The following is a 237,828-nucleotide window of genomic DNA, read 5'->3' as shown; positions in this document are numbered from 1 at the left end:
CTCCCCCGGCAGGGCTGGGCTGGGCTCTGCTCCCCCGGCAGGGCTGGGCTCTGCTCCCCTGGCACGGCTGGGGCTCTGCTCCCCCGGCACGGCTGGCTGATCCTCCCCTGTCTCTGTGCATCCCTTTCCACTCCAACCCTCCGGGCCTCTTCCCCTCCAGCCCCTCTCCTGCATTTCAGGATCCAAGGATCAGCCTCTCGTTCCTCCTCAGGGCACAGCCCAGGGCAATCTGCTGGTGGCTGGTGTCCCCAGGGACAGCAGATAAGAGGGGACAATATGGGAGGGTCTGTGGGTCAGCCCATGGCCTGCAGGGTTCTTAACCCTTTCCCCACCAGCTCCTGCCTGGAAGAATTCTGCCTGTTAGAAAGGACAGCAAATTCATGCATGAAGGTCAAGTAAACCTTCCCACCCAGATATTCCCTCACCCTGTCCCTGAAAAGGGGGGAGAATTTCTCCTGGAGGGTTTTTACATGCTCTCCTATTAGACACTGTCCTCTCCTCCGGCTGCAGGTGCATCCAGAGGGATTTGACACCTTCTTGTTGCTGCTGTTTCTGTGGGAAGTTTGAAGTCAGTCTTGTGTCCAAGCCTGGGGACAATGGAGTTGGCCATCCCCCCTTGTCTGGAGTGACCCTCCCCGGCATGAGCCTCGTGGCTCCAGGACAGATGGAGCCCATCTCAGGGGTTCCTTCCAAGCTTTGGTTGCTTCTCCCCAGGCCAAGCTGCCCTCGGATGGGCCTGGGAGCGGGCAGTGACATCTGGGCAGCTCCGAGGGGAGGAGAAGCCCTGGCCACAGCTCTGAGTGACCAGAGCCCCACGGAGGGCACTGGGAGGATGGGGGAGATGGGGTTAGGAATAAACCTGAGCCACGGGGTGGCTTTGATCCCACTCCCGGGAGATGCGGGGAGAGCACAGCTCTGTCTGCTCTGGAGGGACAGAAACAGACGGGAATTCCTCCCCTGCTGCGCTGGCTGTCCCCGGAGCAGCGGGGACAAAGCTCACTGCTGTCACCAGAGCGCTCCCGGCTGCTCCGAACCTCCCGCCCGGGCCCATCCCGGGTTTGTCCCCGCCGGTAGAGCCGGGCTGAGCCTGCCCGAGCGCCCTTTGGCCCAGAACAAACCCAGGCGCACGGAGCAGCTGCCACCGCTGTCACCCGGGGCTGGGGTCCCCTCCCGTGTCCCCCCGGCTCTCGGGGCTGTCCCTGCCCTCTGCACCCTCCTGGTGCCCTCCCTGCCCCGCTCAGCTGGCAGAGCAGCAGGACGGGTTCCCTCTGCAGGGTGAGAGCAGCAGCAGGGCTGGAGGGAGCTGGCAGTGCCAGCGGGGGTGGCAGGAGTGCCAGGGACAGCGGGGACACTGGTGACACAGCCACAGCCCCCAGCCATCCATGGCTGTATCTGACACTGCTGCCTCACACTCATTTATTCAGGCAAAGCTTTTCTGCCCGCGGGTCTCCCAGAAGCAAAACAATTTCATCAAGTGGCTTTGACACTTGGAATTATTCCTCGATTTGCTTTTTGCTGATTTCCCTTCCCTGCTCCAGGAGGGTCGGGATTGAAGAGCTGCTGTTCTTCAGTGGGGCTGTCTGAGGTCAGGGAGAGCCTCTGCTCCCAGCCCTGCCCCTCCAGGCCTCACGGGCATAAATGCTTTAGCAGGACAAGGGTGGGTGGTTTTGAGCTGCAGTGGGGTTGATTTAGGCTGGATGTTGGGAAGGAATTCCCAATTCCTGGCACAGGGTACCCAGAGGAGCTGGGGCTGCCCCTGGATCCCTGGCAGTGCCCAAGGCCAGGCTGGACAATACCTGGGAAAAGGTTGAAACAAAGGTGGTGAGCTCCAGAATCACCAGATAAACTTCTTGATGATAAATCCTTGATAGGATTGAAGATAAATCCTTGAAGATAAATCCTTGATGATTTCATGCACTTTTTTTTTTCCCATGTAAATTTAGTTTTCCTTTATTTTTTAAAATATTCTGTTTAGAGACTTAGAGAAAATTCTCACAACAAAAAGCCAGCAACTCAAACCCTACCAGTTTTCCTGAGGAGCAGAGAGTCTGATTCCAGCTCAAGGGAACAAAACTTCTGTAGAAGGTGGAGATATTTTGGCCAGAAAAGGACCGGGGTGATCTGTCTAATGAGCACCAGAGCAACAAGTATTGCTCATGTATTTCCTCAGGTTGTGAAGTTTAGGGAAAAACACAAATGAGACCTTCTCAGAAACAGCCCATTCTTAGAGATATCAGGAATAATCCAGTAATAGAATTCAGGAAAATCAAATAATTTCTTCTTCCATCAGATAATCACAATTGACACTCCTCGAGTCATTAGAAACACAAACACAGGCTATTTCAGAAAAAAAAAGCTAAAAGGAGGTAAGAAAATGAAAAGAAAATACGGGTTTAGGTTTTAGTTTCTTGGTTTTCCAGTAGACAAAGAAATTTTTCAAGGACCTGAAATGTTTTCCATGAACACTTCTGTGCAATCACTAGGCTATTTTTTGTGAAAATAACAGCTGTAGTGATTTTTATTTTAATTTCCCATTTACACCATTTCTTTGGGGGCTCACTTTGGGAGGAATCATCTTTCTGGAGAGAGCACTTGGGGTATTTTGACCGTCCTTAGGGCTGGGAATGGATCCTTAATGCCAAGAGCTGGGTCCTGGCTTGGAGGTTCAGGAGCTGGAGCCACCCCCAGAAGGTGCAGAGGAGCTCCCAGTTAAAGCTGCTTGTTAAAGTTGGGATGCTCCAGGACACGAGGGACACTTAGAGACACGAGGGACGCTCCGGGACAACACAAGGGACACTCCAGGACAAGAGGGATGCTCCAGGACAAGAGGGATGCTCTGGGACAACACAAGGGATGCTCCAGGACACGAGGGATGCTCTTGGACACAAAGCCGTGTGTGATAGCACCAGGGCTGGCCCCCACGGAGCCAAGTCGCTCTGATTTCAGCCCTTCCACCCTGCTCGGGTTTTTGGCAGCCCCGGCGTGGCCTCGCTCCCCCCGCGGGCCCCTCGGGCCGCTCCCAGGAGCCGAGCGAGCCGCTCCTGGCGGGGTAATTGAAGCAGCACGCAGAGCATATGGCCGGGCAGGGCTCCCTGCTGCTGCACCAGCTGGGAACTGGGTGCTGGGGGCAGCGGGCGGGGAGCGGCCCCGTCTCTCTGTCTGGCTGCTGCCCCGGCCCCCGCGGGCTCCAAATGACTCCGCCGAGGGAGGCTCGGGGCTCCCGCTGCTGTCTGGGAGCTGCTGGAGGGGGATCTGGGGCTCTGCAGGATGAGCTGGGGTTCCGCAGAGGGATCTGGGGTTCTGCAGGGAGATTTGGGGCTCTGCAGGGGGATCTGGGGTTCTACAGGGGGATCTGGGGTTCTCCAGGGGGATTTGGGGTTCTGCAGGGAGATCCAGGGCTCTGCAGGGAGATCCAGGGCTCTGCAGGGGGATCCAGGGCTCTGCAGGGGGATCTGGGGTTCTGCAGGGCAAGCTGGGGTTCTGCAGGGGTGTCTGGGGTTCTGCAGGGATATCCGGGGTTCTGCAGGGGGATCCAGGGCTCTGCAGGGGGATCCAGGGCTCTGCAAGGCGATCTGGGGTTCTGCAGGGCAAGCTGGGGTTCTGCAGGGATATCCGGGGTTCTGCAGGGGGATCCAGCTCTGCTCAGAAGGCATCACTCCCTTCTCCTCACCCCTTGCTCCCCCATGACAGTGTTGGCCTCCCAGGCTGCCAGCCCGGCTGCTCTGCCCTCTCCCCCTGCCAGGGCCCAGCTCTGCTGTGGGATTTGGGGTGCCAGGTGTGGGTGTTGGTGTCACGGGCCCCTGCCAGCAGCCAGCAGGGGACGGGCCCTGTTTCCCATCAGCAGACACTCTGCCAGTGAACTCCGCACGCTGCAGACCCCAGAACTGTGTGTGCTCCCCCAGGGTGTTCCCCACTGTGTCCTGGGGATCCCTGAGCCCTGTGGGGTGCAGGAGCTGTGGGGACACAGAGAGAGATGTCCATGTCTCTCACAGGGTGGCCCTGGCACTGCAGCTCCGGGCGTCACCGAGGGCTGTGCGGGGCAGGGAGCAGCAGGAGGGGCTGGGAATGCACCTCAAGGAGCCATGGGGAGCCCTCACACGGACACATGGACACACGGACACACGGACACACGGACACACGGACACAGCTGGATCCTGAGGCCAGGTGCCCCACAGGGTGAAGCACCCCCATGCCCAGGGTGGGAACTGTTGGGATAATGCCCCTCTGAGTCCTCAGGATCACATCTCCATGGCCTGGCAAAGCTGAGGAGGTGACAACAGCTCCGGTTCCTGCAGCCCCTGCTGGGCTCATCCTGAGCATGGTCCCAGAGCTTCCCCCTCTGGGTGTGGGGACAACATCCAGCCACCCGTGCTGGGTCCCCATGGAGGGAGGGGGCAGGGGGGCTGATGGCAGGGAGAGGGGCTTCATTTGGGCCAATTATTCTCAAACTGAGGCGGAGGAAGCCGTCATTCTGGCGTTTCCTTTTTTCCCCCTCTTTTTCCATTTGTTGTGTGTGTTTTCTTCACACTCTGGCAATGGCTGAATATCACACAAGTGCCCTGTCAAGAGATATATTCAATAAACACTTGACACCCAAGCTCAGGAATACATGGCCCGTGGCAAACATGAATTATTCAAATGGAAATCAAGATAATTTTGCTTCTAACTCAGAAAACCAAGACTCTCTCTTTCCTTCCTTATTTTTCCTCTCTTTCTCTCCTCATTTGCTTCCTGTTCTTTCTTTCTTTTTATTTTCTTAGCATTTATTTCTTATTCTTTCTTTCACCTTCTTCTTCCTCTTGCTGGAAACCCTCCTCACACTCATTTCCAAGGAACTCACTTTGCTGAATGAGCCAAGGTGAGGGCCAGGAGGAACCTCCTTTGGATGAGGAGATCCTCTCCCTGTTCATGCCCTGGAGCTGCTGGATCCCTTTGAAAGGGGCTTGGATGGTGGGACCAGGTGTCCTGCAGGGGCTGTGGCAGTGAGATTTTGGATCATCCAGCCAAAACCCCATCTCTCGGCCCAACACTGCTCATTTGGGAGAAGCTGGTGCCACAGCTGCTCCTTGGGATGCCTTTCCTGCCTGCCTGGCCTCTCCTTTGCCCAGGTCAGGGGTGGGAGCTGGTTGGGATGGGCTGGGCAGGTGGCAGGAGGTGTTTGGGGTGCTGGGATCTGCCTGGGGATGTCTCCTCAAGGAGGAGCTGGGTGAGCTCGTGGGAGCTGGGATCAGCAGTGGGCTGGAGAGCTGGAAGGATGCAGGACAGGGCCACAAGGCAGAGGTGAGGGTGATGAGCAGGGCTGGAGGAAGGCAAGGACCTCTCCTCCCTTCCTCTCCCTCTCATTCCATACCAACCCAGTCCTGAGCCCACCAGCTCCAAGTGGGACCAAAGGCTCCTGGAGGCTTTTCCTGAGCCTGGGGCTCACTGACAATGGGAAGAGCCAGAGGTGACCATGAGGAAGGCTTTGGGAAAGAGCTGCCTTGGCAGGAGCCGTGGGCAGCACAGGGGACATTGTCCTCCTTCCTGCCCCTGTTTGCAAGGTCTCCTTCCAGCTGCTCATGGATTTCTCCTCCATAGGCTGATGGAATTTTGGCCTCTGCACTGACTCAAATGTGGAGTGAGGTTCTTCACTGGATCAAAACCAGAACTGAAAGAGTTTTCCTCTGGGCAGAAACTCACTGGCTTTTGATATGGAGCTTGGAGGCCTCGAGGAGCAAGGGGAGCTGCTCAAAGCAGCACTGCAGGCTTGGGGATGGAACTGCTCAAAGCAGCACTGCAGGGCTCAAAGCAGCACCTCAGGACTCTGCAGGCTTGGACATGGGCACACACAGAGTGACACACATGTCACAGTGCTGGTCCCCCCTGTGTCCTCAGTGCAGGTCCCACCAAGAGTCTGCAGTGCCTCAGGACTCACAGGGGCTGCAGGATGGGGCAGAGGATGGGTCAAAGCAATTCCACAGCATTCCATGATATCCCAATCCCACCAGCAGCCCAAGGTGGCCTCTGTCCCACCAGCAGTCCTTGGTGTCCCAATTCCACCAACAGTCCATGGGATCTCCATCTCACCAGCAGTCCATGGTGTCACAACTACATCAGGAGTCCTTGGTGTCCCACTCCCACAGCATTCCAAAGCACCTCAATCCCACAGCATTCCATGGTGCCCCAATCCCACAGCATTCCATGGTGTCCCAATCCCACAGCATTCCATGGTGCTCCAATCCCACAGAATTCCACGGTGTCTCAATCCCACAGCATTCCATGGTGCCCCAATCCCACAGCATTCCATGGTGCCCCAATCCCACAGCATTCCATGGTGTCCCAGTCCCACAGCATTCCATGGTGCTCCAATCCCACAGCGTTCCATGGTGTCTCAATCCCACAGCATTCCATGGTGTCCCAATCCCACAGCATTCCATGGTGTCCCAGTCCCACAGCATTCCATGGTGGTCCAATCCCAGAGCATTCCATGGTGTCCCAATCCCACAGCATTCCATGGTGCTCCAATCCCACAGCATTCCATGGTGTCCCAATCCCACAGCAGTCCATGGTGCTCCAATCCCACAGCATTCCATGGTGTCCCAATCCCAGAGCATTCCATGGTGGTCCAATCCCAGAGCATTCCATGGTGTCCCAATCCCACAGCATTCCATGGTGCTCCAATCCCACAGCGTTCCATGGTGCTCCAATCCCACAGCATTCCAAAGCACCTCAATCTCACAGCATTCCATGGTGCTCCAATCCCACAGCATTCCATGGTGTCCCAATCCCACAGCATTCCATGGTGTCCCAGTCCCACAGCATTCCATGGTGTCCCAGTCCCACAGCATTCCATGGTGCCCCAATCCCACAGCATTCCATGGTGTCCCAATCCCACAGCATTCCATGGTGCTCCAATCCCACCAGAGTTCCATGGGATCCCACCTGCCAGCCCCTGGCAGCCCCTCAGAGCAGGCAGAACAGGGAAGACCCTTCCTAGGGCTGCTTCACTCCCTCAAAGCCGTTCATTCCTTGTCAGGTCCCCTTCCTCCCTTCCCTGGGAACACCCCTGGGCAGGAGGAGGCTCCATCCATCTCCATCCTTCCTTCCTGTGCCGTTCTCCAAGGCTGTTGGCAGGGCTGGAGCTTCCCTCTCCCGGTGAATGGCCGTGGTTGCCTGTGAGGTCGGGGCTGGCTGTCAGCCAGCCCAGCCCAGCAGAGGGATCTAATGGCCCCGGCGCCAGGCTCTCGGAGGCAGGGAATGTGGGTCAGCAGTGACGGCATCTCTCGGAAAGCTGGGGGCGGAGAACACGGGGGGAAGCCATCATTTAAATTTGGAGAGGAGCTAACTGGAAATTTGGGCCATCAGGAGAGTAATGGGCCGAGAGGAAGAGCTGGGATATTAATAGAGCTGGTTTCTGTAAGAGCTGGAGCAAGCAAGGCATGGAGAACCAGAGGAGGTGTCCTGGCAGGAGCAGGCTGGGACACCCAGGGCACTGGGACCATCCACTGGGATCTCCATGGAAAACCTCCCCCTGCATCCCAGGAGCCCAGCAGGCCTCTCATGCTGCTCCACACCTCCATCCCTGCTCCGTTCCATCCCGGCTGCTCCTGCCTCCCAGCCACAGAAATCATCCCAAGAAACCCCTGGAGAAACCCCAGTGGGTTCATGGGGCCCTCTCTGGAGCTTGCTGTGGGTCCCACTTGTCCCTCCCTGCCAGCTGCTGGTGCCATCCGAGCCCAGCTCCTGCCATCCTCAGCCCCGAGGGGTTTCCATGCCAGACCAGGGGATGCAGCATCCCCACCCAACCTTGGGTTGACTTTGTAGGTGAAGATCTTGGGCAGCCTCTGCCTGCTCACTGTCTGGGAGCCCAGGGAGACTTGGGTGTCTCCGTCGTTGGAGAGGTTCAAGCTCCACTGCACAAACCTTCTCCTGCTCCAAACAGGGAATTGGGCTGGAGGCCTCCATGTATCCCTTCCAAACCACAGAACCCATGGATGATTTGGCTTTGAAGGACATCATAGATCACTGACTTCCCATCCCAAATCTGGAACTCCAAACCCGTTTGGAGGGCAAAGGACCTGCAGACACAGCCTCCCACAGTGAATTCCCTCTTCCCAAGAGTCTCTGTGCTTCCTGCAGGGCTGGAAGAGCTGCAGGAGCTGAATATGGATGAGGAGGGCAGGGAGAAAGGCAGGGGGTGTTCCCCTTGTTAAATATTTACCGTCCCAGGCGGGTGATGTGACATTTCCTACTCTTCAGGAATTCCTACAGACTGGCAGGGTTGCCCAGAGAGGAGCAGGGCTCTGTCCCAGCCTTGTCTGAGCAGCAGAACCTTGTCCCCAGGTCACAGGGGCCATTCCCAGGGCACTGAGTGTGCCCATCTCGGCATGGAACTGAACTCCAGGATCACTGAGGCTGGAAAAGACCTCCAGGATCATTGAGTCCAAGCTGTGTCCAGTCCCCACCTTGTCACCCAGCCCAGAGCTCTGAGTGCCATGTCCAGGCATTCCCTGCACACCTCCAGAGATGGGGACTCCAGACCTCCCTGGGCAGCCCCTGCCAATGCCTGACCACCCTTCCCGTGAAGAAATTCCTCCTGGTGTCCAACCTGAGCCTTTCCTGGTGCTGCTTGAAACACTAAAAATGGAGAAAACCGTGAGAGGCTGCATGAGCTATAAATTCTTTGCAGACACCTTTGCTGCTGGAGCCCCTCTGTGCCCTTCCAATCCTGTCCATCCACATCCCCCTCACCATCCTCAGCCAAGGTCCGACCCTCCTGGGGCTGGGGGACAATCCCTGCTAGCTGGGGCCAGCATCCAGCACCTCCAAGCCATGGAAGCATCCTTGACAAGAGCAAAACCTGCTTTTCCTGCTGAAAAGCTGAGGAAAACCCTCCCTTTGAGGCACCAACAGAGAAATTCGGGCTTCTTATATAAAATAAACCCACAGCACGGGGCACAAACCCGTTTTCCAGCAGAAAGTGCACATTCCCACCATGAAAGTGGGCTAAACCAGCCCAGTTACACAATGGGAAGGGCTCAGGTAGTGCCTGGCTGCAGCTGGATTTGATACCCTGCGAGGGCTGCGGGAGCATCAACCCTAGCTCCTTCCCTCGCTCAGGCAGCCCATCAAATATTTACTGGGCTGCCATAGGCAATTACATTAGAGGAGATAGTTAAACACCCCCTACCCCAGGGCACCCCCCTGCAATGTAAATCAAACAAATTGGACTCTTTTCACAATTGACACACACGATTTTACTTACTGTAAATAATTTAGCATTAAAAAGTCGAGCTACACTTTGCCCCATCTGGATTTTCTTTTCTGCCTCTCTCTCTCCCGCTCGGCGGACTCCAGGTTCCTAATGCAGGAGATGGAGTGCAGGAATTTTGCTGCCTGGGTGAGCTGTTAGAAGATTCCCATTTCCTAATGGAAGAAACCACACTCAGGAAAGCTGTGAAGTTGCCCATTTAAAAGCAGCAGAGATGTTCCAGCTAACAAAGGATGGGAAGGATCTCTCCCTCCGGAAGGGGTTGAGGCTATTGCTGGTTGGCATCTCCTGGGGTCGCAGCAATCTCCTATAAAAGTTGGCTGAATGGTTGCACTTTTTAATTAAAAGCCATTTTTCCTGATTAGGCTCAGTGGGGTTTTAATAAGGATTTTTACAAGCTGGATCTGTTGGCCAGCACGGATCATCTTTCTCTTACACCTCAAGCGCAAGGCCTGCATTAAACACCCGGCTCTTCTGGCTGGGAAGGGATCTCATCCTCATTAGGAGCTATTCCTGCATTTTCCTCCAGAAACAGGCATTTTGGAAGTGTGTATTTTCAGCCCACGCCTTGGCACCGTGGCTGGAGGTGTTCAGGAGCTGTGGGGATGTGGCAGTGGGGACATGGGACACTGGTGGCCCTGCTGAGGAGTGCTTGGACTCAAGATCTGAGAGGATTTTTCCCACCTCAGTGATTCCATGGTTCTGTGATGTCTGCTCCTAATTCCAACACAGAATTCGGCCTCTGTTGAGTTTTCCACAATGCCACCATCTGTCACCTGAGGTGTCACTTCAGCCTGTCGAGGTCCTGCTCTTGACCCCACAGCACGTTCAGTTCAGTGTGGGAGGAATGTTCTTCCCAGTGCCATGGGCTTGTCTCAGGAGCGAGCCAGGCTTTAATTGAGTTGAAAAGCTCCTGGGCCTGGATTTTCCATTCCATTCCTGCACTCCATCAGCCAACTCCAGCCACCCCCAGTCCCAGTGCAGGGGCCTCTGGCAGGTAGTGCCACTTCCCCATTTCCTGACAGAACCAATTTTCATCAGAAAACACCAGTTCCAATGAGACTGAAGCATTTAATCCCCCAACATCCTAATTTTGATGGATGGCTCCTCCCTGGGGTTCCCACAGAGGCTGTGTGTTGTGGGGATGTGATGTGCTCGTTGGACAGCCGGGACCATCCTGGCAGAGCAGCTCCAGGGGCTGGGAGGGCTCCTGGACTCAGAACTCAGGGCTGAAAATTGCAAGTGCACCAGAAATTCACCGGTTTTGGCTTCTTCCACCTGCTCAGGCCCTGGCCAGGTGTCGGTTTCTCAGCTGTTTTTATGACCTGGAAAGGTCCGGGGTGGCCTTGGGCAGCCCGCGCTCCAAAGGACGAGAAGAGGCTTCAGGTTTTTTCTCGGTCTTCAGTGTTTATTAGTTTTTATCTAAAAGATTTTCTCTCAGCCCAACAGAGGTCTGCATAGCAGCCAGCCATGAGCACACTGCGAGCCCCCGGGGTGGTCACTTATCTTTATACTCAAAATTACGTATACAATATTTATCATTTTTCCCCAATACCTTCTACCCTTATTGACCAGTGCACTTTTAGTAATAACCAATCCCAAAGTGCCACCATCACCACAGAAGATGGAGGCCAAGAAGAAGAAGAAGAAGGACAGGACACGCCCCAATTCCTCCATCTTACTTCTTTAGACACCCCTGTACAGAAATCCTAAACCCTGTGTTTCACACTCTAATTAACTTATCCCTTCACCATTCACCCAGTGAAATCCTCCCATCCTCATACAGGTGTCGTCTCCTGTGTAGGATCAAAGTCCAGCCACCAGACACTTCTGGCAACATTCCAGGACTCCCGAGCCCCCCAAGGGTGATCTTGGTGACTCTGCTCATCAGTCCTGAGGTGCTGAGATCCCACAGCCAGGAGCACAAGGAAAAGGGAGGGAAGGACCGAGTGAGGCAGGGTTGTCCGTGCCCTGATCTCTGCATCGCCCCACATGAGGTTTTCCAGGGGCAGCCCCGGCAGCCAGGGCAGGTGTGGAGCTGTCCTTAATGTCTGGGGTGACACCTGCCCTGGGCACCACCAGCACCGTCCCCCAGTGCTGGAAATGAGTCTGTGCCAGGCTGGCACGGCTGAGCCGAGCCTCCCCCGGCGAGCACAAAGTGGCGGCGGTCACCGGGGGCAGCGGGGTTTCCAGGCAGCCCAGCTGTCTGCCCGGGATGCTCCAAGCGTGTCCCTTCGGCAGGATGCTCTCCCGGAGCCCTGGGAAGCCGCGTCCCCCCTGCTCCGCTCCTGGAAGCTGCTAATCGCCGCCCGTGGGTTTAATTGGGAGCGAGAACGCGCAGACCCCATTAAAGCCCACGAGGGTGCCAAGGGCTCTCGCTCAGGCACAAATGAAGGAGCAATCAAACCCACTTAGGTAATAAAAACAGCTGGAGTCTGCAGGCAAGCGCCTGAGGCGGCGAGGCACATGGCAGGGCTGGGCTGGGCTGGGCTGGGCTGGGCTGGGCTGGGATGGAGAGCACCGGGAGCAGGCGGAGCTGCTGCGGGCACGGAGCCAGGCTGGGAGATCGTGGGGCATCCTCAAAAGGCAACGGAGCTGGAGCTCCTCGAGCTCAGACCTCGCTGAGAGTGTGTCCAGGATTGTTTTTCCAGCGGGAATGAGAAGCCAGAGGCCCTGGGTCACGAACCCCAAAATACTCTAGCCCTGTTGGCTCATTTGCCGTTCTATGGCACAAAACCACAGCACACAATGTGAGGAGACTCCTTGATCGTCATTTCTGCACAGGGATTTATTTCAGAAAGTGTCCCTAAAGCCACTGACCAGGTTGGGGTGCCAGCTCTTAGCCTGGGAGCTGGAATCACCTTGGAAGGAATTTGTTTTCCAAAGACTCAGATCTTGAGGGTCTTTGTTCAGTGCTTTTATTTGTTTTAATAGGAAGGATCCTGACTTTCCTCTATTTAATTCTGATTCCAGGGAAGCATTTCCTGCTTCACAGGGGTTGCTGGTATGGATGGGTGGGAGAGGTGGGTCTGGACTATTGCAGTTTTTGGATCAGTTAGGGAGGACAGCTGGGACAGACGTTAAAAGGCTGCAAGGAGCATTGCAGAGCTGTCCCACCTTAGCCCAGAAAGCCAGAGCAGAGCACTGGCAAACCCTGGAAGTTCATCTCACTCCATGGAAGTGCCAACACTCAGCTGCCCAGAGCTAAATCAACAACTGTGGAAGTGTTTGAGATGTTTGTGATTGTCACTGCTGCAGAAACCTCCCCTTGTGTGCTGTTTCCACATCTCTGCACAAAGACAGGAGAGTTTTCCTTGTTTTTCCCTGCCCAGGAGGAGCCTGATAAATCCCAACTCAACCCAGAGATTTGATATGGAGGCACGGCTCTCTTCCCCTCTGGGAGCAGCCCACAGATCCACAGTGGAGGAGGTGGTGGGAGGTGAGCTCATCCATGGAATGGGGCTGGGAGGGGGTTCCTGATGTCCCCACAGTGTCCCTGTGTTTTAGTGTCAGTGCCAGAGCCCAGAGGTGCATTCAGGGATCCTCCCTGAGTGTCCCTTGCTCAAAACCTTCATTGTCAGGACAAAGTTCGGGGCAGGATGCTCAGGGCTGCCACAGGAAAAGAGCAAAGGCTCAGTGGTTTGGAAAGGTCTGCTGGCACACAGAGGCATGGGAAGGAGGGAATGCTGTTTACTTCAACTGATCCAATTTTCCTACACGAGCAGCAGCGAAATGCAGCTTGGCACAGGTTTGCTTCCTTGGGGAGAGTGAAATCCAGGAGCTGAACTGCTCTGTCCAACCTTCTCTGAGCTGCCGAAATGCAGAAAATGAGGAAAAGTGGGGTAGAGGGGCCACCAAGAAGAGCCCAGCAAAAGGAGCTGTGGAATATCCTGAGACAAAAGCTCCCGGAGTCGTGAGAGAATTCACAAACCCAGCTGGAGGGGAGAGATCCCACCGCAGAGCACCTGGAAGGGACAATTCCCCTCCTGAGGAATTCTGCTGGAGCTCAGTGGAGCTTTCCAGCCTCCAGACTCCCCTGGCCACCAGCTGATGCTGCAGCTCTCCAGGAGCAGAGGGGAGGCCTGACTCAGAGCTGGGCTGGCAGCAGGAGCAGGGAAGAGGCTCCTGAGCTGCTGCCCCTGGAGCGCTGGAGCATCCTGCAGGGCCTGCTGTCCTCCAGAGCTCAGGAAGGGCTGGCAGTGCCTCAGGCCACCAGGGACAGGTGACAGGGCCTCCCTGGCAGCACCCTGGTGCTGGTGCAGGTTTTTCCCCAGGAGGATTTCTCTGGAGCCAGGATTCAGCCCTGGGGACTCTCCCCCACCCTCTGCATGAGCTGCATGGGGCTGGATTTGGGGACTTCCATGGTGGGATTGGTGGCTGTGCCCAAGTCTGGGCATCACCAGACACGGTGATTGTGCCTTGCAGTCTCTGTCACGGGATCTGACCTTCCCCTGGGCAGGTCCAGCACCCAGGAAATGTCTCTGGTGGCTCCCTGGTGTCCCTGCCCATGGCAGGGGATGGCACTGGATGATCTTTCAGGTGCCTCCCAGCCCAACCCACTCTGTGATCTTTTGGGGGATCTCAGGTAAGGTGCGGACCAGGTCATGGGGCCGGGTCAGGATTTTCCTTTCCCTGTGACCCTCGCTGACCATGTCTGTGCCACAGCACCCGGCAGGATCCCCAGGAGAAGGGACTGAGGGTGCTGTGTTCAGGCTCTGTGGAGAGGAGTGGCAAAGGGAGTCGGAAACAGGTCCTGCCCCTGACTCTGCTGCTCCGTGCACCAAAGCCATCGAGGTGGGTTTTGGGGCTGCAGAAGCACACCTGGCTCCCTGGAGAAGTCTGCTCTGAGCGTGGGACCCTCCTGTCCCCCACCACCCCAGGCACTGGGATTCCTCCTCTGCAGCCCTCTGCTATGGGCTGCTGGGGCTGTCATATCCCTTATGCACCTTTGAGAGCTTCTGGGGGGGCTGCAACGCCCCCACCCCCTGATCCAGCAGAGCAACCAAACTCCAGCGGCGGCAGGAGCTGGTCTGGAGGGAGGGAGGGACAGGGGGAAGGAAACACCGCGGGCTGTGGGGAAGTTGGCAGGGATGGGTGAGAGCAGGGCAGCGATGAGCTGGAGAATGGAGGGGCTGCACACACAGGCTGGGACTCTGCGCGAGAGGATTTGGGGAACGAACCAGGGAGATTCACTGAAGCAGGGAAAAAGAAAGTTGGTGAAACTTTTCTTGATTTCTTTGTTGTTATGATTTTTGGCCCAAGGTTCTCGCCTTCAAAGGGAGAAGGGGAACGGCTCCCATTCAGCCGCGGGTTCCGGGCTGTTCTGCTCCCCAGATCCCCCCGGGGCAGCGGCCGGAGCCGCGGGCAGGGCTGGACGGGAGGCGATGCCCCCCGAGCAGACGAGGGGTGAGAGGGAGAGGGGCGCACCTGCGGAGTGAGCAGAGCCGGGCAGGGGCGGGGATGGGGGCTGAGCCGGGTTTGGGGGGGCTCACCGACAGGTGGGGAGCTCTGGTTTGGGGGGTTACACCCGGATCGGGGGAGGGAGCAGCGCGGGCGGAGGGCGCTGAGCCCCGTTTGGGGGGGCGAGCTCAGTGCCCGGGGGCGGGCGCTGGGAGGGACCTCCCCGGCCCCTCCCGGTGGGCGGGGGGCGGGGGGGCCGGGCTATAATGCCATTGATGCCGGGCGGCGGAGCCAGACAATACCGCGCCCCCGAGCCGGGTGCCCGGAGCGCCCTGCGCTGCCCTGCCCCGGCCGGCCCCGCTCCGCTCCGCTCCCACCATGATGTCCATGAACAGCAAGCAGGCGTTCAGCATGCACCCCATCCTGCACGAGCCCAAGTACCCGCACCTGCACAGCAGCTCCGAAGCCATCCGCAGAGCCTGCCTGCCCGCCCCCCAGGTAAGCCGAGCACGGCTTTCGGCACCTTCCGTGCCCGCTGTCCCTCGCCAACTTACTCTGCCTTCCCTCGGGGTCTGGGGTTCGCCTGGGTTCGGGGATCGGTCCTTCCCGTCCTGCCTGCCCCGGGCCCGGCGGGCGGGGGGCTGTTCCCGGGGCAGGGGGCTCTGGGGGAGGGGGCTCTGGGGTTGGGGGGCTCGGGGAGCTCCGGCCGTCCCGTCCCGTCCCGTCCCGTCCCGCTCCGTGCGGGCGCTGGAGCAGCGCGGGCTGCGGGACCCCCGACGGCTCCGGCCCGGCCGCTGCCGCTGTTCGGGGAGCTGGCCCCGGAGGGCAGAGCGGGTGCCCGGCTCGGTGTCCGGCCCCGCGGTGCTTTTATCTGGGGCTCGGGCAGCGCTCGGTTCGCGTTACCTGTCCCCGGCAGGGCAGAGCGGGATCTCGGTCGCGCCGCTCCCCGTTAATCCTCTCCCGCTCTCTGCGTTTGTTTTCGCTCCCCTTTTCCCCTCCGCGCAGATCCAGGGGAACATCTTTGCGGGCTTTGACGAGACGCTGCTGCGGGGCGCCGAGGCTCTGGCCGCCGTGGATATCGTGTCGCAGAAAACGCACCCCTTCAAGCCGGACGCCACCTACCACACCATGAGCAGCGTGTCCTGCACTCCTACCTCGTCCTCCGTGCACCTGCACCACCCGTCCGTGCTGACCACGCACCACCCGCACCACCACCACCACCAGCCCTCGCAGGGCCTGGACGGGGAGCTGCTGGAGCACCTCAACTCCGCCCTGCCGCTCGGAGGGGTGCCGGGCCCCGACGTGGGCTCCACGCCTTCGCACCCGCACTCCCACATGTCGGCCATCAACCACATGGCCCACCACCCGCAGCCCATGAACGTGTCCCACCCCCACGGCCTCGCGTCCCACGCCGTCATCTCCGGCCCCGAGACCGAGACGGACCCGCGGGAGCTCGAGTCCTTCGCCGAGCGCTTCAAGCAGCGCAGGATCAAGCTGGGGGTCACCCAGGCGGACGTGGGCTCCGCGCTGGCCAACCTGAAGATCCCGGGGGTGGGCTGCCTCAGCCAAAGCACCATCTGCAGGTTCGAGTCGCTCACCTTGTCCCACAACAACATGGTGGCCCTCAAGCCCATCCTGGAAGCGTGGCTGGAGGAGGCGGAGAGGGCGCAGCGGGAGAAAATGACCAAACCCGAGATCTACACGGGGGGGGACAAGAAGCGCAAGCGCACCTCCATCGCCGCCCCCGAGAAGCGCTCGCTCGAGGCCTATTTCGCAGTGCAGCCCCGGCCCTCCTCCGAGAAAATCGCCGCCATCGCCGAGAAGTTAGACTTGAAGAAGAACGTGGTGCGGGTCTGGTTTTGCAATCAGAGACAGAAGCAGAAAAGGATGAAATTTTCTGCCACCTACTGAGGAAGGGGCTGGGGAGGCAGCGGAGCGGGGGGTGCTGCCCTCCCGACCGCCCCCCGGCCCTTCCAAATAGGGCTTGGGGTTGTCGGCTATTTTTTTTTTTTTGGGTTAAAAATTGGGAAAAAAGCAAGCAAACAAACAAACAAACAAACAAAAAAAAAAAAAAAAAAAAAAAGAAAAAAAACCTTTAAAATAAAGGGAAACGCGCCCAAAGCAAAGTGAACGGTTTGGTGCCTGCTCCTCACCCCTGGGCAAAGTGGCCCCGCTGTTCTGACTGGTACAGACTGCTTTTGTAGATAAAACTGGAGAAAAAAAAGAAAAAAAAATAAAAGATGGAGAGAAAGGAAAAAGACAAAACGAAAAGGCCAAGGGGGAAGTTTGGGGGTGCCCGGAGTCGGGGCAGCAGCAGCAGCAGCGAGAGCCCGGTGGGGCTTTGTCACAGCCCCTCCCGGCCTGGGGGCCGTGGCGCCGCTCACTCCTCTGTGTCCGCTCCTCTTCTTCTTAAAAAAAAAAAAAAATTAAAAAAAAATTAAAACAAGGCAAAGAAATGAGAAAGGAAGCGAGCTGGAAGCCAGCTGTAAAGCCGGGGTGCTCCCCGCCGCCAGGGTCCCCGCACACCCACGCACACACACGCACCTGCATGGTTTTGTTCCTTCCCCTGCCCCCCGCAAACCCATCGCGTTTTTGCAGTACCATTTCTGTTTCTACCTCATCGGCTAAATTGAAAAAAAAAAAATTTAAAAGGATAAAAAAAGGAGAAAATATTAAAAAAAGAAAAAAAAAAAAAATTGGCCCGTCCCTGGAGTCGCGGTTTGTTCGGGGAAATGGAGATTTATTTTGCGTTGGTTTCACTCCAACCGTTCGATTTCTGTATGGTTTTCACTGTATAAAATCCTAAGCTTCGACAATCACGTCCCTGGGGCTCAGCGGAGCGGCGGGAGCGGCCCGAGGCAGCGGGGACGGAGCCGGCCCGGCCTCTGCGCGTAGGGAACTCTGCACTTTCGAAGGCAAGAAAACTCTTATTTTCCCCCCTTTCCTTTGCATATTTAATAGAGAAAATTGCCTCTTTTTGTTTTTTCTTTTTTTTCCTTTTTTTTTTTTTTTAATTTTTAATTTTATTTTATGAATTAAAGGAGATTTCGTTCCGCTGTGTGTGTGCTGAATGAAATTTTGGTGTCTGTGTACGCTGCAGCATTTCAAATAAATCATGCACGTTTTACCTCACCCTCCTGCCTCCTTCCTGCGCTTACTGCGGCTCCGGCGAGCCCGGGGCTCCTTCCGTGGGACTCCCGGGGATGGGCACGGGCAGAACGGGCCGGGGGGGCAGAACCGGGGGGTCCGGGCTCCCCTCCGGGCATCGCGGCGGGTTTGGCCCTTCCCCGCCCGGGGGTCGCTCCCGCTGCCCGGGGGGGTCGTTGCGGCGCTGTCGCAGCACCAGGAGCTGCCCCCTGAGCCCACAGCCCGTGGGGGGACATCCCCGGGTGTCCCTGTCACCCCCAGGTGCTCCTGTCACCCCCAAGTGCCCCTGTCACCCCCCGGCTCCAAAAGGGACATTCGCCCTCTCCCCAAACTCCCGGCGGGTGTGACCGGGGTGTCCCTTCTGACACGGGGGAAAAGGGCTAAAACCAAGCGGCTTTTGTTGGTTTTCTTTGTTTGGGGTGTTTTTTTTGTTGTTGTTGTTTTGTTTTTTTGTTGTTGTGTTGTTTTAGGGTTTTTTTTGTTTGCTTGGGTTTTTGTTTGCGGGTGGTTTTTTATTGTTGTGTTGTTTTGGTTTGGTTTATAACTTATTCGGGGAGGAAAAAAATAATCAAACGCGCGTCGTGGTGTTGAAGCCCGACGGCCGGGACCCTGCGGCTTTTAGAGGGGAAAAGCGAAGTAGAACAAGAAAAAATAAAGTAGAATGAAATGAAACGAAATGAAATAAAATGAAATGAAAATAAATGAAATTAAATACGATAAAGTGAAATAAAATAAAACGAAGTAAAATGAATGAAAGTGAACTAATGAAATGAAGTGAAATTAAATAAAACCGAAACCAAACTAGCAAAAAGAACCCCCATAAAAGAAACCAAACAAAATTATAAACAAACAAACCCCTAAAACTCCGCGAAGAAGTAAGAAAAACAAACAAAAAGCAAATAAACAAACAAAAAACTCCAAAACCCACAAAAAAAAAAAAAAAAAAAAAAAAAAGGAAGAAGAAAGGAAGAAAAGAGGGGAAATTGTGCGGAGCCCGAAATTACTGTCGGAGGAGTTGCTGCCCCTGGGCGAGGGGGCAGCTCGGCGGTGGCTGGCACAGCCCTGCCCGCCCTGCCCTGCCCGCACCCCGGCATTCCCGCACCCCGTCCCGCACATCCCTCTTTATTCCCGGCCGCTTCCCAAAGCCCATCCCTTTGTTCTTGCGCTCCGTCCCTGTTTTCTCCAAGCAGCGAAAAGCGCATTTTCATAAATAGACCTTGGCCGAGCGCTGCCGATGAAACTTTAATGAGGCGGGATGCTGAGTGCTGCCCGGGGGGGCCCGGCCCGGCTCCGCGCAGCATTAGCGGGGCCCCGGCCCCCCCTTCCCGCGGCTCCCCCCGCAGCCCCGGAGCCGCTGCCGAGGCTCCCCCGCCCCTCCCGGCCCGTGCCCGGTGCCGGGGCCGGTGCCGCGGTGCCCCCGCTCCGCCAAGTTCAGGGCCGATGCAATATTTATCAGCCGCGCCGATAAAACGCCGCCCGGGTATTTCCCAGGCACAAACGCGAAGCGCAGCGCCCGGAGCCGGAGCGGGGCCGCCCGGGACCCCCCGGCCCCCGCGGCCGCCAGGTAAGGCGAGATCCCGGCGAAGGATGGGCGGCTCTGGGCCAGGAGCAGCGGCTGGAGGCCGGGAGGGGCGGGCAGAGACAGCGGGAGCGGGGCTGAGGCCTGGAGAGCTCATCACAGCCGGGCCCGGGCGGGAGCCGGCCCGGGGATTGATGCTGCTGCTGCCGCTGCTCCTCCCTGCCTTGGTCCTGCTTCACCCCTGCTCCAGCCCCTGTCCCTGCTCCAGCTCCTGTCCCTGCTCCAGCTCCTGTCCCTGTTCCAGCTCCTACCCCTGTTCCAGCTCCTACCCCTGCTCCAGCTCCTGTCCCTGCTCCTCCCTGCCCTGCTCCAGCTCCTACCCCTGTTCCAGCCCCTGTCCCTGTTCCAGCCCCTGTCCCTGCTCCAGCTCATACCCCTGTTCCAGCTGCTGTCCCTGCTCCAGCCCCTGTCCCTGCTCCAGCCCCTGTCCCTGCTCCAGGTCCTACTCCTATTTCTGCTCCTGTTCCTACCTCGGTTCCTGCTCCTACTCCTATTCCTACCCTTGCTCCTGCTCTTTTTTCTGCTCCTCCTGCCCTCCTCCTGCTCCTGCTCCCACTCCTCTTTCTGCTCCTGCTCCAGCAGTTCCCACTGCGCCCAGGCCAGCGAGAGCCCCCAGGATCCTCAGGGAAGAGCCTGGCAGGAGATGGAGAGGGGCCCCCTGCGCTTCCCCCGCTCCTGCTCCCACACAGCCGCTCCTGGCACAGCTCAGGGAGAAGCTGCTGCTCCTTCCTGCAGCTCTGGATACACCTGGGAGCAGCTCCCAGCCATGCTCTGGGGTCTCAGGTGCTGTGTGCAGCTCCTGTTCTCCTGAGGGTCTCTCCTCCTGCACCAGGGCCCCAGCTGGGCACCCAAAAGGACCCAAATCCCTCCAAATCCAAATCCAGGCTCTCTGCAGAGCACCTGGCACAGGGTGAGGTGAGGGAAGGAAAGCAGACACACACAGGGGTGCCACGAGCACTCCCTGCTCCTGGGGCACCCCTGAGCCTGACACTGCACCCAAAAGAGCATTAAAGGAAGGGAATATTGACTGGAATGGGCACTCCACTCTCACCCCGGCTTTTCATCTGAGGTTTGATGCATGAGCAAGGTTTGAGATGTTTCAGCTCTTTTGCTCCAGCAGCAGTTCCTCCTCTACAGGCACCTGCTAATCCTGGCCTGAGCTGGCCCAGAGCTCCTCCAGGAGAAGCTTCAGCCACCTTTGAGGACTTGAGTCCTTGTCTGCCTCCAGGCTGGTGGGATTGAGGGGGTGGGCCAGGCCTTACCCCTTCCCCAGGGGCACCCTGAGAACTCAAAAATATCAACACCACCAATTCACCAGGGACTGGATAAAGATGCTTTGGGGACCTTCAGAGCAGGGATGCACGGAGGAGTGGAGGCCTCTGGGCTCCAGTGAGGGGCACTGGAGAGGGACCAAGGAGCCTCTGTTGCAGTTCAGCTCTGATATCAACTCTGATCTCACCCCAGGGCTTAGAGGCACCTTCATCACCTTCCTGCCTGTAAGGGTTCTGAATGCCCAGCTCGCGTGGAGACACCAACAAACGGGGATGGGACAGCCGAGTCCCACCCCTGGTGCTGCAAAGGCTTCCCAAGGAAAGCTGCCCACCAGTTCTGGGCTGCTGGATCTGTCAGACACCAGTTCCTGGAGCACTCCTGGCCACTGGTGCTGTAGGCAGGACCTCTCTTGCAATCCTGTCCCTGCTCCAAGCTGTTTCCCTCCATGTCTCGCTCTTTTCTGTTACTTCTTCCTGCTCTAAAAGCCAAGACCCTCCAAGAATTTGGGCATCTAAACCTGTTGTGCTGAGATGTGACAGAGACATGGTCCAGGCCAGTGTGGCCGTGCCACCCCCACCAAAGTGTGCAGGGATGTGTTTAAAGCTACCCAGGCCCTGCTGAGGTGGAGTATGTGTGAACAAATGCAGATGTGTTTGAAGAAATCCCTGGAGAAGCCCTGCCCCTCCTTTATCCTTTAGGATGGTGCATCCTTGAGGCTGTAAAGCTGCTCTAGGTCCCCTTCACCCCACCTGGTCCCACAGGCACGGGGCCCCTCTGTGCTCCCCAGGCAGCAGGGTGACAGTGACTGCTGCCACCCCAGCCCCTGTATCCTGCTGAATCCCACGCTCAAGGGGTGATTTCCCCACTGGGGAACAAGGGCAGAACACCCAGCCTGTGTGGGGACCATCAGGGGGTCCCATCTGTCCATCCAGGGAGCTCAGGGCGCTCGCAGAGAGCTCTCAGAGGTGTGGGGAGGCTGCAGCAGCAGCAGGGACAGCGGCAGGCACTGCCTCATCCCAGAGGGATCCAGGCCAAGGGGAGGGATGCAAGGATCCCTGCTCAGGCATTACTGGCACGTCCCATCTCTGGGTCAGGAGCAGAGAGAAGGCTCCGTGTTCTTTAAAGGATCCCTGCCTTTGAAAGCTGGGCAGGTCCAGGCTGCGCCCACTCCAGACTTTCTTCTATTATTCCATGTGTTTTAGTGCAGTGCAGAGCAGATGTATTTTTAAAGATGCTTGGGGTAGGCTCTGTTCCACTACAGGGAAAAAAGAAGTAAAACCATCATTAGGTTTTACTGAGCAGGACAGCCAGGGTGAGGGGAACTCAGGAGAAAGGCTTGGGAAAGAGTTTGGGAAATGGAGCAGGGCATTCCATGGGACACGCCTGACAGCTGGCTGCAGGGCAGGGCAAGAGGAAATGGCCTCAGGGGAGGGTTAGGTGGGATTTTGGGGAAATTTCTTCATGGAAAGGGCTGTGCAGCCCTGGCACAGCTGCCCATGGTGGTGGGGGAGATGCCATCCCTGTTGTGTGGATGTGGCACTTGGGGACACGGGGCAGGGTGGCCTTGGCAGTGCTGAGGGAACACCTGGAGGCTTTTCCAAGGTAAGCCATGCCATGATGCCACAATCCAGGGAAAAGGAGCAGCCATTATCCCCTTCCCCGATGGATCAGACACCCTTCACAAGGACCAAGCCCTGGGTCAGGTGCAGCTGCCTGTGGCAGGAGCAGCTCCAGCCCTTGGCTGTGCAAACCCAGAGCTCCCTGCTCATCCCAGTGGCAGTGGGGAATGAGAGATCCTAATAAATTTACAAATTCATGAGGTTTTTTTTTACTTTGAGCTTTTGTTTGTTTGCGTGTGGAGGGTGTATTTTTTTTCTTTTTGTGGGTTGTTTTTTAATAATTTGGTTTTCATCTGTGTTAAAGAAATACTTCCAGAAATTTAATCTTGTGCTTTTCCAGGGGCCTTTATCTCCCCATCCTTCACCCACAGGAACAGCCTCCTGCCCCATCAACCCTCCCACAGCCCTGCAGGGACAACCCCTCATTTTTGGCCATAAACCCTAAGGAGGTGCTGTAGGATTTGGCTTCGGATCTTTGGGGAAATCCAAGAGCAGGGAAACTCACAGGCAATTCCAGGAACTTTGGGATCCTGGAGAGAGAGGGATGAGAGGTAAAATCTCCATTCCATCTGCAGCACCTCACCAACACCTCCAGCAGCTGTAGGAAAATTGGAGCTCTCTGAGTGATGTGAAAGTGTCAGCTAAGGACCGTGATTTATTTATCTCAGGCGCGGGAAGGGTTTGGGTTCACACAAGGAAAAATCTGTGTGTGTGTCTGGAATCCTGCCCCACCAAGCTGCTGCCTGGCAGTCACAGGGAGCTGTTCCAGAGGTGTTCCAGGGCACCTCGAGCTCAGGGAGCACTGCCTCATCCCTCCCCAGCTCCAGGATGCACTTCCAGGATAAATGGTGGAGCAGGGCCGTGTTTGCCCCTCCTGCAAAGCAGAGGAAACGCCTACTGGCCTTGCAACAGCGCGGGGGAGTATCCACCACACTGGATCTGTGATCTATCCAGGCTTTGGAAAAACTCCCATAGCCAAGAGAGATCTTCAGGGCAGAATTTTCCCGTTGTTTATCAATGTTTGCACCATGTCCAAGGAGATCAGCATTCCAGACCTTCAGATTAGGAAGGACAAATTCACCATTTCCTTTCAGGCACTGAAATGGGTCTGGGCTGGGTCAGAGTGCCACTGGGGGCAGTGGGGGGTCAGGGCATCAATGCTGCACTCGTGGCATCACCCAAACCAGTCAGTATTTTTGGGAGGCCCGTTCCCTCACCTGGAGTCACACCAGGAGTGAGTCTCTTCCCTCTTGTACCTTCTCCCTGCAGCCCCTCCTCCCTCCTTCCCAGGCAGCTCTGTCTGTCTGTCTGGGCAGTCTGTCCTCACTCCTGGTCCCACCCAGCTGCTCAAGGACCCTCTCACCCCTCACCGGGTCCAACCCAGCTCCTGCAGTGCCTGGGCTCTGGACCAGCCCATTCCACGGGGGATTGTGGCTGCGTGTGCCAGGCTGACACAGCTCCTTTCCTCCTTCCCTCTCTCCCGGCCCTGGCACGGGGGACTCTCTCCTGTAGGGTTCCCTCCTGCAGGAAGGGCCATGGCTGCTCCAGAGGGGCCCTGCAGGCCGGGCTGGTGCTGGGTGGGCCTGGGCCTTGCTGTGCTACCAACGCAGCTTGGGCAGAGGAACCGGGACAGAACCCTGGCAGAGGAACTGGGACAGAACCCCGGGCAGAGGAACCGGGACAGAACCCCGGGCAGAGGAACCGGGACAGAACCCCGGGCAGAGGAACCGGGACAGAACCCCGGGCAGAGGAACCGGGACCCAACCCCGGGCAGAGGAACCGGGACAGAACCCCGGCAGAGGAACCGGGACCGAACCCCGGCAGAGGAACCGGGACCAAACCCCAGGCAGAGGAACTGGGATTGAACTGTGGGCAGAGGAACAGGGAGTGAGTCCGGGCAGAGGAACTGGGACCGAACTCTGGGCAGAGAAACCGGGACCGAACCCTGAGCAGAGGAACTGGGACCGAACCCCGGGCAGAGGAACCGGGACAGAACCCCGGCAGAGGAACCGGGACCGAACCCCGGCAGAGGAACCGGGACCAAACCCCAGGCAGAGGAACTGGGATTGAACTCTGAGCAGAGGAACTGGGACCGAACCCCGGGCAGAGGAACCGGGACAGAACCCCGGGCAGACAGACCGGGACAGAGTCCCGGACAGAGGAACTGGGAGTGAGTCCCGGGCAGAGGAGCCGGGAGCGGGCCCCGGGCTGCAGCCTCTCCCCGGGAGCCCCGAGCCGTCCCCAGAGCCGCCCAGCGCTGCCTCCCGGACGGGCAATGGCTCCGGATGGCGCTGCCCGGATTGCTGCCATCGCCGTGCCCGGATCGCTGCCATCGCCATGCCCGGATCGCTGCCATTGCCGTGCCCGGGGCGCTGCCATCGCCGTGCCCGGATCGCTGCCATCGCCGTGCCCGGGGCGCTGCCATCGCCATGCCCGGATCGCTGCCATCGCCGTGCCCGGATCGCTGCCATCGCCGTGCCCGGGGCGCTGCCATCGCCGTGCCCGGATCGCTGCCATCGCCGTGCCCGGATCGCTCCCGCTGCCGTGCCCGCTCTCCTCGCTCAGCACATGCAATGCCGACTTCCTCCGGCTTCTCGCATGGATTTTTTCCCACCCTGGCTGTGCTCTTTAGTGCAGATCTAAGCGAGCTTTCCGAGCGCGCTGCCTGGATGTCTTTATTAAAACACACAGTTTAAGGAGGGGGCTGAGGAGAGGGGGGTGGCTCGGCTCTGGATTCACTCTGCAGCCGAAACCATGGGAATCTTCTGCTCCACAACTGTTCCCGGCCGCCGACAGCTGCGCGGTACCGCCAGCAGGACACGGGGTCACCTCTCTGGCCGTGACTAATTCATGGCGAGGGCAGCCCTCTGCTCGCTCCCCCGGGGCCGTGTCCCCTCGGGTGTGAAGGCAGGTGGGCAGACAGGGACATGTCCCCCAGGGGCTGGTGGCCCGGCTGCTGGAGAGGCCGTGCTGGGATTCCCTGCGACTCCCGGAGCAGCTCTGTGAGGGGGATGCAAAGCCGGCGGGCTGTTCATGAGGCCTACCCCTGAAGAGGAGCTTTCCCTTGGGAAACTTTGAGCCCTGGGTCAAGTTTTGTTCTCAGATACCTGGAGGCTGAGGAAATCCCAGCAGGCACAACTGACACTGCCGAAATTGGGGCCTGTGGGGGTGCCCGTGCCTGCCATGGGAGTGCAGCACTCCCTGTGCCGTGCCTGGGAGCAGGGACTGATCTGAGTCTGGCAGGGACCTCCAGCACGGGCTGCCAGGTGCTGGCAGTGACTGCAGAGCTGACAAAAGCAGCTTTTCCTTGCACCAGGAGCTGTTTCCCCATCACATCAACCCCGCTGGCAGCCCAGAGGCCTCAGACACAGCTCTGAACTTCTCCTTGTGATGCACCAACCCTGGCCAAAGCTCCCTGACCTCCAAACCCACCCCACTCTCAGGCTTGGCCATCCTGTGCTCCCAGTCTGGAGGAGCCCTGGGGAGCAGCTGCCTGCCCTGTCCTGCCCAGCCCAGCAGCAGCTGCAGCAGGCCCTGCTCTTGCTGGGGAGGTGCTGGTTTCTGCCGTGCTGGCTGCACATCCCCCTGTGAGCCACTGGCTGCTGGAAGGCACTGCCCGAGCCAGCCACATGCTTCATGATGTCAATCGCAGTTCAGAGTTAATTATTCATGAGAAAATTTCATAATGTGCTGTTAAGTGGGCTGCAGGATATTTTGGTTAAATTAAGGGAACCTGAAAGCTCCCTCTGTAGGGTGCTGCTCCTCGGGCCTCGCTGGGAGCAAAGGTTCGGTCAGAGCTCAGGTGCTGTGGCCTCTGCCATGGCCTGCGATTATTGGAGCCACGGCAGTGTGCAGATCAATCCAATGGCTCAGCTTCGTGTTTCCAGCAGGAAAATTCCCAGTGAAGTGTTTTCCAAGAAGACTTGGGCTGGTGAAGTTTCCCTGCCCGCAGCAGGGGCTTGGAGCAAGATGAGCTCTGAGTTCCCACCCAAACCATTCCGTGAAACTGTGACTTCAAAGCAGCTTCTGTGGAGCCCCCCTGAGCCTGCAGAGAGCCCAGAAGAGGCTGTGCAGGTCATGGAATCACAGGATCATCCAGGTGGACACCTCTAGGACCACTGAATTCATCTGTTAACAGGCCAGTTCACTCCCAGACTCTTTTCTTCCTCATCCTTGAAATCATTTAGGTTGGAAAAGACCTTTCAGATCATCAAATCCAACCCAGCTCTAAAGAAACCTCTTTCACTGGGTCAGTCTCACAGTCCTGCAAACATGCCATGCCTTGGAGCCTTGGGGGAAGGAGTGGAGGGGCAGCTCCCACAGCACAGCTCCCACAGCTTCCATAGCACAACTTCCACAGCTCCCACAGCACAGCTCCCACAGCTCCCACATCCATCATCCCTCGATGTTGGGACCTCCCTGAGGTGTCCTGGTGACCCAGGGCTACAATCACAGGGGACTTTGGGTCTTCTCTTGCTCTTCAGAAGAACTGGGCCTGGTTGGTGAAGCAGGAACCCCCCCTCTGACAGTTTTCCCTGGGTTGGCTGCAGGAACCCACAGGGATCTTGGGGTGCCCTGGATTCCTTTTGAAGCCTTGTTAGAGGGGCTGACTGACAGAGCTGGACTGGCTTTGGAGCCTTTCCTGAGTCTCCCCTTTGGCCATGCTGCCCCTTCCCATCCTGCCATCATTTGTCACTGAGGGGTCACAGTGACCTGGCTCCGTGCTGCCCCGTGAGTGAGGGAACATCTCCCTCCCCTGGCTGGTGGATCAATGAGTGACCTTCCAGAACAACTTTCACTCCTTCATTTTTTGCCAACCTTGCTGTTTCCCTGCCCCTTCTGCTGACTGGGAAAAGTTTGGCCCTACGCCACGAGATGAGGTGGGAACACCTGCAGAGACTCAGGCCATGGACTGGGAGTGGGGATGGACTTGCCCATGGAGCTGGGGTCCCTGCCCCACAGTTGTGCCTCCAGGCCCACCTGCCCCACTTCTGCTGTGCCATTTGTGACTGGTACAGGTGTCTGACACAGCTGAGCTGCCCAAACACCAAAGTTTCTGGGAATAACAACCCTGGAAGCATGGCCAGGGTCATCCTAGGGTGAAACCTCAGGCTTTAAACAGACAGAGGGTAGATATAAGGAAGGATTAGATTCAGGATTAGATATATGGAAAAAATTATTTCCTGTGGGGGTGCTGAGGACCTGCACAGGGTGCCCAGAGCAGCTGTGGCTGCCCCTGGATCCCTGGAAGTGTCCAAGGCCAGGCTGGATGGGGCTTGGAGCCACCTGGTTTAGAGAAAAATTCCCCAGAACGGGGGACTGTGTCCCCCCAGTTCTAGCTGGAATGAGATGGGCTTTAAGGTCCCTTCTCACCCAAATTGCTGAGGGATTTTATGAAAGGAGAGAAATGAAATGATGAAATTATATGAAATTATGGAATGTTATGGAACTGATGCAGTGATACCACCCTGGGAGAGCCCCAGGGGCCGTGACAGGGGGAGAGGGGAGGTCACCCTGTAAGGGACTGGTGGGAGGAAGCCTTTTGCCTGCCCTTTTCTGGGCAGCTGAGCACAGCCTGCAGTGCATCCCACTCCTCCTGGATGGGGCTGGAGCCAGGCACCCCCTGGGTCACCAGCAGAGAGGATCCAATACAAAACTGCTCCTGGGCGTCTCTCCAGAGGTGGATGTGTGGAGGAGAGTGAATCTGCCCAGCAGCTGTGTCCTGCTGCCAGCACAGCCTTGCTCTCCAGTTAAAACACACCTGGACAGGGACAGGGAGCACAGGAGCCCACTCAGAGCCGAGCAGGAGGGAGCTGAGCAGCAGTGACTGGGCACTTGGCAGGCAGTGAAATGCAGCTTGCAGGGGATGAAATGCAGTTTGCCTCCATGCCAAGCCTTGATGGCTTCATTCTGCTTCTTAGGGCTCTCAAGCCCCGCAGCCTGGAGCCAGCTCTTGCAGGGCTGGGAGGATGGGGTGGAGGCAGGCAAGGAGGAGGAGGCCTCTGCAAGCCCCTCCAAATATTTAACTCACTGGAAACTCAGAGCTCTCAGCCCTGCTGTGGGCTATCCTGGCAATGGATGGTGCCTGCCCTTGGTGCTCCCAGCCCTGCTGCAAAATCACAGTGCTGCCTCCAGGATAAATGTTCATGGAAATAAGAAAACATCCAGCAAGTGCTCCCATCCAGACACCTTCCATGGATAAATCTCATCCTCACTCCCTGCCCCAATGAGGGGGATCCAGTCCTGGCAATATTTTGGCAGCTCCGAGGGCAGCACAGCCCTGCCCAACACCTCCTCTCACCACATGCAGCTCCAAACCCCTCCTGCCTCCTTCCCTGGAGGATATTTCCCTCTGGGAGAGGAGCTGGGATCATGGGCAGAGGCAGAGCAGAAACTGCCCCATTTTGAGTTGGGCTGAGAGCAGCAAATTGCAACTGCTCCTCCAGCAGCCCCTGACCAGTTCCCATCCCACCCATGGAAGGGATCCCATTCCCACTTCCAGGCTCAGCTCAGAGGTGTCAGCCCCTTCTCATTTTGGAGGCTCTTGACTTTCTTTCTCTCTTGCCCTTTTTTTTTTTTTTTTTTTTTTTTTTTTTTTTGCCTTTTCCTTTTTCCTCCAGCTTTTCTCTTCCTCCTTTTTTCTTTTTCTCTCTTTTCTTTTTCTCCCCCCCTCCCGCCTCCCTGTGCAGCCTCTGTTCTTCATCCATTATTTAGGCTTTTCTGACTGTAACAGCAACATTCGCCTTGTATACCTTGTGTGGGGTTTAAAATATAGATAAAAGCAGAAGGTCAGACTTGAAACACGGATTCTGACGGTTGCTGCTGACTTTGTCTGGAAGCTACAAAATCTGGAGCTTTCTGTGCCCAGCAATGGTTTTGGTACAATTGGGTTTTTGGGGGTTTAGGTTTTTTTTTTGTTTTTTTGTCTGGTTGATATTCCTGCAAACTGTCTTGGTGTTTGATGCTTTCATCCAGCCTTTCAGTTTCTAAATGTTCTGGGGCCTGGCTGGCTGCAGGACAGGGGAGCTGGAGCCATGGAATTCCTGCTTGGAGGTCCAGTCTTGACCCAGCACAGCAAAAACCTGCTGCTCTCCGTCTGGGGTGGGCTGGGGAGGGGAGGAGGTGCCTCCACGCACATCCAGCAGGCTCTAATTGGCACCTCTGGTCAGCAGAGCCAGGGACTTTCCCTTTCAATTATGAATAAATGCCCTGCTTCTTTTATGTTGCTTTCTTCAGCCATCAGAGAGATTGGATTTTGAGGACAAATGTTTGTGGGAAATAAATTTCAAAGTCAATGTGGGAACGGTCCCAGAGAACATGAAACAGTTCATTGTGTGTTTGAACGGGCACGGGGCTGGCAGGGCATCCCTGCAGCCAGGAGACAAACTGGGCAGGGGGAATCATCATTCCTGGAGGGCTCTCAAAGCCATGTGCAGGTGGCTCTTGGGGACCTGGGTCAGTGGTGGCAGTGCTGGGGGAATGGTTGGGCTTGCTGGTGTTTGAGGTTCCTCCAACCCCAATTGTTCTGTGATTCCCTGAGAAGGGGCAGCAGGGGATGGGGACACTCAAAGATCACTTTTTGTGTCTCTGAGATCCACGTGGGCAGAGAAGGGCACTGGAGAAGAGCAGGGGATGCTCCAAGAAGGGCCATTACAAACTGAGGCACTGGTGGAGCGATGCCAGCCCTGCCAGGCAGTGTTCACCAGCCACAGGGCAGGACAGTGACATCCCGGGCTGTTCCTGCTGGGAGCTCAGTGGGGAATGTGCTCTCCCTACACAGGACACTTTCAGAGAACTTCAGAGGCTTTGGCTCACTCTAAACCAGACCCAAGACCCTTCCAGTCCCCACCTGTAACAGGAGCTCTCAAGAGCTGTCTCCAGAACTGAGACCTGCACGTTTTGCTATCAGAGAATCCCAGCCTAGTTTGGGTAGGAAGGGTCCTCAAAGACCCCCTGGTGCCAATCCCCTGCCATGCACAGGGACACTGCTGTCCCCACCATGGCCAGGGGGTTCAGCAGCCAGCTGGGATCTGCAGCTCAGCACAGGTTCCAGCTTGTTGGGTGCCAGCAGCCTCTAATCCAGGGGGATATTCCAGTGGCAGCTGCTGTTCAGGAGGCTCCATAGCCCAGCTGGCACTCCCCAAATAACCTTTCTTCACTCTAGCCCAAGGGAAAATGCATCTGTCAGGTGAGGAATAGGAAAATAGAAGGAAATTATTCCCTGTGAGGGTGGGGAGGCCCTGGCACAGGGTGCCCAGAGCAGCTGTGGCTGCCCCTGGATCCCTGGCAGTGCCCAAGGCCAGGCTGGACACTGGGACTGGAGCAGCCTGGGACAGTGGGAGGTGTCCCTGCCATGGCAGGGGTGGCACTGGAGGGGCTTGGAGGTCCTTTCCACCCCAAACCATCCTATCATTCCATGGTTCTGTTCCAGTTTCCCTGCAGGCACTGTCCTTACCCAAACAGGATTTGGAAGGACACAGGGAAAGGCTGCAGCCTTCCTGTCTCAGCTCCATCCCTTGGGTCTCTCCAAAAGCCAGACTGGGCAGTGGATCCAGGCATGGATCTGTCAGTGCTGAGTGCTTACAGCAGCTCTGGCTGGGATGGCTCATGGATGATCCCATGGCCAAGGAATTGAACTTTTCCAGATTTCCCAACATGGGGCATTTCCTTCCCTGTGCCCACAGCTGCAGCTCATGTCACAGGGGTGTCACACTGAGGGAAAGATGCCCAGCTATGGTATTTTCCAGGAGGAACAGGAAAAAAGTGACACTGTGAAGGGAATCACCAAGAGCAGCAGCTCCTCGTGCTCAGGCATCTCTGGATTAGGGAATCCCAGCAGCATGTAGGGATTGAAACTGGCCTGTTGTGGTTTTTGGGGCCTTGAAGAAGAACATATCCAGGGAGGTGGTGGAGTCTCCATCCCTGGAGGTGTCCAAGGAATGCCTGGATGTGGCACTCAGAGCTCTGGGATGGGGGCAAGGTGGGCATAGGGCACAGCTTGGACTCCATGATCCTGGAGATCTTTTCCAACCTCAGTGATTCTAGGATCCTGTGACTGAGGAGCATCTCCAGAGTCCTTGAGGTGACTTCTTTACATCCATCCACAGGCTGGCCAAGCCAGCTCCTCAATCTGCTATTCTCAGGATGTTAAACATCCAAAGGAAAGAAAGAAACAGGAGTTTCAGGAAGTCCAGGAATCGTGACACTGCTCATCAGAACTGGATGAGTTGACATCATTCAGCTCAGGAGGTTTTGAGGTAGGACTGTGGGACTCTTTATATTTTAATAAATGTCTCCCTTCCAATCCTACTGAATTCCTGGCCTTGCTGGCAGGCTGGCATGGGATCATTATCCATTTTTGAAGTGTCTCTCTCCACTGATGTTCAGGACATTTGGGAATCCCTTTCCATTGTGATTCTCAGAGCGTTCTCCCTGTGACACCTGCAGCTCGGTGACAGCCCCTGCTTAAAAACCAAAATACAAAAATTCCTGAATATTCTACTGCTCCCCATGAGGTGGATGGGACCTGCAAGTCCTTGGTGCTCTGGGAGGGGAATTTTTACCGAGAGGATTTTCCTCTGGGTTTGGTAGCCAAAGTCCAATGTCGAAAGTCCAGCTCGCGAATTCCCACTGCTCCTGGTCCCACAGATCCCCTTTTCCTGCTGCTGGGGGGCTGAAACCACCCCACTTTGCCAAGATCCTGTGCCTGCAATAATCCCTCCCAAGCCCAAGAGTTACTTCTGTTTTCTTCCACCAATTCTGTCCATTCCGCCTTTGGCAAACATCGATTTTCCACAATTCCCCGCAGCCCTCATAAAGCAGCTGCCAAAACGGCTCCCTCGCGGGCCACTTCTTTTATTTGTCGAACAAAAGAATCATCAGCATTGTCTCCAGAGCTCTCCGGCCAGCGGAGCCTGGGATTAGGATGCCGAGCTCCCTCTCCTGGCTGCCGGATCAAAAGGAATTGCTGAAAAGTCCTGCGCACCTGAAAATGGGGATCGCCGGACTCCGGCTGAAGGAGGAACAGTCCTTCCGCCTGCTTTGCGGATTTTCAGTCTCCATCACTTTTCCTCTCCATGAAATGTGCTGGGAAAACGTTCCGGTGCAACAGTTTTGGGAGAAGGATGAATTTGTCTGTGGGTTAAACTTGCTTTTGCTTCTCTCCCTTTTCTCTCATCTGTCACTGTCAGGGAACAGATCCCAGAGGGAAAATCACTCTGAGGGTCTCCGCAGGAAACCACGGTTGTGTCCCTCCAGTTATCCATGAAAGGTTACTCCAGGGAGAGGGAGAGTGTGGAAAGGACATGCTCGAGGAAGAGGAGCAGGAAACAGGTTGGGATGAAGGTTGGGGATCACAGGAGCAGGGGATGCCCCATAATGTGATCCTGCTGGAGGCTGAGGGGCTGCTCTGGAGAGAGGGGGCAGCAGGAGCAGCAGGATCTGCTGGGAGACAACAAGCAGGAAAACTCGGACCTCAAACATTCCAGATCTTCACCTCAAGTGTCCCAGTACAGGTGGCAAATGCGGATTAATTCCAAAAACCCATCAAATGTCTCCAAGTGACATTTTCCACTTTCAGATCAAGGCTCCCCTCCTCTCTCCTTTGCATGATGAGCTGGCCCAGCACCTGCTGCAGTCTGGGAATTCTGGTTGTGGTCTGCAGCTGGGATCCTGCAGGAATTTGGATTGGAAAGCTCAGAGCTCTGCCCCCATGGGAGGCTGAAAGCACCAATGGATTTTGAAGTGGAATAATGAGTTGTGTGCATGTCCTGTTGCACACTTTGGGAGCAAATGGGCACCACAAATCCAATTTGGAGAAGTCAAGAAGCCCTGGAAAACTTTTAGTCTCCCCACAATGCAATTATGTGACTCTCTGAGCTGCCTATGGTCTAGGGAGAGGATGGTGCTGGCTGTCCTTGGGAATTATGGAACCCATGGATGAGGGAATGCTTTTGGTTGGGAGGAACCCTAAGGACCATCTCACCCCACCTCTGCCATGGGCAGGAACAGCTTCCACTGTCCCAGCTTGCTTCCAGCCCCACATCCAGGGATGGGGCATCAGTTCCCTGGGCCGTGCATGGATTTGGCCGACCCAAATACCACATTCCCCATGGATTATGTTCCAGACACCTGTCCTGTCCCTCTCCAGGCCCAGGCAAAATCAAGGAGCAAGGAAGAGCTCCAGGAATGAGTCAAGACTCCAAAAATGAGTTACCCTGGGAGGTGTTTAGGAGAGGTTCTGCTGGGATATTCCATCCATCCATCCATCCATCCATCCATCCATCCATCCATCCATCCATCATCCATCCATCCATCCATCCATCCATCCATCCATCCATCCATTCATCCATCCATCCCTCATCCATCCATCCATCCATCCATCCATCCATCCATCCATCATCCATCCATCCATCCATCCATCCATCCATCCATCCATCCATCCATCCCTCATCCATCCATCCATCCCCCATCCATCCATCCATCCATCCATCCATCCATCCATCCATCCATCCATCCATCCCCCATCCATCCCTCATCCATCCATCATCCATCCATCCATCCATCCATCCATCCATCCATCCATCCATCCATCCATCCATCATCCATCCATCCATCCATCCATCCATCCATCCATCCATCCATCCATCCATCCATCCATCCATCCCATCACTGACCACAACAGCAATCCTGGTCTGGCCAGAGGGTGCTCAGGGCTCTGCACCAAAGCCCACAGGAGGAGGGAAGACTCTGAAAGCCTCTGAGCATCAGCTCAAACCTTTTGTTTCCTTGAAGCCACTTCACTCCTCAGCCCTGTTCTCAAGGGGGTCCTGGCAGGATGAGGGCAGGGACAGGCAGGTGACAAAGGTGGCTGGAGGTACGTGAGGCTCTCTTGCCTAGGGCAATTCAGGACCCGTCACTTCTGCAGAGTTTTGGTAACTCTGAGGAATATTTGGGCCACAAATCCTCCCACTTCTCCTCTGCAGCTGCCCAAACCCTGCTCCTCTCTCCCTGTCCCTTCTCCCTGTGACAGCTCACCTGTACTCACCTCTTGTACCCCCTGGAACCCGGGGGTACAACAGGTGAGCACAGGTGATTTAGGGGCAGAAAGGACCCTGTGAGGAGGTGTGGGATTTAGGGGCACAGGTAATTTAGGGGCAGAAAGGACCCTGTGAGGAGGTGTGGGATTCAGCGGCTCAGGGGATTTAGGGGCAGAAGGGACCCTGTGAGGAGGTGTGGAATTTAGGGGCTCAGGGGGTTTAGGGGCAGAAGGGACCCTGTGAGGAGGTGTGGAATTTAGGGGCTCAGGGCATTTAGGGGCAGAAAGGACGCCGTGAGCAGGTGTGAGCTGGTTTGGGAGAGGGGTTTGTGCTGCTCCTGGAGCTGGGCTCAGGCTTGGCGGACCATCCTCACTTCCTCTGTCTCCAACACAGATCCAGGCCAGGCGGGACAGACTGACCCCATGGAAACACAGAATATCCTGAGCTGGGAGGAATCAGGGTCGTGGAGCCCAGCCCCTGACCCTGCAGAGCTCCACCCCAAAGATGGGAGCTCCAGGAACCTCCCACAGGTGCCTTTCATGGCTGAGTCCTGCCTGAATGAGCCTTGCTCTGACAAGGTGGCAAAGGAGCTTCAGAGCGGGGCTCAAAGCAGGAGAAGTTTCAGTGTGAGAGGGAAACAAAGCTCAGCAGCAAGGTCACCTCCACTGCCTCGGGCGATGTAGGGATGACAAAAGTTTCCGTGTAGCACAGCAGCAGAGACAAAAGCCATCCCTGGAGGGAAGGAAGAGAGAGGCAGCACAGAGCAGACAAGAAATTCAATGCAGGGAAAGCCACGGGGTTTGCTGGCAAGGACACGCTCCTGGGTAGATCAGAGGATCATGGAACTGCTGGGGTATGATGGGACCTTCAGAGGGCACTGAGTCCATCCCCGAGGTGCGGGATAAAGTGGATAATGGTTCCCAGGAGCCTTGGGCAGGATTCCTCAGAGCCATCCATGCTCCAGAGCTGCCTCTGAGTCTCCCAAGCGCTGGTGGTGGGCAGGGGGCCAAGGGGCACCCGGGAACACCAATAATTGCTGGGATTTGGATATGGAATGCAGGTCTACAGCTCCTTCCCACTCTGCCCATACCATCTGAGCCATTAGGGAGGGCTGGGAATTGGGAGTGAACCAAGATGCCAGGCCCAGGGAGCCTTTCCCAGCATCCGAGCTGCACCAGGAACCCCACAGGGAAAGGCTTGGCTTTGCCGGGGAACTCTTCCTCTTCACCAAGGACTTCTGGTTGTCCCTTTCCACAGGTCCAGAGGTTCCTGGGACCAGCAGGGCCAGGACAGCTGCTGCTCTGTGATTCCAGGAGAAGTACAAATGGCTCTAAAGGCAGCAGCCGGGATGCAGATGGCTCTGATGCAGGAGAACAGCTGGGATGTGCACAAGCTTTCCTGAGACACGAGGGAACACTGAATGGAAGGTGTCTGCATCCCTGCTGCAAGCCTGAGCAGAGCAGAGAATTGGACATTGCTCTGTGCAAAGTGCCTGGCACGGGCAGAGGAGCAGGGAGTGTGTTCAGGGCAGCTCTGCAGCCTGCCCAGCATGGCACAGCTGGGGCTGAGTGCTGGGCATGAGGATGGGCACCCCATCCATGCTCTGCTCTAAAGGAACCCTGGAGCTGTGGGTTCCCTGCTGCACACCTGGGAGGGCTCTGAGGGCCAAGGGAGAGTGAGGAGGAGCCTGAATCCCACAGGATCTGAGCCATCCATCCCTTGGGGGGTGCTGGTGCCTCCCCCAGCCCCCGGGCTCAGCTGGCTCCGGGCTCCACAGCACAGGGACCTCCCTGAGCCCGGGTGGGTGCAGTGTCAGCACAGCTGTGTCTGCAGGGAACAGGAGCTCTGTGCTTGGAACAGGGGCTCTGTGCTTCCTCTGGCAAACACAGAATGGGGGAGGTCACCTCACAACCACCCCACGGGAGTGGGAAAGCCAGGGTTTGCCCAGGGGTGCTGCATCCTGAATTCACTCAGGCACCTGGATGTCTATGGAGCACTAAAACCTCTCCATCTTCTCTCATCCCCCAGGTTCTTCTGAAATGCCTCTCCTGGGTGCCTGGCTCTCCTGGGATCCCTGAGGATCCCAGTGTGGAAGGAAAGTGTCTCTCAGCTCCCAGGCAGAGTTAAAGTGATGTGTGGGCAGGCTGGAAGCTGGAGCCACTGCAATCCTTTCAGCCAGGCAGCTGCACTTCCCCTTTCTATCACACGCACTTAAAAGCTTTTAAGGGAACAATCCATCCCCTCTGCTGGCAGAGCCGGAGCTGGGCTGGTCCTTGGGATCTTAAATCATCTTAAAATACGGAGCAATATTGGTTTGAAAGCCTTTGCTCTCCCCTGCTGCAGGAAACCTCAGCAGAGCTCGACAGCAGCCCGGGGCTTCCTGGGGATCCATCACTGGCCAGGAAGGGCCCTGCCTCACAGGGACAGCTCTGGGACAGTCCTGGAGTTCCCCCCACGTCATCCCCAATGCCCCTGGGGCTGCACTGAGCCCAGGGAGTGTTTGTCATGTAACAGCCCAGGTCCCCGTGGCTGGGGCAGTGTTTGTGTTTGTGAGCTGCTGAAGGACAGGGATGGATGGCTCAGCTGCAAATCCACCTCAGAGGGGATGTGCCCAGATCCTGCTGTCCAGGCAGAGCTTGGCTGCAATGGCTCTGGGCTGCCATCCACACCCAGGCTTTGCTTTGGAGCCCAAATCTCCAATTCTTCCATCCTGGAGAGAGGAGGGGGGGATGGACTGGGAATGCTGGGAGGACCCAAGGACTCTGTTCCCTCTATCCAGGGACACAAGGGGGTCTCTAGGCCACATTCCCTTTGCCAGCAGCTGGAACTCTTGGATTTGTCAGAGAGCTGGGAATGTCCACCCTGGAGAGGAGAAAGTTCCAGCAAAACCCCAGAGTCCCTCCTGGTATCTAAAGGGGCTCCAGGAGAGCTGCAGAGGGACTGGGGACAAGGATGGAGGGACAGGACACAGGGAATGGCTCCGGGAATTGGGAATTGTTCCCTGGCAGAGTGGGCAGGTCCTGGCACAGGTGCCCACTCTGGATCCCTGGCAGTGCCCAAGGCCAGGCTGGACACTGGAACACCCTGGGACAGTGGGAGGTGTCCCTGCCATGGCAGGGGTGGCACTGGATGAGCTTCAAGGTCCCTTCCAACCCAGCCCATTGGGGATTTTATGATCTGTATTACCTGCTTTACTGTTTTGCCCTGCTCCTGCTGGGTTTCTGTTCTGATTTCTTGGGACAAACCTGCTTGGCTGCTGCTCCCTGAGGACTCAGGATGAGCCATTGCAGTGACCCAAGGGGCAGGACTGGGGCTCAGCCCTGCTCTCCTCAGGATTCAGGGAGTTACTGGGATTCCACTCCCCTGCAAGGCTGGAGAGGCAGGGAATCCCATTTCCACTTCATTTCCCACTTCCCTGGTTCACAGAGGAAATCCAGCACAGGACTCAGCCCAGCTGGGGCTGGGAAGGAGGATCCCTGGAGTCTGGGGAGGGAGATGAGGACAGGAACATTCATTCCCCTCCTGCAGACACTGCAGAGGGTGTCTCCTGCTCACCCCCGTTTGCTGAAAGAACCATGGGGTCCCTCCCTTCCTGCCCCACTCCAAGATGCTCCACTGCTTCCTGAGCCCATTCTGGAGTCGCTGAACTTTCCCTGAGCTGCTGCCAGGGATCCTCCCTCTAATTTATCTGCAGGATCTGTTGTAGCTGTATTGATTTTTCCTCCCTGCCTCTCCTCTCTGTGTTTGCTTTCTGAATTATGCAGCCAGGCAGTTTTTCCTCCTTGTGAGGAGCAGGAGAGTTGCAGAGGATCAATTGAGCCCTGCCATAGTTTAATCAGGAATCCCCAGTAGGAACCAGGAGAGAAAAAGGAGAAGGGAAGACAATGAAGACTGGGTCGATCAATCCAGTCCTGGTGCAAAGGAAAGAAAGGGAAAGAAGAGAGGAAGGGGTGGAATAATCAGCCAGGTTTCCTCACGCAGCCCTCAGATCCCGCAGCCTCAATCAATAACCAACTTTGACAGTCATTGCTTCAGAAAGAAACTTTCAAAATCCCCCTGAACTCAAAGAATGTTGGTGCTTTATAGCGTGAAAATGGCCAGTAAAGCCCTGCTGAAGACATGGAGAGGGGTTGGATTCCTTCCCCTTCTTCCACTTCCCTTTAAAATCCACATTAGGAAGGCAGAGCTGAGATGAAAGGGGAGCAAACAAGGCTTTTAGTCCTCGTTTTGTTGTTGCAATTATTTTGCCAATAGTAATGATCTCAGGACTGGATGGAGGATCCTTGATGCTGTGCTGGGCATGTGGAGGGGGGGATAGAGCTGCTGGGATTGTTCCAGAACCACAAATCCAGGGGAGGGAACCCCATGGATACAAGAGAGTTTGAGTTTGGAGTGTGGAAATAAAACCAAACAGTGCCCAGGGGGCACAGGGGCCACAGGGACCATCTGGATGTTGTGACAGCACGTGACAAGAGAGATTTCTGTATCAAAAATAGTGTGACCACATCTTTTCCGGCTGAGGGCAGGATTGTCCCCTGCGCTGGCACTGCTGGGACACTCTGAGTGCTGGGGGCACCCTGAGTTCTCCAGGCTTTGGAAATCAAACTTCCCAAAGTCCTGGAGATGTCCCATGGAGGGTTCCAGGCTCAAGGCTGCCTTATTTCCAGAAGGATGGGCTGGTTCTGGGTTTTCATTTCAAACAACTCAGGTCGAGTTCAGTTCCTAAAGAAAACATTTAGGCCTGGAAGCTCCAGACCTGAAGGTACCAGATCATCACCTTGGGGGAGCACCAGGACAGGCACCTGTGCACTTGGCTCCCAGCTTCATTCCCAAGGAGAGCAGCATTCCAGGCTGGACCAGGTGTGCAGGACAGAGCAGTTGGTGGAGCCCACAGTGGCACCAAAACTCAGGTGAGGGTGGCAGGATGGGAAGTCTGGATTATTGACCATGGAGGGATCATGGCTACATCAGGTCCCACGGCAGAGGGCAACTGAATTTCCTACACTCCAGTGCTTGAATTCAGAACAAACCTTTCTTTCCCCAAATTCATTTTAGCCAAACAGTCTCTGCTTTTGGGGACAGAAATGCTGGAAGAAATCCTTGTGCAAATTTCAGAAGAATAACTGATAGGGTTTATTAATCCTCCCCTTGTCATCTGTGGCAAGGACAGGCTGGAGTTGCATTAATCTCATTCCACCATTCCCACAAAACAGGTGCTAACTCAGTCCCCATCTATATTCATCTTTATTCTACAGGAACATTATAATCCCTAAATTCCTCACCTGACTTCAGCCAGGAGGCCCAGAAGTCCCTGATGAGAAGAGCCTGCCAGACATGAGGACATAAGAGAGGGGAGCCAGCAGAAAACCAGTTCAAATTCAGTGTTTGCCCTGAATAGACCCAGTTCAGTCTAAAAAATGTCAATTTTGAGATCCATGCTTCCACCACGCTTGGTCCCATAATCTTATGGAGGGCTCAGCACAAGGATCAGTCAGTTGCAATAATTAACACCTTGGTTAATGGGAATGGAGGTGGAGCTCCAGTTGGCAGGGATGGAGGTAAAGCTCAGCCTGGTAGGGATGGAGGTAAAGCTCAGCCTGGAATGGATGAAAGTAAAGCCCAGCCTTGTAGGGATGGACATAAACCTCAGCCTGTAATGGATGGAAGGAAAGCTCAGCCTGGAATGGATGAAAGTAAAGCTCAGTCTGGAATGGATGGAGGTAAAGCCCAGCCAGGAATGGATGGAGATAAAGCTCAGCCTGGCAGGGATGGAGGTGAAGCTCAGTTTGGAATGGATGGAGATAAAGCTCAGTCTGGAAGGGATGAAAGTAAAGCCCAGCCTGGAATAGATGAAGGCCCAGCCCAGCCTGGATGGGCTGCAGGTGCAGCTCACCCCTGACACTGAAGAAGGTTCAGTCTTGGCTTCCAGGGCTTTTCCAAGGCAAGCCCCCTGTCAGGCCAGCCCCTCCAGCAAGGGCAGCCAGTCCAGCTGGGCTCTGGCTCCAGCTCCTGATCCAGCAGGGCCTGGGCTGCTCCTGGCTCCAGCTTCTGATCCAGCAGGGCCTGGGCTGCTCCTGGCTCCAGCTTCTGATCCAGCAGGGCCTGGGCTGCTCCTGGCTCCAGCTTCTGATCCAGCAGGGCCTGGGCTGCTCCTGGCCCCAGCTCCTGATCCAGCAGGGCCTGGGCTGCTCCTGGCCCCAGCTCCTGATCCAGCAGGGCCTGGGCTGCTCCTGGCTCCAGCTCCTGAGGGCCTGGGCTGCTCCTGGCCCCAGCTCCTGATCCAGCAGGGCCTGGGCTGCTCCTGGCTCCAGCTCCTGATCCAGCAGGGCCTGGGCTGCTCCTGGCTCCAGCTTCTGATCCAGCAGGGCCTGGGCTGCTCCTGGCCCCAGCTCCTGATCCAGCAGGGCCTGGGCTGCTCCTGGCTCCAGCTCCTGATCCAGCAGGGCCTGGGCTGCTCCTGGCTCCAGCTTCTGATCCAGCAGGGCCTGGGCTGCTCCTGGCCCCAGCTCCTGAGGGCCTGGGCTGCTCCTGGCTCCAGCTCCTGATCCAGCAGGGCCTGGGCTGCTCCTGGCTCCAGCTCCTGATCCAGCAGGGCCTGGGCTGCTCCTGGCTCCAGCTCCTGAGGGCCTGGGCTGCTCCTGGCCCCAGCTCCTGGGCAAGCAGGGCCTGAGCTGCTCCTCACGGAAGGAGCTCCTGGCTCGCCTCCTCCCAGAATGTGTTCCACATTTTCTGCTAATAAGGGCACAGGGAGAGAGTGAGACAGAGAGAGAAGAGGAGAAAAACTGCTCTAAATTATTCATGGACAATATCATTATGTGTCATAACAGTGTGTCTGTGATGGGAAAGAGTGAGTGTGGCAGGGGCTGGGGTAGCACAGGCCGGGCTGCACAATAGCGAGAGCTGATTAATTATTGATGTGCACTAATTGGCTACAGGGTTTCAGGACAGCTTGGGCTTTGTTGGGATCATTTGTATTCTTGCTTTGGAAATGGACCCCCCCACACACATAAACCCAACATTTTCGTGTGCAAGTCCTCTCCCTCCTCCTCTTTTCCTCCTCCCTCCCTCTCCCCCTGCCCTGCTTCCAGGGCTCCCGATCCCCTGTGTGTGTACAAATTAACAGGATCTTAACCTCTGCTGATTTCCTGCAGCCCTGACATGCTGCCAACACCTCTCTGCAGTTGGGCTCAGCCTGCAGCGCTGCTCCCTGCTGCAGGAAACCAGCCCTGCCCTCAGCACTGGGCTCTCCTTGCACCAGGGCTGCCCTCTTCTCCTGCCTTTGCCCCCAGAGCAGCTGGAAAGTCCTTCCCAGGCATTTCTTCCTTCTGGAAGGATCCAGACCTGTTGTATTGCACTAAATAGTTTCTTTAGTAGTTGTTTTGCACTGGGCTATTAGAGATTTGCATAGAGCAGTCTACACAGACCTTGGCTTGGAGCGTGCTGTGGTTGCACCCCTGGATCTGAGCGCCAGCCTGGAGGTGCCAGCAAGGTGAGGGGAGAGCTCTGAGATTCAGAGCTTTGAGGTTCAGAGCTTTGGTCACCTCTCAGTTGGCTTTAACAGCACAGGAGTTCCCGTGCTGGGGCTGCTCCTCCCATGGCTGCAGCTGTTCCCAGGTGTCCATGCAGGTGAGACCCCACCTGCAGAGCTGCCCCAGCCCTGGGGCACAGCACAGGGAGGAGCTGGAGCTGTGGGAGAGAGCCCAGGTTTGACCAGAGGGATGGAGCAGCTCTGCCCTGAGCAAAGGCTGCGAGAGATGGGATTGTTCAGCCTGGTTCTGGGGAGAGCCCAGAGCCCCTCCTGAGGTCTGAAGGGGCTCCAGAAGAGCTGCAGAGGGACTGGAGACATGGGATGGAGGGACAGGACACAGGGAATGGCTCCCACTGCCACAGGGCAGGGATAGATGGGATATTGGGAATTGGGAATTGTTCCCTGGCAAGGTGGGCTGGCCCTGGCACAGGTGCCCAGAGCAGCTGGGGCTGCCCCTGGATCCCTGGCAGTGCCCAAGGCCAGGTTGGACACTGGGGTTGGAGCAGCCTGAGACAGTGGGAGGTGTCCCTGCCATGGCTGGGGTGGCACTGGGTGGGTTCTGAGGTCCTTCCAACCCAAAGCACTCCATTATTCCAGGTTCCATGACCAGCCACTATTCCAACATCTCCCTCTGCCCTTGCCCTCACATGGGATCAGCAGGTTGCCACACCTCATTCCATGGGCTGTTCCCTCACAAACTTCAGCTTTTCACCCTCTCAGAATGCCCCAATGGGTCTCAGGATTGACCTGGGGTCCCTTCACCCCCTGACATCCCAATGGAAGCACAGCTGAGCTGTCGGAGCCAGGAGCTTCTGCCAGCAGAGCAAGGGACACTCCCTGCAGTGCTCCATGCTCTGCTCAGCCCCTTCATCCCACCCCCTGGCATTTCAAGGATGCTGTTGGCAGAGAAGAACATCCAAGTGAACATCACAAGGATGGCACCAGGGCCTTGCTAAGGAATTAACTGGGGCTGGTGACTTTTATTTCGGTTCTCTGAGCTCCTGTTTTCTGATAGTTGTGATTAAAATTTGAAGGGCAGGATGACATGCATGGGATGGGGCATCCTTCAGCTGAATGGCTGAGAGGGGCAGTTTGGGGACAGGGGTTTGCTACAGATATTTCCCAAACTGCTTTTAAATAAATCACAGGTGAGGCCTGGCTGGAGAACCTTTGGGCTGTGCTTTTCCCCACTCCCACCCTGTGGAGCTCCAGTGGGAGCAGCCAGGAAGGACTTCCTGAGGGATTGGCTGATCCAGCAGGACAAGAACAAGGCAGATGTTGACAAGAGGGGGGGCACAGCTGCAGAAATCAATTTGTGGGATCAGATCTTGGAGTTTTCTCTGATCCTGATGAGTTTGCTGGCTCCCTTGGGCACAGCAGGTTGGAGTAGGACTGGGGGGTGTGGGCTCAGTGCTTCCCTTGGACAGGGACTTGCTTGTGACCATGTTCGCAGGGGTTCTTGGATGAGGGAAGAGATGAGGATCTGACTCCATGTTCCAGAAGGCTTGATTTACTATTTTATGATTTATATTACATTAAAACTATACTAAAGGAATAGAAGAAAGGATTTCATCAGAAGGCCAGCTAAGAATAGAAAAGAAATGATAACAAAGGCTTGTGACTGACCGAGACAGTCCGAGCCAGCTGACTGTGATTGGTCATTAATTAGAAACAACTCCATGAGACCAATCCCAGATGCACCTGTTGCATTCCACAGCAGCAGATAACCATTGTTGGCATTTTGTTCCTGAGGCCTCCCAACTTCTCAGGAGAAAAAATCCTAAGGAAAGGATTTTTCATGAAAAGATGTCTGCGACACTCACTGGAAGGCCTGGCCATGTGTCTGCATTCCTCACTTTGCCCAGGATTTCTCTTCCTTCAGAATCTGGGATAGCTGGGGGCCAAAGCCAACCTGTTTCTGTTGGGCTGAGCAGTGAGAGCTGGAACCAGCCAGGTGAGCATGGCCTCAAGCTGGAGCAGAAATTCCTCCCTGTGAGCTGGGCAGGCCCTGGCACAGGGGCTGACCTGGGGGAGTTTGTGTCTGTGCCCTCTGGATGGAGCTGACACTCTTTGTTCTCTTTGCTCCTTCTCCCTCTCCCTCTCCTTTGAAACCCTTTGCATTATTCCTTATAGGAGCAACACAAAGAAAGAATTTAGTTTATTTGTTATTTATTTAGGACAAACCCTTCCCTCCCACTTCAAAAGGGGCTTCGTGCAGGAGCCTCTGGTGGGTCCCAGGAAACTCTTGATTGATTATCTGAAAGGAGCCAAGTGAGATGAAAAGCAGAGGGATGGGAATAATTTTAAGGGGAACGGCCACTAAATATCATCAATTTTTTATTAAACAGAATCTTTTCAATAGACAAAATGAGCTTTTCTATCCTCACTTGTGTTTTTTCTTTCTTTTCCCCAATTTTGTTTTCCTTAGGCATGGGACGATTCTATTTTCCTTCCTTTTTCCTCTTTTATTCTGCTCCTGGGACTGGTGAGAGGTGTGAGGTTAAATGCTGACCTGGGCCACCAAGCAGGAAAATGTGCCTAAAGCTTCCCATCAAAATCCTCTTTTGTTTTTCCACTGGAAAAGGACAAGAGACAGAGAGAATGAGATGAAACAAGAGAAGGTCAGACCGGGCCTAAGGTTTAGACTGGTTATTAACAGCAAATTCTTCTCCAAAGTTTTCCAGCCTTGGCACAGAGTGCCCAGGGCAGTGGTGGAGTCACCATCGCTGGAAATGTAGGAGAAATGTGTGGCTGTGGCACCTGGGGACATGGGCAGTGGTGGGGCTGGCAGACCTGGGCATGGTTGGACTCTGAGGTCTCAGGGGGCTTCTCCAACCTCAACAGTTCCACGATTCTGTAAAAATCACCTTAAGGTTCCCCAGAACAGCTGAACTCAATGCTGAAGCCCTGAGGGTCTTTGCTGAGCTCTTTTGAGCAAAGTTTGGACTGGAGACCTTGGGAGGTTCCCCCCAGCATCAATTCCTCCCTGACCCTTGGCTGGGAGCCCTGGGCAGTAGCACTGAGGTGGGGACATGGCTGAGCTCAGGCTGCTCCTGCAGAGCTGCTGGGCACATCCTGAGTGCTCAGCTCACTGCTGAGTGCTGCTCAGCAAGGTTTTAACGAGAGAGCATCATCAGCTTGTGCTAAAATCACCAAAGTGTGAGGAGAGCTGTGTGGCGGCAGGTACATGGCTCTAAACTGGTAGGGAACAGCTTTGGGTTGGATATCAGGGGGAAATTGTCCCTGTGAGGGTGGGGAAGCCCTGAGGTTGAGAAAAGCAGTGGCTGTGCCATCCCTGGAATGTCCAAGGCCAGGTTGGAGTGATGTGGGACAGTGAAAGGTGTCCCTGCCATGGCATGGTGGAACTGGGAGATCTTGGAGGTCAATTCCAGCCCTACCAATGTCTGCTCCTGTGACAGGATGTGTGGGGCTGAGCTGGGCTTTCTGCTGGGAGAGGGTCTGCGCACAGGATTGGGGTGTGCTGAGGGTGTGAGTGTGAGTGAGTGTGTGCAGGTGTGGGTGTGTTTGAGCCACAGGGACACAGCCCATTGCAGCTCTGCCTGGTGTTTGTGTGTGTGTGTGTGTGGCAGTGACTGGGTGTGCTCTGGGGGCATTTTTGGGTGTGCTCTGTGGGCATTTTTGGGTGTGCAAGGGCTGTGATGTACAAGGAACCCGCTGCTTAGCACAGGGGTTGCCTCCTTTCCCTCCTTACAGCTTCATCCAGGAGCTCCTGGCGTGGAAACCTTGCCCTGACTCCAGAATGTACCACAGAAAAAACAAAAAACCACCGACAACAATGCGTGTTTAGGGTCCATTTACCAGGGGGATTTTTCCCCCCCTTCCCCTAATCCCTCCCGAGCCGAGCGAGCGCGAGCACACCAGAATAAAAACCACACACAAAAAAAGAAAGGGCGAGAGCGAGGGAGAAAGAGGATTTCCTTCAAATCTGCTCTGTCTGCCCGTGATGGAGACTCATTCCCATAATCATTTTGACAGGTGTGCAATGGTTGAAGGCTCGCGGGGTGCGGGGTTGCGGCGGGGAGGGGAGCGGCAGCATCGCCCTTTGGCGGCGCCGTGCGCCGGGCGCGCTGATTAGACATGACAAGCACACCTGCCAGCGCCGAGCCCGGCAATTAAAGCCTCTTTGAGGTCCCAGGAAGTGACCGCATTAGAAAAGCCCCTCGCAGGCAGCTCCTTAGCATATTCCCAGTGTCATTAGCGCCGCGGCAAAGGCGAGGCGCAGCGGCGGAGGGCTCTGACATGACCCGTGCTCCCTTCCCGCTCGGGGACGGGATGCAAAGTGACTTTTAAAGAGGAGTATTTTTTTTTTTTTCTCCTTTAAATTTGATTTCCAAGCCCCTCGTGCCGCTGCCTCCCTCCTGCTCTTGGAAATGTTCCATCGTCGCCGGGGTCGGCAGGGGGAAGGGAACCAGAATTCATTAAAGACAGAAAAGGACTTTGCTAAAAACTGGGAGGCTTCTGGGACAAAAAAAATCAATTCTGGATTCCAGTGTGGATTCTCAGTCTGCTCCCTGCTTTCCCTTCTTCCTTCTCTTTTCTGCAGCCTCTTCCTTTCCTCCGTCACCTCCCTGTTTGTCTTTCCTCCCACATATCCTGCTCTTGATATTCCCCCTCCCAGTGCCCCTGATCCATGGAGGTTACCTGGTGCACACTGAGAGACCCTGGTGGGGTCACTGACCTTGGAAGCGCCATGGGAGGTTGGTGCCATGGGCATCATCCATCCATCCATCCATCATCCATCCATCATCCATCATCCATCCATCCATCCATCCATCCATCCATCCATCCATCCATCCATCCATCCATCATCCATCCTTCCTTCCATCCATCATCCATAATCCATCCATCCATCCATCCATCATCCATCCATCCATCCATCCATCCATCCATCCATCCATCCATCCATCAATCCATCCATCCATCCATCCATCCATCCATCCATCCATCCATCCATCATCCATCCATCCATCCATCCATCATCCATCCATCCATCCATCCATCCATCATCCATCCATCCATCCATCCATCCATCCATCTATCCATCCATCCATCATCCATCCATCCATCCATCCATCCATCCATCATCCATCCATCCATCCATCCATCATCCATCCATCCATCCATCTATCCATCCATCCATCCATCCATCATCCATCCATCCATCCATCCATCCATCCATCCATCCATCCATCCATCATCCATCCATCCATCCATCCATCCATCCATCCATCCATCCATCCGTCATCCATCCTTCCTTCCATCCATCATCCATCATCCATCCATCCATCATCCATCCATCCATCTATCATCCATCCATCCATCCATCCATCCATCATCCATCCATCCATCCATCCATCCATCCATCCATCCATCATCCATCCATCCATCTATCCATCCATCCATCATCCATCCATCCATCCATCCATCCATCCATCCATCATCCATCCATCCATCCATCCATCCATCCATCCATCCATCCATCCATCATCCATCCATCCATCCAACATCCATCCATCCATCCATCCATCCATCATCCATCTATCCATCCATCCATCCATCCATCCATCCATCCATCCATCCATCCATCCAACATCCATCCATCCATCCATCATCCATCTATCCATCCATCCATCAATCATCCATCCATCCATGCATCCATGCATCCATCATCCATCATCCATCCATCATCCGTTCCATCCATCCATCCATCCATCATCCATCCATCCATCCATCCATCCATCCATCCATCCATCCAACATCCATCCATCCATCCATCCATCCATCATCCATCCATCCATCCATCCATCCATCATCCATCCATCCATCATCCATCCATCCATCCATCCATCCATCCATCCATCCATCCATCCAACATCCATCCATCCATCATCCATCCATCCATCCATCCATCCATCCATCCATCCATCCATCCATCCATCCAACATCCATCCATCCATCCATCATCCATCCATCCATCCATCCATCCATCCATCCATCCATCATCCATCCATCCATCCATCCATCCATCCATCCATCCATCCAACATCCATCCATCCATCCATCCATCCATCCATCCATCCATCCATCATCCATCCATCCATCCATCCATCCATCCATCCAACATCCATCCATCCATCATCCATCCATCCATCCATCCATCCATCCATCCATCATCCATCCATCCATCCATCCATCCATCCATCCATCCATCCATCCATCCATCCATCTGCTGTTCTCCAGGAGCAGCTCAGCCTTGCCGTTTCTCTCCATGAACATGCCCAGGGTCCCTTCCATCAGACAGGGAGGCAGACAGGACCTTTCCTGCACATCCCTCAGCTCTGAAGGAGCTCTCTGAGCTCCTGGTGTCCCTCAGCCCTGTTTCCACATGAGGTTGGAGGTCCCAGGAGGATCCTCAACATTCATAATGCTCCTGGGCAGGGAGGCTGTGTGCCCTGGAATTCCTGTCTTCATCCCAAGTGAAACCCTAAGTTCATCTCAACCCTTATTCCCTTCATTCTTGCACCTTCCAAGGTTATATCCCAGAATCCCGAAGTGGAAGGTCCCCTCAAAGCAGGTGCACTCTGCCAACACCTGTGTGATCACACTCAGTTCCCCAGAGCTTCCCTGAGCCCACAAATCTGTGGACTTCAGACTCAGAGTGGTACCTGGTTCCCATTCCCAGCTGTCCCTGGCACAGGGCAGTGCCCAGGTGCCCCTGGAGACACCCAGTGAATTTTCCCCCTCCTGTGCTTAACATCGAGGGCTCTGAGGTGGCTGCTTCCCTTCTCATCCCCAGGCTGCTCCTCGGGGTGTCCCTGCAGTGACTGCTTCCTCAGCTGATGCCAGGAAAAGCAGGTTTTATTTCCTACACACTTTTAGGGGAGAAGAGGCAAATCCCACCCTGCAGTGGGATCTCACCGTCACTGCTGAGAGCTGGAGGCTCCTGCAGGAGAGCTCCCTGAGGAGCATCCCTGTGCCTGGAGGGATGCAGGGATGCTCCTCGAGCAGGAGAGCTCCCGAGGAGCATCCCTGTGCCCGGAGGGATGCAGGGATGCTCCTCGAGCAGGAGGTGTCCGATGGAGTGGCTGCAGGCCAGGGGATGTTTGGGGAGGGACAGCCGTGACATTCCTCACTGCTCCTCTGGGCAGGGGCCAGAAAACTCCGTGGGAGGGGGAGATGGAGCACGGGATGGGCAAGGCAAGAGGAGAGGAAAGAGAGGAGGTAGAGGAGGGCTGGATCCTGCAGGAGGAGAGGAGCAGAGCCGGGGGATGAGCCCCGAGCCCGCCGTCACTGCAGGGCCCCGGGGACAGGGATCCAGCCAGGAGCAGGAGCTGTTCCCGGGAATGTGGAATCGATGTGTTTACGGACAGTGACACGAGAGTGACACACAGTGGAGGAGCCTCATGAAAAAATAAACAGGTAATGATCACACTGCCATGTGCACACTCCGCTCCTCGTTATTCCGGGGGAAAAGCCCACCAGGGTTGGAAGCTTCAGGAGATTAACCATTGCCTGCCTGGGTGGCACCTGCCCAGGGGTGCTGCTGCTCAGGGGGGCCCCAATTCCTCTCTCCCCTCACAGAGGGGGTGCAGCAGTGCCTGGGGGTGCTGAGACACCACTGAGCACAAGCTGAGGCTTTGGAGAGCGTGAGGAAGAGGCTCCGGCTCCTTCCAGGGAAGGCAGCCCCAGGAACAGCTTGTTGGTGTCTCACAAGAGCAGCTTCCAGGACTGTTTTGGCACAACCCAGCTGCTGCTGTGGGCACTGCTGACCCCCCGTGTCCCCACAGCCCATTTTGGTGGCCGTGGCTTCCCACGCACACAGCCAAGCCCTGGGGACCTGCTCTCACACGGCTCAGCCCAAGCACCAAGCTCTGAGGCGACTTCTCAGATCCCCCTCTGCCTCCAGCTCCCCCAGAACTGGGCAGAGAGGTCCCCTGGCCAAGGAAAATTGTGTAAAAATCAAGAAAATGAGTAAAAATCCCACTAAAAACCAGCTTTTTAGATATCTTGTTTCATTTACAGGTGACTCAAGGAGAAACATTTAAGGAGGAGATGAATAAAGCACCTGGCTGAGTCCCGGTGAGCAGTGACTCTCTGAGGGATCCTGAGGCAGCTGGGGGGTCCTGCAGGGCTCTGGGAGACTCCACCACCCTGGCAGGACCTGTCCACACAACAGTGGCCAAACCAGTGCACTCCTCCCCCAGAGGTGTCCCTGCAGCCAGGGAGGGGACAGGAGAGCTGAATTTGGGCTGTGGAATGATCCCACAGAAAGCAGAGAGGGAAAAGCCCCTTCAGACAGCGAGTGAGTGTTTGAGTTCTGGGGAAGACTCCTCTTCTCCTAAAGCTGCTTTGAGAGAGCCAAACTCTTCCCTGCTGTGAATTTTCATTTCCTGACACGCTGTATCCCCTTCCACTGCAGCATCTCCCTTCAGTGCCAGCAGGAGATGGGTAAAGGTGATCCAAGATTAAAAAAAGCCCCACGAGGAAGTGTGACGTGATGCTAGAAAAATATCCCTGAAGGAATCTTTTCCCTCTCTTGCACCAGCAAAGTTTGAAAGGAAACTCCTCTCCTTTTCTCTGCTGTGGGGTGCCTGGGGAGAGTGCCAGGAGGCAGAGGGGGACAGCAGATGGTGACACCACGAGCAGGGACAGGACTGAGGAGGGGAAGGAGCTTCCTCTGAGGCTCTGGGTCTGCCCAGGCATTTGACCTGAGAGAGAGCAGAGAGAGCCCCAGGGGCAGTGGCCACCCCTCAGGTGCCATCTCCAGATGAGTGCCCTGCCCACAGAGCAGCTTGTCAAAGGGACATGTGGAGCTTGGGACAGCAACACTGGTGGGGAGGAGGGTGGAGGGATGGATGGAAGGATGGATGGATGGATGGATGGAAGGATGGATGGATGGATGGATGGATGGATGGATGGATGGATGGATGGATGATGGATGGATGGATGATGGATGATGGATGGATGGATGATGGATGGATGGATGGATGGATGGATGGATGGATGGATGGATGGATGGATGGATGGATGATGGATGGATGCATGGATGGATGGATGATGGATGGAAGGATGGATGGATGGATGATGGATGGATGGATGGATGGATGGATAGATGGATGGATGGATGATGGATGGATGGATGGATGGATGATGGATGGATGGATGGATGGATGGATGGATGGATGGATGGATGGATAGATGATGGATGGATGGATGGATGGATGGATGGATGGATGATGGACGGACGGATGGATGGATGGATGGATGATGGATGGATGGATGGATGATGGATGGATGGATGGATGGATGGATGGATGGATGGATGGATGATGGATGGATGGATGGATGGATGGATGGATGGATGGATGGATGGATGGAGGGATGGATGGATAGAGAAAGAGCTGAGCTGTGTCTCCATCCAGGAGTGTGTGAGTGGTGAGAAGGAGGATGAGCTACAGCTCCTTGGTGGTTCATCCAAGAAGAACAATGTCTGCTGTGCCAAATGGGGTCAAAGAAGAAGTCCAAAGGCCATTGTGGTGTTGGAGGGCTTGGGATCCATCCAAGGGTCCATCCAGAAGCCAACTGGAACTTCCTCCTGCCTGGGAGAAATGCAGCTCTCTGTTCTCAGCTTGCTTGTCCCCCAGCTCTGTCACCTTTCCCATGTGTTGGCCTTGTCCAAATCCTCAAGTTGGGCAGGTTTTACACCAAATCATGGATTTCCTCCAGGAAGTGGAGCTGGTTCTGGATGTCAGCAGAAAAGCATTTTATGTGTGTAATTTGGACCTTACCCTAAACCTGCTCTGAAGGCCTCGTGGGCTGTGCTCTGTGTGGTGACACCACCGAGGACACAAAGTTTTGCCAGCTCTGATCCCACTGCAGGCTGACCCCCACTGCCCAGAATTCCACTGTCCCACTCTTGGACACGATGACGAAGCCCAGGAGGCAGGAGAGGGGCTGGTGAGCCCATGGAAAACCATGGAAATGCAAGCACATCCTGCCCTGGAGCAGCTGTGTAAGCTCCTTTTGGGAAAGATTTTCCTAATGCAGGGGGATTAGACCAGGAGCTCTCCTCCATGGCACTGCTTCGCTCAGGATGTTGGACAAGCAAATCAATCAGCCTCAATCCAGCCCTGAGGAGGGGATAAATGTTCCTTGCCTTTATCAAGGAGAATGGGAAACTGAGGCACAGAGGGATTTAAGTGGCTTTAAAGGAGAAAAAGAGGAAATCAAGAAGATAATCCCAGAGCAAGGCAGACACATGGAGAGGGAGGGAATACGAAGCTCCCACTTTTCAGCCATTGGCGCCCAAGGTGTTCCTCTGTGGTGGAGTGTCCCTGGTTCTGTCACTGCTGCAGAGCACTCAGGGTAGGATGAGAGAGGGTCCAGCCTCTTCATCCCCTCAGGAATGGGCTGAACCAGAGGGCTCCTGGCCAAGGACACACGGCCAGGAATGACAGGCAGACAGATGGACAGAGCTGAGCTCCAGGCAGGGATGGGGAGCGGGGGGAGAAGACAAGGTTTTGTTGAGACAGTGGCTGCACCCTCAGGACTGAGAGCTCATCCATATTTCAAACACCAGTTAGACAAACAAAACAAGAACCAGAGAGCCAAGCAAGGAGCCCGTTTGTCATATCAAAAGGGGTTTCAGTGGTACCTTCCTTGCCCTCCTGTCCCCTTGAAGTTTGTAGCTGGGGGGGAGAAGGGACAGCTCCCTCTCCAGCCGAACGGCTCCGTGCCACAGCCGAGCCGGGCTGTGTGTAATTAACCCCGGAGCCAATCCCCCAGTGGGGGCTGCCAGGCAGATCAAAGAACTCACACATCTTTGTCTGCAGCCAAGGGGAGCTGGGAGGAAAGCAGAGCAGGGGTGGGAGAGAGCCAGGGAGCCGCGTGTGTGCTCCTAATTGATAAAAAGGGAAGAGCATCTTCCTCCGAGAGATCTCCAGGCCCATCAAAATGCAGCAGGAGGAGAAGAAGGGGAAAGAAAAAGGCTTTGCTTTCCCTTGCAGGAACCAAAATCCAGCTGCTTCCAGCAGGAGAGGTGGTCAGTGCCCTGGGCAGGCTGGGGGGAGAGGGCACATCTGGCGTGGGGGCACATGTCCAGGGTCAGGGGCACATGCCCAGGGTCAGGGGCACATGCCCAGGGTCAGGGGCTCTCCAGGGTTTGCCATGGGAGCCCTGGGCAAGGTGAGGCATTCCTGGAGCACCCAGAGGGCTCAGGGAGCCCTCTGCCTCACCTTGTCCTGCAGCACCAGGGGAAAGAAGGGTGAAACCAGCATATCCCACATGTGCCCTGACCCAGCACATCCCACACCTGCCCTGACCCAGCACATCCCACACATCTGACCCAGCACATCCCACACTTCTGACCCAGCACATCCCACACTTCTGACCCAGCACATCCCACACCTGCCCTGACCCAGCACATCCCACACCTGCCCTGACCCAGCACATCCCACACATCTGACCCAGCACATCCCACACTTCTGACCCAGCACATCCCACACCTGACCTGGTCCATCTGTTTGCCACCAGCCTATGTTTTGCAGAGTGGCTCAGTCAGGTGAGCAGAGCATGGATGAGCACCTGGCTGGAGCTCATACTGCTGGTGGGGACAGGAGGCGTCACCAGGTGTGACAGATGTGCCAGGAGATGATGGAAGGAAAGCATCATGAGGGGCAGGGGGGTTTCACTGGTGGTTAAAGGGAGTTGAGGTGAGAAATGGGCAAACTCCACAGACAGCCAAAGGGAAGGAAGGGCTGAGGACATCCTGGGTCCAACAGTGACTCCAGCCTCTTGTTCTGAGCATGGCACAGGTGTCTCAGCTGCTTTTCAGGATGGCCAGGTGTCTTCACCTGCTGGGACAGGTCAGAATCCTGATCAGATCCTCACCAAGCATCCTCCCAATCAATTCCAACACTGAGGCTGCAGGACAGAGCCCTTCCCTGAGGCTTCCCACAGCTCCACCCACCCAAAACTGAGGTATCTGAGCCCAAGCATCCCTTTGTCCCATGGAGAGGGACAGCAATGCTGCCCAGAGCTGATTCACTCACCCTGGACTGAAGTGTGAGACAGATGGGAAAAAACACCTGCCAAAAGGGTTGTTCTTCCAGGAATTGCAACAAAAGCCTGTATTTCCCAGGAGCTGGGAGATACCCCAGGCTTTTCTGCCCCACAGACCATAGGGCTGCCCCTGAGCAGACCCACAGTTAGAGTTTGGCTGAAGCACAATTTCAATGAATTGCACATTCCCTGATCCACAGGACCCAGTGGGGTTGGTCCTGTCCTGACGAAATGCCTCCATCCACAGCAGGATGTGGGGATGGAAATGCAGGAATCTCCTGATGGCCCCTACTCACCTTCTGCAGCCACCCCGGGGCAGAGCACATCCTCACCCCAATCACCCCTCACATCCTCACCCCAATCTCCCCTCAGATCCTTATTTACACTTGGTTTTTGCTGCCTCACCGGGGAGCTGTCTTGGTTTGGAAAGCCAGGAGTCTGCTAAGGAAGGCAGGAGCCTCCCCTGAAATGGGGAATGTAAACCCTCCCCACCCCTCTGAATTGCTATACATTTTAAATTAAGGGACTCTCAGGCAAAAATATGAGAGCAGGAAATAACAGTTCTTTAATAGGGAAGGGAAAAAAATGAAAGGATAAAATAAATAATGCAGTACACTAGAACAACACTGACAGAGTCAGAACCCAACCTGACACCCTGTGGGTCAGGGTGGTGGCAGCAGTCCCATTGGAATTGTGGCTCAGCCCTCCTGCAGTGTCAGGGGTGGCTCTGCTGGAGCAGGGATCCTGTAGAGAAGGATGGATTCTTCCTCTGAAGATCCAGTGGCAGGAGAGGCAGCTGCTGTTCCTCTGGGGAATCCCGTGGAGAAGCCGTGCTGGTGTCTCAAAACCTCTGGATTATATCTGGGTAGGAATGCTTGGCTCCTCCCTCTGGGCTCACATCTCCCAATGGGATGCTGTAGTTCTTATCAGCCATGCAGGGACATTCAATAGCTGTTATCAGCAATGTCCCCTGCCAGGGAGGTGTGAATGTGGTCACTCAAAGAGAGAGATAAGGCAAACTGCCCACTTGACAAAGATAATCTGCCATACAGATGGGAATGGAAAACATCTTGCCTTACAATCTGGAACAGGAGCCCAGCAACCTGATTTGGTTAATTTTTAAGTTGTTATTTTTAAAAATGCACAAAACAAAAGAGTAGGAGCAAAAATTTCAATTATTTACCAGAATTCAAATTGGGGTGAGCACCATCCCAGCATCAACTGGCTCCAGGAAAGGAGGAGTTTATGGTTTGATTGTTGGTGGTTTCCAGGGCAGGAGTCTCATTGCAGGAACCTCTTGGTTTTCTTTTAATCCAAGAAGACACAAACGTGCTGGGGACGAGGTGATGGAACAATTGGATTGTGGGTATGAGTGAGAAGGGAGAAAATGGGAATTGTTTGTAGATATTCAGCTCTAGAAACAACCAAAGGGATTTCAGAGGGATGGGGTGGCCTGGTAAAAGATTAAAAATGGGCAAAGGTCAGTGGGGAATTCCCACTACTGGGCTGTCCCAGCCAATAGTGGGGAATGGGATGCCAGCACACCTCAACCCTGTGCTCTGGAAGGCATGCAGCCTTTGCCACTTGGGTCAGTGTTGGGATCTCTTGCTGCTCACAGTGACCCTGAGAAGAGTCAGAAAGCCTCTTTTCCCAGCCTGATGCTTGAAGAAGGAGTCAGGGCTCTTCATTTCTCGGTCTCAAGGTTGTTTATTGTATCTTATCTATAATAAATTTTCTCCTGCCCTGCTGAGGTCCATCCAGCAGGACAGTTCCAGGCACTCTGCCTGCCCCAGGGCAGTGTTATGTCTTTATACTAAAAACTACATGTGCAATGTTTACAGTTACTTTCCAATACCCATCACCTGTGTTAGACAGTGAGCTTCTACTCTAAACCAATCCAAAAGTGCCACCATCACAGCAGAAGATGGAGGCCCAGAAGAAGAAGGAGAAAGGCTGGACATATCCAGTTCCCTCCATCTTGCTCCCTGAACCCCCATATCAAAAACCCCAAAATCTACTTTTCCGCCCCGTGATAACTTCACTGTTATTCTACCTGTGTGGCTGTTGATCTTCTGTTGATTCTAACTGTTGTGGCTAGCTGATCTTCATATAAGGTTGGTAATTTGCTCCACGGGTCATAATCAAACCCACAGGTGTTCTGGGCTCTGTGCCAAGGTTTCTGAGCCCCCTGGCTGGGGTCCTTGCTGTCCTGGACAGCAGAGGGATGTTCTGGGTCCTGACAGAAGCCCACAATGGCTGGTTTGGAAGGGACCTTAAAGCTCATCCCACCCCTGCCATGGCAGGGACACCTCCCACTGTCCCAGGCTGCTCCAAGCCCCAGTGTCCAGCCTGGCCTCGGGTACTGGGCATGAGGAATGGCACTCAGTGGCTTGGGGGCACCCAGGAGCTCAGGTCAGCTGGTTGGATTTGACAAGTTCAAACTCCCAGCTTGGTCAGGAAGAAAAGGCATTTCCTAGGTCAGAGCCTGGGCCTGGGGATAGTGCAACTTTTCCAGTGTGATCCCTGTTCCTGCTGAGGAAAAACCAGGAAACAACATCCAGTTCTTGGTTAAAATAAGTAATTTATTCCTTGCAGTTTCTGGACAGAAATCTCTGGGGTAACAAAACCAAAAAGAGCTTGGTTGGGGTTTTTGTAACTCCCCAAGCCCTGACAAGGAAGAACCAGATTCCCAGGAGGAAAGGCAGAGCAGTTGGATATTTCACCTGGTTTCATATGGTCCTGCTGGTTTTCCCTCTCCTGTGTTGGGATCCCAGCCCCTCCTCAGTGACATTGCAGTAACCTCAGACTCTCCCAACCCTGACCTTCCCGCGGCAGGATTTGCAGGGAATCCATTTAAAATTATATTAATGAAGCAACTTTGACTCAATTAATGCCAATTATTGACAAACCCATATCCTCACTCACTGACCAGTGTCAAATGGTTGGATTTCCTCCCTCACCACCTGACTCTGAGCACAGATTGCTGATATTTCCTGGATTTCTGGAAATCGCTGCGCTGCTCATGGCAGGCAGCCAGGCTTCTGGAGGGCCAGAGGCTCCGTGGGTCTGGCAGGATGGAATTCCTGGCTGGCAGGGTGGGCAGGCCCTGGCACAGGGTACCCAGAGCAGCTGGGGCTGCCCCTGGATCCCTGGCAATGCCCAAGGCCAGGCTTGACAGGGCTGGGAGCAGCCTGCGATGGTGGGAGGTGTCCCTGCCCAACCATCCTGGAATTCCACGATCTGTGATTCCATCAATAAGATCAAAACTTGCTCCTCTTCCTTCTCCAAAGACGTTGTGTGTCGCTCTCTCAGGAGAAGCCATGAGAGCAAACTGTGACACCAGCACTGAGCTGCCAGGCTGGCAGAACTCCTGTGGGAAAAGGAGAATGTCCCCGGCTCGGTGGCACAGCAGGGCTGTCACTGGAGCAGAGGAGGAGGAAGCCTGGTGTCATGGCCTGGTGTCTCAGCCCGGTGTCACAGCCTGGTGTCACAGCCTGGTGTCACGGCCTGGTGTCACGGCCTGGTGTCTCAGCCTGGTGTCTCAGCCCGGTGTCACGGCCTGGTGTCACAGCCTCGTGTCACGGCCCGGTGTCACGGCCTGGTGTCACAGCCCGGTGTCATGGCCTGGTGTCTCAGCCCGGTGTCTCAGCCCGGTGTCACAGCCCGGTGTCATGGCCCGGTGTCTCAGCCTGAAGTCACAGCCTGGTGTCACAGCCCGGTGTCATGGCCCGGTGTCTCGGCCCGGTGTCACAGCCTGGTGTCACAGCCTGGTGTCCCAGCCCAGTGTCACACCCTGGTGTCCCAGCCCAGTGACACACCCTGGTGTCACAGCCTGATGTCACGGCCCGGTGTCACGGCCCGGTGTCACAGCCCGGTGTCACGGCCTGGTGTCCCAGCCCAGTGTCATGGCCTGGTGTCACAGCCCAGTGTCACGGCCCAGTATCCCAGTTGGTGTCACAGCAGCAAGGGTGGGTGTGGCCCCTCCTGTGGGCAGGGAGCATCGCTATCAGAATCGATATCTCGGGCTCTGAGGAGGGGCAGTGATCTGAGCAGGGAGCTGAGCTCCCCTCACAGCTGGGAGTGCTTGGGGCAGTCCCTCACTGATCCTTGGCTGCCAGGCCCGGCACTCGGAGCTGGCCTTGGTGTAACAGCTCCTCTGCTGCTCCCAAATATTCCACTATGGCCAGGGAGGTTAAACTGGGCCTTTCTGTCAGGCTTTGCCTGGGGCTTCTCCCCATGAAGGTCTCCAAGAAGCCTGATTCAATGAGTCCTGATAAAATCTGGGCATGAGGATTCCAAACCAAGACCCACCTGCTCCCTCTGGGGCTGCAGCTCACCCCAGGCAGGAGGAAAACCCCACAAGCAGAATTTTGGGTTTTTTCCACAGCCACTGAACAGTCTTCAAGGGAATCGATGGCATTATAAACAGGGAATCTGAACAAAAGGTCTCAGGATGCAGCCAAAAGGAAGGATCAGAAATTTGGGTGAGGTCATGGTTGAGTTGAGGAGTTCTGATGCTGTTTAGACCCAGCTCACCTGCCCTGACACCAAATATTTCTGTGGCTTTGAGGCAGATGGGTGAAACTCTCTTATATTATTTATTCCATCAGATTTCTCCTGCACATCTCCAAAGAACATCTCAAATTTTCCAGGAACAGCTGTGTCACAGCATGGAAGAGCTCCAACCTAAAATCCCAAACCCAGATCTCTCCCCAGGCCAGGGCCTGCTGCTCAAGCCTGGTTTTGCTATGGAGCAGCCCCAATAAACTTGAGCTCGAAGAAAAGGTCTCTCAATCTGAGTTCAGAAAGAGAAGAGAGAACCTCAAAAAAGCTCTTGACTTTAAATAAACCAGTGGAATCAGTCAATAGTGTAAGGAACTCTTCAGGCTGAAGTCCGAACCACAGTGCCAGGCTGTGCAGGGTTTGGGATCCAGCTGGGCACCAGCCCTGAGCTGAGCTGGGCACAGAGGTGGGGAAGGGGAGACATCCCAAAGCACAGATCTTTAGCTGGCTGTGGCTTAGCTTTGATCCAGCCTCGAATTTCCTGAGGTCATCAGCATCATTCATCAGGATTTCATTGAGTTAGGAAGTCCTCCCTCTACAGAAGCTGTGGACAAATCCCACCTCAACCAACATTTCAGGCTTTATGTCGAGCCCTCTTCAGGAACTGATGACTGAGCTCTGCCTAAAGAATCCATGTGGGATGGGGGGACAATCTGAAGGGAGAAACCAACAAAGCCCCCAATTTCCATGGAGAAGTGGAGAACAGAGCTGGGAGTAAATTCCAGCCAACTCTTTGAGCAGAGTCTCCCTTCTCCAGAGGAGCTGGTCACTTCCCCTACAGCTGTGCTCAGAAATCTGCTCTTATCAATAGCTGAATATGCTCAGGGCAGCATTTAAATGCCTCACACCGGTGTCCCTGTCCCCTGTAGCGTGTCACCAGGTCACCTCCTGCACATGTTAATGACCCCCAGGGTGAGGGGCTGCTTTCTGCTGCCTCACCCACACTCCTCTTTATTCAGTCCCTGTGCATGCCCCAGGTTTGCGCCCTTGTCACTTATTTTATTCTGAATCCAAACACTGCCACACAATGCACTTGACCTTTGCCCTGCAGGGAAGGCTCCTGGGACGAAGGAAGAATTCACTCTTTATTCCTTTCTAATCTGAGTTGTTCCTCCACCATCCTGGACAAATCCCTGCTTACACAATGGAAATCCAGGCGTCTGCTCTGCCCAGACTGGGGCTCTGCACAGGGCTCCTCCTGCTGCCTTTGCCCACCTCAGCTTCAGGAGCTGCCTCTGCCCTGAGTGACCCCGGTCCCAGTGGGGCAGCAGCTCCAGGAGGGGTGGCTGGGATGGGTTCTGTGCCCCTGCCAGGCTGGGTGGGCACAACAGGAACCCACCAGGGCCGGGAGAATCCCAGAGCCATGCAATGGTTTGGTTTGGAAGGACCTCAGAGCCCATCCAGTGCCACCCCTGCCATGGCAGGGACACCTCCCACTGTCCCAGGGACACCTCCCACTGTCCCAGGCTGCTCCAGCCCCAGTGTCCAGCCCGGCCTTGGGCACTGCCAGGGATCCAGGGGCAGCCACAGCTGCTCTGGGCACCCTGTGCCAGGATCTCCACACCTTCCCAGCCAGGAATTCCTTCCCAATATTCCACCCAACCCTGCCCTCTGGCAGTGGAAAGCCATTCCCGGGTCCTGTCCCTCCATCCCTTGCACAAAGTCTCTCTCCATTTTTCTTGGAGCCCTTTAAGCCCCTGGAAGGCCATGACAAGGTCACCCCAAAGCTTCTTGCTTGCAAGAAGTCAAGCACTGAGCTACTTCTGAGGATGTTTATGGTGAGCTCCTCCATCTGCTGGGACCCACCTGTCTCCTCACCAGATGGGTGGAAATGTCCCAAACACCACACCTGGGCCATTCCACCTGCACCAAGCCAGCTGATGGAGAGCCTCACATTCCCTGACTCCTTAACTCCCATTCTCTACATGGGACACCCCATGGGAGGCTCATGCAGAGCCAAAACACTTAACTGCTGAAAGCCCAGGCCCCTTTTCCCAGAGAACCCGGGAGCAGCCTTCTTCAGCTCCAAGCATTTATTCATCCCCTTTTCTTTTTTTCCTTCCTGTTGTGTTAACAGAGCATCTAATGTGACTAAATAGGACAACCTGCTCTCCCATCCCCATGAAAAATAAATTATGTGCTTTCCCTCGGCTCCCTCCCCCCTCCTGCTGGTGCCTTTCCCACCAGGCCACTCTGGGACTTGGTGTCCCTCGGGCAGAACTCATGGAGGGGCTGGGGATCCTCTCCAGTCATGGTGGGAGCCATCAGATGGAGCCAGGGCAGGGGTGGAGGCAGAGTTTGGGGGAGCAGAGGAGGGTGGAGAGGAGGAGGAAGGGGTGTGTGTGCATGTGGGGGTGGAATCTGTGTGCAGAAAGCAGCCAAGTGGCAGCTTACCCTGTGAAATATTAATCATCCCTGCTTCTGCAATTTCGGCAATGCGTTCAGGCCCACCACTGCTGAATATTTCATTAACACCACTCACTTCCCACTGCACTTCTCCCACTTTTCTCCCTCCCGTGGACCCCTCTCCCATTGCTGCCCCCAGGCCTTGCCACCAGCAGCAGCCATGGCCAGGAGCTCCATGCTCCATCCCCATCCTGGACATGCCAGAGGTGAGCCCAGCCCTGCTCCAGCCACTGTTCCCCACGGTGGGGAGGGAGCAGAGGCCGTTCTGAGGCAGGAAGATCATCAACTCCACTGGGAGCAGAATATAAGTGAGCATCAACAAGTCCCCTGCTGAATAATCCATGAGGCAGGGCAGGGCAGAAATGCTGACTCTGGGCTGGGAGCTTTTTAAACTATGGAGTCTCTGGTTCCTCATCCCTGGCTTGCTCAGTGGGAGCACTTTGGGAGTGCAGGCAAACGTGCCAGGGTGGGCTTTGTTGGGGCTGAGCAATCTCCACCTCAGGTTCCCAATTGCAGCTTTTCCTGCCTGCTTCCAGCCAGGGTGGAAGGAGCCACGAGGAGAGGGGAGGAACAGCCAGGGCAGGAGGAAGACCACGGAGGATCTGTCAGGAGACCAAAGCAAGGCGTGGTGTTGGTGCTGTGATGCACACCTGGGCTCCTGTTAACACCCACAGTGAATCTCCACCTCTCCCATCCCAAACCCTCCTTTTCCATCCCTTCTCTCCTTCTGTTCCTCTCTTCCTCTCCCCTCCACTCCCAGCCTTGCTCTTTCTCCTGTCCGTACAAGCTTACACCAAACCAATGTTTGAGGAAGATGAGGAGGCTCAGGCTGACCCATGGATGCTGAACAGCAGATCCAGGTTCAAGGTTTGTGGGATCCCAGGGGATTGTGAGGAGCTGGAGGAAACAGTGGGATCAGATCAGCCTTGGATGCTCTGGGGTCAGATGCTCTCTCCTCGTGGTGCTCCTCCCTCCCTGAGGGAGATTTCTTGTGCTGATGGGGAGACCTGAGGAGCTGAGGACTCACAACCTCTCTCTGCAAGAGGAGATGGACGTGGTGGGAAAGAATCCTACAGGGAAGATGGAGAATTTACAGGAGCATGGAGTGACAGGACAAGGGAGAGTGGCTGCAAGAGGGCAGGGCTGGGTGGGAGCTCTGGGCTGTGAGTTCTGACACCACCTCTGGTTCTCTGCAACCTGCACAAAGACACACAGGGTCCTCTTCCCACACACAAAGTGAAAAATCCCAGCCAGGCTTCAGTGCTGTTATCTGAGAATGAAAAATTGGGGTTTTGATCAGTAACAGAGGGAGTGCCTCCAGCCAAGGGCCCGTTTGGGTTTGCTCTGCAAATCTCACTGGAGGACCAAGACGTTCCTTTTGTGCAATACATGAAATAAAATGTGCGCTGGAGAAGCCACTTGAAAATATTGAATGAGATAACTTTGTCTGATTAATGTAGTGTGCTTCCTTCCCCCTTTTTATTAAAAATTCACAAGGCTTCCCAGCCCTTCTCTCAATTAAGCAACTTGTTTGTCAGGATTATTTGTTACGCATTTTCATAAACATTTGATGAATTATATGCAAACATCTCACTAATGTATTAACAAGGCTGAGGTTTTAATTACACAACACTCAAGGAAAGTGGGCTTAAGGCTCCTCCAGTGGAGTTAATTGTGTTTTCTGCTGTCTCTGGGCATTGCAGGGGGAATTTTCCTCTGGGGGAAATCCCATTACAATGGCAACACCCCTGCCCAGGCTCCCAGCTGGAGCCCCATGGAATTCAACCACTTCCAGAGCTTCCCTTCCCTCTGATAAAAGTCTGTGGCTTCACCCAGACTCTGGTAATGAGGAGTTGGGAGTTGATAAAATGGGTTTTCCATCAGTCCTTGGTCATTGTTGGTCACATGGAGAGGTGATTTCTAAGGGACTTCGACAAAACAGGAGCAGGGCTGTGCTTGATCCCCTTCCTGGCATTTCCAGCTTTGGAGGGCGTGGAATGTTTCATGGAATGGGTTGGGTTGGGAAAGCCTATCCAAGTCTTTAGAATATTGCACTTCCCAAAAATAAGTTAGAAATCCCTGAAAGTCCACCTTGTTATTAATTAAATATTAGCTGTGGTTGAATATTTGTGATGGAATTATTTGTTCAATACAATTTCTTTCTATTTTGTTCAGAGCTATACATATACACTACTTGTGACTTCTGATGACATGTCTTGACATATTCTGATATGACAGAATGGACAACTGTGCTTTTTTTAAACTTTATTTTCAAGCCTCTGATTTTATTTTCTGTTCTTTTCATTCCCAAATTGGGAGATTTGCAGTGTTTAATACCCTTATTTCAGCCAAGCAATAATTTAAGATGTTTCTTCTAAAATCAGCTTCTCCTCTAATTAGTCCTGAGATCTTTTCTTTTTTTCCTTTTTCAGAAATATTAAAACATCAAACTCTTTCATTAGGCCAGTGAATGGCACGGCCTTTGAATAATAAAATAGACTGAATTGCTAATTAGCCATTCATCATTGGGCCATTTACTTTGTGACACAGGAGCAATAATGGGTCTTGCAGGACTCGTGAATGTCACTTGTCCCTCTCTCAGATTTATCTCAGTGCACAGGTGCTCAGTTCAATGGCAACAGGAGGAGCAGGAACCAAATGGCTCTCTGGACGAAATTAAAAAGAAATTTATTGTTTCAAGACTTGAATCCCATGGACAAGGAAGTCATAGAGCTGTGGAATCATGGAATGGTTTGGCTTGGAAGTGATGCTAAAGCTGATCCAGTGCCACCCCTGCCATAGCAGGGACACCTCCCACTGTCCCAGGGTGTCCCAGCGTCCAGCCTGGCCTTGGGCACTGCCAGGGATCCAGGGGCAGCCACAGCTGCTCTGGGCACCCTGTGCCAGGGCCTGCCCACCCTCCCAGCCAGGAATTCCATCCCAAATCCCATCTAATCCCCCTTTAACTCCTAACGACCACCTTCTCTAAACCTGGCCTCCGACTCCCCTTGAATGATCCCAAAATGCTGTTTCAAAATCCCTGAATTTCCCTGGGAAGGGATATTGAATTCTGACCGTGCTGGTGGTGACAGCACCAGTTCCACCAGTCCAGGGATGGCTCTGGAAGTGCCCATCCCATTCCATAGATGGGAAGGGCAGGGCTGGTCCCTCCATCTCCCACAGCCCTGCCCAGGGTGGCAGCTCCAGCCAGGAGTGACTGTGCCTCCCTCCCCACTGCCCAGCCTGCCTGGGGTGGCCGGTGAATACAAATCAAGGCAGCACTGTTAATATTCTCATTACATTGAAATCCAACGGCCTTTTTTAATATTCAGAATCAAAGGCACCTCACCACCAGTAGATTCTTTTATAATTTTTTTTTTTTAATGGAGCGCTGCATCTCATTCCACACTTCCTCCTCCTCTAATATATATATATATATAAATATTTTCTTTTTAAAATTATTTTAAGCCAGGCTAAACCACCAGGGAAGGGCCATGTCTATAAACAGATGCCACTCACAGAGGGGCTGGGAGGCCTTCCCATCATTAGATGATGCTGAACTTTGAACCTGTGATTTGGAGGCTGCTTTTTCCGGAGAGGAGGAGGAGGAGGAGGAGGAGGAGGAGGAGGAGGAGGAGGAGGAGGAGGCAGCCGGGATGAGGCCGGGGCGGAGGGAGCTTGACGGGGCGTCTCTGGTGAATTGCTGCTCTGCCCAGCCCAGGAACGCTCAGCACTTCAAATCCTCTCCAGTCACTTTGAAGCTCCTCTCTCTTAATCTCTCTCTCTCTCTCTCTCTCTCTCTCCCTCTCTCCGCCTTTTTCCCCCCTCACATCGATGAATCATTCATGCCTTTTTTTTTCTTCCCCCCCCCACCTCAGAGGTTCCTTTAGGGGAAAAAAAAAAAAAGGGAAAAGAAGAAAAAAAAAAAAAAAGGAGGAATAAAAACTTCTCCACACAAAGCCCTGCTTGTGTTTATGTTCTTATGGCTTATTATCACCAATGTAGAACAAATTACTGACATGATGCTGCCGAGGCTCCGCGGCCCTCGGAGGGAGGCTCCTGATGGAGCTTCCAGGCTTGTTTTAAATGGAAATGCTCCGTGGGGCTCTGCATTCCATGGAAATGTGCCAGGAAGAGTTTGCAGGAGCAGGGAAGGAGCCTGGACAGGCGCTGGAGCTGCCAGAGGAACGGCAGGGTCTGCACACGTGGTGGAGCAGCCGGTGACGGTGGGACCATGGGAAGGTGGGAAATGGGGTTTGTGATGGGACCACGGAACATTTCAGGTTGGAAAAGCCCTGTTCAGCTGTTCTCCCAGTGCTGGTGATGGTGGGACCAGGGGCAGGTGGGAAATGGAGTTTGGATGGGATCACAGAACATTTCAGGTTGGAAAAGCCCTCCAGGACCATAGAGTCCAACTGTTTTCCCAACGCTGCCAAAGTCACCAGTAAGGCCTGTCCCCAAGTGCCACATCCACAGGTCTGGTATTGCCCCAGGGATGGGCAAGCCACACTGGCCAGGGCTGGTCATGAACACCTTTCCATGCTTCCCACAGCTCTTTCCATGAAAATCTTTTCCCTAATACCCTAAATCCACTCTAAACCTCCCCTGGCACAACTTGAGACCATTTTCTCTTGTCCTACAGGAAGGATTTGGCAGTCTCTGGGAAAGCTCTTGAGTGTCTCCAACGATCCTGAAAATGAAATATTTGGACTTTTGGAACACATTTCTGCTCCCAAACCAGCCCAGGAATGGGTTGATCCCAAGTTTGTGGTTGCACCCACATTCACTCCTGCTCTCTCAGAGTGAGGATGGCTGGCCCTGCTGTCCCTGCTCTGGGCCACCCCAGGTGCTGCTGTCCCCACCCTCCAGGAAGGAATTCCTTCCCAAACTTTGTAGGGCTGGCTGCACACGCCCAGCTGTGGGGAAGGGCAGAGCCTGCTTCTGTATCCACATCCAGGTCAGGAATTAGGGGCCGCACTGCACTTGCGAGGAAATTCCATGGGGGTGCCCAGCTTTTCGCAGCTCCTGGGAGGCCTGGGGAGATTGATGTGGGGTTAATGCCATTGGAAGGGGGCTGAAATGATGGGGGGTTGTGCAACACTCATTTCCCCCCGACACCTGGACCTGGCAGCAATTAAGTCCTGATGCACTTAAGGATCCAGCAAAGTTCAGGAATTCAGGCTCTGGAGCTCGGGAAGGCTCGTAGATATTTGCTTAATGATGTCTCAGAAGGGGAGAAAGAGCTTTTGCTGTCACCATGTGCCTCCCAGTCACTCGGGGGATCCCAAAGGTGCAATCCCATTTCCAGACTCCAGCCCAGTCTGGGGTTTAAGTGGTTTATCCATCCTGACACAGGGAATCCCTGGATGGGCTGGACCTGCATCTCCACCTCTTGGTCACATTTCTAGACCACGTCCTGGGAGATGCCAGGAGCAGCCATGCAGTTACCTAGGCAGGAATCTTCCTGTAAATCCAAAGGCTGGAACTCGGGATGTGATCCCAGCTTGCCCAGCCCAAGCAGGAACTCCTGCATTCCCTCTTTCTGCTCACACCACAAAGAAAAATCCTTCTCCCAGCGAGCAGAGCCAGCCCTGAGGTTTTATTAGATGAGATATGACCTATTTAATATGTAAAAAATAAACAGCTTTGCTATTAATAATAAATATTTAGGGCTCATTCCAGCTGTTCTCGTGCAGCTCTGTGATAGAGTGTTTACCATGGATTTGGGTCCTCAGGAAAATGTTTTTGTGGATGCAATGCTCTGTAAACCCCCTGGGTCTCTATTATTATTAATAATATTGTTAATATCATTGTTATTATTATTGTTGCTGTTGTTATTGTCATTATTTTTACATATCACCTAATTATTTCCCCAATAAATTTAGGGCAATAAGGGTTATCAGGAAGCACATGAAGGGCACCCACTTCCCCTTCCAGGTGTGCTGGGTCGTTTCTCCCCATCCCTGGCTGATTTTAACTCCAAATTCCAAGTACAAGCTCCAAGTTCACCACCCAGGGAAGCCAATATGGGATGGATGGGGGTGGCTTGCCTGGCAGCAGGTTCAATTAAACCTGTTTTAATTAGACACTGCCTTTCCACTCCCCAAAGATGCTGGCTGGGAGTTGTCATGGGATGTGAGCATCACAAGAAAAGGACCCACATTAGGAGCAGAGATCCAGAATTCCCACTGCTGGAGCCATAAAAACATAGAAGCATTTTCTCTAAACACTTTTCTTTCACTCTTCTCTTCATGGCTGTGACCCACGGTGGGAATGGGAGACCTGCAGGTCCCTCAGGGACATCCAGCAGGGAGGGAAAGGGAAAGGGAAAGGGAAAGGGAAAGGGAAAGGGAAAGGGAAAGAAGCAGGATGCAGGGAGAGCAGGATGGAGGGAGTGAGGCAGGAATGGCCAGACACCCCGAGGGCACCAGCCACAGACAGAGCCACGTGGGGGCAGGGACCACAAAATGCTGTTTGTGCTCACCCCAAAATCAGTAGGAGAGAGTTTTCCCCAAGAGATTGCAAGGAAAGGTGTGTTTGGGTACAGTGCTGCCAACACTAGGGAATTATCACCCCTCCCAGCCCTTTGCTCTCCCAGTCTCTAGCTCAGAAGTGAATTTTGTGACAATGGGATTAAGAAAAACTAATTTTCTTAGACTTCCCTCTCTACAAGGGAGCCAGGCACACACCTCCACCTCTTTTTTGGGAGAAAAGGTGATGCCGTGGGAGGGTGGCACTGTGGGAATCTCACCTTGTGGGGGAAAACTGGGCTGGAGGGGAAAACACACAAGGGTTAAACACCAGACTTTAGGGGAGGCTCCTTAGACTTCCCTGCTTTCTGCACAGAGCTGGGAAATACATGAAGGGCTTGTGGAAAAGCATCAGATCTTCCCAGGCTATTGATTCCTGACCTTCATTGCACAGCCCTCTCCTGGCTCATTAGCCCAGAGCAGGCTGAGCTGAGCTGGTTCTGTGATCTTCACTGACCAGGCTAAAGGAAAATTCCCCTTCCCAGCCCTAAAACCGAGCCTAAAGGGCCACCTGCCCCCTCCTGGAAGCATCAGGAGCTCAATAGGGCCCGGCAAGGACAGCAGCATCCATGGGCTCCCCATACTGGGAGCAGCTTCCCCTGAGCCCCTGCAGCCAGGCACGAGTTTGGGTCAGGGTTAAAGATGGGTTTGGAGCTTAAACTCTGAGTTCAGGTGCAGAAGGGCTCTGTGAGGCTGCTCTGCTCTCCAGAAGCCACAGGCTAGGGTCAAACCCCACAAACGCCCAGGGGCACTGGTGAGCCCAGGCTCTGGCAGCAGCTGGAAGAGGAGCAGGAGCCACAACCCTGCAGCACACAGGTGCATTTAATTTCAGGTAGAACCAGACCAGACTGGTGGATTTTTTTGGCAATTTGGTCAAAAAAAGAGAGAAGCAATTAGGCTTAAAGTACCTTTGGTGAATGAAAGGGGAACAACATTGCTTTAGATAAGTCTGAGCTGCATATCCCAGCTTGAACTTCCAGGTAAATAACAGAACCCACCTGCCCTTTTCCCAGGAGTTTGTTTCCACCCTTCATGTCTCAGTTTCCCCACCCACCCCACAGAGCTTGCCTGGGGTTTTCTTTTGCTCTGAGACCTTAACAAACACCTTGAGGCTTTCACTGTGAGTTTTCAGTCGGTGCCATTGGGGCTCCAGCTCTGTCCTGCTCAGCTGGGGAGCATCGCCGTGGGCTCCAGCCTTCCTCACACCCTCTGCCAGGCTGGGAAAGTGCCCTGATTGCCTGGAGTGTGCCAGAGGCAGGGAGTGGGGAAGAGGAGAAGGGAAGAGGAGCAGTCAGTGTGGCCAAGGCAGCCACATCCCACCAGGCCATGGAGGGCACAGGGTCCCCTATCCCACTCCTGTCAGACCTTTTGCCCCATTGGCCAGCTGTGCCATCCCTGGGGCATCCATCAATCCCTGGAGCACGTTCTGTGTGGAACAAGAGGAAGATTTTCCTCAATCCTTTTAAAGCTGCACCCATGCAGCCGATGCAGGTGAACCGAAACACTTCTGGATCAGGAGAAACTCTGGTCCTCTCCCTCCATCCAGAGCTCTTTCCTTCCCTTCCCCACAGCTTTCAATTATTTAATTTCCCCTCCTCCTGGCAGCATCTGAAAGCCAAGTGCCTTAAATACAAATCACCTGCAATCATTACGAGCAGGACCTTTCAGCCCCGCTCAGAGCAGCGGGCCCGGAGTAATGAGCTCTGCTGAGAGTTTGCTGCATTTCACATCCTGCAGATGGAGAGGATGGCACTGGGGAGGGGGAGGGAGGTGGGAAGGAGGCCAGATCCAGCTGGGGAGGGGAAATATTCGCCACTCCCATTCTCCTCCCTCTGCAGAAGGAAGTTCAGGTCCTCGGGATGTTCGGGCTCCTGAGCTGGGATCAGGGCACAAACAGGGAGGTTGCAGCTGGAAATGGAAGCTCTGAGGTGCTCAGAAATCCATCCAGGGCTGGGCTCCCACCCTGGACCTTGCCCCCAGCAGACCCTGAGCAGACCCTCATTCCCAGGAGCTCTCCTTCCTTCCTTCCTTCCTTCCTTCCTTCCTTCCTTCCTTCCTTCCTTCCTTCCTTCCTTCCTTCCTTCCTTCCTTCCTTCCTTCCTTCCTTCCTTCCTTCCTTCCTTCCTTCCTTCCTTCCTTCCTTCCTTCCTTCCTTCCTTCCTTCCTTCCTTCCTTCCTTCCTTCCTTCCTTCCTTCCTTCCTTCCTTCCTTCCTTCCTTCCTTCCTTCCTTCCTTCCTTCCTTCCTTCCTTCCTTCCTTCCTTCCTTCCTTCCTTCCTTCCTTCCTTCCTTCCTTCCCTCCCTCAGTGCTCTTTGCAGGTGGGTGTCCCTCCCTGCAGGACACCAGGGGTGTCACCCTGGGGGTCGCCCACAATTAGGATGCTACAGACTCAGATCCTGGAGGCATCCAATGACTCCTGGAGTGCCTGGAAAGAGCAGCACAGGAAAACCAGCAGAGACCACCCTGCCATGAAAGCTGCCCTCAGCTCCCAGGGCACCAGCAGGACCAGGGGAAGGCCTTCACTGCCCCCTTCTCCTTGAGCAGCCACATCCAGGCAGCTGCTGAGCTCTGCCCAGAGTCCACCCTGGTCCCTGGAATCAGCACCCAGAGCTTTCCTCCTGCTCCAGCAGCGCCATGGAGCTCCCACACAGCGACCAACACACCCTCAGGCCTGACCCCATCCCCTGGGACAGACAGACAGACCCAGCCAGGGCTGCCCTGCCCTCCCTCCTGCCTGGGAAAAGGTGTGGAAGGAGGGGATGGGGCAGGGAGGGAATGAGAGCAAAGCCTCGCACCGCAGACTTCAAAGTCCTCGTCAGCAGGAGCCTTCGGAACAGTTTAAGTACAAAATGAATTGTTTTAATATTTAATCAGCCTATAATAGGCCCGGGGATCCCAGTGGAGATGGTTTGCAGCTGAAAGGATGTCCAGAGTGAGGATCCCCCCTCCAGAAGGGACAGTGGTCCTGCAGGAGCCCTGGGACACAGGGAGGCACAATCCCCTCCCTGCTGCTGCCCTGGGTGTCACACAACACCTGGGACCCACTCACCTGCCCAGTGTGAGAGCTTGGAGAGCCACAGCCATCAACCCTCATCCCGCAGGAGGATGATTTCATCCTCTGACAAGCTCAGAATAAATTCCAGCCTGCTCCCACCCACTCTGTGACACTCATCCCAAAGAGTCAGCGCCCCCCGGCCCCTGCTCTCCCCCTTCTGTGGGAGTGTGGGGGCAACCAGCCACGGGAAGGGCACAGCCCCAAGGGCTGGCACTGCCCAGGCTGGGGAGAAGCCCTTGGGAATTGGGAATTGGGGTTTTTGGATATGCAGGGAACAAACCAGGTTTGGCTCAGCTCAGCCTTTCCCCTGCTCGGCTCCACAGGTCGGGAGCTGGGGGCTCAGACCCCAAAACCACTTTGCCATGATCCTGGGGCACATCCCAGTCCCAGTCCCAGTCCCAGTCCCACTCACACCTTGGGAATAGAGTGATGATTTTAAACTAAAAGAGGGACGGATTATTTTACATATGAGGAAAAAATATTCTTACTTTGAGGGTGGGCAGGCCCTGGCACAGGGTGCCCAGAGCAGCTGTGGCTGCCCCTGGATCCCTGGCAGTGCCCAAGGCCAGGTTGGACATTGGGGCTTGGAGCAGCCTGGGACAGTGGGAGGTGTCCCTGCCATGGAACAAGATGATCTCTAATGTCATTCCCAACCCAAACCATTCCACAGTCTCTGCTGCCAAGCCCAGCCCAGCAGGAGGATGTTGGGAGGAGGGAAGGAGCTGCCCTGGGGTGGTTGATGGCTTTGGGGCCTTTTCCCTTGGCACTGGGGCAGCTTATCCCCCTCCAGTGGGAACGGGGATCCCTGTGGGATTGCCAGGCTCTGCGGGCAGGGGAATCAGGGAGCAGCCAAGGGAGCAGCTCCAGAGGCACCAGAGATGCTCCAGAGGCACCAGAGATGCCCCTGTGGCTCCACAGCCCCTGTGGCTCCAGGGGGGGTTTGCCCCAGGACAGACTGTGCCTGTCCCATTCTGCTGTGAAAGGGAGAGTTAGGATGGATCCTTTTTGATGGATTGCTCAGATGAAAATAAATGCAAACATGGCAATATTATATCTGAGAACTGCATATTGATAAAAAAGGGAAAGCGTTCCTGCTAAAGGGGGATGGGGGGAAAAAAGAGCAGAGAGGGGGAAATGAGTCACAGAGAAAGAAACAGCAGGCAGGGACAGGCTCCCAGAAGAAGCCTGTCTGTCTGTCTGTCTGTCTGTCTGTCTGTCAGACGGACAGTATGTCCGCATGGCTCTGTGCTGGGCTGGGCTCCATTTCCACACAGCACTAGCCTGCGTGTTCCTTCCATCAGGAAAATCACAAACCAGAGGTTTATGTCCAAAAAAGGACACAGAGGAGTCCTGCAACTTTATTGGGCAGAGGGAGAGAGTCCACTGGGGCACACACCCTGGGGTTTTCTCTCTCTGGGTTTTGGAGGACTCAGCCTCCTTTTATCCCAAACTCCCGGGCACTTGTTGCCCTCTCCTTCCCCCACTGGGAGGTACCAGGAGGGTGCAGCCTCCCCGAGCTGCCTACCCCATATTCTCCCCTTGAAGCCGCTGTTTCACCCCAAAGTTCAGAAGATCAGCCTTGTGCAGACCCTTGACTCTGTCAGGAGCCAAACTGCGTGGGCTCTGCAGCAAACCTGCTGCCCAAAGAGACATCCTGCTGCTCCTAGAGACATCCAGACCCATTCCAAAGGTTAATACCCATCCAATTGTCTGGAACACACGAGCTCACATCTTCCCTCAGGTGCAGGGCAGGGACACGGGACCATGGGAGGAGAAGCCAAGGGGTGGAGGGGCTGAGCAGACCCCTCAGGTGATCCCTGCTCCTGCCCAGAGATAAAACAGCTCCCACTGCGTGTCCGTGGGCTGTGTTTGAGTGCCGAGGCTGCTCCCACACCCGGCTGCTGCTCCCAGTCCCACGCCCATGGCAGCAGAGCTCCCGTGCAGGAGCCCACAAAGACACCAACATTTCATAAAATGGGATATTTGGGGTGTTTTCATAATGAAATCCCCTTTAAAAATCCTCTAAAGAAAGTGCTTCGTGGGCACTTCTGGCCAGCTTTTATTGGCGGGTGTTTTCAGAGGGCTTTTCTTGGTGGGCTTTTTTTGGCAGGTGTTTTTGGCGGGCTTTTTTTTTATGGTGCTCATTTCTTGGCACACATTTTTGGCAGGAATTTTTGGTAGGCTTTTTGGTGGGCTTTTTTTGGTGCGCATTTTTGGCAGACTTTTTGGGCAGGAATTTTTTGGCCAGCTTTTTGGTGCTCATTTTTGGTGGGATTTTTTTGGCAGGAATTTTGGCAGGCTTTTTGGTTTGCTTTTTAAGCAGACTTTTTTGGCAGGAATTTTTAGCGGGCTTTTTGGTGCACATTTTTGGCAGACTTTTTTAGCAGGAATTTTTGGCAGGCTTTTTTGGCAGGAATTTTTGGTGGGCTTTTTGGTGGGCTTTTTTAGCAGGAATTTTTGGCACACTTTTTTAGCAGATTTTTTTGGTGGGCTTTTTTGGCAGGCACCCAGGCATTTGCATCACCAACCTGTGGCAGGTGCCACTCACAGCCCAATCCTGTAGGATTTCTCTGCCTTGGTTGGCTGCCAGGCAAAGCCTTCCTTGGGACAGCCCTTATAAGAACATAACATATGTTGAGGCACGAATAAAAATAGGATTGGTCCCTCACCAAGCCCTGCATTTCACAGCCTTTGCCAGAAGTGCAAACCTTTAAAACCCCCCAAAAACCCTTCCCCAGGGTGAGGTGTCCCCCTATGCTGCTTTTGGGGGAAATCCCCAGAGTTTCCCCACTGTGGGGCAGCCTGGCCCAGCCCAGCCTGACAGGAGGATGGTCTGAGAAGGATCTGGGGAAAAATAAATCAGCTTAAAACCATTATCCATCAGGGTTGTGCTTCCATTAGAGAGCCCTCTGCCCAGAAGCTGCCGGAGCCTCCGGGCTCAGGTTACTGGCGTGGAGCTCTCAGGACCCCGCTGGATGCAATAAATAACCCGGTGGGTGCTGTGGGGTGGGACTGGGACCATTAAATGTGCCCAGTTACTTTCACAGGGATTCTTCGAGGAAGAAGGAGGGGAAGAAAAGGAAAGATCTGAGCTCTCCTCTGCTGGCAGGAGCGGAGTGGAGCAGAGGCTTCATCCCCTTCCTTCCAGCACCATCTTCTGGCCAACAGCAGCCCCATGGCCAGAGGCTGCAGCCCTGGAACCCCAGAATGTTCTAGGTTGGGAAAAGAGCTTCAAAATCACCGAGTCCAACCATTCCCCCAGTGTCACAGACATCTTTTATGAGAAAAATCTTTTCCTTAGGATTTTTCCTCCTGAGCAGCTGGGAGGCCTCAGGAACAAAATGCAAACAATGGTTATCTGCTGCTGTGGAATGCAACAGGTGCACCTGTGATTGGTCTCATGTGGTTGTTTCTAATTAATGGCCAATCACAGCCAGCTGGTTCAGACTGTCCCAGACACAAGCCTTTTTTATCATTCTTTTTTTGCTATTCTTAGACAGCCTTCTGATGAAATCCTTTCTTCTATTCTTTTAGTATAGTTTTAATATAATATATATGATAAAATAATAAATCAGCCTTGTGAAACATGGAGTCAGATCCTCATCTCTTCCCTCATCCTCAGACCCCTGTGAACACGGTCACACCCCAGCAGTGCCAAAGCCATGTCCCCAAGTGTCACATCCCCACGGCTTTGGAAGCACTCCAGGGGATCCCTCAGTTTATCCATGGCAAGGGCAGGGCTGGGATTGACTCTTCCCTCTGGAGCTGCTGGCAGCCCCTGCTCTGGGTTTGGGGCAGGACCTGCAGCATTTCTGTCTCTGCAGCCCTGGCTGTGCCTGGTCCTGCTTTGGAGAGTCCAGGGAATTGCCTTTGGAGAAATGAATGAAGGGATGAGATCCATCCCACCTGAGACAGGCTGGGGGCACTGGGAATGAACTGCAGGTGGCATTGGGTGGCTCACCTTAGCAGGAGTATAAGAAAGGAAGGAATTCCTCCCTGAGAGGCTGGGGAGACCCTGGCACTGCCCAGAGCAGCTGTGGCTGTCCCTGGATCCCTGCAAGTGTCCAAGGCTGGGTTGGGCAAGGCTTGGAGCAGCCTGGGATGATGCAATGGGATGAACTTTAAGGTCCCTTGCAATCCAAACCATTCTAAAAATCCTCAGTACCTAAAGAAAGGGAATAAATGGACACAAATGATGTACAAACCCTGTGGATGTGTGATGGTTTGGCAGTTTGGGACCCACCTCCCGAAAAGGCCACCCCAGATGGTTTTTAGAGCACCCCACAGCCCCACTGTCCCCTCAGCCTGCAGCCACCACCCCAAACACTCAGCCCTGGGAGCGATTTTCTCCTTGCCCAGCAGCACCAACCCCAAAGTTTGCAAGGAGGGAGAGAGGGGGGGGAGGGCAGGAGGGGCTGAGCTGCTGCCCCAGCTCCCCAGGGAGCTGCAGCGGGGTCAGGCCGTGCCAATGGCCCCGGCGTCCCACGGGCTGGGGCTGTGACAGCCCGGACACTGCTCGTGGCCTGGGGGGTGAATTCCACACGGGCCCTGCTTCTGCACAGTTCAGTGACACATCAGAGCCCAGATAAGCCTTGCAGACCATTGCACTCTCCATTGCTTGGGGTGATTTATCTGCAGCTCTGGCCTCTGCATTTCTGGCCCATCATATGGCTGGGGCCCATGGAGACGCTTCTGCTCCTGCTCCTTTTCTCTGTCCCTGCTCCTTTCCTCTGTCCCTGCTCCTTTCCTCTGTCCCTGCTCCTTTTCTCTGCTCCTTCTCCTTTTCTCTGTTCCTGCTCCTTTTCTTGCCCCTGCTCCTTTCCTCTGTCCCTGCTCCTTTTCCCTGCTCCTGCTCCTTTTCTCTGTCCCTGCTCCTTTCCTCTGTCCCTGCTCCTTTCCTCTTCTCCTGCTCCTTTTCCCTGCTCCTGCTTCTTTTCTCTGTCCCTGCTCCTTTTCTCTGTCCCTGCTCCTTTCCTCTGTCCCTGCTCCTTTTCTCTGCTCCTTCTCCTTTTCTCTGTTCCTGCTCCTTTTCTTGCCCCTGCTCCTTTCCTCTGTCCCTGCTCCTTTTCCCTGCTCCTGCTCCTTTTCTCTGTCCCTGCTCCTTTCCTCTGTCCCTGCTCCTTTCCTCTTCTCCTGCTCCTTTTCCCTGCTCCTGCTCCTTTCCTCTGTCCCTGCTCCTTTCCTCTGTCCCTGCTCCTTTTCTCTGCTCCTTCTCCTTTTCTCTGTTCCTGCTCCTTTTCTTGCCCCTGCTCCTTTCCTCTGTCCCTGCTCCTTTTCTCTGTCCCTGCTCCTTTTCTCTGTCCCTGCTCCTTTCCTCTGTCCCTGCTCCTTTTCTCTGTCCCTGCTCCTTTTCTCTGTTCCTGCTCCTTTTCTTGCCCCTGCTCCTTTCCTCTGTCCCTGCTCCTTTCCTCTGTCCCTGCTCCTTTCCTCTTCTCCTGCTCCTTTTCTTGCCCCTGCTCCTTTCCTCTGTCCCTGCTCCTTTCCTCTGTCCCTGCTCCTTTCCTCTGCCCCTGCTCCTTTTCTCCGTTGCCCATCCTTGGCCCCAGGTCTTCCATGGGTGCCCAGCTGCTCCCAGAAGTGCAGCAGGATGTTCAGCATTCCCACTGGGTCTGTGTCACGGCATCTCTGCTCCTTACCCACGCATGGCATTCATGGACTTGTTGCGGGTGGTGACACCAAGAAATTAAACTGCAACTCCTGTAATAAGTTACAAACCTGCACCAGCTGGGCTCATGTTGGTGGTTCAGCTCCCACAGGTGACAGAACTGTTCCCTCTCAGAGGCAGGGCCAGGTCCCACCAAGCACCGGCAGCTCCCACCAGCTCTGTTGGAAGGGTGGGTGATGGAATCATGGAATGGTTTGGGTTGGAAGGGACCTTAAAATCCATCCAGCCCCATCCCTGCCATGGCAGGGACACCTTCCACTGTCCCAGGCTGCTCCCAGCCCTGTCCAGCCTGGCCTTGGGCACTGCCAGGGATCCAGGGGCAGCCCCAGCTGCTCTGGGTACCTGTGCCAGGGCCTGCCCACCCTGCCAGGGAACAATTCCTTTCCAATATCCCATCCAGCCCTGTTCTCAGTCAGCTTAAGGCATCCCCCTTGTCCTATCCCTCCATGCCCTCAGGGGAAATCCCTGTCCAGCCTCCTGCAGGTGAAATCACAGGGCCAGTCCTTGATTTCACCTGCATCAATATTTGAGGTAAGAGGAAAAACAGGAGCTGATCCAGCAAAGAGAACACATAACATCTTTTTCACCATGCACTGGGACAGATTCCTGTTCCATACAGGACAATCCCAAGCATCTGGAGTGGTATTGCAGATGCTGGCCCTGCTTGAGCAGGGAGGTTGGATCACAGAGGATCCACTGTGGTCCCTTCCAACCTGCCCCATTCTGTGACCCTGCTGTAGCTGCCAGGAGGGTGCAGGGGCAGCTGTCCAGGGCTGTGCTCCCAAACCCCCTTCCAGAGCCTCACACAGCCCTGCAGCATCCTTGCCATGACCAGCTGGAGTCTGCCTGGCCCACTGGGTGCCTGGTGCCAGCTCTGTCCCTCGAGCCACCCTGCTGCCAGCGATCCCGTTGGGATGATGGGCAAAGAGATCCCCAAAATCCAACCCCACGGATCCCAGCACTGCCCCTCTCCGTGTCCCAGGAGTGAGCTGGAATCCCGGCATGATTTGAGCCTGGCATGGCTGGAGGTGTCTCCTGTAACCCTGGGAGTGCTGGCAGAGGGGTTCCTGGGCAGGGAGCTCTTTCTCAGCCTCTCTGTGCTCAGGGCAGGAGGTTAATTAGGTAGCAGAGTAATGAGGAGTCATTAAATCTGCCTGCACCGTGCTGGCAGTGGAACAAGGGCAGCCCAGCAAGGTTAAAGCTGGGATTCTCCTTTTCCCTTTGCCTTCAATTAACCTTTCCATGGTTTTGCAACACTCCAGGCCCCAGAGACGGGCTCTGGGTGTTCTGGTAATTAGCAGAACACAGAAACAAACTTTTCTTTGAAGTCACCAGCAGGAGCCTCTTGGCTTCCAGCTTAAAATAAACAGGAGGGCCCAGCCTTGCCTTTAAACATCCACTGTCCCATCCTGTCTGGGTGAGGGGACTGGGGTTCATTTGGAATTGTTATTCCAATTTTGCTCTCGCCTTCTCAAGTGGGAAGCTCTGGGGCTCATCTCAGCCCCCAGCAGTGAAACATCTCCTTCACTTCCCTGCCCTCAGGTGAGGCTCCTTCCTCCCCTCCCTTTGACCTTCCAGATGGGTGGTGAGGCTCTCAGGACCTCCCAGCTCCCTGAAGAAGGTCCCTCCTTCCCTCCAGGGTGTCCCAGGAGTGTTTTCAGGGCACTTTCATTGGTGGAGAGACCCCTCAGGAGCCTCCCAGGCCTGGTGGAGGCATCCCGTGGTGGGGATGGAGCTGGGTGACCCTCAGGGTTCTCCCAACCCAAACCATTCTGTGATGTGGTCAGCAGGTGACAGAGGGCACCAGCTCCTGCCCACCTGCTGCTCTCCCTTCCTGACTCCCAGAGGAGACCTGGGGGTGACAAATGAGGAGTGTCACAAGGAAATCCTTGTCCTCATCCACACTCTGCAGCAGAGCTCCTGTGCAGGAGCCCACAGAGCTCCCCAGGAACCAACATTTCATAAAATGGGATATTGGGGGGTGTTTTCATAATGAAATCCTCTAAAAAAAAAACCTCATTTCCATTCCCTCCCTGCCTGTCCAGCTTAACTCCTGGAGCAGGGAGGGGCTCCCCAAAGCCCTGTCCTTAACTGCAGGGTGCAGTCACATGTGGTGCTTGTGAGCAGCGGCCCTGTGGGGACGTGCAGCCCTCACAGAGGGCCCAGTGTCCCCTCACAGAGCCCCATTGAGGCTCCTCACATGGCCCAGTCAGGCCTGGCACGCGTGACTCTGCTGTCCCCAGGCCATTCTTGGTGTACAAGGCAACTCCTCTTCCCCATGGTGTTTTCTGCCCTCCGTCAGTGTCAGTGCAGCTCCATTCCAGCAGGATGGAAACCCCTCTGAGCCCTCTGTGCCCCCTGGGCTCCAGGCTCAGCCCCACAGTGTCCCCCAGCACAGCACAGCCCCTCCTGCAGAGCATCCTGGAAGATCCTGAGCTGGGAGGGACCCCAAGGGTTGTGGGTGCAGCCCCAGGCCCTGCCCAGACCCCCCAGCAATCCCACCCTGGGCATCCCTGGCAGTGCTGTCCAAAGGCTCCTGGAGCTCTGGCAGCCTCGGGGCTGTGCCCATCCCTGGGCAGTGCCAGCATCCTCTGGGGACAGAATCTTTCCTGATCTCCCACCTATCCCTTCTCAACACAGCTCCAGCCTTTCCCTAATTCCCGTTCCTGCTCACGGGGAGCAGAGACCAGAGCTGCCCCTCAGGAGGAGGCTCCAGACCCCAATGAGGTCTGACATCCTCAAATCACCTCAGCCACAGCTCCTGGGCTGCCCCTCCATCCTTCACCACCTCTTGGGCCTCCTTGGGAGGCTCCCCAACACATTTCTGAAGGGAGATTTGCCCGCTCTGTTGGAATGCCCCTCCCCATCAGGAGGCAGGATGGAAGATTGGAGGTTCACAGCAATAAATCCTGGACTGGAGCTGCTGAGGGCAGGAAGATCTCCCTGGGGCACTGAGATGGGATGATTCCTGTGCAGGGATGGGTTTTTAGCTGATGGCTCCTTACTAAAGCCAGCTCTGCACACGTGCACTACATGATCTTCCCACCTCTCCTTCCAGGATCCCCTTGAAGCAGCCAGGGAATTACAGATGGGACACTTCTTGTCTTCCCCAAACGTTTTTGGGGACACTGATCTCAACAGCCAGTGCCTGACCCAGAGACATCTGTGGTGGGGCTGCCAAACTTCAGGTCTGTCACCTGCAGTAGGAAACATCCCCTGGCAGGATTCCAACACTCCTAAAGCAATTCCCACCCTTTTATTGTCTCTCTGGGGTGGCTCCAGTGGGCAGAGCTCTAAAACTCAGCTGGTTCATTCCAAGCCTCCTCCAGGTCCCTTGTGGAGGTGCCACTGCAAAACTCATCAAAAAGGCTCAGATCCTCGTTAGGCAGTGGGGACTCCCAAAGCCAGGGTTTCTCCCTTTCCTTGGATGGCATCCATGTTCTTCTCTTCCCACAGGGTGGGACTCACTCAAGGGTGAGTCTGAACTCAGCAGTGCCCGGTTGAGATTTTGCCACCACCTCTATTAAATTCTGGCTTTTCCTGGCTCATCCCTTAGCTGGCCACCAGTGTGTGGAAGTGATCTGGCAAATCCCAGAGTGAGGGCAGCCTGGAATTCCTGGCTGTTCCACCCTCCTTCCCCAGGTATAACCAAAGCCCAGACCATGGAAGGATGGGTCCTCTCCCAGATGCCAAGGAGGGGATCCCCACTGGAGTTTTCCTCTCCTTTCTCTCATTCCCAAGGCATTTTCCCACTGCCAAAGAGGCATTTTTCATTTCCCCATTGCCAGCTTTCTCTGGTGAACATTGAGGGGGTTCCATGGGCTGAATATGGGGAATCTCAGCAGTCCTGCCCTCCCCAGAACTTTGGAGCTTCTAAATTCCACCCTGTTTGTCCAGCCTGTTTCCTGCTGCCTTTCCTCATTCCCGTTTCCTGGAAAGGTCAACAGCACTTGAAGGCGTCGGTGGCTCTTGGAGGAGAGGCCATTAATCTCTCTCTAATTATCTGCAGTCATTTCAGGAGCAATAACCCATTTGTCCAAGCTTTTCTCAGAAGCTTGTTAAGCAGAAGGAGGGGATGGAAGGTGGGAGACACTGGGAAATAATCCAGGGAATGTCTCACTGAGCTTCTGGCTCGGTGTGGCTGTGGGAGCTCCGGTGCTGCCAAAGCCACTGAGGATCTGCCCCAGCCCTTCAGCCCCTGGAAAGGTCTGGACATCTCCCCAGATCTTCGTGGGCTTCACATGAAGGGTCTGGATCCACTCCACTACTGACAGTGCTTGGATTTACTTCAATTGGAATTGTTTAGGAAGTTTGGCCCTGAATTCAAAATATTCACAGTTCTGGAGCTGAACTACTTAAATGAAGTAGATTTACCAAAATGAATGAAGATAATAAACAGCACTCAGAAATTAAAAAGCCCAAATCCCCTCTCATTTTCTATCAATTGATAACAATGTTTCTTACATACATAGGTGTGTGTAAGCAAAGGATTAATTAAAGTTTAGAACAATTACTCAGGGCAGGGGAGTTTGCTCAGGTTTAAAGCCCACAGCATTTAGGATTCAGTCAAAGATCTGCTAAAGAGAAATTAATGTAATAATTACATCCCACTCTGCTGCAGGAGCAAGTAGCCCACCTTTAATCAAGCCCATTAGCAAATGGCATCAGTGCTTCCAACAGAGGGAGGTTTGTGGGAGACATCCCCAAAACACCTCAGGGAAATGTGACACACAAAACCCGGGCAGAAATCCCATTTCTGTGTCCATGGGCCTCGCTCCCATGTCCAGCCTGGCCCCAGATCAGCTGTGGAGCAACCTATGGGTCCTGAGGAGCCACAGTTCCACACCCAGGAGAGCAGGGACCTTCTTGGGAGAGCTCGGGGCGAGGAGGGACAATTCCACCAGCACTTTGGGGGGATCCCCTGCAGTCACCAAGCGCCTTGACAGCTGCAATCCCGACCCTGTGAACACCTGGGAGGTGCCTCCCCTCTGCCTCTGGAGAGCCCTCAGGCCTTGTGGGGCTCCTGGATAAACCGGGAGGGAGCAGCCAGGGGGGATCAGGCTCTGCTCCCAGGGAACAGGGACAGGATGGGAGGGAATGGCCTCAGGCTGTGCCAGGGGATGTGGGAGCATCAGGGGCAGCACGGTGGGGACGGACAGAGACGAGAGATCTCTGCAGCCAGGTCTGGAACTTGGGGTTTATTGCAAAGGGCCTGGGGGCAGGGCCCTGCTGGGAGCTCAGAGCAGGCCCCAGAGCAGGCCCGAGAAAAGAGAGGGGGAGAGAGGATGGGAGGGTGAGAGAGTAGAAGGGGTAAGAGAGTAAAAGGGGTACCAGGGCAAAGTTCTTTTTACAATAAATCTTCTTCTGTGTTGAATACTCTAATTCTCACTAACCAATCTAGTACAATATACAAATCCTACAGCATTTACATACAGCCTATAAGAATCACTACATCACCATACTGTGTTACATGTTAAACCCTAAAAACTCCTCTTTGGGCCCCTTCTGCCAAGCTGGCAGGTCCTGCTCTGCCCCTTGGGCCTGTCTGCAAGCAGAGGGTGTTGTTCCATCAAAAGGGGATCACCTTCAGTCTGGCCTCACCGTTGTTTTCCAGTTGTTCAGTAACTGAGGTATCTCAAAGCTTGCTTTCATTTCAATCTCGCTTATAGCTTCCATATTCTCAAAATCTTTTGCCAGACAATCATATTTATAAGGCTTTCCTGCTTCATCTTCCCCAACAGAGGAGGCTCAGATTGGAAACTGGGGAAAGATTCTTCACGAGAAGGGCTGTCCAGCCCTGGCACAGCTGCCCAGGGCAGTGGTGGAATTCCCATCCCTGGAAGTGGGCTAAAACCACACGGATGTGGCAGCTGGGGACAAGCTTTAGTGCCGCTCGTGGTGGTGGCTGATGGTTGGACGTGGTGGCCAAAAGGTCTTTTCCACTTCAACAGCTCCATGATTCTGTGATGTTAATCCCTCTTCCCACCAGGCCAGGACCAACATCCTCCCACCACTGGTTTCCACATCTTTGGGACACAGAGCTGTTCAGAGCTGTTCCCATCTTTGGGACACAGAGCTGTCCCCAGAGCTGTTCCCATCTTTGGGACACAGAGCTGTCCCGGAGCTGTTCCCATCTTTGGGACACAGAGCTGTCCCAAACCCCTGTGACTTCCTCAGGGCTCCTGCACCCCGAGGGACAGACACAGCTCAGCCTCTGATCCTTGTCACCAGGGCCATCTGCACATCCCCGGTGTGCCCGATGTCCCAGCAGGGCCACCCCCGAGCGGGGACACGGGGACAGAGGTGCGACAGCAGCAGCAGCAGCAGCGGCTGTCCCGTGTCCCCCCGCTGTCCCGTGTCCCTCCCGTGTCCCTCCGTCTGTCCCGTGTCCCCCTTGCTGTCCCGTGTCCCACCCCGCTGTCCTGTGTCCCTCCGTCTGTCCCGTGTCCCTCCCGTTGTCCCCCTCTCTGTCCTGTGTCCCTCCGGCTGTCCCGTGTCCCTCTGGCTGTCCCGGCCGGGCTGCAAACGCCCCGATCCCTCCAACAGCTCCAAGAACTCGACTCCGCTCGGCCCCGGCTGATAAGAAAGTTATGAGCAACAAAAAAAAACTTCAATCGCGGGGTCAGCGCGGGCTCGTGGGAACAGCGGGGATGTGGCGGCGCTTCCCGAGGCATCCCCTCCCTGTCCCGGGAAGGGAAAATCCCGTGGGATGAACGATCCCGTCCTGCACCCGCAGAGACACCCACCCGTCCCGCTGCACACGCTGCACACCCTGCAATAATCCCGATTTTCCAGCTGTTTGCACATTCCTGGGTTGGGGGATCCAGCCCGGAGTTGTTGGATGTGCCAGGGTTAAATCCAGGGGGAATTTCCTGGAGTTCTCCCCGGGCTGGTGGGGCAGGATGGGCAGCAGGAATAGGGGGCAAATGGAGGTTTGCTTCCCCAGCCACTGGGACATTTTTCCTGGCTCTGAGGCTTCAGGCTCAGCTCTTCATAAAATGGGAAAGGGAAGGAGCAGAGGGCATGGCAGGAACTGGCACCACCTCTTGTTCTCCTCACTCTTCACTGCTGGGTTCCTCCAGGGGTTAAACCCGGGGAATATGAGCCTGGAATGGGGAAGGGGAAGGGGAAATTCATAGAGCAGAACTTGATGTGAGTGAAAATATTTGCAGCAGAAAAGCACTGCTCTAAAGATGCCCGAGCTGTTCCCCAGCTCTCCTCTGGCATGAGAGCAGGGCAAAGGGAATGCTGGCAGCAGGACTTGAGGAGTTTGACCAGAAATGCAGGCACAATCTTCTATTTATTTATTTTAATGATGCCAGTGGAGGTGTCGGGCTGGGAGGCAGTTCCTGAGCTTTCCACTTCAGCATTCCCAGTGCCCCAGAATTAAACCCAAGCCTTCCCAGAGGATGCCTGAGCACGAATACACTCAGCATCTCAGTCAGATGACACCAGGCCTCTCAAAAGCAGGATTTGCCAGCTGACAACCCTGTAAAAACGTTTTCCTGAGGGATTTGTCCCTGCAGGTCCCCAGCAGTCGCTTCTCTGTGATGTTTTACCTGCCTGAATTCCCGAGGGATATCTCTGAGCTCTCCTGCTCAGCTCCCAGAGGAGAGGCTGTTTGTGGTGCCTCCAGGGATGTTCCCTCCTGCCAGGCATCCCTGATTTCCCACAGCATTTGGGATAACACAGACCCACACTGGGCATGGGGCTCCTCCAGCTGGACTGAAACGGGGTCAGGGTCGGGCTGTGGAGAGCAATTAGTGCCCTAATTAGTGCCATAATTAGAGCAATTAGTGGCAGGTCTGGGAGCACCTCCATGCCCTCCTATGCACATCCCAGGGCACACAGCTGCATTCCCCCTGCCATGGGGTGAGCGCCCAGATGTTGGGAGGGGAAAGGAGAACCTCCCAAATGATTCTCCAGATGTTTCTCTGCTCCATGGCCTCACCTGTAAATCGGATTCCATTCAATCTCCTCACCCCAAAGCAGAGCCCAGCTGAGCCTCTGTGGGGCAGCTCCCACCTGTCCCACGCAGGTCACACCCTGTGATTCCAGCTGGGAGCAGCAGCCATCCCCCTCACCAACCCCTGCCTGGCAGAGCTGTTCCTGTGGCTTGGACAAAGCCATTGGCACATTCCCACAGCTGGCACAGCCCCGAGGGATGGGTGCCCTGGGCTGAGGCCTCAGGGATCCCTGGAGGCTGTGCTGCTTTCCTGCTGGGACACACAGCACGGCATGTGGCCTGGCTTTGGGGTTTCATTCTCACCATTGATGGCACTCAGCACCAGCCCCGGACCCCAGGCTGTGTCAGGGCCCCCCTGGCTGGGCAAGGCTGGGCTTTCCTGGGGTCTCCAGGGCTTGGAGCCATCCTTTGTCCCCAGCAGAACAGAGGGGGCCATTCATGGCCTGTCCCGTGCAGGAACGTGACTGGCCCAGAATAGGCAGGGAGGGGGGCCCTGCACGCCCCAAACCCCTCTGTGTTGGGGAGGAGAGCCCAGGAAAAGCTGCAGCTCCTCACAGAGGCCAAAGGGTTAAGGGGTGGTTAAATCCATGGATTGTGCCCCGGGCAGAGGAGCCTTTGAGGGGCTCTCCCTGCTCTGCCTGGGATGGAGAGGGCACAGGGGACAGGGCCAGGGCCAGGTCACCTCCTGCTGCCCTTCAGAGCCTCCAGCTGGCAATGGACTTGTCTGCTCCCAGAGCAAAATCCAGCCCCAGAGCCCCAGGGATGCACCAAGGTGCAGCAATGACCCACTGAGCTCCAGAGTCAACTCTGGGACACAGAAGGTGGAAACACCTCTGGGTGTTACTGGACAAAATGGGACAGAGCTGAGTGCTCCAGGCAAGGCCAGGGATGGGCTGTGTCCTTCCAGCCCAGCCCAGCAAACCTGGCTTTTCCTGCTGTCCTTCCCACTTAAACCTGGCTCTACCTCTGTGTCCTTCCCACTAAACCTGGCTTTATTTCCATGTCCTTCCCACTAAACCTGGTTTTGTTTCCATGTCCTTCCCACTAAACCTGGTTTTGTTTCCATGTCCTTCCCACTAAACCTGGCTTTACTTCCATGTCCTTCCCACTAAACTTGGCTTTATTTCCATGTCCTCCCCACTAAACCTGGCTTTATTTCCATGTCCTTCCCACTAAACCTGGCTTTATTTCCATGTCCTTCCCACTAAATCTGGCTCTACCTCTGTGCCCTTCCCACTAAACCTGGTTTCACCTCCATATTCTTCTCACTAAACTTGGCTTTATTTCCATGTCCTCCCCACTAAACTTGGCTTTATTTCCATGTCCTCCCCACTAAACCTGGCTTTATTTCCATGTCCTCCCCACTAAACCTGGCTTTTCCTGCATACACAGACGATTTCTGCCCTATGTACAAACCCTGACCACTGAGCAGAGCCAGGCTGCTGCAGCTCTCACCAGGAGCTTGGCACAAACCCAGAGCTGAGGATCGTGTCCCTCACGGAGCGGGCAGTGGCAGCCCCTGTGCAGCTTGATTTGTTTGTTTTTGTCACTCCTCCCCAGAGCTGTCCCGTGTTTCTCCCGCCTTTCCCTCCTCCATCCCCATCCCCATCAGCCATTGGCGCAGGGGCTGAGCTGGGGGAGCCCTGGGATGTTCTATAAAACCACCCACGGCAGCAAGGAGCGTTTTCCACAGCTCCAGCCCCTCTCGAACGCCAAGCCCAGCATCCAGAGCAGTGCAGCCCCCCCAGGACATGCCCAGCAGGGGGAAGCAGCCCTGAGGAGCAGCTCCCACACTCCAGGGGCAGCGGGAAGGTAACTCCAAGGAAAGCTTTGCTCTCCTGTGCGTTAACCTGCAGACAAAATGATTCCTTGTGTCGGGGGAATTTTTGCAGCCTCCCTCTGCGGAAGGTGCCGGAGGCACCACGGTGGCTGGACAAGGTGCAGGATGTGGCAGGAGAGGAGGAATCAGCACACCTGGGTGGGAGCTCCTCCTGCTGCCGGGCTGGGCTCAGGGCAGGGAGCCCCGGGGCTGGGATGTGCTGCTGTCACCTCTCCTCCATCCACAGAGGCTGTGCTGCAATATTTGCCCACAGAAAAGCTGTGCTTGCTGTCTGCAGAGCTGAGCCTGGAGAGGTGGAACTGCTCTGAAGGGGGGAGAGGAGGAGGAGGATGGAGGGGGAGGCTGCTGGGTGTGGGGATGGAGGTGCTGGGCTCTCCCGGGCTCCCAGGGAAGAGGGGTTCCAATCCCACCCACGGCACCTTCCAGCCAGAATCAGCTCTGGAGGGTCGAGGGGACAGTTTTCGGTCTGAGTTTCTCTCTGGGAGTCTCCATGTCAGCATTCCAGTGGCTTCAGCTGCCATCTGGGCTCAGCACAGTTAAAATTCCCACTGGGATGGGTGAAAGCAGTTCTGGATCTGGGGTTTTAACCGTGCTGGTGTTGGTTTCCCATCTGAACAAGGTTCTTGATGCTCCCGTGCCTCAGTTTCCCTCAGCTGAGGAAGGGCTGTGCTTCCAAGCACTCCAAGATGGGAAGAACAAGGAGTAAATGGGCAGCTGGACAGGAGCAAACATTTTCTCTTTGCCTGAATTTTGGGTTTAATACGATTTGATGCAGTTTAGGGCGAGCTGGTGAGGAAGTGTTTTCCTCTCCAGTGCTCTGTGGTTGTGTCCTGGAGGGGCTGGGCAGGAGCTGTGTCCTGTGATCCTCCCTCACATGAGCTCCTCTCCAAGCCCCAGGGGTTTTGTGCTTCTGCATTTTTCTTTACCAGAGCTCAGAGGCCTGGCTGGGCTCATGAAACAGCTGTAGGGGGCTCTGGGGGGCTCTGGGCACGTTCCCTGTCCCAGGGGTGCTCTGGCACTTTCTGCCAGTGCCACCTCTGTCCCCCAGACAATGGCTGTGCCATCCAGAGCTGTCCCTGAGAGCTCTTGGGGACCCCAGGCAGGAATTCTGAGCAGGGTCTGCCCTCTCCTGAGAGCTGCAATCCTGTGGGCACGGTGGGGAGCAGAGCTGGGCACAGCCCCCGTGGGCACCGATGCCAGGCATGGCTGGGGGGGACAGCGAGGCTGAAATCCCTGGAACAGCTCAGAGCAGGGGTTGTGCCCAGGTTTGTGATCCTTTGGGGTGTTTATCCATCTCTCCCTTGCTTCCTTCACCCTTCCCAGCCCAGCCCAGGCATTCCCACAAAGGCTGAGCCCCTGGGGAGGCACAGCTGTGCCCACAGGAGCTGTGGGCAGTCCTGGGGCTCCTGCCTGGCCTGGCCACCTCCTCCAGGGTGGGAGCTGTGCTGGGCCCGGGATTGCCCCGGCCATGGGCAGGGAGAGCCCTGCTGCAGCTGGAGTGCCTTGGCTGTCACTGAACAGAACTGAACAGAACTGGGTATGGAACAGTTACAGAACTGGGAGCAGCTCCCGGGGCGCAGCGGGTTTGGGATCAGAGCCCAGCTCTGCCTGGAGGAGTCAGAGCAGAGCTTGAGCCCCTGCTCTGCTCCCAGCCAGGCTCCCTGGTCCCTGTCCCTGCCTCATTGTTCCCTGGAGCAGGGAAATCCCAGGCACTCTCACAAAGGCTCCGGTTCCCAGCCCAACCACAGCCATTTCTTCTTCCTCCAGAGCTGGGAAGTTTCACAGTTTGACAAAAGCGTTCCTTATTCACTCCAACCAGGAGTCCCAGATTTATCCCTGTTTGAGGAACAGGTTGGAGTTTGCTCCTTCTCTGGGCTCATTTCCCAGCCTGGCTCTCCCTGAGCCCCCTCCTCAATCCTCCCCCGGGATGGAGCCACCCCCAGCTCCCTCCTGTGTTTATGGGGCAGCCCCTGGGCTCCTCCTGCCTGCTCAGAGCTCAGCACGGCAAAACCACCCTGGGGACATTCCAGGCATGGAGACCTTTCCCTGTGCCAGCAGCCTGGGCTGGAGGGAGCCCAGGAGAGTCACAGCCCCGGGCAGGGCAGCAGGGGCTGGGCAGCTCCTCATTGATGGGGTGAGGAAGGGCAGGGAGGGGCTGCCCTTCCTCACATCCATGGCTGAGAGCTCAGCGATCAGGGTGGCACTGCTGCAAAAGCCCTGCAGCGTTTCCCCAGCAGGGCTGTGCTGAGCCCTCCCTTTGCAGCCCTGGGACCGGCTGGGCAGGGGGATGGTGGTGAGGCTTCAGTTTCCCCCTGGAATGAGCTGGAAAAGCACTGCTGGTTCTCTGGAGCCTGCGGTGGGGCTGCAGAGCTGCCCAGATGGGCAGGCATTGACAGAGGTGCCCCAAAAGTGCAGCCTCAACCTGTCAGGAGCTAAACGGCCCAAAACGAAACCCTACGGTCCTGACAGGAGGGGGAGGTTGGGCTGTGCCCCCAGGGAACAGGCAGAGGAGCAGAGAGAACAGCCCCAGGATGGGCCAGGGGACATCAGGGTGGGCACCAGGAGGAATTTCCCCATGGAAAGGGCGGTCAGGCCTTGCAAGGGGCTGCCCAGGGAAGTTTGGAGTGCCCAGCCCTGCAGGTGTCCAGAGAACACCTGGGCTCAGAGCTCTGGGTTTGTGAGGAGGTGGGGATTGGGCACAGCTTGGACTCAGTGATCCCAGGAGGGATTGGGACTGCCCAGGAGCAGCAATGCAGGAGGTGCAGCCCCTGCTGCCACAGTCCCTGAGCACAGACAGGTGTCCCAGCCCCTGCAGGGCCACGTCACAGGCACAAGGGACAGTTTGTTCCCCTTCCACTTTGTTCTACTGCGCTGTTTAAATTTAGCAGCACAAACCCCACCCTCAGGGTCAGCAGCTCTGACCTGGTGGGATCCAATCTGGCATCGTTTGCTTGCTATGATGATGGAGCTCTCCAGCAACTCATAAATAGAATTGAATCATAAAATAGAATATCCCAGCTTGGAAGAGACCCCCAGGGATCACCCAGCCCAGCCCCTCTTCCTGCATGGACCCCAAAATCCCACCCTGTCCATCCCTGCAGTGCTCTCCAAAGGCTCCTACAGCTCTGGCAGCCTCGGGGCTGTGCCCATTCCCTGGGCAGTCTGGGCAGTGCCAGCACCCTCTGGGGCAGATCCTTTCCTGATCTCCATCCTAACCCTCCCTGGCACAGCTCCAGCTGTTCCTTGGGTCTGTCCCTGCTCACAGAGAGCAGAGATCAGGGCTGCCTCTTGTGAGGAGCTTTCAGACCCCAGTGAGGTCTGACCTCAGCCTCCTCCTCTGCAGGCTGGACAACTTTCATCTCTCCATGCTCTGCTAAACAATTTCTCTCCCTGCTCCCTTTCTCCCCTGGCAGATCCCAGGAGAGCCCCAGGACACCCCACAAGCACCATGAGCACTCCTGCAGCCCCCTCCTCAGCAGGACCCATCCCCTTCCATGTCCTGGCCATTGTCCTGAGCTGCCTCTCCTTGTTCTTCACAAGAACAAGTGCATGAGGAGCGGCCCCAAAGTGCTCATGGCCCCTGGGCAACCTGCTCTACATCCTATACAAAGCACTGGAGAGGAAAACACTGCCTCCCCAGCTCGCCTTAAACTGAATCAAATCTGTTGTTAAAACCAAATCTGCCGTTAAACACAAATCTGTTGTTAAACCAAATCTGATGTAAAACCAGTGAGGTCCGACCTCAGCCTCCTCCTCTGCAGGGTGGACAACTCTCCTCTCTCTCTCCATGCTCTGCTAAACAATTTCTCTCCCTGCTCCCTTTCTCCCCTGGCAGATCCCACAGGACCCCCAGGACACCCCACAAGCACCATGAGCACTCCTGCAGCCCCCAGCCGGGCTGTGCCCTCCTCAGCAGGGCCCATCCCCTTCCCTGCCGCCCTGGCCATTGTGCTGGGCTGCCTGCTCTCGGGGGCGCACAGCCAGACCCCCGGAGCCCTCCCGGAGAGCGCGGTGCCCCTGGGGGAGCTGGGCCGGGAGCAGCCCCAGGGCCTGGTGCGTGTTGGGCTGCCGGGGGCCGTGCCCAACGCGTCGGGCGCCGCCGGGAGCCGTCCCTCGGAGGCGCCGCTGCTGCCCGTGTGCGCCCGGCCCGCCGACATCCGCCACGCCTTCAAGTACATCAACACCATCGTGTCCTGCACCATCTTCGTCGTGGGCATCGTCGGCAACTCCACGCTGCTGCGCATCATCTACAAGAACAAGTGCATGAGGAACGGCCCCAACGTGCTCATCGCCAGCCTGGCCCTGGGCGACCTGCTCTACATCCTCATCGCGCTGCCCATCAACGTCTACAAGGTGGGCTCTGCCTGGCACGGCGGGCACGGGGCTGCTCTGCATCCCTGGGGGCTGGGAGGGGCTCCTGCACGGGCTGTGCCTGCCCCTGCATTCCTGGAAATGGCCAAGGCCAGCCTGGATGGGGCTGGGAGCAGCCTGGGGTGGTGGAGGTGTCCCTGCCATGGCAAGGGTGGGATGGGATGGGATGGGATGGGATGGGATGAGATGGGATGGGCTTTGAGGTGCCTCAGAAACCCTTCTGGGGTTCCATGGTTTGTGTTGCTGCTGAGGCCCAAGGAGAGCTGGAATGGGTGGTTGGTTCTGGGGTAGGCTCAGGAAGGGCTCCAAGGACAAGGGGGATGGGAGGGTTGTGAGCTCAGCCTCAGTCTCCTCTGGAATGAGTGGCCTGGATTTCTCCAGCTGTCAGGACACATCGTCCCCACCTCTGCTTGTACTGGCTGAGCGTGGGGCCACAGAGTCCATCCTGTGTGCTCGGGGATCAGAATCTGCAAAAGGCTCAGGACACACGGCTCTGGAGCTGGCCAGGCTGGATTCTGGCTGTGTCAGAGCATGACTTTGATTCTCACTTTGAAAACAATCCAAAGCAGCCTTGTGTGGAGTTTAGGACTCAGATCCATTCAAAAGCCCCCAGGCTCTGGAGTCAGGAACTGGTATCTGGACCACCCTTCATCTCTGTGTCCAGTCAGGGAAATGAAAGCTTCCCAGTGCCAGCAAACTGTGGGAAAGTGGCCACATTCCCAGTGGTGGGAAGCTCAGGGAGCTCTCCCTGCTCTCTGTGGGCTCCCCACAGCCCTGGGTGCACCCCCAGAGAGAAAGCTGGGAGCACATTCCCAAAGCAGCCTGCTAACCTGTGGGTCCTCCCCAGCTCCTGGCCAAGGACTGGCCCTTCGGCGTGCAGGTCTGCAAGCTGGTGCCCTTCATCCAGAAAGCCTCTGTGGGCATCACAGTGCTCAGCCTCTGTGCCCTCAGCATCGACAGGTGAGACACAGCAGCCACCCCAGCCCTGTCCATTGGTGGGAACCAGAGGCAGAACCAGGAGCTCATTCCCAGGCCAGTGCCAAGATGGGCACAGACTGCTCTCATGTGGAGCTGCAACCCAGCAGGAACTCTCTGGTGACAGAGCTGAAATCCTGCTGGGAAAGGCTGAGGGGAGGATCAGGGTGTGGGTGGGGTGGTGAGGAAGGGTGGCCAAGGACAGCCCCATCCCATCCCATCCCATCCCATCCCATCCCATCCCATCCCATCCCATCCCATCCCATCCCATCCCATCCCATCCCTCCTCTGAGCCCCTGCTTCCCATTCCCATTCCCACACCTGGGAAGGTTCAGAGGTGGAGGGAAAGGACCTTTGGGACAATTCTAACCCGCACCCTCAGCTCCCCTCCCTGGCTGCTTTTCTCTCTCCCATCTGCTCCTGTGCCGTTCCCACCCTGGGCAGGTACCGAGCCGTGGCGTCCTGGAGCCGGATCCAGGGCATTGGGATCCCCATGTGGAAGGCTGTGGAGGTGCTGCTCATCTGGGCAGTGGCCATCGTGCTGGCCGTGCCCGAGGCCATCGCCTTCGACATGGTGGAGCTGAGCTACTGGGAGCAGCACCTGTGGGTGTGCATGCTGGCCTCGGAGCAGAAATCCCGCTTCATGAGGGTACCTGTGCATCCCAACCCCAACCCCAACCCCAATCCCAACCCCAATCCCAATCCCAATCCCAATCCCAATCCCAATCCCAACCCTGTGACAGTGTTCACAGGGGTCCCAGGATGAGGGAAGAGACGAGGATCTGACTCCATGTTTCAGAAGGCTGATTTATTATTTTATCATATATATTATATTAAAACTGTACTAAAAGAATAGAAGAAAGGATTTCATCAGAAGGCTGGCTAAGAATAGAAAAAGAAAGGAGTGATAACAAAAGCTTGTGACTCTCAGAGAGTCCGAGCCAGCTGACTGTGATTGGCCATTAATTAGAAACAACCTCATGAGACCAATCCCAGATGCACCTGTTGCATTCCACAGCAGCAGATAATCAATGTTTGCATTTTGTTCCTGAGGCCTCCCAGCTTCTCAGGAGAAAAAATCCTAAGGAAAGGGTTTTTCATAAAAGATGTCTGTGACACAACCCCAGTCCCAATCCTGCTTCAAGAGAGTACCTGTGCATCCCAATCCCAATCCCAATCCCCATCCCAATCCTGCTCCAGGAGGGTACATGTGCACCTCCCAAGTCCCCTCTGCTGCCCTGGCCCCATTTGCAGCTGCCCTCTCTCCCTTTCCCCACAGTTCTATCGGGATGTGAAGGACTGGTGGCTTTTTGGCTTCTATTTCTGCCTGCCCTTGGTGTGCACGGGCATCTTCTACACCCTCATGTCCTGTGAGATGCTGAGCAAGAGGAACGGGATGAGGATCGCTCTGAATGACCACATGAAACGGGTGAGAGAGCAGGGAGGAATGCTGGCACCCCAAAGAGAGGGAGTGCTCTCAGAGGGGGGATACTTCCCATCCCTCTGAAGGACAGGATGAGCTGGCAGAGCCTCACAGAGGCTCTTGGTACATTGGTGCAGGGATTACACCAGCCTTAAGGATGACCCCAAACCCTTCTGGCTTCATTGGAGCTCTCCTGGTCATTTATCCCAGCCCACACCAAAGGCTGGATGTGCCAAATCCCAGCCAAGGGGTGCAGGGAAGAGTTCACTGTCCCTCCCACGCTTTGGGAATGATTCCCTGAGGAGCTCCAGTGGTTGCCACCTTAGCAGTGTGCTGGGTGGGCGCAGGAGGCCCCGTGTCCCAGGGAGCACCATCCCAGCAGACCCACCCAGCAGTGGTGGGGAGGGGTCTGTCCAGGTGGAGCTGTGCTGCCCTGCCCCTTTCTGCAGCCTGGAGCTGGTGCAGGGCTCCAGGACCCACCTGGGCCGGTGGGAAATGTCCCTGCCCATGGTGAGACGAGCTTTAAGGTTCCCTCCAATCCAAACCATTCCACCATTCCACGATTTGGGATCTGCTCCCCCGTGCTCATCCTGCCCCTGCCCTGTCTGGCAGCGCCGGGAGGTGGCCAAGACCGTGTTCTGCCTGGTGGTGATCTTTGCTCTCTGCTGGCTGCCCCTGCACCTCAGCCGCATCCTCAAGAAAACCATCTACGACCAGACGGACCCCAACCGCTGCGAGCTGCTCAGGTACGGTGTGGGAACCCAGGACATCCCTCTGCTGCCCAGGATGGCCAGGACCCCTGCCAGGGGGCTCAGAGACCCTGGCACAGAGCCCAGAACACCTGGGGGTTTGATTATGACCCATGGAGCAAATTACCAACCTTAGATGAAGATCAGCAAGCCACAACAGTTTACGTAGAATAATAGTGAAGTTATCACGGGGTGGAAAAGTAGATTTTGGGGTTTTTGGTATGGGGGTTCAGGAGGTAAGATGGAGGGATCTGGGTGTTTCCAGCCTTTCTCCTTCTTCTTCTTGGCCTCCATCTTCTGCTGTAGTGTTGGCACTCACAGATTGGTTTAGAGTAGAAGCTCACTGTCTAACACAGGTGATGGGTATTGGAAAGTATCTGTAAACATTGCACATGTAGTTTTTAGTATAAAGACCTAACACTGCCCTGGGGGCAGGCAGAGTGCCTGGAACTGTCCTGCTGGATGGACCTGGGCAGGACAGGAGAAAGAATTTTATAGATAAGATACAATAAACAACCTTGAGACCGAGAAATGAAGAGCCCTGACTCCTTCTTCAAGCTCAGGCCGGGAAAAGAGGCTTTCTAACTCTTCTCAGAGTCACTGTGAGCAGCAAGAGATCCCAACAGTAGAGCCCCAGCAGGGGACACCAGCCTGGGAGCCCCCTGGCACCTGCACAGGCCCTGCTGGGTGGGACCAGGCTGGGGGAGCTGCCTTCCACCTCCTGCTTTCAGTAATTCCTTGCCCAGACTGCACTGCCCTCCTGATGGGCACAGAGAGGGCAGGGGGATGTGAGAAGGGTTAAATTAAATTTTGGAATGTCTCTGTGAGGCTGAGGTCTCCTGGGCACAAGAACATTCCCAGCAGGGCTGAGGGCTTTGGTGCCCATCTCCCTCCCCTTCCACCCACCAAGCAAAATCCAGCCCAGGCCAGGGGCTGCAGCTGTGCTGGGGTTTGGGAACATCAGGAGCATCAGGAGAAATCACAGCTCCTGCTCTTGGCTTCCTCAGGGAATGCTCCATGCAAGGAAAAAGGGTTTTTTTCAGGGAAGGATGGATATGTGCTCAGCTCTGTTATCAGTCACTGCTCCTCCACAGAAGCAGGATCCCAGGGCAGGCAGTTTGGAAATTCCCTCTGTTCTCCATGAGCTTCTGACACATCTGTTCTCTCCCTTCCCATCTCAGCTTCCTCCTGGTGATGGATTATTTTGGGATCAACATGGCCTCCCTCAACTCCTGCATCAACCCTGTGGCTCTGTACTTTGTCAGCCGGAAATTCAAGAACTGCTTCCAGGTAGGAATGACCCAGGGGCACAAGCTGATCTTATTCCTCATCCCAAATTTTCCCTGTTAGATCCCTCTCTTCTCCAAGTACACCAGAGCTCAGTGTCCTGCTGGGGGAGGCTTTTGCCAGAGCAGGATTTAGGACAATCTCAAAATTCCCTGTCACTCTGGGACAGGAACATCCCCACAATCAATCAGACCAGGGTCTGGGGCTGCTGCAGACTTTGAACCCAAGATTTTGGGAGATAATTGTCAGGAGTAGTGAAGCCCTGAGAAAGAAAGGGAAGGAGATTGGGATGGGATGGGATGGGATGGGATGGGATGGGATGAGAGTTGAATCCACCTGTTGGGATGGGAGCTAAGCATCACCTGTAATTTCTGTCCCCTAATGATAAGAACACATAATTACAAAAAATGCCCCAAATTTCAGTGTCCTCATTTCCCACCCTCACCACCATCCTGGAAAACCCACTCCCAGCAGAGCTGCAGGACAGCAAGGCTCAGCAATTCCCAGCCTGGCTCTGTGCAGGGACACCTGCTGGCACATTATGGGAATATTCCCTCTCTTTCCCCATATCCCACACGTGTGACCTCTCCCCCTTGTGTCTCCCCAGTCCTGCCTGTGCTGCTGGTGCCAGAGGCCGGCCCTGAGCATCACCCCCACGGATGAGAAGGGCTCTGTTGGCAAGTGGAAAGCCACGGGGCAGGAGCTGGGGCTGGACAGGAGCAGCTCCCGCCTGAGCAACAAGTACAGCTCCTCCTAAAGCCGGGTCACTGTCCAGGACAAGGCACAGGGACAGCAGGACTCCTCCGATCCTCCCCCGGGCTCTCCCTGGCTGGGCCTGGATCTGCTTTGCCGTTGTGTCCTCACCCAGCTGGAAGGAGCTGGAGCACTCCCCAGGACCTGCTCCAAGCCCTGACCCCAGAGGTCCTCTCAGGAGAGGGAAGGGCATTCACATCCTCACAGGATTTTTCATTTCCTCACAGGAAAGCCAAGGCACTTCTGGCCATTGCCTCGGGGTGGAACGTGGGGTTGGGGGATGCGTGTGGGAGGGGAAGGAACACTGGGGTGGTCACCCTGTGGGGTGAGGAGGAGAGGGAGAGTGACAATTCCCAGCTGTAAAAGCCAAGCAAAGCCTGGATAAATCCCTGTGAGGCACAGAGATGCCCTTGTGGTCATGTGGAGGTGGGAAAGGCAGTGGAGAAGGTCCAGTCTCAGCTGGAAGAGCCACTAGAGCAAAGTAAAATATGGGAAAGGGCCCTCTCGAATTGATTATTGGCAATAATTCATCCCCCAGGTGATGTGCCAGCAATTCTCAAGGCCAGGTTGGACAGGGCTTGGAGCACCCTGGGATAGGGGAAGGAGTCCCTGCCCATGGCAGGGGTGGGAGGAGAGGGAGTGGAGGTCCCTCCCAACACAAACCAGTCTGTGACTGCAATCCACGTGATTCCACGTGACTGAGAATCCATGTGATCCCATTCTAACGTTGTTGCCAAAACTTCCAGAAAAACTACATCAAAAAGTTGTATTTATCAGGCTTTTGATGATTGTTTGCTGGTTTTCCCACATCTCTCTTTTCCCTCTCTCTCTTTTCCTTCTTTCCCCCTTCTACCTTGTCATAGAAAAAAAATGGAGAGAGGAAAAGGGGAGAAGAGACAAGACCTGCAATTAAAACATTCTCCAGGTGTTGGGGTGGGCTTTTAGCTTAACTTTCACTCAAATGTAAATGTTTTACAAATAAATCATAAAAGTCAAATGGGTTTCAAGGAAAACAGAGACTGAGGAATATCAACACAGCCCACTTTCCCAATCCGTAGAGCAAAAATTTTCCCAAATTTGGAGAATTTTCCCAAATTTCCCAATCTGTGGAGCAGTCTGTCTCCACATTCTATGACTTTCCATCCCTGTGCTGAGAAGAACACATCATGAGCTCTGCAGCATCTAAATGAATAAACTTTATTATTAAAGAAAATACATTTTGCAGCAAAGTAATAAAAAAGACAACAACAAAAAAAAACTCATTTGGGCACAGGGAATTCAACAGAGATTACATCCATGCCATTCCCAAAGGCTACTGCATCTCCTCCTCCTTCTGTGCCCTGAACTCCTTCATGCTCCTCTGAAACAAAAGCATAAATGTCACCAATGTGTCCCTGGGGTGGCACAGAGCCACCACCCTGCTGTGCTGGGATTACTCTGATCAGAGCCTGGAAAGGCTGGGAAGCTCTGAGAGAGCTCCAGGTGCTTTTGGAAGTGCCTGAGCTTTACAGTCACTCAAGGGACAGGGAGCCAGGCCATGCCAAGGATCAGGCAGAGCCTGGTCAAAAACCTCCCAGGCTCTCCTGCCAAAGGTGTCTCCAACACAGGAGTCAGCCTCCCACGCTGGGATCAAGGGACAGAAGTGACCAGGAATGGCCCAAGGGACAGAACTGACCCCGAGCTCCCCAGGAATGGCCCAAGGGACAGAACTGACCCTGAGCTCCCCAGGAATGTCTCACCTCAAAGGTGTTGAGCACATGTTGGCAAACACCCATCAGGTCATTCAGCCCTTTCCGGAATGGCTCCACAGCAGGAAGGGCCCCTTTGGGAAAAGATGGATTAGGGACATGGGAGGTGGCTTCCCAAGGGCAGTCCTTACCTCCCCAGGGGTGTGCCCCCTGCCCAGCCCCACAGCTTGGGGCGCCAGGGCTGCTCTCAGCCAGCCCAGGTGCCTGGAGCCAGGAATGCTGCTTCCCATTGCAGCTGGAGCAGAATTCTGGGAGCAGCCTCTGAGGCTCAGCACTGCAGTGCCTGGCAGAGGGCAGGGAGAAAGGGCTTTCCTTTATTTAACACACTCCTGGGAAGCTGGCATGAGCAGGGGGAATTCCATGAGAGCAGGGCCCCAGCCATGCAGGGACAGTCCCAGGCTCACCTCTGGTCTGGATCCTGAAGTTGATCTTGCTTTCTGAGGGGTGTGTGATGCAGTAGCCACAGAACTCCACGTCAGGGCTGCAGGAGGGCAGAGAGGACAGGGAGCAGTGAGACCCAGGCCAGTCCTCAGCAAATCCCAGGGAAGTCAGAGGCTCAGGGCATGCCAGGCCTGCTGGGGCTCTGGATGTTTCCAGGGGAGGGATGTGCTGAGGGGAAACTCCACATGTGACCTTGTTCCCTCACACCCATCTCTCTCTGAGCTGAGCTGGAGCTCTGCAGGGCAAAGCCACAGCTGGCACCACAACCAGAGCAGTGCCAACTCTGCAGATCCAAACATGGGACACTGGATGTTTGCAATTCTCTCTGTGACCAAACCTGCTGCTGCTCTGCTGCTGCCAGAGTCTGAATGGTCCAGGGCACTGGAGGAGCTCCCAAAATGTTGCAGGGCCTCTCCCTCCAGCTGAGCTGAGTGATGGAGCTTTGCCCCCAGCTTTGGTCAGCAGCTTCTTCTTGTTGTCACAGAGATTCATCAGAGGGACCTTAAAGACCACCCAGTCCCAGCCCCTGCCATGGGCAGGGACACCTTCCACTGCCCCAGGGTGCTCCAAGCCCTGTCCAACCTGGCCTGGGACAGTCCCAGGGATGGGAAATGCACAGCCTCTCTGGGCAGCACACAGAGCCCAGGACCCAGTTACTCCTCCAGCTGCTCAGGAGGGACTGAAAGCCCTGGGCTGACCTTAACCCGTGTTCCTGGGCAGGGGAGGGTGTGGGGGCAGGCTCAGGAGAGGCTGGTCAGGCCCTTTAAGGGCTGTTGGTGCTCTCAAGAGTCCTGACACAGCCCAAGGAAAAGGAGGAGCAGCAGGTGGGAGCAGGGCTCCACGTGTGACAGAAAGGCTGGCAGGGTGTGCACTGAGGGGATTTGGGATGGTTTGCCTCATCCCAGGGACAGCTGAGGTGTGGGTCAGGGAGGAGAAGGGCAGAGCAGGGCACGGGGGTCCCTCAGAGGCCCCACTCACTTCTTCATGACCATGTAGCGCAGGGAGTTGCCCAGGGTGTGATCCTCGTCGTGCAGCACGAACGTGACGCAGTTCCCGTCCGTCCCATCCGCCTGGATCTGTCACCAGAGGGAGAGGAGAGGAGCTGTCACCTCCCTGAGGCCGGGGACACCTGAAGGGTGAGGGTCAGCTCCGTGCTCAGCTTCCCAGAGTAGCTGGGAAGGCTGCGGGTCTCGCTGGGCCACCTCTGGTCTGCTGTGGCACCAAAACACCTTCAGAGAGGAGGGAAAGCTCCAAAATCCCACCTAGCTTTAAACCAGGTTAGTCCTGACCTCCACCTGCTGCTGTTTACCACAGGAGGACAGGGTGTCCCTTGGAGCCACCCTGACATGATTTGTCCTGATGCTGAAGCCCCCCCACCACACGAGAAGGTGCCCCACCACTAATCCAGGCTTGGGAATGACAGAATCAGGGAATCATCTGGGCTCGAAAAGCCCTGCAAGAGCACCAAGTCCAGCCATCCCCCAGCACTGCCAAAGCCACCCAACACGTGTCCCCAAGTGCCACATCCACACGGCTTTTAATCCCTCCAGGGACGGGCACTCCGCCACTGCCCTGGGCAGCCGTGCCAGGCCGGACAGCCCTGTCCATGAAGGAATGTCCCTTAATATCCAACCTGACCCTCCCCGGCACAACGCGAGGCTGCTTTTCCTCGGGAGAAGGGCCCGGCCCCCGCTCCACCTCATGGAAGGGAGCGAGCGGGGCCCCCCGATGCCAACCCTAACCCCGATCCCAGCCCGGCTCCCGGTGCCCCCTCACGGTTTCCAGCGCGGGCCCGCTGCCGCTGCCGGCCATGGCGGTTCCGGGCTCCCGGCGGCCCCGCGGCCGGAAACGCGTCGGGGCCGGGCCGGGCCGGGCGGGGCCGAGCGGGGCCGGCGGGGCCCGGGAGCGCCGGTGAGCGCGGGGGGCCGGGGCGGCCCGGAGCCGGGCTGGGCCGAGCCGAGCCGAGCCGAGCCGGGCCGGGCCGGGCCGGGCCGGGCCGGGGGTTCGGGTGCGGGGGTTCCGGCCGAGCACAGCCCCGGCCCCGCGGGCCTCAGGCGCTGCCGGCGGGAGGAGGCCGCGCTCGGCACCGGCACCGGGAGCGGGGCACGGGCACGGGGTCACGGCGGGTGACCGGGGATTACCGGAGTGTGACTGGCGTGTCACGGGACAGCGGCGGGCCTGGTACTCGTGTGCTATTGGTGTGGTACTGGGGTGTTACTGGTGTGTTACTGGCATGTTATTGGCGTGATACAGGCCTCTTACCGGGGGCGTTACCGGCACGTTACCGGGGAGTTATTGGTGTGTTTCTGGGGTGTTATTGGTGTGGTACAGACCTCTTACCGGAGGCATTACCGGCACGTTACTGGGGTGTTATTGGTGTGGTACGGGCCTCTTACCGGAGGCGTTACCGGGGAGTTATTGGTGTGTTACTGGGGTGTTATTGGTGTGGTACAGACCTCTTACCGGGGACGTTACCGGCACGTTACTGGGGTGTTATTGGTGTGTTTCTGGGGTGTTATTGCTGCGTTACTGGGATGTTGCTGGTGGGTTATTGCTGTGTTACTTTTGGGTTATTGCTGCGTTACTGGGATGTTACTGAGGGGTTATTGCCGTGTTGCTGAGATATTATTAATGTTACTGACGTGTTATTAGTGTACTACTGGCCTGTTACTGGGGATGTTACCGGCATGTTACTGGGGTATTACTGGGGTGTTATATATCTGTGCTACTGGGGTATTACTGGGGTGTTATATCACTGTGTTACCGGGGTGTTATTGCCGTGTTACTGGGGTATTACTTGGGTATTATAACACTGTGTTACTGGGGTATTACTGGCTGTTATATCTCTGTGTTACCGGGGTGTTATTGCCGTGTTACCGGGGCTGTTAGCAATACGTTGTTAGGATGTTGTTGGTGTGTCACTGGTCTGTTACTGGGGTATCATTAGTGTGTTACTCGCTTGTTACTGGGGTGTTACCCGTGTGTTACTGGCGTGTTATTGAGGTGTTACTGGTGTGTCTGGGGGTGGACGGCGTTGCAGATGTAGCACTACATGGGTTAATTTGTTAATTAATTAATTAACCACAGGTGTGCTGGCGGGGGGTGCAGGGAGATGGAGGGAGTCGGGCCCTGCTCCCATGGAACAGCCCCAGCATGACAGGATGTGGCTGTGCCAGGCAGGGTCAGGTGGGATGTTGGGGACATTCCTCATGGACAGGGCTGTCCGGCCTGGCACGGCTGCCCAGGGCAGTGGTGGAGCGCCCGTCCCTGGAGGGATTTCAAAGCCATGTGGATGTGGCACTTGGGGACACGGGTTGGGGTGGCCTTGACAGTGCTGGGGGATGGCTGGATTTGGTGCTCTTGCAGGGCTTTTCCAACCTAAGCAATTCCCTGATTCCATGCTTTGGGCTGCACGTGTTCCCTTTTTAGAGAGCTGCTTACTCAATCACCGTGGTATTGCATGTCCTTACCCCACTCCAACCCCTGCAATGCTGCCTCCAGTAAAGGTGATGGGGCTGGAAGAGCACGGGGATTGATTTCCATGGTGATTTGTTCCATAGTGATGCACTGGGGACACCTGAAGTAAATTCTGTGTGCAGAAGGGAGGCTGAACGTGGGATAAGTTGGAGCGCAAATGTTGCAATTCTCAGTTTCAAAATGAACAGGAGAGCCGCAGGACTTCACGGTGCAATATTCTGTAATGAAGTAATGATTTTTCCAGCTGCCCAGCAGAGGTTAAAGGGAAGCTCGGGCTGCTTTCTGCTGAGCTCACCCTGCTCAAACGATCTCTTTATTGCAGCAGTTTGCAGCTCGCTGGGTTGCAACACCTCCCCTTGTTCCCTTGTTCTGTGCTAGAACGGCGGCGTGCTGCCCTTTGCTTTCTGGTAAGAGGATTTGTGCAAGTGCAGGCAGGGACCTTCCATGGCTCATTGGCACTAAGCTGGGAATCTTCTGGGCCAGAAGAGTGGCTGGAAAACAGTAAATCATCCTTACAGGAGTTGTAAACATCATGCTGGGACTGAGCCTGTGTTTCTGATGTTCCTTAGAAGGTTTTTCTGTGCCCTTGTATTGGGGAGGAATTGTTCCCTGGGAGGATGGGCAGGCCTGGCACAGGGTGCCCAGAGCAGCTGTGGCTGCCCCTGGATCCCTGGCAGTGCCCAAGGCCAGGCTGGACACTGGGGCTGGAGCAGCCTGGGACAGTGGAAGGGGGCCCTGCCATGGCAGGGTGGCTCTGGGTGGGCTTTGAGGTCCCTTCTAACCCAAATCCTTCTGGGTTTCTAGGATCCCTCACTTCAGTCCCCAGAGGCAGCAGCTTGTGCATCTTTCAGGGTCTTTTTGGAAGGTTTGGTCTTGGCTCCTTCCAGCTGTGTAATGTTGTAAGTTTAGGTAGGAAAAAGCTCTGCAGAGGGGTTAATTTGAAGGGATTTCATTCCTGACTGCTGTAACTGCTGAGGAAGGACCTTCTGTGGCAGTTTAACAGATTTGTTTCACTAACAGCAGTAACACACGGCTGGTACGGGCTGCTCAGGGAGGGAAATGCTCCTGGTTAATCTCTTCTACTTCATGTAACCCCTTCTGCTCAGAGCTGGGGCTGGTGTTCCTGCCAGGCACAGAGCTCCTGTGCCCTGGGCATGATGAGGGCCAGGAATCTGGGGAGTCAGGGCTGTGAACTCGGGGGGAGAGGGTGTGAGCCCAGGGAGGGAGAGCCAGGAACCCAGGGAATTGAGGACTGTGGGTCCCACAGTGCCCGTGAGTGCCACCTCACTGCTGCTGCTGAGGTGTCACCTCAGTTCCACCAACATCCACTGTTAAAAGTGCAGGGATTTGCAGGAATTGTCTAAACACTTCCCAATCCTCAGCTGGGGCTGTGTTTGTTCTGCTCAGGGCACTGAGGGTTCTGTGTGGGCTCTGTACCCTCAGTCTCAGTGTCCTTGCAGGGTTTGGGGTGTGTTTTCTGCTACAGCTGCTCCTTTCTGTGGCTCCTGGGTGGCTGCAGGAGCAGGCAGTGGTTTCCTGGTGCTGGACACTCAGCTGATTGCTCAAGAGGTGTTTGTGATTCCAGCCTGTGCCCTGGTGTTGCTCCACCCTGGGCTGGCCAGAGCCTCTGTGTCCAGTGGCTCTGCAGGGACAGGAGGGTGCAGTGAACTCCCTGGGCTGAGTTAGCTCACAATATTATTTAAGACAGGAGCATTTTGACCTGAAAATGAGCCAAAGTGGAGATTACTCAGAGCTGAAACATAAAGGAGTAAGCAATTTCTTGGAAGCTTCCTGCAGGAGCCAGCATCTCTGCCTGAAGAGCAGCCAAGGGAGAAACCAGACCCTACAAGTTTATGAGGATGAAAGCAAACTAAACCTTGGATAAATCACATGAAATGCTGCTCACAGCAGAGGGAAGGGCAAATCCCACAGCCAGGGCAGCTGTGGCTGCCCCTGCATCCCTGGCAGTGTCCAAGGCCAGGCTGGATGAGGTCTGGAGCAGCCTGGGACAGTGGGAGATATCCCTGCCATGGAGATGCTCTTGAGGTCCCTTCCAGCCCCAGCCATTCCATGGTTCTGTTCCCCTTGGCAGCGCTCCCAGGTGGTTGTGTGGAGTCTGTCCTGTGAGCAAATCCATGACTTTATCCTTTTCCCCTCCAGTGCTGGGCTCAGACTGTGGGAGGAGCTCTGGTTGGTGCTGGCCAATCCTGGATCTGTGGGGCTCAGCCTGCCCAGGTGAGCCCTGCTGGGTTGGATCTCCCTTCATGGCCTTGTTAATCCAGAAGGGATCCCTAATTCTCACCAGGCAGTGCCAGGGGGATGGAGAATCTGGCTCCAGAAGCTCAGGCAGCCCTGCTGCTCTGTGGCTGTTCCCAGAGAGCTCTCCTGGGCCTTCAGGAGAGCTCTGTGATCGTGCACAGAACAGAGCAGGTCATAAGCAGGGCCTAAGTACAAAGTGAAAAATGAGATTTTTGGGTTTTGCAGGGTCCAAAGTCATCCTAAGTCCTTGCTGAGCAGAAAAGAGGCTTATGGATGTGCAGGATGAGCAGGGCAGCTGTGCCAGCTGGGCTCTGCCATGTGCTCCATGTGTTAGATCTGGCTCTGGCCCTAGATTAATGTGCTGATACTTGAGCTGATTAAGAGTGTCCCTTTCTGTGGCAGCAGGGATGTTTTTCCTGCTCTGGAGACTCAGGGAATCCCACAATGGTTTGGGTTGGAATGGAGCTTGAAGCTCATCCAGTTCCAACTCCCAGCACCTTCTGCTACCCCAGGTGGCTCCAAGCCTGATCCAGCCTGGCCTTGGCCACTTCCAGGGATCCAGGGGCAGCCACAGCTGCTCTGGCTGTGGGATTTGCCCTTCCCTCTGCTGTGAGCAGCATTGAATGTGACTTTTCCAAGGTTTAGTTTGCCTTCATCCTCACAAACTTGTAAGGTCTGGTTTCTGCCTTGGTTTCTCTTCAGGCAGAGATGCTGGCTCCACAGCTTCTCTGGAGAACCTCAGCTTTGCCACCCTCACAGGGCACAGAGGTGATAAAAACCCCTTTTTCTAGGGGGTTTTGTGTCATTGGGAGCAGAGCTAAAAGGGGAAATGAGGGAACTTTGCAGTGTCGTGGCTGAGTCCTGCCCATGCCCTGCTCCCTGTGCTCCACAGGGGACACTGCCCATGGCCTGCTGTCTGTGCCAGGGGACACTGTGCGGGTCCCTGTGCCACCCTGCAGGTGCCCCAGTGCTGATGTCCCTGTTTGTCCCCAGCAGGACAGCAGCCATGGCCATCCTGTTTGCAGTGGTGGCGAGGGGCACCACCATCCTGGCCAAGCACGCCTGGTGTGGGGGCAACTTCCTGGAGGTCACCGAGCAGATCCTGGCCAAAATCCCATCTGAGAACAACAAACTGACCTATTCCCATGGCAGGTGAGTGACCCCCCTCCTTGGCTCTGGGGATGCATGAGGGCAGGGACAAACTGGGTGTGTTTGGGGTTTTTTCTGTGATTTTGCAGGTTTTTCCATCCAAATTCCCATTTGATGGAATTGTGCCACCAGCTCAGTAGCTACTTCTGTCCCCCAGAACTCTGCAGCATAACCAGGATTTGAGTTGAGCTCCAGCAGCAGCACAAAGCAGTTGATACAAAATCAAATTTTTCATTTTATAATATTTTCCATTTTTATAATCCAAAATGAGCTGGAGGGTGCCCTGCTTTGGAATCTTTGGAGTTTGGCTTCTGGAAGCTTCCCCTGGATTTTCTGAGGCTTGAACGTGGCTTTAGGTGAAACTGTCACCCTTCCTGGGGTGCCTGTAGATCCTGTGCTCACAGATCACATCTTGAGCTGCCCCCAATCCAGTCTGCAGGACAGAGGGGTCATTCCCAGGATTTTCCCAGCTCTCTGAACCCTTGGTCAGTGTTGGTAGGACAGGCAGGAGATGCTTCATCACCTGTGACTCCCTGCACGTGGGAAGTGGGTGAGTCAATAGGAACAAACTAGAACAACTGTGGAAAAAAACAGATTTGGAGGTGTTGGAGCCCATTCCAGCTCTTTTTTTGGAAATGGCAGCATGGCTGGATCCTCTCTGGTGCCCAAGCTGTTGTGTCAGAGCTGTTCTGAGGATGCAGAACTGGGCTGGGCTTCCCACATGCTCAGGAGCACAGCCAGTCCCTGTGGGAGATGTTTTGGGGGCAGTGCCTGCTCTGGAATCTGACACACCTTGGGTGCTGCAGCTCTTCTGTCATGCTGGAATTTTAAGGATAAGTTTTAATATTTTAAGTTATTCCTTTAAAATAACTTTGCCTTGAGTGCTGTTCAGCCAAGTGGAAAGCTGAGTTTCAGGAGTGCTGTGGTGCATTTTGGGCAGAGTGTGGGAGCTGTGAAGCTCAGTGAGCACTTGGAGCTGTTCCTCTGTCTGGAGCCTCCCAGGGATGCTGTGCCTCCCAGCCTATGGGCTGAAAAACTCACTGGGTTCTGTCCAAGACAATTCATCCTGTTCTGAAACAGGAAAAACTTGAGTTTCTTTGAACTCCTTAAATTCATTTAATGAGTTCTTTTTGTTTTTTCTTTGTGTCTTTTGTATAAATCTCCAAGAAAAAGCACCCTTCTGGCATCAGGAATTCTTGGGTTTCTCTCTCTCTGCTCTTGGCCTCTCTGAGGAGTCTGCAGGGTGGTACCAGACAAGTTTCACTTCACTCTTTCCAGGAGAGTTGTGGATGTGCAACGATTTTTGAACTTTTTATAGGAGCAGACCTTCAGAACAGAGACCTCTGCCCCAGCCTCACTTCCCTGGACATTTACCTTGGACATGTTTATCTGTGCCAGCTCCATAGAATAACCTGGATTTTCTCTTGCCAGTTCCCAAAGCCCCCACAGCCAGCAGTGGCTTCTGGAAAATGAAATTCTGGAAATGTGGCAGCTTCCAATGACATTTTGTTTGTTCCTTTCCATTCCCTGCAGTTACCTGTTCCATTACATCTGCCAGGACAGGATCATTTACCTGTGCATCACAGATGATGTGAGTACTGGGGGCTATAGGCCTGGGAAATTGGGGAATTTTGGTTTTGGTGTGGCAGTTGTTAGTGAGGGCTGCTCTGAGGTGCCTTTTCTCCCACTGGAGCTGCTCTAGCCTCAGTTATAGTTTGAACTCAGCCCAGAGCTCAGATCAGAGTTGTGGGATGGTTTGGGTTGGGAGTGGCCTTCAGAATCATCCATTCCATGGGAGGGAGCTTTCAGTCCTGTGGGTTGGGAGTTGTGGGGTGAAGTTCTTGGCTGTTCCCAGTTTGTCTCAGTGCAGTGGGTTGGTTGTTGCAATGTGATGCCATTTCCTGCTTCACCTATCCCAACCCCCCAGGTGTGCCCACTTCTCCTTTGCCCTCCTGCTAAGGGCTGTCTGTCAAGCTTAACATTCCAGCAGGGGCATGGGCTGGTTGGTGCAGTTCAAAAGATGCCCCTCAGCTCTGGGGTCATTGGCCTAGCCAAGTGTCACTTGTCCCCTGAGCCTTCCCCTCCTCCCACCTGGTTGATGCCTCACCTGTCCCTTCCCTCCCCCTCCCCATGAGCTTAAGAAGACAGTGAGACCACGCGGCCGGGATTCTGTGTGTAGCTGTTACAAGATCCAGAGGTCTGTCATCCTGGAATAAAACGCTGGATTAAACTCTATGACAGAATCCTCTCCTTTTCCTCTTCACCTAGCTTAAGGACTTTCACCAGAGGTAAACCTGAGTTCTTCTAGCCTGGACTTATTCCAGTGCCTAGCTGCAACATCCAGCCAGCCACAGGTGTCTTTGTGTGAAACACCACAGCTGCCACCTCTGGTCAGCAGCAAGGGCCAGATGAGCCCGGGCACGTTCCACCTGGTAATATTGGGATATTATTCCATAGTTGGTTATTGGAAAAAAGGCTCCCAATATTACCAGTTAGATTGTGCCTGGGCCAGTCTGACCCTCGCTGCTGGGCCAAAGGCAGCAACTGCGGTGTATCACCCCAGAGATACCTTGGCTTGCTGGAGATTGCAGCTGGGCACTGAACGAGTCCAGGCTTGTAAGGAACCCCGTTACCTCAGGAGGAATGGCTTCAGGTGATGGTGAAGAGAAAAAGGAGATGGATTCTGCTGGAGGGTTTAATGTCCAGAGGTTTATTCCATGGTTACAGAGGTCTGAACGTGAGGAGCTGCTCCAACAGAATCCCGGCTGCATGGTCTGATCACCTTTTTAAGCTCAGGGACAGGGGAGGGGAGGTACAGGTGAGCCACCAACCAGGTGAGAGGGGCAGGGTCTCAGGGGAAGGTGACACCCAGACAGGCCAATGACCTCTGGGCATAGGGGCATCCTTTGAACTTGACCAACCACACGACGCCTTGCTGGAATGTTCAGCCTGATTGACAGGACTCACTCAGCATGGGGGCAAGGGGGAAGGGAGAGAGGTATTGGCACACCTGGGGGGATGACCTGGAAGGCCAAAATGGGACATTACAGCACACCACAACAGTTGGTGGTGCAAAGACCACTCCAGCTGCCAGTGGAACTTGCCTGGTGCTCCTGGATTCTGGGAGTGCTGCAGGAAATGCTCCCGCTGAGTGCAGGGCTGGAGCCCTGGGGCTGCCAGTGCCAGAGCTGGAGTGCAGCCCCAGCCCTGCAGCTGCTGTTGCTGACTCTGTGTGTGCTCTCTGCTGGCAGGACTTTGAGCGCTCCCGAGCCTTCACGTTCCTGAACGAGATCAAGAAGCGCTTCCAGACCACGTACGGCTCGCGGGCACAGACCGCCCTGCCCTACGCCATGAACAGCGAGTTCTCCTCTGTGCTGGCTGCACAGCTGGTGAGGCCCTGGGCTCCTGCAGCCCAGCCTCCCCACAGAGCCCCTCGGGTGGGCTTGGGGCTGTCTTGGCTTGGAAAGCCAGGTGAATGCTAAGGAAGGCAGGAGCTTCCCCTGACATGGAAAATGTAAACCCCCTCCCTCCAAATTGCTATAAATTTGAAATTAAGGGGCTCTCAGGTAAAAAATATGGGAGCAGGAATAACAGTTCTTTAATAGGGAAGAAAATAAAAGGATAAAATGAACAGTGCAGTAAACTAAAAACAACACTGGCAGAGTCAGAACCCAACCTGACACACTGTGGGTCAGGGTGTTGGCAGCAGTCCCATTGGAATTGTGGCTCAGCCCTCCTGCAGTGTCAGGGGTCGTTCTGCTGGAGCAGGATCCTGTAGAGAAGGATGGATTCTTCCTCTGAAGATCCAGTGGCAGAGGCAGCTGCTGTTCCTCTGGATCTTCAGTGTGTGATGGTGTTTACAGGGGTCTGAGGATGAGGGAAGAGATGAGGATCTGACTCCATGTTTCAGAAGACTGATTTATTATTTTATCATATATATTATATTAAAACTATACTAAAAGAATAGAAGAAAGGATTTCATCACAAGGCTGGCTAAGAATAGAACAGCAGAGAATGATAACAAAGGCAGCTGTCTCAGACTCTGTCTGAGCTGGGGTGTGATTGGCCATTAATTAGAAACAACCACATGAGACCAATCACAGATGCACCTGTTGCATTGCACAGCAGCAGATAATCATTGGTTACATTTTGTTCCTGAGGCTACTCCCAGCTTCTCAGGAGGAAAAATTTTAAAGAAAAGATTTTTCAAAAAATATCATAGCTACATTCTGACACCCTGTGGGTCAGGGTGTTGGTGGCAGTCCCATTGGAATTGTGGCTCAGCCCTCCTGCAGTGTCAGGGGTGGTTCTGCTGGAGCAGGGATCCTGTAGAGAAGGATGGATTCTTCCTCTGAAGATCCAGTGGCAGGAGAGGCAGCTGCTGTTCCTCTGGGGAATCCAGTGGAGAAGCCGTGCTGGTGTCTCAAAACCTCTGGATTATATCTGGGTAGGAATGCTTGGCTCCTCCCTCTGGGCTCCCATCTCCCACATCAGTGGGATGCTGTAGTTCTTATCAGCCATGCAGGGACATTCAATAGCTGTTATCAGCAATGTCCCCTCCCAGGGAGGAGTGGGTGTGGGGGAGCTAAGGAAAACTGCCCACTGAACAGAAGACAACTTCCATACAGATGGCAAATAGATACAATTTGCTTGACAATCCAGGCCAGGGAGGTTTGAGGTGTCCCTTGGATTAAAGATGAGGTGTCCTGGGAATGGTGGCTTTAGGGCTGCCCCCAGCCTGTGGTCTGTGTCCCCAGGCCCTCAGAGCCCTGCTGGGGCTGTTCTCCAGGGAGGGCTTGGCTCTGTTGCTGTTTATCCCATGGCAGGGCCAGGTTTGGGGCTGTCACAGCTGCAGGAGGAGGGGCCCTTGGTGGGCACAGCTGAACCCTCCCCAGTGCAGGAGTTGTGGAGCAGTTGTGTGGTGGCTGCGGGGTGAGGCCAGGGCTCTGAAGGAGGATTTGCACCTGTGCTGCTCCTGCCTGAGCTTTGCACTGGGATTTGGGGCTGTGCAGGTGGTTTGGAGCAGGGAGAGTCACAGGAGCTCATTCCAGGAGCTGCTCCTTGCCTTCCACAGCAGGGGGAGAGCAAGGAATGGCAATGCCAGTGAATAATGAACAGGATTAACTTCCTGTGCCTGAAGAAGGAGCTTTTCCTCCAGGCTTTGCTGTGTGGGGACTGAAACTACCCAAAGTGCTGACTCATCACTTTATAAGCTCTTCAGGGCTGGAATAAGCTGGAATTGCCTTATCAGAAAAGCCAGGCTGTTGTTGGAGCCATGGGGCTGATATTCCTCTAAAATCCCAACCTTTCCATCTCCCTGAGCACAGGAGGAGCTGCCTGAGCTTTTCCACATTGCTGGGATGCAGGATAGCTGAGGGGAGCTCAGTGCTGACAGAGCCCTTCCCTCCCTGGTCCCATGGGATGTGAGGGCTGACATTCCCTGCTGAGATGTTCTGTAGGAGGTTCCTGTGAGAGGCAGAGATCCAGCCCCAGCTCCAGTGCAGCACTCAGATAATCCTGGAGAGGGAGACCATGCTTCCAGTATAACCAGTGCCATGCTCCCAGTATAACCAGTGCTCAGCTTTGACTGTGGCCAGTCTGAAACCTCCTGGGAATCTCCCCCTGAGGAGGTGGAGGAGGAGCTGCTGGATTTGGTGCTGTCACCACGAGTTGTGGCTGCCCAGGTGGGGGTGGCAGTGTCAGACTGGCTCCCTGTGCTGTCAGAAATGGAACTCCTAACCAGGAAAAACTCAGATTTAAGCAGCTACGTGGGTGATCATGGAGCAGAGCTGTTGTGACTGAAATCCCTGAACAGGAATAGCAGAGCTCAGTTCCCTGATGCTGACTGGGCCTGACTGATCCTGCAAGCACTCAGGCTCCTTTAGCCTGAGGTTGGCTCGTGCTGCTCCCACCCACCCTGAGCTGTGCAGTCACCAGGGGACCCCTGGGATCCCCAAACTGGGGGGACAGGCTGAGAGAAGGGAGTGGAGGGGGAGGGATGGCAGCAATGGTGCTCAGGACAAACACCAGAGGGGCTGGCAGCAGCAGAGCTGGCAGTGAGGGCTCAGCTGTACCCAGGAGGTGACAGGGGGATGCTCTGGGATGGCTCTGGGACATGGGATGGCTCCTGGCTCTCCATTCCTTTGGGGAGAGCAGTCAGGCCACTCAGGCCCACTGACCTTCAACATCTGGTGTGCTGCTCCCAAACTGTTGGCTTCTTGAGGCTCCTGTTTTCCCTGGCTCCTGGCTTTTGAGGCTTCTGTTTTCCCTGGCTCCTGGCTTTTGAGGCTTCTGTTTTCCCTGGCTCCTGGCTTTTGAGGCTCCTGTTTTCCCTGGCTCCTGGCTTTTGAGGCTTCTGTTTTCCCTGCCTGTTCTTGTAGGAATGTGCCCCCTGTTGACGGAGTGACCAAATTATTCTTTGTCTGCTTACAAAGGCAAAAAGCCCAAAAGTTTCTCTCCTCAATTTAGTAAAAAGACACCTCATAAGACCTTTAAGACTTCACCTCAGAACTGGAGCTACCCAATTGGACAGAAGCCAAGAGGTCCTCCTCAGTAATTCACTTAAAAAAAATGAAAACAAAAGAAATAATCACTTTTATAGAGTGTTTTAACAAGAGTACAAACCTCTTACCCCTAACTCAAGTTTTTCTCTGTAAGAAAAACTTGTTTATTTTGCCATTTGTTATTTTATTTTGCCTTTTGTTACACTTTATTAAATTATTTTTATTATCTTTGTTATTTTGCCTTTTATTAAACCTTTTCCTGTTTCCAACACAACCTCAAAAACCATCCTACTCATTTTAAACCATTCCAAGTAGCAGAGCTATCTCAAGTGTAACAAATTCCTCTCAGAGCTCATAAGACCTTGCTCAAGGAGTACAACATGATGTTCTCTGTTGCAGAAATACCACTCAGAGAGCAAGGGCCCAGACCAGGTGGCAGAGACACAGGCCCAGATCGATGAACTCAAAGGGATCATGGTCCGGAACATAGGTACTGCTTCCCTGGGAAAGGCTCCCTGCACCTGCTCTCATTTGGGCTTTGCCTGCTGCCAGGTCTGCCCACCCAAAACAGAGGGTGAGATGTGGAACTGAGCAGAATTCAGTCCCAAAGTGCAGCCTGTGTGATGTCAGGCTGTTCCCTAAGGCCCTGGCTATCCCAGGAGGGCTGGAAGCTGCAGCCAGGAGCTCCTGGCCTGGGTTTGGCTGTTGGGAGCAGCTTTTTGCCCTGGGATTTCACCTTCAGAGCTGGATTTTTTGTCTCTTTTTCTCCAGACCTTGTGGCACAAAGAGGAGAGAAGCTGGAGCTGCTGATTGATAAAACAGAGAATCTCGTGGATTCGGTGAGTCTGGGGAAGTCCTGGAAGGGGGGAAGTTGTGTCACTGCACCAGGGAGGTGGGGACAGCTCCTGGAGACACTTAAAGGACACAGAGGAATCGAGGCCTGCAGGGAATCCTTTCCCCCCCAGGCTGTTTCCCAGTTTGGGAAAGCTCCAGCTCCCCCTGCTCCCTGTGCCACAGCCAGCCAAGGGTGACACATCCCTGTCCTCATCCCTGTGCCCAAGGTGGGGACAACCCTCTCTGCAGTGATAGGAGAGATAAAATCACAATTTACACTTCCCTGGCAGCTGGCTGCAAATAAACTGGAAAATGTGCATCTGTGGAGTTGTTCTGATACCAGCAGGGAAAGTGTGGCTGATTTAAAATTAAAAAAAAAAGCTGAGTTGTTGCATCTAAATAATCTTTAAAGACTCTGGAGCTTCTTGGAGTGTTTCTGAGGAAATGAAGACTGAAAAACCCCCAAATTAATGTAATTATGAAGCACAGTTATCTAGCAAAGTGCTGTGCACTCTGGAAGCTTTTTGTGTTTCCTTTGGGAATCCCTGGCCCTGGCTCAGCATCCTCCTCTGCAGCATCCTGGCTTGGTGCCCAGCTCCTGTGGCATCCAATCCTCGGGCTGGGAGAGTGCCAGGAGCTCCTGTGTGTGGCTGTGGGGATCCAAACATCCCTGAGCTGTCCCAGAGCCCTCCTGCTTTGGAGGGCAGCAGAGCAGGGAGCAGTCCTGGAGCTCCCAGGTGTTCAAAGCTCAGGTAAAGCTTTAGGGAAAGGGACTGGAATTCCTTCAGCAGCTGGGCTGAGCTCCTGGGGGAGCTGGCCCAGGGAGTGCAGGCTTTTGGAAAGCTCAGGGAGATGGAGGGATGGAACATCCTTTGGTGGGAATGTCCCACAGCCCAGGAGGAGGCATCCCTGGAGATCCAGGGCTGGTGTTGCCCACCTTGGGAATGGGCCCCAAGGGAGAGCTGCAGCTCCCAGGATGTGGTTCCTGCCTGCTGCAGCCTCAGGAGGGTGGTTTGTAGGAAAAGCTGGCACTGCCCACTGCCCAGTGGGATGAGCTGCTGGAGTGGCTGCTCCCAGGGGCAGGTGCCTCCTGCCTGGCTGTGGGAATGGCTGCACTGACCCAGCCTGGGGGAGTTGGGATCATTTAGTGCCCAAACCCTATTTTGAATGTGTGGAATTGCAGGGTACAGAGAGGACACTTGGGATGGGACAAGCTTTCCATGACAGGTGCCCAGAGCAGCTGTGGCTGCCCCCGGATCCCTGGCAGTGCCCAAGCCAGGCTGGGCATTGGGGTTTGGAGCAGCCTGGGACAGTGGGAGGTGTCCCTGCCATGGCTGGGGTGGCACTGGATGAGCTTTAGATCCCTTCCAACCCAATCCATGCTGGGATTTCCCTTGTTTTCCCTTGCAGTCAGTCACTTTCAAAACCACCAGCAGGAACCTTGCCCGAGCCATGTGTATGAAGAACCTCAAGCTCACCATCGTCATCATCATCGTGTCCATTGTGAGTGTGGGGCCTGGAGCTGCTGTGCCAGGCTGAGCCCCTGCAAACTCCAAACCCCTGGCACTGTCCTGGCATCTGTGTGTGCCCAGCTCTGCCTGGGGGGGCAGAACCAGGGCAGGGCCTCCTGTATGAGGAGGGTGAAGGGCCTGGGCAGTCAGAACTGCAGGGAGTGCCTGGGGGGCTCAGCCTGGAGAAGAGGAGGCTCAGGGGGGACCCTCTGGCTCTTCAAGCACCTGGAAGGAGGTTGGGATGGGGTGGGATTGGCCTCTTCTCCCAGGCAAGTGGGGAAATGGGCTCAGGTTGCACTGGGGGGGGGGGGGTTCAGGTTGGATATTAGGAAAAATTCCTTCCCTGCCAGCCCAGGGCAGTGCTGGGGTCACCATGGAGGGGTTCAGAACACGAGTGGATTGTGGCACTTGGTGACATGGTTTAGTGGATGTGGGGGGATTTGATCAGAGGTTGGACTCTGTGATTGTGGAGGTCTTTTCCAACCTTTGTGACCCTCTGAGAGGAGATGGGGACACCTGTCCAGGAGCTGCCCCTGCTTGCCCCAGGAGCAGCTGAGGTGCCCTGCTTGAGCTGGGGTGGCTTTTGAGCTCTCAGTCCTTGTGGGGTCTTGGATCTGTGACTCTGAAGTGGCTTTTTTGGTGTGACAGTTCCCCTCCAGCTGTAAGGACTGTGGATGGAGCAGCTGCAGGGCAGGGTGGGAAGCACTTTGTCACCTCCATGGGGACTTCTCAACTGCAGGGGTGTGGAGGGACAGGAGGGTGTTAGAGAGGTTCTTCAAGGCTTTGACCATCAGAGGTTTCCAGGTGGTGCTGTGGCAGTCAGTGAATGCTGGGAATCCCCCATTCCCTCCCCAGGTGATCCTGTACATCATCCTGTCAGCTGTGTGTGGCGGGCTGGCCTGGCCCAGCTGTGTGCAGAAGTAACTGGAGCTGGAGCTGCTCACCAGGAGATGAGGCAGAGTGTGAAGAAGGAACCTCCAGAGTGACTCCTGCCTGTCACCACTGCCACCTTGCACCTCCCATCCCTCCAGGACTTCAGACTGTTTGCCTTATCACCCAGACAGACCCAGCTGGTCGCTGCTCTGCAGCTGTGACCTCAAGAGTGGGCTGGGTTAATTACTTGAAAGGATTTTTGTGTTCCTTTTGCTGTCCCAATGCCACCCCTGGGAGGGTTCAGTGCATGCTGGCCCCGTGTCCCTGTGGCTTCCCCTGGCTGGGGACAGGAGTGGCTGCAGCTCTGCCCCTGGGATGGAGCTGTCCCACAGAGGAGGTTCAGGGTGGGCTGAGCCAAACTAACGGGGACAGGTGGGTTTGGGGTCCCACAGAGCCTCTCCTGCACATCTGGCCACAGCTGGTGGCTCCCAGTGCTGCACCACGGGGAGGTCACGGTGTCACCCTGGTAGGAACAAAAGGGGTCTGGGCTTTGTGCACTCACAGCTGGAGGTGCTGCTGCTGGGGACACCTCCCTGTTCCTGCAGTGATCCTGCAGGCAGGAGGACGGTGTGGGGTCACCTCAGGGTGTGCAGTGGCTGCCTCTTCATCCTCACTTCTTCCTCATCTCCCCCTGGGCTGGAGCTGAACAGACACAGCAATGGGGCTGGTTGTACACGGTTCAGGACCTGCTTCCTCACAGATGATTTCTCCTGCTCTTCTTTGGAGGCTGGACTGCAATGAGAATTATTCTGGCACTGGCTACGGTGAATTTGGGGCCAAGCTGGTTTGCTGAGGTGCCAGGGAGCTGCTGCTTGTGCTTCTCCTGGAAGGTGTGCACTGAAACTGGAGGATGAGTGGTGGAGTTGGTGGCTGGTGACTTTCCCCAAGGTCTGAGGGAGAAAGGCTCTGCCAGAGGATGAACGTTCTCCTGTGGGAGGATCTCAAACCAAACCCAAGGCTGTTAACCAAATGCAGGCTCAGCGCTGCTGTTTCTGTGCCAGCTGCACATCTCCATCCCAAGCCAGGCCTGCCTGAGGAGCTGGAGCTGCTGGGGCCTGGGAAAGGGCTGGGGGCACCTCTGTCCTGGAGCTGAGGGGCTCCTTTCCCAGGGAAAAAATGGAAACCCTTCAGGGTGAAGGAATCTGCTTTTGGCCCAGGGAGGGTGAGGGATGGAAGGGGAGGCTTCTTGTGGTGCCTGAGCTGGAGCATGGAGTTGCTGCCACGAGGTCCTGGTGACACTGGCAGGGTGGGGAGGTGGCTCTGCTGCTCCTTCCCGTGTGGCTCTGGCCATGGAGCTTCCCAGCAGGGCCCAGGTAGAGTTACAGTCTCCTAGGAACAGTGCCTCCTTTGGATTTGTCACTGCTAGGCTGCAGTTTCACCAGGGGTGATTGGATCTTGCTATCCACAAAGTGCCAGTGGCCACTGGCACCTGCTTCTTTCTGTGCTGAATGTGAAGTTGGAGCCCCCTCCCTGCAGCTCCTGCTCCTGCAGCCCCAGGTCCAGCTGTGCATGTTTTAGGGATTGTGCTGTACCATGTTCATTTGGATGATTTGTCTTCTGTACAAACAATTTTTAAAGAAAATCCTTCCTTTCCTTCTCGAGGATGCACTGAGGCATTAGTGTAAAATACCATTACGTTGATTTCAATAAAATTCCTGTACAGAAAGCAGAGTTCCATGGTTCTGTGGAACACCTCCCTTAGGAATGCTCTGTGCTGATGCAGGGGGGTTTGGAAGCAGGATCATGCTTGGGGATGAGGGAGGTGGATTTCCTCTTGCACTTGCAGAAGTTGTTGGGAGTTGTTGATTGTTACCTCAGTTTGAGGCAAAGCTGCATTTTCATGGTATCAGCCAGGGCTTGAGATGATGGAGAATATTGGGAGCTGCACTGAGATCACTTGGTGTGAGAACAGCTCAGAAAAACAAAAAAAAAAAAGGATAAAATTAAATTAACAGCTCCTGAGTGTGATGGTTCTGTCAGAGCTGTGCTTGTTCCCTCCTGAAGTGGGACAGCCTCTCCCAAGTGCCTGGCAGCAGCAGGTTTGTACTGGAAACACCTGGAAATCCAAACAAAATCCAACCTCAGCACCTTCCTGCTGCTCTGCTCAGCCTGGAAAACATGGAAACAATCCCACCTGCCTGAGAGGCTTTAACTGGGATGCAGCCTTCAACCAGTTGATATCTGACTCCTTCAGGAATTTTCTGTTCTTCACCTCCTGCTGTCACATGTCCATGGAAGGGCAGCAGGGCTTGACTCAGGCAGTGCCTGGAAAATCCCCTTTGGAACACGGGGCACAGAAAAGGCAACAGGAGAAGCCCCCAGTAACAGAAATCAGACAGATGTTGCTGCTCTTTCACCTTTCTGTGCCCTGTCAGTGTGAGCTGGTCCAGCTGTGCCAGCAGGGAGAGGTCTCAGAAGAGAATGTTCTGGATGAGGGGAGAGCCTCAGCAGGGCAGTGCTGGCACCCCATGCAGCTTTATCAGGGTGGGAGGGACCCAGGGACAGAGCAGCAGCTCCAGCTGAGCCTCCTGGGCCCCCTCTCTGCCCTGTGAGTGCTGCTGTGCCAGGCCTGGCCTGGCAGGGGCTGGGTGGTGGCACAGGAACCTCCTGGGCCCCTCACAGCACTGGGGGCACAACTGTCCCTTCCTCTTTTCCTGGATCACAAGAGATCCCTGTGGTGCAGAACTTCCCCTGTGCTGCTTCCTGCCTTTGCTTCTGCTCAGGCCACGTGTGGAGGTTTCAGAAATGGCAAACACTGAGGGCCTTGTCCTGATCTCTGAGGAATTAAAGGTAAATCTCACTCCTTGCATCCTACCAGACTTTGCTGAGGCCCTGATTATCCTTGCAGAGCTCTTTTCTGTCAGGAGAGGCCTCGTTTGTGGCACAGAACTCAGTGTTGGAATAAAGCAGATCTAGTTCAGCACCATAACATTTTATTAAACTACACTATCAAAGTCACATTGATGGCAGGGAGAACATTGCTATCAGTGCATATTTCCTGGACTAAGACTGTATTTGTAGCATCCAGCACTTGCTGAGGAAAAGGACACTGGAACAGAATCCTTAAGAGACAGTAGAAAACTTCTACAAAAGTCAGGGCAGTTGGGAACCAGCTGAGATCTCCAACACTTCAAGACAAAGTTGTGAGGGAAGGGGATTTTTAAAAATTTACTCTTTAAGTGGTGTTGAGCTGACTCAGCTGAGGTAAGGTGCTGGTGCCCAGCAGTTTTTAACTGGCATCCCTGTCCCTGCCTGTTCACACCCCACACAAATATTGTGTACTGCTCCTCATGACCTGTGCTGACACCTGGATACAACAGCTCAGTGTTCTACAGTTATAAAAACCTGCTGCAGCTCTAGACCAAACAATAAAAAGTAGCAGAAATACATTCTATACAGAAGTAAAAAAAAAAAAAAAAAAAACAAAAAAACCCAACAAACCAAACCCAGTTGAATTCCAGACAAATATTAGAGTACATCAGGCTGGGTTTAAAAAGTTTCAAATCTAACACCTATGTCACTATTTCTACTCCCCATGAGCTCTGCCACAGCACCAGCCTAGAGCTGCTTCTGGCACTGAGGACACCCCAGCTCTGCAGCATCCCTGGGAGGGGATGGTGACACACCTTCCCCAGGGCTGCAGCTGGGGTGTGGATGAAATAAGGCTTTTCCAGTCTTCCTGGGAAGACTCAGGGTTCAGTGAAGGGTGGGAGCTGTGTGTCCCAGCCCCGGCTCCTGGCAGAGCAGAGGGAGGTGGGAGGTGTGGAGAGCACAGAATGAGGGATATGTACAGCAGTCTGCAGGGACAGGGGCTCGGGGCCTCTCCCAGTGAGGTCATGCCCAGCCAGCTGGGATCTGCTCCACAGAGGTGTTCTGGGCTCTCAGTAGCACCCATCCTTCCAGGAGTCGTCCTCGGGGGCCTGGGGGGTCTGTGCTGCCTGGAGGAACCTGGGGGGACAAAGCAACACATCAGGGACAGCTCCAGGAAAAGCTCTGTAGTGGATACAGGTTTGGGTTACCAACATCCCCCTGCCATGGGTGAAGGGCTGCTGTCACACCCTGAGCATCAGCAAACACCAACTTGAGGCACTTTAAGAAATTCAGTGGCTGTTACTGGAATCTTAATCACTGATATCTGCCACAATTAACACTGTTGTGACTTCAGCCCATGACTGAGTCCAAGAGAAATATTTTTCCATGCAAATACAACTGAACACATGAAAAATAATCAGGTATGTAGAGTACTGATATAAATTAGGAGATTAAAAATTCCCTTTTTCATGTTTTTAAAGATTTCAATATAAGGCTCTAATAGGACATTAAAGATCAACAAGCACTGGTTGCTTATTAGTCTGGCATCAGTCATATCATAACAACTCAATCAATTTAATTTCCCTCAATAATGAATTGTAGCATAACAGCTGTTAAAAAACCAGCAGCAAGAACAAAAACTCTAAGTGTTGTTACACCACTCCCCATGCTTCATGAACTTCATGGCATGCAGTTACCACAACGCCAAAGAGCTCTGCACCCCTCTCACCTCCTGGATGGGGGCGGTGCCTTTCCCTTGGGCACGGCCACCCCTGCCGCGCCCGGCCGCGCTTTCAGGGCAGAGCCTTTGGCCACGGTGACCATGGTGGAGCTTCTGGAAGTGCAAGTGCTGCTGGGAGAGCCCGTGTGGAGCTGTGCCTTGCGCACGGGGGGGACGGGAGCCGTGTAGCTGCAGGGCTTCCCCACCTGCCGGCCGGGCAGCAGGGAGCCGGCCGCCTTGGGCTGGCGCCCCGTCAGCGGGGACTGCGCGGCCCCCGAGGAATACCTGAGCTTGCTGGGAGTCAGACCTGCAGGGACACAAGAGCACCTCTGAGGGCTGGCCAAAGGGAGAAGGGAGAGGAGGGCTGTGGGAGGCGTGGCACTGACCTGCTGACCGCTGCTGAGTCCTGGGGATGCGGCTGCTGGGCACCTGCAGGTCGGACTCCAGGCTGCGGCTGCCGCGCACGGCCTCGAGCGCACGCAGGCTGCTGCGGGCCAGGTTGGGCATGCTGTGCCTCAGCTCCTCTGAAAACAAACACAGCCTCAGCCCCCTGCTGCTGCTGCTCTGAGGCTCTGCAGAAACCCATGCGCTCCAAAGCACAGTAGTCTGCACCTAGTTCTTAGCCTCCAGTAAATAGCAGTGATTTTGAGACCACAGGATAAGGAGGAGACCTTCAACCCAGCACCACCATGATCACCCCTAAGTGCCACAGCCAGAGATGGTGACTCCACCACCTCCCAGAGCAACTCATTCCAAGGCCTGACTACTTCTGTAACACCTAACCTGGACCTCCCCTGGTGCAACTTGAGGCATCTCCTCTTGTCCTTTCACTTCGGAAACAGCAGAAGAGACCAACCCCACCCAGCTGCATCCTCCTATCAGGAGCTGTAGAGAGCAGTAAGGTCTCCTCCGAGCCTGCTCTTCTCCAGACTGAACAACTGCAGCTCCCTCAGCCACTCCTGGTGCTCCAGCCCCATTCCCTTCTCTGGCCACACTCCAGTCCCTCAATGTCCTTTTTGTCGTGAGGAGCTCAGAACCGCACACAGCACTCGAGGTACGCCCAGCAGAGGGGGCAATCCTTGCCCTGGTCCCGTGGCCATCCTACTCTCGATCCAGCGCCTGTGTCCCTGTGCACCTCACACCCAGCACGGCCAGCTCCCTTCCTGCCCAGCCCGGAGCCCTGCGGGGGGATCCGTGTGTGCCAGAAGCCCCGTCCCTGGCTCAGCACGCCCTCACCTTCGCTGTTGGCGTACTTGAGGCGCTCCTGCATGGGGCTCTGCACCGCCCTGCGCGGGGCGCGCAGCCGCGAGGCCGCGGCCCGGCCCAGCTCGGCGCCCGAGGAGGGCGATTGGCAGCGCGGGGAGCTCAGCGGGGACGGCGAGTAGCGGTGGGCGCTGCGCAGAGACAGCGAGCAGTCGCAGTCGTCCTCGTCCTCCAGGCTGTAGGTGTCGAATTCCTGGTCGCTGTAGGTGCCGCGGCGCAGCGAGTGCAGGGAGGCGCTGGAGCTGCGGCGGGACACGGAGGCGGAGCTGGAGGCGCAGTCCTGCCGCAGGCCTGGGGACACGGGGGACATCACTGGGGACACGGGCAGCACCAATCCCAACAACACGCCCCCAACTCCAAAGCAATGCTTGGGTAGTGATTTGTTTCACTCTGGAAGGAGAGCCAGGTTAACACCTGTCCTTCCCGGAATCCATCAGCAGGAACAGCATCACCTGCATCAGCACTGCTTAATTACGGCACTGCTTAATTACGGCACTGCTTAATTACGGCACTGCTTAATTACGGCCCAGTTAACATTCAGGGGACCTGCAGTGCTCCCTAATCCCACCCACGACTGTGGACATTGCCAACAAGCTCCAGCAGGTTAAGTAGGTACAGGAGTCTAATCCACAGGAATGGCAGTCTCATTTAGAGGTTAAATCTTTTCGTTTAATTCATTCTGCACCCAGCAGCATTTCAAAGGTGGAAACAAAGATTTCAAGTCTGCCTCCCATGAACACACACCTGCCTGGGTGGCACCTGGGTTATTTACAGCTTCTCACCAGATTATGCCTTTATTGAAGTTTTCCTGCCTGACAATATAGAAGCAACTTAAAAAAAAAAAAAAACACCAAAGCCAAATAAAACCCCCCAAAAAACCCCGCCCACCACCCAAACCAACCAACCAAAACTTACTCTCTTCCTGCAGCCGTGCCATGACCTGGACATCAGTGAGGTCCTGCAGTTTGTAGCCCATGGAGATGGAGTCGTCCGAGGTGCTGAGCTCGCTGTCCACCGAGGACTGGGAGCTCAGGGCCGAGTGCATGCTCAGGTACCCTGGGGAGAGGGACACAAACCCAGTCACACACTCACAGACCCACCAGGAGCAACAGGATCTATCCCAGGAATTCAGCAGTGCAGCTGGGAGCTGCAGGTCCAGCTGTGAGAAATAAGAATTTAGGAATTCCAACACTCAGTGTTTAACCTGCAGTTTTCAGGTGCTTTTCAAACAAGGAATGTGAGGCTGATTGGCAGGAAGCAGCCTGGTCAGTGCCCATGTAAGAAATTCATTTTACACCTGAACTTCACACCTGTGTTTCCCATGTCAGCACTTAGTTCTCTTCCAAGCTGGTAGAAAAAATCTTGTTGGGAACCTGCTGCTTTTCCCTGCCTGCTGCATTTGAGCACAGTTGGAAAGGGCTGCTCAGCTTTGCTGGCAAATGGTTTATTTGAACATCAAGAGGTGCCCTGCCTTCAAATCTTCTCAGAACATGGCAGGAAAACTGTGAGCTTCAGGATGCTGCAATAACACAGTGACACAAGTGTGGCTGTACCTTAAAGGTGCATCTGGGTGTGTGCTGCACAAATACACACTCCACGTCAGGATATTGCACTATAAAATCCCATTTCTTTCCTCCTGGTGTCAGGAAAAGACTGTAAGAGCTGAAATAAATCCATCCTGAGCTGGGCTTGCACCTGTAGGATGTGGTGGAAGGAACAAGCACAGGCTTCCTGCTGTAATTAACAGCACATTCAACACTGATTAAAAATCCAGCTGGACCTTGAGACCAGCTTTCTAAAAGGCAAAACTCCCAATCCAACTTTGTTTAGTTTGGCTGTTGCATTTCAAATTGAAGGTCTAGTTACAAAGAGCCAAGGAGGGGAAAAATCTGCTCCTGCATCCATCAGTAAAGCTGAGCTGATGATGGTTTTCAAACAGAAACCACATCTGGGCTTTGTTAAAGGGGCTGGTTTGGTTTTCAAGGGAAGTCAGTTAAACATTTTCCATTTGAAGGGTAGAAAAGCTGGTTTTTCTTGGAAATAAGATAAGATTTGAGTCAGGCTGACAGAAAACTTTAAGCTCATCTTAGCACCAGCCCAAGGCACAGGGAAGAGGCACCTGAGATGAAGTGAACTCATCATGCTCTGAAAGGACAGAGCCTGTCCTGGCCCTGCACATCTGCAGAAGCCAAAGACATTTTGGTTTTACTCATCAGGAGCTGCTTCTGGGTGAAAAGGTGCTCAGAGACCTGGATTGCCTCCCAAACTCATATGAAAAACAAGAAATTGCCTTAGAGATGTTTCCCTGCAGAACTCAGCTGGCAAAAATCCTCAGTCCTACGTGCATCCTTTTGTTTGCAAAACAGAGATAAGTGTTAATTTCTATTTACATAAAAAATCAGAGCTCAAAAATAAACCTGCACCTGTGAAAACAGCCACAGGCAACCTTCTTCTTTTTTCAGAGAGGGGAAAAAAGTTCATTTAACATCAAGTTTGGAGGCAGAGACTGTTAAACATGCTTTGTGTTTTGAAACATGCAAAGTAGGGTTTAGCAATTTCCACACAAAACAAACAAATAAGGACAAGTCCTTTGATACCAGAGCCAGGAGGCAAAGCCTTTGTGCAGGGAACAGCAGGAACTGCACCAAGGATGACAAATGGAGCTCCTGAAGGGTGTTCCTGCCTCCTCAGGCACAGGGAGGCTGCAGGCCACAGCATTTTGGAGGAGCTGCATTATCAGGCTCTAACAGGAGTCGTGGCTGAGCTGCCTCTAAGGTAGGGAATCTTCTCCACACACAATTAAGGCTGAAGGAAAACTTCTGGTATTTTGTTTTAGCTTCCCACTCAGGTAATTGAAGGCTTTACCCTGCAGGCTTTGCAGCCTTTTGTTCCCTGCATTAATCAATATTCCCAAGAGAAACCTTCCCCAGAAAACTGAATCCAAGTGACTCTATAAAGATCACATCTATACTCTACAACTTTATTCAAGAGCAATATATTTTTGCCCCAACAGAGCTGCTTTCTATTTTAAGCCACTTAAAATTAGTACAGTTTATAAATATATATATATATAGGGAGAGAAAGTAGAGAAACCCAAACCAAGAAATAACCACAGGACATTTAGAATGCAAGGAGGTTTTCTCCCACACAAATGAAACCTGGGTGAGGAAGGGAGCAAATAAAAAGGGGAAAACACCACGAGTGGCCATGAGACCTTTTCCCTGTGCCAATCCCTACCCCTCCTTGCATTTTAAAGAGCCCAGTGCTGCAGTGCCATGCCATACCTGAGCTGCCACAGGTTAGTAGTGCTTTGTTAGTCGATTTGAGGTGCCCAGGAGAGTTTAGTGCATTGCTACAGGAGCCTGCCTCGGAATTCAGGTTATGTGCGCTGGGAGATGCCAGGGGGCTGCAATACAGGTTTTTCCATCTACTGGCTAGAAGGAAAAATACAAAAAAGCCACAAAGGTTAGCAAATTATTTTGGAAACAGAGAGCAAGATCAAGAACAGGATTAAATTCTGCAGCAGAGGTACTTGGAGCACAGCAGTGCCCAGTCCCCACTCGTGTCCTTTAACTGCTTTTGTCCCCTCTGAAGAACTCCAAGAGGAACTCCTGACAAACCTGGCTTTGAAAAAGTCATACATTTCACAAAGTTCCAGTGCTGGATGGATGACCAGTTCCACCAACATCTGCCACCTCTACACCCCCTTGTCACAGGGGGTCACAGACACATTTTCTGAAAAATCCTTTCCTTAGGATTTTTCCTCCTGAGAAGCTGGGAGGCCTCAGGAACAAAATGCAAACAATGGTTATCTGCTGCTGTGGAATGCAACAGGTGCATCTGTGATTGGTCTCATGTGGGTGTTTCTAATTAATGGCCAATCACAGCCAGCTGGCTTGGACAGAGAGCTGAGCCACAAACCTCTGTTATCATTCTTTCTTTTTCTATTCTTAGCCAGCCTTCTGATGAAATCCTTTCTTCTATTCTTTTAGTATAGTTTTAATATAATATATATGATAAAATAATAAATCAGCCTTCTGAAACATGGAGTCAGATCCTCATCTCTTCCCTCATCCTCAGACCCCTGTGCACACCATCACACCCCCTCATTTTAGAGAGCTCACTGAATTTATGTTACAAGTGTGTTATTCTGAACTTTTGTGATGGAACCAAGACAGTGTTAAATCACAGAAATTATGCCAAGCCAATATAATAAAATAAATAAAAACCAGCTCTTTGAATTAAACTCCTTCAGCTCACACACACTCCCCCATGTTCACAAACCAACCAAAATAAGGCAGGTGGCAAAACCAAGTTCCCCCATCCTTACTGGAGGTGGAAACTTACTGGAGCAGCTACAACACTGAGGAAATTACTCACACCATGATCTGGAGATACTCAAGGTGCTGCTCAACTGCACACAGAACTCAGTTCTGCCTACTGTGAGAGTATCAGCTAAGAATATAATGAAGATTCATCATATTAAATTTTCTTGTTTTATTTCTCCCACAAATATTACCAGGTCAGACTAAGTACAACTGAAGCCTGATACATTTCAGAGAGGAAAGAGGTAATCAAAGAGATTTCATTCAAATTCCTAAGCACAGATGGTTTATGAAAGCAAATGAAGTTTGTTCTCAAAGTCTATTCAGTTATCTCCAATCAGGAATGCCAAGGTTAAACCCAAGAGCAGCCTGAGATCTCAAGCAGTGCCAAACACTGTTAGAATGAAAACTAAAATAACCCAAACCAACCCCCAAAGCAGCAACCTCAGACTCCAAACCACAGGGCTGGAATTGCTGGTTCAAGTGAAATCAGAATTTCTGCATTCCCATGGAGACAAACCCTGAGACAGCAACATGGGGACCCAGCTGGGGCTGGATTCCAGAGCTCAGGGACATCCCTGAGCTTCCAAACAGTGATTCTCTCACAAGTGTCCCTCTCCACACACAGCTGCTGTGTCTGAACGTTCCTGAGTCCAGCTGGACAGAGGAGAGTGCAGCCCATGTCTGCAACAAGCCTGCACCCATGTCTGCAATAAACCTGCACCCATGTCTGCAACCAACCTGCACCCATGTCTGCAACAAACCTGCACACGTCTTCAACAAACCTGCACCCATGTCTGCAACAAACCTGCACACACGTCTGCATTAAACCTGCACCCATGTCTGCAACAAACCTGCAGCCCATGTCTGCAACAAACCTGCAGCCCATGTCTGCAACAAACCTGCAGCCCATGTCTGCAACAAACCTGCAGCCATGTCTGCAACAAACCTGCAGCAAGTCCTGGCCAGGGGAGCTGCATGAGAGGGAGTCTAGAGAAGGTAAAAGGCAGTTCCTGATTCCTTTGCAAGCCCTCAGGGTCCAGGCTGTCAGGAGCTCAGTGTCCAGCCCACTTTACACAAACCTGAGGCCATTTGGGCTGACACAGGCAGGATATGCACCAGGTGCACTACAGGGGATGCAGGACAGAGGTAGAGCAGAATAAATTCATTTTTGTCCTGTGAACTGCATCTGTTGTGAGAGCTGTCCCACCACTGAAAGCCCAGGTGGAAAAGCAAAGCCCCAAAGCCAGACCCAGAACACTGCCTGTGATCTGAGATGTCCCCACCGCACACAACATTCCAGGGTTTCACTTCAGGCAGATGAAATCAGAGATTTCCCCTCAGGATTAACACAACCCACAGCTGGAAATGCTTTTAGGGGATGATAAACTGGAGGAAAAACTTGATTTCCAAGTGACACCATTTCTTCAAGTTTAATATTTCATTGTTATAAGCTTTGAGCAGCAGCAATTTCTTCAGCCAGCTGGGAAGATCCAGCAGGAATATCCAGTAGGATATCCAGAGGAGGAACCATCACCACTAGGAACACTCAGCACCAGGAAGAAGCTGCAAGAACAGTTTGCCATGGCTCCCACTCCCCAGCAGCACATTTGTTCCTCTACATATTTCTTACATTTAAAAATGTTTAAATATTAACAGAACTTAAAAATTCAAGAGCCTGACAACACTAAGCTCAGTTTTCCTGCTCAGAATGAGCTTTGCAAGGGAGCCCAGAGCAGCAGAGGCTGCAGCTGCCCTACCTTGGTCCAGCCTGTTGATGAGGGTTCTGCAGGCAGCCTCAATCTCGGGGCTGGGGTTATCCAGCACCTGCCGGCACCACTTCAGAGGAGAGGCTGTTTTCTCATCCATGGATTTCCTTGGAGACACATAGAGCCTTTGCAAGGATTCAAAGGAGAAGGAAGAAATGCTGGTTAATTCAAAGCACACAGCTACCAAAGTGCCATTTGCTAGAGTGCAGCCATGAGGAACCAAATCAAAAAGTTTAGTTACCCGAATTTAAAAATTCCCCAAATTACCAATTACCAGTTACCCAAATTAAAAAAAATCAGGTTTAAATAGCATATTGACTCAGAAAGAAAATTTACTGCCACAAAAGGAAAATCAATGGCTTTACAGAGAAACCCACAGGCTCTGCAAGGCAAGGTGCCATCCTAGGCTGTTGTTACAATTGTTGGAATACTCACCTGTCTCTCCCTCCACTCCCCTCTTCCAAAACATCCCCTCTCAGAGGCAGTGAGGGAGTGAGGTGCTCCTAACTTGAGCTGCAGGGTGATGCCCTTCCAGGAGTTGTGTTTTTGGTTTAAAACCCTCTGGATGTGCCCTCCCAGCCAGCCAAAGGTGCATTCCCAGATTCCAGGGATAAACCCCTTCTCTGGAGGGCTCAGACATTGCCAGACAGGCAGAAGTGTGGCTGTGCTTTATCTTCCCTGCAATGTCAGATCAATTCTCCTCCAGCCTGAGTGTCTGCCACATCTCTGACACCCCCACTGCTCTGCATGGACACTCAGGATCAGATTTATTAACCCTAAACTCCTGGATTATTTACAAGGGATTGGGTGGAAAGCAGCATCTTCACCAGATTTCCCAAGCAGAACATTGCTCTGTGGAAAGGTCAAAGCTGGAAGAGCCTTTGCTATAAAAGCAACTCAAGTATTTTACTTACACATCCCACATTTGTATTTTTAAAAGGAAAAAGCAGTTCCCTATTTTTTAATGTTTTTGCTGTTCAGCAACACACTCAAAACCTGTAAGGGGAAAAAATCAGTGCTCTATACCTCCAAAAGTGAAGCTGTTTTTAATTCTTGCAGATCACTTGGAGAACACCCTGGTGCAGAGGGCAGTGAGACCTTGATCTAGATCTGGAGCTGATGGTCCTCAAGGTGCCAGGCAGCCCAAATCCTTCTGGGATTCTGTGATTTGTGCACAGCAGGTTTGGCTCTCAGGTTCCCCCTCTCCTGAGGCTCTGAGGAGCTGCTGGCAGAGCCCTCAGCTGCTCCCTCTGCACTGGAAAATCCCCAGCAGCAGCTCCAGGAGCTCTCCCATGCACACAATGCCACAAGTGCTGCTTTCCCACCAGCACCTCCCTCTCCTGTGCTCCTTTACCTCAGCAACTGCTCCCAGGTGACACAGAAAACACCCAGAGCCACACCTGAGCATTTATGGTGTTCCCAAAGCTGGCCCCACTGATACATCCAGAGAATTTCACCTTCCTCAGGCCAAATTCCAGTATTTAAGCATAAAGTAACCCTGGGGGTGGAGTTAAGATTTCAAGAGGTGTCTGCCTGTGCTTCAGTTGCCTCCTATCCTCTCTCTCCCAACCTTTGCCACTCCTGCAACAAGGTACACAGAGCCTTTTGCTCCAATTATTCACTCTCTCACAGCCAGCTCAGATCCAACCCACAGAACACTGATTTCCTCAACAAAACTGCTGTAAATCAGCAGGAATGTCAGTCATTATCCCACTCCTTCTTGAAAACCTGGGATTAAAATACAAAGAAACACTGTGGGACTCTCAGCTGTCAGGTGTCCTGGCTGTAACACCAACACCTGGCCAAGACAGAATATATATTTAAATGGGATATTTAAAATATTGTACAGGTCTGCCTGACCTACTGCCCTGGCTCCTGTCCTGACCCTAACCCTGACCCTGATCCAGGCAGGGATAACAGGGAATGCAGAAAGCAAACCTGGCAGGTTTTGGGGCTGTGAGATGGAGCACCACTGCATGCAACAGCTCTCAAAACACTGTTTGTTACCTGCAGACAACATTATTCCCTATTTTTGACACACCACTCCTGCCTCTGGCCAGAGCCACCTTTTCCAGAGAATAAACTCAGCCTCTTCAGTCACAACTCACACAGGAGGTTTTCCCCACCAAGGTTTACACAAAGCCAAATGCAAATAAAAAAAATCCAAAGGCTAATTTGTTATTGATAAAATAAACACTGAGGAATGAATGCAAATATTCCTGAGTCTCCAAAGGTACCTCTCAGGGCAGTTTCCCCCCAGCCAATCCTGCTGCATTTGTGCATGGATAAATGAACATTACAAGCACTCAAATCCAATCAAAGCCAGGAAGCAAAGTGCTCCCTCTCCCTGGATTTACTGCACAGCTCAGACCACAAAAGGAGCAGTAAAACCATCAGACAAAAAAGAGGCCAACAGCCTCCTCAGGGCAGGTCAGGCTGCTCTGCTCATATTCCAGGTTCAGGGAGAGAATCCTGCCCTGCTCCCATCCCAGCTGAGGATGGCAACCCTTGTTTGCCTGGCAGAGCCTTTCCCACGTGCAGCAAAGCTCTGGAATCCTCTGGGCTCTGCCAGAAAACTCTGATTTTTCCTGCTGACAAATCCATTGGCAAGAGAAGCTCTCACCATTTCCCCAAACCCAATTAAGTGAACACAGCCCAATTCTTCAGAGCACTGAGATTCAACTTAGTTTAAAACAAAAGGAATTCTGGTTTGATTTCACAGCACCAGGGTTCCCATTTTCCTTCTGCAGGAGCTTTGGGAAGGGCTCAGCACTCTGACTCCTCCAAAGGTGCAGGCACAGCACTCAGCTAAAAACACCAACCCCTCCAATATGTCAATGTGAGTATTTCTCTGGCATATTAAGAGCCAGAAGTCACCTTTTCCTAGGCTCAGCAAAGTCCAGTGACCAGGGTCACCCACCAGAGGCTGACCTAACCCAGCCTCACATCCAGGCAGCTAAAACCTTGGAAAGGGGGGGTGTGAAAAGCTAAAAACTCTTGGCTTTGTTTAAAAACACTCAGAATTTTTCTTTCTGGTACTTTCAGCCTCCAGGCTGTTTGATTTGCCAGGTGAGCATTGAATCCCAGAAGCACTGGAAAAGCAGGAGGCAGCCCAGAGTCAGAGCCCTGCTCAGAACCAAACCTTACCCTGCAGTCTGCTCCTCAGCTCAGCACTTTGGGTGTTCTCTCTAAACGTCTCTGAATGTTTTCTTTTGTCAAATTGCAAATGAAAATTGGTTATTTAGATACTTACAAGGCCTCATGCAAAATGCACGAAGTAAACATTTGGGCAAATATTCCCAGTTTGATGTATTGGGGGTTTGTTGTATAAATTATTAAATACAAATGAGATTTTATTCATCTTCTGAGAGGAAACCCTTCAATAATAAAGATTCTTTACTTTCTGCTTACTAATGTTTGTGTTTACCCTGTAAAACAGAGTACCTTGTGACAAACATAGGAATTTTTCTTCCATTAAGTTGCAGCCATTCACAAATAAATTTCTGATACACTCTGTACTTTATTCTGACATAACCCAGAGCACTAAAACCAAGGAATATTCCAGAGATACTACTTCCCTTATGGAATCAATGTCACAGAAGGATTTACAGCAGTTAATGGCCACTGTTGTTGGATTTTGAAATTCCTGCTTTCAAAAACCCAAACCCCAAGAATGCAGGAAACACAACAATTTTCTCAACTTGCACAATGCACCAAGAAAAAGTATCCTCACACTGAAAAACTGATCAGAGCAGCTCTAAGAGTCAAATCCTGGGAATTTTAGATCCAGCAGAAATGTATAAATTGTAAGAGCAGAATTGAGGCTGCAGAAGGCTCTAGAAGCAGTGCATTAGGAAATTAAACTGAGCATGAAGCAAAGGCCTTTTCTGAAGACACAGCCTGGGTTATTATCCATCTTCCAAAGCACTTGGCACCAGTGGCTGCAGCAGCTCCAAAAATGGCAATCACTGCACTGATCTGCAGACCTGTGAGTTACAACACTGCAAGGAGGAGACCTCAACCAGCTGAAAGGGTTTAGAACAATCCAGGTGTATGAGATACACCTCCTCCAAGTGCTAAAAGGCAGCTGAATTCCTCTCCAATCATGGATTTCAAACAGGTAATACATTCATTTTCCTTTCCTTTGCATATCAGACTTCAGAGAGTTGATTTTCAGATTTAGTACTCTGCTTATGCTGTGCTAATCTCAAATCTAAACTCTCCTGCTGAACAGAAATCCTAACACAGACAAGACTGGAGTAGAAAGCCACAGTGAAACAATAATATCCAGGTTCTGAAATGACAGAAATGTAAAAGGGAAAATCCTGTGGAGAACACTCCACACAAAAACATTCTGCTTTAGCCCAAGGAGAGGACTGATCTTTATTCCCAAGAAATTGCAAAGAGAGGAATAAATGACACTGCAGAGACACTTTCTCATGTCTATTTAGGGACTAATCCTGCTGAACAACACACCAAAAATCAGTCCCCAAGTCAGAGCAGCTCCAAAGTTAAATGAATCTCCTGACCCAGCCAGCAGCCCACAGTGATGACAAGGCAGCTCCAGAGTGCTGCTGTGAATGAACACAGACAGACAGACAGACACACAGAGACACAGACTGACACACAGACACCCCTGCTCCCCACCTCTCTGGCATTGAGGATTTCCCTGCCCACCCCTCGTGCCACAGCAATGAGAGGAGCAGGAGGCACAGCCTGGAGCACTCCCAGCCCCAGCCAGGCTCTGTCCCGGCCAGGCCCAGCTCTGCACGCGGTGTCACCACCAGCAGGTGCTGCCACCAGGGGCGGGCTGGGGACACTCCCACAGAGCTGCACGGGGCTCTGAGGCAGCTCCTGCACCCAGGGATGTCCCAGCAGGGCAGGGGTCACCCAGCACAAGGAACACTCACCTCAAACAGGAAAGGTTTGGAGAAGTCACTTGTGCATTATTTAATGCAACACGGATAAAAACACCTGATAAAATGATCGGGCTGAGAGAACAGGAGCTTGCAAATTGCTGTTTGTAAGTTGTGCAGATCTTGTCAGCAGCACCCTGTGGCCAGGAGAGATCCCAGGGAAGCTACAGCACAGCTGTGAAGGGTGTAAATGGATTACACAGACACTCTGTAAGTAACCTTCTCCCCCAGGCTGCAGGCACTGGGAGAATTCCTGGATTTTGTGCAGCATCACATCCTCACTTGGATATGAAACTTTCCCTCACTTCCCCAGAATTTCTCTCCCTCTCTCTGATGGTACAAGCAGCAATGATTTCCTCCAGTACACAGAATTAAAGACTTAAACATGGATGTAGAAGAAGGTGACTGGGCACAGAGCTAAGGCTGAGAGCTGCACACCCAGGAAAGTCCTGCAGTGGCATTTCTGAGAGCACAGCATGCTCCTGCTCCTGCAAACACCAATGCAAGGACACCCCACTTGCTGTGCTGAGCACGGATCCAGGCAGAGACAACTCAACACTGAGGAGAAGACAGCATGACCCAGTTTCAGCTGAGAGAGAGACTTTTGGAATGAGAGCAGCAACTCAGGGATTCACCTGAGTGCCAGGGATTCCTTCCATGGAAAAACCCCAGCATGACAAACACTGGGGAACACAACCAGTGTAAGGCTATCAGCAGCAGATCTGTTTGTTCCCTGGGTAAGGGGGAATTTGGATAAAACCCTCCCAAAACAGCTCAGGAGCTGCCCTGTGCTGGAGTCCATCACTGAGCTGCTCAGTGCCAGGGCCCAGCTCCATGTCCCTGCTCTCCAGGATATTTACAATTTTGAGCAGCTATTTGAGAAAGGGAGCTGAGGGAGCAGCCAAGGCCAGGCAGGCCAGGGCAGAGTTACAGCAGCTGGGAGTGGGCTCTGCCTCGGGTTTCACACAGCTCCAAACACACCCTCAGAGCTGCTGAACCAGGGCAGCTGCACACACACTGCTGACACTTCCAGATGAATAAAGAGAACAGTTCCAAAACAGAGAAGGGACTGAGACTCCATCTGCACAGCAAGAAACCCTCTGACAGTCCATCCTCCTTCCAGGGAAGAAAGATGCACAATATTTTAAAAAGGACTGCAAATACACAATCCTGCCTTGGGTTTCACACAGCTCCAAACACACCCTCAGAGCTGCTGAACAGGAGAGCTGCACACACACTGCTGCCACTTCCAGATGAATAAAGAGAGTAATTTCAAAATAGAGAAGGGACTGAGACTCCATCTGCACCTGCAGAGAACAGTAAGAAATCCTTCTCCAGTCCATCCTCCTTCCAGGGAAGAAAGATGTACAATATTTTAAAAAGGATTGCAAATACACAATCCACTCAGCTATTCCCTCTGGATTTGCTCAATCCAGGCAGCACTAAATTCCCCCCATCAGCAGAGCCACCTTGTTGGAGCTGATCCTAAATTCACAGAGAATTTAAGGAATTTGTTGGGTTTTCTTGTTTGCTTTAAGAAAACCCTCCCTCCCCTGCAAGCAGTTTACTGGTTCTTGCTGTGGGAAAGCACAAACACCTGCAGGGGCTGAGTGTGGGATGTGTTTATGGAGACAGTTTGGGATATCTGGCAGTGAGCACAGACACTATTGATTGTACACAGGATTCATTCCCCACTTTCAGAACGAGCTCCAGAACAAGAAGCCACCACTCAAAGCAGCTTCCTGTTTCAGCAGGTTTGTTTGACAAGAGGAAAGGGGCACAGATGGAAGTGATGCAGCACAATCAAAGATAATTTATGGAAGCAGCACATGCACAAGTGCTCTGGATCACCACCCTTATCCAGCTCCTCAGGGGCCTCTTTGTCACAGGTTACCCTGTTCCAAGCAAATCTGACACAAAACAGAGCTAACAAAGCACAAGGATCTTACAAGGTGCAGAGTGAAGGGTACCTGGGGAAGAAGGGCCTCACCAGCCACCAACTGAAGGAAAGGTCAAAGAACAGAACTCCTGAGCACAGAATCTCTCCTGATTCACTGGGCAGCATCCCCTGCCTGGATAAATCCCAGCCTCAACAGAATTTGAAGACTCTCCCTGTCACAAGCTCTATAAATGTGAATATAAACCTGGCTGCTCCCATTAGCATGGAAATAATAAAGCCAGTCTTCCATATGTAACCTGTTAAATATATTCACTTATTTATTTATAGGAAATCTGCTCAAAATGCTATTTGGGTATATTGAAGAGTTCCAGTGATCAAGCATTTGGGTATTAAAAGTACACTTGCAAAGAAAAAAAATCCTGTTTTAAATGTAACCTCAAATTCAGGCTGGAGCTGATGCCATGACCTCATTGAGCTCCACTCCATTAACAAAAACTTCACCTTCCCTTCTAACAGCTAATGAATGTTTGGAGCTGAAGGTTCGGTTTGTGTTCAGCAGCCCTGTCCTTGCTGCCAGATTAATCTGGCTACACAAATTTGAAACCCAATTTGCAGAGCCCTGAGGCTCTTCCTTCCTTGCAAATTAACAACTCTGGGTAAAATCTCAAGTCCCAGCTATTGCAGGAGCTGGAATCAGCCTTAAATTTTACATTTCCCTTGCCCTTCCAAAGGTTGTTAATGTACTGATTCATAAAACAAGTTCTAAACAAGGCTGGGGGTGGAGGGGAGAGTCCCAGAGAGTCGGGTCAGTTGAGGATTACATCACTGATCTGGTTCAGTTCATGTCTCTGAACAAAAGAGGTGCTTAACTGGAAAGAAACAGCCTCCAGGAGCTGGGAATGGTTTGTCTCCTCAGGTCCTAGGAAAAGCCACAAATTCCAGATGGTAAAAGGATTCTTATTGACAAAATTGTTATTAAAATATGGTATTTGACAGTTGTGCACAAGGTTTAAAAGGTGCATTATTCATTTATCTGCATGTGCTATATATAACTGAACTTAGAGGGAAAGGAAGCTGCAGCAGTGGCTGGAAGGAAAGGGGAAAAATCAGCACCTACAGGTAAACTTATTTTTTAAAACATAATAGTCTGGCACAATGGACATAAGAATAAGAACAGTCACTAATGAGAACTGCATTCTTGCTGCTAAAAATCCAAGTCCTGTACAGAAATCAGTTTACAGCTTTAAAGGAATTGCTCACCTAACCACAGCACATCCCTCTCCCCCAGGCCTGGGGGTACCTACCAGCAATCCTCCTCCTCGGGGCCGTTTTCCAGTTCTAACACTTTGACTTCATCCAGATCCGCATGACTGGGGAGCCCCTCTAGATCTGCACCCTTTTCACTGGGGTTCTGTTCGTGGGCTGCAGCTGGGGGGTGGATCCCTGCCATGAGCAGGCTGCCCAGCAGCTCGGCGCTGTCACTCGTGTCCACGGGCGAGGGACACTGGCCATTGCTGTGGCTCTGCCCCCCATTGGGAGACACCTCCTCGGGAGCACTCTTGTATTGCACGGGGGCATCCAGGGCTCTCCTGAACTTGTTCTCCCCTTCCTCCCGCCTCATCTTGCTCAGCTGGCTGCGCAGATCCGCCATCAGCTGCAGCTCCTGCTGCTCGGCCATGGCGTTGATGCTGTTGTTGATCTCCATCCCGTTGAGGTTGTCCACCCCGGCACGGATGTCCCCGGGCACGTTTGTCCCCAGCAGGGTCCTGCCGTGCTGATTGTCCAGCTCCAGCCTGCGCACCAGCTCGCGCAGCTTGCGCACCTCGGGCCCCACCGGCTCCTCGGGGGGCTCCGGGCCCATGGCCGAGGGCTCGGGGGCGTCCCTGCCCAGGGCCGGCTCCAGCGCGGGGTCCTGCTGGATCAGGGGGGCGTTCCCGGGCACCACCATCCTCCAGGGCAGCGGCTGGCACTGCAGGGCACCAAACACAGCACAGAGCCACGAGAGATTCAGCAAATGGAATTCACACTGAAAATTCTGGGGTTTCTGATTACACTGGGGTGCACCAAACACAGCACAGAGCTAAGGAGAGATTTAGGAAAGGGGAATTCACACTGAAAATTCTGGCTTTGCTAACTACACTGGGGTGCACCAAACACAGCTCAGAGCCAAGAGAGATTTAGCAAATGGAATTAGACACCAAAAATTCTAGCTTTTCTAATTACACTGGGGTGCACCAAACACAGCACAGAGCCAAGAGAGATTTAGGAAAAAGGAATTCACACTGAAAATTCTGGCTTTTCTAACTACACTGCAAGGCACCAAACACAGCTCAGAGCCACGAGAGATTCAGCAAATGGAATTCACACTGAAAATTCTGGCGTTTCTAACTACACTGGGGTGCACCAAACACAGCTCAGAGCCAAGAGAGATTTAGGAAAGAGGAATTCACACTGAAAATTCTGGCTTTTCTAATTACACTGCAAGGCACCAAACACAGCACAGAGCCGCGAGAGATTTAGGAAAGAGGAATTCACACTGAAAATTCTGGCTTTTCTAATTACACTGGGGTGCACTAAACAGCACAGAGCCATGAGAGCTTTAGGCAAACAGAATTACACACCAAAAATTCTGGCTTTTCTAATTACACTGGGGTGGAAAGTGTCTGAATTTCATCCAAACCCAAAAAGAATGACTTAAATTAGGGTGGAACATTGAAAAGCCCACAAATTCCTCTTTCTGAACTGCACCTGTTCCGCTACCAATGAGTTTAATAGAAGGAAGCTGATTTAATCCCCCACAATAGTTTAGTTTCCATGTGTTTACCAACAAAATACTTGATGGAGCAAAGTCAGGAAACATCATTAGCAAGGTGCTGACGTCAGACAACAACAGTGTCAAGAAAATGGTGAAAACATCCTTTGTTCATTACCAGGCTTATCCTGGAAAAGCAGAAAAAACTTGGAAAAATTTCTCTATCACCTTATGCCAAAGTAACAACAGGAACTGCAGTTACTGTGGTACATGAAAATAAGTTCAAGTAATGATTTTACTGGTGTGTTTTCCTGTTAAAATTGAAAAGAGAGTGGTGCAAACAGGGAAAAATAAAAAAAAAAAACAGCTTAAGATTACACACTCCACTAAGCCAAAAAACCATAAAGTGCATTTCACACTGGTTTTACAACATGAGCAAACACTGCTTTTCCCCTGCACTTGATTTACGTGAGTTCTCAGTTTCACTGGGCACATTCATTTCCAAACTGACTCTTCACTGAAAACCCCCAATACTGAAAATCCCTTAATTAATGGTCCACGGAGTAGTAAAACAAAAAAAAGGTTAAAAAAAAAGGTTAAAAGTAAAAAAAAAAAAGGGCTAAAAGTCAGAAATCCTCTCTGTTTTGCAGGAGGGCAAACTGACTGAGAGAAGAGGGAGTGAGTCAACACAGCCAATTCAAAGTTGAAAAATTGATGCACTTGTTACAACTGCAATCAAACCCTGACTTTTTGTGGCTGTGGATTTCTTCCCCCTCCCTCTGCTGTCTGAAAATGTCATCTGTTTTTAAGTGACAGCGGGAAAAGGAAACCACAAAAACTCAGTGTCACACAAAGCAAGGTGACAAACAGACACTGCCATAGGTACCTCAGCATCTCTCGATTATTTAGGCACTTGTAACAGCAACAGCTTGGTACATTTCTTTAAAAATACATTTTGTTTTGCTGGGGTTTTTTAAATTGATTTTTATTATTATTTTGGTCCTCTACCTGCAAGATTTTCAACTTCCACTCAATTTAATAAAAAAAAAATACAAACAGCCCTTAGGAAGAGCTGTGAGGAACAGAGCACACTTTCCACCCATATTGCAAACCTGTGCCTGCAAGCAGCACTGCTGAAGGCATTTTGGCTTAGGGAAATTTACTGTGGAGTTACCAAGCAATCCCATTCCCACCCATGTGCCAGCTTCAAAAAGCTCCTCACATGGATTCCCACTCCTCCAAAGCCACAGGATCCCCTCGGGTGTGATTTCCAAGGAGATCTCCGAGGAAGGGGCAGTGTGATTCCCAGAGATATCCCAAAGCTCAGCAGCTCTGAGGATGCACCAGTGGAGCGTTCCAGGAGTTCCACAGTCCAAGCAAAACAGCGGCTCAAGGAGGGAATTAAGGAGACGGGTCACCCAAAAAATCCGTTTCCTTTCAAGAGTCAGGAGCTGGAAAGAAACCTCACGTGAGGGAAAAAACACACGTTGAGGGGGAAGAGCAGCTGAAAAGCGTTCAGTCTTTCCCCACAACCACTAAGCCTAAAAACCACCCAAAAAAACAAAACCCCGCAAAGACATGCGGGGGAAGAGATACAAACCTGTGAAAGTTAATTTCATCGTGTAACAGGGGGGAGGAAATAAAACACGTTTGGAAGAAGGCAAAAAGGCGGCAGCCGTGAGCGGGTCGGAGACAATAATTCGGAGTTTGCCGAGCAGACATCCGGGTGTCTCAGCGAGGGTAACGGTCCCCTCACCCCGCGGCGGCCAGGCCGGGGCTCGGAGCGCTCCGAGGGCTGCAGGGGCCGGCAAGGGCGAGCAAAGGGACTGTGGAGGGGCTGCCGTGCGGCTGGGGGGGTTTTAGGGGCAATGACGGCCATGGGGCTCACGGGGAGTGCAGGCTCTGGAGAGGCTCTCGGGGGCTCTGAGAAGCAGGGGGAGGCTATGAGGGGGCTCTGAGAAGCAGGGGGAGGCTGTGAGGGGGCTCTGATGGCCATGGGACTGCACGGGGGGTTCTGGGGAGCCGTGGGGCTGGAAGAGCTGGAGGGGAGGCTGTGAGGGGGCTGCGGGGCTGTGATGGCCATGAGCGCTGTGAGAGGGCTCTGAGAGGCCGGGGGGCTGTGGGAGCTCCGTGCAGCTCCGAGAGCCGGGGGGTGAGGCAAGGGACGGGCTGAGGCTCTGGGGAGGGCTCTGAGCGCGCTCCCATGGCCGCGATGGGGGAGCGCGCTGTGCGGCACCGGCGGACGCGACCCCCGCGGGGGGCACGGGCGCGGCCGGTCCGCACCGAGCGCGGCAGAGCCGAGCGCGGCGGGCACCTCCCCCCTCGGACGGTACCTGGATGGATGGATGGACAGACGGCCGGACAGGCGGACGGCAGTCGGTCGGAGGGCGGGCGCCCGCCCGGTCGGTGCCGGTGCCGCCTTTCTCCGGCGGCTCAGCCCGGCCCGCGAACGGCGGGAGGCGCCGCCCCCGCCCCTGTGTGGGGAACGGGGGATGGGGGCGCTGCGCCTGCGCGGGGCCGCCTCAGGCGGCGGCGGGCGGGGGGCGGCACCGGGAGCGAGCGCGGGCAGCCCCGGTGAGGGGAACGGGAGTGAGGGGAGAGGGCGGGCCAGGGCACGGGGGAAAGGAAGTGAGGGGGAATGGCGGTGAGAAGGGGAAAAAGGGGATGGGTGTGGGGGAAAGCGGGGAGTGATGATGGGAAGGAAGTGAGCGGAGTGAGGGGGATGCGGACGTGAGTGAGGAGGAAAAGGGATGGATGAGGGAAATGGGGGTTAATGAGGGGGAAAGGGGGGAGTGGAGGGAAAAGGGTTAAAAGGGGGAAAGGGAGTGAGAGGGAAAGGGGTAAGTGATGGCAGAAAGGGGGCAAGTGAGGGGGAAAGAGACGAGTGAGGGTGAAAGGAGAATGGAATGGGTGAGGGAGGAAAGGCAATTAGAGCAGGTGAGGGAAGAAAGGGGGTGTGTGAGGGGGTAAAGGGGTGAGAGGAGGAAAAGGGGAAGAATGAGGAGAAAATGAAAGAATGATGGTGGGAAGGAGGTGAATGAGTGAGGAGGAAGAGGAGTGGGGATCAATGAGGGAAAAAGGTTTAAAAGGGGGAAAAGGCAGTGAGAGTGAATGGGGTGAGTGAGGGGCTATGAGAGTGAGGGGGAGGGAAGGGATGGAGGCAAAAAGGTGAAGTGAGGGAAGAGGGGAAGGGAGCGAGGAAGAGGAGCAAATTAGGGGGAAAGGGCTGAATAGGGAGGGGATGAGTGAAAGGGGAAAGGGTCTCTCCCTGTGCATGTGATCCAGAAAAATGCACAAAACGCAGCTTAGCTGGGATCTCCCAAAGCTTTGGTGCATGTAATGTCTCTTCAGGACAGTTTTATCAAGGAACAATAAAACTAGCAGCATTCTTTGACATCCTCCTCCCAGATGTGCCTGTTGGACCCACACACAGCCTCTGGCACCTCCTGATAACAAGCGTTGAGTGTTTGGCAGTCACCAAGGCCATGTGCTACAAGCAGAATCTCGTTTTTGTACCACTTGGCCTGTACACCACATCCAGCACTGACACTGCTCAACGTCTGTCCTGGTGTCAGCTGGGCTAGTGTTAATTTTAATTTTGTCACTGTTAATTTTCAGATGCTCTGGAGATGTTTGGTCTGTGCAGAAGATGGGATTTCCAAAAGCAGAGGTGCCTGTGCCACCATGGGAGCTGTAATGCCAGGATGGGTTTGTCTCCACCTCTGCTCAGTCTCCACCAGCACATTTCATACCCTTTATTTATTTGATTTCATGTGAAATAATCTGGTCAAGATTTGTCCCCACAAGCAGCAGAATCCCAAGAGAAGTAAGATCTTTTTGTTAAAGAAAATGCACCTCATCCATCATGTAGGAAAAATCTGTGTGCAGGTGACCCTTCTCCACAAATACCAGGAAGATTCACCTCTTTGAATAATTCATTTGTTTTTTATTCATGGGGTCAGCAATTCTTCAAAGCTCAGACCAATACAAATTATAAAGCATAACATTTTTATAGTAGCTGCAGGTTCCCTTTAGGTGATACATGTCTTTAGGGGGGAAAACCCCTCCTGTCAAGGAGTTGTGCAGAGCCAGAAGGTCCCTTCTTAGCCTCCTTTTCTTCAGGCTGAGCCCCTTTCCCATCTCCCTCAGCTGCTCTCAAACAAACAAAAATTCACATGGGGGATCAGGGTTCCTTTTCCCCAAATAATCACAGGGAGAAGTTTGGTTTTCAGCAATTCTTGGCTGTGGGGATGGGGAAGCCCTGGTTGCCCAGAGCAGCTGTGGCTGCCCCTGGACCCCTGGAAGTGTCCAAGGCCAGGCTGGACAGAGCTTGGGGCAGCCTGGGATGGTGGGAGGTGTCCCTGGGCATGAACTTTAAATGGATGAACTTCAACTCCTTCCAGCCCAAAGCATTCTGGGGTTCTACAGTTCCACGATTCCTGGTGCTTCCCATGAGGAAACAGTAAGTCTTGAGGAAACAATAAGTCTGGACACTTTTAGGACACTTGAGCTTCAGGTTTCAGTATTCAGCATTCCCAACCTCTCAGCTCTGAGTTAAGGGCTAAAGAGACACAATTCTGATTTTACTGAGTGCAGCATCTGCTGGAAGTTCAATGTTGTCAGTGACCATTTGGGCTGTGAATAACCTACAGCCATGAGAGGTCTGGGCAAAGCCCTGGTGAGGGGGAAGGTGGGATTTCAGCTGAGCAGAGCTCTTTGTCAGGAGAGGGAGCTGAGGTGGCCCTGCTGTGGCACAGGACACCTGCCCTCAGAGCCCAGGGAAGGACACTGTTATCTCCCCCAGCAGGCAGCAGCCACAAGTGCTGCTGCTGCATCCTCGGGGAAGAGGCAGGAAGGGGAATTAAAGCTGACACACCATTAGAATAGAGTTTGCAAGTGCTCCTGGAATCCTGGAGAAAGCAAATGGAAATCAGGCAGAAGCTATTTCTAGGCTGAATTTGGGGGTGAAAGATGCAGAAATAGGCTTTTGCTAAGGAACTAAATTCAAACCCTCCCAAGAATCCACATTTAGTGTTTAAGGCTCCCAGTGTCTGTGTGCCAGCTCGCACAGCCTGGCTGCACAGGGGAAAGAAATACAAATATCATCAGGAGAGATCGTGGCAATGAGCTGGGATAGACCTGAGGAGCTGATTCCGGGAGCACTCGGGATCTTCATGCAGCTAAAGCCGGGCCGAGAGGGGCTCAGCACCTCTGGAAAACGTTATCTCTGAGGAGGAGGCTGCCTTATCTCGTTCCCATCACTCCTGTCTGGTGCAGGCGACAGCATCAACCAGCAGGTGCTGAACTCATCCACGGCCACGGGGCAGCGAGAGGGAGGAGAACTCGAGGGAAGCGGGAGCTGTGCAATCTCAGCCGGTCAGAGCTGCGCTGTTCCCGGGCGTGCCGCCGGGCTCGGGCTGCATTCCCAGCCCCAGGGCCCTGCAAGCATACAAAGAGCGGCTGGGCACGGGCTGATCCCGCCGGGAATGCGGGCACCTCAGCAGTCACACCCCGTTAGCAGGGGCGGGGAGCAGCGAGGCAGGAGCCCCGTTCCCCGCTCCTCCTCCTGCTCTGTGCCGGGAGGCACCGGGAGCACACGAGATCTCCCAGCCCCACATAGCAGCTCTGGTCGCTTCCAGATAATCTGACAAAAGCAAACGGTGTCCAACCCGCTCCTGTCGATGTGTTGGAATGTACAACTCTACCCGAAGGTTTTCCCCGCAAAGGATCTTTACTAAAGGAGGAGCTGTGTCCCTGTCAGGGGAGTGTCACAGCTCCGAGCCGCCCGCAGTCCCTGCGCGGGGTCAGCCCGGGACACAGCGAGGAACCTTTAGCTGCCTTCCGTGGGGACGCTCCACCTCTGAGGGCATTTCTGTCATCACTCAAGCCAGCCTCTGCCTGTCAGCCCCGGGAAGCCACCACAGCCTGTTTGTCACCGACATTCTGGCTCCAACCAACACCCCCGGGACAGCGCGAGTGAGTTCCGAGCTAATGCTGCAGCGAGGTCACTGCTTCCCACTGAACAGCCCAGGAGCATCCCTGCCTGGCCACCCTGGCAATGCGAGGGTTAAATGCCCTTCCCCAGTGAACCCTGAGCTCTCACCCATGGGCGTGCCCTCTGGAAAGGGGCCCTGGAAACGCACCTAGAAGAGCTTCTCGTAGCACTTGTCACAGTGCACAATGTCCCGGTGGATGAATATTTTATCCAGGAGATCTCCCATCGCTTTGTGGCAAATTCCACACTGCCAAAGGGAAAACAAGGAGGTTGGACAATGGGCAAAACCCCACGCAGGAACGGCAGAAGGGAGGGGGCAGAGGCTCTGCATAATTTATTAAAAGGTGAGAATGCAACCTTTGAGGCTGCACTTTCCTACAACAGCCAAATGTCCCTGCAGGCCTCTTCCTCCCACACTCCTCCTCCCACCCTCCCCACATCCCCACACACTTTCCTTGGAAACCCTGCAGGGTTTGAGGATTCAGCCACCTCCACTGGAGCACAAAGAGCACAAAGCAGCAAGTCTGCCCCAAGGACAGCGGGACAAGGACATGAGGGTGTTCTGAGGATGCTGCCAATCATAAAGAATTCTCCTTGTTCTAACATTTATTCAAGGACCTGAAAACCTCTCAGGGACACCTGTGACTGCCTGACTGGTTTTGTCCCAGTGTGAGGTGAGGATTTGGCACACCCCATGTGCATCCCCCTGAAAGGCTGGGGATGGAATGTGCAGGAAGATCCCTGCTGCCAGCCCTGCCATTGCCAGCAGGCAGGCAGGCTCTGGCCTTACCCTGAAGCAGTACTCGTGGCAGTGGATGTTCAGGTGCTCGATGATGATCTTGGGGCAGTCTCGGATCTCCCGGCTGCAGTAGCTGCACAGGGGCTCGCTGGACCTGGCAAGAACAGGGCAGGGCATGCCTCTGGGATGCTCTGTGCCAGCACTGGTGCCAGGGGGTCATCCCAGCCATCAGCACTGCTGTCCATGAGCAGCCTGCTCCCACAGGCGTGACAGAACGGGAACTGTGCTGCCCCAGGGGTGCCCCACAGCAGTGGAGCAGAACAGATCTCAGAATCCTACAGCTGTGGAATCATGGGATGGTTTGGGTTGGAAGGAACCTTAAAGCTCATCCAGTTCCACCCCCTGCCACGGGCAGGGACACCTTCCACTGTCCCAGGCTGCTCCAAGCCCCAGTGTCCAACCTGGCCTTGGACACTGCCAGGGACCCAGGGGCAGCCACAGCTGCTCTGAGAACCCTGGGCTAGGGCCTCCCCACCCTCTCAAAGGAGAATTTCTTCCCAATATCCCATCTAACCCTTCCTTTAATCAGTGAGAAGGCATTCCCTTTTGTCCTGTGTCACAGACATCTTTTGTGAAAAATCCTTTCTTTAGGATTTTTCCCTCTTCTGGAAGGCTGAGGCCCCAGAAAGAGAATGCAAACAATGGTTATCAGCTGCTGTGGAATGCAACAGGTGCACCTGAGATTGGCCCATGTTGCATGCTTACAATTAAGGGCCAATCAGGGGCCAAGCTCTCTGGGACAGAATCAGAGAGAGCTCCTTTGTTGATTATTCTTTTTCTACTCTTAGCATAGCAAGCTTCTGAACTTTTCTCTCTATTCCTTTTAGTGTAGTCTTAATGTAATATATATCTTGAAATAATAAATCCAGCCTTCTGATAATGGAGTCAAGATTCTTGTCTATCTCTTCACCCCTGAGGAACCCTTGCAAGCCCAGCAACAGTCCTGTCCCTCCAGGCCCTTGGAAATAATCCCTTTCCATTTTTCTTGCAGGCTCCCTTCAGGCACTGGAAGGCCACAATTAGGTTACCACAAAGCCTCTCAGCTCCAGGCTGCACAACCCCAATTCTCTCAGCCTTTCCTCACGGGAGAGGTGCTCCATCCCTCTGTCACCTTGGTGGCCTTGGTGTCCATGTCACTGTATTTCCATTTACTGTGCTGCTGTTCCACAAACACACCCCAGTGGCCTCAAGAAGCAAACCTTGCAATCATTTCTGATTGAGAATTTGATGAACCTGCCCAGGGCAGCCCCACCCTGTCCTACCTGTGCAGGGGAGCACTGGACAGGTAACTGTGGTGGCTGTAGCTGCTTCTCTCCAGGTCACTCAGATCCACAAGGCTGCCACTGGGGAAGGAAGGAGGGAAAGATCAGCCTTGGCAGTGATATGTGGGAAGAGAATTTTGGATAGAATCATAATCCAATGACTTGGAATATCCTGGCTGCCTGTTCCCTGAGGAGAAGGTCCTCCAAGTGCCTTCCCAGAGAGGACAAAACTCCCCTGGCCTCACAAAGGCCCTCATGTTTGCATCTGGCCCCTACAAATAGCAGCTTTCCACTGCTAAAACTCCAAATCCTGCACTATTGTGCAGGAAAAGGCACAGAGCACATCCCTGGTTTCACCCCTCCCTCACCCAGCTGAGTGTTCCCTTCCCTCCCTGCCTGAGTTTCCTGGATCTTTGGCTTGTCTGTGGCTGCTGCCAGCAGCTTTGCTGAGCTCTGGGACAGGCTGGAGAGGTGTGGGGAGTGTCATCAGCTCCCCCAGGGATGCCAGCAGAGCGCTGAGGGAGGAAAATGCCTGCAGGGAGCCTCAAACTGGTGTGAACTGGTGCCACATCCCTGTGAGGGGTGTGCATGGGGCCAAACCCTGCTCTTGTCACCTGGGGCCAGTCTGGAGCAGCTTCACTTGAGCAGAGCTCAAAGTACTGAAGACTTAAGCTTGAAAATGGCACAATTTAACTTTTTAAAACTCATTTTACTAGTGAGAGCCCTCAGCTTCCACATTCTCCTCATGCCTTCCAGTCATTGTTTACAGGTGCACGGTGAAGCCTCCCAGTGCCAAAGCTGCAGTGTGGCGTTTTCACCCACCTCAGAGACCAAGCCACCCCAGGAGGAGCTGGCCTGTCCCCTGGGAGCAGTGGGACATGGGTCCTGCTGTCACCAGGACAGCGGGAGGAGAGGGCAGGACCCCCAGAGCAGAACCTCCCCTCGGAGCAAGCCCCGGGCTGGTCAGCTCCGGCTGCTCCCTGCGGTGGGATGTGCGGGGCAGCAAGGTCAGTGCTCTGCACAACGGTGTGACACCTGGCTGTGACACCTGGCAGTGACACCTGGGTGTGACACCTGGGTGTGACACATGGCAGTGACACCGGGCAGTGACACCTGGGTGTGACACCGGGCAGTGACACCTGGGTGTGACACATGGCAGTGACACCTGGGTGTGACACCTGGGTGTGACACCTGGGTGTGACACCGGGCAGTGACACCGGGCAGTGACACCTGGCTGTGACACACAGGTGTGACACCGGGCAGTGACACCGGGCAGTGACACCTGGGTGTGACACCGGGCAGTGACACCGGGCAGTGACACCTGGCTGTGACACCTGGCTGTGACACATGGCTGTGACACATGGCAGTGACACCGGGCAGTCACACCTGGGTGTGACACCTGGCTGTGACACATGGCAGTGACACCTGGCAGTGACACCTGGCTGTGACACCTGGCTGTGACACATGGCAGTGACACCTGGCTGTGACACCTGGCTGTGACACCTGGGTGTGACACCGGGCAGTGACACCTGGGTGTGACACCTGGGTGTGACACCTGGGTGTGACACATGGCAGTCACACCGGGCAGTGACACATGGCAGTCACACCTGGCAGTGACACCGGGCAGTCACACCGGGCAGTGACACATGGGTGTAACGCCAGGCAGTGACACATGGCAGTGACACATGGCAGTGACACCGGGCAGTCACACCGGGCAGTGACACCGGGCAGTCACACCTGGCAGTGACACCTGGCAGTGACACATGGCAGTGACACATGGCAGTGACACCGGGCAGTCACACCGGGCAGTGGCTGTCCCCAGCTGTCCCCAGCGCTCCCTACCTGCCGTGGCGCGGCGAGGCCGCAAAGCCGCCGGTGTTCACGTACTCCTTGACGAAGAGGATCCCTCTCCTGGGAAGACGGGAGGCATTTGCATGAGAAAAGCGCGGCTGGGGCTCGGCTGCGGCCCCGGCCACGGAACGCGTGCGGGGAGGCTCGCAGCGAGCGGGACGCTGTTGTTCTGCAACAAATCCTGCATATCGAGCATTGTTGCTAAATACCGACTCCTCTAATTACCCCACCAAAACAAATCGAGTTAATTGGGAAGAATGGGATGGATAATGTAACCCTTTCATCCAGTTATGGGTTTGAGGGATGTCTCTCGCAGCTCCCGTCAGGATTAGGCACACAATGGGCACAATGGGCACGGCAGAGCTCCCGGGCACCGCCGAGCCCTGTGGCACAGCGCTGCTCCCCGGGGCTGCTCTGCCTCTGCAATATCCCCAGTGTTTCCAGCCAGCGTAAACTGCTGCTGCTCGTTGGGGATGTTTTATCTCCCTTGTATGTTCCTGCCTTTTTCCCATCCCAGCTCCAGAGTTCCATGTCCCGCCCTGATGCAGCTCTGTGCAGGCCGAGGGGAGCCCTGTGCCCCCCACCCTCCGCCTGCAGCCCCGACAGGAATTAATCAGCCTTTTGCCATGGTGCATTTCCACTGCTGCCTAAAACCTGGGATTAATCCTCCCTTCTTACACTAAGACCTGTCATGGCTAAGGAAAGAAATCTCTTTTTTTCCCTTAAACTGTGCATGGGCTCTTTCTATGTCATGGAATCATGGAACCATTAATGTTGAGAAAGACCTTTAAGATCATCAAATACAAAACATCATGGTCATCACCAAACCATGTGTGTTTGGTGGTGACCATGTGTCCCATCCCCACATTTTCTGGACACTTCCACCACCAACCTCAACTTCCCCTGGCCCAGCCTGGGGCCGTTCCCTCTGCTCCTGTCCTTGTTCCCTGGGAACAGAGCCTGACCCCTCTGGCTGTCCCCTCCTGTCAGGAGCTGTGCAGAGCCACAAGGGCCCCCTGAGCCTCCTTTGCTTCAGGCTGAGCCCCTTCCCAGCTCCCTCAGACACTCCTGGAGCTCCAGCCCCTTCCCCAGCTCCTGGATATGCTCCAGCCCCTTCCCCAGCTCCTGGATGTGCTCCAGCCCCTCAGGGTCTGCCTTGTCCCCTGGATTCCATGTGGGACCCCAGCAGTGCCCAGCAGGGGGACAATCACTGCCCTGACCCTGCTGGGCACAGTGGGTGGCACCAGCCCGGTGCCAACGCTGCAATTCCTCCCAGGCAGGATGGCCCCAGCCTGCAGTGAGGGGATTGTGCCCCCCTCGGTTCTTTACCCGGCAGAGCTGGAGTCAGGCTGGTACCCAGAGCTGTGGTGGGAGCTGCAGAGCCTCTCACTGGAGCTGGAGAGGAGCCTGTGGAGAGAGGGAAAAGTCTGTGAGCCATGGCAGGATCCAAACTGGCCACCAGGAGAGTGGCTGCCACTGCTGGGAGGGCAGATGCACAGCACAGCCCTTGGCCAGACCTTGTCATGGACCAAACCAACCCCTTTCTCCTTCTACATCTGCCACAGGACAGACATCCTGTCCTGGAGAAGAGATTTGGGGATGTCTCACTTGTAGGGCCATGAGGCAGAGGATGCCATGAGATCCTCCAGTGAGGATGGGCTGAGTGAGTGGAGCCTGACTGGGAGCAGCCAGGAGGGGACAGGACACAGGAGGGACTGCAGGAGATGGGAACATTCCCAAGACCAATGGACCTGTCCCCAGCTCAGTAATTTGAAGGAAGAATGCAACAAAACTGTGGAAAACAGCTCTGCCCATCCCCTCAGCAAAGAGACTGGAATGAGGCTGAGCCAATCCAAGGATCTTGTGCCTCCCCTTCACCCCCACAACCCCTCCTTGTTGCAGATCCCCCAGCCTTGCACTGGGGGCTGCATGGAACACCTGACAGCACATGGGTGGGCTGGCACTGCCAGGAGGGACTGCCAGGAGGGGCCCAGGATGATGGAATTCCATACTGGATACCCCCTGCCCCTTCCAACAGCCTCGTATGGGAGCAGTTCTGGCATTTAATCATTGACATTCTGGGGACAGTGGCCCTCTCTCTTTGCTGTGATCTCTGTTTTCCTGTAGCAAAGGCCAGCTCCTGGCCAGGAACCAGCTCCCCATTCTCCTGTCCCTCTCTTCTGGCCTCCCACACAGTGAAAAGTCTCCAGGGATTTTTCTGGATGTATCCCAGACACTCTGCTAGGCAGCTTTAGCTAGGAATGGTTTAAGAGCTGGTCTGATCATACATCCACTCCCTGGAAACCAATCCTCCCTCTCTCAGCTCTTGGCTGTGCCTGCTGGCTCCTATCTCATAAATTCCTGGGGAATTTCCCTCGGAGCCCTCGTGACTCCCCATTTACCTGGAGCTGTTAGAGTTTAAGCTGTCCATGTAGAACGGCACCCTGTGGCTTCTCTGGGACATGGACATGGTGGGATCTCTGGGAAAGGAGTCATGGCTGGGGAGAGGAAGTGCAACAGTCTCAAGCTCAGTTTGGGCACCTGAGGGATCCTCACACAGGGTGGGATCTGGGCTGGAATCTCCCTGCTGGGCACTGGCCCCTCCCAGGGCACACCCCACACCTGCTGACAGCCAGGGAATGAGCAAATGGATCGGGACACAGGGACACTGAGGACAAAGGGACACTGAGGGGAGTGGCAGGGGGAGGTCCCTGGCTGGGGAAGGGATCCCAGCCCCGCACTCACCGTCCTGCAGGGGGGCTGAAGTCCCCGAGCCCCCTGGCACTGTCATACCAGCTGCTCCTGGGGCTGCTGCTCCCATAAACATTCCCTTTGGGATCTGGGCTGGGCCTGCTGGGGGACACAAAGCCCTGAGCACACGGCAGTGGGAGTCTCTGGGTCCCCACACTGGGCTCACACTCACTGCCAGGTGCTGGCACAGTGGGAATCTTTGAATCCCCACAGTCACTTCCAGGTTCTGGCACAGTGTGCAATCCCCATCCCTGAAAGTGCCAGAAAATGTGTGCATGTGGCACTTGAGGCTGTGGCTTGGTGGTGACCATGGGACACAGCTGATGATCACAGAGGCCTTTCCCAGCCATGAGAACTCCACGGTTCCATGATGCATTTCCAGCCCATGGGACACAGCTGATGATCACAGAGGCCTTTCCCAGCCACGAGGACTCCATGGTTCCATCATGCACTCCCCCATGCTCTGCCCCTGTGCCAGGTCTGTGCTCCACAAGGACAGCAGGCTCCAATCCCAACACCTGAGCAAAGCCAAAGCATTCCCAAATGGATTGTCTGGAGAAGCTGTGGCTGCCCCATCCCTGGAAATGCCCAAGGCCAGGCTGGATGGGGCTTGGAGCATCCTGGGACAGTGGCAAGTGTCCCATGCCAGCAGCTTTCCCAGTCTCTGCATCCTAAACCCTTCATCCCCAAACCCCCTCATGCCCAACTCGTCACCTCCTGGTGCTGAACACCTGGCTGTCCACATAGCCTGGGATCCTGTGGCTGGGCACAGAGCCCCCAAAGGGCTGGCGCTCCTGGAACAGGGGCACGGGGGGCTGGGGCTCGTGGGCACTGCCAACACCCTCCTGAGGGCTGAATTCTGACCTGCTGGAGAATGAAAACCAGTTTGACCATAAAGCTAAGAGGTGTCTTTGCCCTGAGCAGCTCCCATGGGTGTTCAGGGTGTGCTGAGGGTGGATCCTGCCACTTCCTAAGGGAACAGGGAGAAATGGGGCACCATGGTGTTAACAGAACCACAGGATCAGGGGATTCCAGAATGGTTTGGGTTAAAAGGGACATTAAATCCCACCCAGTGCCACCCCTGCCCTGGCAGGGACACCTCCCACTGTCCCAGGGTGTCCCAATGTCCAGCCTGGCCTTGGGCACTGCCAGGGATCCAGGGGCAGCCACAGCTGTGCCAGGGCCTGCTCACCCTGCCAGGGAACAATTCCCAATTCCCAATATCCCATCCAGCCCTGCCCTCTGGCACTGGGAGCCATTCCCTGTGTCCTGTCCCTCCATCCTTGTCCCCAGTCCCTCCCCAGCTCTCCTGGAGCCCCTTCAGGCCCTGGTAGGGCTCTGGGCTCTCCCTGGAGCTGCTCCTGTCCAGGTGAGCACCCCCAGCTCTGCCAGCCCGGCTCCAGAGGGGCTCTGTGGCCTCCTCTGGGCTCTCTGCAGCAGCTGCAGGTCCTTCTGATGCTGAACTGCAATAATTCCTGTGGGAGGTCCCTGCAGGGCTGTGCTCCTTCCATAGGGAAAGGTGTCACAGAGCCTGCATTGGTTCTTGAATTGCCCAGGCCAGGAAATGAGCATTTGGATGCCTTGGGCAGGCCAGGAAGGAGAGCTGGAGGTGTGTGAGGGATGTCCTGGTGCCCTGGCTCTGTACCTGTCCCTGCGGGGCTCAGACTCGTTTGCATGTGGAATCTCTGCAGCTGGGGTGCTGCTTCCTCCAGGAACAGAGCTGGACCTGCCAAGACATGAGACCTTTATGGGCTATGGAAGCACCCTGAGCACAGAATTCCTGTGGGATGCAGATGCAGCCCCTGGAGAATCTCCTGCCTCAAGGGAAAAATAAAAACTGCAATATCCCTGTATGGAAATGTGCCAGATAGAATCATGGAATCACAGAATTATTTAGGTTGGAAAAGCCCTCTAAGATCATCAAACCCAACCACCCAGCACTAACCCAAGCCCTCAAATAACCCAAAGTGATGTGGAAAAAAAAAACAAAAAACAAAACAAAAAAAAAAAAAACAGATGGAAAATCCAGACCTCTTAAGAAGCAGGGCTGAAAGGAAGGACCTCAACCACAGCACCTTTAGTGCCACCTCCAGAGCCCCCTGCAGCAAATTCCTCCCACCAGGACAGGCAGTCCCACTATCACTCTTGCCTTCTTGCAGTGCTCTCCTCACTCTGCACACAGGATGACAGTGCCAGGTGCCTGTCCCTGCTCCCAGCAGTGTCCTGGGGGCGCAGCTCAGACCTGGGGAGAAGAACACTCTGCTCACCCTCTGACTCCAGGTGTTCTCACTGACACACCTGGGAGGGAGCCCAGTTTAACCAAGAGCCTCAGTTCTTCCAGTTTAGGTGGAAAATATGGACCAAAGAAAGGAAATCAGTCCATAAATTCCTCCCATGTGGACACCCAGCCCTGATTGGGGAAGTTCAAAACCAGACCCAGCATTACTATGGAGCTCAATGCCAAATTTTATTGCTTATTGTCTCTCCCTAAACACCCTCTGCTCCCAAATTTAAAGTTTAGGAAGGCACTCCTGGCAGTCCAGCTGGACAGGGATTGATGGCTCCAGCTAAGGAGGATGTTTTCTCCCAAGTTTTGTTATAAAACCATGGTAAAAGGTTCATCCAGTAGAAGCAGCACTAGAATCAGGCACCAGCAAGCCCCAAGTTGCACTAGAGGAGGTTTAGGTTGGATATTGGGGAAAATTTCTTGATGGAAAGGGTTGTAATTTCCATTTCTTCATGGAAAGGGTTGTCATTTCCATTTCTTCATGGAAAGGGTTGTCATTTCCTGGAAACGTTCAGGAAATGTGTGGGTGTGTCCTGGAGGCCATGGGTTAGTGCTGAACGTGGTGATGGTGCTGGCTGATGCTTGGACTTGATCTGAGAGGTCTTTTCCAACCTTAACAATTCCATTGCTCTATGAAAAGGAGAACCTGGGAGGGTATTTATCAGCAGGGGGGAGATGCCCAAGGAATGACCCCTCATCCCACAGAAGGCAGGGGGAATATCCCATTCCTTACCCAGTCCTGCTGGGCTCAGTGGGATCCTTCAGCCTGGGGGGCTCTGGGGGGCTCTCATGGCCAGGAGCTCCTTGGCCCCTCTCAGTGAGGCTGACTGAGTCCAGAAACCTAAACCAGACATCCAGGGTTGGGAAAACCCATGCTGGGATGGGCAGAAACCCATTCCCTGGAGAGGAGCAGGAGCCAGTTTGGCCAGAGCTGTTCCAAACATTCCATATCACCACGGCTACATACCCCAGATCACCAACCGCAGACACCCCAGATCACCGAGGCTAGACATCCTGGATCAACAACCCCAGACATCCCAAATCACCAACCCCAAACACCCCAGACATCCCAGATCACCAACCCCAAACATCCCAGATCACCAAGGCTAGACATCCTGGATCAACAACCCCAGACATCCCGAATCACCAACCCCAGACACGCCAGATCACCAGCCCCAGACATCCCAAATCACCATCCCTAAACATCCCAGATCACCAGCCCCAAACACCCCAGATCACCGAGGCTAGACATCCTGGATCAACAACCCCAAACACCCCAGATCACCAAACCCAAATACCCCAGATCACTAACCCCAGACATCCCAAATCACCAACCACAGACACGCCAGATCACCAGCCCCAGATATCCTGGGTCACCAACCCCAAACATCCCAAATCACCATCCCCAAACACCTCAGATCACCAACCCCAGACATCCCAAATCACCAACCCCAAACACTCCAGATCACCAACCCTAAATACCCCAGATCACCAACCCCAAACACCCCAGATCACCAACCCCAAACATCCCAAATCACCATCCCTAAACATCCCAGATCACCAACCCCAAACACCTCAGATCACCAACCCCAGACATCCCAGATCACCAACCACAGATACCCAGATCACCAACCCCAGACACCCCAGTCCCCCCAGTCCTCACCTTGTCTCATCCCAGTAGGGCTGGTGGTGGGATGGACCCTCAGGATTCGTGGAGCTGCTCCTCTCCTCATAGCCCAGGACAGAGCTGGAAACCAGAGCAGCCCCCATCACATCCCTAAAGACTGGCACCTGGCTCCTGGCACTGCTCTGCTCACCCAGCCAGCTCTGTGCCAACCTGCACTGGGGTTTTCTCTAGGGCAGCCCGTGTCCCTGTGCTCCAGCTGCTGCTGCAGCATCCTGCATTATCAGGGAACTGAAAGGGAGTGACTGACCCCCACTGAGAGCACAGGAGGAGGAAAAATCTGGAGTGCTCAAAGGAGATGGAGGGGGATACAACACAAAGCTCTTGGTTTATTTAAACCTTAGTTGTTTCCATCCTTGGGAAAAAATCAGGAGAAGGAACTCTTTCTGTGCCTGCCCATTCAGGTTTCCCTTAATGCTCAGGATTGTTCCTACACCCACTAAACTCACCATACTCTTACCTTTTAAAGGAATATTCTGTGTTCTCAATGTGCACAGGGGTTCTCTCAGTGGGATGAAAAGAGACATCAGGCTGCAAGGATGACCTGGCAAAAAAACAGGGAATTTAGAGCTTCCAAAATTTCCAGGGGATTTGTATGGAACTGCAACACTGCACTTTGTATCAGCCCAGGAAACAGGAAAGAATTGTCTCAGAGAACTGATTTGCCCTTAGAAAAACCCATTTTCAATCCTATCCAAGAGGAGGAGAGGCTGGTGGTGGAACTGAGGTGGTTACTGGGATTAAATTCCTACATATCTCTGTACAGGAATTTCCTGTCCCAGGATGAAGCACCTGGACAAAGCACAACAGGAGTCACTTTGGGGAGGACATTCCTTCATCACCAGCAGCAGCTCCAGGCCGTGGGATCCTCCTCTCCTCAGCTCAGGGGGATGAATTCATTTCACAGAACCCAGGAATCATGGAAAGGTTTGGCTTGGAAGGACCTTAAAGCTCATCCAGTCCCACCCGCTGCCATGGGCAGGGACACCTTCCATTATCCCAGGGTGCTCCAAGCCCCAACCTGGCACTGAAACCTGCTCACCTCAATGCCTTTGTGGGGCCAGTACAGGGAAATGAATCCTAAAATAATGGACAAGGGAGGGAAGCAGCTCCAGGGAGATCAGTGCTGCCAACAGCAGCAACTCCTCCCTGACCAAGCACCCCTGGCAATGTCAGGGGAGCAAAGGCTCTAAAATCCTGTGGGATGGAGGCACTAAAGGCAGTGCTAAAGCTGCTGGATCTGCTCCCAGCATCCCAGGGGTGGAAAACCCCTCTGGGATCATTGAGTCCAACCTGTGCCCCAGCCCAGAGCACTGAGTGCCACCTCCAGTCCTTCCCTGGACACCTCCAGGGGTGGGGGCTCCAGACCTCCCTGGGCAGCCCCTGCCAAGCCCTGACCACCTTTTCCAGAGGAAATTCCCCCTGAATTCCCAGGCTGCTTCTCTGGGAAGAGGTTGTGTCACAGTGAACAGGAAGATGCTGCTCCCACCGTTTGCCCACACAGGATTTTCCTTTCCCAGTTGCTTTGTTGCCCAGTTTGGGTTCTAACTTGGACAAGTTGCTCATTCCCAGCCCAGGTGCCCCTGGAGGCAGAGGGTGCCATTCCCAGGCCCTGTGTCACACCTGGTGTCCCCCTGGGAGGGCTCAGAGGGACGGAGCAGCTCCGGAGCATCCCCAGGAGAGTGCCAGGAACCAGAGCTGGACCTGAGGGGGAAGAGGGAGGGTTGGTCCAGCAGGAACCTCAGCAAGAGGAGAACACCAAGAAGTAGAAGCATCCACCACCAGGTTTTCCTGGCTCTAGTGGAGCATCTTTCCCTCCCTCCTGCTTAGCCCTGGGAATTTCCTGAAGGGCTGAGCCCCACATCCAACACACTCATCCTCGTGTGAGGAAAGCAGCTGGAAGAGCCCAGGGCTTCTGAGCTGCTGGGTCAGGCCCACCCTCCTCTGGGGGCTGCTCCCAGAGCTCATCCACAGGGCAGGCCCAGGGCAGGAGAAACAACCCCCCAGCTCTAAAATGAAGGAGAAAAAGGGAATTTTCCACTTACTCTGGTGGGTAAAACCCATTCTTGGCTTCTGTGTGCTCAGCAAAACTGGAAAAGAGAGACACAGCTTGAGGAATGTTCTGCAGTGGCTTTCCCCTGATTTCCTAGAGGAGAGAGCAGTTCTACAAAGCCCATGTGGAATCTGTTTTTCCACCAGTAAAGATCCATTCCAGGATTCCAGGGAGCTCCAGAACAGCAGCTTATGGATTGTGCAGTGCCCAAGTCAGGGATCCCACAGTGACTCTACCTTCCATTCGTGGCAGCCCTGGTGCCTTTGGGGGCCCCTTCATCCCACGGGAACCTCTCAGGCTTTTCCTTCAGAGCTGTGTCACTGGAAAAAAAACAGGAAAATTCCAGTGAAAATGGGACTTGTCAGCATTTGTACTGTGTCATCCTAGAGAAATCTGCTGATATTTGGTTGGGGAATGAAGTGGGGTTAAATCTCTCCATCAGGATGGGCAGGGATGCATTCCTGGGGTTAAATCTCTGCATCAGTGGGTCTGACTGCAGATCATGGATCATGGAACCATGGCCCAAGAGCAGCAGGCAGCAAGGACCAGCACAGCCCTGGGAGGAGGGACAATTCCAGGGAATGGCAGCTGGAGGCAAAGGGAGCAGCAAAATAAAGGGAAATGCAGGGAGGGGAGAATCCCAGAGCAGAGAGGGAAGGGCGGGGATCTCTGCCAGGCTCGGCTTTGCCAGCAGATGCTGCTCTGGGGCTGGGGGACACCAGGAGCAGGAGCTGCTGCTCCCCAGCAAACCCAGGCTCAGCAGCACAGAGCAGCCCCCGCCCAGTCCTTACCCATCTCCAGCCTGGGACGCCGTTTCCAAGGAGAATTTCCCACTCAGGGCCTGCCTGTCCTCACCATTCCTGCAGGGAAAACAGCAGGAGCGTGAGGCAGGGGGAGGAGGAGCTGCAGAAAGGGCTGCAGGTCTGGATCCCAATTCCCAGCATTCACACTGGGGCAGGCCCTGGCTTCCATCTGGGGATGTTTCCTCCCAGGTGCTTCTGCCCCTTCCCTGGAACTCCCTGTGTGGTGTTTGCTGGTCTGTGCAGCTCCATGGACACATGGACATGGAGGGATGGACAGCTGGACAGGTGGGATGGGCACATGGACACGGATGGATGGACAGGTGCACATGGATGGATGGACATGGAAGATGGACAGGTAGACATGGATGGATGGATGGACAGGTGGGATGGAAAGATGGATATTGATGGATGGACAGGGAAAGATGGACATTGATGGATGGAGAGGTGTGTTTGAGATGGATGGACATGGAGGATGGACAGGTGGACATGGATGGATGGACAGGTGGGACAGAGATGGATGGATGGATGGATGGATGGATGGATGGATGGATGGATGGATGGATGGATGGATGGATGGACAAGTGTGTTGGGTGTGTTGTAGATGGATGGACATGGATGGATGAACAGATGGACACGTGGGATGGATGGACAGGTGGACATGGATGGATAGGTGGACATGGATGGACAGATGGACATGGACATGGATGGACAGATGGACATGGATGGACAGGTGGACATGGATGAATGGACAGATGGACACGTGGGATGGATGGACAGATGGACATGGATGGACAGGTGGACACGTGGGATGGATGGACAGGTGGCCATGGTGGACATGGATGGACAGGTGGACATGGATGAATGGACAGGTGGGATGGATGGACAGGTGGACATGTCCTGGAGGATTTTGTGTCTCCAGGGAATCCCCACCCTGCCCTCGGGATCCTGCAGGGCCTCCAGACCCACCTGATTTCAGCAGAAGTGGAGATTGTCCCCACAGTGTCACTCAGGGATGGGGATGCTTGGCTCCTGCTGCCTGGTTTGGGGCTGCAGGAGAGGACAAAGGACAAAACTGTCATTCCTGATCAAACCAGCTCCAGCTGCAGCAAATCCACCCTGCACTGGAGTGTTCCTTATGGCAATGAAGAAAATGGGAATGAATCATCACTATTCTCAATCCATTCACTGGCAAAGTCATCTTCTCAGAGCAATTTTAAATTAAAAGCACAGATTTTGCCAGGAATTTTCACTTTCTACAGTAAAAGCACCAGGACAAGGGCAGCAGACAAAGTGCTGATTGCAGTGAGAACTATTCCACCTTTTTTATACACCAGGCATGGATTCAGTCAAAAACCTTGGAAAACAGCTAAAAATGATTCCCTTACACCTGTTTGGCAGGAAAGGGTTCAGCTGGATGGGGCTTGGAGCAACCTGGGACAGTGGAAGGTGTCCCTTCCCATAGGGGTGGAACTGGATGGGCTTTAAAGTCCTTCCAACCCAAACCAGCCCAGGATTCCACATTTGGGTTTTTTCCTTTTGGGTTTTGAGCCCTTCCATCAGGATACTGTCAGATCCTGCCATGGGTTTCAGCCATAAAACCTTTATCAAGAGCTGTGTGCATCCAGGAAAGGTTCCCATGGGAAGATGGATTTGGATCCTCCCTTTTCCCAGAGTGGTGCCCACAGAGGTCTCTGACCTTCAATCCCACCCATCCTGGCTGGGCTGGAGCTCCTACCTGGAGGGAGAGGCTGCTGCTGCCTTTGGCTCATCCCAGGAAGACCCGGGGCTGCTTTTTCTTAGTCCATTAGCACTGACAAAAAAAAAAAAAAAAAACAGAAAAAAAGAGAACAAAATGATAAATCAACAAAACATTAATCCAGATGAATTTTAGGAGCTTCTCCCATGCTCAAATGCTGCTTTATGCCCACAGCTCCTGTGCTGCCCCCTGGGAATGTCCATCACATCTGCCATTCTGCTCGGGTTTAGAAACTGATTTTCCCCATTTATCCCAGCTGGAGCTGTTTCTATCCCCAGTGTTTCCTGGGAGGTTTCCTCTGCAAACTCCCCATCTCTGGTTGTGTTTGGAGAGCTGATAAATGCAGTTATCCCCAGAGCTGGCAAAGGCTGGAATCGGAGATGCCACCCTGAGCAAGGAGTACCTGCTGCTCTCCGGAGCAACCCTGGACGAACCCGGCATGCTCGGACTCCTCCTCTGCTGTCCTTCCTCCTCTTCTATCTCAATTCTTTCCACAGGGAGAAAGAGACAAATGGCACATCATTCCCTCTTTTCTGTAGCTTTCCAGGCAATTTATCCCTGTTTTCCCCTGTTTCCTGAGCAGGTTATTGCTGCTGCTCCCTGTGCTCCTGCTGAGCATCCCAAGGGGCAGAATGCAGCCAGGCCAGGGGGATTTTCCACACAGCATCAGCTGAGTTCTTGGATTCCAGAGTGTGGGAATTGGAAAAACAGAAACTTCCAGAGACACTGAAGGGTTTGACCTTTAGCCTTGGGAGAAGCTTGGATTGATGTAAAAACACAATACACAGAACAGCTATAAACTTATGTTTTTATAGTTGTAAGTAAGAATATGCCTTAAGTAAGGGAGAAACGGCATTGGTAAGATGGTGAAGGGTTTATAGTGTAGGGGTGTAATTGTACAGAGTTTAGATGTTATAATAGAAGCATATGTGAGACAGAAGCCCATTAGGCAAAATTATCTGCCGTGCAGCAAAATTAATTAAAAATGATAAGTTAGAAAAGCAAACTAACCCCTGTAACATCTGTTCATTAGATTAGAAAGTTCTATATTGTCTTGTAACAAGGAACTTGTGACTACTCTTGAGCTATGACTGACTTTTTTAAAGTCTCCCAGCCTTTGAGAATGATGTTTATCTGAGCAGTAAGTTGTTCTTAGCTCAAAACCAGTCCCATCCCTTCATTACCAACAGTGGCAGTGATACCAGAGGGAGCCCTGGGCACGTTTGCTGTCCCACAGACAGCTCCAGGAGGGAGATGCTGAGGAGCATTGTCCTGGCTACCTGGAGCAGGGAGGCTGTGCCTGAGTCTCCCCATTTCAGGCTGTCCATAACCCAAAGCACCACCAGGATTGCATTCCCAGTTCTTCCAACACTGTTTATCCCAAAAGAGCAGTGAGATTCAACCCTCAGCATCCTTTGTCGAGGGATTGTTCTTCCTCTGCTGTGAAAGTGCTGGGATCTGCTGTCCCAGCCTGGTACAAGCACCCAGCCCCAGCAGTGCTCCCCGAGGTGCAGCACCTACCTCTTGGCAAACAGGGGTGGGAATTCCTGGGTTGGGCTGCTGTGGAGGAAGGGTTAAGGAGCAGTTAAAGGATTGGAGGGAATGACACTCCCTGGGCAGGGGCAGAGCCCCCCAAACCCTGCCCCAGGTGTGCAAGGTCCTGTGACCCCTCTGGGCAAAGCTGGCCCCAACCAGGAGTGTGACACCAATGAAATAATGCAACAAAACTGCAGAGAGCAGCTGAAGGACTGAGCCTGAAGATGGGAATTAGGGACTCCCCTGGATTTTCTTTTCTGGAAGTTTCATCCCTCTCAATAAGGAATACTTGGAGGATTTCCCAGTTCTGCAGAATCCTGCAGATACCATGGAATCATGGAAAGGTTTGGGCTGGAAGGGACCTCAAAGGCCATCCAGCCACACCCCCTGCCATGGCAGGGACACCTCCCACTGTCCCAGGGTGTCCCAGTGTCCAGCCTGGCCTTGGGCACTGCCAGGGATCCAGGGGCAGCCACAGCTGCTCTGGGCACCTATGCCAGGGCCTGCCCACCCTGCCAGGGAACAATTCCCAATTCCCAATATCCCATCCAGCCCTGCCCTCTGGCAGTGGGAGCCATTCCCTGTGTCCTGTCCCTCCATCCTTGTCCCCAGTCCCTCCTCAGCTCTCCTGGAGCCCCTTCAGGCCCTGGAAGAGCACCTGGACCCTTCCCTTCTCCAGGTGAGCATTCCCAGCTCTTCCCTTGTAGGGAATGAGCTCCAGCCCTTGGAGCCCTTGTGTCCTGTGCTTGGCTGCTGTGTTGGAGAGGCTCCCTCAGCTCCAGCAGCCCTTCCCTGGCTCCTGCTCCCCTCCCAGCCCTGCACTCACCCGTTGCTCTTCTTGGCAGCGGACAGGACGTAGGCGCGCTCGCGGCCGGCCGAGCGCCGCAGGACGCTGTTGGCAGCCTCGGTCCTGGAGGGGGACAGAGCAGGGCAGGGCTCACAGCCTGCTCACCCTGCTGCTCCCTGCCTGGAGCCTTGGAGGGGCAGGGAACAACCTCTGCAGGCTGGGCTAACCCTGAGCGAGATCCTGAGCTCTGGGGAGCAGATTTCATGGAATCGTGGAATGGTTCAGGTTGGAAAGAATCATCCAATCATCCTGCAAATTCATCCAGTCCAACCATGGGCCAGCACCACCACCATGGTCACCACAACTCACGTCCTCAAGTGCCACAGCCACAGCCACAGGTTTTTTGAACGCTTCCAGGGATGGGGACTCCACCACTGCCCTGGGCAGCAGTGCCAGGGCTGGACCGTCCACTGCAGACCTGGACTGTTGCAATATTGGATTCCATGGACAGACAAATGGACATGGGTTCTGTGGCTGACACTCCATGGAGTGTCTGCAGTGACCTGGGTACTACCTCGTGTCCCAAGGGAGAAGGGATCACTGCCAGGGATCCAGGGGCAGCCACAGCTGCTCCGGGCACCCTGTGCCAGGGCCTGCCCACCCTGCCAGGAAACAATTCCATCCCAATATCCCATCCAGCCCTGCCCTCTGGCAGTGGGAAGTCAGAAACTCCCTGTGTCCTGTCCCTCCATCCCTTATCCAAAGTTCCTCTCCAGGTCTTTTAGTGGTTGGACCTCAGGGGACAATGATTAAGTTTTCCTTTGTACAAGACTTGTGGCTGGGGAAAAGGGGCATCAGAAACTCCATCAAGAGCAACAAGGCTGAAGCCAGAGAGAGCAGACCTGGTTCTATCCATGTCCTGTGCCCCATCCCTGGCAGTGTCCAAGCCCAGGCTGTACAAGGCTTGGAGCAGCCTGGGACAGTGGGAGGCATCCCTGCCCATGGCAGGGGTGGCACTGGATGGGCTTTGAGGTCTCTTCCACCCAAACCATCCCAGGATGATTCTCTGAGATTCTCTGCTCCTGTTCCTGGTAGGAAGGACAGCCCATCCTGGAGCTGCCCTTGGTGCCATTCCTGGAGTGATCCCGGCTCTGGCACACCCGCAGTGTGGGGAGCTGGGCTCCTCTCTCCTGCCTGTTTGTGCCTCTCCATCTCCCCCACGGCCACCAGGCAGCCCAGGGATGCCAGAGCCCTCCCAGCTGCCTGGGTAACTGGGCTGTGCTGTCAGGCTGCATCACGTCAGGATTTAATTACGTTTTGTTGGGAGCGCGGTGGCCCGTGGGCAGAGCGGGGCTCGGAGCAGGGAGAGCTGGGATTATCCTTGGATTGCACCCAGCCCTGAGCCGTGCCTGGGTCCACCAACCCTCCAGGATGGAACAGAGCTTGTCCCTGTCCCTGCAGGAACACGGGGGCACCTCCAGGGCTCACCTCTTTTTATGCTCATCCGGAGAGAAAGGCACATCCTCCTCCTCCCCATCCACGGATTTCTGCCGGACGTTGTACGGAGCTCTGGGAGGGAGGGAAGGGAGAGCCAGGGTCAGGAATTGCTGCTGGAGCTGGGCACAGGCACCAGAGCCAAACAGAAGTGAATCCAAGGCATTCGGTCAGGCCCTGGCAGACACCTGTATTTTCCATAGGGGTGCACAGGTCCATGAAGGACTTTTGTCCTTAGCCCAGAGGCCCCAACCCCATTCTGGATGACAGCCACGCTCTGGGACACAAAAACCTGGGCAGGAAATGCCCAGAGTGCTGCCCTGCCTTTCTCCAGGCTTCAGGAAAGCTCCAAACCCAGTTCCCGGGCTGCACCCTCCATTCCTGCCTGGTGTCAGTTCAAGCAGCAGCTCCTGGCCCACAAAGAGGCGCCCTGGGAACCACTGGAGTTTCCAGTGGAAGCTCTGGATGCTCCAGGGGCATTCCTGGGGCTCCCACTGAGCAGGGACAGGAGGAGCTGCTCCCTTTGCCCACTCACAGTTTCTTGTAGTCCTCTGTGGTCATCCTGTATCCAGAGGGAGAGCGGCTCTGTCCCTTCAGGGCAGTGCTGGGGGGACACAAAGCACACTGGCAATGTGACCTTCCCATCCCTCCCCACCTCCTTCCCCAGGGGAGATCCACAGGGAGGGGGACAACAGCAGAGCCCCAGATACCCCACTCTGTTTGCAGGGAATGCTGCTGAATGGAGGGGAGGGCACAGGGGACACCCTCGTACTTTTTCTGTGCTGGGCTGGCAGCTGAAGGATCCGGCGTGGAGGAGCTTTTGTCGATGGTCCTGGTGAACACCCCCCTGGGGAGGGAAGGGACATCTCACATAAAATGGGAAATGTTAGGAGCCAAGTTCAAAGCAGCAGTGCAACAACAGGGCTGGCTCTTGGCCCTGAGCACTGGGATGTTCCCAGCTGATGGAACATTTTCTGCTCCTGATCCAGTTCTCCTCCCCCTGCAGCCCAGATCTCTCCCACTCCATACCCACCTGATGAGGTATCCAGACTGGGGCTTGGGGGCAGAGGACCTGTGCAAAGAACAGACATGAGGGAGTAAAAAACACAGGGAAAACAACAGCAGCAGCACCAGGATTGAAGGGGAAAGTCCACATAGATGTCAAACCAAAAACCCAGCTAAGCAGGCCTGGAGGGATCCCACAGCTGGACGGACTCTGGAGGGATATTTGACATGAATAATCACCAGAACAAGCTCTCTTAAGGATTTTTTTATAGGAAAAATTAATTTTAGAGTGAACCAATTAATATTAGCCATGCTGACAGTGTTCTCTGGCCCAGACTGGTGGCACAGGAGGGGGAATCAGCTGTGATGCAGATCCTGATTATTTTATCACAGCTGCACCCCAGCTCCTCCGAGGTGCATTCCCAGGAGGGAGCACAGCGTGGCTCCTCTGGAGAGCACCAGGAGCGGGGAGAGCAGCCACAGGGAAAGGGAAGCAGGGAAGTGCTCAGGGGAGAGGGCAGAGCTCTCACACAGGGCCAGGCCCTTCCCAAGAGTTTGGTATTTCAGGATATTCCTCCAAGCTCCTGGGTTCCTGGAGACCCCTCATGCTCTGAACCCACCTCAGCCCCAGCCAGGGCTCCCCCTGCCCTAAGGAGCTCCTGCCTGGAGCACTGGGGGGCTGCACCAGCACAGCCATTGATGTCCCAGCCCAGCCTTGTGCCATCCATGGCTCAAAGGCTCCGTTCCCCTGAATTAAAGTCACCCCTGCATCCTGCTGCACCTCTGGGGAGCCACTCCCTGCCCTCTCCAAGGTGTGCCATCCCTGTGAGCAGGGCTGTGCCCAGGGCTGTGCTGGCAGCAGCAGGTGAGGGGGGCACACAGTGAGGTGAGGGCTGGCACTGAGCCCTGCAGGCAGCAGAGCAGGGAATGGATGGGAATGGGCCCCTGGAATTACCTGTCCTGCTGGGGAGCAATGGGTTTGGGGGCTGGGGGTGTCCCAGCAGCCTGGCCAGACCTGAGGGAACAGCAAACACAAGGATGTGGTTAACTGACTGCTGAGCATGGAGAGAGGGGAGAGAGAGAGGGGAAGGGGAGAGAGTTTGGAGAGAGGGGAAGGGAAGGGAAGGGAAGGGAAGGGAAGGGAAGGGAAGGGAAGGGAAGGGAAGGGAAGGGAAGGGAAGGGAAGGGAAGGGAAGGGAAGGGAAGGGAAGGGAAGGGAAGGGAAGGGAAGGGAAGGGAAGGGAAGGGAAGGGAAGGGAAGGGAAGGGAAGGGAAGGGAAGGGAAGGGAAGGGAAGGGAAGGGAAGGGAAGGGAAGGGAAGGGAAGGGAAGGGAAGGGAAGGGAAGGGAAGGGAAGGGGGGTTTGGAATTGGGTTTGCTCCCAGGTAAAGAGGAGCTGGAGCAGACTGGTGTTCCCTGGCACAGGGCACTGTGTGACAGCCAGGGAACTGTCTGATCTCCTGCCTCTCCCATCCTAAACTCCCTGCAGGCCTGCCCTGAGTTTGTCACTCCAGAGCACAATCTGGCTTCACAAAACTTCAGAGCTCTCCTGAGCCTCCCAACCTGTCTGTGCTGCTGAATCCCAGCTCCAGCAGAAGACACTTGTCCGAGCTTCTGGCCACCTTGCATTTATCAGAAATAAAGAGGAGCAGCAACTCATCTGTCAGTTCTCGGGGTCTTTCTGGGTCACTGCGACCCCAAGATTGTTAAAAGTCTCTTTTCCCAGCCTGGCACTTGAAGAATGATTCAGAGATCTTCATTTCTTGGTCTCAAGGTTGTTTATTGTATCTTATCTATAAATTTTCTCCTGTCCTGCCGAGGTCCATCCAGCAGGACAGTTCCAGGCACTCTGCCTGCCCCCAGGGCAGTGTTATGGCTTTATACTAAAAACCACGTGTACAATGTTTACAATTACTTTCCAATACCCATCACCTGTGTTAGACAGTGAGCTTCTACTCTAAACCAATCTGTGAGTGCCACCATCACAGCAGAAGATGGAGGCCAAGAAGAAGAAGGAGAAAGGCTGGACACACCCAGATGCCTACATCTTGCCATACCAAAAACTCCCAAATCTACTTTTGCACCCCATGATAACTTCACTATTATCCTACCTAAACTGTTGTGGCTTGCTGATCTTCATACAAGGTTGGTAATTTGCTCCACGGGTCATAATCAAATTCACACAGGTGTTCTGGGCTCTGTGCCAGGGTCTCTGAGGATGTTCTGGGTTCCCACAGGCAGCGTCAGGGCCTGGCACCAGGGGCACCCCAAAACCACCCCAAAACCTGTCCCAGCACATCCTGTGCAGCCTGGGGAGCCCAGAGCTCCAGACAACGCCCTTGGGCACAGGGTGGGATCAATGGGGCTTGAATCAATGACCCAGCTCAGGGAGTCCTGATGGGGAAAGGGAAGGAGAAGGAAATGCTCCTACCGGGGGCTGCTCTTCTCCTCGTCTGAGTCGGAGTTGTGGTGCTGGATCCAGCTCTTGTCGCCCCGCAGGGTGGTGCGCACCTTCATCTGCCGGATGATCCTGCGGCGATCCTCGTCCGTGGGCGGGATGGGCCCTCCTGGAGAGCAGGACAGGGAGGGCAGCACTCACAGCACCCCGGGGCAGGCGGGATCCAGCCCAGCACGGAGCCCTCCCCTCCCCGGCGGGTGCAAGATGGAGACACGGCCATGCAGAGCTCGGGATGAGCATCCCGCTGGATCACAGAGTCTCACACCTCACTGGAACACCTCCCTGGTGTCCTGTCCCTGCAGGGACATTCCAGCAGCTCCAGCTGGGCAGGGGAAACAGAGGAAAACCAGCAGAGGAAGGAATTACCTTTAGTGACACCCAGGGACATCATGGTCTCAGCAGCACCTTCCCCTTCTGCCCCTGCTCACAGCCAACAAGGCCCTGGAAGACATGGAAAAGGGGATAAGCAAAATATCAGCTGTGGTAGAAACACCTGGCAGGCAAGGGGAGAGGAGAGCACAGGCACAGAGCCACAGCCGTGGTGGCACAGCTGGAGGGTGGGGAGGCTCTGGCCTTGCACCAGAGCTGGGATTCCTCCCCATCCATGAACTGCAGCATCAAGGACAGGGAAAATCCAATCCAGCCATGCCAGAGGTGTTTTTCCAGATCTGGGAGGAAAGCTGTGGGGGAGACCTTGCAAAAGTGCCCAGCTGGGCCAGACCTTCTGGAGCCCACAGAACCCCAAGGATCCCTTGGGATTTGTGTCAGGTGGGATGAGAGGCACCCAGGTTAACTCAGCACCTGGCTGTGCTTGTCAGAAATGGTTCTGTTCTGTTTGCACTCCTAGATTTTCCATGGAAGCTGCAGGATGAGCTTTTGTTCATGGAGGAGAAAATCCCACATTGAATCCCAGAATGGCTTGGTTGGATGGGACCTTAAATCTCCTCCTGTTCCAAACCGTTCCATGGCAGGGACACCTTCCAGCTTTTACCACCCCCAGTCCTCCCTTGCCAAAACTCTCTCCTGGGTTCTGGAATGACTCTGCCTGTCAGAAATAAGAAGGCCCAGCCCTCTTTGGGAGAATCTCAGAGGAGGTTGTTGTTCCCTGCTGGTGGGCCTGTCCCTGCAGTATTCCTGGGAAGCCACATGCCCAGGAGGAATGCAGGCTGCTGATCTCATGGCTTTGGGCTTGGCACAGCCTCCTCCCCCAGCTTGTCTCAGCCAGGGATCTGCCCACTGCTCATCCCTGCTCTCCCCATCAGGATCATGAACAATTCCCCAGGGCTCCTCTCCCTCTGCAAACATTCCCAAGCATCACACCCACCCCTGTGCCATCCAAATATGCAACAGGCAGCTGATATTCCAGTATTCATTCTGGTATTTGGAATAACCTGTGATTCAAGGTCCAGCTCATGTCCCTGGTACATTAAATCCCTCATCTTGTGTGCTGGATAAATGCAACTGGTGCTCAGCTTTGGATACCAGCCTCTGGGATGGGGCACTGGGATGTCCCAGGCAGCAGGAGATCCATAAAAATGGTTCATTCCCACTGACAAAGCATCCAACACGAGCCACCTGGCACAGGAGATAAACGTCCTCTCTGCACAGCAGCAAAATCCCATTGAACTGTGTCCCCAAACTGCACACTGCAAACGGGGCTGCTGCTTAAAGCCGTGCTAGGTAACACAGGACCCCATTTCCAAAGGCATGGAACACCGCCCAGACAGCACTCACAGTTTGTTCCCACCTCTGGGAAGTCCTGGGGCTCATGGGCAGCTTTTCTGAGAGCCAGGCTTGAGGTCATCTTGATCCCCTGCTTTGGGACCAAGCCTGGCTGCAGTGTCCCACTGAGGACACGCTGAAGCTTCTCATCCCATGAGGAAAGCCATTCCAAACTAATGAGGAAAGCAATTCCAGGCTATTTAACAAGGAAAAGGGAGCTGGAACCTTGTTTGGATGCCAGTGTTCAGGGGCTCTGGGGCAGAGCCCAGCCCAGCTCTCCCTGGGGTCCCTGCCCTGCCTCAGCTCTTTCCATGCCCCGGAGTTCTGGAGCAGCTCCAGCACCCCAAACTCCTCTCCCATCCCCGGCAGGGAGTGTTCCCTATGGATCACAGCCCCTGGATGAACCAGGGAGCACCTCCAGCTGTGCCCGAGGCTGTGGGGCTGCCCTGCCCTGCGGGGCTGACCTGTCCCTGTCCCAGCCCAGCCATCCTGTCCCATCCTGTCCCTCAGGAGTGCAGGCACAGCCACACCAACTCTTCCCCAATAAATTCTGCAAGTGCCTGAAATCAGCAGCGCAGTCCTTAATTGGAAAGGATCTGCTTTCCACGGAAAGCACTTGAACAGCTCTAATTACCCTGCAGGAGATGAAACACTCGCTGTTCTTTCAAAGCTGATGGCAGCTCCTCTTCCCTGCTTTCCACCCTCCTTTGGGATGGCGCAGCTGGGCCTTGGAAATGTTAAAAACAAGAGTTCAGCCTGCAGTTTGTGGGCACCTGGGGTAATGGCCCCTTTGAGACTAACAGCACCTTGTGTGCCTTGGGGATGAGCTGGATCCAGCTCTGGGGACTGAAAGAACGCCCTGGTGTCTCTATAGGACACAAAACAACACGAGGGCACACACTGCTGCACTCAAGGTGAACAAAAGGGCAGTTTATTTCCTGACTCTAACATTTATAGTTTTCTAATAGTGATAGCGGATTGGAGGGTGACAGTGCCACCTCTCCAATGACACTGGACAAACTAACAGTCTATCAAATTTCTCTCCTTCCATAAAAGAATGCAAAACAATGAGTTATTTACAGAAAGTGTGTGAGAAAGTTCGTTACAAGAATGTAAACAACAGAAGGCTTAGAAAATCTTAAAAAATCAGGGTGACACCCTAGGAACAGTGAATGGAGTTGCTTTGATCCCATAAATCCAGCTCTCCTGGGAGCACTGGGCGCCCTGAGACCCCTAAAGTGTTCCTGTAGCCAGGCCCAGCTTCCAGCAGTCCTGCTCCCTGTGTTTGGCTTCCTGGCCCTGGGATGGGATGCCCCAAGCCCCACTTCACTCTCCCATGCTGATCCCAGTTCCTTTTGGGACAGAAACTGTCTCAGCTCCCTTTGGGACAGGAACCCCCAGGTCCCTCTGCTGCCCTCCCTGTCCCTGCAAGGCCTCGGTGGCACTGGAGGACCCTGAAGGGCCCTTCCAGACTCAGTGGCTCTGTGACTCCTGGAGAAGGGGTGAAACTCTGCGTTCCTCACACAAAGGACATCCACAGATGCCAACCTGTGCCCTCACCAGGGTTATTTCCCTCAGCCCAAACCCACGGGGCATCACTGATGGTCCCAGCTCTGAAGTGATCCTGTCCTGCCCGCGGTGATCCCAGCTCTGTGGGGACCCAGGTGCCACCCGAGGTGGCCCAGCAGCAGCTCCAGGCCCTGCTCCCACCAGCTGAGCCCGTGCTGGAGCTCTCCAGGGATCCCTGCCGTGCTCCCCCTGCCCCTGGTGCCAGCACAGCCGCGTTTCCCCAGGCCTGGGCGCTGATGGAGGCCTTGGCCGCTGAGCCAGAGGCTGCGAGCAGCACCCAGGGCAGTCACGCGGAAAAACCTCCTGCTCTGGGGATAATTGATGCCTGCTCTGACCTTCACGAGCCTCCAATTAAAATGTATTTAAAGCCTGCAAGAGGTTTGAACCTCCTTCCTTTGAGCCTCCTCGAGCCTGCTGAGAGTTTTGGCCTCCAGGCCCAGCTCCAGGCCAGGTCCCCACTCCATGGGCAAGGGGGGATCTTGTGCTGCTTTTTAATTTTCCTTTTTTTTTTTTTAAGGTTGGGATTAAATGTGTGAGATGGTATTTTTTGTTTGGACTTAGATGTTTATTATTAACTTAGATGTTTACTACCTTATTATTTTAAAGTATTTATATTACTTTATTATATTTATTATGTTTATTATTTAATTATTATATTTATTATTATATTACTTTATTATTTATATTACTTTATTTATATTATTTTATACATACTGTTTATATTACTTATATATATACTACATTTATATACATATATATATCTATAAGTTGTGAGTTTTATAGTACTTTACTAACAAACTAAAAAGATTGAGTTGTATTTTTCTTTCTATAAGGCTTTTTATGGATAAACTGTCTAATTTAGAAATTACACTACAATTATTTTTATTTTTAACTTAATAGCTAAGTACTTGTGGTTTGTAATGTGGACTTTTTATCTAATTACACAATGCTTCTTAAACGCATGAAGAAGGTGAAGAAGGACTAGCTACTGCTTTAAAACTTCAAATTTGTTATATATATATAATTATATTATTATATTCTAAAGTATTAAGTTTTCTACTATGTGATATTACACACTTTTATTCAAATTTATAATCTCAATTTTATCATTAAATTTTGGAAGCCTTCTCCACAGCCTCAGGTCAATGCAGTGTTCTCCTGGGGGTCAGTGCCTGGCAGCACAGAAATTTTGAAATTCTCAGCCCCCAGGGTTCCAGCACCAATCTGGTGGCCCTCAGCAGCTGGAGCCCAGCTTTTGGACACCCCCGGGAAGGGGAGCAGGGGGAGAAGGCTTTTCCTTTTCCTTTGGCACGGGTTACCTGGCCCAGCAGGCGCCTCCCAAGAGGGCACAGACTCGAATTTCCGTGCACCAGCCGAGCCCACAATGCAAACCCTGTCCCTGCTCTGCAATGATGTCACCTGACACCTGATGGCTGAGAGGGGACAGCAGGAGCTGGAAGGAACCCTACCCACCTTAAACCCTGCCAGACCCACCCTGACCCCTTCCAGACCATCCCCAGCCCCTGCTGGAGCAGCCCCTGGGCCAGTGGCTGTGCCATTTTTAAGTCAGTAATTTAAAGCTGGATTTAGTTCCTCCCTGAGCTCAGACTTGAAGTCCATCCCATTCCTGGGGGAGGGATGGACATTCCTGTCCTGCTGTCTGCTCCTGGGGGCACCAGGGACAATTGCACCTCAGGCTGCATTGGGAGCTCACAGCCTGCACCTGAGGGTCCCAGAGCACCTCCTGCACACAGGGGCTCTCTTTGGAGGGGGAGGTTCTGAGGGAGCCTCTGAAGGCCCAGACCCAGTCTGAGGCCCTGGCACAGGTGCCCAGAGCAGCTGTGGCTGCCCCTGCATCCCTGGCAGTGCCCAAGGCCAGGCTGGACATTGGAGCAGCCTGGGACAGTGGGAGGTGTCCCTGTCATGGCAGGGGTGGCACTGGGTGGGTTCCAAGGTCCCTCCCAACCCAGCCCAGTCTGGGATTCCAGATTTTAGACAATGCTCAGCTGCTCTGAAGGACCAGCTTTTTATTGCTGCCTTTCCCTTTTTCCAGGCAGTGACTGTTTAACACTGATGCTGTTCCATAAACATTGGGGATATTTAAGAAGCACCAGGAGATTTCTGAAGTCAAGCTATAAACAATCAGGAATTCAATAATTGAAACAGTCCAGGCAACCTTCAATCAAACATTAAATCCACCCTTCTGGGATTGTGCAACGCAACAGCTCACGCCTGCCTGGTTCATGAGCCAGAAGCACTCCCAATCCCAGAGTCCCTGAGGCTGGAGAAGAGCTCTGGGATCACCAAATCCAACCTGTGCCCCATCCCCACCTCCAGGGACGGGCACTCCAGGCCTCCCTGGGCACCCTTTCCATGGGGAAATTCCTGTGGTGTCTGTCCTGAAGCTCTGTCCTGATCCCCCTGTGGCTGCAGCAGAGCCTGGGGGCTCTGAGGAGCCTCATCCCAGCACCACATTCCCTTGGGATCTTCCCTCCATCACCTGAGCACAGTGAAGGTCTCTTTTCCCCCAGACTTGGGAAAAAGGGATGGAAACCTGCAGCTGGAGGGGGGAACCCTGCCCAGACCTCACAATGTGTGAAAAGCTGCAAATGCCCAGTTAGAATTTCCTTTCATTCTCTCACAACCACATATCCCACAAAAACATCAGATTCTCCTGAAGCTGGCACAGCCTGGAGCTGCTGAGGGCAGGGAAGGGTGGCACGAATTTCCTGAGCCTTGCCCATGCAGGACCACCCTGGCACAGCTCCCCCCTGCCACTGCCAGAAATTCCCGGGTCATTTTCACCATCCTGGGTGTGCAGTTTCATTGCTCTAATTACATGGAATTAATTCCTAATTGCTCAGCTAATTTCTGGGTTTGAAAGGAAGGATGTGCAGGACGTTTGCCACACCCACACATCGCTGACCTTGAGCCTTGATGTTCAAAGATGAAAGGAAAAAGGAAGGAAAATGGGTTTTGTTTCAAAGGTGGAGCTTTGTGTTTGTGTCACCGACCCACAGACAGAGCAGGACAAAAGCTCCTTGAAGCCACACGACGTCACACAGACACCACAAAGTTTTGCCATAAAACACAACTTTTTTTTTGTAAAAGAAAGCTAAAATCTGCCATTTGTGGAAATTGGGACTTCCACTTAAGTCCTGGTACATTTTTTGGGGAAGAAATATACTGAGTCATTGGCTGGATGAATAAAATAAACTGAGTTTCTAATAAAAGTAATAAAATATCCTAAAGAAAACCTCTAGGTCCAGCTGAGGAGGAAGGACATCCCTGCCCAGGTGAGCACAGCTCATCCTCCTCTGTGGGGTCTGCCCTGAGCAGGGCAGGGACGGGGAAATGGGGATGACATTCCCAGGATGAAGCAAGGACAGAGGGAGGTGCTCTGTCCTCCGTGCCAGCTCTGCCACTCCTTCCCAGGGTGCTGATTTCACCGATTCGGGCAGAAACAAAACAAGGCAGAGCAGCAGAGAGGCACAAATCTCTGCCTGCAGCCCCTGTGTCTCCCGGGAGCCCTGGCAGGGGAGGCAGGAGGAGCTGGGGATCCCCAAAGCTCTGCGGAGGCTCTCGGGGTCACAGGATTGAATTCCCCGGAGTTTTCCCGACCCTGCCCACACCCAGACCCGTCCCGGGGCGGAAATCCAGGGGGAAAAGGGCTTTGGGAGCATGTGGAGCCGTGGGCAGCGAGGGAATTTGAGATCAGACAGGTGCAACAAAGCCGCGGGGAGAGCCAAACCTCAGCCCCAGCCGGTGCCTGCAGGAGCCCCAGCCGTCCCTGCAGAGCCCCGCGTTGATCCGAGACACCCCCGAACAGCTCCAGCTCCACGGGGCAGGAGGGTTTGGGTGTCTGGGTGTCCCTGGCAGGGCAGGGCAGGGCAGGGCAGGGCAGCCCTCTGTTCTCCCCCCCTGACCAGCCCCGTTCCCGTCCCCGGTCCCACCTGCGGTTCCCGGCTCGGAGCTGTCCCTGTCCCTGTCCCGGCGGGCCTGGCACGGCTGTGGCACACCTGAGCCCCCACCTGCCGGGAGGGCCGGCCCCGGGAAGCCAAGCCTTGTTTTGAGGAGGAGACTTGGGTGTGTTTGGCCCTGCAGGGGAATCAAACAGGTTTCTCCGTTCGGCGGCACGGGCTCCCCTCCCTGCAGGCTCCGCTCTGCATTCCTGGCATTCCCCAGCCAATGCCACGGTCCCCGGCCCCGTGGGGCCTGGCACAGCCCCGAGCAGCCCCCCAGCTCTCACCCCACGGAATTTCTGCTCGGAGCGAGCTCTGCCCCAGGCAGGGGGAGCGGGACCCCCGATGCTGCTCGGAGCCGCTTGGGAGCAGTGGTGCCCGGGCGGCATCAGGGAGCAGCGGGGCTGTAATTAGCCCTCGACACTGGTTGTCTCCTTGGGACTCATTACCAAGGCCCACAGGTGTGATAATCCCACAGGAAATGGCCGGGCATTCCGCTCGTCCTCATTTGATTTCCCTTTCTAATTGCTCCAGTCACCACACAGTCCCCAGGGCCGGCCGTGGGCACAGCCTGGCACAGCCAGAGCCTGGCACAGCCAGAGCCTGGGACTCCCGTTCTGCACATCCCCAGAGCCTGGCAGTGGGGCTGGGGCTTTGGAGCTGTCCTGAGGAGTCAGGACATCAGCCTGGCACTGCCACAGCGTGGGAAGAACCAGAGAATCCCACAATGGTTTGGGTGGGAAGGGACCTGAAAGCCCACCCAGTGCCACCCCTGCCATGGCAGGGACACCTTCTACTGTCCCAGGCTGCTCCAGCCCCAATGTCCAGCCTGGCCTTGGGCACTGCCAGGGATCCAGGGTGGGCACCTGTGCCAGGGCCTGCCCACCCTGCCAGGGAACAATTCCCAATTCCCAATATCCCATCCAGCCCTGCCCTCTGGCACTGGGAGCCATTCCCTGTGTCCTGTCCCTCCATCCTTGTCCCCAGTCCCTCTCCAGCTCTCCTGGAGCCCTTCAGGCCCTGAGGGGCTGAGCTCTCCCTGGAGCTTCTCCTGTCCAAGTGAGCACCCCCAGCTCTCCCAGCCCGGCTCCAGGCCTTGGGAGCAGCTCCATGGCCTCCTCCAGCACTGGAGGTGATGAAGCCCCAACCAAGCCCCCACCAGGATCCCCTGTCCCCAGTTCAAGCACAGGTAACGCTAAGCCTGTAGCAGCTGGAAATGAGAGCTCCTGCTGTGGGATGATGGGCAAACATCCCATCCCATCCCCATCCCCATCCCCATCCCCATCCCAATCCCCATCCCCATCCCCATCCCATCCCCACCCCATCCCCATCCCCATCCCATCCCCATCCCATCCCATCCCATCCCCATCCCCATCCCATCCCATCCCATCCCATCCCATCCCCATCCCATCCCATCCCCATCCCCATCCCATCCCATCCCATCCCACTCTATGCCATGGGGATGTGCTGGAACAGGGCCGATGGCCCAGCCCTGGCTCCCAGCAGCACAGTGAGGATGACATCAGGGATTTTCAGGCATTGCGGCGTTCCTGCCGCCCCAGATCTTGCCCTGGGATCTGCTGGGGCTCAGCAGCAGCCGGGCTGAGCTGAGCCGGGCTCGGTGGCTGCGCTGATCCCGGCTCAGATAAGCGGGGCTGCTCCCAGGGCCGCGCCCTGAGCTCCCTCGCGGCGGGGCGGGCTCGGGGTCCGGCTCAGGGAACCGGAATGGTTCAAAGCGGGCTGGAAAACACAGCCCGGACCCTTCCTGGGCAGCATGCCCTGCTCCAGGGCTGCAGCTGACAGAGCAGCTTTGTTCTCGGTAGGCCCTGAGTCACGGCAGCGTTTGCTGAAGGTTTGTCCCGGCTCTCCCTGAAACAGCCGTGAGTAACAGCCCAGCCCAGCCCGGCCAGCCCTGCAGGTACACCGGCACCACACGGACACCCAGGCTCTGCTTTTCCCGGTGGGAACACACCGTTCCATGCCGAGTGTTCAAAAACCAGGCAAAAATAAAAGGTATTTGTGATGAGCACGTCAGCATCAAACACTGAGAGGATGAGGAGCTGCCGGAGCAGCACCCAGGGGTCACTGCTGGCTCAGGAGATGCATCCCCACAGTGTGGGCAGCAGCAAAGAGATTTGGGTTCTGCCCCTCAGTGAGACCCCAGCCCTGGGCCACCACAGCAGGGACCTGGAGCTGCTCAGAGAGCCCAGAGGAAGCTCCAGGATGGGCAGAGGATGGAGCAGCTCAGCTGGGATTGTTCACCTGGAGAAAAGAAGCTTTGGGGTGAGCTCAGTGTGGCCTTGCAGGGCCTGAAGGAGCTGACAGCTTCTGCCACAGGCTCAGGGATGGGCTCTGGATTTCTGCTAGGGAGCTGCTCACAGTGGGATTCATCTCTGCCAAATTCAGGATGCCCCAGGAAAGACACCAGTCTGGTCTTCCTGGCAGGAGCAGCCCCACCTGGAGCAGCACAGGAGCCCTGCACACCTCTGGAGGAAACCTGAGCGTGCTGAAGTCAGCAACACAAAAAGCCCTTTGTACTCACCCAACCTGAGCAGAATCCAAGAGGGGAATTTTTCCATTTTCCCACCGAATCTGATTAAAACCAAGAGGATCTGGCTTGAACCCCCACCCTGCAGGCCTGGCCCCCTCCTCAGCCATGAGCCAAGGCTCAGGTAAAGCTGTGCCTGAGCCCAGAGCAGGAGCAAGGTCCTGAATCCCCCCCAGCTTCTCCAGGGACACACACACACTCCTGCAGCATGGGAGAGCAAGAAAACAGAGTCTTTCCCCCAGTTTCGGTTAAAAACATTCTTGTTACCAAGTAAATTTCAGCCTGGAATATCTGACTTCACCAGGAAATGGATTTTCATGGGATCTGCTCTCCCAGGAAAGCACAAAGACCTTTTCTCATGAGGATGCCCCACAGCTGGCACTGACTGATCCTTGTTCTGCCACTTCCAGGGCAGCTGGGTGCCAAGAGCTGTAACCCCACAGCTCATTCCTGCAGGAACAGGGGTGTCTGCAGGGAACCTGCTCCAGCCTGGAAATGCAGGCAGCTAATTCCATGGCAAGGGGGTTTTACCAAATCATTCCTATGGCAAAGGTGATTCCTGCCCAGAGAGCCTCACAGCCCAGCCTGTGTTTGAACAGCTACAGCAACATCCTGTAACATTTTCTGGTATGTATTTTCTGGTGGTGAGGAATCCACCAAGCCCACTCCAGAGCCCAGAGCTGCCCTGGAACATTTCCTGCACTCTGTGCAGCCCCTCCCTGATGCTGAGAGGGAGGGCAGGGCAGGATCCCTGCAGTGCCCAGGGCTTTGCAGAGGTGCCACCAGCCCCAAGCCCAGCCGTGATGAGTCGCAGGGTGTAAAACCACTACACCCATTTGTTACAAGGGAATCCAACTGGTTTTTCATGAGGTGTCACTGCAGAGCTCTGCCAGAACGCCAGGCCTCACCTTCCTAATAGCAGGTGGCAGCAGGGCATTGTGTGTCCCAAGGATTCCCTGCAGGAATACAGCAACCTGCCCGTGCTCAGGGACACACCTGCACTCCTGGGGCTCAGGAGTGCCAGCACAACACAAAGTGGTGCTGTCAGCAGAGCTGGGGCACGACAGAGGCAGCACTGTGGCGGGGACACCGCGGTGCCACCACAACACCCAAAGCCGCTGTGGCGCAAGCAGGAGATGCTGATTTATCCTCAGCAGCTCGGCCAGCTCCCTGCAAACAAGGCTCTGAGGCAAACAAGCTGCTCTTCCCCCTGCCCTGACAGGGCAGGGTTGCACCACTCTCCCCCGTGGGCCTGGCACCGGCCCGGGGCTTGCACAAGCACAGCGAAACCGGGAGAGAATTCTCCCGGGAAGCAGAGCCAGCCCAGCCCGCCCCGGCTGGGGCTGTGGGAATGTCCTGTGCTCCCTGCCACCAGCACATGGGGGTAACTGGGTGTACTGGCACAGAAAACACCCCTTCCACAGCTCCCCGAAACGCTGAGCTGGAGCCCTGCAGCGAGGCCTGGATCCTGTGTCTGGGATCCCCCAGTGCTTGCAGGGTGCACGTGGCACACTGCTCCCAAACCTCACTGAACCGTGGAATGCTGTGCCTTGGAAGGGAGCTCAAAGCCCCTCCTGTTCCACCCCATGGGCAGGGACACCTTCCACTGCCCCAGCTTGCTCCCAGCCCGGCCCTGGACACCTCCTGCATACCCCTGCAGTGCCCCCTGAGCCTTTTTGCTCCCTGGACATGCAGAGTCGTTTCTTCCTGCATTCATCCATTTTTCCTCTTACCTATTTCTGGTAATTACATCCAAGCCACCCTTTTTCCTCTCTGGAGGTGTGTCTGGACCAAGGCTTCCCCCACGTTCCAAGGGCAGCACTGAAAGGAATTCCTTGGTCAATCCTCCTGAGCAAGTTCCCTTTGCAATCCCTGTAAGAGGGGAATGGAGGTTTTGGTCACCTTAACCCCACCTAGAAAAGCACTTGTAATCCCTCTCCCTTCCCTCCCTCTCCCTTCTCCAGGATAAGCAACAGAAGATCTCTCCTTATCTCTCCCAGAGCCAAAACCAATCTCAGGTCAGCAAAATGAGGAGCTGCAGCAGGAAAAGCCAGGGAAGCAGAGAGAGGGAGATAAGGAGTTTGATGAGAGTGCTCCAGGGAACTCTTTGAAGTCGTGGGGAGCTCGTGTTGAGTGTTCTGACAGGGACAGACTGCACCTGCATGTGATCCTGCATGTTTGGAAGGAAAGTTTGATAATGGCAATTTTGCTTCACAGCCTCTGCTTGCTGACACACATAATACAGACTGGAAGCCATAAAAATCCCACAATGGTTTGGGTTGGAAGGGACCTCAAAGCCCATCCAGTGCCACTCCTGCCATGGCAGGGACACCTCCCACTGTCCCAGGGTGTCCCAGTGTCCAGCCTGGCCTTGGGCGCTGCCAGGGATCCAGGGGCAGCCACAGCTGCTCTGGGCACCTGTGCCAGGGCCTGCCCACCCAGCCAGGGAACAATTCCTAATTCCCAATATCCCATCCAACCCTCCCGTGTGTCCTGTCCCTCCCCCCATTGTAAATTGTCTCTCTCCATGTTTCCAGTTGGCTCCTTCAGGCCCTGCAAGGCCACACTGAGGTCACCCCAAAGCTTCTCCTGTCCAGGCTGCACCATCCCAATTCCCTCAGCCTTTCCTCCCAGCACAGCTGCTCCATCCCCCTGAGCATCCTGGTGCCTCCTCTGGACTCTCTCCAGCAGCTCCACACCCTCCCAGTGCTGAAGAGGTGGCACACAAACACATCCAGGCAGGGCACAACAGCAGGATCTCATCACTGCCCCAAAAATCCAGGGCAGGATTTATGCCTGTTAGAGCTGGAAAACAAGAGGAGGAGCTGGAGCAGGGCTGGAAGAGGCTGTGGAGGGAGCAAAGCTCTGCTGTGTTGTGGCCAGGGATGGAGGCACAGCCAGGATCCAGCACTCCCTGTTTGCCTGGGCTTGGGAAACAGCAGTGCTCAGAGCCAGAGGAACCTGGCAGCTCCCTGACTGCACCGGGAGAGCTGCCAGCCCAGGTGTGCACAGCCCTGCCCTGGGTGCCACCTTGTCACTGTCCCCAGCCAGGTGTGCACAGCCCTCCCCTCAGTGCCACCTTGTCACTGTCCCCAGCCCAGGTGTGCACAGCCCTTGGTGCCACCTTGTCACTGTCCCCAGCCCAGGTGTGCACAGCCTGCCCTTGGCGCCACCTTGTCACTGTCCCCAGCCAGGTGTGCACAGCCTGCCCTGGGTGCCACCTTGTCACTGTCCCCAGCCAGGTGTGCACAGCCCTCCCCTCAGTGCCACCTTGTCACTGTCCCCAGCCAGGTGTGCACAGCCTGCCCTGGGTGCCACCTTGTCACTGTCCCCAGCCAGGTGTGCACAGCCCTTGGTGCCACCTTGTCACTGTCCCCAGCCAGGTGTGCACAGCCTGCCCTGGGTGCCACCTTGTCACTGTCCCCAGCCCAGGTGTGTACATCCCTCAGTGCCACCTTGTCACTGTCCCCAGCCCAGGTGTGCACAGCCCTCAGTGCCACCTTGTCACTGTCCCCAGCCAGGTGTGCACAGCCTGCCCTGGGTGCCACCTTGTCACTGTCCCCAGCCAGGTGTGCACAGCCCTCAGTGCCACCTTGTCACTGTCCCCAGCCAGGTGTGCACAGCCTGCCCTGGGTGCCATCTTGTCACTGTCCCCAGCCCAGCTGTGCACAGCCCTCAGTGCCACCTTGTCACTGTCCCCAGCCCAGGTGTGCACAGCCTGCCCTGGGTGCCACCTTGTCACTGTCCCCAGCCAGGTGTGCACAGCCCTTGGTGCCACCTTGTCACTGTCCCCAGCCAGGTGTGCACAGCCCTTCCCTCAGTGCCACCTTGTCACTGTCCCCAGCCAGGTGTGCACAGCCCTCCCCTCAGTGCCACCTTGTCACTGTCCCCAGCCCAGGTGTGCACAGCCCTCCCCTCAGTGCCACCTTGTCACTGTCCCCAGCCAGGTGTGCACAGCCTACCCTGGGTGCCACCTTGTCACTGTCCCCAGCCAGGTGTGCACAGCCCTCAGTGCCACCTTGTCACTGTCCCCAGCCAGGTGTGCACAGCCTGCCCTGGGTGCCACCTTGTCACTGTCCCCAGCCAGGTGTGCACAGCCCTCCCCTCAGTGCCACCTTGTCACTGTCCCCAGCCAGGTGTGTACATCCCTCAGTGCCACCTTGTCACTGTCCCCAGCCAGGTGTGCACAGCCCTCCCCTCAGTGCCACCTTGTCACTGTCCCCAGCCAAGTGTGCACAGCCTGCCCTGGGTGCCACCTTGTCACTGTCCCCAGCCAGGTGTGCACAGCCCTCGGTGCCACCTTGTCACTGTCCCCAGCCCAGGTGTGCACAGCCTGCCCTGGGTGCTGCTCCCCAGCCCAGCAAAGCTCTGGGTCCCCCCTGGGACAGGGAACCCCTCTCTGAACCCCTCTCTGGTCCAGCTGAGCTTCCAGGGCCTTCAGCACCCCTGCCAGGACAGGGAGAGCAGTGACCCTGCCCTGCCTGGTGTCCAGGCACAGCCACGGCATTTTTTGGGGTGCATTGGAGCTGCCGGGCTGGGAAATGCCACCTAGAGGCTGAAGGTGATGTGTGGGCAATGAATTTGTAGAGAATTTTTAAAGTTTGATAGAAAGTTTCTGATTGTAATAGCGTGAATTTTAACATCTGTATTGTCTAACTCTTCACATGAGACTGAAAATGGAATAGAAGTTTTAAAAATGCCTCTCAGCTGCCCCATCTCTAAGTCAGAAAAGGGCATAATCTGACAGGGATGTAGTGATTTACCTCTGGTTTGGCTTTGGGAAATCCTGGATCCTCCCCCTTCCACCAGAGCCCATTCCCTGCCCCGGGGCTGGGCAGTGCCCAGCAGGGTGAGGGCAGCTGGCCCAAGCACCTGGACAGGGATTGCTGCAAGGCCAAGGTTGGTAAAACCAGCTGCTAACCAGCAAATCAAAATTGCCAGGAAAAAAAAGCCCAATGTGGGGTTTTTCCCCCCCAGAAAACAGCCAGAAGTTCAAATAAAACCCATTTAATCAGATATTTAATCAGACTATAGCAGCACATTGAGGTTAAGGAGATTGTGGCTGCCCCTGGATCCCTGGAAGTGTCCAGGCCAGGCTGGATGGGGCTTGGAGCAGCCTGGGACAGTGCAAGGTGTCCCTGGGGGAGGAATGGGATGAGCTTTAAGGTCCTTCCCAACCCAAACCATCCTGGGATTCCATAACTCTGTGACTGAGGCATTTCCCATCCTTCTGAAATTTGAAACACCAGAACTGCTAGGGATCCAGGAATTTGCACAGGGCAAAACTCCAGCTCAAACCTAAACCCCTCATTTAAAACCAAACCAGAACTGAAGTGCTTAGAAAGATTAGAGGGCAAAGAATATTTAACATACAAGTCAGAGCAAATAGCTTGGGGACTGTTGCTTTGTGTCCATTTCCTTGTGGAAAAGAGGTTTTTTCATGGACTAAGTGGTCAGAGCACCAAAAATCCCTGTGAGCAGCACTGGCAGGGCAGGGAGGAGCAGCTTGGGGCTGCAGATGTTCAGAACAGTGCTGGGGCTGCTCAAAGGCAGCTCCCAAAGATCCCTGCCCCAAAAGGGAATCATTTACATCCTGTTTGTGCTGAGAGTGGGATCTGCCCTCTCAGAGATGGGACACAAAGCTGCAGTGTCAGCTCTGTGTGATTTACTTGGGTTCTTTTGGAATAGAAATAAATCCTGCATGGACAAAGGAATGAAGCCACAAGTGAACACACTCCTTGTGGGTTCCTTCTGCTGCCTCAGGGAGAAGCCAAACCACCCCCTGATCATGGAGGGAAAACCAGGAGAGCTGCAATGATTTAGGAGATGGTGGCAGAAGTCCTTTCTGGCACTGGGCTCTCTTGTGGAGAGCAAAGCCAAAGTGCAGAGGGGAGCCAGCCCCAGGAAGTGTTTGTGCCCCAGCTCTGGGAAGGGGTGGCTGCTGTCACCAGAGCAACAAAACACGGGACAAGGGTGGAGGGAAGGGAGCAGGAATGCTGGTGTGCCTGCTCAGGATTGAAGAGGGCACAGCAGGGTGTTTATTCACAGCCCAGAGAGTTCAGCAGCACTTTCCAAACACGAAGTCACATCCAAGAAACAAACTGTCAGCACAGCTCCCACATGGAATGATGAGGAGGAGGAGCAGAGACTCCAGAAAACTCCCCTTTCCTGGGAACTGCTGCCCTGTGCTCCACGTTGGGCTGTCAGAAATGATGGCCCACAGGCTGGAGAGGCTGCAGGCAGGGAGTCAGGCCCTGGCCCGGCGCAGGCTGGGGTAGCTCTGCACAGTCCTGGCGATGGCCTCGTCCAGGCCGACCACGGGGCTGTAGCCCATGGCCCTCTTGGCCCTCTCACAGCTGTAGTAGTGGAAGGTGCCAGCCAGGGCCACCCTCATGGGAGTGAAGGTGGCCTTGATGGTCACCAGGGGCCTGAGCAGGGCCAGCAGCAGGGCCAGCAGCAGGGCCAGGTAATAGGCCAGCCAGTAGGGAATGTGGTACTTGGGAGGGTCGTAGTCCAGGCCGGTCAGGATGCGGGACATGAAGGTCCAGAAGGGAATTGGTTCATCGTTGGTGATGTGAAAGGCCTGGAAGAGAGGAGAGGAGAAGCCAGGGGTTAAAATCGTGGTGGATTGTCACAGACATCTTTTCATTAAAATCCTTTTGTTAGGCTTTTGTTGTGGTGTGCTGTAATGTCCCATTTTGGCCTTCCAGGTCATTCCCCCAGGTGTGCCAATACCTCTCTCCCTTCCCCCTTGCCCCCATGCTGAGTGAGTCCTGTCAATCAGGCTGAACATTCCAGCAAGGCGTCGTGTGGTTGGCCAAGTTCAAAGGATGCCCCTGTGCCCAGGGGTCATTGGCCTGTCTGGGTGTCATCTTCCCCTGAGACCCTGCCCCTCTCACCTGGTTGGTGGCTCACCTGTACCTCCCCTCCCCCTGTCCCTGAGCTAAAAAGGTGATCAGACCATGCAGCCGGGTTCTGTTGGAGCAGCTGCTCACGTTCAGACCTCTGTAACCATGGAATAAACCTCTGGACATTAAACCCTCCAGCAGAATCCTCTCCTTTTTCTCTTCACCATCACCTGAAGCCATTCCTCCTGAGGTAAACGGGGTTCCTAACAAGCCTGGACTTGTTCAGTGCCCAGCTGCAATCTCCAGCAAGCCAAGGTATCTCTGGGGTGATACACCGCAGTTGCTGCCTTTGGCCCAGCAGCGAGGGTCAGACTGGCCCAGGCACAATCTAACTGGTAATATTGGGAGCCTTTTTCCAATAGGCTTTTTCCTGCTGAAGCTGAGAAGCTTCAGCAGCAAAGTGTAAACAATGGTTATCTGCTGCTGTGGGATGCAACACGTGGATCCGTGATTGGTCTCCTGTGGATGTTTGCATTTACTGACTACTCACAGCAGAGCTGGGTCTCACTCTGTGCTGAGACACAGACCTTTGTTATTCATTCCTTTTCTATTCTTAGCTTAGCTAGCCTTCTGAGAACTTTTCCTTCTATTTCTTTGTAGTATAGTCAAAATGTAATACATATATATCATAAAATAATAAATCAGCCTTCTGAACATGAGGTCAAAATTCTCGTCTCTCTCTCACCCTGAAGAAATCCTTGTGACCACTGTCACAGTGGATTTCCCAGGTTTGGCTCTGTGCTGGCCCCTCTCCTGCTCATGTGAGGACATCACACCCCAGACCTGGGCCAGAGCACACACCATCCTCACAAACTGCTTTGCACTGCCCACCTCTGAGTGAAGAGGGGGGAATCCCTGCTCTTCCAAGGAAACCAGCTGCTTCCAGCACTCCAGAGGCCAGGTTTCCTCATAAATGCCAACCAAACTGGCTGCCACAGCACAGAGCAGACAGCTTAAAACACCCCAGTGTGCCCAGAGCACAGCAGGACCTGGAAAAGCTCCTCCTGTTCTGAATTGTGTCCCAAAAGCTGCTGTGTTTCCATGTGTGCCTCCTGGCTGCCCCCAGTTCTGCCTGGATTGCCCTTCCCAAGGAGTTTTAGAGCAGCAAATTCCAGGATATCCATCCAGCTCAGCCCAGCTGGCTGCACTCAATGCTCCCCACAGATGGAAAACCTGGAGCTGCTGGCCTGCAGGATGATGTGCAGGGCCCTGAGGAATCAGCATGGATTCCACAGCAGAGGCTGGGGATCCCTTCCCTCCCCTCCCTTCTCACCTTCCCACACAGGGGGGAGCCTTTGTGCAGCTTTTCTGCAGCCAGGATGTGCCCATGCACCACGTTCTCCACGTAGGTGAAATCCACCAAGTTCTTTCCATCCCTGCACACAGAAAAGGAATTTAGCCCCAAGGCAAGCTGGGCTGAGAATCTGCTTGAGGCAAAAAGGACTTCCAGCAGGATAAATTCATCCCAAGTTTCCTCTTCTCTCTGGTGCTGCAATTTCAGGCCATACTTTTAGTGTTTCATATTTAATAAGGATTTTAATTGCCAGAACCTCAAAGACCACAAGTGGTATAAATTAACAGCAAGTAATCTGAGCTGTCTCATATTAATGGCACTGCTCTTTAACAGCTCAATCCATACCAGCTTTTCTCAGGGATATTCCTCTGGCATTATGGACACTCACCATGGCAGGGAGAGAGCCCCTGCCATAGGATTTTTAAGGAAAAAAAAAATGGAAAGTGAAAAATAACAGAAACAACACAACTGATTTCCTTTTGTTTCCTTCCAAAAGGGCTTTGTAAATCCAGCACTGACTTTGCCCCAGCTCTGAAATGCCTGGGCCTTGCTCACCCAATGATGAACTTCATTTTGCCACTCTGAGCTGCCTGGATGAGGATGGGAACCAGCTGAGGGTCCCTGGGACCAAAGATTCCATGGGGACGGATTGCAGTGGTGAGGAAATTGTTGTCTGGGTCGTTTGCACTGAGCACCTCCTGCAGGGAAAGAGGAGAAGGAAATCAAGAAGGAAAACAGAGCTCAGCAATGCATCCCACTGTGGAGCCTTAACTTCTTTTCTGGCAGGGTTGGGATTAAACTGGGAGATGGTATTTCTTGTTGGGACTCAGATGCTTGTTTATGTTACAATCTCAAAAAGCCTGAGTTCTACAGCAATTCACTCTAACAAACTAAAAATGGAGCCCCAGCCCTCTCTCTACAAGGCCTTTTAAGGATAAACTGTCCAGTTAAGAAATGACACCTCAATTATTGTTGTTTTTAACCCAATAACCAACCACCTGTGCCTGCAATGGGGACTTTTTTATCCAATTACACAAAACCACCCAAACCCGTGGAAAAGAAGGTGGAGAAGAAGGTGGAGAAGAAAGGAAAGAGGGTGGAAAAGAAAGGAAAGGAAAAGAAAGGAAAGAGGGTGGAAAAGAAAGGAAAGGAAAAGAAAGGAAAGAGGGTGGAAAAGAAAGAGGGAGGAAAGGAAAGGAAAGGAAAGGAAAGGAAAGGAAAGGAAAGGAAAGGAAAGGAAAGGAAAGGAAAGGAAAGGAAAGGAAAGGAAAGGAAAGGAAAGGAAAGGAAAGGAAAGGAAAGGAAAGGAAAGGAAAGGAAAGGAAAGGAAAGGAAAGGAAAGGAAAGGAAAGGAAAGGAAAGGAAAGGAGGTGGAAAAGGAGGTGGAAAAGGAGGTGGAAAAGGAGGTGGAAAAGGAGGTGGAAAAGGAGGTGGAAAAGGAGGACCAGCCTCTGCCCTGAAACCTCCATCTTGCCTTATACATATTACTATATTCTAAACCCTTAAACCCTAAGTTTCCCACCCTGTGATGTCACACACTTCTATCCAGACTCCACACCCACAATCCCAGCTCTGTCATTCTATTCTGGAAGCTTCTCCACAGCCTCAGGTCAATGCAGAGTTCTCCTGGCAGCACAGAAAGTGTGAAAATCTCAGCACCCAGGGCTCCAACATCCCACAATGATCACTGAAGGGGCTGGGGGCTCCCCATCTCCCTGAGAAGAACCAGTGGAAGAATTATTATCCCCTCCTGTCTTTCCAAGTGATCCTTCCTTTGTTCTCATCTCTTTTCCCAGCTCTCCTTGATAAGAAAACCAGAAACAAAGCAGATTTTATGGTTGAGCACTTAATGAATTGACAAGGGAAGGGAACACCCCAGAAGCCAGAGGAGCTCTCCAAGCTCCTCCATTCCATGAACCCTGTGCAGGAGCTGGAGCAGAGGACACTCAGGAATTCCATTTCTGTCCCTCCCAGCAGCTGTACCCACCCCAGCCCTCCTGGATCTGCCTCAGGAAGGGGTGATCCCACCTCCCTGGAGCTCCAGCAGCACATTCAGCAGCTCTGGAGCAGATTTCATTCCCTTGGGAGTTCCTAAACCACGTGTTTTCATTTCCAGCAGCTGCTGGGATTTCTATGGAGGAGGCACAGACAAAATCCTTTGAGTTTCCCCCAAAACAAAGCCACAATCAGCAGCACTGGGGCTGCCCCTGATTGCTGCTCCTCAGCTTCCCCTTTATCAGTTACTGCAAAGTGCTGGGGAGGGAACAGATGTTTGCACAATTTAAATTAATGAAGCTCCAGGGGAGGAAATTCCTTCCAGCCTCTCACACTGTCAGCATCAGCATGGAAGGGACTCTCAATTCTTGTGGCACAAAAAGCACAGATTCTTCCCCAGCTGAGTGCAAGCCATGGAAAAAGGATCCAGGAAAGGTCTGCTGCCTTTGATTGAAAACATTGTTACCCCAGATTTAAACCACAGATGCTGCAGCAGTAAGAGCATGAGAAGAGCAGATATTGGTGCTGTGCAAGTGTCCAAAGCAGTGAACTCTCAGATGTTTTTGACCATGAATATTTTCAGTAATGGCCTGTGCCCCTCAGCTCAGGCCACGTTCCCACCTCCTCTCCTCCTCACTCAGTGCCTTTTTCACATTCCCAACTCCAAATTCAGGATAAAAATCAGGAAAAGCAGCAGAGAGGACAAAAACCTCCCCTGAGTGCTGTGAAACCAAAGCTGTGGCAGAGAACTGGGATTTTCCTGTGGCTCCTCCATGGCAATGACACCTGTGGCACCTCCTCTGCAGTGTCACACAGCATTTCATTCAACCTCTGTGGGAATCCATGGCACAGCTTGATTTTATTCTCTTTTTATTAATTGAATACATCCCAAAATAACAATTTAACCATTGGCAAATACCTTCTCCTGCAGGATCTTGGTCTCTGTGTAGTAATCAATGGGTTTTTGTGCATAGGGCAGATCTTCTGAGCCATTTTTTATGTCTGTGCCCTCAAAAACCACACTGGCACTGCTGGTTAACACCAATTTCTGCAAGAGATAGGGGAGAAAAGAGTTGTTTAAAGCCTAAAATAAAAAGGGTCATTATTTACAAAGGCTGAGTAAATATAATAATGATAATAATGATAATAATGATAATATTTAACCAACTGATCCTACAGAAAATAACCTGAGTCTAACAGAAGATAGAAGTAGAAACTGCAGGTAAGAGAATTCCTCCTTTTTAATTCATTCTGTCCCATCATTTAATGCTACCCAAAGGAGATTAAAACATTCCAACAAACCCCAAGGCAGTCAGTGCAGGGGAAACATCTCCAGGAAAATCAGAGGCTTGGAACACTTAACACACCCCCAGTGTTTTACACAAAGATTTGCCCATCTTGGCAGTAACAGATCACAGTGGATTTAACAAAAAAAAAAAAAAAAAGAAACCTTGGATGTTTTTGTTTGGTGACTTAAATGAAATAAATGAAATTAAAATAATAGAAATTAATATAATGAATTAAATTTAAAATAAACGAAATAAATTAAATAAATGAAAACTCATGGGATATCAAGGTAATTTAGGGAGAAAATTCAGTCTCCAATTCCAGGCTGGCTTCCTCAGGCTCTTCCTTTTGTGGCCAATTGACTTTCTAAACCAAAAGGCACTGAGATTATGGCACAAGTGAGCTCCTCCTCATTCCATGGTGAGGAATTCAGGGAGGGAGTTGATGCCATGAATATCCCCACTGCTGGAAAAGCCATCTCTGGGCTGTCCCCTTATAAAAGCAGCAAAGAAGCCACTTGTGAGGTGTTGTTCTCCCAGGACAGATTTTAATGGAAGCTTTTCCATTCCAATCACAATGTGGTTTTCTGTGGCAATCAGGGATTGAGTTTACACCAAGCTGGAGACCCAGAGTCTTTTCCACTGGTTTTCATGGGCCAAGTGGGAATTCATTATCACAGAGCCCTTTGTCCCCTCTCAGACAAGGCTGACCCTGGCCCGTGCTGCCAATGTCACAAAGTCCATCAGTCCCTCCTGCTCTCAGGGCTTTTCCAGCTTTACCTGCACTCCAGCTTCTTTGCAGGCTTCAATGACTGCCTTGGTTCCCATAAAATTCACCTTGTAGAACAGCTCCCTGTTGTCACTGGAAGGGGGCTGGTGAGGCACAGTGGAACACCACAGACACCCCCTTGCAGGGCTGGCAGCAGAGCCTGCAGGAAACACGGGGCAGAAGGGAATGGAGCAACAGCCATCAGGAGAAAACAACAGCAGGGAAATAAACCAGCTTTTTTTCATGGAAACAGCTGCATTTCAAACCATGTTCCTTCATAAAGGTGGGCAGCTGGATGGGACTGGCATCCAGGATCTCCACAATGTCCTGTGCTCAGCATACACCACAGCCTCTCTTCTTCCCAGAGAAATCCTGGCAGCTTTCCCAGAGCAGGAGGCTGGCCAGGCTGCACTCCCTGCAAGCCCCAGGTGCAGGCACAAGGCTCAGGACTCCCTGGAGTTGGGTCTCTGAGGAAGCAGCAGGTTTAAAGCTCCCCATGGTACTGGCTGAGTGCAGGTGACTGTCCCAAAGTCACCTCCCACATGGTCTCACACAGGTCATGGCCAAGGCTCCCTCTCATCCTGCCCTGACTGTTGGGAGTATGAGCTGTGCCATTCTCATTGAGCTGAGAAGGGCTGGGAGAGCCCCCCTGCAATTAGCCCAGGGGCTCTAATTACCCTGTAAATCTCAGCTAACAGTAATGTCATGTAAAATCTCAGCTAACAGTAATGCAAAGCACCAGGCACAAAGCAGTCCTGTGTCACAGACACGTTTTTCTGAAAAGTCCTTTCCTTAGATTTTTCCTCCTGAGAAGCTGGGAGGCCTCAGGAACAAAATGCAAACAATGGTTATCTGCTGCTGTGGAATGCAACAGGTGCATCTGGGATTGGTCTCATGGGGTTGTTTCTAATTAATGGCCAATCACAGTCAGCTGGCTCAGACTCTCTGTCCCAGACACAAGCCTTTGTTACCAGTCTTTCCTTCTGATGAAATCCTTTCTTCTATTCTTTAGTATAGTTTTAATATAATATATATGATAAAATAATAAATCAGCCTTGTGAAACATGGAGTCAGATCCTCATCTCTCCCCTCATCCTCAGACCCCTGTGAACACCGTCACAGTCCTGCCCTTTCCAGCTCACAGCAGAATCCAGACATCAGACACCAGATGTGTTTCCTTCAGAGGCTTCCAAGGAAAAGTGCAAGGCCTGCCTGTGCCCCTGCTCCTTGCTCACCTCCTTGTCACACAGGTCTCCCAGGAAGAAGGTCACCTGCTCACTCTGGAAGCCTCTGCTGGATGTCGAAGACGTTGACGCTGTAGCCCTTGGCCAGCAGCTGCTCACCATGTGCTGCCCCAGGAACCCCGAGCCCCCGATCACAGTGCAGCTCCTGCCAGCCTGCAGGGACAGGGACAGGGACAGGGGACAGGTCAGGACAGGGAGAGCCCCCCTGCAGGGACAGGGACAGGTCAGGGAGAGCCTCCCTGCAGGGACAGGGACAGGGACAGGTCAGGTCAGGTCAGGGAGAGCCTCCCTGCAGGGACAGGGACAGGGACAGGTCAGGACAGGACAGGGAGAGCCTCCCTGCAGGGACAGGGACAGGGACAGGACAGGACAGGGAGAGCCTCCCTGCAGGGACAGGGACAGGGACAGGACAGGACAGGGAGAGCCCCCCTGCAGGGACAGGGACAGGACAGGTCAGGACAGGGAGAGCCTCCCTGCAGGGACAGGGACAGGGACAGGTCAGGGAGAGCCTCCCTGACACACAGAGCAACCAGCCTGAGCTTCCCTGGGGCTCAGTGAGCTGCAGTTCTGCTCAGCAGCTCCACCAGAGGAATCTGAACTCGGACATCAAAGCTCTGTGCTGTCCCAGGGAGTTGTGAGTGCAGACACTCTGGTTTTGGGGTTCTGGAAGGACTCTGCCTCATGCTCACAACCAGGAGGCTCAGGGAGGAGGGAAGGAAAAGAAGATTGGCCCCCATGAACTGTGCTTGGATAGCAAAACAAACAGAATGTGAAGGGAGCCTGCAAGATAGAGAGAGATGGTTTACAAGAGCATGGAGAGGCAGGACACAGGGAATGGCTCCCACTGCCAGGGGGCAGGGATGGATGGGATATTGGGAATTGGGAATTGTTCCCTGGCAGGGCAGGCAGGCCCTGGCACAGTGCTCAGAGCAGCTGTGGCTGCCCCCGGATCCCTGGCAGTGCCCAAGGCCAGGCTGGACATTGGGGCTTGGATCACCCTGGGACAGTGGGAGGTGTCCCTGCCAGGGCAGGGGTGGCATTGGAGGAGTTTTATGTCCCTCCCACCCCAGAGCAGCCTGGGAGTCTGGGCTGATTCTGTGATTTGCCTCAGCCTCCTGCCACAGCTACCTCAGAGCATAAAACCATCACGATGATCAGACCCTGTGACCCTCAGGGCCAAGAAAGCAGCCAGGTAAAAGCAGGGGCTGTCCTTTTGGGCCATCAGTCCTCCCTTTCTCTTTCTTTAGGCTTTGTAAATCAGTGATTGGAGTCACTAATTAACAGAGTTCAGTCTGGCCACTCGTCTGACTGGACTGAGCCCAAGCACCTCACTGGCAGCACAGAACATCCAGGCCCTGAGTCCCAGGGAGCTGTTACACAAAGAATGCTCTGTGCTGCCTGGAGAGAGTTTTACTCCTGGTTGTAACACAACCCCCACCTCTGCAGAGAGCTCTGAGGGAGCCACACAAAGACAGGGATTGTTCACAACTCTTGAAAGGCCACATCCTCAAAGGATCTGCTGCCAAGTGTTGGGTGATCCACAAGAGAAACGTGAGGAGCTCCCTGAGTTACATCAAAGCTGCTGCAGGTATTTGGGATGGGCCTTGCAGAGGAGAGTCTGGTCAGGGTCTGCAGCTCCTGTGAGGGGCAGCTGGGAAGGGGCTGAGGCTGGAGAGGAGCTGGGAAGGGGCTGAGGGAGCTGGGAAGGGGCTGAGGCTGGAGAGGAGCTGGGAAGGGGCTGAGGGAGCTGGGAAGGGGCTGAGGCTGGAGAGGAGCTGGGAAGGGGCTGAGGCTGGAGCAAAGGAGGCTCAGGGGGCCCTTGTGGCTCTGCACAGCTCCTGACAGGAGGGGACAGCCGGGGGGTCGGGCTGTGCTTCAGGGAACAGGGACAGGAGCAGAGGGAACGGCCTCAGGCTGGGCCAGGGGAGCTCAGGGTGGCACTGGGGACATTCCTGCACTGAAAGAGGGGCCAAGCCCTGGCACAGCTGCCCAGGGAGGTCTGGAGTCCCCAGCCCTGGAAGTGTTCAGCCAACAAACAGATGTGGTTTGGAGAAGATGAGGGGATTCAGTCAGAGGGCGGATGGCTGCTGAGGGACTGACAGAAACTGTTTCAGCCTGTCCTCAAAGGCAGCCACTCCCTCATGGACATTTCCCTTCTCCCTGCACCCCTTCCCATGAGGTCCCTTCCACCCTACACTGCTTTGGCATTCCCCTGATTGTTGTGCACTCTCCAGGAGCCAAGAGCACCCGAACTGCTCTGAGATGTGCCTGAAGTGAAGTTTTACTGCAGCAGAATGCTGCCCTCTGCCTCTGAGCCCCACGGCACTGCAGAGGCTGCAAAGGAATCCCAGAATCCCAGACTGGTTTGGCTCGGGAGGGATTTTAGAGCTCATTTTATTCCACCTTTCTCAGGGACACTTCCACTACCCCAGGGTGCTCCAAGCCCCATCCAAACCTGGCCTTGGACACTTCCAGGAATCCAGGGACAGCCACAATTATATATAATTTTATTATAAACTGTCTATAATTTGATATTGCACAGCATAATATTTATGGCAAGCCAAGCTACGTGTCTATATTGATTTTAAGGTATGAATTCAACCTACCCAAATTAAACCTTGGAAAATCATGTTTTCTCCCCAGAATTATCATTAATGCAGGATCAGCCTCATGTCTTCCCTAGTGATGTGCAGAATATTTATGAATTTGTTTCTGCAAGACAAAACTTCCCCAAGCACCATTTGAGGCCCCAACTCACCGATCTGAGGCGTGTGGCCATGGCTTGGGTGAAGCACTGTCCACCAGAATCCTTGAAAAAAGGGAGAATATTTTTTATTCCCAATAAAATAACACATCTCTAGTTACAGAAATCAAGCTTTGGAACCATTATGCTGAAGAAGGATGAAGAGAGGGAGTTAATGCTCCGTGCTCTTCCAAACTAAATCAGCAACTAAAGGTGCTGGCCTGGCTCTTTGGTGCTGATTTTTCGGAAACCCCACTTGAAAGTCTAAGGAAAAAGAGGTGGGATCAGTGCCTGTCCAGCTGGAGCACTGAGCTGGTTTAAAGCAGGGGCACAGGGTGACCCCCCTCTTCCCTCTTCCACACCCTGTCTCTCAGCACCCATCCCTCTCCAGAATGCACTTTACGAACTGCAGCAGCTCCAGTTCCCCCTCAGCTCTTTCAGCCCCATCCCAGAGCCCGCCATCCTCCTCCTACCCTCGGCCTTGAGGGCCTCACCACAGCCCCCAGCACCTGCTCCGCTGCTCCCGGCACGTTAACACAGCTCCCAGCTCCTTCCCCACAGCCCCTAGGGCCCTTCCCCCGGCCCCCAGGTCCCTCCTCACGGATCCAGGCCCTGTCCCACAGCCCCAGCCCGTTCCCCGCGGTTCCCCGCACCTCTCCCGGCTGCCGGACCCTCCCGGACCCCGCTCGCCGCCGCCGCCCTCAGGGAGCCCTGGCCACGCCCCCTGCCTGCCCTTCACCAATCAGCGCAGCGCTTCCGCCCAGACCACGCCCCACTAGCCCTGGTCCCGCCTCTTTCCCTGGGGCGAGCATCGCGCCAGCCCGCTCCCGCTCGCTGATTGGTCTAACCCTCTTTCACTCCGGCCAATCGCGTTGAAGGAAGGAGGAGATTCTCCCCCGAGCTCATTCACCTTTGGCTCCGCCGTCACGCCAGCCAATAGGAGCGCGTGTTGCCATAGCAGCAGCGTGGGGGCGACAGCCAATGGAAGGGCGCGGTATTGAGGCTGCCGGGAGTGAAGCCGGCGGGATGGTGAGGGCGGTGAGCGGCCGTGAGGGCCTCAGCAGCGGTCAGGGGGCGGCGAAGGCGCTGAAGGGGCTGGGAGGGCACTGAGTGGGGCCGAGGAGACTCAGAAGCTGGGAGAGGTCTCCAGAACTGTGACGGGTGTCAGGGGCTGTGATGGTGCTCAGGGGTTGTGAGGGGGCTCAGGGTTTGTGAAGGTGGCTGGCATCTGTGTTTGGGGCTCAGGGGCAGTGGGGGGGCTCAAGGGCAGTGGAAGGGCTCAAAGGCAGGGAGGTGGCTCAGGGGCAGTGAGGAGGTTCAGGGACTGTGGTGGGGGCTCAGGTGCAGTGGGAGGGCTCAAGGGCAGGGAGGGGGCTCAGGGGCAGTGATGAGGGCTCAGAAGCTGTGGTTGGGGCTCAAGGGCAGGGAGGGGGCTCAGGGGCAGTGATGAGGGCTCAGAAGCTGTGGTTGGGGCTCAGGGGCTGTGAGGGGGCTCAGGGTTTTTGAAAGGGGCTCAGGGGCCATGATGGGGGCTCTGGGGCAGTGATGAGGGCTCAGGGTTTGTAGAGGGGGGCTCAGGAGCACTGAGGGGGCTCAGGGGCCATGAGAGGGGCTCAGGGGCTGTGTTGGGGCTCCGGGTTTTGCCGGGGGCTCCGGGGCAGTGCCAGGGCTGAGTCCCCGTTCCCCCCCGACCCCGCTGTCCCGTGCCGAGGCCTGCGGCTTTAAGAAGCCGTCGCTGGCGGCCGCGGCGCAGAGGAAGAAGGCGAATCCCAAGCTGGAGCTGCCGGAGGAGCAGCAGCGGGAGATCCGCGACGCCTTCGAGCTCTTCGACACCGACGGCAGCGGCAGCATCGATGTCAAGGAGCTGAAGGTCGGGGTTTCCCTGGGGCTGGAGGTCACTGAGGTTATAAGGGAACAGGGCCATAAATGCTCAAATAACGTCAAAAAGCACTGAAGGTTCCTGGGTTTCCCCCTCCTCCCTCCAGCAGAACACCTGGTGGGCAAAAGACACGGTTTTGTCTTTAATTGCAGCTCTTTACTGCTCTTATGCAGTGTGTTTAGGACTAGGCTGCCCAAAATTCATGTATAATTCTGTGCTTTGTGTCCCAAATCTTTCTCTGTGCATAAAACATCATAAAAAGGGGTTGTGTCCATTGAAAAGGTGGTGGAGGTGTTCCTCTTGTTGAGGATTTTATGCTTTGTTTTTATTGTTATTGTTGTTGTTGCTATTATCTGCCCTTTATCAAAGGAAGAAAACATTTTCCCGACAAGATTTTTATCACCGGAATGAAAAATAAACTTATTTAAATTCCCTGTGGTTGATCAGTTAAAGATGGCGAGAGTGTGTGTAGGAAATTCCTGGATTAGCTGAGGCACAATTCCAGAACAGGAATGTTTCTATCCCTGTTTTCTGCATCCTGATGTGAGTGCAGAGCAGCCTCACTCTCAGCCTGCCCCTGTTTTCTGGGAGACCCAGAATTTTGGAAACTTTTTCCCCCTCTCCTGTGGTTTTGGTGACAATTTTGTAGGATTTGTAACTTATTTTGTCCTTCCAGGTGGCCATGAGGGCCCTGGGGTTTGAACCTAAGAAAGAAGAGATCAAGAAAATGATCTCAGACATCGATAAGGAAGGGACAGGAAAAATCAGCTTCAGTGACTTCCTGGCAGTGATGTCACAGAGAATGGTATGGATGTTTCACAGCTCCAGAGGGAATTTTGAAGGTGGATGAGGAGCCTTTATTTCCTTTTGGGTTTACAGGAAGATTAAAGCTCTATATATTTTAATCCTAACAATTAAATGTATAAAAGTTGGGGTAATCCCTATCCTAGAGTCTCTCATTTTTCAAGGAAAAATTAAAATCCTGATATTATTAACAGGTTTCTTTAACAAGCAGAGGTGAATTTTGTGTTGAAAAAAGGGAAAACAAGTTTTTCTCACAGCAGGAAACCAGCTCAGGCCTGCAGAAGCTTTTGGAGGGTTGATGTCTGGCATGGGGGTGTTTTCTTTCCTTGAATTCTAATTTACAGATTAAATCTCTGGTTTGAAAAATCTTTTCAAAATCCAGATATTTAATAGCAGGGGACCCTGATAGTGAAATCCCAAAGATATCTGGCTGGCAAGGACAGAAAATGATCCCTGAAATTCTGGAATTCTGGTTGTGTCTCTGTGTGAATTTTATGTGTAATCCCTGCTGGTTGAGCTCCTTTATTTGTCCCCAAGGGTTACTCAGTCTATCAGATCTTTTATAACTTTATTTTGAGTGTCACCTACAATATAACCACTCCTGTTTTACCTTAAACTTGTCCTCTTCCTTAAGGCTGAAAAAGATTCCAAAGAGGAGATTCTCAAAGCTTTCAAACTCTTTGATGATGATGAGACTGGAAAAATCTCTTTCCAAAACCTCAAACGTGTGGCCAAAGTGCTGGGGGAGAACCTCACTGATGAAGAGCTGCAGGTTTGGACCTGGTGCTTTTGGGGTCTTTGTGCTGGAGCTGGGAGGAAAATCCAGCACTGGTGGGAAGGGAGGAATTCCTGGAATCTGTGGGGTTTGAGCTTGAGGATGGGTTGAGCCCACATGGATGTAGGACTGGGATCATCCATTGCAGCTCTGTGCAGCAGCAGAGATGTGAAAGGAATCACTCTGCTCCAAGCACTTGGTTTCCCCCAGGACCTTCCCTATAACATTTCCTGCTCAGATTTCTCTGTAAATACCCCACCACAACAGATTGCAGGAAGTATTTTGTCTGAGCTTGAGCCAACACTGTGCCCTCCAGCACAGCTAAAGAGGGGCTGGAATTCTGCATGAATCAATCCAGTGATTCCCAGTAAAGGCAGAGCTGAGTGCTGACCCCAAATCTCTTGCAGGAGATGATTGATGAGGCAGATCGGGATGGGGACGGGCAAGTGAGCGAGCAGGAATTCCTGAGGATCATGAAGAAGACTGGCTTGTACTGAACCCAGTGGGATTTGTGTACATTCCTTAGGGAATGGGAGCCTCATTTTGTGGTGTCTTGATTTCTTTGGAGGCAGCAGAAAATACAGGTCAGTTCTGTTAGAAGTTTTTTGTGTAAAATTTTTTAATTGTAAAGGTGTTTGGGACCAGTTTGCACCACTCTGTTTACAAGCAGCAACGTGATTGCTGGTTATGATGTTTACACTGCTTTGAATCCACAAATCACATTTTTGGGACCAAATTTAGATCCTTTTCTGACTAAAAAAATGGGTCCAAACAATTCAATTTGGCAAAGACATGACTCAGAACCAGACAATGTCAATCTATTGCTCAGTGTCAATCTACTTTGGGTTTATGTCTTGGTTTGGGCCTACAGTGAACTCTTTTTATGACATATTTGCAGGAACCACCTTCTTACAACCTGTTTTATGGGATTATCCCTTCCCCCCTTTTCTAGGGCATTCTTTAAACTCAAAATAAAATTAAACTGCTGCAATTTACCTTGTGGTCAGTTCACATGGCTAAGGAAATCTTTGCAGAAGGAAATTCCCAGTGCTGCTGCTGAGGACTCTGTGCTTGCAGGAATGCTCAGAGGCTGCAGATGGGATTGGATTTCAAATAAAATCTTATTTTTAAGCCATCAGAGTTGTGGAAAGAGTTTTGATCCCCACTTTGCCAAAAAAAAGACATGGCCAGGCTGGAGAGGATCCAGAGGCCACAAAGATGATCCAAGGCCTGGGAAGTTCCCATGTGAGGACAGGCTGAGAGAGCTGAGCCTTGGAAAAACTGGGGTTTAGGGGAGATCTTGTCACCATGTTTGGTATGTGAAGGGTGGCTACAAAGGAGAAGGAAACTCCCATTTTCTGAGGAATCATGGAAAGGACGAGGGATAATCTGTACAGGACACTCCTGGGGAGATTCTGAATGGGCACCTTGGCACAATTTTTCACCATGAGGCAATCAGCTGTTGGAAGTGGTGAATTCCCTGAGTTTGGGCACTCTGGGATCCATCAGGACAGACTGCTGGACATCTTCTCTAGAGAGCATTTTTATCAAGAAAGGTTAGGCCAGGTAAGCCTTGAGACCCTTCCAACCTGGAATTCTCTGCTCCTGTTTATGCAGGAGAAGAATTTCACCTCTTCCCACCAGAGCTGGCTGGTGACACAGGGCTGGTCCTGCTCTTACCAGTGTCACATTCCTGCTCCAGTCTGGCTTCTGACAAACCCCAGCAAAACAAGGGAGGGGGGCTGGTGCTGGAAATTTCTTCCTGTATCATTTCCCCAACTGACCCAGAGGGAGAGGCAGACACAGAAGCAGAGTTCAGAATTCAGTAGAAGCATCAGGTTTTATTTGGTAGCAGAGCTGGGTTCCTTCCTTTGGCCACAATTCACTGCCTGAGGAGAGGTTGGGGAGCAGCTGACCCTGAACCCTGGGGGAGCCTGTGGCAGGGATAGGTGGGATTTTGGGATGGAATTCCTCCCTGTGAGGGTGGGCAGGCCCTGGCACAGGGTGCCCAGAAAGCTGCGGCTGCCCCTGGATCCCTGGAAGTGTCCAAGTCCAGATGGAGCAGCCTGGGCCAGTGGAAGGGGGCCCTGCCCATGGGAGGAGCCTGGCACAAGATGAGCTTTGAGGTCCCTCCCATCCCACCATCCCACGGCAGCTCCAGCCCAGCTCCCGGCAGGGAGTGACGCGTCCTTGGCAGAGCACGCCACCTCCAGGACTGTCCCTCCTCAGCAGCCACCAGAGCTGTGGGGCAGAGCCAGAGTGTCCCTTTAGCTGTTGCTGTGTGAGGGGAGGGACAGGCTCCACGGGGAGGAGCTGGGTGCCTGCGGGAGCTCAGGCCAGCCGCAGCACCTCCCTGACCATGCTGCCGATGCCGTCGTGCACCTGGTGGATGGGGGCGTTGCACATGAAGGCGCTGGTGCTCACCAGGCGGTTCCTGGCGTCCACGTGCGCCTCGGTGACCTGGCTGTTGACGTGTCTGCAGCCCAGCTCCTTCATGGCCTCGGCAGTCTTGGCATAAGGCCACCTGCAGGGGAACGGGGAAGGAAAACACGGAGTGGGGAATCTGCTTTATTGTAAATCAAAGGCGACTCCAATGAAGGGGAGAGAGAATGATGCATCTGACTCCATCATCAGGAGGCTAATTGTTGGGGAAGATGAAGCAGGAAAGCCTTATAAATAAGATTGTCTGGCAAAAGATTTTGAGAATATGGAAGCTATAAGCGAGATTGAAATGAAAGCAAGCTTTGAGATACCTCAGTTACTGAACAATTGGAAAACAACGGTGTGGCCAGACTGAAGGTGATCCCCTTGTGATGGAACAACACCCTCTGCTTGCAGACAGGCCCAAGGGGCAGAGCAGGACCTGCCAGCTTGGCAGAAGGGGCCCAAAGAGGAGTTTTTAGGGTTTAAAATGTAACACAGCATGGTGATGTAGTGATTCTGATAGGCTGTATGGAAATGCTATAGGATTTGTATTTTTTACTAGATTGGTTAGTGAGAATTAGAGTATTCAACACAGAAGATTTATTGAATTGTAATGGGAACCTCACTCTCTTGCCTCCCTTACTCTCTCCCCCTCTCATCCTCTCTCCCCTCTCTTCTCTCTTTGCTGCTCCAGCTGTGTTTGGCAGCTCCCAGCAGGGCCCTGCCCCCAGGCCCTTTGCAATAAACCCCAAGTTCCTGACCTGGCTGCAGAGATCTCTCGTTTCTGTCCTGACTGTCCTACCCCCCAATGCTCCTACAGCTAATGAATTAATTTATTATACTACACTATATACATTTCATCTAAATTGAATCTGCCCTGCACTCACTCTTGCTGACAATGCACAGAACTGCACTCCTCTCTGATTCTCTCGTGACTGTCCTGTGACAGTCCCCCCCACACACACCTGGCCCTGACAGGCCAAGGGAACCAAACATCCTCACTTTGGGCAAACAATCTCCATATTGCATTCTGCTTTAGTTCAACACAGGCACAGCAAGCAAGATAAACACCATTCGTGTTTTCCTTCTTCTCTGCTTGTCTCACAGCTCCTCTCTGTTCAGAGGGCATGTGAATACCACACTCCTTCACTCTGTGCTTGGGGAAGGGCCAGAGGGAACATTCTGTGGTCACTGCACAGAACCTGCTCAGCAGTATCCAAATCTCCCATTCCAGGAGTTTTCCAGGACTATACAACAGGAAAACCTTCTGTTCAAATGAGTTAAACATCTGAGGTAAGGCCAAAATGAGACCTGAAGTTCCACTTTGGATGTTCCAGTACCTAATTCTGCCCATTCCAGTGCTCATGTTAATAGGAGCCTGGGAAGATTTGGGTGAAAAGGGACCCCAAAGCCCTGCCAGTGCCACTCCTGCCATGCCCAGGACACCTCCCACTGTCCCAGGCTGCTCCAAGCCCTGTCCAGCCTGGCCTTGGACACTGCTAGGGATGGAGCAGCCACAGCTTCCCTGAGCAACAATTAGATTTAGGTTTGGGGGGAGTTTTTTCCACCAGCTTCCTCGAAGTTAGTGAAAAAACTCCTTTCTAGCAAAAGCCATCAACATTCCTTGCCTGCCCTTGGGAGAATCCAGTCACAGCTTCCCTGTAGGACTGAAAACAGTTTCACTCCCTCCTTCTCTTCCCACCCCAAGCCTTGGGTAACCATCCTATTCCTGCCTTGGACCTGCTTAGCTTGGAGTCAGCAAAGGCTTTTCCTACCCTGGGTCTGTGAGGTATCAGGGAGGTAAATAATTAATTTCAAACAAAGTGTCTTATTCAAAGCCATCAGAGTTGTGGAAACAAGTCACAAAAATGCAAACAGATCAGGTGTTACATCATTCCTTCTGCTGTGCTGAGAAATGATAAAATCAGTCTTCCAGAGTTTCTACTTTTCCCTGTTCTGTCCTCAAAAGGGCTGGAAGTGCAGCAGAGCTGAGTTCTCAGCAATAGCATTCAGCTCCTTGTGAGCTTCCACCACCTAACCGGAATCCCTGGTGACTTTGGGGGACCCTGGTGTGAGTGTTGAAGCCCCAAAACAGATAGCCTTCAAGAAATAATGAGTTAAAACATAGAATGTGAGGCATTTGAAGAAAGCATAGCATTAGGAAACACATAAAGCAATAAATCAGCTAAAGTATGAAACACAATGACAGGAAAGAGAGATAGGAATAGGGGAACTGATGGGCTAAGCATGTTCAGAGCCAACAATGTCAAACTGACCCTAAGAACTTTGCCAAGCCATAGAGACCAAGCCAGGTACAACGGGAATTGACCAAATTAGGAAAGAAGTTCAAAAGTTTAAAGAGGAAGACTCATCAGGAGACCCCAGCCCATGATGAAGGCAACCGGAACGACCACCAAGATGATCCTCAAAAGAGATGTCCCCGCCCACGCTCCGCCTACACCACGCCCCATATGAATATTCATGCAAAGATATGATTATGTATATGATCTGATGTAATCCTATATTCAAAACTGTATAAAAGAGCTTGCTTTTGTTACGGGAAACTCAGAAATCCATTTTGTGATTTCTCCGACACGTCGCAATAAAATACCTCCTGCTTATCTGACTTAGGCTGAGTCTCTTAAGCAGTTATTCTCGCCTTTTGGGGCAAAATTCGGCATCAGTGTCACCAACCCCCCTGGTCACTCACTGCTCACACTCGGTGTCGTGGCCCACGGTGACCTCACAGCCCGGGAAGATTTTGGCTGCCAGCACGGGGGAGATGCAGCACAGCCCGATGGGTTTGTGGGCAGCGTGGAACGCCCTCAGCACAGCCTCCACCTCTTTGGAGACGCTGCAGTTCTTGCCCTGCGTGGCCCAAGTGCTCAGGTTTTTTGCCACCCCAAAGCCACCTGAGGGAAGAGAAAGAAGTGTTTAGCTGGAGATTATATCCAGGGCAGGATTTTTGCCAGGTGAGGCGTGGTGGAATGCTCAGGTGGATGGGATGGTTGGCAGCATTTGCCCAGTGTCGCAGACATCTTTTATGAAAAATCCTTTCCTTAGGATTTTTTCTCCTGAGAAGCTGAGAGGCCTCAGGACCAAAATGTAAACAATGGTTATCTGCTGCTGTGGAATGCAACAGGCCAACTGTGACCGTGTTCACAGGGGTCTGAGGATGAGGGAAGAGATGAGGATCTGACTCCATGTTTCAGAAGGCTGATTTATTATTTTATGATCTATATTATATTAAAACTGTACTAAAAGAATAGAAGAAAGGATTTCATCTGAAGGCTAGCTAAGAATAGAAAGAATGATAACAAAAGCTTGTTATCTGAGAGTCCGAGCCAGCTGACTGTGATTGGCCATTAATTAGAAACAACCACATGAGACCAATCCCAGATGCACCTGTTGCATTCCACAGCAGCAGATAACCATTGTTTACATTTTGTTCCTGAGGCCTCCCAGCTTCTCAGGAGGAAAAATCCTAAGGAAAGGATTTTTTATAAAAGATGTCTGTGACAGTCCAGTATCAAGAAATGAACTAAAATTAGCTCTCCTTCCAAGCCCTGCTCCAGCCTGTCTCTCTCCATCCCACAACTCCCACGCCCTTCCAGACCTATGGAATGTCCAAGCCGTGGCAGGCAGACCCCACTCAGTCCTACCTGGGATGATGAGGGCGTCCAGCCCCTTGACATCCAGCGTGGCCAGGTCCTTGATGTTGCCTCTGGCTATCCTGGCACTTTCCACCAGGACATTGCGCTGCTCCGCCGTGGGCTGCCCCTTCACGTGGTCCACCACGTGCATCTGGGGGATGTTGGGAGCATAAACCTCAGCCTGGAGTGAGGGGAGAGGTTGTTATCCTTCAGCAGTGATGGAGAAACATGGAAAGGCACAGGCAGTGAGTGGGAATGCTGAGGGGCTTTCTTGGGAAACAGCTGGCGTGGAGGAAGGAGGGAAGGGAGGAAGGAAACTTTCAGTATTTAAGAACTGCTTGTCTGGGGGGCTGAAGTGTCCATCCGTATCCCAATAAATCCCTCTTGCAGGGTGACCACCCAGAGAGCTGCTGTCCCACCCCATCTCCCACAGGACTTGGAGTTTCCTTTCCCTACCAACTTTCCCAAAGCCAGAGTGTTTTTCTGGAAAATGCTCTCCCTTCCTTTAGCACTTTCAAGCTCACATACAGAAATTAAGAGTGGAGGGTGGTGAACAGATTTTGGGACTGGCCCATCTGTGCAGCTCTGGGCCCCACAATTTAAGCAGGATTTAAGGAACACCAAGGTGTCCCGAGGAGGGCAGGGCCCGAAGGAATGTCCTGTGAGGAGCAGCCGAGAATTTTGTTATTATCTAGGTGGGAGACAAAGAAGCTGAGAGGCACCCCATGGCAGCTTTCCGTGGAGAGGGAGGTACTGAGCTCTGCTCCCTTGCAGCTGAAATACTCCATTCTACGCTGGCCTTAGAAAGGGAGAGATTGAAATGACGCCCGAGTTTCCTCCACTAGAGGCCCCTGGCGATCCAGGGATGAGGGAGGGACGGGCTCCGAGCCTGCTGGGCTGGGAGACGGCAGGAGGGAAGCACTGCAGCAGCTCCAGGAGAGGAATAGGCAAAATTACACACGTCTGGCCAAGTCTCATCCTGGAGCCAACAGCGAGAGCAGGGTTGGAATGGTTTGGGATTGGAGGGGCTGGCGCGGGAAGGTCACCCCTGTGCCTCTGTGTTCCACACAGCAATTCCCATTCCCAGGGGAACAGCTCCGACCAGACCCGTGGGTGGTTCACAGCTGAGAAAGATGTCCCAGAGGCTTTCCCTCCCTCCCTCCTTCCCCAGTCTCACGGAGCGGCTCTCCCGACTTTTAGAGCAGCTGCACCTTTTTTACCACTCAGGTTTAACTCACGCACCCCTGTCTGTTCTGTCATCCCTGGAAGTGTCCCGGGCCAGGCTGGACGGGCTTTGGAGCAGCCTGGGACAGTGGGAGGTGTCCCTGCCCATGGCAGGCGATGGGAATGGATGAGCTTCAAAGTCCTTCCCAACCCAAACCATTCTGGGATTCTCTGATTCTATTTTCACTTCCACTCTTTGAATGTTTTAAAAAGATGAATCTCAAACAGCCCAAACTGTCTTTTAAACAGAAATAGCAGGAGAGAAAGAGGATGTGAAGCCAGAAGCGAGGAGAGAAGGCATTCAGGAAAATGTGTTGGGGATTTGGATGCAGAGCTCCGCACCAATCCCTGTGTACAGCACAGCTGCGCAGGGAGCTCTCCACACTCGCAGTGACTCCAGGCACCGCTGCTTGCCTTTTGGGGAGTTTTGAAGAGGGAAGCGATGAGGAGCAGAGCCGGGACAAGGAGCCCGGGCAGGACCGTGCCGGTGCCTCTTACCTGAGCCCCCTCCCGGCTGAGATGCACCAGCACCGCGGACGCCTCGTGGATCTCGCTGCCGTCGAACACGCCGCAGCCCGCCAGCAGCACGGCCACCCGCTTGGCCATGGTCCCCGCAGAGCCCCTGCGAGCTCTGCTCGCTGCCCCAGCCCTTTATAGCCACAGCCCTCCCTGGGAGCAGGTGGGGCCCCGAGGGCTGGGCTCCGTTTCTTACTGGCAGGGAGGTTTTATTTCCAGTTCCACAGGCAGGGCATATAAATATTATTTGTTTCCTCAACTGGCTGCTCCCTTACAGATCTTCCTCCCAGCACGTTGTCTGCAGAGCAGCCCCAGCTGACATGCCCTGCTCAACAGAGCAGCTGTGTTTTTCCTCCTCGGCTGTTGATTTTCCATTCCAGTTCAGACTGAAGCACCAAAACCTTTGCACAGGAGATGGTATCAAAGGGAGCCAGGATTTCAGCCAGTGCATTCCCCTCTCTGACCCATTCTTTGAACCCTGCACTGCATACGCTGCTTCAGACTTTTAACACCAACATTTCCTTTTTGGATCCTGAATGTTCCTTCCCTCAGATCCCATCTCTCAAAAGTGGATATTTTACACTTTGCTGCAGTTGTTTGCTGCCTTTTGCACTCTGAGTTTAGAAAAGTTGGAAGGGACCTCACAATGTCCAACTCCTGGCCCTGCACAGGCACCCCAACAAACTCACCCTGTGCCTGAGAGCATTGTCCAAGCACTTCTTCATCTCTGGAATAATGGGATTCTTCATCAACAGAACCATCTCTCTGTTTATTTCATCCCAGGGAGGTGGCACTGGGAATTGTTGGAGCCCTGAGCTCTGGAGGGGCCCCTGGAGCTGAGTTCAGTGTCTGGAGCTCTTTCCTCCCACTCTGGCTCTGTTCTCATGGAGATGATCCTGTACTTCTCTATTTCAGCCTGGCCCTGGTGAAATAACTGTGCCCTGTGGAGGCTGAGAGAACAAAAAACTCCCAGAACATGGCTGCAGGGTGTTTTTCAGGGGTTATTTATAAGACATGTTCCTTGGGGCTCTGTCATTTCTGGGAGAGACATGAAGCACATCCTGTGGGTAATGAACTCGTGGCTTGGCAAGGTGTTCAGTCAGGGCAGGCCTGAGGAGGAGGCTCACTGCTGCTGCTTGGGACTTCATTTATGGCACGTTTCTCCCAAAATGAGGCATTTCAGGCACCCAGCTGCTACCTGAACAAGCAGGAACAAGAAATGTGTGACAGAGGCTTTGCAGTCCCATTAACCCAACCCAGACTGTGCCTCTCAGTTACTTTTATTGCCCAGAGGAGGAATTAAATTGAGATATGCATAAAAAACACCCAAAGCCTTTCCCCTGTTTTTGTTTTGCTATCTAAGGAATCCTAACTATGGTTTAGGGGTATATTATTTCCTCTTGCATGGAAAAACAGCCGAGTGATGTTGCAACCTGAGCAGGTAATTTCTCCTTCCTGCAGCTGCTTCAGGAGCAGGCCCACTAGCCATGGAACAAAAGTAGCCAGAGGCTGAGGATTCCCACAGCCTGCCTGTTGCAAACCATATCAGCCACACCTGCCTGGTGTAAACTGGCTGGGCTGGTTCCCATCACTGGGGGAATTGGTGCAACTGGACCAGCCAGGCTTGTTTCCTCCCCTTGGGAAAACATCTGTCACAACAGACATGTCAGCCCTAAAGATGTCTCTGCAAGGGAGAGATGAATGATAAATGACATTTCTCAGCTGGGTTATTCCAGCCTGGATGGTCTTGGCTGTACAGGTTTGTTGTGGGCTTTGGTATTAACAAGTGGCTTTAATCTGCATTAAGGTTCTAGTGAGGAGAGGTGGGAAGGGACTCTATTCCTGCAGGGTGGGCACAGTTGGAGATGCCAGGAAAGTTTGTGGCAGTGAAGGGGATCCAGCTGGATCCAGCTGCCATCGTGCTGCAGCTGGCTCGGGGCAGGAGGAGCAGGGTCCTGATGAGCAGAGGGCCTGATGCTCTGGGGTTCTTCTGTATGCTGTCCCAGCTCCAGCACCCCTTGGATGATCCCACAGGCCTGACTGTGAGCTCAGTCAGTGCAGCTCCCAGCCCCATTCCCAGCAGCGTTCCTGGTCTCCTGCCCCGGCTGTGGAACAGGATTTATGGGGAATCACAGAGCAGGATCTGCTGAGGGAAACATCAGAGCTGGCTGCTGGAGGAGCTCTGCAGAGCCATCCCTGGGCAGCCCAAGAGTACCAGCTCTGCATGCTGTTCTGCACCTTTTGCCTTGTCAGGAGAGTGGGATTTGCTATAACTGGAGCTGAGTTCCCCGAGGGAACAGTCCCTACACTGCTCCATCCCCACAAACAACACAACAGAGGAACCAACCTCTGTCAGCTGTCACAGAATAGTCCTCTGACAATTCCCACCCGAGCCATGACTCAACACGATCCCCAGGCCAGTGCTTTCTGCAGCCTACCCTCCATCCATAAACACCTTTGTGCTCTGACCATGCATTCCCCATGAGGAGCAGCAGGAAGCTGCCCACAGGTCCTTCATGTCCCCTTTGGGACACAATCCTGGCAGTGCTGGACACTCACTGCTGACCTGGAAAGCCAGCGAGGCTCTCCTGGGCTGGAGGAGCTGGATGTGGAGTGGCAGATGGACAGAAGTCACCTTTAAGGGAATGGCACTGAGTCTGCCCTGGGTTTGCCCAGCTCAGGGGGCTGGTGCCAGGCATTCAGAGCTGAGACAGGGACAAACAGCAGGCCCATGGCCAGGGTGAGCAGAAACAAGTGGTCCCCAAGGAGCTGCTGGGCTTGCAGAGGGCTTGTTTGCTCCATCAAGGTGGATGCTTGCAAAAACCTTCATTTTAACCAGTGTCATTTCCTCACTGGCAGGAGCAAAAAAAGGCAGCAACAGCAATAAACCCTCAGCCTTATTTTTCAAGTGTCTTTTTGAACAAGGGTTAATCAACAGTAAAATTAAGAGGCCCCTGGAGGGAGCTACCAGCAGCCCACGCTGACTCACAGCCCCAAATTTACTGCAGCCAGAAGTTCATTTGCATTTCCTCCCGCATGCAGAGAGCAGCCGGAACAGAAGAGGTTTGTAGGGAAAAGGGGTGGAGAGCAGGGAGGACCGGCGGCAGCGGCGATGGTTTGGTTATAAAGAGCATGGGAGGAAAGAGAGGCAGCACTCAGCCCTCGGCCGGGGCTGGGCGCGCAGGGATGGGCGACAGCGGGGCTGAGTCACTGCATTCCTGCATCGGGCTCCTGGGCATTTCCGCAGGTAGGGACCGCTCCTGGCATCCTGGCACGGGACACGGGCTCGGGACGAGCTTTCCGGGACACCCTCCTTTTCCGAGGGGGCTCAGGAGGCTGTTTATCCGCAGACTTCTCTGCCTGGGGTGAGCTTTTCTATCCAGAGATCCCTGCGCCTGCTTTGGCAGCCAACAAAATATTTGTGTTGGCTTCCAAGGGCTGGCCTGAAGTTTTGTACTTGTTCCACGCTGGGAGGGAAGCAAATCCAAACTTTTTTATAGTCACTGTAGTAAATCATCTCGGTTTGGATGCAGTTTCCTCCCCTTTCCTTTTCCAGCCCTTCTCCCCACAGCTCTGTTTTCTGAGTTCACTGTCTTTCACTTGCTCCTCCTTTGTGTTCCATCTTCCTGGATTTTTTCAACTGGTTTTCTATCAGTACAAGGCTGGAGGAATCTGCTGCAGGGTGTGTTGTCTGTCTGCTTCTTGTATAACTGGAATAATGGATTTTTACCTTTATCTGGCAACAGGGGAGCACTTTCAGACTCTTTCATACATTCCCCGGATGGTTTGGGTTGGAAGGGACCTTAAAGATGATCTTGTTCCATCCCCTGCCATGGAACACCTTCCCCTGCACCCAGCTGCTCCAAGCCCCAATATCCAACCTGACCTTGATGGGATGGAGCATCCACAACCTCTCTGGGCAGCCTCAAGTGACTAATTCCAAACTTTTTCAAACCAGGCACACAGGAAGAAGTGAGCCCTTGGGCACAAACCGAGCCACACTCCCCCAGCTCTTTAGACTTTCCTATTTGCAGATCTTGCACTGTTATTTTCTCTCTCTTCCCTGCTCTGTTTGCCCTGATTCTCCCCTGATTTTTGAGCCAGGTTTACAAGCTCAGTGTGTTTCTCCCCATGTCCCACAGGCTCTCTCCTGCTGGCCGTGCATTTCTACAGCTCCGCACGAGCGGCGCCGCTGATCCCCAGCACGGCTCTGGGGGTCCTGCTGCTCCTTGTGTCGGCTCTCCTGGCCTATGCAGGTAAGATCTGGAGCTGGCCAGCCCCAAACCTCCTTCCCACAGCTGTGCACATCCAGCTCTGCTCTGCCCACAGGATACAAACCATGGCAGCCTCGCTGGGCCACTCATCCCTCCTCCCAGAGGAGTGTGCTGTCCATTGCAGCTGTGGCTGCCCCTGGATCCCTGGAAGTGCCCAAGGCCAGGCTGGATGAGGCTTGGAGGACCTGGGATAGTGGAAGGTGTCCCTGCCCATGGGATGAGCTTTGAGGTCTCTCCCAACTCAAACCATTCCATGGCTCTGTGTCAGCACAGCAAATTTTCCCTCTATAGGCGAGAGAAGAAATCAATGTTTGTTTTAAACAAATGCTCTACCAGGATCTCAGAGTTTTAAAACACAGAATACACATTTATCTCCCAGGCTTTCTGAGAGCACTTTCAGCAGGCATGGATTGAAATGTCCATGGGTAAGTGCCAAAAGACAGTGACTCTACTTATCTGAGAGAAGAAAATCACTGCCTAGGACAAAACTCACACTTTCTAGAATGAATGTTGAATCATTTATTCTTTGTAACTCATAGCAACATGAAATCACACAATCATCAAATCACGGAATTGTTCAGGTTGGAAAAGACCTTCAAGACTGTCAAATCCAACCATCAACTAGCACCACCACCAAGCCATGTCCTCAGGTGCCACATCCGTGTGTCTTTCAACACTTCCAGGGATGGGGACTCCACCACTGCCCTGGGCAGCTGTGCCAGGGCTGGACAACTTTTTCCATCAGAAATTTTCCCTGATCCTCAATCTAAACCTCCCCTGGCACAACTTGAGGCCATTTCCTCTTGTTCCCTGGGAGAAGTGCCTGACCCCTTGCTACAAACTCCTTCCAGGCAGTTGAAGAGTGGGGTAAGAGTGGGATAAGAGTGGCCTCCTTTTCTCCAGGATAAATCCATCATCAGGCAGGACCTGGGCTGATCCTTGCCCCATAGTGATCTTGCTCCTTGCTTTTCCTAAGCCCTGCTTCCCACACGCTGTCCAAAATCACTGCCGTGTCTCTGTTTGTTCCGCAGGGATCCGGAGGAGCCTCAGGAGCGCCTCGCTGCTGGTGGCGCTGTGCCTGACCCTGTCAGCCCTCTGGAGTGGCTATGGGGTGATCCTCATCCTGGCAGGGCAGGGAGCGCTGCCCGGCCCGGGCGATGCCCGCGATGCCCTGGTGCCAGGCCTGGCCACTTTCACCCTGGCCCTGCTCCTGCTGGCCGTGGTGGGCTTCCTCTGCGGGGAGCCCCTGCTGGGCCTGGTGGCCGCCGCCGTGTCCCTGGCTAGCGCCCATGAGGTGGCCCTGCACTGCAGCTCCTCGCTCGGGCCCTCGGCCGTGGCCTGCGCTCACCTCAGTGTCTGCTTGCTCGGGGGCTACTTTGCCCTGGGGAGGATCCTGTGCCTCCTGACCAAAGGGAGCCTTGCCCTCCCTGGCACGGAGCTCACTGAGAAGAAGGCCCAGGAGCAGGGCCGGGGCAGCACTGGCAGCACGAACCCCTTCACAGCCCCTGGGCTGCTGCTGAACATGCTGTCAGCCAGTGTCTTCTGCTGCAGGCTCCTGGGCGTCACCCACAGGCTCTTCCTGGGCCACGTGCCCTGGCTGTGGGCAGCTGGCACCTTCCAGATTGGCATCTGTGTGCTGTCCTACCGTGCAATGGACGCGCTCATGGCCACGGCCTTTGGCTTCACTTCCATCCTCAAATTCGCTGCAGGTTACTGCCTCCTGTACCCTGCCTGGCAGCCAGAGGAGCCATCTCTCCCAACCCCATTCCTGGTGGTTTTCTCCATTCTTTTTGCTGTCTTGGCTCTTTTTCTCTCCCTTCAGAGCCCTGTGGATGGCCTGTACTTGCTGGTTTTTGTCGCCTACTGCATTGCCTTGGCTTGCAGCCCCAGGGGTTTTTTTGCAGGTGGCCCCCAAGGCGTGGCCGTGGCCATTTTTGTGTCCTCGGCCTTGGTGGCTCTGATTCACCTGTACAATGTGAGGGCCAGGGCCAAGATCCCAACAGGGAAGGGGGCTGTGAAGGCCCTCCTTGCTCGCAGCAGCCTCCTGAAGCTCCGGGAGGGTCCAGACCTCCACACTCCCTACCTGGGCTATTCCAAGTATGCCGATGCAGAGGTCCTTACCTATGCCTGCAGTGTCCTGGCTTCTTTTGCTCTAACAGCCTCAGGAGACCCTCAGGCTCCTCTTGCCACCGTGGTCATTCCATGGCTGGTGGTAGCTGGTGGGATCCTGAAGCTCCTGGGTGGCTCAGTGGCCTTTGCCCGGGGTAAAACCCTGGAGAGCAGTGCCTTCATCCTCTACTCTGTCATGTGGATCATCTGGGGCCTGACAAGGTACAGTGGCCTCTGTGGCACTGCCAGAAGCTTCCACGCAGCCGTGGGCATCATTTCCTTCATGCTCTTCAACAGCTTCATTGTCTTCTGCTCGCTCTTCTTAAACATGGCCTGGTTCTTCTACTCCCTCACGTTCATGCTCATCGCTGTCAGCTTCCTGCTGGATGCCATCCATGCTCTTCCCACTGGATACGACATCGCTGCCACTCTTATCTTTGGGCTGGTCAGCTTTTACTGCTTCCTGGCTGCCCTGGCCAGCAGCACCTTTGAGGGCTGCTGCTTGCCCATGGGGAGGCCCATGGTGCAGCTCAGTGGTGTCGGGGCAGGAACAAGCAAGTGCCTTCACCTTCCTGCCAGGAAAGCTTCCTCAGTCAAGAGAATTGCAGGTAAGGGGAAAATAGAGGGCAAGATGTGGGGATGGAGGGGAAATTCTGGGAGGTTTTTGTAGCAGAACACTCCTAAAAGAACATTATCCCAATCAGAGAATCACAGAATGGTTTGAGTGGGAAAGGACCTTAAAGCCCATCTTGTTCCATGGGCAGGGACACCTTCTACTAGACCAGGTTGCTCCAAGCCCCATCTAACCTGGCCTTGATGTGGAAACCTGGATGATGTGGGGATGTTTTGGTGAAATGGGCCAAGTTACAGGAGTCACGAGCTGAGTAGAGCAGCGTGTCTCCTGCTGTGTCTCCTGCATCATTTCCCTGTGTCCTCATCTGCTCTGAGACCCAGCAATGCTCCAGGCTGGGGCTACCACCCAAAGCTTTGCACAGAGAGAGCAGAGCCAATGCTTGGTCCTTGCTCTCTCCACTCTGGCCCAGAACCTCCCTAAATGCCAGATATCCCCTTAGGAAAATGCACTGCCAGAGCTGGGAGGAGGAGAGGAGAGGAGAGGAGAGGAGAGGAGAGGAGAGGAGAGGAGAGGAGAGGAGAGGAGAGGAGAGGAGAGGAGAGGAGAGGAGAGGAGAGGAGAGGAGAGGAGAGGAGAGGAGAGGAGAGGAGAGGAGAGGAGAGGAGAGGAGAGGAGAGGAGAGGAGAGGAGAGGAGAGGAGAGGAGAGGAGAGGAGAGGAGAGGAGAGGAGAGGAGAGGAGAGGAGAGGAGAGGAGAGGAGAGGAGAGGAGAGGAGAGGAGAGGAGAGGAGAGGAGAGGAGAGGAGAGGAGAGGAGCACATTGTGTGACAGTTCTGCCATGGGAATTACACCCCTCCCCTGTCACTCAAGGCTGGTGCCCTGTTCCCGTGCCCACAGATATCCTGAGGAACGGTGGCACCTGTGGCATCCCCACGGACACCGTGTACGTGCTGGTGGCCGCCTGCAGCCGGCCTGACGCCGTGGAGAGAGCTCACAGGTGAGTCCTGGCACCTGGGCTAGCCTCAGGAACCTTCCAGAACCCAGAGCTGCTCTGAGTGCTGGCTGCAGCACCCACTGAGAGCAAGGCAGCTCAGCCTTGGTGGGAACAGCAAGGGGGGGAGAAGATCCAGGTGAGGAAAGGAGGGAATTGAGCTGTGGATGTGTTCTGGGACACTGAAGGCTGATGGAGCTCGGTAACTTGGACACCACAAGAAACCCAAACCACTTCTGGCAAATGGGGCATGTGGTTATTGTTCTTACTTGGAGGTACGTGTTGTCACAAAAAACCCCCTCTTGTGTAAACTGGAGCCCCTCATATGGGTGGGGTTTCCTCAGAATTTGGGCTGTTGGGACCTCTACCCATCAGTACACAAGAAGTTAAAGCCTTGATTTGGAAGTAGACATTCCTGACTGGGAGTAGCTATTAAAGTTCCTTCCCATCCAGTCTGTGGTTGAACAGTCCTACTTCTACTCCAGACTGGTGACCTGGGGCAGAGCCTGCACATCTTCTCTTAGCTCTAGACCTCTCCAGCAGTTTCCTTTCCTTGAATTTAAATCCTCATCTCACTTCCAGCCTCACCTTTTCTTCCCTCCTTCCAGGTCCAAGCGCCAGGCTCAGGATCGCCCCATGTCCCTCTGGATTTCCAGTCTGAAGCAGCTGGAACCTGCCAGGCACTTGTTCACTCCCCTCCTCTGGGACTTCATGGAGGCTGCCTGGCCATCTCCCATTAGCTTGGTCATTCCCAGAGGTGAGGAAATGCTGGTAATTCCAGGCTCTCTGGAGAGCTTTGGCTTTGAAATTCCCAAAACGGTGAAGCCCTGCAACACCACATGTTCCATAGGGATATTCCCATTACAATCACCATGTTTGGGCTGATGTAAACCTCTAAGTGCTGAGTGACTCTGCTTGGTGCAGGTGAATGGGTGGATTTCCTGGGAATGAAGGACTCTGCCAAGTACGTTGGAACCCCTCAGAGTGTGGCCATCCGCATTCCCGACTGCTCTGTCACCACACACCTCATCGACCTGGTGAGTCCCAGCACCTCAGCCCCGTGACCTGAGCCCTTCTCTGAGGGGGGCTGGGGCCTGCAGGCAGCTGGGAGGGATCTTATGGCAGCAAAGAGGGGAAAAGGAGCAACCACCAGGTCAGGAAATCAGGAGAATGCCCTTAGACACAGTTTAATTTCCAATAAAGAACACTGTTGGAAGCAGGGACTTCTCTGAGGCCAGAATAACTTCAGAAGGTGCAGAAGGTGGCCACAGGAGCTGTGATCCCCTGAGTGTTCTAGGTGTAGGCAAGTGCTATTGCTGGAAAGCAAGATGTCATTTCATGGCCATCATCACTAAACCCAAATTTGTCAGTGCTGGTCACTCAAACGCAGTTTGGTGGCACTGTGGTTGCCTGCAAAAAAGGTGCCTCACCTGGGTGAGCCACACTGAGCTCTCTTCAGAGTCACAGATGGAGTTCAGAGCTTGAGTCACCTCTTTTATCCCCAAAGTCCTGCTCAGAGCTTTGACCCCTGTTTTTCCATCACCAGGTTGGTCCCATTGTGGTCACATCAGCCAACCCAACGGGAGAGGCTGACACGACCCACCACAACCAAGTGTATGCCAAGCTGGGAGATAAGGTAACCAAGAGATGGGGATGGAAAAGTGAAACCACTTCGTTTCCAGAAGGCAAATCAATAGAAGGGATCAGGAATCTGGGAAAGGCTCTAACTCAAAAAATCTCATGGATGCTCCTCCTGCTGGTGTCAAAGAGAAATTAGATTTTAAAGCACAGGTGTTGGTGTGAAACCAAAACTCTTCTGCTTTACACAGCGTAGTTATGGCTTGGCAACGTGAGTGGGTTCATATTCCAACACGGGATGATGGGAGCAATAAAAAATTCATTATTGCTTACAAGCAAGCAAATCCTGGTGCCTGGATGTGCCAGGGCTCCAGCTGACATTGGGCTGTGGGAGCTCAGGGATTCCCATCTAAGGCTGGTCTAAAACTGGTGCCAAGCTCCAAAATATTGCTGGCTGTTAGAGCTCTCATGGAAGTGCCATGGTCATGGCCTTTCATTGTTTCGGTGGGAGATCAGGAAAGGTTCTTGCCCCAGAGGGTGCTGGCACTGCCCTGAGGCTGCCAGAGCTCCAGGAGCCTTTGGAAGGGTGGAATTGTTGGGGTTTGTCCTGTGCAGGGCCAGGGGTTGGGTTGATGGTGCCTGTGGATCCTTCCAACTCTGGATTATTCCATGATTCTAAGATTGCACTGCTGAATTCTGGGGGTTTTACATTTTGTGTCATTGTGACAGCTTTAAACAAGACGTGGTGCACATCTACCACCTCTAACTCCTCAAAAATCAAAACTTCATACACATTCTCTTTGTGGATGGGACTTCTCCAGAGCTCGTTGGCTGCTGTAAACCTGCCTGTGCTGTGCTGCTGACCTGCACCCCACAGAGCTCTCCCTGTCCTTGCTTTGAGGTTCATTCCCTCCAAATCTAACACTGGTGTCACTGCAGCAGGGCAGGAAGGAGCAGCATTGCCTTTGATGGGAATTATTTACTGTTGGGAGGGAAAACTCTCCCTTGCCAAGGGGAATTTGGTGAGAAAATCTGCTGGTTTTAGGTGGATGCAGTTCTTTGTGCTGGGCCTTCTCCAGAGAACATTGCCTCCACCGTGGTGGACTGCACCAAGATCGACAGTGGGAACATCGGATTCTTCCGAGTCGGCATCATCCCCAAGTCTCAGGTGAAATTCAGCTGGGTTTCATTTCCATTCTATTTCTCCATTCAATGAGTTTCAGCCTGGGGCTTCCTCATTCAGTAAGGAGACCAAGAACTCTGTGATAGCACGAGGAGTTATCCCAGGCTGGTGTGAGGGACAAGAGCAGAGCTCCATGCTTCTGTCCTGATCCTGCTCTGGATCCACTGGAGCACCTCTGTGGAGCTGGGGAATAGGCAAGGTGGGGCTGATTCATCCATGGAAAGGGCTCTGAAATCCAAGATCACAGACCTCTATGGGGCAGGCTCTCCAAGTCCACCCATCCAAGAGACCTCTGAGTACAAAAATGATTTTGTGTCATACCAAAACCAAGCCAGATGCTTGAAAGAGAAGATCTTGTGGGAAGTGTCCTTGCCCAAGGGGAGAAGATGTTGTGGAAGGTGTCCTTGCCCCATTAAGGGTCACTTCCAACCTGTTATTTTATGTTTTTTTTATTATTTCAGCAGCTGGAGAAGAAATCACTGCTCTCCCCTAATTCCTGACCTACTCCCTACTCTGTCTACTCATTCCAGGTGCTGCAGATCCTGGAGCAGGTGCAGAAGAAACATCTGGTGGTCCCTAGCAGTGGCCCTTGCCCCACGAAAGGCTGGGAGGAGCTCCAGAGTCGTGGCCATGCTGTGCCCAACGGGGTGGGCAGAGCTGCCTTGGTGGAGCCGGACCCTGATCCCGATCCCGAGCACCACACCCGCTTCTGACTGCCACAGCTCCGTGCTCAGTGGGACACCAGCTGCTGGAAGATGCCATTTTGGCCAAACTGGGCAATGGGAGAGGCTCCCCAGCTGCAGGGGTGTCTCATCCATCTTCCTATGGACCCTGCTCAAATATCCCAGTGCGGTGCTGCGTGGCACAGCCCAGGCACCCAGCAGGAACACCTTCCCTTGGGGACACTGCCAGCTTTCCCTGGAGATCAGCCACGGCCAAAGCAAGCTTTCCTTTGGTGACAGCTGGCCCAGAGTGACAGAGCTTCATCCCTGACACTGGGAGGGAATTCCGTGGATTTGGGGCATGGAGTGAGGCCAAGCGGTGCAGAATTACCTGGTGGGGGAAAAACACTGCGTGAAACTTGAATCACACAGAATCCTTTGGGTGGGCAAAGACCTCTCCAGTCCTTGAGTCCAGCCACCCCCCAGCACTGCCAGTGCCCCCCTGACCCCAAGTGCCACTCCTCGTGGGGAAGGAGGAGGGGAGATGTGTCCAGGTGCTTTGCTGGTGGATCCAATGGGCTTGGCAGAGTCTGGGCTGGAAGCTGGGGGTGTCTCCTGCTGTGTCCTCTCCACAAGGGAGGTCACCGTGTTTGACCCCTCTTGGGAGGTCTTTCCTCTGTTGGGAGAACCCAACACTCCAAAGAAATGCCCTGACCTGAGGTGCCATTTCTGTATTTCACACTCCGTGTCAGGGTGGAATTCCCATCTGGATGACTCCAATATTATATCCTTAAAGGTGCTGGAGCTTAAGGGAAGAGCCTCCCTTCCCGTGTTAGGAATTTCAGGAGGGCAATCTCCATGTGTTTGAGGATGCCAGGAGCTGGTCTCTTGCCTTACAGCCCAACTCTTCCCATCTCATGTCACGTTTCCTCCAGAGTGCAAATTCCATAGGATCAGAGGAAGGAATTCCAGCCACTCCAGGCAGTCATCTGTCTTCTCCAGCTTCTCTACAAGTTCCTGAAATACAGGGAAGGAGTTGGAGATGGCTCACCCATGACCTTACTGGCATCACTGGGACAGGGTGGGCTGCTCCTGGAGGGCAGCAGTGGGAGGATGTGGAGTTTTTAGGAAGGACAGACAGTGTAGAGTGGTGGCTGCTGAGCAGGAGGAGTTGGGAAGGAGTCTCAAACCTTTGTGAGGAGTTTTCCTTGGCAAACACTGCAGTTATGGCTTGTTCCATCTCCAAAAACTGCTGGTCTTATTCTTACCTGACTCAGGTGCAAGGTGCTGATCAAACCCCAGCTGAAACCAATCCATTGACCATTGATTTCACCTGAAGCTGTGCTGGAATTTGAGGATTAAAGTGGTGCAGAGGAGACCAACCTCAATGAACTCTGGCAAAATGGGGTCTCCTCAACTTGTCCTCACAGAGCTGGTTCTCTTCCTGCAGAGTAAATTCCAGAGAATTAAGTGTGTTCAATAATTTTGCTGATCTACTTCCTGTATCTCCTTGGAGTTTATTAAAACTGGTTTTTAGAAAGCAATAAAATATTTTCAATAAACAGATCTCACACAGGGCTGTGCAATCATGGATAAACCTTGTGGGGCAATGGGTTATGGATGTTGATGTTCCTGGCCATGCAGGATCCGAGCAGAATGTCAGGAGGAAATCAAATTGTGACACTTCCAGGGTGGGGAGAAGGAGGGAGGGAGAAGATAACTCCTCCCAGCAGCTCCTGGTACCAGCTCAAAAATGCCAAGGCTGAATTTCACCCCTTGATCACTAGAAAAACACCATAAACACCAAAATATGAGGAAATGTGATAAGGAGTGGAAATCTGAAGAGGTGCTGAGGCATCACAAAGCCTTTTGGTTAGGGAAAGCTGCCCTGGTTTAAATATACCGGAGGTGCTGCTGTCCTGTGCTGCAAATAATGATTTTTTTAGTGTGGCACAAATTAAAAGTGGTTCAAGAAACTGTGTTCTTCACTTGCTGCTTCGTCTGGATCCATTTTTCCTCTTTGTCTCCATTTTTTTTTTTTTTTTTGTTTTTATTCACAGAAAATGTTAGTTTCAGTCTCGAGACAATGTAGGAAGCATTTCTCACTTTGCTGAAGTGAGACAAGGAGAGGTTTCATTTCAGGCATGATCTTACCCCACCCACAGCTCTCCTGTGTACCAGCAAACCAGAAAGGAACAGCTTAGGGAAACGGGGATTTAAATGGGATCTTTCACTTAAATCAAGGCAAAAAACATATTTCTACTATTTCCACAGTTTCCCAGCATTTAAGGGGAAGCAGAACATTTTTGAAGAGAAGTGGAGAGATGAAAAAAGTTGCTGTTTTAAGTGACAAATCCAGTCAGAAAGGGCTGAGATAAACATTTGAATATTGGGATACATGTGCTGAAAAATCACAGATCAGATCTATTTTGGGCTATCAACAGGAGTATTTTCATCAGTGAAACTGGAGGTTATGATCAAAGAAGGTTGTCCAGGCTCCTCAAGGGAGAGCCTCACGGAGTCCTCCTGTCCTGCTCAAGGGGAAAGAACTGCTCCCATGTTCTGGACAAGAGGGACAGGAGGGGGTGTGAGGTCCTCAGACCTCCACCACAGGAGGAGGAAAACCAGAAGAGGCTCCTCTGAAACCAATTTTGGTTGCATTGTCAATGTCTCGGAGATCTTTAGGCCTGAAAGGTCACCCTGGGAGACAAAACAACCTCATGAATGGGGCTCTTTGTGAACCAGCCAACTCTGCAATCCCACTGGGGCTGGAAACAGCCCGGGAAGAAGGGCTGTCCCACCTTCCTTCTGCCCTTTGTGGAGTCTAGACATCCGTGTCAATGGAAAAAAGCTTAAATAAGGATGTAAAAGAAGTGTATTTTCCAGTGGCAGGAAAAAGCCAGCTCACCCTTCGAGAATAGAGCGGTGCCGTGGGGACAGGAACTGACTCAGTGCCACGGCCAGGACGTGCCGTGGGGTGGGTGCGCCCTGCTCGGGGTGGGCAGAGCTCCTCCGAGGGGAAGGGCGGCCTCCCAACCACGGCTGGGGCCACACCAGCCCGGCAGAACCCTTGAGACACGGGCAGGAATGTCCCTTGGCCACTTACAACCTGCAGGAACTGGGAGCTCGGGGGGATGGGAACGTCAGATGATGTTGGAGATGATCTTGGAGATCTTCTCCATCCTTATCGGTTCCATGGTTTTGTGACTCTTCTCTTGTGTTCCCAAACAATCATAGAATTAACCCCAGAACTAACCCCCCAGAAAGACCAAACAAAAATACAAACCATGATGATAAATCATCAACCAATCACCCACCATATTTTACGTTCTTGTAGCTTATAAAAAGCATGACACTGAAGACGTCAAGATGGCTGCCACACACACCCAAGGACAATAGACTTAGTCCTAACCTTACTGTTAGTTTTTGCTAGGTATACCTGAAAAGTCAAAGTCTGTCTGTGCCCTGGGATGGGGTGTGGGGTTGAGGAGAAGCTTGGTTGGGTCATCTTCAGTCCAAGCCAAGCCCTGTGATCTTGGCAGGGTTGAGGGCACAGCTTCTGCGAACATGGCCTGCAGTGGGTTCTTGTCACGTTCACCTCGTTGCGTTCTTCCTGCTGCTTCTCCCTTTCCCAGCAGCAGCCCAGGGTTATTCCTGCAAAATCACCAGATAATCAGTTCTGTCAACAACAGAGAAACACCAGGGTTCAAAATCCTGGGGCAGGTTTTCAGCCAGGATTTACCACCTGAGAGGGGCTAAGCTGTGGTGCCCAGCTAAGCACCCTGGTCTGGGGCCATCCTGGGGTCCCCACATTCCTGCCAGAGGGAATGCTGGATTTAGAGATGGCTGGGTGACAGCAACAGGGCCCTGAACCAAAGCAAAACTTAGCTGTTAAATCCCAGAATCCCAGACTGTCTGAGGCTCAAAGCTCATCTCATTCCACCCCCTGCCATGGCAGGGACACTTTCCCCGTCCCACGTTCCTCCAAGCCCCAGTGTCCAACCTGGCCCTGGACCCTTTGTCCTTTGCTGTGCATCTCCCTCACTGTGACTCTTGGTTCTCCTGGAGCTACCTGCTATGGAACAGCAGAGAGAACATATCTGCCTAGGGAACAGATGGATTATGTACAAAATCTTGCAGGAAAAACCAGCTTTCTGGAAATCCAGTTTTTGAGACTTAACAACAATTAATGGGATTAATTAAACCCAGCTGTGACTCCATCATGTTCTTCCTCTGACTTGAAGATTTCCATCCCCTCTTTCTGCAGGCACTGCCAGCTGGGGCTGAGGGGGGAGAGGGTCTGTGGGAGCTGCATCCCTGGGCAGAACCTGGGGGGTTTATGGGATCACTGGATTCCCCTGCTCTATTCCCACGGGTGCTACCCCTCTCTCTCTCCTTCCCAACCCTACCATCTCTCCAGGCCCTTGCAAAACCAACTGAGTCTTACTGGAAGCACAGGATTCTCTTGTGGGAATTAGAAATGGCAAAAGAAGTGAGGAATGAGGAAGGCATAAGGAAGGAGCAGACATGGAAGCTCACTGCTGTTTTGGAAGTGAAAAAAGAAACCGAGACCAGGTGGTTGGACTGATGCTCCCAGTGCCAGCAGATCCAGGGGATAACAGAGCAGTCAGGGCAGGAGGTTGTGTGGGGCTGGATGGGGAGGTCTGCCCTGAACGTCCAGTTCAGCAGCTCCAATAAATACCTTGAGTGAAAATCTCCTGTTAAAAGGTCAACATTGTCAGTTCTTGTGAGAACTTTTCATTCCTTCCTGGAAAACACACAGAGATCTCACTCATGTTGTTATCTTGTTCTAGATAGCAAAACCCAGGAATTTCAGCAAATTCTTCTGCTCTGGCCACAAGATGGATGACAGGTTTGGGACAGTTGTCCCAAGAGAGAGATTCATGTGTCCCAGCAGCTGTGGAACAGTCACTGAAGTCCCTCCAAGGCCCAGGCACCTCTGAGGAGCCTCATGTTCTTACATCCTGCTGCAGAAGAAGATTCTCTGACCATCTCTCTGCCTTGGCTCTGTGCAGTTCTCATGGTCCCATCCCAAATTTAGACATATGACTGGCATTCCTTGTTCACCCAGGTGATCACCTCCTCATGGGGATTCCCCATGTGAGCACCTCCATTCCCATACCCCACTTTTCATGTGCCCCACCCAGCAGGAAGTAACGTGGGCCTTCTGTGAGGTGTTTTTGTTCCTTTTGTGAGGAGTTTCAGTAAATGCCCAGCCACAAATGCCTTCCCTGACACAACACCAATTCCTGAAGTGCTACAGCCCCTTCCTCCTTTGGTCTCCCGTGCATCTCTGCTGGTTTACACCACACAGCTGCCGTCTTATCTGCTGAATCAACCTGGATTCAGGTGATCATTCCCACTGCTGTGGGTTCCAGCATGACTCTGAAAACTCCCAAAGGACCAGAATATGCCCTGGTTTCCTTTAGGAGTTCCTTAGAACCCGGAGGGTGGGTGGGTATCAGCAGCACTGACCCTGCCCCAACCACCCTCACCTTATCTCCTCAAAATTCCCAAAAGTCCCCAAACCACCTCTGGCATCCTGTGCCTGCGGCCTTCCCAAGGTCCCTGTTGTCCCACACTGGGTTATCAGATCCTACATGACCCAAGGGGTCCCACAGACCCCTCTCCCCCTCCTTCCCAACCCTACCATCGCTCCAGGCTCTCCTTCCCTTGCAAAACCAACCGAGTCCTAATTGGAAGCACAGGAATCTCTTGAGGGAATTAGAAATGGCAAAAGAAGTGAGGAATGAGGAAGGGATAAGGAAGGAGCAGACACGGAAGCTCACTGCTGTTTTGGAAGTGAAGAAGAAACCAAGTCCAGGTGGTTGGACTGATGGTTACCAACCCCAACAAGTCCATGGCTCCATGGCTGCTGGGATCTGGGGCACTGTGACCGTGCTCAGAGGGGTTCTTGGATGAGGGAAGAGATGAGGATCTGACTCCATGTTTCAGAAGACTGATTTATTATTTTATTACATATATTACATTAAAACTATACTAAAAGAATAGAAGAAAAGGTTTCATCAGAAGGTTAGCTAAGAATAGAATAGGAAAGAATGATAACAAAGGTTTGTGGCTCAACTCTCTGTCCATGCCAGCTGACTGTGATTGGCCATTAATTAGAAACAACCACATGAGACCAATCGCAGATGCACCTGTTGCATTCCACAGCAGCAGATAACCATTGGTTACATTTTTTTCCTGAGGCCTCCCAGCTTCTCAGGAGGAAAAATCCTAAGGAAAGGATTTTCCATAAAAGATGTCTGAGACAGGGTACAGGCTCCTTGGCCACAGGAACAGCTGAGCTGGGCTTTCCACAGACATTCAATGGGGATCCTGTTCTCCAGCTCACTTCCAAGGTCTCGCTCAAAGACCTGAGATGTGAATCAATGGAAGGTGGAGGCCTTGTCCAGATCTCTTCATTGCTAAACCTTAACATGGAACAGCAGCTCTGGGGGTTCATATCTGAGCAGCTTGGCCCAGTGGAGCTGTCCCTGCCCATGAGAGCTCAATGAGATGGTCTTTAAGGTCCCTCCCAACCCAAACCAGTCTGGAGTTTTGGGTTTACTGAAATGGGTTTTGCACAGCAGTGGGTGAATCCTTCGAGGTTGCCTTGTCTGTGGTGCTACAGATTCTGGAGATTTTTGAAGTTTCTGGGCACGCTTTGCCCAGAACAATTCCTCCTGTCTGTTGAGGAAGTGAGTCCCACCAGATCCGTGGTGGAAGGATGGGAGTTGGTTGTGTACCTGTCTTCACAGGTTGTTTTTTCTTCCTACTCTGCACGAAATTACGTTTAAATGGATAAAATGCAAATTCACAGAGGTGTGACCTAACTACCACCCGGAAGATGCATTTTCCTGCCTCATAAAATTATCTGACAAATAGAGTTCTTTGATCAATCAGTGAAAAAGGCCCAAGAAGAAGGAAGGAGACAGGTATGGGCAGGGCAGAACCGAAACCAGCCCACAACAGCCTTGATGTGGGGCAGCTCCGGTAAGGGCGTCCCCAATTCCTGGCCTAGGAGGGACTTCCTTATTTTTAGAGTAAACCATGAGTTGGTAAAAGCTGCCCTAAGAGAGTCCAGTCACGAGGATGAGCTGGTTCTCTGTGCTGAGACAGAGATGGAAATCCAGTTCTCCGGGAAGCTGAGCTAGCCAAATCCTGCTTTCCTGAGAAAGGAGCCCCCTCCGAGGCACGGGGGTGCCCAAATGTGCCGCCGCCCCCAGGCATTGGTCCCTTGGTCCCAGAACAGGCCTGGCCGTGGTCACTCCTCAATATTCCCTTCACAATCTCCTGGAGCACACATGGAATGTCCTGCACCACTACTGGCATGGGTGCGATTTAATTCCTTGACAATGTGAACACTCGGTTTTGTACCAGCACTTTCCACCAGTGTTTCTTTCATAAAAGAATTTATAAAATGATGCCCTGCTACCGAAAGCCTCCTCTCCCATCCCTGCCTCTCCTTCCCTCTCCCTGCACCCGTAAAGGGCTGCTCCTCTCTGCCAAACCTGAAAATGATTTCACTGGAGCTCAGCTCACTTTGGAGCAAATACCAAGGTGAGAAGGGGTGGAAATTATTAAAACCATCCACAAGAGAGATTTAGGGACAAATATGACAAGGTTTGCATCCTTTACCCCTAACTGTGGTTGACATTGCTGTTTCCACTGGGAATTGAGCCTTCCCAGTTGGGAATGAGCCTTCCCCAGTGTGCAGCAGAATGGAAAACACAACAAGAGGTGTTAAAGATCAGCAATGGCTCTGATGAAAGGGCCTTGTGTTTAGAGAGCCTGACTGAAGGGATTGAGGGCTCCTGTTGTTGATCTAAGGGAGGTGTGTTTGTTTCCCTCTATACTTGCAGGAACACCGGCAGGGGCTGTGGAGACCTGGGGAATTTACTTTGGAAGAATTGTGGGAATGTGACGATGGGGACCTTGCTCCAGGCCCCAACATTCTTGGGCTGGTTTGTGTGTCAGAGCCCCAGCACGGTGCTGCTCACCCCTCTGGGGGATGAGGTCAATGCCGTTTCCCAGCCTGGTTTGTCCTGGGAGCTGCTCAGAACCCAGTAACCAATTCCATCTGGATCTGGCTAAAGGGGCAGAACCAACAACCTAATCGAAGAACCCCAGAGTTATTTGGGTTTAAATATTTGGGAATTTAAAGAATATCTCCTGCCATGGGCAGAGACACTTTCCACTCTCCCAGGTTGCTCCAAGCCCCATCCAACCTGGCCTGGGACACTTCCAGAGATGGAGCATCTCCAGTATATCACTGCCATGAAAAAGTATTTTTGATAAAATGCAGTGAAATACATTTCCCAATAACATAGATTCTTTGCCATTTGTCTGAGGTTCATCAGCAAACCCAGCAAATCTTTGCTCCACAACCTCCATGATGTTGGTCAGAAATTCCCAGCTGTGTGTGCAAGGCACAAATAACCTGATCCAGTGGAAGCAATTGGGAAAAGAGTTATTGATTGGGTTTGGTCCCTTCTGATCCAAACCATTTTAGGGTTATCTGATTCTCCTAAACATGTTTTTTTTAAGAAAATATTCCCCTTTATTTAGCAACAACACTGAAAAATCAAATTTATTTCCTTCTTTGCAGCAAAGAGAGGTGAGAACGTGTTCCTGGCACAAACTGATTGTGCTGTTTGTTGTGTTAATTAAAAATCCTCTGTTTTTCTTCTTTATCACCTGATGGTGGAAAACAGGTGCAGAGCAAATACCTCTGACCCATAATTACTCCTGAGTCACCAGAACATTCATGAGATGCAAGTGCCAAAGTGAGCAGCCCAGACTAGGGTGACTGTTTGGGGTTTTTTTTTTTTCCTCTAACATAATTTGTTTGTTTCCTTACTCAGTAAATTATAAAAACTCTATTACTGCATAAAATTTTACACTCCTGGCTCAGTTGCCCATAAGTACAGACAGTTTATTGATTTCCTTGTGCTCTGCTGGGAAGGGACTCTTTACACACATTTTATAAGGAAATACTAATCCTGGTTCTCCCTGAAATGAAGTAGTAAAGTCCTGCCATTTTCTTATCTTGCCCCACTTATAAATTCTGGATTTTTCATTGTTCTGGTTGGAATCTGTTTCTATTATCCCCCCTGATTTTCAATCCAGAGCTTTCCTCAAGGCCTGACACATCTTGGGCTCCCTTTATCTGCTGCAGAGCTCCAGAGGTAATTTTTTACCAAATCCTGGCTGTTTGGTGTGAGCAGGGAAGGGGCACTTAGGGAATTCCACACCCTTCCCTGGAGCTGACACCTCCCATGGCACCAGCATGGAGATGGTCTCACCCAGTCCCAGATCACAAGTCAAGAAGGGACCTTCTCCTTTTCTACTTCCTTGGGGTTTTTCTGCTGTCCCAGCAGTTTATAGCCAATATTAACAAACCTCACTTGCTCAGGAAGTTCAAGTCGTTTTTCAAGCATTAAGGTGTTTAAACATGAGAGGACTCCCGTGTTGTGGGACTTCACCACATGCCTTAAAGTTAAGCCTCTGCTGGGTGGTGATGAACCTCAGCTGGCGCCTACATCCGTTTATTGAAGGAGTGTTTATCACAGAACCGTGCAATGGTTTGGCTTGGAAGGCACCTGGAAGCTCATCCCCTTCCACCAGCCCAGGTTGTTGGGCTGCCCTAAGGCATGTGCAGGGAGGAGAGCTTGACTAACTTCCACTTCCAGATGCTGGCACGGGCTGGGAAACCACAGGAGGTTGGGAATGCCCAGCTGTGCCCGCGCGGGCTCGCAGGGTCAGGAGGCTGAGGGTGAAGGGGAGCCTGTGTTCCATCCCAGGAACGGCTGCCAAGGATCTCTGACCGGGGTTGGGGGAGCTGCTGGGATGAAACAACATCCCTGACCTGGAGAAGGAGTAAGAGCTGCTATTTATGGTGACTCTGAGTGCAAATGGGAGGCAGCACCAGCTGGACAACAACGGCAGCGCCAAAGCAAGCGAGCACCTCGGGCTGCAGTTGGTGTTGACATGTCAGAAATGAGGCCTGGGTGGAATCCAGCCCCAGGGCTCCCAGATTTTCCTGCCCAGCTCCCACAGAAGCAGGAGCAATCCAGCCCCAGGGCTCCCAGATATTCCTGCCCAGCTCCCACAGCAGCATCAGGTGAGCAGGTGGGATGTGGCCTGAGGGAGAATTCCATGAGCAAGATGCTCCAAAACAATGATAAGGAGCAAGAGAAGGGAAGGGTCTTGTCACCTGGGGGATGGGAGGTGGGACTGCAGCTGTGCCAGGGGAATGACCCTGCCCAGAGCAGGAGGGAGGAGAGGGAACAACGACAGGGAACTGGCAGAGGTCTCCCACTTGGACACTGCCTCCAGGATGGGAAAAACATTACAGAAAACCTCCAATCTGTCACGCATCTTGCAGTGCTTTGAAGCCTTTGGGTCTAACTCATTGTTTCCTTTGTTGAGGTTTGACTTTAGTGATTGGATTCCCTCATCCCCGGCTCCCCCTGGGGCTTGTTTGCTTTGGGAGAGAGGGAGGTTTTGTTCTCTGCTCTTGGCAGAAACTTCTGCCCCTCCACAGCGCCTAACACGGGGACAGGGGTGGGGATAGCCCTGGGGATGTGTGTGGGGACAGCTCTGGGGCAGCAGCACTCAGCCCAGGAGCAAGGTGTTGGGATGAGATAATCCTGAAGATCCCTTCCAACCCAAGCCAGCCCATGGCTCTGAGCCCTCGGCAGCCCCCAGCTTGGCCACGGATGTTCATGGATGTTCCTTTGCATTTTCCAGGAGCTGATTGCCCTGGGATGAGCTGGGAGTGGCAGGGAAAAAGGCAGGGAAGGAATGGGGTGAGTTACTTGCTGCAAACCCTCTGTCAGAGCTGTCCTTCCTCTGGTGCTCAGTCATGGAGCTTTGCCAGTTTGGGAGGATGAAGAGCTCGGTGGAGATCAAACGAAACACATAGCCTTCTCCTTATGTTCCAAAAAGAGGATTTATTTAGTGGGTTTTAGGATTTTAAAATACACAGATGTGAGTGTTGTGGAGGGGGATGCACAAACATTGAGCTCACAGTCCAGTGCACTTCAGAAGCACAGGAGCTCTGGGAGTTCCTGCAGTAAATCATCAGCTCCTGGGCAGCTCTCCTGGAGATTCCAGGCACTTACTGGGGATAAACAACAAATCACTGCAGAAGGGTCCCAAGAGAGGCCCCAGCTGGGGGAAGTGCTGCCATTCCCAAGGAGGTAAGAGCAGATCACAGAAGGAATGGCTCTCCCAAGGCCATGTGCTCCAGCCAAACATGGGACACCTCCTGATTTTTGTTCCTTTGCTGAGGGAAGGTTCCTTCGGTTCAGACCACTCTGTTCTTCACTCTTTCAAAGATCTGCATCACTTTGCCAGCTGGGATGCAGCCTTCCCGCACGATGGTGATGCCACCTTCCCAGAGGGAGAATGAGCAAGTCAGGACAATCCCCAGAGTGGCACAGAAAGGAATGAAAAGGAACATCTCACACCAGCAAAGCCACTCAAAATAAACTTGAGTGGAAGGACCAGAAGTGAAACCACTGATGAACGCTGACCTCACATTTTGTTCAAGGGTTTGGTTTTCCACTAATGAATCCCTCTCAAATGTCAGCCAGAGCCACCCAGGACACTCAGTGTGTGCTGCTGCATCACTGTGGGCAAGCTCCTGTCCCACCCTTGTTGTGGTGGGCTGAGGCAGCACCCAGCATCTTTCCAGCAGCACCCACCCATCCTTCAGCAGCACCCACCCATCCTTCAGCAGCACCCACCTTTTCTTCCAGCAGCACCCACCCTCCTTCCAGCATCACCCACTTTTCCTTTCCTTCCAGCAGCACCCACCCTCCTTCCAGCAGCACCCACCTTTCCTTTCCTTCCAGCAGCACCTACCCTCCCACTCAGAGCATTTCCACCCTGACGAGGCAGATTTTCCTTGCACAACTGTGTTTGTCCTCCTGCCTTGTTCCCTGTCAACACAGAGGTCCTCCCAGGACATCTTTTGTTTGTTTCCCTTCATCAACATGTTTGCAAATGTCCAGGCACTGCAGAGCTGTTACTCTTGGAGCACTGTGTGCTGCCAGACTGATACTGGGAAAGGCATGGAAGCCTCCCAGGAAAACGCCAGAGCTGACACAGGGCGGGTCTCACACTCACTTTCATCAATCTTGGTGCAGTTGACCACAGTGGACGCCACCACCTCGTCAGACTCTCCATCACACAGAACACCCTCCAGCTTATGGCCAAGGCGCCTGGGGGGCAAAAAATAGCAACAGCCCTTCTCAGACCTTGCTGTGACCTCGTGCTGAGGCGGTTCCCCTTGGTGCAGGGCACCAAAGCAAGGTCTGCAGCACTGAGGCAGGAGGGTGGCACTGCAGGGAGCAGGGACTCACGAGATGACCATGTCGTGGTGGGTGCTGTCCACCTCCCCGCTGGGGTTGGCCGAGGTGATGGCCAAGGGCCCGGTCATGTCGATGAGGTGCACCAGCACCGTCAGGTCAGGCACTCGGATCATGATGCTGTCCTGGGTTCCCACCCTGCTGTATCCTGCTCCGACCCCTGCAAGGACAGGCAGAGGGTGTTGGCAGGGGCACAGCTGGCACAGCCCTGTCGTGGCACCAGGGGGGATCTCCTGCTGCCTTTGGAAGGGACCCAGTTCCATGCAGCAGCTAAATGTGGATGTCTGTTCCTGAACAAAATGCAGAAATCTGTGAGAGCAGAGGTACAGTTTGGGGTCCAACTGGGTTAAAAGGAAATTATTCACAACTGGAGACATCACAGCTGTTTCCACAGACAAAGGATCTCCCTATATTCCAAAGTCTGACTTCCTGTGATCACTACGCACCCTCCCATCCTCCACCACCTTCCTCTGCTGATAAATGTGCTTAACTCAGAATCACTGAATCCACTGAGTTGGGAAAGACCCTTGAGATCATCGAGTCCAACCTGCGACCCAGACCATGGCACCAAGTGCCACATCCAGGCTTTCCTTGAACACCTCCAGGGATGGGGACTCCAACACCTCCCTGGGCAGCCCCTTCCACTGCCCAGTCGCCCTTTCTGGGAAGATTTTTTTCCTAATGTCCAACTGAAGCCTGCCCTGGTGCAGATTAAGGCTGTGTCCTCTCCTCCTGTTCCTGTTCCCTGGGAGCAGAGCCTGATCTCCCCGGCTGTCCCCTCCTATCAGGAGCTGTGCAGAGCCACAAGGTCCCCCCTGTGCCTCCTTTGCTCCAGGCTGAGCCCCTTCCCAGCTCCCTCAGCTGCTCCTCACAGGACTTGTGCTCCAACCCCTCCAGCTCCCTCATTCCCTGCTGTTTCCCCAGGAGCCAGGGTGGAGGTGAATCATCCCAGTGCTCACAGTGCCTGCCTGTGTCCGTGTGCTGGAGGCAGAGGGATGAGCAGGGATGACCATCAGAACCCTCTCATCTCCTGGACACTGCTCCACCCTGCTTTGCTCATTCCAGTGAGCAGTGGGGGGCTTGGGAGAGGGGACCCTCCCAGGCTGAGGAGCCTCCCTTGCCTCTGGTTAAAGAGCTCATCCTGCTGGCTCCCACTCTTGATGAGTCATTCCAGCTGATTAACACCCTCTGCTAAACATCCACCAAAGCATCCGGGAGCTCCAGGGAGGACTTCTTGGAGAAAGTGACCGGAATCTCTCCCCATCCCATCCCAAAGGGTGCTGGGATTGCAGAGCTGCCCTGCTGAAAACGTGAAAGGGAGACAGGAGGGTTGTGCTGCTCATCTCACCCAGCTTCTTCAGCCACTCTCCCTTCTGGATAATGCAGCCAATGCCGCCGGGATAAACGCTTTCCATGAATTCCCAGAGCAGGGGGCTGATGGGCGGCGCAGCTGCTCGCAGCTGCTCCAGGTTGGAAATAAAGATGCAGATGGGCTTCTCTTGAGGCCTGTCCTGAATAAAACAGAGGGGGAAAATAGATAAAGAAGGACAGTTTGCCTGGGGAGCCTTGAAGCCTGCTGGGATCCTGGTTTGTGTGTTTCCCATGGAGCAGGAACTCCAGGCAAGGAAGATGCTGTCTCTGCACAAATACTGAGCTGTGATGGATGCTCCAGCTCAGATCTGCATGTGCAAATTAAGGAGGAGACAGAGCAGCAGCCTGCCCTTGGGAACTTCTGGGATGCCTCCAATTCCCTCTCTTTAAGCACATCCATCACAGGGACAGCAATGCTCCACTCAGTGTCAGCATTTTTGGGATGTTGCACACCAGGGGCCTGATTTTTTCCAAACTTCTGCTGATGTAAACCAAAGTCAAACACACCAATTTGTGATGGGATAAGGGATGGAGAGCTCAGCCCCCTGCAAACCAACATCTCCATTATCACCCCTCCAGAGCTTTGAAAGAAGCTTGGTGAAATAAGTTCAGTGTGAAACCAGCAGTGGAGATGGAGGGGAAATAAAACAAGCTTGCAGAGCGGTGTCATTTCAGTCCTCAACTGACATCAGCTTCAGTGGGGCCAGATGACTCAGGAACTGGGCATGTATTTACATTCTGTTTGTATTCTCTCATCGGCAGGGAAGGTCAGCACTGGCACCAGGGCAGTGCAGAAGAGACGGCCTTTGTGCCGCTGCTCGCGCTCGGCCAGCTGAGATCGTCTGTTATGGTTATTTCTCCAGGCTAGCCAGGAAATTGCCTCATGGACAGCAGACAGGGCCAGGTTGCAAAAGCTGGATTGAAGGTGCAAACTCTGGGGCTGGTTCCAGCACTGAATGGCTCCAAAAGTCTGGGGGAATGTAGCCCTGGGATTCTGATTCAGCACTTCACGAGGACAAACACAGGTTTGGACCTGCTTGTGAGTGGCTGTTCCTGTTTGGGGCTGTGCTTTGTCCCTCCCCAGGGATGTCACTGCCTAATTACCAGTGCTGCAGCCTGGAGAGGAAGGGCTGTACCCTGGGTTGCTCAGAAAATGGTCCCTCGTGTTCTGGTGTGGCTGCCCGTGAACTCTGCCCATGTCAGCTCCCGAGTCTTGGGACAACCTAAAACCAGAGGCTTCCCTTTCTGCTTCTGCAGAAAGTCATGGACAGGACACAGAGCTAGGCAATCAGAGACACCCCTGAATCCCCACCTTGATCCTGTAGACCTTCTCGATGGCCTGAGGGTGCTTGCAGGAGGCTGCCAGGGCGTACACGGTGTCTGTGGGGACCCCGCACACGGCCCCCGTGTTCAGCAGCTCCGCGATGGTCCTCAGGCCACTCGTGAGGTGGGACTTGGGGCAGACACAGGGCAGGGGATCCTCCCTGTCCTTCCTGGAGCTCTGGACCTGCCAGGAATCAGGAGGCAGGGAATAAGCAAAAATATGGAACACAGGGCAGGATTGCACCCACCTGAATGCAGGGATCCACCATGCCATGATCCCTTGGCCATCCAAGGCAGCACCTCTAAGAATGCTTCTCCCACAGCAGGGGAGGGAATTCCAATTATTAAAGTCAAAGAGAGCAGCTCAGGGTGGACATTTCAACTGCCAATGCCTTAAGTTAGAGGGGATGAATCCCACCCAACACAGCTTCCTGGGGAAATGGCTGCTCTCCAAAGTGACCTAAAGAAACTGTTCAGGAATCCAAAATTCAGACCAAGATGGAGTTTCAAGTGCATTCCCATGAAACACTGGTTTAATGGAAATGTTTCTTTGCAGCAGGAATTGGAGCTGGCAGATCCATCACCCTGGACAGGGGGAATTGCCCTAGGCAGACACACCAGATGGCAGAAGCTAAGAAAATGGGGAATTCTTGCTGTCCAGTCTGGGAAATTTGTAAGCTCTCTGCTCCCAATGTTATGGCTTTAAAACTCCAGTCTATGAGGAATTCTTAGACTGGGGAATGGCTGATTCCCCAGGAGCAAGGTATGAGTCTCGTGAACATCCTTTCCCTTTTTCCAATACTATTCCCAATGGAAGAGAACTCATTTTTAGCTCACAGCTCCCTACAAAGGGACCAGGACTTCGAATGGCACCGAAGGATTCAGCAGAAGGGAAATTCCACAGGAATCTGCACTGAAGGCCCCAGAACATCCCCTCTGAGCAAGGAAGCTACATCACCATGCCAAGAACTCTTACTGTGAGCAGAGGAGGTCCCATCATCAGGAGGTCCTTCCCAAACATGCAGTTGGTGAGAGCGGCCATGGCTCCATAGAAGCAGATGACACTGATGATGCTCAGCACCACAACTGGAAAAAATCCCAGAGTCAGAGGCAGGAAGGGTGATTGAATCCCTATCCCTGGAGGGATTTAACAGAGTGGATGAGGCACTTGGGGACAGGGTTTGTCAGTGCTGTGGGGATGGTTGGACTCAGTCACATGGATTTCATGGTGCTGTGATTCTATTCTGCAGTGACAAAGTCCTGGTGGAAAAGCTCCCACTAATCCCCTTGCTAAAGCACTCCATGGAATTAAAACTTAACTTGTCACTTGCAGCAAAGCCAAGGCTTCAGCAGAACTACAGCCATTGACAGCTGTGGCACATCCAGCTCATCCCACACCTCAGGGAACATGCTGGACAGGAAAGCAGTGCTGGACAGAACCTCTAGAGGTGCTCTGATCCAGCAGTATCGGGTTTATTTGGAACCTCAAGGCCCTGGGGGTGATAGGAGGAAAGGTTTCCTTCTCCAGTCATGTTTATACACACCCCAGACTTCCAGGGAAAGAGGAACACCCTGTTTGATTTCCCCACACTGCTCCCCAACCCAGGACCCAGTTCCTGCACTCTGTGGGTGAAGGTTTAATGTCCAGGTTTCCCTAAAACTCACTTTCAAATGGCAAAGGGAGCTTCTCCAGTGTAAAGAGCAGAAAACAAACGGTCAAGAGCTCCATGGCCAGGGTCAGGCAGAGCAGCACCAGGTTAAAAGAGGAAGCTGTGGAAAGAAACACAAACAAGAGGGACCCACATCAAGCACAGCCCATAAAATGTCCATGAACCAGCAGAAGAGCTCCTAAATCAACTGAGGCTTGTTTGATTGAACCGAGCAGCCCCAGCTCTGATTTCCCTGTTGGTGGAGGAACAAAGAGGCACAGCCAGGGTCTGTTCAGCCCTCAGGTTTCACGGACATGCTGCCAAACCCTTGATCTGCCAGGACACTGCGCTCACACGGAAAACACTTCTCTGGCAGCCAAGCAGGTTCTGATTTACACCAGCTGGGCTGGAGTGTGGCTGAGGATTGGGGCCAGTGGCCCAGTGCGTCGAACACTTTCACCTGATTTGATCCTTTTATTTTCTTTGAGATGTTCTTCCATTCCCTTGGGGCTGTTTCTCCTAAGCCCAGCTCGGCTTCTGTTACTGGCTGTGGGCAAAACATCTCCGTTCTTGCTTAATCAGAGCGACAGGCAGAGCTGAGCCTCCCTCGCTGGTGCATCTCCACCACAGAGCAATCACAGCAGGATTCATGATCTGACCCCAGATGCCCCTCAATAAACATCCCACGTGGTTCTGAGACTTACCCAAAATGATTAAAAAAGCATTGAGCACCAAAAAGGCAACGGAGCCAGCAGTGAATCCCTCGGTGTGCCCCGCCCCGATGTCCAGCAAGTGGCCTGAAACAGGAGCAGCACATCTGGTTACGAGCAAACCACAAAAAGCAGCGTGACAGGAGAGTGGCAGGAGAGTGGCAGAGCCTCAGCTGGGATTACCACAGCTCCAGCTGTTGGATGGTGGCCTCCCAAAAACCCTCCCTCACCGACACCCGCTGCTTCTGCCATGCAAAGTATTTGAGGTATTAACTGTGGGGCTGGTGACGGTTGTCCAAAAAAAGCTCTGGATTTTACCTCCAGCTTGGAATACTCAGGGCCTGGCTGGACACTTCAGCTGCTCCTGCCACACGTCCCAAGCCACAGCTTTAACTGTCCCCACAGGTGCTCATTTTAAGAGCTCCTGGCACGGAGGCTGTGTGAACACTCTGCCCACCTGGAGCAAAATGCAGCTTTTAAAAGCCAGGCTCAGCTTCTGAGAGCTTCTTCCATGGCTGTGACCACCTGGAATAGACTTCTCCAGGCTCCTGAAGGAGAAATCCAGGACCTGGAGTCTCTCACTGCCTAAAAGCGTCTCCTGATTTGTTATTCTGAGATAACAGCCCAGAGCCAGCCCTGTCTCACAATGTTTTTGCAGGGACACCTTGTGTTTTATTGGAGTTGAAGACACAACTTGAACTCCTGGAACTGAGGGCACCAAGTGCCTTGCAGCAATGGCAACCGAATGCAAACTGGGGTGATTGGTGAATTAACTTTTTCCATGGAGGAATATCAGTAAGCCTGATGTCACTGACTCTCCTGAAAGAAGGAATTCCATCAGAGAAAGCAATCTGAAATTCCCTGGGAACACCCCCTTAAGCCAGGAACCATCCTGTGCTTTACCTGCCAGGCGCAGCCAGGTCCAGGCTGCCCAGAAGGCAGCGTAGCAGAAGGGGAGCACGGACCCAAACCTCTTCCCACCCTGCACCTGGATCCGGCACACGAACAGCTGCCCCAGGGCTCCTGGGATGAGCACGGAGGGGATGGAGAGCTGCTGCCTGCCGAGGGCACCCATGCTGCCCTGCACGGCGGCGACCGCGGCCAGGCCATTGCAGATGTAGAACAGCGAGTCCGGCACGGCAGCGCTGGTGCCGCTGGGGATGTCCTTGGAGCTCGAGAGCCAGCTCTGCACAGCCCCCAGCATGGCCTGGAGAGCTGAGCTGGGCACGGCCTGGGTGCCCACGGGAATCAGAGCCTTCTCCCCGATGGAGTTGATGAGGCTGGCGAAGGTGGCGTACAGGGAGAGCGCGGTGCAGAGGCTGCAGGCAGCCCCCAGGAAGGGCCGGGCGCCGGGCAGCGGGATCTGGTGGATGAAGGCCAAGGTGAGGAGGATGAAGGAGGCATTCTGCAGCATCTCCAGGGTGTCTTTGTGGATCGACATCAGAAACAGCAGGCAGGCAGTGGCCAGGAAGAACCACGCCCCAAACATTCCCAGCCTGCTGTCCTGAGCTGCAGGCAGCCCGAGGAAGGTGGTGAGCACAAACTCCTCCCAGGACATCACCAGCCAGAGCAGGCTGTGGACACCAAACTTGGTGGTGTGGTAGCTGTCCCCTCTGAGGTAGCTGTAGAAGCTGGAGAGCAGCTGGCAGCTGGAGATGATGGAAATCCACGCTGCCCCCACACAGAATGTCTTCATGTACCCAAAGAAGTAAAAGGCAAATATAAAGGGTGACACGGTGTCGCAGATGTTCCCCAGGGCCATCGGCTCCGCGTACTTGGTGTTCTTCTTCTTTTCTTCCCCAAGGGCCTTGGAGGAGCTTTTCTGTGCCGATCCCAGCAGCAGGACGTTGAAGAGGGGGTGCCCAAAGCCGGGCAGGACGTACCTCTGGGTGATGCCCTTCAGGAGCAGAGCCACAGCCCCATACAGCCCACACAGGACGATGCCCAGCTCCAGGACCCCGGACACCACCAGGGCCCAATCCCCGAAGAGCGCGACCGCCTCGAAGCCCAAGGCCAGCGCGATGGCCCCGAAGATGAAGGGCATGATGTAGTTGACGGTGGCCGAGCAGAAGGACAGGATGAAGGAGATGGCAATGTAGGCCACCAGCCCAGCCACAGAGCTCTGGCTGGCTGAGAGCAGGGCCGTGCCGGCGGCTGGGAGCTGGCTGGCATTCCCAGAGGGGAGCGTTGTGTTCTCTGGGGAGGGATACGCAGCAGACAGGACCTTCGTGGCCCCATAGCTGCTCCACAGAGCAGAGAAGGTGAGGAAGGCCGCGCCTCCAAGGTGGTCATACTTGCGGAAGGCGAGAAATCCTGCCAGGAGCTGGACAAAGCCTCCAATCAGGATGAGGTGGACACCTGAGGGATGCAGGAAGGGGTCAGGTGTGAAGCCAAGCACAAAAAGGCTAGAGCTGCAGGAGGTTCTAGGGCACACCCCACGGCAGGTCCCATGGCCTTCCTGTGAGCAGCCCTGTGGCCTCTCCCTGCCCCTCTTTCCACCTTTATGGGAAATTTCTCTGCATGGCCCCTAAGTCCCTTGGCTCAGTGTGCTGAGCAGGCCCCAAGGACAGTTTGAATCTAGCAGGGAATAACACCTGGAATACTTGGCCCAGTGGCTGGGGAAGGAAGAGCAGCCATCCCCAGGAGCACACCAACCTGCACAATGGAGACAGCCCACATTTCCCACCAGTGGTGCTCACTGGCCCATGGGGATGACCCTCAAAGAGCTCAGGGGACACTCACACCCACCCACCCCACCCTGAGCAGCAGCACCCACCTGCCAGGACCTGCTCTGCTGCACGAGGCCCGAGGCCGGTGGCGGCCATGGTGAAGTTCTGCAGGCACAGGAGGAAGGCACTGACCACATTGCCGAGCAGCCCCAGCACCCCTGGCTCGCTGTAGAAGACGGCAGCGAAGCCCTCAGTGCTCGCCATGGCCCTTGCAGACAAAACAGCAGAGTTGGCCCTTGCAGACAAAACAGCAGAGTTGGACCTTGCCCCCACAGCCTCCCCAGCCAGGCCCTCTGCACCAGGCCCAGGCACCTGTCCTGGCCTGACTATATGATGCTTTTATCCCCAATTTTCTTGTTCTGAATAATAAGTTTTGTGCCTTTAAGACTTGTTGCAGAGAGTGAAGGGGGGAGAGAAGAAGCAGCAGTTTGTTTTCAGATACTGCACTCACTCCTCCACATTCCTGCTCCTGGACTGTGTTGTCTGTGGATGGACAGACAGCAGGACAGAACTCTCCTTTATTTTAGTTAGTTTAGCTAGCTGAGGCAAAGAAGTTCTCTGGACTGTGTTTTTTTCCCTTTTCTTTGGACCTGTTTAAACCTGCTCTGGACTGAACATCCAGCAGAGCGCCAGTAGCTGCACCTGTGGCCCACTGGGCCAGGCCGGGCCTGCAACATTTCCAGCACCAGAGGGACAGATAAGAGCCTGAGTGAGCTGAACTGCAACCCGGGGAGGGGACTTTCTCAGTTTGTCATCTCTTTTGGAGCAGCAAGGGGTTTTATTGTTTAATATTGTTTAGGTTTTATTGTTTAATAAACAGGTTTTTTCCACTTTTTTCCAAGGAGCTATTTTCTCCCAGACCAGTTGCGGGGAGGGACCAATTGAATCTGCTTTCCTAGAGGAGCCCTTTGGGGTTTCTCTCCAAAATTTGCTCTGAACCAGGACAGCACCCGGCCAGCCTGCAGAGCCATGCCCCTGCCACGAGCAGGGACAGGCTGGTGACAGGCTCAGGTGTTTCCATGTTCCTCCCCGCTCCTCGCTGCAGACAAAGGCTCCATTCAAAGCACCGCTTGAGGTGCCTACTTTCCGCAGCCCCATCCAGAAAAAACACACACAACCTATTTAGGCGACCAGGATTCCTGGCAAAAACATGTTTAGGTGCCCCAAAGCGCTGCAGGTGGTGGTGATGGTTGCTGTCCCCTCTTCTCCAGGCTGCTGGAGATGGAGAGGCATGAATAGCCCAACACAAACCAACAAACATCCAGACAAAACCCACAAGGTATTTTTGAGCCGTTCCAGGACGTTTCTTATCCACTGTTGCAGACAAACAGGGCAGGCACGGTGCACACACACACACACACACAGTCTCCCTTCCAGCTGGAATTTTCCAGCTCCATCCCTTTCTTGAAACCCCAGTGACTAAATAGGCTATTTTCAAACCCTTCATATTTCTCCCATGAACTCGTCTGTTTGCAGGCAGCCCCCACGTTTCCACTCCTCGGCACTCCTGGGTACCAGGAGCTGAAGTTTTCTCTCTGGAGGGTTTTGTTGGGAAACAAAGATGAAAATAAAACAGCAATGTTCTTGTTATTTGGGTATTTTTAGAATATTTGGTGAGCTAAAAAAGCTGGAAAGGGAGAAGGTGATGTATTCTGTCCTCAGCCATTCCAAAGAACCCTTTGGAAAGGGAGGAAAGCTCCACTATTGTTAGGGGAAATGAGGAGGAGGGAAGGAGCACCACCCAAAGAAAAATAATATAGGAGTAATAACGAACCTAAATCCCAGGATCACACAAATCGTCAGCCCAAATTTACATTTTGCGAACTTTGGTACCCTCTGGACTCTCTTGTTCTGCTAAAACCCCTGCGTTTTCCTCTTTCCATTTATTCTAAAGGATGTCACTTCCCCAAAGGAAGAAGGATGAAGGATAAATCGACTCCAACAGTTCCAAACTGCTTTGGCAACATCAATTATCATAAAATAAGGAAGAGCTAAACACCTCCAAGCAAAGCTTGGGGAGCAATGAATTATTCAATTACTTTGTTGTGCTAAAGGCTGGGAATTTGGCTTCAGAGAGGGAGATGCACCAAATCCCAGTTCCCAGAGAGGAATTCTCCCTTTTCCCATCAAGGAACTGCCTTTCAGGAGGTCCCAAGGAATGCTGTGCCCTTGGGCAGAGCTGAGCCTGCGGATTCCATGATTTAGTCTCTATAATTGTTTTAAATGACACTTCTATATAAAGAAGCAGTTTGGTTTAAATGGTTGTACTTGGAAATGAGCCACAAAATTAAGCTTCTCCAGTTGTTTTGCCCTGAAACAGCCCAGGCAGTGGCTCAAAAGCACACTCAGAGCCCCTGCTTGGAGTGGGTCCCAGGAAGAGGGAGGGAGCTGGGCTGGCAAGGTGACTCCTTGGCTCCCACCAGTGGATTTTAATTTGCCAAAGCTCATTTTGTTGGTGTTTTCTGCATAACAGACCTGCAACAAAGAGCTGAGGTTGGGGAGGGAGGGAGGGAGAGACACAACTCACAGGGGTGTTTTCCTCTTCTTCCAGTGCAGACATGGGGGAAGGAAGACAAGCACCAGAATATGCTGTCAGGCTAAGGAGGTGTAAAGGGGAAGGATGTGAGAGGATCCAGCCCAAGATGTGGAAAAGGAGAAACCCACTGCTCGCACCCACGCCTCACACACCAACCCAGACTCGTGGTCCCTGCCCTGAGACATTGGGCATCATGTCCCTGGGCATTGTCCCTGCCTCAGGTTCCTGCAAGGTCAGGATACATCAAACCAGGAAAATCCTCCTGGTGCTGTCTCAGGAGCAGCAGCACCAGGACGCTGAGGGCTGCACTGAGCTGGAAAAACAAGGCCCAGCAGGGGAACCCCCAGGGAGGTTTTCTGATCAAATATGCCCAGGTTTGGCCCTGGGATAGCCCCACCCATGGGTGCTGTCACTGTCCTTAATGCTGTCATTTCTCCACACACACACCACAGAACCCTGGTGGTGAGACGGGATAACGTGAGGCTGTGCAGGAGGCAGATGGAAAATCCCTCTGTGCCAGGTGGGATTAGAGGCTCTGTGCACACCCAGGGCACCAGCAGCACAGCCACTGTCCAGGGAACCACGGGATGGACATGTCCCCGTGCTGAGGAGGCAGCTGGACACCTGGGGTGCTGCCTGAGAGCTGCATCTCCCAGAGGGATGGGGCAGCCCTGGACGATCCTTCCCTTGCCCAAATCCCTTGTGCAGCGAGGGCAAAGCCAAAGCCACACCCTCCCTCCTCCTGCCCCCTCCACCCTCTTTCCTCTCCCTGCTTGCCCCGACATCCCTCACCCTGGGGGCTGCAGGAATGCTCTGTGATGTCCTCCCTCCCTCCTGGCTCCTGTCCCTGCTGACCTCGGAGCTGCGTGGGACAGGCTCTGGACACCACTTCCTTCACTCCCTGCTGTCCTCACAGCAACCTCACCCCCCTGCCAGGAAAGGTCATTCCCATCTCATCCCAATTCCATGGGGCTGTCAGGTTTGCAGGAATCTCTCTGTGCATCTCACAGATGCTGCTGCTTCTCCATGACCAGTATTAACAAAAATATTCCAGGGCACAGGAATATTCCATCCCCAGGAGGCTGGAGTAAGGCTCCCCATGCCATGGGACACATCTGCAAGCACCAGACCATTCCATTTTCACTCATCCCCAGGGGCACCTTGCCATTAGTTTTCCATCCCACCTTGTTAGTGATAACAAACATTTACAGAGCTCTGAGGAAATGCTGCTTCTCTCCAGATAAACATGGAAAGAGAACAAAATTCATTTTGGATAAACACACAGCAAGATGAACAGTGCACAGCCACAACACACAGCTGGATTTCACATCACAACCCTGCCTCTCCTCTGGTGCAAAACACGACGGAATTGCCAGGGATGCATTGCTACAACAAAGGTCTGCATGGGGGTTAGTAAAAAATCCAATTTTAACTAAAGGTATGTCCCTCCAGGCTGTTACTCTGCCCAAAATAATAAATGTCCCCAGGTTCCACTGCTGAACAAAGCAAAGAACCGTGGCACTCCCCCAAAATCCAAACATTGCTTTGGGAATGAAGGCTCCCGGTGTTCCCTGGAACTCCAGGGTGCAATCCCAGTTCAGTGACCCAGCAGAGCTGGAGATGAAGAAGAAGGAGAGCTGAGAAACACTCAGCCAAACACCCAAACACTGAAGGTATTCAAGAAAAGCATCCAAGAAAACCACCACTGCCTCACTTCTGCCTCTGCAGCTGGGATTTACCTGCTTTGGTGACACTTCAGCTCAATGGGAGGATGCTCTTGTCCCTCTCATTTCCTGGTGAATCTCACTTTTATAGTCCTCCTTGGGAGGAGGAGCCTGGAGCCAGTTGCTTCACCCATTGGCACCTGTGGCACTTTGGAGACAGGAGTTTCCTTGAACCTTGTCAGTTATTGTCTGAAATCTTTATTTATTTCCTGAAACCGGGGGGGTGTGCGTGGGGAGGAGGGTTTCCCTTCTGTCCAGCAGGGACAAACCACCCCTCCTCATGGATTCCCCCCCACCCTCTGGCTCCCCAGGGACTGATGTCATCCCCCTGGAAATTCAGTTGCACAAAACAGAAAGCAAATTGCTTTTTGG

At 53.8% G+C, this 237,828-nt stretch overlaps 10 protein-coding genes across 13 annotated transcripts; 5 read left to right on the top strand and 5 right to left on the bottom strand.

Annotated features, from left to right (window-relative positions):
- The first annotated feature begins 15,028 nt into the window (after positions 1-15,028).
- LOC131088622 (brain-specific homeobox/POU domain protein 3) lies at positions 15,029-16,561 on the top strand. The gene is made up of 2 exons (XM_058032827.1): positions 15,029-15,148; positions 15,656-16,561. The coding sequence occupies exons 1-2, from the start codon at positions 15,029-15,031 to the stop codon at positions 16,559-16,561; spliced, it is 1,026 nt and encodes a 341-aa protein (XP_057888810.1).
- Positions 16,562-24,542: 7,981 nt separating this feature from the next.
- Positions 24,543-96,494, top strand: LOC131088707 (endothelin receptor type B-like). The gene is made up of 8 exons (XM_058032954.1): positions 24,543-24,837; positions 89,853-90,292; positions 91,158-91,270; positions 91,730-91,934; positions 92,565-92,714; positions 93,321-93,454; positions 94,639-94,747; positions 95,352-96,494. The coding sequence occupies exons 1-8, from the start codon at positions 24,543-24,545 to the stop codon at positions 95,499-95,501; spliced, it is 1,596 nt and encodes a 531-aa protein (XP_057888937.1). The 3' UTR covers positions 95,502-96,494.
- On the bottom strand, positions 96,072-99,518 carry LOC131088634 (DNA-directed RNA polymerases I and III subunit RPAC2-like). Its single transcript, XM_058032860.1, has 5 exons — positions 99,463-99,518; positions 98,665-98,762; positions 97,650-97,726; positions 97,237-97,319; positions 96,072-96,857 (listed from the first exon to the last, which is right to left on the bottom strand). Exons 1-5 carry the CDS (start codon positions 99,496-99,498, stop codon positions 96,810-96,812), a joined length of 342 nt encoding a protein of 113 aa, XP_057888843.1. The 5' UTR covers positions 99,499-99,518; the 3' UTR covers positions 96,072-96,809.
- A 33-nt stretch (positions 99,519-99,551) lies between these two features.
- VAMP7 (vesicle associated membrane protein 7) lies at positions 99,552-116,018 on the top strand. Of its 2 annotated transcripts, none has more exons than XM_058032869.1 (8): positions 99,552-99,597; positions 104,416-104,574; positions 106,105-106,162; positions 107,823-107,960; positions 111,474-111,564; positions 111,846-111,913; positions 113,319-113,411; positions 114,275-116,018. In XM_058032869.1, the coding sequence occupies exons 2-8, from the start codon at positions 104,429-104,431 to the stop codon at positions 114,341-114,343; spliced, it is 663 nt and encodes a 220-aa protein (XP_057888852.1). In that variant the 5' UTR covers positions 99,552-99,597; positions 104,416-104,428; the 3' UTR covers positions 114,344-116,018. The 2 variants fall into 2 exon arrangements, with proteins under 2 accessions (XP_057888852.1, XP_057888851.1); XM_058032868.1 differs by having other exon boundaries at positions 99,553-99,597; positions 104,419-104,574.
- Positions 116,019-117,274: 1,256 nt separating this feature from the next.
- Positions 117,275-138,267, bottom strand: LOC131088670 (SLAIN motif-containing protein-like). Of its 2 annotated transcripts, XM_058032911.1 has the most exons (9): positions 138,142-138,267; positions 134,361-135,025; positions 126,232-126,365; positions 123,431-123,580; positions 121,062-121,202; positions 120,120-120,437; positions 119,270-119,407; positions 118,893-119,190; positions 117,275-118,300 (listed from the first exon to the last, which is right to left on the bottom strand). In XM_058032911.1, the coding sequence occupies exons 2-9, from the start codon at positions 135,002-135,004 to the stop codon at positions 118,234-118,236; spliced, it is 1,890 nt and encodes a 629-aa protein (XP_057888894.1). In that variant the 5' UTR covers positions 135,005-135,025; positions 138,142-138,267; the 3' UTR covers positions 117,275-118,233. The 2 variants fall into 2 exon arrangements, with proteins under 2 accessions (XP_057888894.1, XP_057888895.1); XM_058032912.1 differs by lacking the exon at positions 123,431-123,580.
- A 2,890-nt stretch (positions 138,268-141,157) lies between these two features.
- Positions 141,158-166,132, bottom strand: ZNF185 (zinc finger protein 185 with LIM domain). Its single transcript, XM_058032953.1, is given in 30 exon segments — positions 141,158-141,247; positions 141,952-142,050; positions 142,594-142,696; positions 143,865-143,945; positions 145,707-145,775; positions 147,045-147,122; positions 148,118-148,213; positions 148,461-148,568; positions 149,181-149,337; positions 149,709-149,748; positions 150,054-150,192; positions 151,487-151,594; positions 152,417-152,500; positions 152,898-152,981; positions 154,061-154,141; positions 154,483-154,527; positions 154,727-154,810; positions 155,282-155,350; positions 156,260-156,340; positions 157,453-157,536; positions 158,571-158,609; positions 159,412-159,495; positions 160,861-160,941; positions 161,402-161,470; positions 161,639-161,713; positions 161,900-161,938; positions 162,827-162,886; positions 164,302-164,437; positions 164,695-164,769; positions 166,063-166,132. Coding segments are annotated over 29 exon segments (2,418 nt in total). The 3' UTR covers positions 141,158-141,247.
- Positions 166,133-179,120: 12,988 nt separating this feature from the next.
- NSDHL (NAD(P) dependent steroid dehydrogenase-like) lies at positions 179,121-191,090 on the bottom strand. The gene is given in 12 exon segments (XM_058032639.1): positions 179,121-180,712; positions 182,311-182,413; positions 182,887-183,029; positions 185,246-185,374; positions 186,393-186,476; positions 186,478-186,519; positions 186,521-186,541; positions 187,617-187,670; positions 187,672-187,724; positions 187,727-187,778; positions 190,384-190,434; positions 191,022-191,090. Coding segments are annotated over 11 exon segments (1,038 nt in total). The 5' UTR covers positions 190,405-190,434; positions 191,022-191,090; the 3' UTR covers positions 179,121-180,376.
- Positions 191,091-191,333: 243 nt separating this feature from the next.
- Positions 191,334-198,544, top strand: LOC131088638 (centrin-2-like). Its single transcript, XM_058032866.1, has 6 exons — positions 191,334-191,397; positions 192,080-192,238; positions 192,924-193,052; positions 193,686-193,823; positions 194,234-194,410; positions 197,485-198,544. The coding sequence occupies exons 1-5, from the start codon at positions 191,350-191,352 to the stop codon at positions 194,321-194,323; spliced, it is 564 nt and encodes a 187-aa protein (XP_057888849.1). The 5' UTR covers positions 191,334-191,349; the 3' UTR covers positions 194,324-194,410; positions 197,485-198,544.
- Positions 194,335-201,733, bottom strand: LOC131088637 (putative glutamine amidotransferase-like class 1 domain-containing protein 3B, mitochondrial). 2 transcript variants are annotated; one of them, XM_058032864.1, is made up of 5 exons: positions 201,626-201,733; positions 199,913-200,084; positions 198,964-199,162; positions 197,697-197,702; positions 194,335-196,350 (listed from the first exon to the last, which is right to left on the bottom strand). In XM_058032864.1, the coding sequence occupies exons 1-5, from the start codon at positions 201,731-201,733 to the stop codon at positions 196,158-196,160; spliced, it is 678 nt and encodes a 225-aa protein (XP_057888847.1). In that variant the 3' UTR covers positions 194,335-196,157. The 2 variants fall into 2 exon arrangements, with proteins under 2 accessions (XP_057888847.1, XP_057888846.1); XM_058032863.1 differs by lacking the exon at positions 197,697-197,702 and having other exon boundaries at positions 198,961-199,162.
- Positions 201,734-204,829: 3,096 nt separating this feature from the next.
- Positions 204,830-213,064, top strand: LOC131088705 (uncharacterized). The gene is made up of 9 exons (XM_058032952.1): positions 204,830-204,890; positions 205,786-205,899; positions 206,949-208,634; positions 209,497-209,596; positions 210,199-210,347; positions 210,515-210,627; positions 211,137-211,226; positions 212,214-212,336; positions 212,882-213,064. The coding sequence occupies exons 1-9, from the start codon at positions 204,830-204,832 to the stop codon at positions 213,062-213,064; spliced, it is 2,619 nt and encodes an 872-aa protein (XP_057888935.1).
- Positions 213,065-237,828: the final 24,764 nt, after the last annotated feature.

The sequence above is a fragment of the Melospiza georgiana genome, chromosome 12, assembly GCF_028018845.1.
Source record: "Melospiza georgiana isolate bMelGeo1 chromosome 12, bMelGeo1.pri, whole genome shotgun sequence".
NCBI classification, from domain to species: Eukaryota; Metazoa; Chordata; class Aves; order Passeriformes; family Passerellidae; genus Melospiza; species Melospiza georgiana.
Note: the sequence above shows the minus strand (reverse complement) of the source record. Positions and strands in the feature narration are given on the sequence as shown.

Coding starts and splice junctions, on each gene's coding strand:
- LOC131088707 (XM_058032954.1), top strand. CDS start 24,543: ATGGCTCCGGATGGCGCTGCCCGGATTGCTGCCATCGCCGTGCCCGGA. Junction 24,838..89,852: donor GCTCTCCTCGCTCAGCACAT/GCAATGCCGACT, acceptor TGCCCTCCTCAG/CAGGGCCCATCCCCTTCCCT. Junction 93,455..94,638: donor AACCGCTGCGAGCTGCTCAG/GTACGGTGTGGG, acceptor TTCCCATCTCAG/CTTCCTCCTGGTGATGGATT.
- LOC131088634 (XM_058032860.1), bottom strand. CDS start 99,498: ATGGCCGGCAGCGGCAGCGGGCCCGCGCTGGAAACC. Junction 97,727..98,664: donor CGCTACATGGTCATGAAGAA/GTGAGTGGGGCC, acceptor GCCCTCCTGCAG/CCCTGACGTGGAGTTCTGTG. Junction 97,320..97,649: donor CTTCAGGATCCAGACCAGAG/GTGAGCCTGGGA, acceptor CTTTTCCCAAAG/GGGCCCTTCCTGCTGTGGAG.
- LOC131088705 (XM_058032952.1), top strand. CDS start 204,830: ATGGGCGACAGCGGGGCTGAGTCACTGCATTCCTGCATCGGGCTCCTG. Junction 208,635..209,496: donor CTCAGTCAAGAGAATTGCAG/GTAAGGGGAAAA, acceptor CCGTGCCCACAG/ATATCCTGAGGAACGGTGGC. Junction 209,597..210,198: donor GCCGTGGAGAGAGCTCACAG/GTGAGTCCTGGC, acceptor CCCTCCTTCCAG/GTCCAAGCGCCAGGCTCAGG.
- VAMP7 (XM_058032869.1), top strand. CDS start 104,429: ATGGCCATCCTGTTTGCAGTGGTGGCGAGGGGCACCACCATCCTGGCC. Junction 104,575..106,104: donor CTGACCTATTCCCATGGCAG/GTGAGTGACCCC, acceptor CATTCCCTGCAG/TTACCTGTTCCATTACATCT. Junction 106,163..107,822: donor ACCTGTGCATCACAGATGAT/GTGAGTACTGGG, acceptor CTCTGCTGGCAG/GACTTTGAGCGCTCCCGAGC.
- LOC131088670 (XM_058032911.1), bottom strand. CDS start 135,004: ATGGTGGTGCCCGGGAACGCCCCCCTGATCCAGCAGGACCCCGCGCTG. Junction 123,581..126,231: donor CATCAACAGGCTGGACCAAG/GTAGGGCAGCTG, acceptor TTTTCCTTCTAG/CCAGTAGATGGAAAAACCTG. Junction 118,301..118,892: donor GCACCGCCCCCATCCAGGAG/GTGAGAGGGGTG, acceptor TTGTCCCCCCAG/GTTCCTCCAGGCAGCACAGA.
- LOC131088638 (XM_058032866.1), top strand. CDS start 191,350: ATGGAAGGGCGCGGTATTGAGGCTGCCGGGAGTGAAGCCGGCGGGATG. Junction 191,398..192,079: donor GGAGTGAAGCCGGCGGGATG/GTGAGGGCGGTG, acceptor TCCCGTGCCGAG/GCCTGCGGCTTTAAGAAGCC. Junction 193,824..194,233: donor TCACTGATGAAGAGCTGCAG/GTTTGGACCTGG, acceptor AATCTCTTGCAG/GAGATGATTGATGAGGCAGA.
- LOC131088637 (XM_058032864.1), bottom strand. CDS start 201,733: ATGGCCAAGCGGGTGGCCGTGCTGCTGGCGGGCTGCGGCGTGTTCGAC. Junction 200,085..201,625: donor TCAGCCGGGAGGGGGCTCAG/GTAAGAGGCACC, acceptor CCCTCACTCCAG/GCTGAGGTTTATGCTCCCAA. Junction 199,163..199,912: donor GGACGCCCTCATCATCCCAG/GTAGGACTGAGT, acceptor CTCTTCCCTCAG/GTGGCTTTGGGGTGGCAAAA.
- LOC131088622 (XM_058032827.1), top strand. CDS start 15,029: ATGATGTCCATGAACAGCAAGCAGGCGTTCAGCATGCACCCCATCCTG. Junction 15,149..15,655: donor CCTGCCTGCCCGCCCCCCAG/GTAAGCCGAGCA, acceptor CCCTCCGCGCAG/ATCCAGGGGAACATCTTTGC.